Source organism: Pezoporus occidentalis, unplaced genomic scaffold (genome assembly GCF_034315485.1).
Source record: "Pezoporus occidentalis ecotype Australia unplaced genomic scaffold, CSIRO_AGI_Poc_V1 ctg50, whole genome shotgun sequence".
NCBI classification, from domain to species: domain Eukaryota; kingdom Metazoa; phylum Chordata; class Aves; order Psittaciformes; family Psittacidae; genus Pezoporus; species Pezoporus occidentalis.
The window spans coordinates 20,214-305,285 of NW_026915836.1; the positions used below are offsets into that span (position 1 = coordinate 20,214).

Sequence of the window (285,072 nt, forward strand, 5' to 3'; positions counted from 1 at the left end):
TACAAGACTTATCTATGTGAGAGAGGACCCAAAAAGGCTCTCTTTGTCAAGATGAGGGTAAGGTTCTGACTCAGTATTGTCAGAAACATATTCTACATAGTAGGAGAGCCAAAATTCTTACGTTCTAGATGCAGGTTTGATAACCACTCTGAAATCAAGGAAGTGGCATTTTCTGGATTAGCTTCCATGCTCTAGAGTAGATGTTTTGCAATATAATGTTCATACTTAAAAACAAATGATGTTATCATTTTAATAAGATGATCGGAAACGTAAAACTTATTTTCCTGCATTAAAGTCAGTTATGGACAGCAAAAAGCACACAACCTGCACAACTTCAGCCATCTAGAGCTGACAAGAGTCCATATTACAGGGGCAAGTATTTCATGGTGTTTTGACTTCATTTTACTTCTGTAGTGAGCCAGCTAACAGATGAACATTCCAAGGTGCAAATACCTGGTCTTGCAGTTTGCTTCAACAAGGCATTGTGTATCAGTTCCTTGAATTTTCTGAAAATATTTGCAAGACCCCACATTGGATTTATTACTGCTTGTGTGTAACTTCAATCAGTGACAGCAGCAAGGAGAAACGCCTCTCTTTTACTGTGACTGCACTTATATGCACAGTAGTTCTCTGTGTCTTTGCTGGAAGATTTACGGCTTCTCCCCTTGCATTCTAATTACAAAACAAAGTTGTATTTTGTTCTGTGTCCTACTTCTACTGGTGGTTTTGTTCCCTTAGTTAATGAACACAGGTTCTAGTCACTTCTACATACTTTACAGGTAAGAGCAGGCAAGAGAAAATCCTGTGTAGCACTATTCCTTCTTTCAGAATACTTTTTTCATGCCTCTTAGAGTATTGAGAGCTGCGTGACTGCAGAGCATTTTTATTGTCTAAGGCTAGAGAAAAGTCAATCCACAAAACAAACTGAAACACTCGTTTAGTGAACAGGCTTTGCTCTCCCTCTTGCGGTCTGAGCACGCCATTCATGCAGCCTTCGCTTTTCCTGAGATCGCTGCACCCTGTAGTCACTCTCCGCACTCTGGGGAGTATCTAGAGGGAATGCCTTACTATGAAAGCAAACTATGTGGCCAAAGAGTTCATTAACACCAAGGCTAAATAATTTTGTATAATGATTGTTAGGAACCAAATGATGATTTCTATTATTTTGGCTAAATCTTTATTTTCCCCCCCCAGTTAATTTGTTTTTAATGTAGAACTTTCTGGACAGGAGGTATCAGATAGAGAACAGTTCACTTCTTGGTATACCAGCAATCATGTTCTGAACACATTTTTCAATGACGAGTGTTTAAAAAATACATGAGGCACTTAGGAAAGTACCAGCAAATGAAACACTGCCAGTTAAGCTGTTTGGATACTTTAAGGTCACTGCAAATGAGTTGAAAATGGGAGGCTGTACTGAATTGAATAGGAAAATACTGAAATTGTGTGTATAACCAGATGGGGAATATCTGAGCTATTACAGACCTTTTTTCTTCCCCAACAAAAAACTTGCACTTTCCCTGACTCACAGATGACTGTGAAAGAATAGTTTACACAAAACAAATCTGCACCACTACATTAGAAATAAACTCCGGGAGAACGGCAGTGAGGTTTGTTTATGCATCAGAAGAATCTGTAAAACATTTTTGCCTAGAACATAATCTAAGCACAACAGAATCCCTAAATCTCAGCCCAAATCAAAGTGTGTATGAGGAAGACCCCTATACATGCCAGACAAGGCTTTTTCCAATTACTTTTTAATACTTCAGACAGCATTTTATAGGAGACTGCGATGGTTGATTACCTGAAATGTACTCGCAGCAGTTTCAGCCAGAGGGGATGAATAGCATGCATCAATGTGACCCATCCGCAACTGCACCTGCCGCTAATGCATCCCATCTAGTACTGAAGTTTGTGGTTACCTATGGGACACAGCAGCTCTGCAAGCCCCATTCATCCCATCATACTCCCACCATCACCCCGGTGCCTGCTCAGCTCCAACCCTCCCGTTTATACTTGACAAATGACCTTTCACACAAGGTGAAACTCAAAATGCAGCAAGCCCTGATGCTGGGTCTGACAAACTTCAGAACCAGCAGATGCGGCTTTCCTCACCTAGTCTCCCCCTCAGGAATTCACAAAATATCAGAGGAACAGGTACAGTATTAAGATACTGGGATGGGTAAGGGGAACAGTCAGGCCATCCTCTGGGACGCGGGCAGCAGAGGGAGGCCAAGGTCGGTTCGGGTCCGGTGCCTTGCAGCCCCCACTGGGACCTCTCCGCGGGGACTGCTGCCTGTGTCCCGCCATTCATCCCGGCCGGGGCCAGGCCATGCGGCGGTGCGGTGCAGGAGGGGGGGTCCAGCGCCTCCAGCCAGCCGCTACGATACCCTCCGGCAGGCGCTCCCCGGGGCAGCCCGTCGGGGCGAGAGCACGCGGCTGAGCCGGCGACCCGCAACCAGAGGCCACCCGCGGAAGAAGCGGCGGGACAGAGGCCACAGAGCCCGTCCCGCATCCAGGACAGGCTCCTCCAAGTCCCCCCGAAGCCGAGCTGCGTCCCCCACTCCCCGCCGGCTCCCGCCGCCACTGCCGAGCCACGCAGGCCCCGCCCGGGCGCCCCGCCGGGGGCGGCCCCGCGATGCTCAGTGGCCGTGGCGGCCGTCGCTCAGGCGGCCGCGCCGCTCGCCGCAGGGATGGTGGGGCGGGCGCCGAGGGGCGCGGGCAGCCGGGGCAGCGCAGTGCCCACGGTGCGGACGGGACCCAGCGCGGCGAGCAACGCCCGGCCAGGTTTGACCTCCCTTTCCTTGCCCCCTTCTTTCCCTCGGCGGGCGGGCGACAGCGCCCGGGCCGGCCTCCGGCTCTTCCCCGGCGGGGCAGCCGTGGGCTGTGGCTCCCCGGTGGCGGGGCGCTGCGGGACGGGACGGCACGGCACGGCCGGCGCGGTGTGCCCGGGTGGCTCCGTCGGGTGGAGGGTGGCGTTGTGTTAGGTCACGGCCGTGTCGTTGGCTGAAGTCCCACGGCAGGAAACTGACGAGCTTGAGGTCGCTTGAGGGCCCTTAAGGTCCAGGCTCCCCCTGTCCGGTTGGCAGTGCCATTGACATATCACTGCGTTCCCCCCGAAAAAGAGAGAGAACACCTCTTCCAAACAAACATGAAGAATTAGGGTATTTTCTTACATATCTACACCATCAGCTTTCAGAATTTCACATAAAAATTAAACATTCATACGTAGTGTGATGTCACACTGCAACCTTTTCATTGCTGTTACTGGGAAAAGGACATAAAGTGATCCTATGTGCTTTAATGATGGTTGCATCTCGCAGTCGACAGTGCTGTGCCGATGAGCCATCGGTTGTGCCACTCCTCTGGAAAGAGCAGCAGGGGCTCAGTGGGGAGCTGGGAGGGGGCAGTCCAGCCCTTGGAAAAAGGAGGGCTTTCGACGGTGTATGCCTGGTGCCAGAGTCAGGGAGCCCTGGCTGACATCTGGCTTCACAGGTTCAACCTCATCAATACCTAGGAAGCAGCAGAGAAACCCTTCATAGATCAATTTTTGAAGGCAGTTTTAAATAGCTTAGGCTCAAGTTTCTCTGAGCACAGGATTATGAAAAAATGAGTCAAGTGGAAAATAAAGTTACCAGTGTTTTGATGTAAGGGCCCTGGGCAGCACCAAACCCAAGAATGACTTCCTTGATTCCTAAACAGGTCCACTTTGTGTCTCATCATTTCCCTTCTCAAGTCCAACCTTTAGGGCTCCAAAATACTTGCAAGTGCTGACTTTGGGTGAAAAGAGTAGAAGAAAGGAGCCTGAAATTTGAGAGGTACAGTCTAAAACCATTTGGGCTGGTGAACATTTTAGTCTGGTTTAGGGAGCCCATCATGAACCACACAAACCCACTCCTACGGAAATGGACTCGAGCTTTCTCCAGCAGAGAAAGGACATACAGAATATATGGACAGAATATGAAGTGTTTAGTTAAGCACAGCATTTTGTTAAAAGCAGAGGGAAATACTGACAGGGTGATAAGGAACATGGAAACTTTTTAACGTGCTTCAAAAAGTTAGAATATTGTTCCCTCCTTCCCCCTAAAATGTATTTTGATAATTTCCAAGCAGACAGCAAAGAAAAGGAAATTATATCAATCCCTTTGGGGAGAATGTGACATTCTGACTTCTTGAAGCCTATGAAGAGGTTTCTAAACTTAAAAAATGAAAAAGACAAATTTAATCTTTCCAGACTTGTCAAACTTGTCTCAATTAATTTTTGATGGCATAATTAGAACTTCCCGCTTTAATGTGTGCTTTTTCAGTTTACTTCTCAAACGCTTTAATTTTGAAAGGCTTGGGGAGAGTGGAGGGCTTTGCGCTGGGAACTGAAGCAGGAAGAAGGGGCGGCCTCTGTGTAGGTTGGTGTGCTGATTCAGAGTACTCTATTAAGCCAAGAGAGATGAACTCATTTTTTTCCTCCCTTGGGGAATCGAACAAGGAACAGGAAGTCATTGATTCAAAGTAAGATCATTCATTCCACAATTGTAAACAGTGTATTATGTGCCTGTAAATATTTCCAGAACCCACTGGCTTGTTGGAAAATATGAAGTGAATTATTATAATCTCTAACAAACAACCCACAATAAAAAGAGTTATTTTCAAACTTTTTATCTGAAATGTTTATACAGTGGACTATTAATTAGCTTGGACATTGAGAAACTACTTGGCTGGACGCATTGTTCACTGCCAGAAATCCATCTACTCAAATGTTGTGTCTGTTGAAAGACAAACATTTTTAACCCCACCCTGTAATATTGCACCCTACCAAAAAACAAAAATCCTTTCACTGCTTCATCCGTTTGTGTTTTCACTACCACAAACACTGAAATATCCTACTGTTAACCAAATGCCGTCCAAGTTCATCTCTGCTGTACATACATGTAATCAGTCAAAAAGGAAAACCATCAAAAATGCTAACTAGGCAGTCTATAGGAACTTTGCCATTCCTCTTGTCTTAGGAGAGCAGAATCTAGGCTATGTGTCCAAATCAGTCTGCAGCTGAAACTTCTGCTTCCTCTGTAAACGAGGAGAAGCTGCTGCTGTGAAGTGCCACCTTCCCCCCTTGAGCGTGGGGACTGTGCAAGGAGGGCAGAGTGAGGGCTAGGGATAGGACACTGGTGAGCACTGTGCTTCCCTGGCAATCCAAGGAGTCTTGTGCCAAGCTTAAAAGAAGGGAGGGGGGAATGGAAAAGACACCAGACACTTGGAGAGATTGCAGTTGAAATGCATCTGTGCTTAAAGTTTAGAATTCGGGTGTTGCTGGATGGGCTTTGGAAACTATTTTAATAATGTGCTTAAATCCCAGTGATTCCATGGGGATTCCTGAGTGAGGGATTCCTGAATAGGGATAGTTATAACCTCAGGCTTAACAGCTTGAATCGTAGCCTGCGAGACCAAGAGGGAGTCAAGGATAGAGTGGTCACCTTCAGACAAGTGATTGTGGTGAAAAGATGACAAACCTTAGTCATGTGTTCTTTCCTCATTTTCCTTCTAGCTTTAAGATACAGAATGAAAAAGACAAGGAAACTAGGTTAGGTGAAAGGAAGGAAAGTTTTTGAGACACAGTTTTTCACCAGTTTAGTGATGATGAATTTGAGACTAATCTGAGACATGGAAAATTTAGAAGAGAACTAGAAAATATTAATTTGCCACAGAAAAGCAAAGAACTTTTGGCATCCTACTTATGACTTTGGTCTGTCTTGCTATGCTTTGCTTTTCCCTTTATTCTTACGGGTGTCAGGAACCATGGAAAAGCTACATCTATAGGTCCTTTGCCTGCAGCTGAGATGTTCCCCTCCTTGGGGAAGGAGGGGAATTGGGGCCATCTCCTTCAACACTGGGAGGAAGGGGAGTGCTTGAATCCAGGCTACTGAAGAACTGGAGTAGTCATGGAGATGGGGCTCTCAAAGATGGTGTTTATTAATCTGTGCTGTCTGTGTCAGGACTTGCAGCATAGAGCTCTATTTTGTGCATGACTTTCCTGTGCCAGCCTCTTTCATCCCATTGAAATGGGGGCTACTTGACTTCCCTTGTCAGCGTCTCACTGTTTACGACATAGGTGACAAACATGCAGCATAACCTTATGACTGGTAATTTTGTTTGTTATGATGTTCAGCTGCCTTCTACTGAATGGTGTTTTTATGTCTGTCTGTTATTTTGGAGATAAATTGAATGCTTAGGGGGTATTCAAGTTTTATTTTCAAAGACAAACCTAAGTATTTAGAGCCCAGCAAAGGCCAAGGCCTTTGCTCGCAAGGGAATGCCTTGGACTGAATGGTTACATTCAGCCATCTGCTTACTCTTTATTAAGCTGTCTACAAATACTTGGAATACAACAGAGCCCAGTCCTTCTGCTTACACACAGATGATTTTCTTGGCTTCTCAGACTCAAACCATGATGAGCCGGCTCTCATCCTGAATAATTTTTCCAGCAGCGCTTGTCCAAAAGGACACCAAGATTAATTTCCAGAAGGCATAAGCAGTTGAATGTAGATAAAAGCAGATTTGAACCTGAAACATGCATGAACAATGTTGTCCTGAGGTCTGCAACAGCTAATGCCAAGGGACTGTTTTTTCATGTGGGGGATCCATTAGGAACTATTTGCTTACCTGCCTTTACATTTGGAACCAACCCCCACCTTGTGACTATTAAGTATATAACATTTTAAAGGCAACTAGATTAAACATAAGGATTTTAAAACACTTTTTAAAGAGTCCTCTGCCAAACAGTAAACTTGGATAAAAACAAATGTGCTGCTAACTCACAGGTAGTTACCACCTATATAAGGCATTTTCTTAGCAAAATCTCCATTCTCTACAAGCTTCTTTATCCTAAGAAAGGATGTATACAGTAACTGAAGAGTAGAATGCATAATGTGTCTCTGCTTATCAAGGAAGACATACTGCAGCCCCAGAATAATTGAAGAAATTAGATTATGGTAAACCTAGGTGTTATAAACAGAGATTTCATAAATCTCCCACTTATGATAAGGGCCTTTGTAAAGTAATGTACTTTTTACTAAGCTTTATGAAGCTGCATATGTACAAAATTTGGGGGCATTCTTCACATTTACATAAAATGACTTTGGATGTATATTAAAAAAAAAGTCAGACATTAAATACAGACTTAATTTGACATGGGGATTTTTTCCCTTTCTTTTTCCAGCATAAATATGGCTGAACTTTCAGAGCCAGAAGGTACTGTAAACTGGAAAGAAAGATGTTTAACTCTGGAGTCACAGTTAATGAAATTTCGTCTCCAGGCAAGCAAGATCAGAGAATTGTTAGCAGAAAAGGTATGTCTCGTGGTATGAATTTCAGTGCTGTATAAATGATTTCATTTGATGGTGGAGGCTGATCACATGCCATGGTTTGAGATTACAAGTACAGGGATTTTTTCGGGAAAGGAAAAAAAAAAGGCATTTTTAACCCGAATATATGGAAAACAGGTATGTTTTAATGCTGTGGAAGATTTTCACACATTAGATGTGCCAGCAAGAAATGTTCATTTTCAAGTAAGAACACACTGGCAGCTCTCCTGCAGAGAAAAATATGTATCCATTAATCACTTTTACAAGACTGAAGATAATATTTAACACATTTTCCTAAGAACTGATTTAAGACACAGAAAGCATTGGGGAGAAAATCCAAAAGCATTATTTTCCCCAGTATTCCTTATGGAATCATATAATTTACCAGATTTGCTTTTCCTATTAGAAGACATCTCCAACTATGGCTCCTTGTCTGAGTCTGGGCACCCAGAAAGTTCAAAATATATATAGTTTAATTCAAAAAATATTGTTTAAATATATACTTTATTTTGTAATAGAGAAACATTTCACTTGGCATGTTCAAATATATGTATCCCAATAATCAACTGTAATTGAGCCCATATTTGAATATTTGAATTATAAAACCCCCACCATTGTATTTACCTGGTAACATTTTGACAGAATAAGGCAATTAAAAGAGTACAAGGGACAAAACATTTTAGATAATCATTGGAACTATGTCATCATTAATACTCCAATAAATTTTAGTTAAATAGTAATTTTGTGAAAATTACTCTGTTTTTCCTAGAGTTACATTTTCCATCCATTGCTCCCCTCCAACAGAAAAATAAACATCAGATCATTTAATAGTATGTTAGAGTGATGATACTTTTACACATTTATGTTAATACTTGTCTTTTGTGAATTTATTCATTCTCCTTTGAAGCCATAAATACATTTAGCATCCACATTTAGCACCTTCTGAAGCATTCCCATTTTAATATGTTTTGCTGGGGACAAGAACTAAATAGTATTAAAGCACAAAAAAACTTGCTCTTTTGTATTTATGAAGAACAGTGGATGATGTACAGAGTTATGTGGTCTGGTCCTTTCCTAATAATGCCTAACATTTTTTCTTTAACAGCTAAATTAACATTGAGTACATTTTCATTGATGTATCTATCTTAATTTCTGGATCTTACTTTAGCTTTCTATGTTACGTGTCACTTGTTGTTTTACTGATATTGTCACTAAGTCTTGTAAGGACCTTCTTGTAAATCTTTCTTGTCAGAAAGCTTCTATTATCCTGAATAACAAAATACCTTCAAAAAGCTTTGTTGCTTTACTACCCAGTGCCCATTACCAAATGTCTGCATTGAACAGCATGTACCCTGAACAAATGCCTGCAGATTTCCACTGATAGCTGCCAGTCACTGTGTGAAATAATCAATAACCTACTATTTTTATTGAGCCTTTTTTTTTTTAATTCATGGAGTGACATGACATTCCTTTTTACTCTATGGCTGTTTGTTACCTTTAAACATTTTCCAAAATCCAAATAATTACATAAACTAGATCCCCACGATCTGCAGCCTTTGTGACTCCCTCGAAGAACGTCGATGGCTTTGTGAGCCAACACTCCCCTTTATACGGGCCACTTTGACTTTTCCCTTATCATGCTTATCCACATGCCCCCTCATTGGGTTCTTACAGTTTCCATTAAGTTGCTTACTATAGACATCAGACTTACAGATCAAAAGTTGGTGCAACTGTATCATCCAGCTGTTAGGACATCAGTGTAAAATCATTGTTTAATAATACTGAATTCCACTGGAATTATATTTTTATAGTTAGTACTCCAAATAATTCTGCTTTGGCATGACAAAATACTGCTGTTAGAAAGCAGTATACTTGACAGCTCTTAATTGTTTACCCAGTCCTGCAGTTCTTCTGTATGGCAAACCCTCATTGACTGGGCATTGCAGAATATTGTGTTTTGAAAGAATAACCGGTTGTACAAACGTCATCTTTTGAAATTTAATTTAAAAATAAAACTACTTGTGTCCTTCAGTTAGCAAGACCCACAGCTGAATTAATAAATCATTATCATCAGTCTTGAAGGAGAATATCCATCAGAGAGTACAATAATGTCTGCTGAAACAGTCAGCAATTTATTGGATGCTTATGCAGCCACAGAACCATAGGTTAGGGTTGGAAGGAACCTTAAAGTTCATCAGCCTCCCAACAGGGCTTTCGGGATGTCATAGATCTCTCCTGTTTCTTCACCCCAGTTGGATGGAAGTCAGGTGGCTAAAGAGTGGACATGACTTTTTTAGGGACTTTCCAGCAGCCATAGCTACCATATTTTATGCAGCTGCTGCTGATTACAGTGTTGGCAACCAAAAAGTTAAGATTCATGAACAGAGCTTCATAAAACTGAGTTTAAAAAAAAAAAAATAAAAAGCTTGAATGCTTTCTATTTAACATTTCACGTTATTCCTTTACAATTTGCATATACAGGCTCCTAACTGCTAGAAATAGCCTCTTAAATTAATAGGAAAGTATGCATAATCATATAATTTCAGAAGTTGGCATTTAAAAAACAAAACAGAATAAGAGAGATAAAATCACAAATCTTCAGCACTGTGCCGGAAACAAAGCATTCAAACCAAAATTATTTATTCTCTCTCATGTGTGAGAAACATGACTCCAAAACAGATTAAAAAATCTGGAGAACTTGTCATGTTACTGCCCCTTGTTTTAATTTGTCTTCACTTTCTCAAAATCTGAAGAAAAGTGAAGAGCTTACAGGAGATGGAAATGTGAGAGCGATTTTCAGCTGAAGGCCATGGGTCCAACAAGTATTCAGTTGGGATAATTCAGTACATTACTCTGCATAGCAGAGCATTAGCAGCCTTTGTGAAAAATGATCCTTCTCTCTTTGCCATTTTGACTTATCATAATGACTCACATTAAAATGAAATTTCCATTCATAAACCAAATTCAGTTGGGACATGCATCAGAGGCTGGTCAGAGCTCAACAAAATCATAGAATCATAGAATAATGAGGGTTGGAAAGGACCTTAAGATCATCTAGTTCCAACCCCTCTGCCATGGGCAGGGACACCTTACGCTAAATCGTATCACTCAAGGCCTCGTCCAACCTGGTCTTGAACACCGCCAGGGATGGAGTATTCACAACCTCCCTGGGCAACCCATTCCAGTGCCTCACCAGCCTAACAGGAAAGAATGTCCTCCTTATATCCAATCTAAACTTCCTCTGTTTAAGTTTGAACCCGTTACCCCTTGTCCTATCACTACAGTCTCTAATGAAGAGTCTCTCCCCAGCATCCCTATAGGCCCCCTTCAGATACTGGAAGGCTTCTATGAGGTCTCCACACAGCCTTCTCTTCTCCAGGCTGAACAGCCCCAACTTCCTCAGCCTGTCTTCATACGGGAGGTGCTCCAGTCCCCTGATCATCCTCGGACCATATTCATCTGAAAATTTATCAGTCTTGCACAATTCAAAACCACCAATTTTCAAAATGAGCACTAAAATCTTATTTATTTGTATGTTGGTTTCATTTGTAACAATCCCATGGTTATTTTTTACGTATTTTTATTTTTGAAATTATACAGTACTCATAAAAGGAAAGATACAGTAGTTTGAAATTAAACTGCATGGAACTCGATGTTACTCAAAAATATCTTTGGGAAATAGCAAAGTGAATTATGAAGATCTGACTGGCCAGTACTTAATGGGCATCCTGCTACTAATGATGAGATGAGAATACAGGTGATGTCAGCCTTTGTAGATTTGTTCCTGCTTATATATTTGTTCCTTTCTGGGTTTGTTACTGCTTATAGAATGAAACAAATTTGCAAAGCGCACAAATAATTCTCACTCCTTCTTTGATGAGTACAGGTCTTTATTTGTGGTTTTGTTTACAATCATCTCTATGCTATGAAATGTGTACTAAAACACTGAACAATAGTAGACAGTGTTCTACTTCAAAACTGCAACACAAATCAGTACTGTGGCATGACAGATGGAAAACCCTCATGGGTATTAAACTATGTAGTTGTTGTAGAAAACAGGATGATAGTGATACTGTGATAAAACAGGGGGTCTCTACAGGAAGGTAAGAGAAATGAAGTGGTGGTAATTCTCCAGCCTTCCTCTGTGTCTATTTGAGAGGTATCTCTTCAAGCCAGTGAATCAGGAAAAGGAGTTTACATCCTATTATTAGGATCCTATTATATCCATACATTACCTGTATGACTTCTCAGAAACTTACTGGGTTTTCCCCCTTATATGTGTTCTATAATTTAGTCTAAAACCAGATTTTAATACGGGTTTGCTTGAACCCATCCTTTTTCAATACTTCTGACTGTGACCTCTGTGCTTCTGTAAATATATTCAGGCCAGGGATTCATTGAAATACTTTTCTTACATACTAGAAATCATACTAGAAACCTTTGCAAAGTTATTTAATAGTGCCCCTGCAAATAAATGAACAATCAACATAGGAAGTCTTCAGTATATTTTTCTAATAGGTGTGTTCTAATTTAGAAAAACAAACTATTTACTGGGTTTTGTAAGTCTAGCAAGTACTCATCCTTGAACCTCAGTGAGCGAGGAGTTAGAGAAACTTGCATTGCAAGTGCCTTCCAGAACTTAAATTTTTTAGTGAATTTTTTTAGTGAACCTGGAGAGAAGAGAGAGGAGCAAAGGAATATACAATGTTTCCAGAAAACTAATCCATTCACTGTTGTTTATTTGTTTGGGTTTTCTATTCGTGTTCATTTTGCCAAGTAAAAGGTCTATATTTTTAAATGTAACATGCAAAGAAAGAGACCTTGTTAGAGTTTTAAGCAGAAGCTGCTGCTGTAAGTGGGAGAGGTCTTTACAGGAATTTAAGGAATGATGTAGAAAGTATCCCTAGTACGCCAATTTTAGGATGGCTGTGGAACTGAGTTTTAAGTAGGAGTCTTTATTTTAATGCATCTTGAGTCTTATGTATATAAAGGATTTACTAAAAAAAAAACCTTAGCTGAATAAAAGTTTACAGTATTGTAAATTTAGCTCCTAGCTAGCATTTCATGTCAAAGTGCTCGTTGATGACCCTCATTCTTTTCAGAGAAGAGTATGTGTGCAACATCAGGTATAAAGCTAATGTTTTTCCTACCACTAAAAGATCATTTTTGTAGAAGAACTACATAGCTGTGTTAAATTTCCACTTGGGCAGTCTCCACTGCATTTCTTCTTCATCAGACCCTGGAAGGATTGAACATGGCACTATCCCAAATGTTGCATTTTGGGCTGTTCAGTAATACTCAGCAATCACATGAATGTCCCCGAGTTTGTTTCCTGCAGTGCTGAGGGTCATTTTATGCTTTGAGTGATTTTCAACAAATAAAAATGATTGAGAGGATTATTCTCATGTGTGTGTTCATTTGTTTGCTTATAACCTTCCATTTGGATATTCTCTGTATACACGCTCAGCTGGCAACCGAGAGTGTACATGACATGCAATTTCTGTACAGATTACAGAAATTGAATGATAGCTGATTTTTAAGACCAAATACTATTTCCAGTATATTCCAAAGCATAACACATTCCTTGTAAGACAAAGTCTTACAAACCAACAGCTCAGTTCATGTCTTGCTGTATTTTTATTCATTTTGAAGTCATATTTAAGGTGTGTTATTTGACATTTCAAAATGAAGCAGATACAGTGTTTTGTTATCTGTGGCATAACAATTTTGAGATTAATATTTTTGGAGAAGTCCATAATGCATCTGACTTGTGCGGGGATTGCCAATATGAAAATTATAAAAAAGCACAATGAATATTTCCATTTGCATTTAAAGGGCTGTGAAGGGTAAAGTAAAAGGGAGCAATGTACCATAGTACCAAAATCAGTCAAATGAAGGTTATTTTTCAGTATTTCAGTTGCTCTTAAAAAACTTACTGTCATGAAAAATGTCAGATGCAATTAGGAGGATACAAACAGGAGAAAGCAATGAGAGTTAAAAGAGAATAAAAGTTTATATGGTTAGAATCTTAGGTTTGTTTATGCCTTTTTAATACCTATGCCTTTTTTTTTCTTACAACTTCATTTTTATTGTTTATTATTAAGTTTACACCATCCCTTTTATAACAGTGTGGGGGAAGGGCATTAGTTGTTTTTGTACATCGTAAACCTACATTCTTTCTAAGGAGGCTGAAGATGGAAAAAAAAAAGAAGAAAATAGAGAACTCAGGAAGCAATAAATTAGCTGTGCTTGTAGAGGCCAGGCTGGGTAATGGCATGAAGAGCACAGCCCTTGCTGTGAGGTCAGAGGATGAATACTTTCCCTCTGGTGGTACAGAGACCAGGGCATCAGTTCTATTCCAGGTCACCTGGGATGGGGAGGCTGACGGAAGTTGTGGAAGCTGTGACAGTGGGCAGCCACCTGTGCAGATGCTTGGCCAATATAATATTTGTTTAGCCTTTCACTTGGAGGTGCTACAAGATGCTTTTTCTCCATTTTTATGGAGGACCTGGTTTTGCTCTTTGAAATTACGCATTTAATTTTCATTCCCTCAGGGAGTATTTTCAGGCTTTAAATATCTGTTGTCATGTCTTCAAACTGCATTATGCTGCCTTACATATATTTCTGGAATCTCTTGCTCCTTTACCATCTATGTTTCCTAGGTGTTCTATACACTTTAATGAATAAATTTAGTTTCAGTCAAGTTTTCAATTTTTTAATCTCTGGCAGTAAGTGGTACATTTGATTCTTAAGCCATCACCTCTCAGGCAGTGGTAGAGAAAAAAGGCCTTCTATTTCAGCTGTTCCTCTTGTGGCTGTATCAGAACTTGCAATTCAGTGAGACAGAAGCAGCAGAATTTCCACAATTGCAGTACAATGATCAAAACAAAACAAAGCAGGCAACTGCTGTTTAATAGAGATGAACAGCCAGTTGTTGATACATTTCTCTTTTAATTTTAAGCGCTATGTGAGGCTTTGGCCTTGTCTACCAGAGTGCTTTGGTACATTCTTTCTAAACAGTATCTTCACTTCTTTCAGGTTCTGAATGTTATGATAATACCTGTTTGTGCTAAAGTGGCGGTCTACATAATTTGTATTTGATTGTGTCTCTGCAGTTTAACTGTCAAGACAAGATCTGAGTTGGAAAAGACGACAGCCAGAAAGAGTGAACATTCCTAGTATTTAACCAGGCTTAGGAAAGTCCTATGACTGACACTGGGAAAAGCATAATTATTCAGCCAACATTACATGTTGCTCACTTGCCCTTTACGACACTGCCTCCCCAAATCCCACTGCTGAATTTAACTATTTTAAGTCTGTGTATTTACTGGCACTTAGACTACTAATTCTGGAAGAGTTCCTTCCCTGGGCTTTTCTGTGCTGTATTTTTAATTTATATAGTTTCCAGAAGAAATCATTAATTTTACTACAGTGACCTCAGCTGGAATGTGAAAGGTGGTTTTTTCATGTACTTTTCACTCATTCAACGAGCACTAGGAAAACCTTTTGAGCTAAATAATTATTCTTAAAATTATGGTTAAATATTGAAAAGAACTCGAACGAAGTAAAATACAACACTGGCCTCATGTCATGGAGACTGATAAAACTTCTGAGCCTGATCATTTTGGAAACTGAGCAAATGGAACTGAAAAGTTTTGTGAGTTTCATTTTGTTCCAAGGAAAGGCTTTTGTGCTAAACATAGTTCACGCAAATGAGCTGAAGCACTAAAAAGGAGAGTCAAGAGAGACTTGCAATTAAGCAGTGCCTTTTGCTTAACTAGGAGAGTGGTGCCAAAAGCTGTTGTAGTTAAAAGTGGACAGGATTGTGATTCTGCGTATCAAGACTGTAGAACTACAAGCCATCTTCAGAAGAAGCTGGAGGAATATATGTATGTGTATGTATGTTGGTATTGAAGACCCAGATTGCTTTTACACTGTATTTCTGAACACAAGGTAAAGAGATAATCCCTGTGGTGAATAGTATGAACAGAGAGAGAGAGAAAAAAAAGGGGAATTGGGTTAGATGGCAAATTTTCAGAACAGTTGGCACTGCTTTGTTCATTAGAAGAATTGTAGCCTTTTACCTTCTATTTGATATTAAAAATGGAGAAGACAGGGGAATGAAAAAATGGGAAAGCACTGAAAAGTAGGAGCTTGAGAGCTGCCTGCTTGTGAGCACCGAGTTCTGCAGTAGTCATAACCTAGGTGGGCATTCAGGTGGCATCTGAAGGGAAAATAAGGCTGTAGCTTTTGGGATTTAAGCAAGGTAGCTGTTTTTCTCATCTAAGGGGCTGGTTTTTTGGAGGGGTTGGTTTTTGTATGTGGGTGTGTTTGGTTTGGTTTAGTTTCTTTTCATGCAGGAAATAAAACAGTAAAATTCCCTATACTGGGAACCAGTAAAACTTAAAAAAAATCACCACGCATGGTCTGTAAGTAGCCTAAGAAACATTTGAGCTCAGTTAAGATTCAGCCTTTAGCATTAGCCATTTTGGGGAGATCCATGACAAAAAGAAGATAGTATTCAGAAGGCAGCTCTTCATTTTGATGACTAAATCCACATTGCCAAGAAATATTTTTATAGGTTTCATCTTGTTCTAGGGAAAAGCTTCTGTGCCAAAATATTAAATTTCATTTTTTACTGAAGGCATAGTTCATTTTATAAATATGGGTGGGGCTTAGGTGTCACTTTCTAGAGTTATAAGACAAGATGGATGTTTATTAATTAGTTAAAATGAAAAGCTGTTCTATAAGTCTAATTATTATGCTGCCTTTGGGATAAAAAAAATCATCCAGTAAAGAACAAAGGATATCTTTCCCAACGCTTGTGCTAATTCCTTCTTTACAAATTATCATCATCTTTATTTTTCCTGTGAAATATTAATACTTTGATTTTACATCTCTGTTCTTTATGTGTTTGGTCTAGATGGCTTAACTGGTCAGGTCATATTTTAATGTTTTTTGTACTTTATAAAGATTTAGCACTGGCCTTAGAATATACATAACACATTGAAGAGAAATCAGTGTCACGACAGGAGAAATAATGTTTGAAAATATGGACAGAACATACCCAGTCAGCTTTTTAATAAATGAGTTACAAAAGTAGGAGGAATATTACTGTGTTTTCCTATGCTAAACCACCAGAAGAGAGACCTTTTTGTAAAAAGACTAAAAGTCATGCTTCTAAAACAGTTTTACCATTGCTTTTAACTAACAAACATATGCAAGGCTTTATACATGTATAGACTTAGAATAATATATTTTAAAACATGAAAACAGGTGGTTGTCAAAGCCACTGACAAACAGATGACCTGCTTTTAAGTGGTACTGGCTCTTTTCTTCTGGAAATGCAGACGTTTGTTGAAATATTTAGGTTCAAACAGGAATATAGAACTGAAAGGGGAAATACTTGTCACATCCAGTGCTCTGGAATAGCTGGCAGTCATATTCTTCAAACCATTTATAAACTTATCAAGCGCCACATGAAAAGTCAGATCTTTTGTCTTTATAGCTTCCATTAGAAGGCAGTTCCAAAATCTATTTTAGTCAATGTAGAAAATGAGGGTCTTCAAATTTCCAGCCTATGTTTATTCATCACCTGTTTATATTTGCTTGTATCTTTGAAAAACAGTTGTAGGTGTGCTTATCCCTCACTTGCTTCTCCTATTTATTTATTTATAGAAGCAACCATATACCCTTGTTTCTTTGGTTTTGTTAAGTCCTATGTGCTGTGAGGGCTGATGGTTCACTAAATCTGAAAATAGACACATTAACTGCTTTTTATGTGGAGCATTATTTTTTAAGCATAGATGGTTTGGGCCTTTTTTTCAGATGAGGAAGAATTGAAAAACTGAAATACAAGGGAAAAAGAGGCTCTAAACGTGCCATGCTCAAGTCACTGGAAGTTCTGTATTCAGTCAGTAGACGGACACTATTTCTGCTTCAGAAACATTAGGTTTTAACATGTTTTCTGGTTTGGAAAACTCTGACCTTGTATCAGCACACTTTGAAAGGCTTACAGAGAAGTGCTTTTCGTTCATGGAAGGTCGTGTTTTTTCATGTATTTAGTTCAAAAAGATTTTTAAAAGTCTCTTATACAGCAGTGTTTTTTATACTATTAAAAATGAGGAGACTGTATTATGCACTGATTATAGTGCAAATTGTAAATGTGAATGAGACGATATTCTATTGAAAATTGACTTGGATATAAAGTTAATTTTTTGTTCATAAAATTTTTGAGATCTCTAAAGGGAAAGAATTCCAACAACTTTTTTTTTTTTAAATAAAGTATTTCCGTAAGAATTACTAAATACCTATTTCAAATACAAAGAAAAATATTAATTTCTGTAATTTCTTGCTAATGCACATTACAGAAACAATGATCAATGTATATAGGTATATAAATGCAAGTATGTATATACATAAATGCATACAAAAGGAATATTTTGGAAATTTCTGAGTGATGACTTTTGAGTTTATACTCTTTGGTGACTTTGTGCAATACCTGTTTTAATAAAATGAAAATTTCTTTACTTGCACAAGAAAATATATGTTGAACATTTCTGAATAAAGCCAAGAAACTTCCAGGTGACCTTTGAAAAAGAATTGCTATAGGATGTGCTTTTGTATTATAAAGAACTCCCAGCCTCCCCAGGCATGTGTGTTGTGCTTCAGTGCCCAGACCTCCAAGGCAGAACACCTCTTGGTTTTTATTGCTGCCATGTTTCTTCAAAGCATTCAGAATTTATTCACATGTGGCATTTCTCTGTTCATTGTTAGAACAAAAATAGCTCAGTTTGATGAGTGTCAGATGTAGAGTGGTCATTTCCTTACTAAGTTTTAAAACAAGCCAGCTTCTAACAATAGATACTGTTTTCCATAATTGACATAATTGATGCAGCATGCACTAACACGTTTTCTGACAATTGTAGGAGAATTTTTCACTTAAAAAGAGGAGAAGGTGCAGCTTAAAGCAGCAGTCTGTTCTTCTGTACCTGTGCTGATACTGTTCTTTAGTCAGTACGCGTGTGGTTTTTGTTCATTTGTTTGCCCAAAACATGTATTCTGTATATTTAAGACCATAAAACCAAACCCAGTAGAGATTATGACAGGACACTTCTGATTCCTTAATGAGTTTTGGAAAGAGCCAGAACCAATCAGATAAGTGTGACAGTATTCCTTACAAGAGGTTTGCTGAACTGAGGCATTATTTCAAGTTATGTCATTCAGGACATGATAGAAAATGAAGCTTAAATATACTTCATGTGCCAAATGTTATCAGTGACATGCTGGCCCTCCCTTTTTCTCCTTGGAAGCCAACTTTATGTCTGTTAATAATTTACAGACTAGTTCATTCAAGAAAACGTCTAGCCTAATAGCTGATATACACTATTTAATTCCAGTGATACTGGTGATATGCATAGATGAATATAGAAAGAAGCTAATGGGACAGAAGTCTGATTCAGCAAACTTTTCTGTTTTTCAAATCCCCTTCTGTATAAAGTCAATATTGAGATACTGAATATTGATGAGTTGCTCATCAATAGTCAAACTTCAGCCATAGTAAGAATTCTTTCTCCTGTGTCTGTAAAGCATACTGACATATGCCTCCAAATGTGGATATGGCTACAGTTACCGGCCACTTCCATCATGACGTTAAGCAGGTCAAGTTTAGGTAGTATTTACTTTTTTTTGTTTTTTTAATTTTGTTTGATGTTCTTAAGGTGTCTGTCCATGGCCTGAAGTGCTCATAGTCACTGGGAAAGAGAATTCACCGGTGTATTTTATTCTTGGGAGTTTCAAAGCATGACTTTTGATTTAAACAATTAGCTATTAGTCCACATATTTTCATCTTTTCTCTCCTTTCTCTTTCCCTCTCAGTAATGCTGTGATCATTGTTACAAAACTTCTTACTTAAGAAGAAGGTTTAAGGTTAGGTTTTCCTTGTGAGGAGAAATCCTTCCCCTGGAACTAGTTCCAGTCTTTTGCACAGCAGGTTTAATGACCTTCAGAGTATCCTAAAGCAGTCATATTTTCTCTTTCTTTTTTTCAGGCCTATGGAGTAGCAAAGCAGGCAGAGTATAGATGTAAATCTTACTTGTCAGACAAAACCATTTTGTGGATTGGTTAGAGATTATTTATGGAAATGGGGAAAAAAAAATATTTTGAAAGTTTCATTATTATTACAACAGGCACTGCAAAAGAAACCTACCTAAACTCTAAATAAGGGTAGAGTCAGGACTGACTCAGTAATTGTTACGTAGCATCAAATTATTGAAATGCTGGCCAATTTAACTGCAGTAGAAGTGCTCATGTTTGGTAACTATGGTATCCCACTCTTGCTGAATGACACAGATCCCTTTTTTTTTTTTTTAACAGAAGCCTCCTAAAATAAACTGAAAACCCTTTAGAAATCTGCTGAATAAAATCTCACATTTAGTTGTTGGCAGGAAGCTGACTGATGTATCTATGTTGTGAGATCATGCAAAGCTTCTTAGAGTACCTGCTTGAAAGAGTTAACAAAGAAGCAAAAGTGAACCTTGTTCTTCCATTTTTGATCTCTGAATGCTATTTTTATTGGTAATTATTCTCTCAGCTCCTTTGGCTCCTGGCTTTACATTTGTCTTGGCAACAGTTCTATTTAAACCATATTCTTTGTCCCAGTAGTCTACATGAATGTATTACTATGTTCTGGTCCTGTGTGTGCAGCAGTACATATTCCTAGCAAGAAGAGCCTTGGGCAGTTTCAGTGCAGAAACATGCAAGGAACATGGGGCTTTGGTCCTACACAACTCAAAACCGTTGTGTAGGAGAGCAGCACTACTGCTTACTGTGTGTACAGTGGTTCATTGATGGTTAGATGCTGCTAGATGGACTAGTTGTTTCAAGTTTAAGCTGAGTCAGACCTAGCTGTGCTGCAGCTGGGTACACCTGGCAAGCAACATTTTCAGGTTTTATTTCCATTTATTAAATCTGCCATGTTTCTGATACAACCTTACAGCTGAAATGGATTTTACTTACGGGACATAAAGAAATTGCCAGTTAACTGCAATGGCAATCATGCATATACAGATTGTTTGACTGTGGAAACGGATGAACAGCTTGCTACTTGTCAACAGCAAATTTCACATTACAGATCTCTGAAGGAGTTTTCTCCCATAATATTAGAGTATTAACAATGTTCATTAATGATATAATAGCTGCACTTCTACTTGGTTTAGTGCAGTGTTTTTACTACATTGGATCACATTAGCTGATCACATATTCAGAAATACCCTCGATTTCTGAATCCTCAACTCACTAAAAAAGGAGTGTCTTAAAATCATATTAAAGTGAGTCTTGTAAACCAAAGTACTGTTTGAATGTAAAACCAGACAGATGAAAAGTAACCTGAGGATTCAAAATTCTAAAAATTAAACTCAAAATCTCAACGTGAATTCATATGAATATGAAATGAAATACATGTGACCAGAGAGAAACAAAGAAGGCTCAGCTCCCTGTCCGTCTCTCCAGAGTGTTAGTACATGAATGACTGGGACGATCATATCCTTGAAGTGTTCTTGCAAAACCACTCATTGAGGAACTGACCACGTGCACTGTGAAATGTTTGCTGCTCGTGTACCAGTGGTGTGTTGTGATATTATGATGCGGGTTTGGGCTTCTTGTATAATATGAGGAAGTACTAGAAGGTCAGTCACAGCTTTTTTTTTTAATGTTAGTAATTTTCTCCATTTTCAGTTTTTTGATTGATAGAAAATGATCACTGTGTCCTTGTCTGGACAAGGTGCTAAAAGTACAAAAATCTGCTTCATGTGATTGACAACATAATTAGGAAGAGAGAAAAGGAGACAGAGAGTGAAAAAACAAACTGAAAGATGCCAGAAATCAAGTACAAACAGGACAGAATGAAACTAATTATTTTAAAACCAAGCAATAAACTGGACAAGGAATAAATGGTTTTCATTTGTATCATGTGCTTTTCTGTGAATAATTTTGAAGCTGAATATTGAGTATCCCAATGTTAATTGTTTGATATTTCATCCTCTTCAGATGAATTGAGATGTTAGCTAGGTATTTCCTGAGAAGCAGTAAGTCCTTAAATCATGGAATACCTTATGTACTTTCTAGTGTTATTTCAAACCACAGTTTACTTTTTAAGAGGACAGAATTGTATTGTTCACCAAAATAAGACTAGAGAGCTCCTAAAAAAATCTAAACAAAGTATTTCTTTCTGGCCTCTTCTGTTCCATATTGTTGGCAAAGCCTTCAAAATAAATCATTTAAAATGCAGGGAGTTTCCAAGGCCCAGGGCAAAGGTTGAGCCTGTGATTCATTAGGCATTGTTATAAAGTATCGGATCAGGTCTGTCATTGCTCGAAAGTGATTGCGCTCCTCAATGTTGTGCTAGTCTCTGACTTCATTTCTACTGGTTTTTTACATTTGTCTCCATGGAGCACCTGAGTCCATCATGCCTCTTCTGCCACGTATCTCCTTCTTCCACTCAGAGATGGAGGGGTCTGGCACAGGCCTCATAGCACAATTCCTCCCAAAAGCTATATTTGTCAGCTTAAGAAGAATTAGGAGCCAAATTTTATCATGTGCCAGCACCCTTCACTCTTGCCACTTTCGGAAGGAGGTGGAGGACCTCAGCACTTTCTAAGACTGTGAGCCTGCGTGAGGAAAGTTTCAGGGCTATTGTCAAAGGAATTTCTACTCTTGGTAGCAGGAAAAAAAAAGCAGTATGCCATGTAGCACCCACAAAATTATACTGTGAAGAAAAGTTGGTGTGGTGTTTTTTCTATAGGAGAATCTTACCAATGTTTTAGTACAGTCATAATGATGAACTATCTTCCCCATCTGACACACTGTTTATCCTGTATTTTATGCTCCTGCCCATAACCTCTCTTTTCCTTCTTCAAAACAGACCATGAAAATGTTTCACTGTGGTGTTTGTGGTGCTGAGCAGAAGGCATTACCATTTTACTGTATATTTTTATGTACCTGCAGATGCAGCAGCTTGAGAAACAAGTTCTAGATGCTGATCGTCAAGCAGAGAGAGCTTTTCAGCAGGTATATATATAAAAATTGGAAAATATCCCCATTAGCTATGTGCATGGTACTGTAATGAAGGGAAATTTAGAACATTGCTGTTTTTCTTGAGTATTGCTCAGAAGCAAGATGACAGTTTTCTTTTACATGTATTGATTTGTCCTACCAGAGATGTTCTCACATCTTTCTCTGTTCACTATCCAGTTCAGTCTAATAAAGTCAAAGCTAACAGCACAAATCAAAAATAGATACATGTAATGAGCTTCTTTGTTGATGCATCAGGAGTCTTTGATGTGCATGGAAACAAAAGAGATGAAACAGTGACCTATTTTACAAATCCGTAAGAAAATAAAACGAGACTATCCAATACAGTCTCTAAATAGGATTATTCTATGTTTGTTCTTCTTGTAGAAGTTACATCATCTAAAGAATGAAATTGTGGTTAACTATTTAACCAAAGTTACTTTTTGATACCAAATGGCAGATACAGCTACTGCAGGTATTTTATGAACATACCTTTGGTATTCCCTAAAAATCCTTCATATGTTACTGTGAGACAGATAGAAACTGAAATTGTAAAAAAAAAAGTTCAGGTACTAATTTGGAGTTAGAAAACATTTCTGACTACAAGCCCAGTACTTCTTAGCCGCTTTTTAGAGTGCTTCTGTTAATTTGTAGGGTTTTTTTACACTGTGCAATTGTTTATTTATTAAAACATTGTTTATTAAGCCTGTTTTTCTGTATGTATTCTTCCTATATGGGTGTTTCTGACAGTTTATGTGTTACAAGCCTAGAAGCCTCTCACAGGCACTGACAAAATCTGTGTAAGGTCTGTCAGTGTTTAGCCAGTCCTATTGGTACTAAATGTATAGGGAGACATAACGAACTGTGGATTTTTTACTCAAATAGGCTTCCCAACTTTGTAGGGTTATCTTGAATCTGAAGTGTAGGGGCAATTTTAACAGTTCATCTTGTGATTAAATTACTACCTTTAACTTGGAGTACTATGTTTCTTAAAGTCTTGTGTTTGACCTTCTACATAGGTACAAGTCATGGAAGAAAAATTAAAAGCAGCCAATGTTCAAACAAGTGAATCAGAAACCAGGTTGTACAAGAGATGTCAAGATCTGGAGATCCTGATACAAGATAAAAATGACATAATACAAAAGTTGGAGCAACAACTTGAAGAACAGGTTAACAATAATGGTGTTAGAAAAGATGAGCATCAGTTCCATTCCGAATTATACGAAAAGGACAGAAAAGTTTAGCATTATTTCTGTTTGCTTAAAAAGGTTCCCATTAGAAGTACTGCATTAGAATAAGGTTTTTTTCACTTGCAAATTATGTTCTGGCTTCCTTTGAAAGAACATCTAACTTTTAAGAGGAGAAAGATGTTCTTCCTCTTCACTGTTTCCTCTGAAGAGCTTCAGTTTTTCCTAAGGAAAGGAGGAACAGCAGCCCCTGTGAATGGCCTATTCATTTACTTTTTTTCTTAAAACATCATGTATTGCCCAGGAGACTGAATTACTTCAAGCAATTTTAGGATTTGTGTCTGAAGAGACTACTCAGGCAGACTGTAATACTCAGTGAAAAACATTCTTATGTCAATTTTTTTCCAGAAGCAAATAAGACTGCAAGAAGCAAAAATCATAGAAGAAAAAGCAGCTAAAATAAAAGAATGGGTGACAGTCAAGCTCCATGAGGTATAACTCTTGCTACAGTACTTGTACAGAAAATACAATGGTGTGACTGGATATCCCCTAGGCTATTTGGCTGTTAAAGGGCTTTTTGCCACAGTAAAAACAAAAAAAAACCACCAAACCAAAACCCTAAACAAAAATCCCCACCAAACTTCCCTGTTTCATTGCTCTATATAGATATTTGCTTGAAAGACTAAAATGAACAGCATAGAGGGCAGAGTATCCATCTCACTTAAATTCTGATGTCTTATTTGGTCAGCTAGTATAGCTACATCTTCTTTATGGAGAAAGGGCCCAGAACTGCTCTCTGGAAGGTCTACTCATCTCCACCAAGGGAGTGAGATTAGCTGGCAAACTGAGCTTGCTCAGTCAGATGCCTGAAGTATTAACAATCCCCAGAAAGCTGACCAAGTCTGGCAGAAAAAAGGACTTGATATTTTTTTTGTTTTCCAAAGCCCACAGTACTCTTAGTCATGAACAGTTTCAGGGACATAATGACTGTTCTCAGAAGAGACCAGTTGTCTTCGTTGTTTCTCTGCTGTAGTGAGATAGCCATGTCTTTGCCCTGCCTACGGCTACTAGTTTTTGTGTGCTTTCTCCTCCTTGTTTGTATAGAATTTAAAGTTGCCTGTAAAAGTCAAAATCCTACTCTGTTGTGGTTAATTGGAAATTATGCTCGCTCCAGTTGAAAAACAATTAAATTACTATATTTGAAATAGGAAACTAGAAGTAACATTTACTATTAGTCTGCAAAGGGAGTTTTTGAAACCATGTAATAAAAAGACAAGTAAGTTTAGCTAAAATTATCTTGAAAAAGTTCGGACAAAATCAGATATGACTCAAATTATTTACTTAGTTTGAAAGGTGGAGAATCTCGAGCTATCTGCATAGGGGTGGGCACATGTCACCCAGTGGAACTGGAATTGCTGGCTCCCCTCTTTGTGGTATGGAATACTGAGATTCAAATCTTCTCTTTGTCTAATTTGGAGCAGCAGTTTGAACCAGCATCTTTTATCCCCTGGTAGTGGGTTACAGCAATAGGTTGTTGGGGTTTTTCTTTTTGTAGAAGGTTGTCTTGTTTATATAAAGTTTTTTAGTACCTATATTTTAAATCTTTGCTGTGGGATGGTAGGAGGCATTAGCACCATCATTCCCTCTAATTCGTCTGCTTGCTTTTGGTTTTCCAAGTGGCACAGAAATTAGTAATTCAATCCCTATTCAATTATTAAAAAAACTGATGAAGATTTCTTTTTCCTTAATTATTGAGGCTTTTTAAAGCAGTCTTGGGTTTGCTTGTTTGGAGGAACGATTTTAACAGAAGTTAAGCAAGTAATCATTGCAGGGAATTTAATTGTTCAGGATAAACAAATGCTTAGACTGGCATTAAGAGAAGCAGCAGAGAGGAGGTTGCCCTTTGAATTAGCTTTCCTTGGATAGGCAGAAATTCAGAGAAAATCTAAATGATGTAATGACTTTAAAAATTGTTTCACCCATGGATGAGATCACATGTGTATGCTTTTAGTTAGAGGTGGAAAATCAGAACCTTCGCTTGATCAACCAAAAGCAAACCAAAGAGATGAAAACAGTACAATCTAAACTGCAAGGTAAATATACAATTTTTCTAAAAAAATCTCTATTTAAACTATATAAATTTTCTATTCCCTATTAATTTGTGCAGCCACATAATTGAAATACTCTGTGAAATCACAAAGATGTCAGTATGAAGTGATGTACATGAATTATGAACTGACTGTACATGAAGGTGCTAGGCAAGCAATAATTTAATTTTCATTAAAAAGACATGCAGACAAACCAAAACTGGTTTTTGATGTGTGAACAGGTACTTTGTTACTTAAGAGGTTATGCAAGTACTAAGATCTCACTGGATTTATGGCAGATCTTTGCTTTCACTTCATAGTATTGGTGGTCCTGGCACTGTTAAGGAACAGGTGAATGTCAGTCTGCCTCTGCTGTTTCTAACAAATGGTGAGCTGGGACTCAGAATTATGATCAGATTTGTTTAATTACTACATATGACTTAATTCAGCCACATATCACCAGGCTCCTCTCCAAGTGGATATGATTGATTTAAAAATCATGGACTATAAACATGGGAAAGAGGACTATCCCTTCCAAAGAGCATTATTTCACCTTAATCACAGTTGAATTTTATTTGCTATTGTGTTGCCTGTTCACCAGCTTGCTTAAGTCTCTCTGAAGGTTCCCCCAGTTCCCTCCATGCCAGGTTGACTTGACAACTTACCATCACCTGAAAATCTTACTAGTTTGCTACTTAGTCCTCATTTCTTGATAGTGTATCTCATGTATGTATGCATACTCCCAGACAATGTAGAAATTTGTGTATATATGTGTGTGTACACTCATTAATATGCATAATACATGAAAATCTAAATATGTACAAAATACATACATACACAATATGAAGTTTTTAAACCAAGAAGCAACTCTCTGTTAATGAAGAAACTGGGTTGCTTTGTTTCTTTGCTATTTTTTGATCAGTAACAGTTCTGTTTATTTCAGCACTTAACAGCTTTAGTCATCCTCTTTGGGGAGATCTATTCAAAGGCTTTTTGAGACACTAAGAATTCGTCAACTGGTTTTGAACACACATTTACTGATATGCTAAAAAATATCAAAAAATTTATTACCATTTGCAGTGTCCATGCTGGTAGCAGGCTATAAATTAGGATCATGTGTTACTGTTTTAAACAGTTTACAGGTATGGATAAGGGCCTTCCTGGATCTGCCACAGAACTTTTCATAAACATAGACAGGCAGCATTGTTTTATATCAGTTTCTGGCAGAATAGCTGTGCCTAAGGACAGATTTCATGTTCTCAAGGCAGCTAATCATTTTATTCATTCACCTTCTCTTGAGTCCTCCATGTATACCTTTTAAGCCTGGTAACTTGCCGCTTTACATTTGCTGTAGCACCTATTACAGATTCTCTTAATATTTTTATCTGAAGGGAAGGCCACCACATGTTTTAATACTATTGTTCTACAGTCTTTCTCATATTATCTATTTTACACCAATCCATAGGTTTAATATCAGTCACAACAGAATAAAATCAGGTATTTCCACCGGTTTTCATTCTGTATTTAGTGCATGGTTTATGTTTTACTGCTGTGAAATTGTTAAAATTTTTTTTTCCTTTTATGCTAAAAAGTCAATCTTTAAGATCTAGAAATGTAGCTCTGCGTTTCTTTTGGTATGGGGAGGTATCTTCAAAAAACCTAACCAACTTTACACTGCAGAGTAAAGAGACCAGCAGCATAGTTTGCTGTATCCCGTTAACGCAGGATTTTTGAATTTCTGTTCTTCAGAAGCTACGAGCAAGAAATCTGTTACTTCAACACAAAAACCTGGAGAGTGTCAGCGACTAAGCAGTTTGACTTTTGGATGCTTTTCAAATAGAGCAAGAAGTCCTCAGCCATCTTCTAAGTTTGAAGAAATAGGCAAGTCTTCATCTAAAGAGTCAGACTACGCTGAAGGCAAAAACATGCTAGGTAGTCACCAATATTGCCATTTTATTCTGACATGGGTGGAAATCTAAAATTGACAACTGTCAGTGTATCCAAACCAGCTGTTTTTGAAGTACATAATAGTACTGTTTCCCTCTTCAATGCTAGTCTCTAATACTAGGAAGAAATCCTGCTGAGCACTAGAATCTCCATAATACCGCTAATGCATTGTTTGTCAGCGTGCAGTGTCTGTCTGATAGGGTGCATTGGTTGCAAAGGAAAGGATTTCTTGGGGCTCAGGTTTGCTCCACAGTAGTGTAAGGAGTTTAAAGCTGCTTGTCCCCCAGGGAGGGCTGTTACATCTTTATGCCAGTGTAGAGTCTCACCTAGGTCCAGTTTCTGTATATTTTATCTCTGGTATCACTGGTGTTCTAGTGTTAGTTTCATGCCCTAACTCAACAAGATCAGCTCAGTAATCTTTCATTAGAATGATGAAGGTCATCAAAAAACAGAAGGGAGTCTCGGGCATCTTTTCATACCACTGTTTCCCATCTGAAGAAAGAGAAAGCTCTGATATCCGTTCATATAGTTTCCTCAACAAGTCCTGAAGTCTGGTAGTGCCAGCAAATTGTCATGCTGTTATGCTGTTACAAGCATACACAGTCTATTGCAGTTTGCTACTTCCCTTTAGCAATAAAAAGCTCAGGAAGGAGGCTCTGGTCCTTCATTTGAGTTCCACAGTGCTATTTATGAGCTCAGCATTTTCTCCACAGTTAATCATGGTACCTAAAATTGCAAGTTGAGCTCTGAAGATAATCAGAAACTGAAATAGATCCTATTAAAATTTTGTGTATTTGTATTACACCAAGTTCGTTACAAAGGTGGGTATGTATTATTTCCATTTTTAGAGATGAGGGAATTGAAGAAAGAATCTTCTTTTCAAGGGAAGGGATAAGAAATAAAACCTTATGCTTACTGGATGGAAACAGATCAACTTTTGTGACTTCATTATTTTAATGTGGACTAAATTAAAATCTTTAGCTTGTCCAATCCACATCAACTATCCCAAGTGTCTATGTAGAAAAGCCCTAGTTCTCACATCTGTTTTAACTCAGGAGTAGCACGTGGGCCTCACTGACATGCTGCAAGCTATAGCTCTCTCTTGCAAAACCAGGTAAAAGTGAAATGCAGAAACAAAGCTATTTTTAATACTGTGTCTTTCCTAAACATTTTTCATGAGCCTTTCTTGTATATCTCGAGCATTTACCATTGGGAAGACAATAATAGCTTGCAGAAGACATTTCTGTGTATAAACACTATAGAAGTGGTCAGAATACTTAATTTGCTAATGTAAATTTTTTCTGAGAAGCTTTCATTAAACTTTAATTTTCCTTAGATTGAAAATAAAGTAGCTAAGTCTTTAAGGGGTTGGGGGGGGGGGGGGTATGTTTGTTTGTTTTCAACAAACTTTATGGCTCCAGTCTGCTTATCTTTACGTTTACTGCTATTTTTAGTTTGACTAAAACTTTGAGTAACGTTTGTTACAGTTTTTTGGCAAACATCATTGCAACTTTAGTTGCATTCAAAAACTTAAAATATTTTCTTAAGGTTTGTTATTTATACTATTATGAAACTTAAATGTGCATATTTATTCTATTATGAAACTGAAATGTGCACTTGGAATTATTACCTACTTAATATTTGCAGACATGATGATAAAATCCTTGAGCAGTCAAGTTTGCTAAAGTAATTTTCTCATATTCATTATATTTCTCCTCTAGAAAAGGATATCCTGGAAACTACCTTTGTTGGTCCTGCACACGAAACAAATAAAGGTCAGAAGTCATTGCAACAAAGTTCCTCTGGATCAGAACAGAACAAAAATGTGAGAACGAGCTGTTCATCCAAGGATCTAGACAGTGACATGTCAAAGAACTCCTGTACTACTGGGAGTGACTGGAGCTCAGACGAGGATGGAGGGGACAAAGGACTGAAATCCAGGTGTGCATCGACTCTTTCGAGCCACACGTCTGAAGAGAATGCAAGGTATGGTAGAGTGGGAAGTGAGATGTATATGACAGCATCTGATGACAGTAGTTCTCTATTTGAAGAAGAGAGTTTTGGTGTTCAGAAGACTCAGCACAAGAAGCTATACTCCTGGCAGCAAGGGTCCCAAAGAAAAGGCCAGAACAATCCAGGTGGAAAGTGCAACTCTGACTTCACAAGTAAAAAGAAAGACCAAGATAGTTCTTCAGATGAGCTGAATAAGAAATTTCAGTCTCAGAGGCTAGATTATTCATCCTCATCCAGTGAGGCAAATACCCCAAGTCCAATTTTAACCCCTGCTCTGACACCCAAACACCCAATTCTGGCAACTTCTGCAGGTTCTCAATGCACAACACAGTCAGATTCTCCCTCAAATTTGCCACCTCCAATGTTACGGACTCCAACTATGTTCAGTATAAATTCAGCATTAGCAAAGAAACATCTTAGCCAGCCCCAGCTGAGTTCTGACAGAATGTTCGGTAGAAATAGAAATGCCATAAGTTTGATACGTCCATGGAGACCTCAGGAAACAGACATTGATCTGGTGGATGGAGAAGATAGTGATATTTTAGAGAAAATGGAGATTGGCTGTGATGAAGGAGTGTTTACCTATGACTGCAGTGAAGCACAAAATGCTGACACACAGGAACCTTGTGATACAACAAAAAAGGGTGCTGGCAACAAACCTCCAACCCCTCCATTGCATCGATTTCCTTCCTGGGTAAGTGTAATTACAGATATTTTTACTACTGGTAAAACTAACTCATTTTTGTGCTTCTTCTATGATTTTTCTTGCCTCTAGCTGCCTCATTTTCTGTTTGATGACAAGACAGGGTCATCAAACACATGAAGAGTTACTTTGATTGGATCTAAGACAACAAACTGAGAAGCAAGTTTGAACTGAAGCACAGTGTTTCTGCTGTTGAAAACATTTTTCTAGATAAATCACTATTTTTCTAGATAAGACCAATTATTTTCATGCCACATCTAAGTTACTTACGTCTTCTTGAGTGTATCAAAGGAGGTAATACTTGTGACTGCATTCATTTATTTATCTTAACACCAAGGGAGCCTAAGAGTGCTGGTGTCAGTGCCTTTGCTGTAACTATTGTACCACTCACAATCCAATTAAGTTGGATAAAAGTTACAGAAGTTATTGATCACATTTACAAGTAAAATTTTAAAGCCATCTTTTGGGGAATTAAAATAGATATTGATGTTTTACACAAAATCCAAAAATTAACTATGTCAAGACTCACCAATTCTGCAGTTTCACAGTCAGAGGTTTATTAATGATTCAGAGATGAATAATGCATTACTGTAATGCCTTCTTTATGTATATATTTTCATGCATATTTTTTCATTATAGATTTTTTTTATTTTGGCCTTTTAACACAAAAAAGTTGAAGAGTTGCCTCATGATGGCATTTATATGTTCTTAACATACAATCTTCCATTAAAAATTAAAAAAGTAATTCTTTCTATAGCTTCTTTGGCCCCTCAAATGGTATTTCTAAAAAGAAGTTACCTACAGGCTAATCATTGAGTGAAGAAAGTTTGAAACATACTATGGATGTGATGGGTATAGCATACAATGCATTTTTTCAGCTGCTGTTGATGATGCCATTTTATCAAGCATTTTATCCCATTGTTGCACTAACACAAAGACTAAGAGGCTATGGGGAGGATAAACAGAAGAAAAGTAATTGTTGTGTTTTAATTATCTACCATCAAATCCATTCTGCTTGTATAGGAAAGCAGAATTTATGCTGTAGCCAAATCTGGTTTAAGGATGTCTGAAGCTTTCACCATGGAATCTGTTAACAAAAGTAAGTAGTTTGGTTGTTCATTGTCTCATCAACAAAAATTCTTCACTTACTGTGATTTGTAAGCAAGGACCAAATGTTTCATGTTCCTCCAAGATAACTTCAATGAAGTTTCAGTTATCTGCCATTTAAAACCTAGAAAATAACTGGCTATCTTTCCACTGCCTTCTTTTCCTTGCTTCTGAACTTTGTGGTGAATTTTTCACTCCAGTTTTCTTTGCAATTCATTTTGAAGATTCTATACCAGGTAACAAGGCAAGAGATTATACTTCCAATTTTAAAAGGGCTAGTGGTCATGACTACAATTTATTTATACTGCTTAAAACCACTGTAAATTTCAAAAAGCTACAAATCTCACATCTGAAACAGTTCAGGAATTATTTTACTTTTAAAGCAGTTATACAATGCAAAAATAATGACATTTGAATTTCGTTAATTGAGGGGTGAATTATGAAGGTATTTAATAAAATACGTTGCTTTTTTAGGTGCTGTTTCACTAACTTCATACTCCGTATCTGGATTATATACATCTCTGATATATAAGAACATGACAACTCCTGTCTACACCACTTTGAAAGGGGTAACTATTACTGTTTAAAGGAAATTTTAAAATACCATTAGGCTTCACATCTAGGAACTTGCTGTTTCACATTTGGTGCTTCCATGCCAAATACATCATAAGATGATGTTTAGAGATCACAGAACCCCAGAAGTAATGGAAATGTCAAATAGCTGGGGAAAAAAATTACTGCTGCTTATAAAATGTTACTATCCCAGGTCAGTTCTTCTTGTGTTCTTTGCTGATTTTTTCCAAAGGCCTGTTGATTATTAAACAGAACCACATGGTGCTCAATACCATAACTGAAAGTGTGTGTATGTGTAGAAATGTCTTTGTGTCGATGCCAAAACTGTTTATAGTCAGATAGCCAGCAGTAACTAATCACAGCATTGTTTGTTTTCTGGCAGCCTTTTATGATTTGGAAAGGCCCATGCCTTCAGCTACCCCAGGTTTCTGTTTTTAAAGTGTGGGTGTAGCTGAGTATGCAGAGGGCAGAGTGAATTCAGTTTTATGTTAATACTTGTATGCCAAAACTCACAACTCAAGTAAGAACAGCTTTGAATGTTATGAAGCCAGCAGAGTTCTGCCACAGAATGAAGGAAATGACTGATACCCTTTGTGCAGGGTATCAAAGACTGTTGTGTTAATTTCTACAGAAAGCAACTCAGATAAGCAATAGCCCATTTATAGATGAGTCGTCAGGATCTGAGGAAGAAGACAGCTCTCGGTCCAGCTCAAGGACTTCTGAGTCTGATTCTCGAAGCAGAAGTGGTCCGGGTAGTCCTCGGGCTATGAAACGAGGTAGGCAAAAACCATAAGAACAAGTAATTTCTGGGAAGTTTGGAAAACTAGGCAGTTTATATGATATTCTTAGAAGTTGATTTCTTCATTAAACAGCATGGACATCTTAAATTTAGGCTTTTATCCCAACTATCAAAGCCTAGATCTTTTATTCAAGCAGGAGGACTGTTATACATGGCTTTCTTTTTAACGATATTATTAAAGATGTCTTTTTAAGACATTAATCTAGTAGCTGGCTGTCGTTATGAGGGAAGAGTGACTTGTACATTTAAAGTGAGAAGCTCCGTTCTATCTATACTCTGTCACTCTAAAGACTTCCTATGACCTTTAACTGTAGGTGTGTAAAAATGATGTAGAAAAAAGTATTTGCCATCAGAAAAAAAACCCACATATATTCAAGTTTATGAAACAAAGTAATAGTTTCATGTGATCAGAAACCAGGTGGAAAAGCTCCTTCAACAGAGTATTTGGTTCTGTCATCTCATGCAATGAAGGGCTTATTTCGTTTTTACAGTGATTGTCTCAAAGTCCTGTGCAAAGAATTAGTTGAAACACTTGAATCCAGTAATGTTCTGTCTTTTGTGGAAGGCAAATCTCTCATCTCTCAGTAACTGTGTGTTTTCCATCTGCAGATTAAAATAATATGCTTCATATCATTGAAAGTTACAATGCTGCTTCAATGGGGTGATAGTATCAGTGTTAAATCCCTGTGAGTATTTTTTCATTGGGTAAACCAAGGAAGACTAAAATCTAAGATCCAAGTGAGGCTGTGCGTTAAGATGCTTCATTATACATTGCTTTAGAAATGCAAAATAACATTATTCAGTAATCTCTGTTAGACATGTTAAAATCCCAGTGAGAAGGCGCTCTGCTCTGTCACACTGGAGCAGGTGGATAGAGCCACTGGTCCACCGGGAGTTTTCCAGTGCCAGCCACATGTGGTTGAGTCTTTTACAAGTGATGTAGTTGTAATTTTGATATATTAGTGTGAAAAGGACCCGCGGTTCCTGCTTCCCAGCAGCTCCATCTTGCTAAGCAAAAACCAGTGCTGTGGCTGCAGACGCATCTCATGTTACATGCTTGAGCAACAGGAAGGGTAAATTAGTGAATTTAACAGCTGGTTTCGCCTACAGTTTATATTCGTGTCTCTGAAATGGAACCATTCCTTTTGCTTGTGTTTCCTTCCCATAAAAGAGTCCTTGTATGGAAACCTTTCTTAACCGCAAAACACATACGTACGTATCTTTGTTGAGGTCGGGTTGTTGAGATCAAAAATCGAGGCAGTCACAAGTTTCTCTAGGCACATAATTAAAACTTGCTGCATTTTTGCTATTGAAGATCCAGCATGAGAAGAACCCACCCTGACAGCTCAGGTGGCTTACCGAAGCAATAAATGAGAAATACCTTTTTCTTAAATAAAATTGGCAGATGAGTTTGGAAATTAATGAAACAAAGGAAACAAGCATCTTCATTTCAATCTTGGAGAGTAACCTTTTGGAGTAGAACACTAGTCCTTACAAAAGGACATGTTCACATGTTTGAAAATAATTATTGCTGTGATGAATAAGTGTGGGGTCTGGAATTTTAGCACTGATTCTCTGGAATTGAAAACAGGGGGCATTTTAATTTTTTTTTAGCATACCTTCTTAGTACATAAGTATTAGAAGTCCAGATACTAGACCAAAGGCAGAAAGGGTAAGGGGAGTGTTGCTTCATTTAATTAAAGATCCTGTCTACAGAATGAGTGTGATGCATGGCACTGACTTCTTCCTTCAGAAAGCTTTTGTAATTTAACAGAAAGTGATAATACATAGAAGACATTTAGTTGTTGTTTCATTCACAAGTGACTTTAACTCTGTTTAATTATGAAGAAATGGGGATTCAAGTATTAGCACCGTGCAAAGCGTTTGATATGCTGATATTTAAAACAATTGTGCTTTAATCAGGCTTGGTTCCTGATGGACTTATGCTGATAGTTGTTTTTGCCTGCAGATCCTACTCAGATATTCTTTCTGTATGGATATTCTAATCTCATTTGTTTCTAATTAATAAATGCAAAGAAACATCGTTCTTCTTTTAACACAGGTGTGTCTCTGTCTTCTGTGACCTCAGAAAGTGACTATGCTATTCCTCCAGATGCATATTCAGTAGATACAGACTATTCAGAGCCAGAACAGAAACTTCCTAAGACTTCTTCCTCATCTAGTGATAATGGCAAAAATGTAAGTACTGAAGTTCTGTGAAGAGGTGTACCTATGGTGTGTGTGTACATTTATGTTCAAAAACTGCTACCAAATCTCTGTATTAGCTTTTCTGACTCACAGACTGCCTTATGAGTACAAATTGCAAAATAAACCAACAATAAGTTAGCCACATAAGGCTCTAATGATTGAAGCAAAACAGAGGATAATTCTGAGCTTTCTGTATAATGAATGGAAATAGGTAGGTAACTCCAGAAGACAATTCAAAGCACTTAAGGTTTTCATTTTTTGGAACCAGATATGGTATCAGATTGCGTATGTAATACTATAATCAAAATTATTATCTGAATATTCAGGGAAGTAGAAGGGCATTCCAGTGAAGAAGTTGAAGGCATCAGTAGAAATCTGTGTGCAGTAATACATTTCTACAGTTTCCTCATACAGAGAAAACTTTATGCTCCAGAGAAATCCTAAGTAGAGCAACACACAAGGACAAAACATTGTGGGGTATTGGTCTCTGTAGTAGCTAGTGTCTTAACATAGAATCATAGAATAGTTAGGGTTAGAAAGGACCTTAAGATCATCTAGTTCCAACCTCCCTGCTACAGGCAGGGATGCCTCACCCTAGACCATGTCGCTCACGGCTCTGTCCAGCCTGGCCTTGAACACTGCCAGGGATGGAGCACTTACCACTTCCTTGGGCAGCCTGTTCCAGTAAGCTCACAGTAAAGAATTTCTTCCTTATATCTAACCTGAACTTCCCCTGTTTAAGTTTAAACCCATTCTGTCTTGTCCTATCGCTACAATCCCTGATGAAGAGTACCTCTCCTGCATCCTTGTAGGCCCCCTTCAGATACTGGAAGGCTGCTATGAGGTCTCCATGCAGCCTTCTCTTCTCCAGGTTGAACAGCTCCAATTTTCTCAGCCTGTCTTCATACAGGAGGTGCTCCAGCCCCCTGATCATCCTCGTCGCCCTACTCTGGGCTTATTCCAACAGCTGCATGTCGTCCTTACGTTGAGGACACCACAACTGCACACAATACTCCAAGTGGGATTTCATGAGGGCAGAGTAGAGGGGCAGGATCACCTCCTTCGACCTGCTGGCCATGCTGCTTTTGATGCAGCCCAGGGTGTGGTTGGCTTTCTGGCCTGTGAGCGCACACTGAAGCTGCCTCATGTTCTCATCAACCAACACTCCCAAGTCCTTCTCCACAGGGCTGCTCTGAGTACCTGTGGATTAACAGCCTGGGGATGAAGGCAATTTATGCTTTCTTCACAGAGCAGAACTGTGAACTCTTGTGTTCTACAGGTGTACATACTAAAAGTATGTCTGTGCAGAGCTCTGAATTACAGTGCTCTATACCTGGTCTGTAGCTTAGGCCCTGAAGTTGGGGAAAATACATATTTACATTGTATTAATTTTGTCCCTTGTTTAATACAAATAAATAGTAAAATCAGAAATCATCCTATTCTTCATTCTTTTGTATAGTTCTGGGCAAATCACTTTCCTTCTTGTACTATAACTGTAAGTAGGGATATTAGTTTTCCCACATGCATGACATTTGTCTTAATTGATGCTTGTAAAAACCTTGTCATTAGACTGAAGGTCTCATCAAATACTGTAATTATTACTTAGCATGCTTTTAAGCCATTAAAATATCTGTGTGTGTGTATGTATACATATCTCTGATGGGTATAGGTATGTATCTGTACCTAACTGCTTTTTATCTCTTCAATAATCAGGAACCTTTGGAAAAATCTGGGTATCTGTTAAAAATGGGTGGTAAAGTAAAGACCTGGAAACGACGGTGGTTTGTGCTTAAAGGAGGCGAATTACTATACTACAAATCTCCAGTGAGTACATGTAACTTACCTGCTATTTAATATGAGATTGCTCTTACTGAGAATCTAGGACTGCTAGAAGGAAAAGAAATGCATTCCTGGTGTCTGAGCTTTTAGAGGGCGATTCAGGACTCAGTTCCTCAAGAGGTGTACAAGGGTACTCAATGTTTAACTAGGAAGTATTTGTCAGGATTAATGTTTAAATGAGTTCTATAATTATTTATTGTTCTCTGTTGGTAGATTTAAAATATCTTCTTTCTGTTCTTTCCATACAGAGTGATGTAATTCGAAAACCTCAAGGTCAAATTGAGCTAAATGCATGTAGCCAGATTGAAAGGGGTGATGGAAAACAAACAATTCAGGTGCCTGCTTTTCTCATCTGTGTTTCAGCAAGTATTTATTCCCTTCATCCCCCAAAACAACACCTTGTTCCAGTCCGTGTTGCACTGGATGTCCAAGTGTGGACTTGGAATTAACCAATGCCATTTGTTTGAAACCAAAGAATCATTTCAGTTACAGAAACTATAAAAAAAGGCCTACACATAGCCTTGCTTGTATGCTACAAAGGTCAGATCTTCATATATGAGGTACAAATAGTAGTCTCGCAGCCAGCCATTGTGGTTGAGAGAAGTTGCTTATCTGGAAGGAGATGAATTTCAAGGCCAGGTTGGACAGAGCCTTGGGTGACATGGTTCAGTGTGAGGTGTTCCTGCCCATGGCAGGGGGGTTGAAACTGGATGATCTTGAGGTCCTTTCCAACCCTAACTATTCTATGATGCTGTGAATTGAGTTTCCTCAGCTCTGCTGTCCTGGAACTTTTCACATGAAGGTCTCTCTGCTCTGCCTAGCCACAGAAAGTTTCATTAATGAAAAGTACTTTAGGGCAAATAGACCCCACAGAGTTGTGAATCTGTGGTGGTAGTATATGTTACAACCTCCACACTGTGGGGTCAGATTATAATGTTCTTAAAGCTGAAGAGACTCTCCTGTTCTTACACAGCTGACCACAGAAAAACGAACATACTACCTGACTGCAGATTCTCCCAACATCTTAGAAGAATGGATCAAAGTACTACAGAATGTACTTAAAATACAGGCTGCCAGCCCACTTTTCATACAGTCTGAAGTCAAGCCAACCATGAAAGGATTACTGACAAAGGTAGGAACACTTTTCTTATCCCAGTCTGCTTTATTCCGTATTTCTTAGCAATAATATCTAGATGAAAATGCCCCTACAGTAAAGTAAATACTAACAAAACAGGTGTGTATGTGCTTTCACAGTACTTCACAATGTGAAGAAGCTCACCTACTGATGTTTGCTTGATTTATTTTCTCTTTCTGTCTTTTTAATTTATTAGTTCCTGTGCTGAGTTCTCCATTTGTACTTCTGTGGTATCCTAGTTCAGCATATGTTTCAGTAGCTAATTGACCTAACTTAACTTCAGTGGAGTGCTCTCTTTTTCTGTATTACTTACTGGGACAAATTATTTCAAGATAATAAGAATACAAAGGATTTTTTCTCTTTTAATTCTTCCATTTCCTCAGCTTTCACTGATTTAGGCCTGATCCAAAGCCAAATGAAAAACTCACACTGGTCTGACTAGGCTTTAGATAAGCATCTGATGCTTTCAGTCTTGTGCCCTTAATAGAGTTATACAGTTTTAATCATTTTTCTAGTAATGTGGAAAAGAATTTGAACCAAGGCATTTATTCCCAGCATCATCAAAGTTCAGAGGTGGTGCAGTGTAGTCTGTGTTTCTCTGCTGTGCTTGTTCCTAATCTTCTGTAATTTCAGGTGAAACATGGATATTCCAAAAGAGTTTGGTGTACTCTAGTTGGAAAAATTCTGTATTATTTCCGTAATCAAGAAGACAAGGTAAGTCCTGTACTTGTTTCCTCAGTGAATGGGAGGTAACATACTGAAGTAGACTTTAAACAGTAATTTACAGCTTTATTAGGGTACAACTGGCTTGGGTAGTATATGCCTATTTTATCTTGATTACTAAATATCTAGACTTCACAGATTGTCAGCTTGAGAAGTTTCCATCTAATAGACAGTACTCCAGGGCACACCCATTGGTCTTCTTCTTCTACAGGACATGATATTCATCATCTTCTTATCCCTACCTGAAGGGAGACACTGATTTGCTGACAGTTCAGGTGTCCCCTTCTGAACAGGTGTGAGACTCATCAGAAAAGACCTGGCTGTCATTTACATCTGAAAGCTGACCCTTTCTAATGTATGTTTGCAGTGGGCAGTGACTGCAGGTTTCAAGGAATTAAATGTTTTTATCCCTCAACTGACTTCCAAATCCTGTTCTTCAGTATATCACTTCATAGTGCTGCAAGAAAGGCAAGGGCAAAAAAAATAAAGCCTAGCAGGATGCAGTTTGCTGCTTTGCAAATGTGCGTCTGGAGGAGGGGATCTTTTCTCATTCCCCATAAGGATTACCGAAAAGGAGCTCACTGTCTACAGCTAATGAAGTAAACAGCAATGGAGGTGGAGGATGCTAAGGAAAGGGACAAGAAAATTATTTCTAAAACCTAGAGAAAATACTGTTTGAGGAAGAAAAGGAAGAAATGGGATCCAGTTAGTTTTAAGCTAACCTCCCAGCATTCCATATCCTGTAGGACACAAGGAGCTTAAGGAAGAGCAAAACCTGACACTTCCACATTGGGCCTGGCCTTTAGTTCTGTACCCACCCTCTTGAATATTGTTGGTTCTTATATTTTTCAGCCATGTTTACCTACCAAAACAGGACAAAGGACACTTCCTAGTCAGACTTTTCACCTGCCCTATTGCTCCCAAGACGTTGTATACTGTCATCAAGAAACATCTTTTTAATGGAGACAGGTCAGGAACAAGATTTTGGAAACACGAATTCTTGTTAATACCACTGAGGTTATGAATATTTGATTCATACCCTTATTACCTATACCAAAAAGACTGATGAAACTTGACCAGATGATAACAGTACCCTGAGCCACTATAACCAACAGTTCAAAAAAAATGCAGAAAATCTCATTTGTTACTTCTAATGTAACCAAATGATCACACTGAACCCACAAATTCATGGTCTTTGTATAAAGCTAGCTATGTCCTCTGTTATACTTCCCTTTCATAGCCATTTTTAAACATTCAACTAAAACTTATTTCTAGAACTGTATGAATAAGATAGCAGTAACCATCCATCAAAACATTTTATTTAAATTACACACAAGGCTGTGGCATCAAATTACTACAGCATTAATCTCTAGCTCATTTTACAGAGACCTTAAATTAACTTGCATTTTCTCCTGTGAAGAAATCTCTGTTTAAAGTATCTGAATTTACACATTTTTACAATTGAAGATTTTGGTGTTTTAGCATGCCCTTTAGAAGCATCCTAAGGATTTTGCTGGATTCTTGTAAACATTTCCCTCACATTTGGAACAACTTTTACTGCCCTTTTAAAGCAAAACTGAAACTAATTTGCTAGCTTGTAATAGAATAAGAATTCAGCTTTTGTAAGCAGAATATGTATGAAGTTTTCCAAAGCTAGTTCATTTCTGATGTTCAACTATTTGCTAGTTAAAACCATGTTTGCTGTAGCTGACTGTATCTGTGCAGAAACAAAATACACAATTTGCAGCACTGGATTCCATAAAAGTGGCCTCTTTCCAAAACAGAATGCAGATTTCAAGAGTTGACTGTTTTAGTTAAACTTAGTAAGTAAATAAGTCTTGACTATTTGTATGTGAAACAGCATCTCTTGATTTGCAAAATCTCATTTTGTTCAAAAAGTTGAATGCTTCAGGAGCACCACAGAAAATACAAAACGCTGCATGCATTTTTAATCCTTATTAGGATCCCCACTATTCCAGTGAGAGCACTGTAGTAAAGAGCCACAACTATGTGATGTTTTCTTCACAGTTACTGTATTTGCAGCTCACTTCATCAAATCGCTATTCAAGAAGTCCACCCTAGATTAAGTCAAATTTACCAGCTACTCTCCAATAGGGTATTTTAAAATTTTAAACAGTGTTACTGAGAGGCCTCATCTACTTTTTCTTTGGTTGATATTTCAAGGTAACTTACTTCAGGCTTACACTTGAACGTGGCACAAATAAGATGCTAGTTACTGTAGTGTGTAACATCTACATGGATGAGCAATGCCAGACATCACAAACAACACAGAAACAGCAGCCAAGGCTTCTTCAGTGCGCCACTGAATAACACTTTTTTGAACTTCCTCATGTCTGACCAGGTAGAGAAAGAGCAGTGGTGCTGTGGGAAAGGAGGGAGCTTTGTACAAAATCACTAGTAACTACTGTCATCCTCTGCCAGTCCTATCACTCAGCTGTGAAGACTGTGTGCTGTATTTGTGTTCATCGTGGGTTCCTGTTGCTAATGGTTATGAAAAAAATATTTCTGTGAAAATTTCCTCTTGAATGGCTTTTCATGTAAAATATTTCCTGATAAATGATCATAACTGCATATACAAATTCAGACTCAGGTACTCTGATGTATCAGACTGCACAATTAAACCAACTGAGAAGATCTGCCACGCAAAAAAATTACCTTTTAAATTTATAGCATGATCAAAATAAATACATGAACAATACACTGCTGTCCTCTGAAATAATAAGATTATAATTAAAGTTCTAGGCTGACACAGGGGATTTTTGCTTGGAACCAGGTCTGGAAACTCTGAAGAATTACTTCTGTCACCCTAACAGACATCTATTGCAGTAACTAGATAGAGAAGCAGACATGGAAAAGAATTTTGAAAGTCTCCCTTTCAGACTTTGGCATATATCATTCTCCTTCTGCTGTCTGCAACAGCAGGCTTATCTGGCATTCCTTGGCAGGACTGAAAATTCATAAATACAAATGGGCATTGATGGTAGTTCATGTTTTTCTTTCTATTTGTAGAATAAGAAATATAAAACCTCTCTGCACTGAAGTAAATATTTGTTCTCTCACCAATTCTGCTATCTACTTTTAGTTTCCTCTTGGTCAAATCAAGCTTTTTGAGGCAAAGGTTGAAGAAGTTGATAGATCCTGCGATTCTGATGAAGATTATGAGACTAGTGGTCGCAGTTTATTATCTACACATTACACCGTTGTTATCCACCCCAAAGATCAAGGACCCACTTATCTTCTTATAGGATCCAAACATGAGAAGGTAATAAAAGGACTTTTTAATTGAGTTTCAGTAACACGTCTACGAGTATGGTGCTGTGATATGAATATTTCTTAAAGAGGAGGAAGAGGGGGACCTACAAGTCATCTGGTTCATAGTTTGATACAATAAGCAAGGAGACGGCCCTGGTTCATTAACATCAAACAGAGTTTGTCTGTGAACCAATGCCATTATAGGTTATCCTTTTTAAAACAGATGAAAATAAGCTGGTTTGGCTACAGTATCTCAAATATACTGCAACTGGAGAATTTTCTTCACATTACATTAACTTGCAGACAGACCTATAGTAGACCTTCCTGATTGGTTCTGAGATGCTGGCATCTATTTTCACTGATACGGCTAACAGTAGGGAAGATTTTCCTACTGAAGTGAAGGAGTAATAAGAAGTATGGTTAAAACAATTTTTATTATTATTGTTTCATTGTTCTCAATCTTGTAGACTCAATTTTGCCTTCTGGCCTTATCCCCAGGTTAGCAGGATCTGCCAGTGGTAAAAAAGGCACTTATGTTAGCTTTTTAAAGAGGAAAGGAAGAATTCCCTGATATTAGCCATGACTGCTGAGGATAAGAGCACTGTCCAACCTTCCTTGCTTAATATTTGTAACATAGAGACATGCATACAGGTGTATTCAGAGGCAAACTCCTTTGGGGTTCAACAGGAGCACATGGTAGTGTTTCAAGTTGAGAGCAAAGTCCCAGTGAAGCAGTTCCTTCCAACACGGAATGATTGAGCTGTTGTGTTTTTCTCCTCTAGGACATGTGGCTTTATCATCTGACAGTTGCAGCTGGAAGTACCAGTGTAAATGTTGGATCTGAGTTTGAGCAACTTATTTGCAAATTACTAAATATGGAAGGTGATATCAGTAAGTTTGTTTTTGTTTCAACATACTAATCTTCTAATACTTATTTACTAAATATACTTATGTCCTGAATTAATTGCAAAACCGATATATTTTACTCATTTAGCTTCTCAGATTTGGAGACACCCTACCCTTTGCCACAGCAAAGAAGGAATTGCTTCCCCTCTTACAACACTGCCATCAGAAGCCTTGCAAACTGAAGCAATTAAATTATTTAAGGTAAAACCATAGCAAATGCCTTTTTCATTAACCAACTTACTATTTTAACTCTCTGCTAAAGTATAAGTATTAGTTGGCTTACTAGAGATATTCTATAGATAAGAAAAAAGAAAAGAGACATTTACTCTTCAGTGGAGGTAACTAATGGACAGTAGCAGAATGTCCCCATATGACCTCTCCAAATGCAATCACTTCCAATGCAGAGATCACTTTTAGGTGTGAGGGAGCAGTTTAGGCCTCAACTTTTGGCCTTTCTACTGAGGTTATTGAAAGTTAGTAGAAAAATCCACAGCCATCATGAATGATAATTTTACCATGAAGTTCATAAGCCCCAGAGAACCTAACAGCATGGATGGATCTCTGTATTCAGAGAATTGTACCTCAAATACTAATTTTTCAGTTAGGTTTCAGGAAGAGCAAATGGTAAGTGAAAATTTTCTTGTAGATATATTTAAATCTGCTAGAAGAAATTTTAAAAATCTGATGAAAAACAAAGCACAGTTTCAGTTTAAGCAGATCATGGATTATTTCAAATTGAGATAGAAGGCAAGAGATTCTACTGCTCTTTTTAATGAAAAAAAATCTTTTCTTCATATGAAGTAGCTATAGTGATAGAGAAAATACTAGAGAGCAAAATTAATGACAGTATTTCACAATAGTTTATTTAATTAACTTCTAAAGATTTTCATACACCTGTAAAAATACACGTGTAAATCTCCCAGTAGTAGTGAAATGGATTTGTGATTAAGAGACATGCAATGGTTCATAACTGCTGTGCCACAGCTGGCTTCTTGAGAATTTCTGTATCCCAGTAAGACCTCGTATCTTTCCCAGTTAAAGGCCAGATAGGTGATTGATATCTATGGGAGGGAGTATGCTGTGGTGCCATTAACCTTCTTTCTCCTCTCTCCTACCCTCACCCAGCTAAAACTACTGAATGTTAACTAATAGCCAGGCTACAAAGTCTGTTTCAGAGACAAAGTAAATTCTTGCTCTGCCTTTTTCTGTACATTGTGAAATAAATTACAAGTTGGAAGGCATGCACCTTGGATAAATGAACTTATTCCACAGAATTTATACAAGTCTAAAGACCAAACTCCCTGAAGCATCAACTATCTGGAGAATTTTGATGTAATGATTTGGATCTAGAAAGGAATTCAAGACAAGCACCATTATGTTCAGTCACAGCCACTTGTAGATAAACTTCCCAGCTTGTTTCCCTGAAATGTTAGGAACACTTTAAAAAAGTACATCTATCTTATTTTCTGCAATCCCGCAGCATGAAAAATTAAAAGAGAATGTAATTCCTCGATACAAATAAATTTGTATCTATTTGGAAATCACTTTCTGAAACGCATTTCAGACTAATTCAAATCACAGACACTTGCCTGAAATAAATAAGAGATTACTTGTATGATCTTTACTGAAACTTTGTATAAATCAGTTTAAAAGTCAGGTAAGGAACTGATTTAGAAATGTTTTTCAGTCACGTTTCAGTTATTCTATTGCTGATAAAAATTACTGCTGTGCATCCACATATTTTCAGATAGACTAGAAATAGATTGGACTTCCATCCATTTCTTTAATTTTGCTTATATACCTTGACAATTCAACAACTATTGTGTAGAATAAATGCAATGTGTGACATGTAAGCTTTGTTCTAATAGAGCAAAATAAATGCTTAATACCTGTCTTTCCTAAGGCAGTACTGTGCATAAGAAAGGCTGTACACAGTAAAAATACCAATGAAAGCCAAAATGTAATACAAATGGCTGAGTTACAGTTTTCTTATCTGTGCATATTCTGCTATGTTGCACTTACTGCTTGCCCAAGCATTTTACACTGGCTGTAGATAGTTGTACGGTTAGTGTTTTAAAGGCCTGGGGAGAGGTAAACTGTGTTTAGCATGTCTTTAAACTTGCCTACTACCACAGCTGTTGCAACTCCTGCTGGAGCTCATGTCATGAGATACAGAGTGAAAAGGTTTTTAAGAGGTGTTATGTCTCTCTGTATAGCTTTTCACTATTCTGGCCTCTTGTCACCCCTTTTTTTGCAGGGCCAGGAGGGTTCCTTTAGTCTACTAATTGTGACTTCAATTATAGCACACTTTTATTATACAGAACGTCTAAAAGATTTATTGGACCGTTTTGCATGTAAACTCACTTGCTTATTATTTTATATCTAGACCTGCCAGTTGTTTATAAATGCTGCAGTTGACTCTCCTGCCATTGATTACCATGTATCTTTGGCCCAAAGTGCTTTGCAGATATGTCTTACACATCCTGAACTTCAAAATGAGATCTGTTGTCAGCTTATTAAACAGACCAGACGTCGACATCCACAAAACCAAGCAGGACCAATACAGGTAACCCAACATGCATTTTAACGGTGTCTATTTCAGCAGCAGAGAAGGAACTGAAAAGACTGTTCAGAATGGCAAAGAGGCTCCGCTCTTTTGTAGTATCTGCTTAATTAAAATCATAAAAACCTGAACTAACATCTTATTACTGCTGTGTCTTCCTGAAACAAAGCTGATGCTATCCTCCATCAAAGTGATACAGTATACCTATGCTGATTTTAAAGGCTGGACATACAATAGACTATCTTCAAGTTATGTGTTGAGTAAGACATCATGTATGGAACCTAATCCTCTTTCACTGCATCCTTCCTAGGAGAGGTGCTGCATCAGGTAGTTTGGTGGGCTAAACCACATGGCAAATGTCTCTATAGGATGAGCATGAAGAAAAGCTGTATTGCCATGTTTTGGAATCTCAGATATGCTCAGGGTTTCTGATTGATGTCACCTCTTCTATGTCATGCTGCTCTGCATGCACTGTGCATGTTAGATTGTAAATGCATATTCTTATGTGTGGACTGGTGGGGAATGTGAAGCTGGAGGACAGCGTGGGCTGCAGTGACCATGAGATGGTGGAGTTCAAGATCCTTAGGGTAGCGAGAAGGGCGTGCAGCAAGCTCACTGCCCTGAACTTCAGGAGAGCAGACTTTGGCCTCTTGAGGGATCTGCTTGGTAGAGTACCATGGGATAAAGTTCTGGAGGGAAGAAGCGTGGCCCGAGAAATCTGGTTAATATTCAAGGATCACCTCCAAGCTCAAGAGTGACACATCCCAACAAAGAGGAAATCAAGCAAAAACACCAGGAGACCTGGATGGATGAACAAGGAGCTGCTGGGCAAATTCAGATACAAAAAGGAAGCCTACAGAGGGTGGAAGCAAGGACCAGGTAGTCTGGGAGGAATACAGAAAAATTATATCAGCGGCCAGGGATCAGGTTAGAAAAGCTGAAGCCCTGTTAGAATTAAATTTGGCCAGGGATGACAAGGGCGACAAGAAAACCTTCTGTAAGTATGTCAGTGATAAAAGGAAGACAAGTTAAAATGTGGGCCCTCTCCACAAGGAAATGGGAGACCTGATTACCAGCAACATGCAGAAGACTCAACAGCCTTTTTGCCCTGGTCTTCACCAGCGAGTGCTCCAGCCACACTGCCCAAGTCACAGAAGGCAAAAGCAGGGACTGGGAGAATGAAGAACTGCCTGCTGTAGAAGATCAGCTTCTCCTCATTTCTTACTGCTTAGCTTTGCAGCCTTAATATTTTTTTGTTTTCTGTATATTAACTGCTTTTTATACAAACTGATCTGCTTCCCATTTCCAGCCCCAAAAGAAACTTGCTGTACACAGGTAAATAGAAAGAGAGCATTTGGGCCTTCCAATGAGGTGATATGCTTATTTTTTCAGCTTTTTCTCTTATGTTTTGTGGTTTTATTCATATTTACCTCTGTCTGTTACTCAGCTTGGCACAGTAAGCCGCACTGCTGGCCAGCAGCCACAGTGGGAAGTTTTACTTTGTATGATGTTTAAAACAGTGAATGTCTTCCTTTTGTCCAGGGATTGCAGCTCTTGGCTCTCTGCGTTGGACTTTTTCTGCCCCAGCACCCATTCCTGTGGCTTCTTAAACTTCATTTAAAGAAGAATGCAGATTCCAGGTGTGCCTAAATATTGTTACCCAGCTAGTCAACTAGTTTTTCTTAAGTATCTTATTTTCCAGCTTTCATTTAATATTTCAGATCTTTTGACATATATTTTAGTATAAATTTGAGTAGAATTGTGCTCCAGTGCTACTAAGATGTAGTACGTTACACTTTTATGCACCACTTGGGAAAGTTAACTTGTTTTGAAAAACACTCTGACTGAATGTTGCAAAACTATAAAAACCAAAATATGGCAGTTACACCAAACACTCTGAGCCATGTTTGTCTTTGGCACAGTTTTGTTCACCTCTGTAGACTAATTCTCTTTACAATTACACATGACAAAATGAGTTGGAAATCACAGTGTGAAATCTGAGTACTCCTCCCCATCTGGCATCCCCAGAGAGATTTACTCACAGTTTACTACCCTTTCAATCAGTCTCCAAGAACTGTTTTATTTCTCTCTTTGTCACAGGACTGAATTTGGGAAATACGCAATATATTGTCAGCGATGTGTAGAGCGTACCCAGCAGAATGGAGACCGAGAAGCCAGACCTTCCAGAATGGAAATCCTTTCCACTCTCCTAAGAAATCCTTACCACCATTCACTGCCCTTCAGTATTCCAGTTCATTTCATGAATGGCATATATCAGGTAATGTCGGTAGACCATGAAATCTTCGCTCTCCCAACCCCTTGCTATTAGCACATACATGAAGTAGTATATTAGAAACAGAATTGTAAGTATTAAGGTAAAAATGGTTAAAGCTTCATCCTGTGCCAATGCTAGCAATGGCAGGCACAAGGTACTTGTCATCTGATTTGATCAACAAACAGTAAAGGTTTGGGGGAAAATCTTTCAAAGAAAGAAAGAAAAAATAAAACCTCCCGAGAGTGAGAAATCCTGAAGTTCTGTTTCTTATTTAACCTGACCACCAGATGAATGAATTAGACTGAAGAAAAGGGAAAGGTATTAAATTCCACTTCCTTTCATCAGACATCTTGAATGTTAAGTATCTCAGTGAAGTCCTGGAAGCACAGCTGTAATTCCCATTATCAGTCGTGACGGATAGCCGTATCTGTTACAGAACAAACACAGCTTCATTCTTAACTCTTGGGACTCCATCGCTCAAAGCCTGTAGGAAACTTCCTATGTGCTCTCATGCATACTGCCTCACATCCTGGTTTGTGTTTCTACCTGTGAGAGCTGGCTAAAAAAGAGGTTTTTAACGATTCACAGTATTCCTAGACAGAAATCAAGCTTTTATATGAAATTAAAGCTACATCAAATAAACTTTTAATTTCAAGTCACAGAATAACTTTCCTTTTTCTCCCCTCTAAATTTCTTAACTGCTTTACAGCTTGCCCAGTAAACCCAGAAAAAATAACATGTATTTAAATCATCCTAAAAGGTTTCACAATTGAAGTTTTAAGAAGGAATAACGGCTCATTTGTTAGTTATTGCTCAAAAATGTATAATTTCCAAGGGCTATGAAAATTTTAATTAAATACATAAATTACTTCAGTGGGATCAGCAAATAAGCTTCATCTCTGAAGCTACATTCAGCAGATTATGGTTTTTTATGCCAACCACTGAGAAGCCTGAAACGCAAGTCCAAGTTCCATTTTTAAGGCATTTCTTTGCCAAAAGAATAAAACATCTTCAACATATCAAATGCAGGAAAACACCCTCAAAACAGATTTAAGTGAGCGTCAGCAACTAGTATCTCTATAAAAGCCATTTGCCATCCCTTGATAAAGTGCTTTAATACTAGTAAAAACAGTCAGAAATTCAGATTTGGGAAAATAAAATGTAGGAGGCTCTATATATTACTGACCTATGGTAGTACTGACAGAGCAACATTTGTGAAATAGTCTGGATTTGCTAATGTAGATCTGCCATCCAGTATCCCCTCTGAAGTTGCACATGGTCTGATTTATTTCACTACCATATTGAAAAGTGTAGGAAATCAGAGTTTTCTTCATTTTTCAGAGAGTATTTATCACAAAAAGCTCAGATACTAGATTGCTTTGTTATAGAAATTCTGTAGCAGAAATTCAAGTGTAGCAAGTGCAAAGAAACCGGTATAAACAAAGGCAATAAAACAAAAATGCTACCTTTAGAAGCATTTTGATAGTGACTTCGATTTCATAAACAAAATGCAAGAAGGTACAATCAGCTGGGAATTTAATCATTTTTTGGAGGGAGAAAAACTCCACTAAATTGACTTCCCATATGGAAATCTTGAATCTTTTCCAGACCATTTATGGAAATTTTCAGTTTCCAATGACAGTAAGTTGTTCATAAAGGATGGACTGGGTCTTATAGTCCCACCCTTATTCTAGAGGTATTATCTTTCAAAATCTTAGATTTAAGGAGGGGTTTTAATAACTTTGATAGTAAAACACTTTTTTGGCTGCTTTTTCAGGTTGTTGGGTTTGATGCCTCTACAACAGTGGAGGAATTTCTGAACACCTTGAACCAGGACACAGGGATGAGGAAACCAGCTCAGTCAGGATTTGCACTGTTTTCTGATGATCCATCTGGCAAAGACATAGAGCACTGTCTTCAAGGAAACATCAAGGTAAACAAAAGCCTTTTAATAAGCTTTGCATATAAAACAACAAAATATCTGAATTTTACAGAGCCCTCTTCAGACAATGTAAAGGAAAACATTTTTCAGGCTGAAAACTGTCTAGGTTTTTTTTTTCTTCATAACATAAAAGTAAAGGTTTAAAAAGTCGCTTTCAATTGTTGAAATTAATTCAGTGAACTATATTTAAAAGCCTTGTCTAGGGGACTGATACTATTCAGAGAAGTAACAGCTGGGTTGAAGAGGCAAAAGTAAGATTTTCCTAATCACAGTGCTTCAAAACTAAAAAGCAGTTGGAGTCCAACATGTGTTTACAGATTTCAAGAAACATTTCTGGTATGGCTCCAAAAGATGACCATTTGAGGTCCGAAAAGTAATTGATGCTGGGGTGGAGATCCTGGGGATGAACAAAGGAGGAGGATCCTTAGCTAAATATGGAATAATTAGGGTTCAGTTCAAGAGATTTCCAATGTTTGGCTTATCATTGTTCTGAACTTTTGTTCCCTCTATTCCTAGAATTAAATTTTTTTGTAGTAGAGAGTGGCAAAATGCAATATAATTTGTGTTTTAGTAAACTATTAGACATTTTCCAAGCCTTTTAGCAACTAACAAATAATGAAATTTTTGTGCTTCTACCAAGTTGTCTTTTGCACCCTTTCACCAATGTTCACAGCTGCGTTTTGAGTTACAAGGTATGGTACAACTAGGCCTTAGTGAAAAACAAGCAGAGTCATATCAATCAGCTTTCTGCTCCTACTGGAATAATTACTATATGGAAAGCAAACTGTATAAAAAATGTACTTATTTTCTTGATAAATGTAAATTCACAATCTGTTCACTTCCTTCACATGCTGCTTCCAGGGTTTTTTTTCTGAAGGAACAGTGACATGAAGCCCTACAGGGGTCTCAGGACCTCTGTTCCTCCTTCTGCCTGTTTGCCTGGCTACACTACTTCTGAACCACTTTTGCTGCACTTTGCAACAAACTTCATCTAAACTTTATAGCAGCTACTAAAAAGCACCTGAAAAACTCCAGCATGCAACAGAAAGAGAAGGCAAAGATCAAAGGCATTTGCTTAATTATGCAGCAACTCATTTTGTATAATTACACATTCGGTAGCTGCTGCTAAATCAAGTACCTGGCCTTTCCACAGAAGCATGTTATGGCTCGTTTCCAAAGGTGGTGTGTGTTGCGGGATAAACAAGCAATAAAAAATGTCCAATTTGCACATGCTCTAATTAAGAAATACAAGTAGTTCTCTTCCAGTAAGTTTAGAAATTTAAGCTATGTATGTTTCCGATCTATAATAGGTAAAAAATACTAAAATAAGTTGCCAATTTCTGTGAAAAGTGTTTTCAAAATGCAGTACGTGACAAAGTCAGTTTTGTATGGATTTCCTTCTAGATCTGTGACATCATTTCAAAATGGGAGCAAGCCTCCAAAGAGCAACACCCTGGGAAATGTGAAGGCACAAGGACTGTCCGCCTTACTTACAAAAACAGGTTTGTCCCAAGATGTATTTTTAATTTCTGCATAGTTTCTTTGTCTGAAAAATACTGCCTAACTCAAAGCTTGCAAATTGGTGTAACCGGAGATTTATTTTTTTAATACAGTTAATTTTTTTAGTTCTTGGGAGGTGAGCAGGGCTGCCAAAAAAAACCCACCAAAACACTGAACTCAGGAGACTGAAGTTAAACATTTGCCCGTGGGTTCAAGTACAAGTGCTGCTCTGCTTATGTGTTTGGATGCTGATATACACGTCACATTCAGAGCACATACCGCTAATCCTCAGGGCTAAATGCATTTCCCTGTCTTCTTTATTTAATAACTTTCTGTCTTTTCTGTAGGCTTTATTTTTCAGTTCAAGTCCATGGGGAGACGGAGAGAGAGAAGCTGCTTCTGGTATATCAGACAAATGATCAGATAGTCAATGGACTTTTCCCTGTAAACAAAGAACTAGCGATGGAACTGACAGCTCTTTTAGCTCAGGTAATCCTTGTGCATTAATGAGTCACATGACAGTTTTGCAGATGAAAAACCTGAATAAAGAAACTGGTCTAGAATTGCTTGACAGTCAAGTGACCTCCACCTTTTACACATGATAGTACAAGAAATAGCCTGGGCTGGCATATTTGCTCTAACTGTACTTCAGTGGGAATGCGTTACAGAGTGTGCCGCTGTTGGCACCAGTATGGATAAAACGCGCTTTACCTCCTACACAGTCATGCCCCCTTTGATCAAACATCATGTAATCATGTTCCATTTCTTCATTCGCTATTCCTTACATGATTCCTGCAAGCTAATACACCAGAGTAACAGCTGTTTAATGAAAGCCTAAGACTCCTTTACTAGCCATGGTCTTGATAAGATCTGTTTTATTTTTAAAAAATGAATGGCTCAAGGGAAGGTTATTGAGAAAGTTATTTGATGGTGTTACTTGATAAATCTAAACTGGTTTGTGTCAGCCGGAGATCTGGCAACCTCAGAACAGAGCTAGTGTTGTATTTGACCAGTTTATATTTGATATTAATCTTTCTTCCATGGTAAATATAAAATAAGAAAAATAAAATTATGTGCGTGACTTTTACATCAGTGAAAATAGTGGAGAAGCTGTTTTTCATTTTATATTTGGTAAGACAGAGGAAAAAATAGCTTATAATGCCCAGCTAGAGAATTACTCTGAAGTAACAAAAAATTTTCTTCTTCATGGTCCCCCCCTTAGGTAGAGATTGGAGACTTTGAACGGCCTTTCTCAACTCCAGCAGGGCAAGTCACTTCCCAGTCCAAGTCCAATCAAACATTAAAACAGGTTTTGGAGAGATTCTACCCTAAGAGATACAGGCATGGTTGTTCAGAGGAACAGTTAAGGTGAGATGTATTTTGCAATTCATATTCTCCCAAAATCTAGGAGTGAAATGAAGAAGTTCTAAATTTTCATTAGCTACAAATTACTGTTATGCGATATTTGCCTAACCCTGTGCTTGAAACTAATTTTCTTACTTAATTGAGGAAGCCATTTCCTCTGAATATTTCTAATCTAAACAGAAGACCATCATTGAGCACACACACGCATTCCATCAAACGCTGTACAAGCTACTACACAGTGTTACAAAACCCAGCGATTTTGAAATTCATATTTTTCTTACTCAGCAAATCTAAATTAAGTCTGTGCACAGACTAAAGAACTACTGAAAGTACTGGACATGAGGATCTCATCTGAATGTTTGCTATTCTAATGTTCAATCTCTGGCAGCCAGTCAAATTGGCAATATGTTAACTCAGTGGATTTGCTAGGAAGGTGTCCCTTAATTTAAAATTAATAACCTGCAGCTCATTTCAGTCAACACCTACTAACATGAAGAAGAGCAGAACAGTGCAATAATTGTCTGAAGTCAATGATACAACTTTGAAGTCCAGTAAACATCAAAGAAATGTTTTCCTCACTACAGAGCTAAGAAAGTTTAAAGCTATTATTGTATGCACAAAGTAAAACGTTATTACATACTCAGATGTTAATAGGGCTATTCAAAAGTATATGCACAAGAGATTCAATTGATTTCAAAGAACAAAGGGTAAGAGATGCTAGATTAGAATAACACATGGAGGATATTTAACTAACAGTTCAAATATCTGTTGAACTGTTCAGGTAGTCCCTAAACTTACCAACTCCCAGAGCTGGAAGTCTGTGGCAGGAAAAGAATCATTCTGTACCTCCCCTGTTGCTTGTATTCTTTTGCTAAGGGTGCACTTTAACTTCATAAACTTCTAGTAAGAGTAAGCTGCAAGTGACAGATACCCCTTTTACTACACATTCCCCCTTCCTTTTATTGGGCTGCATCTAATAGTCTGGTGGCTGCTGGGTGAGTCATTCCTGCAGGTCAGTGGGCTTAAAAGGTATTCTGGGGTGAAGTTTTTTTGAGGATTAGATTTCCAAGGGGTCATTCATTGAACCAATTCACCATGGGGCCATGAAAGAAAGTAGCCAATGCAGATGCATCATGCATCAGAAGCATCCTTTTCTGTAGCAGTGCCAAGACACACTGAAAAAGGGTAGTCTTAAGCCATGTCTGCCACATCTGCTGCTAGCCACAGGTAAAGATATGCGCTAAACTGGATGGATTTTTGGAATGACAACTGGCATAACTGTTGAGTACTGATAAAGGTAGATTGATTATCTGTACAGACATATTAAAAGCTGTCCTAGATTTTTTTCCCTTTTTGCTGCAACTGCTACATCAATATTTAACCATAATGTTGCAGAAATTAGAAGATACTTAGTAATTTTCATGTGCATAAAAATATTAAATGATGTTTTGGATTTATTTAATACTGTGTAAGTGATAGTTGTTGTATTAACTTAAATTATCATTTTAACAAATGGATTTTTTTTTGCTCATTAAGCTCACTATGGATAAGCATTTAAATTCCTTTCAATAACTAAATTACATATTTCATTTCAACAGACAGCTTTGTCAGCGATTGTCTACAAGATGGATGGCTCTCCGGGGGCACAGTGCTGCAGACTGCATACGCATTTATCTCACTGTAGCCAGAAAATGGTCCTTCTTTGGTGCTAAATTGTTTGCAGCAAAGGTAAGAAACTTTACAGAGTTTGAGTGGCTGTGGGGTTTTTTAATATACATATAATCTGCAAATAGTAATACCTTTTTATTATAAACGAGTGTGTTGTGCATGTGCTGATTGAGTATCTTGTCAATGACTAACTTGTTTAAGCCATATACTAGGCTGAGAAAGTTGGGGCTGTTCAGCCTGGAGAAGAGAAGGCTGCGTGGAGACCTCATAGCAGCCTTCCAGTATCTGAAGGGCGCCTATAGGGATGCTGGGGAGGGACTCTTCATTAGGGACTGTAGTGACAGGATAAGGGTTAAAACTTAAACAGGGGAAGTTTAGACTGGATATAAGGAAGAAATTCTTTCCTGTTAGGGTGGTGAGGCACTGGAATGGGTTGCCCAGGGAGGTTGTGAATGCTCCATCCCTGGCAGTGTTCAAGGCCAGGTTGGATGAAGCCTTGGGTGAGATGGTTTAGTGTGAGGTGTCCCTGCCCATGGCAGGGGGGTTGGAACTTGATGATCTTAAGGTCCTTTCCAACCCTAACGATTCTATGATTCTATGATTCTATGAAATGTAATTGCCATAGGACCACACATACCATAACAGTAATTTTCCAATACATTTATTGCTTGTTTTACATTATTAATCTAGGTGGTATCTTTTCATTTGCTTGTATCTTAGTTAGTGATAGGCTTTTTATTCCAGACTTTTTTTTTACCTGATAACTAGTAGAATATTGAAAAGGCATCATTAACTGGCTATGGAAGCTGCACCTTGTAGAATCACTACATGTTGTTAAGGGTATTTAGAGCACTCCCGTCTGTGCTGGCCTCAGAACTGTGCAACTGAGAGTTGCTCTTAAGTCTCTTAATTCTCAGTTCACATAACAGCTATGTTAAACAGAACTGTCACGTGACTCCTTATATTTAATTAGGAGATCCCCATTATCTCTATAAAAGATGTATCAGCACTCTGTTCTTTGCATATGTAGACATATGTGCTAGTAAACAAACTTTTAAACACCTAACTTTTTTTTTTTAATCTTATTTTATGAGACTATACACTTTATTGGACTAAGCACCAGGGTAGGCTTCAAGGGTATTAGGTTGAGTTCATAGTCCTGCCACTAGCTGCCTACATGGCTTTGGGCAGCTACTTCAATTCCTTTGCATCAGTTCCCTCCAAGTGTAAATCTCAGTAAGATCTGTGGATGGAGAGAGCTGTGTAATAGCAGAGAGTTAATAATTACTTACATATTGCCTTATTTTGAAGTAGTAATTAAAGAACATTTCTCTGTAGCCTCTAGCAACATCCTCAGTTGACAAGTCCTTCATATGGTTTGCTGTACACGAAGATGGCATAAGCATCCTAGATTACAGCTCAATGGTAAGTGAAATTTCTTTTCTAATTTGGGTCAAAATAGATTTTAATACTGAGTAAGTATATGGAGAGATTCACCACCATCCTACATAAAAGATGGCATTAGTCTTCCACACAAAGTTATCTAATCTTTCTTTTAAAGCAAAAATTCAGTCCTTTCAAAGTGCTTTAATGTTATCGTCATTACAGTAGCACTAATAATAGAAATAAGTGATGAATTCTTTGCACAGAATTTATTTTTGTTTATCAGATGCAGTTTTTGTATCTTTTAATGAAATATTAATGTTTTAATCATTCAGATGTCAGGAGATCAGTAGTTACAGTTCTTATAACAACATTAATTTTCTTTTCCTGAAGACTTCATTTTCCATTATTATTCATAATACATACACTCTGCAAAGAGCAGTTACTTTAAAAGATTGTTATTTTCATTGTATTATTTTTGTTTAATAGTAGGTAATATAACCCAGTGTTATTTAATTATGTCATTTTAGGCTCTGATTTTTCTTTGATTTGCAATAAAAGTTTTCACAGAAAACGACTCATGGTAATCAGTGTGAAAAAGCAGTGCCTGAGCAGATCCCTGCTTTAAATTGTATCTTGCAGAAAAACAGAATGGCGGGGTGCTATTAGCAAGTGCTAATACTGAATATCAGAAAATTAAAATCTCAACTTTATAATTGTACTGATACAGTCTTTTCATTATGTCTTTGCAGTTAAAGAAATAATAAAACAAAGAACATTAGGAGAGCAAACAGCAGCTCTGTTTAGAGAACAAGCAAAATGAGCTTGCATCAGACTGCAGAAAGCTCTATAAACATGATCTACTATGGCATTTCTGCAAAGCACTTGCCAGACAGAGCACAGTACCAGCAGGCCTTACTTGCCATTCAAGAAGTGCTGTTTCCAGGAAGTACTCTGATTTTATGTAAGAAGAATCGGGGGTATGAGAAACGATATTGCAAGGGGCAGAATAAGCACTATTTCAAACTCAGGGCAAAAAGAGGTTTAGTAACTGAACGACATGAAGTCAGTTATTGTACAAATATTGCCTTACAATGCATTTAAATGTGAACATCTGCAGCAAATTAATATGAGTCATAATGATAAATTAAATGCTAATCATAAACTTAAAGGCCACTAGTGTAATGTTGAACATTAAACAGTAGGAGCTGAGGCACGGAAAGCAGAGGAGCATTAAAGAGCAATTATGTTCCACCAGATATATGGAAAAAAAAAGAGAACAGGATTTAATTTCATTTGTGTGTATGCAAACTATATCACTGCACATAAAGAGTTAAATTCTGTTAGATGTCTCATACTCTGTCATTTAATTTATTTAGACACTGCTTCGATTTCAAATGGAATTCCTAAGATTAACTTCTCTCAGTCAGTCAAGACTTGTGTAAATTGAATTACACACTTGAGTTGAAACCTGCTTATAGTATCTTTGATCTAATTAATCTGCAATAGAAACAGAGGTCAAACACAAGCACTCTCATCTGCAATGGAAATTCCTCATAGTGAAGGTCTGAATGAAGCGATTCCAAAACCCGCAAGAGGCTAGCAACAAAAAATTGTATTGAAAATACAAATATTGAAAAATACATGTGTAATTGTATTTTTAAAAGGGTTTGGCATACCCTGGTTTTCCTGCGTTGTCCCGCTTACAGCTTTACATCTTGTTTTCTGTTTTTTTTCTTTTTTAAGCGTTTAACAGTTACATATACATATAAGAGTCTGATGACTTTTGGAGGGTATCAAGATGATTTTATGTTGGTTGTTAACAATGCTCAGGCAAAGGACAAATCAACTGAAAAACACCTTTTTGCCATGACAAAACCAAAGGTCAGTATATTACCTGAAACAATTTTCCACCATCTGCTACTTTTCTACTTTTTCTAATGGGTAATCCTTAACAGATGTGAAAGATGAAACACCTTCTTTATTCCTTGCATTCCCAGATTACTGAATTTTGCCAGATGTGAAATAATTAGTAATGTAAGAGCTAACAGTGGCAATACTGATGTGTTCCTTTGCTTTTGATATCCCTGTGTATTACATTCCAGATTTTTCATAGAAGGACAAACAAGGCTACTTAGGACAGGAATTATATGTAGTACTTAAAAACTAGTCTGTCTGCTTGACCAGCACCAGTGGCAGCTTTTAATAAGGTACATTCGTGTTCTACAGTGGAATTATAGAATACAAGATTTGAAAGATCAGTCACTTCTTAAAAATCCTAGGATATTTTTACTTTTGGTAAAGTAACTGTTCATGCTTTTTAAATTTAGATTCTCTCCTTCACTGGTAAGTCTGACTATATTTAAAAAAAAAAAAAAATCAAGATTCCACAGCCTTTTGCTGTTAGAACAATTAATGAAACAGAATAGAAAATTCCACACATAAATTTGGGTCAAAACACAACTCTTCATACAAATAAGCATAGTAGAATGCATCTGTTCAAGTTTCCCTCAGACTGTGCTCTTATAGGCAAGGCTGTGTGGGTTGCAAAGTAAAAACACCGTAAGAATCTCCCAGAAGTCTTTATTCCTTTTATTTGCCCTGTGTCTTTAGTTCTCCGATCACTGGGTATTTTCTAGCAAAACTGAGGGAAAACATCATGAAAGCTTTCTCTAGGAGGGTCATCCTTCAGACCTCAAAGTCTCTCTCAAAGTGAAAGAAGCCAAGAAAGAAGGCAAAGTTTTAGCATATTGATGGGAATAACATTACATTATTTGCTGCAAGCAATAGAAGCAAGCTCTATTAGGCATCTCCTCTCTCCTCATCATTAATTTGTTTGATAAAGTACTTTTCCAGTTGATGGTGATTGTCACTTGCTAAAAAGTTAGCTGTTTTTTCAGCAGTCAAAACACATCACTGTATTTTTCAAAGAGTTTTGCATGTTCCTGTTACAGATTCTTGAGATCACTCTATTGATTGCCAGCTACATTAACAACTTTCATCAGCTGAAAGGAGCTGCTCATCACCTCTCTGCCCCAGCATTACTGACACCTCAAAGTGGACAGAAACTCAAGGAAATGGGGAGTCAGCCACTTGTTGCAAACAGCAGGCCAACAAAATGTCCCACTTTGTTATGACCAGATTATGTATCATGATAATTTATCTTTGTTATGGGGTTTCGACTCTGATTGAGAACTTCTTGATGTACAAGACAGAGCATAAGAAGGTCCATAAAGAAAATCAAAGTGGACAGGTTTGTAATCATTTCAGTAGTATGTTACAGGAGGAGCCCTTTAATTAAAGGCCTGGCCTGAACTGGAATGATGATGAACCATCTTAAAGATTAAGCTTTACTTGTGGTGGCTTGTGTCTACAGACCAGAAATAAATGTGTCTGTTGATCGTGATGGGGAAAGGTGACCTTGGGAGCAATTGTATAGATTTTAGTAGTTTTCTAGATATTTACTCAGGGACCAAACTGTCTTCAACTCTTCATCTCTATTTTTCCTAAATTGCACAAGTTGTATAACACTCACTTTGCAAAGGAAGTTTTGTTCAAAAAAAAAACCCAGTCAAATGCAAAATATTTTCCATTTCTAGCACCATCCTTATCTGCAATACAAGCACCATGGGACTAAAAAGAACAAATTGTTTGATTTTTATAGATGTTTCTCCTTTATAAAAAAAAGGCAAATCATGCAACTATTATAAATTTAAAGAGTATTCTTGTGATGCACTCTAGCCTTTGTTATACAGCTATTTTACTTGGGCAAATCTTTAGCCTTGGTCTGGTAAATTTCTAAATAATTTATCTCTGCCCCAGCCTTTTGGAAAAATCTAAACTGAACAAGCAGTGTACTTAGTATAGTTCTGCTAAACACAATCCTGTACCTAATTTATTCTTTAATCCATAAGAATAATACAGATGCAAGAATGATTCACAATTCAAAACCAAGAACGACATAGAAAGTTATTGCTTGAACTGTTGTGAGTAAACTTGGAGACATATGCAACATATAAAATCCATGTATAATGTGTATAATGTATATACGTTGGTTCAGAATAATATTTTGTAAAAGTTGTACTTCCTCTTTTTCATTTGTATCTATAAATTTTATATTATAATATTAATATAATGTTCTTTCACACTGAAAACATAATGCTGCATCTGCACTACCGGACCTCGGAAAACCTTCAGTTGCTTTTTACAGCTGCAAGCCTCAATGCTATGTAGGGCCAAATATATAGAAATTACCCCTGTTTTTTCTTCCAATCATCTTATTTTCATTTCCATGCAAATAAACCCCTTATGCAGGCTCTGAAATGGATCAGCAGCATAATCTAATAGATGATTTAGGTCCAACCATACAGAAGGTAGTCAAATACAAATCACCAATTTACGTACATTTCACAACTTCCACTTCTGCTCATGGTAGTGATCATGGATCATTAACTCCTTGCTGCTGCCCTAAGCACTTTGGGGTTTTTTTGTTGTTGGGTTTGGGGGAGGATTTTTTGTTAATTTTTCTTTTTAATTCATTACTTTAAACTGTAGTAGTTTCACAGTTATGAGTTTTAATATTTGAAGATTGCAAATCTCCTTTATGACATTTAAGCATTTCACATATATACATACTCATACTGAAATAAAAGGGATTTTCAGGTGTTTGCCCTATGTGAAAGGTAGGGAGTATCCTCCTGAAGAATTGAAATAGATTGGAATAATACACAAGTTGTGAAGAGAATATGCTCTTCAAAAGTGGAAGGACAAACTAGCAAGCTGATCTGATAAATACATCTCTTCTAAAAGCTCTCAGAGTCCTGGCACAACTACTTAAGTCTGTGGGATCCTAGCACCAGTTTATGAATGGTACTATGGGCCACTGCTTTGCCTTGAAAATGACAAGCAAATAACAAACATAGTATATACAGATGCTTTCACATTTGCAATGTAGAAAGAGCTTCCTTGTAGCTTTCACTGTTTGGTGTGGGATTGTGGCACCACATCCTTATCTTTCAAGGAGGCAGGGCCTCCTTGGAAAGCAGGAGGAGGTTTACCTCTCAGTGGGTGGCCAATCCCCTGCCACCATTAAGAAAAGCATATTGGAAGCTGCAAGAGACCCTGCCACTGGCTGCAGCATCCTTCTGTGCAGCACCCTATGTGAAGTGATGCAGATACACAGTAAAATTGAGTCAGGGATTAACATCCCTTTACAATCAGCAGAAAAGTTGACTTTCAGAGATTCGGGGGAGGCAAGGTCTTCGCAAATTGAAACACACTACTACGTCAGTTATACTGAGGTTGTCGTCTGAAGCTTCTCATATAAGATTAGAAACTTCAGTTTACAAATACAAAAATCTTCATGTCATCATGAAATTACAACTGTCAATCTAGAATACTCCAACTAGTAATTCTTTAATAATTGTCCAGTTTCAAATGAGTGTGGCAGATCACGTTCTATTAGAAGGCAAAACCAGTGTTCTGCTAGTAAACTTGTTCATGTAGTTTTAAAAATCTTTGTTGAATTTAGAGACAATGTGATACACAATACAAACAGCTGATGTGCAGATTTTAAGGTTTTTTACAGTTTTCATTAACACAGCTTTACAAACTGCTGTTTTATAAAGCAATAGACAATTTTTTGAGTATGACCTTCCTGCCTGCCTTCTGGTAGATAATTCTAGATATTGCTTTGCTTTCCAGTGTTGAGTTCTTGCTGTTGCAGTGCATCCCTACACCATAGTACCAGAAGCAATCCATGCATTAGCTTCTCTTTTTTTAGCAGCACCTTCCTGACTTAGTGCCACTAACTGCTCATTACAGGTCACCATTATTCCCAGGCAGTCACATTACCAGAAATGCTGTGTTAATTTTTATGAAAGCAATGCACTCACAATCACAGTTACCATGACAACACTACATTAAACAATGAAGTTTCTAACAGGATTTTCATTAGCAGGAGCAACGTTTCCGTTGTAACCTCCTCAAGACACTTTCTTCAAGTTAACAGAGTCAGCAGGTAAAGTCTCCTACACAAACACTTCCAAACACATCTACTTAAGTCTCAAGGGGACTTGCTCCATGTTATAATCTAGCTCCAGAACTACTTAGGGGATACCACACAAGACAGCAAAGCTGATAATCTGTGCTGCTTTCCTCACTTGGCCCAAGAGCCTCATGAGTGATCCACATTTCAGCCTTAACCTTGAGTCATGTACCGAAACAATTCATACCCTGCTACATAATCCACGACTAAAGCCCAGGTACAAATTAGACCTTTCTCACCTTCAAATCTTCAGCAGCAATGATATGATGGGAGCTGTCAGACAAGCAGTGACCTCTGGGGCTGATGCAGAACTTCCCATACTCAAGGCTTGCAGAACCTAGACTGTAAAAGTATTCTCAGGGTGAGATGAATGTGTTAGCACATGCAAGGATACCTCACCTCCCATCATGAACTTCAGAACATCTTTTGTGCTTGGTTTGAGCTAGTGGTCAGTATCAGCAATCAGTACAAATGGTCAATGAATCTGAGCTTGACAATTACTGAAAGATCACTGGTAACTCTCTGTATAAGCAATTACACTGATTTAAAAATAATATTTGGAATTCAGTGTAAATTAATATAGTCACTGAAATTCACTCTGTCTTGTCAGTTTTTGTGCAGCAGTATTAGTAAGCAAACTGTGATTTCTGAAACAAGCAACACCTGTTTACTCCAGTAATACAGCTGGCAAATGACAAAGCTTTGTGTTTTTAAAACAATTCACAGAATTAGTGTTTTCTGTTATTTTAGATTTAAATCAAATTTGGGTTCTATTTAAATTTAAAATAGAAGCACATATTTGCCTATAAAAGAAGGCAGCTGTTGGAGTTCCCCGGCAGACTAACACAGTTTTTATAGGTTTTATTTTTTTAGGTTTTCCTGAAGGAAAAAAATTATCCATGTGTAAAGGAATGCACCAATTAAAGCTTTAGGTAGAGCTTTAATAGTCCATACAGCTTAGTGTAAACCATTAGTATGAGTTAATTTTAACTAAGGTGATTAGTAACTCAGTAATAATGAATTAGGAAGAAATCTTCCTTTTTTTTCCAGGTTTCTTAGGGCAAAGGAAATGAAATCAGGTAAGGGGAAACTTAAAATACTTAGAACTCTAACTTCATTTCAAAATCGGATTTCACTAGAACTTACTAATTGTATACCCTTACACTGTGCTTCCTAGCTCAGATTTAAACTGCAGTATCTTCCAGATTTGTCACCTCTCTGCCAGTGAGTAAAACACTGTAAAAAGACTTTGCTTTTTAGTCTCACACTCTTGGCTGTTGAAGCAATATATGCCTAGATCATAGTGCCAGGAGCAATTCCTACCTTTGGCAGAGGAAGAGCAGCTTTGTCCAGGATTTTTACAGCCTCTGATTATAGATCAGCACCGTCTTCATATACCAAGATGTAAGAAATAGTCTGTTGAAATGAAATAATGCACTTAGAAAGGCATCAGCATGACCTGCCACAGTACAACACCAAACAATGAAGTTTCTTTCTGAATTTTAATTAGCAAGACCATAGTTTCCATAGCGGGTTAGCAAGTTGTTTAGATAAAAACCTGTGAAAATCACCATAGGCTTCTGGGACTGAAACTGATTATGGAAGTCAAACTTAGAAAAAGGTTTTCTTTAAAGAACAAGTATTACTTAGGGACTGTAGAAGGCTTGGGGAAGGAAGAAGGAACAGTTAATTCTGAGTTAATCATTATGAATGAGGCCACTTTCCTTGTTTTGATCAAACAGATAAAAAGACTTGGGTTTTTCTCCCTCTCTAGTCTCAGACAATGCAAAGCAGCTACTCAGATACAGAAGGTCAGCTGTAATTGCTGTCCTAAGTTTTAGGTCAGTTCTGACTTGTTGGGTTCATCTACAATCCTACATCCCTTTTGTATGCTGGGCCATCCCGCTGTTGTACTGTGCCCTGTAAATCCTACTTTCTAATCCAACCCTTTTTGGATCCGATCTCTGACCAACAGATTTTATTAGAAATAATCTAGCCCATATCCTGTTTGTTATAGCATCGTATTTGTATTTGCAACAGTTGATTTGTATGTCTCAGTAACTACAAAATAATTGCACTTATTTTTTTATAGAGAAGTTAACTTATCAGGGCACGGGAACTATGTCAGGTCTTGTCTCACTCCCTCCACTGCTAACAAAGCCATCTTGGGGACCGTTATCAGAAGCCAATGTTTAAGGCTGAGGTAAAATAAAGGACACCCTCCAGTTATGACATAGTTATTAACCCCTGGCCTTCTCCACAGCTGAAGTACTTTACATCTTCAGTACAAGCTCTATAGTCGAGGTCCCCCAAGGACTCGCACCGCCAGCTCCGCTCACTCTGGTACCAAGCCGGGGCTGCGGGTCCCATGGTTCTGCACTCACCTCAGGGGCGCGGCGGCCACGGCCCCCGAGGCGGCTGAACCCGCTGCAAGCGCCGACAGCCCTCAGAGAAGCTCCCGGCCGCCGCACTACTCTCGGTTAAGCCGAGAACGCCCCATCCACCGCCGCCTCCACCGCCACCGCCTGGGCAGCCGCCGCCAGCGCCGGGCATAAAGCGGGAGGGGAGGCGGAGCGAGGCCGCGGCCCGGCCCCGCTGGGAAGCCGCCTCCGTCCCCCGGTCCGCGGAACTACACCTCCCAGCGTGCCCTGCACGGTTCCTATGGCAACGGGGAGCCAGGCCCGGGCCTCGAGGAGCGATGGCCAAGGCTAGGTAACGGGGAGCCCTGTCCGGGGTCGGTGAGGGGGTTCGCCCTTGCTGCCAGGTGGGGAAGTAGCCGGCGGCGAGGAGGACAGCCTGTAGGAGAGAGGGAGGCAGGCAGGCGGGTACGAATGCGGCAGGCTGACACGGGGCCGTTTCGGCCTCTGCCCCCGAAAGCCAGCGGGGCGGGGGATGGGACGGGCGCACGCCTGCCCCTTGGTGCGCGGAGCCGGTGGCTCCTGTCGGGGACCCCATAGAAAAGGGGTTCCCTACCGTAGAAATCCAGCTTCACCGCCCCGCACGTGGCCTTAGGGGAACCTGAGAAGGAGCAGCGCTCGCTGCCCTGAGCAGTAGCTTCCCTGGGAAACCGAGGGCACCTGAGCTCCTCCCGTTGCCAGCAGCCGGGAACCCCCGGCTGCAGAGACCTCCAGCCTGGCCCGCAGGGCGCTGTGAAAAGCCTTCGTCGTCAGAAAACCTGTTAAAGGTACCTTGAACTCGCTCAAAACGAAGACTCCTGCCACACAACTGGTACTCACTCAGCGTGTGCCGCAAGTGGCTGCTGGGGTAACCTGAGGACTTGTGCTTAACTTGGTTTTGTTATAAAAAGTACCTCGACAGGCAGAGGGCATGTGATGTGAAATAATAAATAACAGGAATAATAAACCGCAATACCCTTCATTCATAGGTATTTTCTGGAATTATGGTCTAGGGTATGCTGTTTTTCTTGGATGACACTCGTTTTGTTTTTTCCGCTAGTGATACTTTGTGGGATCTTGCTATAGCTGAAGTGGAGAAGAGAGAAAAGGCTGACAGCGATGGCAAGCATGCAGAAGTCTGGGAAAGATCAGTATTATTTATGGGAAACAAAAATGGGGTAATGCTAAATACTGTGCAGTTCTGTGCTTTCTGGACATTGTGTTAGGGAATATATTTGGTATTTTCAGATACTAAGGTTCACTTAATTCTTCTAAAGACAAAATACATCATGTTCTCATTCTGCAGAGAGTGGTCATTCCACAAAGCGTGGACCAATTAGATATTATTACAATCCAGAAATTCAAGTTCATGGTTTGAAAGGTCAAAACTTCAACCATTGGTATCAATAATATGCTTATTCTTTGAGCTTTGGCTTCATTAATTTTGTTTAAAAAGTAACTGCTGGAAATACTGCTACTCTCTTTACTTGTTTGACATGTCATATTTTCCATTGTAGAGGTTTCACTGGTAACAATCCAATATAAGTGCATTGTTACCAGTTTTGTTGTAGAGGCCTTGAAATCCAGCTATGAATTGTGCTTGTATTATGTCAGACCTAGCTGAACATGCCTTATCAGTGATTGCAAACTCATGATTCCACATGCCTAAGGCTGTTTTAACTCATTGTCCCATTAATGTTTGATCATTAATAATTTCTTATTTTATTTTGTTAGCATTTATTTGTAAAGTAAATAAGGAAATATTTGCCTTTTTGACCAAGTGAGTCATATTTTTAAGAAAACAATTTTTATTTTAGAAGGTTTTGTGTATGTGCAACCTCCTTATCAGCAATTTTTAAAATACCTTTTTCAGTGAAAATACAAGGACTTTTCAGATTTACCTGAAATTCACTGATTTTTGACATAGGAAAGGACACATAAGTTAACCATAGAAGTGCTAGCCCCTTTAGTGTAGGATGGTACTCAATGTCTGAATTTCAACAGTGTAAAACACATTTTTCTGTATGTATATTTGTATTTTAAACATTCTTTTTATTTCCATCTCATTGGTAATAATTAATTCCAGTGGAAACCACACATTACATAAATGTATTATTAAAATTAAAAACTATTAAGCAATTTAAGAGAGTTGGCCAGGTTAATCACTAATGTCTAATTTTAAGCACACTCTTCCTATTACTGTGTTTGTCATCTCTATTAGTTTATAATTGCAATAATGGTAGTGTACCTTGATTCTGACAGAAGGCTGGCAGTTCAGTTTCCACTTTAGGGCTACAAACAATTACAGGAGTTTACACTTTTCCAGTACTTTATTATTGGAACATTAAATGAGTGAGTTTCATTTAGCAATACAACTTTTATGCTTTAATGAGAGTACAATAGGGGTCTTCTTTGTTTTTAATTTCCAGGGAAAGACTACTATTATACTGAGGTGCCTCAAGAGGTATGTGTTAAATTTTTAAAAGTCGTTCTAAAAGTAATTTTAGAAGTAGTTACTACCTGTCATCTGGGCCCTTCAGTCCTCCTCTTCCAGTATTTGGCCATCTATTCAGGTTGGGACTGCTACTCCTCCTGTCGTCACCAAATGAGACCTGTTGTCTTAAAGTGTCCTCTCTGTACTGCTGTTTGTAAGCCAAATTCTGAACTGACTGATAAATATAATTTAGTAACTGCAGAATTAACTGTCTTTATTTAGAAGATCTTGACAAAATGAACTTATTTTTCCTTACATAGGGAGGAGATTCCAAAGCCGACTTTAGCCTTGGAATATACTTTTGGAAGAAGGGCAAGGAGACCCGATACAGTGAGTATCTAGAAATTACAGTTTACCATATCTTTGTATATATTTACACACACATAGAAATCATATATATGTTTTGGTTTTATGTATAAGAATTTTAGCTTAATGTTTGTGAAACATTTATCTAAATTAGCTAGCTTAATTTTCTGTTTCAATCTGTAATATGTTTATCCCTCTCACTAAAATACTGTAGATCAGAGACAAAAGTATAGACCAAAACAATCAGATTAGTCTATAAATGCTACCTTGTTTGTTGTGTTTGAATGCTTTTATTTTCCCATTGTAACATAGTATGCACACTTTTGTCTTTGAAATGCAAGCAGTATAAACCAATAAATATATCTTACAACTAGTTTTGTGAGAAGAGCAGCTATCTTAGAGGATGTAAAATCATAATGAAATTGTGGGGCTATGTGTCTGTATCACTAATTTTTGTACTGCAGATTATATTAATAGAAATATTGAACCCATTTCCATCACAGCACAACACTGTCCAGCAGCAATAACTATTGTTGCAAGTTAATTGTTGTTTCTGTTACTGAAGTAGGGAGTGGAAAATCTGACTCTGAAAGATAAAAATCATGTAAAACTTTTCCTAGAAACTAAATGCTACAGTAGAGGTTCATTACTTTTCCAGTTGCAAGCCTCTCAAAAAGCATTGGTCTCGAGCTGCAATAAACAAAAAAAAGGGAAGAGAACATAATTTTTTCTATGTTTATTATTAATCATGTTGCTTCTTGACTTTTTTACTTTACCACAGACATTTATCAAGACAGTCATAAGCATACCAGGAGTCTTTCATAAGTGTTGCATGGGATTTCTTTAACATGGGGAGTTTTCTATTTGGTTTTGGTTTTCAGAAAATACTAGTGAAATAATATATGTTCTTGTTCTGAGCCACTTGCATGAAAAGCCTGTTTATCAGGTGACGATCTTCTCTTGATGTTGCATGGAAGCACACATTTCTAACATAAAGAAACTCTTTTACAGCCTAAAGATGTAGCTCATTTTTGGGAGCTAGGTGGTGGAACCTCGTTAATGGAACTCATTCGAATACCAATCACTAGTAACAGCATAAGGTAAGTGATTGCTATTAGCATTCCAAAGTTAATTCCAGCTTTCCTTCAAACTTAAGTAAATCTCTAGACCTTTTATTGTGAAAAACTCTTTCAAAATGTAGGATAGAACATCTATATTTTTTTCTAAAAAACATTGTAATAACCACCAGTACTTTGCTGACCTTCCTGTTCATAGTTCTCTCCTAATAAGGCAAGTTCTTCAGAATCTCCACCTAGAGGAAGCGATAACATGAACGAAATAGGTTGGCCTTAAGTAGCTAGAACAAGAAAAACACACAAAGAGAAGACATTGTATCTTTATGCTCAGTGAAGAGCAGAAAAAGCAATTTTTTGTATGCCTGGGGCATAAAATCTTGCTTCCTACTTCTCTATGTAAATGTAGATGGTACATCTGTGAAGAGCAGTATTTTAAAGTGAAAAATAAGGCAAGAAATTGTGACCAAACCAATGTGTTTTCTTGGAAGTGATGTGACCATCTGATGAGAAGATGAGTGAGCTTTAACTTTTATGAAAAAAAAAAAAGAGGATACAATTATTATCGTGTACATTTCCTACTGTTTTGGCTATTGAGATAATGCCATTATTTAGTGAGAGAGTAAGAAGGAATAAAAAAAACTTCTGGGATGTGAAGCTTTTTGTTTCTAGAAGAGTTTGGGGATAAAAATCAACTATAATTTTTCAGTTATTGTCTAAATGAACTTAACAGGGCTTCACCTCCATCAGTCTTTTCTTCCCTTTTTATTGATAAGGAATCTGCTCATGTGGATGATGTTAAGATTCTTTGATGGGGTAGCAACATTGTTCTGTAAGACCACTTCCGTTCATAAGGCAATATTTTAATATGCATAAATTCTACCATTTCAACTGAATGTAAGTGCTTTTCACTGGTTTTCCCATCTGTCTGTAGTCAAGCAAGTTCAGTGACTATATCTGGTTTCACCAGGAGACTGTTCACTGGATTTGTTTCCTCACAGCATTTTATAGTGAAAGTGGACATTCACTTTGCTCTGTAGTCTTTCTAATACCACTCTGGTCTGGAATCCCCCTTTTCAGATCAAGATGGAATGTGAAAGAAAGATTGCATATATTCGAATGGTTGCTTTTGCAATCTTCTTCTTTACAGTTGCACTTTAATGCAGTTTTGGGAGGCAGGGGTTTGGAAGGAAAGGAATTTATATGTAAAACAGTTGTCACCATAAATGATGAAACATAAAATGTCACCATAAAACAAATGTCACCATAAAAGCCTCGTAATCACTAAGTACATCTTGAGTACTCTGAATTCTTCCGTTTATCTTTCAGAAGACTTTCTCATACACCCATTTGATGTTCCAGCTAATTGGCATGGTCCATGGAACAGAATACTGCCCTTAACCAGATTTTCCATTTCATATTACAAATGAATAATGAAAGTATTGAACTTCCTAATACATTAATGGTTGGGAAAGATCCTAACCATTTGCTAACATTGCTTCATCTGGGATTGCAGAGTTATGAGATGACAGGGACATGTGATACTAGCAGGTCCCAGTCATACAGGAAGAAGGAGCTCAGGATATTTGCATATTTTTACTGCTTTGAAACACCGTCTCCAGGCAGAAAGTTTGATGTATACAGTCCCCCCAAAACTCTGATGGAAAGTTGCCAAAGTAACAGCTCTAAACAAGAGACAAGGGAAAGGTTTCTTCAGAACTCAGAATATCCTTAAAAGCTACTTTACTATGCCATCACATTTAATTCTATCTTAGCATCTATATTTTCACATTTGTTGCTTTCAGCATTTGTTCTACAGGTGTGATTGTATATGAAAATGTTGACTCTCTCCTCTCATGCGCTAAAGATTTGACCAAATCATGCTTTTTCATTAGGACATTTGGTGTAGTTCTTGTATTGGATCTGTCCAAACCTAATGAACTCTGGACTACTATGGAGAAACTTCTGCAGGTCACCAGGAACCACGTGAACAAAATTTTAGCCAAACTAGAAAAGACAAATCCTGAAGCAGCTACTGAAATTAAACAGAGGATGCGGAACAATCTGCAGAGGGATCATCCAGTAAGTTGCTTCTAATATTTTCTCCAGATGTCACAGGCCTTTATACAGTTAAAGATAACGCTTTTGAAAATCATAAACAACTCTTTTAGATTTTTATGCATGACTGAAAATCCATTTGATGTAGATGAACCTGTTCACAGGAAAATTATAGCAATTTAATAAAAATTCAATAAGAGCAGAAACAAGGAAAGAAGGTTTCTTATATCTTTTTGTTAGATATCTAATGTGATTGTTATGGCATGTTACACCAATCAAAAGAAATAGTTTTAGAGTAGCAGTTTGCTTCTCCCCCCCCTCATCTTTTTAAAATGAAGATGAAAACTAGAATGTACAAAAGTCATCTAGCAAGAGACTAGCTGAAGGTACAAATTTAAGCAAAGAATATAGTTATAACAGCCATCAACATGACTATATACTTTGCATTTATTTAAATGTCTATCACAAACTCAATGCCTTTTGATAATCTGACAACTAATTAAATTATAAAGTTTCAGAAATGTTAACATCAGTCCTTTAAACATAATTGCTAACTAAATCTCTGGAAAAGCTAAACTAGATTATGCGCAATAAAAATGAAAAGTCATTGTGCATTAAACCTCTGCAAATGTTGTGTGTGTATAATCCATAAATAAGTATTCGACAATTCAAAGACTTGGCACATAAATCTAGTTACTGTAACTTCTATAAAATGCTGCAATACAGCAAATGCATATATAGCTAAAAAATTTAAAGCTTAGACTTTATGAGAAAGCAACGTATGCAACACTCAGTAGATTTAGAATATAGGGTTTGAGATCTCCTGGATTATTATTTTATTTTTTACTTTTAGAGGAGGTAATTCAAAAAAAGAAAATACCTGCGAGCACACTTGGCAATAAATCATGACCACGGTGTTAAGTTTACATGTAGGGGCTTACATATCAGAAAACTGCAAGCTTTTTTCAGTGAGTAAAAATGAATAAGGCCATTAATTGTCAAGAAGAGAAGACTTACTATACTTGCCCTGTAGGGAATACAAATTATACCTTCTTAATTAAAATTGCTATTCAGCCTTCATTATCAAAACCAGAAGGAATGCAAACAAATGTTATGTTACTCCTTGGTTGTCTATTTACATCATCGTTGTTCAAGAAAAAAAATTATGTCTATTTTATGGGAGAAAACACCATCTTTTTATTGTCAAAGTCAGTTTATTTGCCTTTTAGTAGCTAAATATATTTTTATGATAAACAGGAATTGATGAGGTTCTTACAGGGTTTTTTTAAAGATATATTCCATTGCCCTGGATAAAGAATTATTAACTATGATGATAAAGGATATCAGATGCAGACCTTGTTTATAATGGCTGAATGTACCTGAAATAGTCTATAGCCAAAATTAATTCCATAGTCAAAAGATGAATAGGGTCTGGTAGGCCAGTTTTAATGTTTCTGATGTTATCCAGAATTAATTTTTTCTTAGTTAAGAAACTATTTTTTTTTCAGGTCTCTATTCCTTATAACTAGTTCTAAGTTATGACAATCTTGCTCAAAGCTTTTGCCTCGATATTGTACGAGTGAAGCCATTATTCTTCCTCTCAAAGCAGAGGACTTTCAGTATGTGCAGCTTCTTGCTAATACTCTGACTGTCATTTAACCTGTATGTGAAATACCTGGTTTTACAAGGGAACAGTTAGGTCAACCTCTGCTACAACACATCTCTTTGCTTCTCTGCTGCAACCAAACCAGTTTGACTAAATAATTGCATGAACACATGAGGGGATTGTCTCATTTCATATGGGCTACAGGAAAACCTTCCAGATAACTTGAGAATTATTGTAATCTACTTATTAAAACTTTTATCAGAAGTTAGCTGTTTAACAATTAATGTTTTCATCCATTGGCATTTTCATTGGTTGTTAAGTGACATTTCCTTTTTTCTGCTTGATATCAAACATTTGAAAATCACATTAAATATTTTTTAAGCATTTGGAAAATGTGATGTGGGGAGGACAAATGTGTGACACAAGCAAACCATTCAGCTTAATTTTCTTGAGCCTTTGTCTCTGTTACCTTGCCTATGATGCAAGGAGGGGGAATATGTAAAAAAGCTGGTTCTACTAATCCAGTGTGGCACCTGCTCTGAAAATATATGAGTTTTTTTATCTCTCTTCCCATCTCATCTTGGAGCTGGAATGTATAGTGTAAGAGCCCTTTCATGCCGGTAAGTGTTCTGACTGCTCAGAGGGAACATTTCCTGACCATTTACAAAGAAAATGAGAATCTTGTAGAATATGGTATGGATATTGCATTAAAGGTGCTTCATCTAACTTAAGGTTTTGAAAAAAATAAAGCTTGTGTTCTGTGGATTAATTTTAGTCCCTTTCAGTTGTTTTAACAGTTGCAATCTTCTACAGTTTGTTTACACTGTTGAACTGTTGCATATTTGTTTAATAGGATTATGAGTTAGTTGACCCTTTTCCAATACCTTTGGTGATAATTGGAAGCAAATATGATATTTTTCATGTAAGTAATACTTAATTTTATTTTATTTTTATAATAATGAAAAGATTCCTAGTAAAGATTCTCTATAATAAAATTTTTATAATAGTAATTATTTGAACAAAAGTATGGCCAAGTCAGCCTTCTTCCACCAAAAAATCTTTCCATCCAGCAGCATTAAGGAAGACCTACTGTCATTCCTTTACAAAACATTCCCACTCTGATGATTTTTGAGACGTACTTGGAAAATGTTGAGATATAAGTTGGTGCAGGCTGAAGAGGGAAGCAAGAAAACAACATGTTGGTGACTTTCTTTTATAATGAGATAAGTCCAGCTCCATGTGTCCCTTCTGACAGCAGCTTTAAGTTTATGTCAATAGAAGAGAGGCGTCTCCTGCCAGCTAGTCAGACTTTTTGGTAGTTGTGTCAGAACAAGCAGTAAACTATCATTTCCGTCTTGAGCTTTAAGTACTTCTAAGTTTCTAGAGACAGTTTTAAAGCAGCACTTGATCGTGAGAAACTAGAACAGTATGTTTGATTTTTAGCTGCCGTGCTGGCAGCCTGAGCTTCTCTGGATGACTATATACTGCATTGGTACTTGGCTGAGTTACCTAATTCTTTATTAATAAGACACGTCTTTCATACTGAGTGTTTATGCTGAGCCATGACCTCTTTAAAAATCAATGACTCTAAGGTAACCACCATGGAGTAACAGCACTGTTCTTCTGGAGTCTATGGACAGACTCCTGCAGGCTTCACTGGGACCAGAGTTTTGCCCACTTTATCCAGGGAAGGCTATGTACATGATCTGATATTAAAGAAACAGTGATGAAAAGGTATTTTTATTTACCTTTCAAATCTTGCAGGTACTGGAACTTAGAGAACATTTAGCCAAAGGTTGACTGAAAGTTAAATATTTTCACAAAAACAGAACTTACAGGCAGTATTTCTACTTCTAAAAATTTAAAACAAAATTAAACAAGTTAATTGAAAATTCAGTACACATTCCGCAATTAAGAAACTTTTCTGGACTAACATGTTGCCTGAATTAGGCTCCCTCTGAAAAAAGAAACAAAGAGAAATTGTGACATTTCCTTTCAGAGTAGGCTGTTACCGATTCTGTCTTAAGATATAATTATGCTGACAGCTGAAAGCCTCATATATTGTAGCCTAAGTGCATTGCAGTTTATATAAAAAAAAAAAGTTAAAAGTTCTAACTGTAATATTTTGGGGTTTGTTTCTTTCACGTGTGTTCCAATATCAACTTTTTCAGGAGTTCGATTCTGAAGTGAGGAAAGTAATAAGCAAGACACTTCGATTTGTTTCACATTACTATGGAGCATCATTAGTGGTGTGTATGTTGACTTTCTAACTATGGATAGAGAAGTTAAGCAGTATTTGTGTTACAAAACAATGGTTTAAAAAAATAGATATGTAAAATTCCTGGAGGAAATGGATTTGTCTTACAGTACCTTTATTCACGAGCGAATCTGCCGGAATGGGTTACAGGTATTGGCAGGGGATGGATGGACGGATATAACTTGTGAACAAACAAACCAGATAATTATCAGTGTCAGCAAAAGCTAAACACAAATAGTAATCTGTTAGCCAGCTCAGTTCCTCTATCAGTTTACTGTATGTCTGGAATTTTATTTTTTTAATATAAGAAAGGAGGACAGGCAAAAGTGATCGCCCTCGATGGAATTGGAGAACTGGCCTTTTTGGTAAAAGCATGAATTTATGTCTCATGACCTGGCTTTAGTAGAGTTAAGAACTTTCATCCAAGGGCTCATTTTCACAGCAGTTTGAGTAGATTATCACGCTCACAGTGTTGAAGAATAAAGGCAGGGATTTTTTTACATTAATAAGTAGGATCTGCCAACCATGAAGACAATGAAGCATTTATGTGGGTATATAAATTGATTTCAAGTTTAGCAGATCATCTTCTGAGTAAGAGCAGAAACATGCATGCTGAGATTAATGCAAAAAAGCTGCCTCTTGGGCTCTTTTTACAACAGAAAATGGTTCTAATTGTATCAACCATCATTTATGTAATAAATAATATTTAATTGTGGCTTATTTTGATTAGCGATAGCTTACATTGGTTTTAAATTCTTATGATCACAGCATGTCCTTTAAAAACAACTGATTGATGATTTATTTTTTAAAAAAGTATTTAAGCATTACTGTAGTTAAAAATAAAAGAACAGGAGCCTGAAACTGGCTGCTAAATCCTGATTCCCATTGAAATGAGTGGGAAAAACTTAATTTCCCCCAGTAGGGATCTGACTTCTTTCTCAAAGACATGAATCTGTTAGGATACAAAAGCCCTTGGACATGAGTAAGCATGATGTTTGAGAAGATATTCTGGGAGCTGCTTTCAGATAAATCTGTGCCAGTTCTGCCACTATCAAGTTGCTTTTATGTTGTGTGAACAATTTTATAGTTATTCATAATATTTGTATTTATGGTATTCTGGATAATTTTTTATGTCATTTAAATCTTAATAACTGATTCATCTTGGGTAAAAGTTTTGTCTCTTAATGTATATGTTTCAAAAGTTTTGAATATTTTAAAATTTGTTCTTTAATCTTTATTTATATTATTTTTCATTTAAGCTTTCTTGATCTATATATCCAGTGACAAATACATTCATGTTTTGGGAAGGGAAGATGAGATATTTATTCTAGTAAATTCACTGAACGTATACCAAATTTATTGATGTCAGGATTTAGCCAGGCTCTATCTGAAATCCTCTACGTAGATGACATAATGTAATATTTCTGTGATGGAAGATCATAATATATGTTTTGTTTTCTGATTCATTTAGTTTACCAGTAAATCTGAGGCTCTCCTGCTGAAAGCCCATGCTCTTATTAATCACTTGGCATTTGGCTATGATAAAAGGTAACATAACTATTGTCCAACTGTTGAATGTCTTGCCCAGAGTCTAAAAGTACTTAATAAAAATGTTTTAATCACCAGACCTTTTTTTTTTTCTTAAATATGATCTCTCTCCTTATTCATGGAGTTTGACTCCTGGCTCAATTGCCTGTCTCTGCATAGGACAGTGATAACTCCTTGGTTTTGATCCCAAAACATGGATTAGAAACATGGTCACCACTAGAATTGAGTAGATTTTTATTTACATTTATTTGTATTAAAAGCCCAGTAAGAATCTGGTCTTGGCTAGGATAATGTAATTTTTTAGTTGAATGCTAAATGCTCACTTACTACATTTTCTTTTTTCTGTTTAGCAAATCTGTATCAGTGGATCACAGCAAACCTCTGTTTATACCAGCAGGCATGGATTCGCTGAGCCATATAGGTTAGGACATCTGTTCATTGTATTTGTTGCTTAATTGTTTTTTAAAACAAGAAAAAAGTTAAGAAAATAAAAACTAAAGTTAAATTCAGTTCAGCATCAGTTGTAACAGGTTATTGAGGGGAAATTGCTTAGAAAGTTTGAAATTATCATTCAATATGTATAGTACAGGGAATTACTTTGTTAGGTAGTTAAATAAACTATTGGGACTACTTCAAATAGTAAAGCACCAACAAGCTTAGATCTGAAAGAAAATATAATATACAGTACCACTCTGCCCTTTTCATGGTAGGAGATCAATGTTTTTTCAAACTTGTTGGAGCTTGTCACTGTAGAATATAAAACATCGTTAGACAGGTCATTATCCAAAATTGTTTGACAATTTCTGTTGTTATGACAACATACTTACATCACTTTGTGCTCTGTCGTAATCCTTAGGACCACCACCTGCCTCTGACAGTGATATTGCAAAGCTGTGTGCAAACACACCTTTGGAACTGTGGAAAAAAGTTTTTGAGAAAACATTTCCTCCCAAGGTAGGTACTTATATGTCTGCAGCACAGCCTCCTTCCTCATATAACAGTAGTAATACCAGCTACTGATTTTTGTCTTTCAAGTCCAGTGACTGGCATTTCAGTCTCACTTAGCAGTTCTGTTCCTTCCAACCTTTTTAATTCATACATTTTTAAAGGCCCACATTTGTATGTAGTGGTCATTCGATTATTATCTTCTATATCTTCAGTCACCTTCCTACATTTAGTAATAGTGAAAGTACTGAAGTAATCTGTTTCCTTCCAGAGTTATAGCATGACCTTTCATTATATCGAGAGACAAGCTGTACTGTGGTTTTGGAATTTGATAAGGTGACATATCCCCTAATAACCAACCCAAATGACAGTGATGTTCCAAGGGAAGACCTCTTCCTGGCTGCAGCAAGCTGCTCATCCTTGTTCTTCTAGGGCATGAGGCTTTGAATGTGTTAAAGTTCTTTGCCAAATCATGTCATTTTGCTGTGGGAAGTGGTTGGATCTGCAAGGAAATCTGAGTCCCTTGGCACCTGTGTAGTGCTAAATCTTGTACATATTTCAGAAGGTGTTTTTGTCCCAAGAGGCAACCTCCCAAATACTTCTCCTTGCTTACTCAACTGTATCACAGATATTTAGCCCTGACCATTTCCTGCTCTACGTCATATCTGGGCAGGCAAAGAAGTCAGGGCTTCAAAATTGTGCCTCAAATTACGGTGTGCAAACAGGACTTTTTCTAGTTTTCAGTGTATGGATCTCCATTCTTGGTAAGAAGGAATCTGAATTCACCCTTTCCACTCACTTGGCTGCTACACAGCAAAGCCTACAAATTATTTCAGGTGGTTTGTGAGCAGAACAAATTATCACTACGATGCTGTTCTCAGTACAGTATGGCTCAACATGATAGAAACTAAACTTTACTTTTCAGAAACTATGCAGAACTATTATTCTTCATGTTGATATCCTCATAGTGTTAAAAACCACAATAAACAGACACACGTCTCCCAGTAACTCCTGAACTCCTTCTGAAACAGCTGGAGAAATGAATAGATTTCTCATCTTGGAAGCTCCATTAGTGTTCTAAAGTAACAGTCTAATTAAAGATGATTTAAAAATGTGCCAAGTAGATTCCCAGATTTCTGGTTTGGTTCCAAAATATGCTTTAAACTCTAAAGCTGTTTTTTTATGCATTATACATTTCTTTTTCCATTGACTCATCTAATAAAAAGTATAATTGTGTCATTCATATGATTGCCTTCTTGCTACTTTCCATTTGGTATAAGTAAGGAGAAATGTGCAGGACAACATTTAAAAAACCCAAACAACTCCTCATTTGATAGTGTTTCTTTCTATTCATGTACTTGCTTCTTTGGAATTAAAGTTATAGTTCCCTCAGGGTTAGTAAATGAAAATTCAGGTATTTGGGAAACAAATAGTAATCAATTTCTCAGCTATTGGAGTAATGCTTCTGGTAACTGGAACTGAATTCTACTCCTGAGTAGTAAATGCTCTAGCATGAGCAACCTTAACTACGCCCAAATGTCAAGGGCCAGAAAAGATATTTTCATTCTGAGGAGAAGAGCTACCAAATAAGAATATTTTCTTTCCTTTCAGATCTAGCTGCACTATTACTTTCTCATCATTTTATCAATCTAAGATTATTTGTTTTAACCTAATCTGTGTCCTATAGCACAAAATTTTTCCATATATGCAAGATTTTAATACATTTGTATTAAAAGCAAATAATTCCATTAGATCTACAGCATGGCATTTTCTTGTTAGAAGAACAGAAGATAGATTTTATCATTTGGGGTTTTGTAATTTCTCCTTTTAGAGTTCCAGTGATTTACAAGATACAAGGGACCCTGCACAGGATTTACAATATGCCGAGCATGAAGTTGATGTTATGAGAGCTCAGAAAAAACAGGTGTGTGGCTGTTCTCCAGTTGCTGTTCAGAGTCAAGTATTCCAGAACCACCAGCATTGCTGAATTAGCTTATGTAGAATATGGTCAAAGTCCCATTTTTGCCTTTAAATAACTTCAACTTTAGTTTACAGCTTAGTAGTTGGTTGGCCTTTTTTCCATTGGTAGACATTAAGCTGGTAGAAAATTGTTAGATCTCAAAATTTTGGCTCTGTAGTTTCTCTAGAAATTAATAATCCAAATTTTCTCTTTAACTCTTCCAGGATTGTTTCACTAAAATAATACTGAAGCAAAGCTATGAAGCTTTCTTAGCAGTAATTTCTTAATTTCTGCACCCTGTACTCTTATTTGAGGTGGAGTAGCAGAAAGTCTAGGAAGTGGTGTCAAGGTTTGGGGTGGGGGGCTATTTACCTTTTTTATTTTTGTCTTTCTCCTTCAAAACCCTTTATTTAAACTGGTACTGAGATGATTTAAAAGGTACTGAGATGATCACATTTCTGACTCGGGTTTGCAGGCTATGTATGTTTTACCTTAAATAGAGGGAACAAAATTACTCGACACAGTGGTACTTGGCTTATCCCCTGAATTCTGGGAAAGACCTTTAGTAGGGAAAGGGTCTTTTTTTTTTCCTCTCATTAATTTTGAAGGTTTTCGGCATTTCCTTATATTTGTGATGAATTGATTTTAGAGAAAAATTCTGTGGCAAACTAGAGGAAGGTTAGAATATTGCCTTACAGTTATCAGTGTGTAACATCACATGAGTAGAAATGTATATAGTTTTCATTGATATCACAGGTATGGGTCTGTTAAAATCAGTCCAAGATGTGTGTGTTTTTCTTTGTTTGGAACAAACGAAATGTTGAACCTGGAATGAATGCTGAACCTGGAAACTCTCTATTTCATATAGATTCAGTTGTTTCACACACAGAAAATTTTTTGCTAGAATGACTGAGAAGCATTCCACTCTCTTCTCACAGCTTACAGATGGGCTATTTGTGCACCATTTAAATTCTTCATGGACCAAGTTGCTGCAGTTAAAGGAGGCTTTCCAAACAGTGCTTTAAGAGGATGGATTGCACCAGCCTATATCTTTTACAGACCCCCACCCTTCAGATGAAAGGCAGTTCTATTGAATTGCACTGGAGTTAATCTCACATAACCCCGAAATACACAGCAAACTTCATCTGTTTGCATGCTTGTAAAAGAAAGCTAAAGGATTAGGTTATAATTGCTGTCATGTCTTTGTAAAGTTTTGTTAGACTGTAGGCAGTAAACACATAGGTACCTGATCCAAAGAAATATGTTAATAATATAAGTAATGAAGCAATTTCAAGAGTCCCCTGCAGTCTTTCAATTCACACACTACCTGTAACGTCCTGTTAATGTAGGTATCAGTTCTGAAGTTTTTTCACATCAAGAGCAGTCTTAGAAATCCTAGACATTTGTAAAGCACATTGCATTTGGAATTCATAATGTAATCGCTTACTCAGTATATCTCTATATCTCAAAATAACTATATGGTGTAATACGTTTGTTATTTTAAGATAATGCTTATGTCTTGCAAAAGAACACACTGATTTGCATTGGTGAAATCATACAGGAAATTATCAATTTTCCATTTTTAAATAAAAAAGGCTTTTAGAATCTTAATCTGTTCAAGGGCATTGCAAACCAGTGTAGCTTCTTTTAGTTGGACTACTAAAAGCAACTTGAGCATTAAAGAGAAAATTACTTTTGTTATCTAAAGCTGTATCCTAAACTTCTCTATTATAAAGTTCAATTTTACATGATTATTTGCTGTTATTGAAATGTTTTATACTCCAAGAATTTTATTCAATTTGAAATGCACCAAGATAGCAATAAACATCTAAAAGAACTCTGTAGTTGCAGTGATTCTTGAAGTGTCTATGAAAAGTGGCAATACAAAAATCCAATTTTTAAAGCAACATTTTAATTGCATCCCAAGTCAGATATTCTTTATAGAGTCTCATGATATCTATTGTGTAGGAGGAACGGTATATCAAGATGTTTAATATGCAACATGTTGCTAATGAAATCATGGGACATAATACAAAATGATGACTGTATATTTCAAAGTCATTTAAGTGCATGTTATCATTTTTCTCAGTTACTTCTGGTTAGTCAGTATGCCACTTTGGACTCTAGGTGATCACCAGTTTGCTTGTTTATCTCAAAGATAAGCTTTAAAGGAAGAGTAACCACAAAAATATGGCAACAGAAATAGGATATAGCCCTGTCAGTGAGTCCGATAGAAGAACTAGCATGCCTGACTGACTCAGTCCTGATCAGGGCTGTTCAATAATGCTGTAACAGATTTATAGATAACTGTGCCAGTTATCTATATAAAGCTTAATGAAATCAATTCCAAGTGTGTAACCTTGGTTGAAGTTTTTTTTGTTCTGCCTAGCAGACTAAAAGGTTAAATTCTTGAGTATAAGATTAAAAAACAGTTTAGACAGAAGAAAGTGCAGAAACAAGAAAATACCTGGCTCACTCCCATGTCCTAGCTGTCAGCTGGTATTTATCTGAGATGCTTTTTGGTTGTACAAGTTGAGAGTCTAGCTCATCAGCATTCTGCCACAGAAGTATTTTCTTTTAGGCCAGATTATTTTGCCTCCTTAATTAGAATTAACTATAAGATGTGCCCCTCTAGTTCTAGGCGTTTTTGCTCTGGGAAGCTACCTGAGGCTGTCCTTCTTTCAGTGTGCCTTTGTTCAAGGCATAGAACGTCTCACTACATCTTTTCAGAATTCTTTTCCTAGTTTTTGTCCCACAGACACACAACATGCAGGTTTATATCAGATAGTGCTGTTGCGATTGCTCACTGCTTTTTTGGTCTCTGAAGAATCCAGCACCAGGGATGGTCTTGGAGTTTACGTTTTTAATGTATTTTTTAACTAGCGGGTTCTGTGCAGGAATTACTGGAATTTTCAGCTCTTTTACAGGGCTTTCAAGATTAAAGAAAAACATTCATTGTGCATGTTCATTGGGCCTTATACGTGTACCTTGCTCTTAAGCAACATGGTGAACTTGTCAGCGGTTGCTCTCCTTTCTCTGCTAGCTTTTTGGCTTATGATGCTTTAAGGTCACCTTAATTTAGCTACACACATAACTTGAATAAGAGTGGGATTAGAGCTGTACATAACACCACCTGCATCTGTGAGAACCTATGAGGGCATAAAGTCTTGTTCCTTAGTTCCTTCTAAATGTTTGTGGCAGAGATTGGCACATGAGGGCGCTTGCTCTGTTTCCTTCCTCTCTTCCACAGAAGCAAGTGCTCTAAATCGTCTTTTCGAAGGTGTATTTTTTTGTCCCAGGTCTTAGCTATCCTGTTACGCCTTGTACTGCTAATGCTCAGAATAGGTGTTTGGACCTTTTTCACCTGGCCATTTGACTGCAGCTTCATTTGTTGAAGCAAATGATAAAGTTGACCTTGAGCTCCAAGAACTGTATAGCTCCCAGTCAAGTACTTAAGAAATCAGTGTTGTGCAATGCTGGAATTCACCTTGGCTGGTCCTTGTTACACAAAGGTATTACATTAAGGATTTGTGCCATTTTTAGCTGAAGCCTAATGCCATAAAACATACCAAGGAAAAAGAAAATTAAGCGCCTGGTGGTGTTTGACGTCAGTTGCAAGAAGTAATGAAAGCACATCTCAACAAAGAGGGCTGTAACTGTTAAGACTTTAACAAGTCATAAACAGAAGGAGAGGTTCTGTAACATCTTACGAGGAAGTATAGTCATATTTCCCCTAAAATAGAAGTGACCTAATTAAACTTGTCATTCACCACTAGAAGTCATCTTGGTGTCAGATCTACAGCTGTCTTTTTGACATGGGGACTGTGCTGGCCAGCAGAATAAGAGCCATATTTTTTGAGCATACTTTGCTGACATGATCATACTTGGGAGACAGTTTCAGCCTCATTCAACAGAAGACTGCATATTGCATCGTGAACCTCCTTAGTCAGACCAGTGTTACTGGGCAGAGAAGTCTGACAGGCACTCTAAAATGGATAACAGAGCAGTAGCCTCTTCCATTTTCTCCAGCGGAGAAGTGTTAGCCTTCATATTGAGGAGGAAAAGTTACTTAGGAGGTTTACTCAGCTGCCAAGAAGAGGCTTTCTTGTTCACATGAAAGCATGTCCAAATGGCTACAAAAGATAGTTCGGGGTTTTTTTTTAAGCCAACTTAAACAGCATTATTACTGAAAAAAAAAAGAGCAGTTACTAGATTTCCTACTGAAGCTTAGGTGCTTAAGATTTTTAATCTTTGGTTCAGTACTTGGCTATTTTTACCACGTTTCAAATTGAGGGCACTTTCAAGTGAGAAACTGCATGAAAGTCAAAATCCTATCATCAGTCCCTCAAAACAGAGGAAATGCAACAATTAAGGCTTTTCCTACAATCTTAATTTTTCCTCCTTGTTTGTAGACATTAATAGTATTGTCTTTAATTACATGATCATATACTATTTTGCTGATGTCTCAATTCAATTGTTCAGTATTTCTTTTCATCATTCTTATTCTTTGTGTACCTTATTTCTCAACCTGCCATTCAGACACTTCAATGAACACAAAAGTATTAATTTTTTTTTTCTCTGAGAATGCGTGGTAATGTTATCTTATCCGAGTGCCTCACAAACATCAGTTAAGTCTTTCTTCCCAATCCCTTTATGAGATTAAGTGTGATCTTCCCTATTTGACAGATGAAGAATTTATAGAAACACAGAAGTACAGAAGCATTAAGGTTAAAAAAATCATTTCAAAATCCACTTTATGCCGGAATTGAGACATGTAGGACAAGTTTCTAGCACTAATGATGTTTAAAGCACTGAGAGCACAGTGAAAGTATGTTTCAATTGCAGTTATTCATTCCTTGTAAATCTGACCTGTGCCCCCTACACTTGTTACCCAAACCCCAACATTTTGGCATACTTTGAGATATATTTTTTGGTGAATCTTCTTTCGCTTTGGAAAGAGGATCTCTTAGTCTCTGTATCTGACTATACTGACTGTATAGTCGCAGTATATTCTATGTATGCTGCTTATGTTTGTAGTAGAGGACTCTGAGCAGGAAGGTACTCTTTTTTCAGAAGGGTGTTGGGGGTGTGTGTGATCTTTAAGCTGGACTTGAAAGATTTTTCCATTACATTTCTGACTTAGAAAGTAAAATACATCCCTGTATTTTACATGAAAACTAAGGAAGAGCACTTTTCTTAATCACTGAATTTCTTAAAGATTATTATTTTTTTTTGTAAATATTCCTCCATTTAATCACATTTTTCTTTCATTTCTCATTCTTTAAATGTTAGTCTTACCTAGGTATGCCTCCAAAATAAATATTTATAATTTTGTTCTGTACTTCTGTATGTAGTAGAATAGCTATACAGTTTTAAGATATGCTCTGGTTTTGATACTTTGCATTTCTGTGTTATTTTGAATTGCCTTTATACTGAACTGCCTTTCACCTAGCTAAAAGCATGGCAAAATAAATTCTGCTAAATTATTTGCCTGTTTCTTGAAACTGTTTAGTAAGAAGATAAATCTGCAAGGCTAATTATTTAGGCAACACCTGTGGATATGACCCCCAGACGGCATTGTTGTTATATGCAGAATTTCATTGTCTAATTTTACTTCTTCCATTAGCCTTTGAGAAAGGGGTTAGAACTCGAATTATTTATTCAGCACAAATCAGGTAACATGTGCTCCTTAAAATATCACTGCTTTCTTTCTATTCCTAACTGTTGGCAAGTTTCCAACTGTTCAGTATGTTCTGAGATCATAATTACATTATAATAATAATCAGGGAGTGAAAATACTGAGTAAAGACTGGCTTAGAGATGGAAAAGTTCAGAAGTACTAGAGTTGTATTTAATAATGCAACTTAAGAGATTTAGCCTTCTTATACTTAAATGAACAAAAAGCAATTGTAGCACTAAGTTAATTTTTGCTGAAAAATATCTTCAGAAATAATTCCAGCATGCACCATTACATAAAATTCAGAAGATGAAACTGTTGTTTGGCAATGTTGCTAGAACCTTTTATTATAGGCTTCAAAATTCCCAGTAACACTTTTGACTGCAATGAGGTAATTTTTCTACCTTTCTAGTACCTGGCTGATGTCAAGTATAGCATAATGTAGACTGCCTCACCTTACATACCTAATTAACTTCATTTATACCTCCACAATTTGCGCCTCTGCTTGCTTTTACTAATCTATTTTCTATCTAGAAAATGTGTGATTTTAATTACCACATTGGGTTGGCATTTATTTTTACACACAGATGCTAACTGTTCAATCTACTGAACAGTAGCACCGGAAAGAATATTTTAGTTAATGATTGAAAAATAGAACAGAAGTAAAAGCATGGCATGATTTTCTGTCGTGAGTAATACACTTCCTGAAAAACCTCAAGCAATGACGAATATTTGCACAATATCCAGCAGCTGAGGTTGAATAGATATAATAGATATGGTATGCTGATTTCATAAACACCCATTGCATTCCTTCAAAATATATTTCTGCTTACTGCTTTCTGGCCAAGCCTGTGTTCTAAAGGCTGGCTTTCTAAGGTCCACTGGTAGCTCTCTTAAGTTATCACTACTGTTGACATGTAAGCTTAGGGAAGTTCATCTCTGTCCTGTGTTTAAAAAAAACAACAAAATAGGCTTTATTCTTCTAGTTTATTTTCTGTAATCTTTAGCAATTACTAATCCATTTTGCTTCTTTAAAGACCGTGACTTCATGTGTGTGCAACAGTAGTTTCTGTTGGGTAATTCTGGCTTCTGTTTTTAAAACATGGGTAGTGTTCCATTTCTGTGTGTTCATGGGGAGCCTGGTTTCTCCAAATGAATGTCAAGAAAATAATTTCTTCTTTCCTAGAAAGTCTCTAGGTTGAAATAAATAAGATCTAGCTCCCCATATGACAGCAAATGTAGCAGAATTTATAGCACTTTTAGTATGATTTTGTTAAAGATAAAAATATGTATAGTACTTTCTTTCTACAGTGATATTTGTACATGCTTTAAATGTTCAAATGGCAAATGTATGTATCTTACAGCTTTTAGAAATGAAATTAGATTAATATGTATGTGTTTCTGTTTTAGGAACTTGAACAATACAAAAGAAATGCCTCTAAATCCTGGAAAGAAATGGATTTTGACTCTGATTGATGAACTGCTATAGGTGTCTTCAGTTTAACATTTACTTTAATAATTTTAACACTACACTAGCAAATTCACCTGATGCAGTTGAGAATATACAATATCAAAAATGCAAAAAGAGTATTTATTAAGCATTCCTGTTACTATTTTCAATAAAAAGATGTATATTCACTCAGTCCAAATTTAAGTGTGTCTTCCTACTAACACAGAGTTCTACAAAGTGGGGAGAAAGGAATTCTAGATTGCTCAGAGGTGGGTTTGAATATGAAGACTGGCATTAGTCAGTTTTACCTATTTTTTTAAGTTCTAACATGTTATATGGTATATTGTTGAATGCTTCTGCCCTCAATGTATTTAAATACAAACAAATTTTTACACCCAAAATAGGTTTCCCTTTGCAAATGCAAAGCTTAAGAATATATTTGCATCATTATTTGATGCATTTCAATAGGATAGGTCCATGAACACTGGCAGAATAAAGTGGAATTAAAAACATGTTTAACCTGAATTCAAGAGTTTGCTTTATCTTTTTCATTATCATTAAGTTTGATTATTTCTTACAGTGTATAATGTTGCAATAACTTTGCACAAAAAGGCCAGGAAGTCAATCTAATCAAGTATAATTGATTCACTATCAGCCTAAGCTGGTGAAATGCTAGCCTCAACTGGAAATGGTTTTTTGTCCATGGGCACTCGCACTAATACGAGGTGGGCTGAATGTCTTGACAATATGCAAGTCAAGGTCTGGATTAAAGGCAGAGGTGTCTTTTACAAGCTAAGACTTGTCAGGCTAAATGTCTGAACAATCACTTGGCAGACCAGATTGTAAGAATATTCCCTAATGAACAACCCTACACATGCAGGAAAACGGGAAAGAAACTAAGGTGGTGTCTTTTCAGCTTTTTAAAGTTTGGCTTTTTTTTTAACATACTTGTTCACCAGATGTTTTTCTGATAACATTTGCATCTCAGAATATGATACATAAAGACATTAGAAAAAAATCTTGACTTCAGGTGGAGAAATTGTGTTAACTCGAGGATTTAAAATTCTTACAAAGTGCAAAGTGCATAATCTCAAAAATATCAAATTAGACTAAGTATATTATTATGGAATTTCAAGATAAAAATACACTTACCTCCCCAAAGAAATCTGTAGCTGTGCCTCTGTAATAATTTCTTCACCGAACATGAAAAGTCATTACAAAATTTAGGAATTCTGTCTGTTAGGCTTTCAATTTTGAGAGGTACTTAGATTTATTAAATGGATAAATTATGCTCCTTGGAATGTTAGTGATCCCATGAGAAGAATTTCCAATGATGCAAACTACATCACTTCCAAGAACCATAGTTAAATTGACATTTTATTAACAAATATTTTTTTGCTTTAGCAATTCACAAAGTGCTTCCAGAACAAGATTAGGAACTTGGTAATGAAAAGAAGGAACAGATATAAATAACTGTCTTCTCTTGATTTGCCATCATTTACAAGACAAAAACATGTTGGGTAAATTCTATATTGCTTAAAGGTCCTGTACTCGTTGATTGTACAGTATGCATAAGATTAAAGTGGAGTGATTTCTTGATTCTGTCTTTGTACATATTTTGTTTGTGCCCTTTCTACAAATCTAGCAGACGGTATCAAAAGAAAGCATAAGACTTATGATACAATTCTAGAAACAAGATGTAGTAGCAGTTGTACCCCTCTGCTTATTGGTGAAGGTTAAAAACCACTATTAGTGGGGAAGAAATTAGAGCACCATTGATAGATTATTAAAAACTGACAGCAACAGCTGACTAAATTAAATTCAAAATGTCCTTTAAAATGGGTAATAATGTTGATTATGGCAGGTTTGGGAGTGGGGTGGGAATACCAATAGCAGGAAGACAATCATATTCTTAAGAGAATATTGTTTTTCAAGATGGAAACCATCCAGTTAGAAACAAGCATGAGAAGATATGTTTCTATATGTATAATCACTTAAAATCTATCTAAAATCTAACAATTTATGCCTTCAACCATAATCAAGTTGAAAGTGTTGCATTAGACACTGTTAGAAGTACTTTTTTATTGCCTGGCTATAATTCTGTCTCTTATTTTGAAGCTCAGAAGTGCTACAATGGCAAATCCTGGTATAAAAGCATAGAGTATTAGGAAATCAAGTGTGAACTGGGACAGTGCACCAGGAAAGTTTTTTTCAATGAACTGAGTGCCATGGGAGAAGACGCACACAGGATTAAGTGTAGTGGAACTGTTGGCTCCACCTGTTAAAAGAACAAAGTAATATCTTTAGCAGGCAAATCAGTAAAATTAAAACTCGACTTCAGTATCTAGCTCATACATTTAACATACCTATCCCTAATGCTATTTTAACAATGAACTCTACCCACAGCAGTATTTCTCATCATTTTGGAATAAGAACAGGCAAGCCACATGTTTCTGCAGGTTATCTATGCTATATTTTTTTGAAGGGAAAAATAAAGGGTCATTAGGAGCCTTCTGGTTTGTTCGTAACCAAAGATCTATGGTTTTTCAGACGTGTTATCTGGAGAGACCTCAAGAAGTGAATTGCCCAATGGGATAGACTTACAGTGCTCTTGTAATAAAAAGGGATGGGATGGATTAATGGAGAATATAGCCTTGGAGAGGAGCACAGACACCTGGCTGCGAAGCCCAAAATAGCTTGGGTAGGTCCAAAGCTGTAAGGTTGAACCTTATTGATGGATGTTAGCTACTGATCCTGCCAACCTGATTGATTCTCTCATTTTGCCAGTCGTCTTGCTCACAAGCAGAAAAGTATAGCCTCACAGATCTAAGCTTAATATGTGTAGTGGTAACATTGGAACCAAAGCATCACTAGTATTAAGAGAAAACATCCGGTCAGGTGTTACCTGTAAGTGCTCCCTGCAATGATGTTTGATCTTATATTGTGCAATTCTGTTGACCTTCTATTTGTCTAACACTACTCTGATAAGCTCCTAACAGACTGCAAAGTTCACCCTCCAAAACGCCCCTAAAGCCAGGGTAAAAGAACCGAGATGAGAAAAATGAAGAACTGAATGAGAAATGGTTGGGAAAAAAGAATCAAGCTTTTGTCTTGCTTGCTGATATGACATTATCATCTTTACTAATTAATAAGCTTTTTTTAACACCTCAGAAGTTATCTTTATTTTATCAAGATACTTGTATGTAGAAGGAAAATAAGCATCAACATCTCATTAAATAATTTACAATGGAATAAAAGGCTATTTTTTTTTTCCATGAACACTTACCACAAGTGAAGTTTAAGCCATAAAATTCATTGACTATGAGAATTTCACTGCTGTATTTTTGAAAGGTAAGATAACTGAGTATCTTAAAAATTCTTGGCATATCTTCAACGGTCCTTGAAGAAACAGAGAATTTAAACTGTCTTTTGCTATATTCCAAGAGCCAATTCTACCCCAAATTAAAACAAACTAACTCTCATCTTTTTTTTGTAGCTTGTTACAGACACAGTTCTTGGCTGTACCTGGGGGGGTTTAAAACAAGTCCATTTTAGTACTAAAGGAGGGGACAGCCATGAAGGCTGTCTCTGACTGTGGTACAGTGTCATAATGTTCAGCCATAATGTTATGGACAGTCACAAATAATCCTGTGAAGTATTTTGCTATTCACATTGCAGTGATAAAACTGTAAAAATAACAGGACGCAATATAAACCTTAGTTGCAAAAGTGTTGCTTCCAAAGTAAAAAAACCACCTCCCCAACTCCATCTTCAAAAGCTACAGAAGACTGAATATCAATTCATGGGAATAATAACAAAAGATCAAAAATGAAGCAAAAATAATTAAAAACAGTATGGAAATTTTGAAATAACATTATTCAACAAGACTGGGCAATTTCTGCACCTAAAATAGAATCATCACAGACTGGCTGGGGTTGGAAGGGACCTTAAAGCTCATTCAGTTCCAAACCCCTGCCATAGGCAGGGACACCTGCTAGACCAGGTTGCTTCCAAGCCCTGCCCACCCTGGCCTTGAACACTGCCAGGGATGGGGCAGCTACAGCTTCTCTGGGCACCCTGTGCCAGAGCCTCACCACCCTCAAACGCTGCAAGGCATAATTTAACAGATGAACAGAAAAACCCAGCAACCCAAATCTCAATGCTATTTTTAACATCCTTCATTGCCTATGAAGATTAATCAAAGAGATTCATATTATAATATTAATTAGCAATGTCTCTACTGCAAAATAAGTTTAGAAACCACTCTAATACTTTTAGAAAGTTATCATTTAGGGCATTAGACTATGGTAGCGGGAGTAACTTGTCACTTGTCATAATAACTTGTCACTGTAAACGTGCATCTTCCTGAAATTAGGTAGAGACCAATTAATTAGCTATTAACCTAGTTTTATCTCTTAGGCAAGTATTAGACGAGATCTGCTTTGAAGAGGCAAAGCAGCATCAACTTTGAGAAGACTCATACACGTTTTCTGAGGACAACTCAACGGCATCAATTGTTAGGTTTACTTACTTTTCATTGGAAAGATCACAAGTGAGCAATTTTCAATTCATAATGTCAGCATAAGTGGAAAAGAAAACATCATCTGAGCCAATAGGTACTAATACCTCAGTTTTAGCTTCAATTGATTTGCAAAAAGTGAAAAAACACTTTTATTTATAATGTTATATATTTATATATGTTTATATAATATATATGTTATATACATATATATACATATATATGTTATATAAACATATATGTATCTATAACATATATAGACATATGTTGTAATGAAAAATATTAACAATTTATTAATATTTAAAGTTATTAAGTGTCTAGTTTGTGTGTGTAGTACAAAGTCTGAGGTGATTAAGTAGTTCTGCCCCTGAAGGATAACAGCTGCTCTGTCTTTCCATTGCTACTTGTGCGTTATTGTGCTTCTGCAACATAGCCTGTTCACGAGACTCTTCTGCAGGTAGATTATTTTAACATTTACCATAATGAAATAAAACTTTTTCCTACCTTAGTAGTCCTGCTCCCACTGTCACACCGGCTGAATTAAGTAGCACCACTCCACTTTGGACTATGTTTGGGTTTTGAACCACACCAAGCACAGCAAGTGTTAGTAGTTCACCAATTATATGACATGCTAAGACAACAGCAAAGAAAATTCCAAATCTGGCAGCGTCAGGATGCATCCCAACAATCCTGTACAAAAACGAGCAAATGAACATTTAAAAGCAGTGTTTGGGTACTAGACTTGGAAAGTAGCTTTTATTTCTGTTTGTATGTATTTTTTTAATTTTTTTTTTTTTTTTGCAATTACAGCTCATTAAGTTAACAGTTTATGCCTTAACCCTTAGTATGTTGTTTGGAGCCTTAACATAAAGGACATCCTCTTAATACTGTGACAGATATATTAGGTTTCCTCCATCTAGATTAAAGAGAGCTACATAAATACGTACTTTGAAGCAGAAATCCATGTAGTTTCAGGATAACTACCATGACTTATACAATCCCTTAAACTAACATCCTCCTCCTTCTAAAGTCTACACAGTTATTTATGTAAGTCACATATTTAAAGAACGTCTTTAGGCAGATAATTAACAGATGGAATTTTGCTCTTCTGATACTGTGCCTACAAATGTAAAACCAGATATACTCAATCAAATGCAAGGCTAATTGAACTCACCACCCATGTAATTCACCCAAATGCAATTTCCTCCGTACTCCTACGTTTCTTAATACAACATGCTGTACCGAGCTTTTCCTTAGCTAATTGAAGAAAAAAAGTCCCCCAATCTGTACTAAAGATTAAAAAGTTAAGAAAGGCCAACAGTTGATTGGCAAAGTTAATTCAGCCTTATCATGCATATTACAGATGACAAAACCTTTTATTACATGGCGACATGTTACTCTTTTTCAAAATACCTCACCCCAAAATTGCCTCACACTGGGTACAGACTGCTTTGCTTAACTAACAAGCAGCCATTTAACATTTTATTTTCTTTCTCCTTGCCCAGTGCAAGGTCCTGTACTTTTATTTTTTATCTACCATATTTGAGCATAATAGAAGTATTAATTTTCTCACAGGCTTTCCTGTAGCATTTTTTGTAACACCAGAATAACCTCTCTTATAAGCAGGTGGCTGAGCACTGACTCTTCAAGTATTGAACATTGAACAAACTAAGAGGTATTTAACAAACAACCTTTAATCACAGATCAGTGCAGAAGAAACAACTTTGCAAAGTCCTGGCATAAAAGTATCACCTCCTCTGAAGTGCTCTAATACTTTCACAGCTACGTAAATACAAACTAGTAAATCTGGAGTAGGAATAAAAAGAGAAGAAAGCCTAAAACTCAGAGAGAATATAACAGCAATAGAACAGTAGGATGATGAAACTGTTAGAACATTTCCCAGAGGAATATTCAGCTAGGAAAATCTGCCAAAGAGTACATTTACTTGAATGCAAAACTGGCTGTATTTGTTCTTGGCCAGATCTGCCTTGTGCTTGATCAGGTAAGAGTTGGAGTCTGTCTGACCCTAGCTGTCTAACCCTACAAATACGAACGCTGAGAGAGCAGCTTGTAAGAACACATAGGAGTCTCCATCCAGGAAAGTGTAGTCCTGCACAGATACAATCTTCAAAATTTCATATAGAAACTTTACACACTGTCAAGTCTATGGGCACTATGAAATCACTCTGACACATCACTGATGGCTTCCACAACCACAAGGTAGCAAAGATATGCAGAGGCTAAGATAGAATGGTTTGTGTTGGAAGCGAACTTAAAGATCATATAGTTCTAACCCTCCTGCCATGGTTGAGGACACCTTCCACTAGAGCAGGTTGCTCCAAGCTGTGTCCAGCCTGGCCTTGAATGCAGAGAGGGATGGGGCAGCCACAGCTTCTCTGGGCAACCTGTGCTAGTGCCTCACCGCCTACACAGTGAAGAAATATCTGTAAATATTATTCATTAACCAGAACCACACTCTTTATTGTTGATTGTGTTTGAAGCTACCAGAGCACAAGGGCAAAGTCTCTACCCTCACACATTTCCTGTTTAAGGAGTGAGTGTGACAAGCAGTGGCTTGTGATCTTTAGGAGCTCCACAGATCTTACACTTTGAACCTGAAAAGATGCTTTCCAAATGGCTGCCTTCTCAGCAAACAGCTCTCTAGTGGGCAGACAGAAGGGCTCTGGTGAGCGGAGGGCATCCCCTCTATGCACTTACTGGGAGGAGGACTAGCTTTTTGCTTGTCTGTGAAAAAGGACTTCTCAGGGAGCATTGCCTGAAGCAGGCAGTACTAACTGCTCTCAGGAATAAAATCCCAGGTAACTAAGGGGACAAAGAGAAAGATGGACTTACTTGAACAAAGCTGCTACTTTTAAAATCAGCACCAAACTACAAAAAAAAACAACCCATGCACAGAAGTCCTCATGTGTGGAGGAGCAGAAATCGCCCTCTCAGAGTTTTTGCCATCTAGGAGCTGACAGTTACTGAGATCCCTAATGGAAAGAATTAGGCAAATGCTGAGCACTTCACCACTTTACCTGCTACAGGCCTAGAGGAAGAAGAAAAAGGTTACCTTTTTTCCTGAGTTTTTCTAGATGAGAAAAGAGCTATTGCGAGATTCCCACTGCAGACTAACTCCCTATGCAGAAGTTCTGACTCTAGTCCAAGCTATTTGGCGCAGTTTTACTTCATCCATTTTCAAACTGCCCAAGTGCATTTTACCGAAGAGTAAGAGCACTAACAGGCACAGCTACAGCAGAATAGCTCCTGCACTTCATCGTTTTTACAGGGGTCTACCCACTTATAATTTATCAAAGCTAACTGGAGAACATGCATCCAACAAACCAAGCCTGCTGTTCCTTTGTACACATTTTGCTATAGACTGCCACCTGATTGCAACTTTACTGCCAACTGTCACATGAAAACAAACATTAACTTTAGTGCACTGCACTCCTTTCATAATTGGGAAAAACAAACAAACAAAAGAAAACAGAAAAAAGATTGAAAGACAGAAATTCCTTAGTACTTTTCTATTAGCTGATATATGCAGCGATAGAGTCTATTAAGTTTGGCTTAAGGAAGTAGAAGGCAAGAAATCAATGGGACATAATGAAGAAGAGCAGACATGTACGACGGACAAGGCAATGATCAGATGAAATACTTCATGACCCCATTCAGAAGTACTACTTCACAACGATGCAAGCAAATGAATATACTGGGGTGCGGAGGAAATCAAGTTTTACAATCAAACCCTTTCTCTCACTGTCAGAAATCTACTTCAGTGCCTCTCTCTGGAGAGTGGAAGGGAAGGGTCTAGATATCATCTCCATATGCTATGGCTAAACCCCAAAACTCTCAGGAAATATACAGCTTTGTTACTTCCCCCCCCCCTTATTTCCTACTTTTCAAAAATGTAATGTAAAATGACACTTTCTGCTTTTGATATGACACAAGAATGATAAATGTCCCAGCCCCATTAAAACCTCCCAAGTTACCTAGAGAACTAGTAACTTACTCAGAAAGTGTTTTAACACTGCCTGAAACTGTGTCATCTTTCCTTAAGCTTGCTCTGTAATCATTCTAAGAGACAAGAGTAGGAAGCCATGCCAGGAGGCCTGTTGCTGACATAGGAATTTAAACTGGTAACAAAAAGAAAATAACAAGCCAGTGGATGGCCCAAGTGCTTACCAGTAAATAAAGATGCAGAAAATCGCCACGCTGATGACACTGAAGGGTAAGAAATGTACTATATAAGCTAAAAGCATTTGCCACTTCTTGTACAAGCCATCTTTACTTTCCTGGTCACTGATAGCACGTAAAGGTGGGACTGCAATAAATATAGAAGAAACAAATTAAATCACCATTGAATAAAGAGATCAAGACTTGTTGCTATCAAAAAAGACCTGGAGCAAAGAGACAACTTTAAGAATCTATCAGAAACATTCAGTCTAAACCAGTCTGATGTTTCCCCCCACTATAAATGCAACAAATGCTCCCCACAGATTGCAAAAGTTGGTAAGTTTAATGAAAGAGTCCTATCTAGGCAGCATGCAGGAGAGGCTTCTCTTTTTGCAGATATAACTTAAAGGCCTGAAAAAACTGCCATCACAGGATCATTTCTTGAGGTGTTCTGATCTGCAGGTGATGACAGGGGTACATGTTACCTACATGAGCGTAACAGTGTTTAGGACTGTAAATAGAAGATACTGTTGGTCTTAGTATGGCAGAGAAAAGAGCTGTAAGAGAAACACATTCTAAGACAAATTTAATCATTACATAATACTGTTAAATCTAATTATGTTTACTGCTGTCAAAGCAGGTTTATAATTTTATCTTTTCCACGTCTTTTGATTTGCTCTCATTCAAGATGTTAACCCCAGACTTAGACTTTGTCCTGCCTTTATCACACTACACGCAGGCAAATTAAGGGCTCTTGCACAGTTCAGCATAAAGCCTCCACACACAGGGCAGCTGTAAAAAGGAGATGCAGAAATTGAGGTGCATTCCATCATTAAGTGCAGTAAACCTGGAGCCCCCCTGATTGCTTGTCTTATCTTTTTCTGTGGTGTGACGCTTCCTGCTGCTTTGCCTTCAAATTTCATGCCTCTGTATCAGCTCTGACATTACCCAAGACTGTTAAGATCCTTTAAATGATTATCTTCAAAAAATACTTTCTCCTCTTCATAAGGTAGTGGCAGTAATACTTGCTGCTGCACATAATACAGAAGCAAAACTCACAAAGGACAGCACCGTTGAGCATCCCTGTGTAGGGGGGAGCACTCACGCACTGGTAGACCAGCCCCACACGATCCTGCACAGCTCCTTTTTCCAGATCATTCCTTAGTCTAAGAAGGAAAAATGCTACAAACAAGCCAAATAGCAGATTCTGGAGGAGACGCATGATGATGCCCATCTTATCTCTGGAGAAGTTTCTTGTTATCCTCCTGATAATGAAACGAAACAATAACAACACCAAAAGATTGGTGAGAAAGAAAAAAAAGATTTTTCTTTTTTAAAAAAGAAGGGAAAAATAAAAGATTCTTACCGTACAAGAATCCACAATTGGCAAAAGGCATTGGGGGAGTCTTTGTTTTTGAATGGAATTGGTGTCAGCTCTTTCATACTCTTTGCTCTTTCAATGGTTGCCAGTACTTTGCTAAAGATCTCCGAGTTTTTGTAGGCTGATACGATTACCTGAACCCTGCTGTAGGTTTCAAGTTCACGTTCCTTGCTTCGGGTGTCCACAGATGTCAGATCCACTGTAAATTTGTGAAGTGTTTAGAATCAAGGTTGGAAAAGACCTTTAAGATCATCCAGTCCAACTGTCACCCTAGGACCACCAAGTCCACCACTAAACCATGTCACTGTGGGCCTCATCTACATGGGTGATCCCACCATGTCCCTGGGCACCCTTTTCCAATGGCTGACCACCCTTTCAGTGAAAAAAAAATTCCTAATATCCAATCTAAACTTCCCCTGGCACAGCTTGAGGCTATCACTTCTTGTCCTATCACTTGTTACTTGGGAGGAGAGACCAGCTGCCTCCTGGCTCCATTCTCCTTTCAGGTAGTTGTTGCATTTGCATACACATCACTTTCCATTCATATCTCTTTCCTCAACTTGCAGCTAACTTTTCCTTGTCTCTTTCCTCAAATCTGCAAAGAAGGAAAGGTCCATGGAAGTATTCAAGGTTTCTTTTATTCCTCCTTTCCACTGGAAGCAACATATATGAGTAACTGTGCAGCGACTGTGCAAATACTCAGACATGGGTCCCTGATTCCCCCTTGTCTTCTACTTACTCCTCCATAACCCCATAACAATGGAGCTTTATTTTTCAGTCAGAGATCATGCTGCACAGAGATTGCTCTTTTCTACTTGAGCTGTTACTGCATTGTTGCACTTGGGTTTCATCCACCTCCTTCTCAGACATACTTTTGTTTTAATGTGAAGTTAAAGGGTGTTCAGCAGGCCAAATTCGTCTAGCAGGCTCAGCCCAAGCTGAAGAAAGTATTACTTGCTTCCATGGAACTTATGAAAAGGTAAATACTTCACATAGTTAATGTTCCTTTCTAATAAATCCACCTATACCTATTCCTGACACCAGCAATTCTTTTACTAGCAGATGGTAACCTTGTGTGGGCTATTTGTACAAGTCACACAGATTCAGCTATAGTGCTGAAATGCACTAGAAATTTCCCTTTTCCCTAACAGCAATGAATTATATAGGGCTTCAAAAACTAGACTGTGGTTCTCAGGAATTTATTTAATTCTTGCAGATTTTTACATTACTCTTCTACGTTTGATAAGGCATCTTTGACAGTTACTTATTCCTCAGTTTTACAGTGTTATGCTCAACTTCAAGATATGTCTTGAACAAGAGAAAAGGAGGCCATGCCCAAGATTCTTAATCTTAAGATCCTCAAAATCTGACTTAGACTTATGAATACTTCCCTGTTGTTCTGAAAGCTGGAATTCAGCATAACTGTCTTTAATGATAAAAATTATGTCTTCTCTTTTGTAAATATGAACATCTGAAATGCAGACACTTTTTAAAACCTGGCCAGTGTGACTCGCTGAAAGTCATGCAGGAAATAAATGGCAACCATGTCTGTTTTAATAAAATGATAACACCAAATAGTCACTAGACCAAATAGCTAACGCCTACATGCAGTTGTACTCTTTTAATAAACACATGTAACTTTTCAATAACATAAGCTTCACTCAATATGTAGGCTCTGTTTTCCTCTGCTGCTGGTGCAAAATGGTATCAGGATCCGTCCCTTCATTCACATCATTAAATCACATAAAAAATATAAACTACCAATTTTCCAAAGACTAAATATTCTGATGATTCTTTGCTCTAAACTGTATTTTTTCCTTTTCTTGTCACAGTCAAAGGTTGACACTTAAAGAATGCAGTACTCTCTTTACCAAGCCTTTTTAAAAGTGGGTCTAAATCTCAACTCATCTATGCTTTTCAAGCCTATTCAAATTCATGAAAGCAAAATTATCCTCACTGTCACACTAGTATTTTCAGCTTCATCCCGTTCCAGCTTCATGTCAACAACCATCCTCTCTTCCCTCTGAATTTTGGATGCCATCTAGACAATAGGAAAACACTGCCTCCTCTGAATACAGCTTTTTGGATTGGTCAGATTCCTTAGTTAATGCCTAGCTAGTATCCTGAAAAATCAGCTTACGTACTAGATTCAAAAAGAAAGATATATATATATGTATGTATGTATGCACACATATATGTACATACACATTCTCTTCAAACATATATTTGCAGGGATTGGTCATCTCATATTTATTCTACATCCTTTCCTCCAGGAAACAACTGTTTCCAGCTGCTTGGCATCTCTGAGTATGTAAGAGCATAGGACTTTCCACATTTTGGATCAATTTTATTTTCCAACATCCAGTGGACAGCCACAAGGAATCTGCAGGTTACATGAAGCTGAGATTCCTTTTTTATTAGTAGCTTATTCCTTTCTGCTGTGTTTCAGACCTACTGCAAACTTGCGCTGGTTTATGGAGTCAGTGGAAGTTACATGGGCCCAATCCCCTCTCTGAGCTGAAAATAATTACAGAGTTGGAGACGAATTCAAATTCAACACATTTCTATCTATATAAATATAATTTAATATGGCGAAGAAACAACTTGTTTGTTTAAAGGGAACCTTTTTTTACCAAAACAACTTAGGCAAACTTACCATAGAAGTCAAAAGGATTTGATTGCTCAGGACAAGAATAGCCACAGTCACTAAAAAAAGTGATCATTTCCATAGGGTTCCCACAGAAAACCATTTCTCCAAAGCTCATGATGGCTATTTTGTCAAATAACTGCAGGAGGGCATATGAATATATTAGCAATACGTATTGAGGAGAAGTGCATTAATTGTGAAGTACAGCTACTGTCTTGGTAATAAAAATGCTTTGACAGGAAAAATAATTTTGACACATTCAAACCTCCTTACTATATTTCTCTCAAAGGAAGTTTACCCTTCTGTTCACTCCTCTTGGTGGTTATGCAAGATGACACATCTTAAAGCTCTTTAAACTAGTAGCTCTCAAAACTGTCAGGGACGGCAACATACAGAGGTAATCCACAAATGGAAGTGGGAACTGTGGCCTTCTGGCTTCACTTCTAATGCACCTTCACTTATTGACTGACCTCTTTCAGTGCTTAATAGCCCCAGACTGTGAAATCCCCAAATTGTTGGAAGATTATCCTTAAGTGCTTATGGACTTTAACAGCACTGCTCTCCAGGTGAGTATTTGCCAGGGCAGAGTTCCCAACAGCTATAGTCAATCCATATTCCCAAGGCACCAGGACTGCTTTCAGTCCAGAAAAGCACTCTCACTCCCCTCTGGCTTCTTGACCACTTATGCTCAATTCAGTCACAGGGAAGAGCTGCCTTGCATTCAACGTGGTGGGTCTTGGATGTGTCAGAAGAGCAAAGTGCAAAACAGTAATGGGAAGGGAGAGGTGCTATCCTTATCACAAGCCCTGAAAGGCAGACCTGCCCCATCATGCGACCAAGGTATACCCACATCACCTGACACAAAGAGGAAAAAATAATTATTTTTCCCCAAGTCATGGCTTCATCTGTCTCAAGTTGCAATTGTTACTGAAATGTGGATATGTAAAGATAAATAAAGTTCTAGTTTTTAGAGTGCGCCCCCAACTGGAGGATTTGCATGGCTTCTCCCAGTTTTTTGGGCAGCTGTATAACACAAAGCTGAGGCAGTCAGTGTGCATACTATTTTCACAGGGCAATATGTTACCCAAAGTGCCCTGTGATGGGCAGAAGGGCAGAGCTATAAAGTTCAAGACAAGTCTGTGTTTATATGGGGGAAAGGAGGAGAGACTTTGAAGGCAACTATACTGCATATTGTACTTTTATCCTGAAAAGAACCTAGGTACTAAAAAGCTTGGTAAAAAAATATAAAAAGGCAAATAGTAAATAGATATCATTTACGCTGAAGAGTTCCGAGCGAGGCTGGTGAATTGTAATAATCACTATCCTGCCCCTATGTGCAAGTTCCGAGAGAAGGGAGACAATCTGCTTTGCAGTTAGGCAGTCCAGCCCTGTTGTTGGTTCATCAAGCAGCATGACCTCTGTGAAACGAGAAGGAAACTCAGGTAAATGGGGAGCAAACGTTATAGCTTCTGCCTTTGGAGCTAATTTGGCAAATAATATAGAAATTACTTTACATGTGAAGTTCCACATGTAAAGCAGAGTATGTATAGATATTGCCATGATGTGATCTCCAGGTTTTAGTTAGCTTCAGTGGTTCAGGTTCAATGACGAGTAATAAGGACATAAAGAAACTACTGCAGGATCAGAGCATAATGATTTTTTTTCTAAGTTCAGGTGAAATCTGAAGATTACCAAACTAGGTTTGATGTATACATCTGCTTCCAAGAACAATAACAACAAATTTCAGCATGTATACAAATGTAAATATAACTGATATAACTGCCCAGAATCTATAATCTGAATTAAATCTTGATATACACACAGAATTCGTTATGAACAAAGATTTGTTAAAATACAGCATATATAATTCCATAGATGGGGGGGTAGTACTGCATTTTCTTTGTGCTTTTATTGCACATGGAAAGGGAAAAGTTACACTCAAATCCATTATTTTTACATAGATGAGACATGACACAGAAGAAGACAGTTCAACCTTGATCAGGATAAGGAGGGAGAAGCGCTTTCTCTCTAAGTTTATTTACAGAGAGTTACTGTAGTGTTTACGATAGGGTTTAGTGAGCTTCCTGAGCAATAACTAGTCCCAGTGAACTCTCTAAGAGTTTCCAGTAGCAGTAATAAACCTCACTTTGCTGCTTAAATGCTCCTTCCTGCCTGGTATGCCGTCCTAGCACACCTACAGCAATATGAGGACTCCAGAACCCAATAAATGCATGCTATACATTCACTCCATAAGATTTTGTCACACTTAAGAAACCATTTCAAAACTCAGAAAATTTACTGTCCTGTTTCCCATGGCTAATTCTTCTACTTACTTTGATTTTCATTCATCATATTTTTTTTTTGATCTGGCACTCAAACATGCATGGTTTAATGACAGCTACTCCACTAAAAGGCTCAGTGCTTGCTTATTTATAGCTCTAATGAACTCAAAACCTAGAAAATAATGAGCCACAACCAACATTTCATACCTGGGAAGTGTGAGCCCAGAAAGACTTGAAATGGATATATGCAAATCTAAATCTATGTTTAGTCCCTAAGATTTTGAGATTGTCTACTTTTCAAGATCAACTAGTAGATTAATGGCAAACTTCAGTTCCTGCTCATCCTTTTCTGTCACTACTAGACTAGCTTTTGCTGAATTACAGAATATAAATGCCTTTATATGTTAAAGTGGTTTATGGAGACCCATGGTAAGAGCACAAGGTGACACTGCTTTGTTTTACTTTGAAAACCTATGCATGGTACTTACTGGGATCTTGTAATAGCTGGGCTCCAATTGAAACAAGACGCCTCTCACCCCCCGAAATTCCTACAAAATTACGGCTTCCAATTATTTTGTCAGCAATGTGGCTGAGACTCACCTCAGCCATAACTGCATCTACCTGAAAAATAATTACAATTTAGAAAGGCTAAACACAGTCCAGCTCAGATACCTGTGTGCAAAATGAAGAAATGAAAGAAAAAAACATAATTTTAAGCTATGGCTTTCTCAATATGCTATTTGCATCCACTCTATTTGGAAGATATCTGGCTTCATTATTTTTAATATGTTATTTCAATTTCTTTTTATTTTATTTTCATGTATACTGAAATAAGTACAGTTTTAGCTTCAGTTGACATTAAGAGATTAAAAGGTGGGACTAGAAGTTAAGGTATGAAGAATAATGTGCTGGTCTGGCTTCAAAAATAAGGGAGCAGAAAGCACATCAGTTCTGGGGAAGTACAAAATACTGGGTGGAAGATAAGTGAAAAGAGAAGACAGAAAGCAATAGCCTTTGGTCAGGAATATCGAATCTTTATTCTCAACAGAGGCCAAAAAGAGTCCTCTAATAGATCTGGAACACACCTATTTTATCAGGAAAGTAGCGTGTATGTGGCTTATTAGACCAGCTTTTTGGAGCTGTTCTGGTTAGTGGAAGAGAGCCTACAAAAGCCAGAATAGTGTCAAAGTCACCTCTGCTGCCCATGAAACTTGCCAACACACATAGCCCTAAACACCCCAGAGAACCACGTTTCTCAGCTGGGGAAGGGGAACAGACCTCGATGCCAACAGCAGCATCTGTAACAGTAACTGCCTCAGCTCTGGGGAAAATAGTTTTGTCCCAACACAATGGTGATTCCCCAGGGCATCAGCACAAGCCCCTTGCAGAGCAGGGAGCACCAGAGAGTTTGCGCCCTACTCCTCAGCAAAAGGATTTCTCCTCATCTGCAGAAGGATTACAAAACCTTGTAAACGTAAAACACAGCCATGGATGGAAAGTGCTGCTGGTGAAAGCATTACATGACATCATGTCTGCCTTTCTGGTGGAAGATGATAAAATACAGACCTTCTTTCTGATTAAGTCGTCGGAGCATTTCTGAAGAGTTAGTAAAGCAGTGTAGGTTAGAGTCTCTTGTATGGTGAGGAAGCTTAACAAAGTGTCATTCTGAAAAAAAAGGGGTGAAGAGGAAGAAGCAATTAATCCTGTAGTAATGAAGATCTTGCCCCTACTTGCACAGCCTTCATTCATTCATACATTTTGTTAACTGCGTTGTAAATTGACTGGTAAAATCAGTCAGATTACATTACTCCATTGCATTAGCAACTTTACTTTTTTAAAATTAAAGGAAGCACAGCACACAAATAAAATACAGAAATCAACCTGTGGCACATAAGACAAGCAATCTTTAAACTGTTCCTTCTTCAGCTGACACCCATTCAAGTACACATCACCAAATAAGTTGTCTTTATGTCCCAGTCTTCCCGATATCGCATCCAGAAGTGTTGTTTTTCCAGATCCTTTAAAAGAAAAGGAATTAATCATGTTGTGAAATGAATTACATGATTTCAAGAGCAGTAGCCTCAATTGGATGGAGAAGAGAAGTACTTTTTTTTTCTCAATAACATTAAAATAAGTCCTGAGAATGCAGCTAGTTAAAAGGAATTAAATGGGAAACACAGAAAGTGTGTAAATTGGCATTTAATTCATACAAATTCACACTTCTTAGTTAAACATTTGGATTTAGAAGTAACATTATCTCTTAATGAAGTTATAATTGTTAGTTCGATGACAGAAGATTAAACTCTGAAAACCAAGCACTACAGAGATTAAAACCAGCTGCAACATCATTATTTAAAATGCAGACCTCAGTCACACTCATACCACTGTGGAAGCCACCAGTGTTAGTTTCGATCTTATTTCTTTTAAAGTACTGGAAAAACTTACCTGAATTTCCTAAAATCCCCATAATCTGGCCACTCTCTACGTGAAATGAAACATCCTTAAGTATTTGCCGGGTCCATTTTTTACGACATAAAGAAACTTTCCACCATGGGCCAATGTGTTCTCTTGGAAGACAAACATATAAAAAAATTAAATAGAGGAAATTTAATAAAATTTGCATACAGTAAGCGAATGCCTTATAGCTACTTGCATGTGGGATGGGAGCCTGAAGGTGTTTTAAAATATTGGAGCCTCACTCCCCTAGGCTTTAACATTTTAACTCCAGCATTATCTGGAAGCTAAAAAGAAGTCTGAGCAGATTTTTCGAGCTGACAGCTGTGATGCTTTCAGACTACAACAAAAGGGGAAACTTTAACTGAGGCTTTACTTGTTGACGATGCTTGCCAGCTATTAATCCACCTGCTTTCTTATGGCCTCACATTATCCGTCTTGCAACCGTAAGAAAGGCAGTGGGAAGGGGCACAACCTTTGGAAATCTCTAAAGCATCACCTTCAGAGACATGTGAAGAAGAACTGGTGAACCCTCTGGAGAACAGACTAGCTCTGCTTCCCTCAGTCCAGGCACTCAAACCCTGTGGTGGGCAGCCCAGCAGCATGAGGAGGGCAGCCTGGCAGTGTCCCTCCTTTACTGGGCTGAAGCTAAACCCACGGCCCACCAGTCCCAGCCCCTCTCCCCTCAGTCCCTGTGGTCAGAGCAGCACCTGGCAGGCAGGGGCTCACCATGCAGCCCTCCCCAGCCTTACCTGACGGTGTAGGAGATGCCCTGCACACTGATGCTGTTGGAGGGCTGCACCACGGCCTTGGCCCTGCCTGTCTTCCCATCGCTGTCGCTCCCCTCCAGGGTGGGAGACATTCTGCCTGACATCGACATCTTCCAGTGCTGGGGCCCCTTAGACTCCCTTCTTCATGCTGCTGGCCAGGTGCCTGACACTGCCACCACCATGCCTCCCGCAGAATCAGGCAGGGGCAGCTCACTGCTGGCCCCAGGTCAGAGCAGGTCGCTGGCCCCGGTGCTTGCCACCTGGGAAAGTGCCTAAAAGAAAATAAACGGGCTTTAAGTTCTTCCTTTTTCCTGAAAACAACTGATAGGCGGTTAGCAGAGGCCGCTATCTGATGTACCTTTAGCCTGGGCTGTTACTGCCCCAGAGGAGGGGAATACTTCTCTGTCTGCAGGGCCATGCCAGCTGCAGAGACACAGCGTGCCAGGAGAAATGGGGCTTGGAAAGCACTGAGCTCAAAACCAAGAGGAGAAGGATTTCTACAGCTTTTGAAGAGCCAGTAGTCAAACGACCACAGGGAGCAAGACCTTCCGCCACCAACATGAAGGAAGACATTGAAACTATCTCTCTGGATAGTGCCAGCTGGAGCCAGGTGGCACGCAAGGAGGTGACGGTGAGTGAGACCTGCAAGGAGGGACCCAATGGGCTTAGCTGTTCTGCAGCTACAGTGCTGGCTTGGGAGCTGGGACAGGCAGCAAGACCTTACCTCCCTGCTCCAGCTCTGAAATGGCGGGCAGAAAACATCCTCACTCCCCACAAGAGCACATTGGAGATGTGGCTAGTGCCATGCAAGCTGTGCTCAGGTGCCATGGTGGTGAGGCTGAGGGATGGGATCTTCAAATAGGTGGATGGATTAGAAACTCCCGGAGTATGAGCTGGACTGGCGTTCACACGATGTGCCTTTGGACTGTAAACCAGCTCCACACGTTTGCTGGGAAGCACCTGTTTCTTAAAAAATTAAATTTAACATAAGTAAGAGTGTGAAGTGCTTTTGCAGTGGGAGGAGCTTGGAGGGCTTTAACATGGCTTTTCAGGCTCCTTGTTTTTACATTGCTGACTGCTGTGTATCTAGACTGAAAGGATTCATCAGCCTTGTTTGCTGTGAGAAAAAGAGGTGTGATCACCATTTGCAAAGACACCTAAGGCATGACAGGGTCTCCTACGCAGTGAACAGGTACATTTGCCTTGGCTAGGGTATGAGTGTGACTTGTAGGAAAAGCACAAGTTTATAGGAGAGATATGGCTAGTTGGAATGAAAACTATAGGCATTTAAACCCAAAGCCTGAAAGCTGCCTCAGCAAAGGCTTCTTGATTGCAACTATATGCAAAAGGTTAACCAAGGCAAGGAAAGACTGTTATTTTAACTGATATCTCAGAACCCTAAGTTCCAGTTGACAAACCATGAATTTAAAAAAATCAAAAGAGGAGAAAAAGAGACTGTACTTGTGGTTGCACACCTACTTGTTCATAAAGCCTCCAAGCTAATGAATCCCTGTCAATGATGAACTTACTTCAGTAAGCCTTAATTTTCAGCTGTCATAACTTATGAATTTCAACATGCACCATTTTGATCCACTAGACTAACATCGCTGAAGCAGTATATTTTTTCCTCAAAGAAATAGCGTCCAATCTCTTCATAGTGGTGTAATATTTATCTCCGTTTTGAAACTGATCTCATTTAAACTGAAAGTAAATGGAAGAGCATAGCACAGCATGTTTGGCCCTCATACATGCTGCTAGAACAAAGTACTTTTCCTGCTGATTAAAAGATAACTCATTTCAACCCTTCAGACTTCTGCACTACTGTAACTCACCAACAATACTGTTATATCCCATAAAATGTAATTCCCTTTGTGTTTCACCTTTTCTGAACTCAAGTTTTCACAGCACTTTAGGTATTATCATTAACTGTTGTAATTAACCTAATAACTTTTCCAGACCAAAGCCCAGAATGCCGAGGATGCCCAGGATACTATTTTTTGCTCTGAAGACGACAACAGTCTGTATTTCACATATAGCGGAAAATCAAACATCCTTGAAGTCAAAGAACTCAACTATCAGGTAAAAGTTGTAATTCATATACTCCCTTCAGCAGCGAACATACCCGGTAATGACTGTTTCTAAATGCAAGCCATTTTTAAATCCAAACAAACTTGAAGTTCACAACACAAAGTTCACACAACTGTTGTGCAATCAAATACACGTGTCTTTTTAAGCACAGTCATGCTCTTTGCTGCAATATGGACAGCAGGTTAAACCCTCCATTGTAAATATATCTAGTAAAGCTAGGGGATAAGAGAGGAAAAGAGATCTGTTTCTAGGCTCTGTTTTTTCTCAATCTTGAACCAAATTACTGCTCTGAAGGCTGGAGCAGAGGGCCCTTGGCAAGAATGAGTATGCAGAAGGAGACAAAGAGAGGGTGACTTACAAGGAGGATTTCAGAAAAACAGTGACATTTTTCATCTCCCTTTTTTGCCTCCATGGCATCTGAAATAGATTTCACAATTTTCAATTTTGCATAATTTCAAATTATATTAGAAATCTGAAGCATTTAAAATTTACAGTAATGATAAATTATCAAAGTAACAGAGGACAGAAATAGCTTTAGTAATTAACAGAATAAGAAGCAAGGCAGGAAAGCATACTTGGCTGTAAAAGAACTTTCTTCCATATATTTCTGAAGATTAACAACATTATTTTAATATAATCTCTGCTTGCAATATAACTTTGGAGATATTTATTGCTAAGTAGGTTATTGCTTATACTGAAGGGACTTGTTTCTTTCTTTGTTAGGTTAACATGGCATCCCAGATTCCCTGGTATGAAAGCCTTGCTCAGATGAAGATGCCCTGGGCCTGGAAATCAGACCCCCGTTCTCATGTGCCAATAATCCAGAATCTTAATTTAAAAGTTCAAAGTGGTCAGATGCTAGCTATTATCGGAAGCACTGGTAAGAGCAAAGAAATTTCATGATTTTACCAACTCTCAGTTAAAACATACACTGCCAAGAGCAATACTCCGCAGTCTTGAATTACAAAATCTACTTGAGAAACTGTTGGGAATGTGTCACTTAAATATATTCTTTAAAACATATGAGGGAACAAAGTATGAGTAAACACAGAATGATATGGGGCGGGGCATTAGAATTTATTTCCAAATCCAACTTTTTTATGGCTTTTACACATTTGCTATTTTTTCTTGAGGTGTAGCAGGGTTTGTTGTAAGCGTGACCTGCAGTCCTGACTCTGCTGGACATGAACAGCTTCATGGCTCAGATTCAAAACAAGCCAATTGCAGACTTTACCAGTAACATAGCAGACAAATGAGGACAGACCCTATAAGAAGTATCAGTGATAACTTGCATAGCCATAACCAGAAATTCCCTTCAGACTGAAACAATTCTAACAGGATAAAATATCACCTTTGGATCAGTTAAGAGAAATATAGGGAGAAGAAAAGACAGTTCCTCTTCTGCTTGGCTTTAAATTGGGTCTTTGACTTACATTTTTTAGTGTGACTGGTTTAATCTTCTCGAGGTGAGGGTGACTAATAGAGAGATGGCCTTTACCCAATGTGGTTAGTTGAATCTGAGCTTACCTGGAGGGATAAATAGTAGAGCTATTAAACTGAAGTAAAAAGTATCCATGCTTTGGAAGCAAAAAACCCCATGCTGTGTCTCCACTAGACTCTGACATCAGGTTAGCTCAGTGATTCAGTAAAGATGCTCTCTCTCAAAGGCAAAGTATATTTGCCAAAGAAATTACAACTTTATTTCTACAAAATAGGTTTTTCTTCCCCATTGCCATGGGATTTTTTTCTTAGCAGATATCCTCAATGTATTTGAAGTTGTACCTTAGATATTGTCCTGATAATAAAAGGAAAAGCTTCTGATGAAATAACATATTGACTTATAGCACCCTTGTAAAGTAATATACACTGAGCACAAGCCCCTTTTAGCGAACCAGTCGAACTATTTTTAAAAGCTGTTTATCATCTCTTTCATCAAATGGCTTAGTAAAATGGATGAAACTGCTGATGGGTTTCACATTGTCAATGGCAATCAATATGTCACTCTTAAATAGAGCAATATGTGGTTTACAGATGGATGGGTTTCTTTTTTAAAATGTATATATTAACAAAAAAGTACAGAGTTAATCTTTCAACAGGGAGACTAGAAATAAATGACATCTAATCATAATAAGACAGCTTTGTGTGTTTACATACAGTATCATGCAGCAAAAAGGAAAAAATCATTTGCTATTGAATTCCAAATCAGGTGTTGTTTTCATTGTTTTACTTCTCTTAGATCTCAGTATGAGCCAGCTATTCTTAATTATTTAAATGACTTTTTGTCTTATTTAAGTCTCAATAATTTTTATTTCAATCATGATTAAGATTCCTATTGTCTGTATAATCATTCAGTGCCTTAATCACACAGCTGTTCCAGCAGCCGTTTCTGAATTCACAATTCTCTCCACTAAGCAAGCTCTCGCCAAGCATTTAGGTGCCAGCCCTGCACCCAGCATGGGACACCACCTTTCACCTGTGTTTCAAAAGTGAAAGAAAGGTTACAGGAAGGCAAAGACCTTATTATCTTTCTCCTTGAAGTCATGGAACTATCCTCAATGCCCAACTAAACAGTTCTGCTGGGAAATAAGAGAGTTTAAAGTCATGTACTCCGTTCCAGAGGAGAGAGATTTCCTAAACATGAGCTTATAGTCAGTATTTTCTTTCAAGATCATTCTGTCTCTGTGCCTTTGGAAAAGCTTCAGGAAGGGCTGAGGAAAAGACATTAAGGAATGAAAACTTCTATCCACTGTCTGAGACTAAATCACTTTTCAAATTTATCACTTGGAAAATAACATAATTTTCAATATCCATTCTTCTAGCTGGTGGAAAGACATCCTTGCTTGATGTGATAACCTGCCGGGATCATGGAGGCAAAGTCACGACGGGTCAAATCATGATCAATAATAAACCCTGCACACCCCAGCTTGTTAAGAAATGCATAGCGCACGTGCGTCAGGATGACCGACTGCTCCCTCACCTGACTGTCAGAGAAACACTATTGTTCGTTGCCAAACTGCGCCTTCCAAAGTTTTTTTCAGACTCACAAAGGAAAAAAAGGGTAATTAAGCTGTTGGAAGAAAATAAATTTGTCAAAAATGTGTCTGACAGGAATTATCCAAGAGATCCTGTGTGTTTGGAGTCAGAACAGCTAATCTGGCATTTTTTGATGTAGATTATGAATTATAAACCTTTCTCTTCTTTCAAGATAGAAACCAGCAATTGTTCCAAAGCTCATAAAAATTGACAATCTAGAGAAAGCATTAGAGAGGCTGAAAGAAGAACTAAATTGCTGATCGCTGAGTCTTCTTTAATGTTATCTCTAAAAATCAAGATTTGTTTTCAAGTGTCTCTTAATCAGATAGCACCGAAATATCCAGCTGAATTTTAACCACATTAATCATATTTTCAGCTTTATCTATGCACGAGTGTGCAAATAAACTCTTGCTTTATCTCCGTTACCCTTCGGTTCCCCTCAGGTAGAAGATGTTATAGCAGAACTGCGGTTGCGTCAGTGTGCAAACACCAGGGTAGGGAACGAGTATCTTCGTGGAGTTTCGGGAGGCGAGAGGCGGAGAGTGAGCATTGCTGTGCAGCTGCTCTGGAACCCAGGTGAGCAAAACCCTGTCACCTTCCTGTGGCCACCACAGACCACTGGGGGAAATGGGACAGTAAATGGAGACAGGTTTTTTCAGGGAGGAGTCATATGCACAGTTGCCCCTGGGGTAGCTTGAGGAGCTTAGGATACTTTAATAGGTCTTGTACCATCCTCTGCCAGAGGTTCCCTCTCCATAGCGAAGTTAGACACAGCGACTGAGCGCTGGTCCATTTGCTTAAATTGAAATCACTGCTGATCACAGATAATGCTGTAATTATTACATATAACATTTCTGTAAACTGAGTGTTTCAGCAGCTAGCCCACTTTTGCTTCTGCCACCTGTGCCAGTGGAAAAGCAGTGACAAACCTAGGCAGAGCCCCCATGCTCTCTAAAACCAGCATCACACAGGCTACTGGAAGTGGCCTGAAGTAACCCTCACAGCAGTGCTCTGGTTTGTAAATACCAATGTGAGGTTTGTTTTTTGTCTGACCACATGCCGTAAGTTACTTAGGCTGGTGGCCTATTATAACATTGTTTTCCTGTTCTCCAACCCAGCCTCCATTTCCATGTGCAATGTTAACAGGGAAGGTAATTTTTTAACTGTATCCTCAGTCACTGTGGTATTGTGCAACTCAGTGAGGGGGCTGGCTTATGCCACAGGACTAGAAACTTCCATTGCCTTCAGTAACAGCAAAACTTGATGCTAAATCCACGGTTCATTTTGCAGGACTAAATCCCCTATCTGCTCTGCTATATATCAAAGCACTACTAATCTTGGCTTCAGCCTTTTGTTGAGCAAGATTTCCTATCAGCTCACCCACTGGGAAATAGATCTGAGAAATTTTTGCTTGTATAAAAGTTATATTTTTGTAGTTATGGGGAAAGCAAAAGTCTTTTTTCTTTTTTTTTTTTTTTATTGTAAGAAACAATGGTCAGGAATAGATGTGCTGGTACAGAAGTAAAAGAAAATAATCAGTTGTAGGAAAAGTAAGTAAAGAATTCTTTACACTTAAAACGTGTTACGCCCCTCAGCAGAGAAACCATGTTTGTGTATAGCCATTGCCTTGTGCTCTTTGAAGCCCTTAAGCTCCATAGCACCACAAACACTACAAATTAATAAAACACTTCAAAGTTTGTAGCAATAAATTGCAAAACAAACAAGTAATTCCAAACACATGCGTATCTCTTCACATATATGTATATATACATATGTATACAGACTGCAAGTTGGGGGAGGAGGAGCTAAGTTAATACTGTATTAGTACTTACACATGAGTAATGCAGGAGGTTTTAATATCGAGCATTTAGGTTAAAATAATTCAGTAGGCAGGATACAAAACTAGTACTATTGTTTTAATTAATATTAATGACCTGATTAGTACAGGCAGTGTAAAACTGCAGAGAAGAATGTAAACTTAAGAAGGAACTGAAGTCTGCACCTCAATGAAAGATAAAGAAAACTCTGGTTTCCAGTGGAAGCAAGAGAAGATTTAAAATAATTACTCTTGGCCATCATGTTCAGTAAGATAGTGAAAGGAATTTCCACTGTTGAATATTCTGTGATGCTGGTATGAAATATACTTTGGATTTAAAAAAAAAAATTAAATATAGAATATATCCATGAGATTTCCTGCACTAGCACCATTTCACTTAGAACATATTTTCTAAATCAGACATGCTGCTTTCCTCAGCTAAACTTATTGTCTTTGGCAGGAATACTCATACTTGATGAACCCACATCTGGACTGGACAGTTTTACTGCACATAACCTTGTGATAACATTATCCAGACTGGCCAGAGGAAACAGATTAGTCCTTCTTTCACTTCATCAGCCCCGGTCAGATATCTTCCAACTGTTTGATTTAGTTCTTCTGATGACTTCTGGACTCACTGTTTATTGTGGAACAGCTAGAGACATGGTCCAGTATTTCACAGAACTAGGCTATCCCTGCCCAAGGTACAGCAATCCTGCGGATTTCTATGGTTAGTATCAAACACTGCCATAAAAATAGGTTACTGGAGATCATGTGCTTTCATAAGTGTATCGGCTAACACTGATCTTTATTGACCATAACTGTCTTAGAAATGCTTTATAACTGACGCAAATCAATACTGTAGGAAATTCAGTTTTTAAGAAGATCCTTATTTGTCAGCACATGAAATGTAACAAAAGAAGTATGGACAAAATCAGTTTTAAATAATCATCCTTCTAACCCATGCCAGGTGTAGCAGCCCTTCCACATGTTTAGCACACTTATTCGCATGTTCTAATTGGTTCAAACTTTAAAATCTTCCCTGGGAAAGACATGGATGAACTGATCAACTGCTTTCTGTAGCCAGTTCTGAATCCAGAAATGTAGGAAGCTATTTTCCCAGCGTGAGGAATAATACAGCTGGAACAGTAAATGGGAAATAGGAGTGCTGCCCAATAGAGCATGTCGGAAGGGAGAAAAACCAAACCCAGAGAGCAGCAACCCTTTTATTCCTCTTCTTGAAGAACATTAACTACATGGTTCCAAATCCATTTTTCTTCTGGATTTTGCAACATGCAAAGGGAATCTGGCCCTGTTAATCTAATGGCAGTAGTCTCTTACCACAGAGGTTGGTTCAGTTCCAGCCTCGAGGTCAGTTGGCTCAGAAACCTTATACAAACATCAACCTCAGTGCTCTGGAGTAAACTCTTCAGCTGTGCCTATGTGGCAGGCAGTGTCTGCTCATATCAGCTGCGCAGAGATAAACAGAAGTAACCTCACTGTCAAGCCCTGCAAGAGGACCTTTGTCATCACCATAGGTCAAAGCAGTCTCCACTTGATGAAGGCTTGTAGCACCCTGTATGTGAATGGAGACTGAGGCACTCATGGGGAGCCTTGTAGCTGCAAGCCCATTTACTGGTATGCAGAGTCAGCACCCATAGAGAGACAAGAGAAATACGGGCAGCAGGAAGGCAGAAATAGGACAGAATGGTAGAGGATGCCACAGCAAAAAGGAACACCTGACACAAGCGCACACATTCTGGCTGTGTGTCTGATGGAGAAACAGGACACCATGGCAGAAGGGAAGAGGTAAGGCAGACTGCAACTCATTTTTGACGGACTCCTGCTGAGGAGTAGCTGCACAGAGATGATTAGCCCAGTGTAAGGACTTACAAAATGTGCAGATATAGTTCTCTCAGAAAGCAGGTATGTCAGGTATTGTCACTCTACACTGAAGGACAGCACTGGAAAATACTATTAAGATTTAAAAGACTACTAGATTAAAAAAGATCATTGTTCAGTAAGTAATTCTGAGTCATTTATTTTTGCTTCTACTATGTTGTCCTTAGATAACATTCTTGGGCTTTCTCAGTATCAAGTAAAGTTTATGGCACCTCTGCAAGATAGAAAAAGGATGATAACTATCATATTGCAGGTGGAAAAATACCACGTGATTTAAGTTAGTAACATAACAGATTGTGAATGCCTGCATGCCAAGAAGGAAATTCAAACTGTTTAATCCCAGCAGCCCTCTCAGGCCACTATTAAAATTTCAAAAAGTGTGAAATAGTAGTCTCCAATATTATAATAAACAATTAGGAAATCTCAGTGATTCATTGTATGACTAGGGACATTTCCCAAGACAAAATACACATTAACAATCTGTTCTTTCCTAATTACCTAAAGTAACTGATAAAGTTTTAACCATTGTAGCCTAATGCATGCACACAGGTTGTACTGCCTGCTCGTGATAACATTTCTGAATCTTAACACAACATGAAGTTACTACATCTGTAGCATATGGATACATGTCAAATGTCTTGCAGTTGATTTGACCAGTATTGATAAACAGACTGCAGAAAAGGAGATGGAAAGCCGAAAAAGAGCAAATACTCTTGCCAACTTGTTCCTAGAAAATGTCAAAGATTTTGATGATTTCTTATGGAAAACTACTGAAGGAGACAATGTTGCAAAAACACTCAGCAAGCAAAGGTAAAGAGAAGAACATCATACAACAGAACTGGAATTAACAGCCACAGCCTGTGCTAATTTCCTTTTTTTTTTCTTTTCTTTTTTATTTTGGGCAGGTCCCATGTGAATTCAGAAGAGGCTATCGACATGCCTCACCATTCATGTGATCAGTTACCAGGAGCCTTAAAACAGTTCACTATATTATTAAGGTAACCTATCTCCAGCATAAACAGTTGTAAGTCATGCCTGTTTGCATTTCAAACCGTAAGAAAGCAGCACAAAATAAGAACTGAGTGCATGCTGAAAATGCAGAGCTAGCTCTACGCCTGAGAATGCCTAGAGCAGAGGTGCGCCTGTACCAGCTCACCCCAGCTGTCTGCACAGGACAGCAGCCAGATGTAGCACCCCACCTTTCAGCCCCAGGGCTCCTCCCAGTCAGCTCCAGGTCATATCGTTGGGAGGCTGCAGCTTCAAGGAGCAGCAAGAGCCTCCAGGCTTAGCATTTGGGTGCTGCCTTCCTGATACCAGGGCCAAAGTGTGGTGACTCAACCCTCAGCAAGCCCAGGCTCAGGCATTGCCATCCTCACACCTCTGCCTCAGATTTGAAGCCAGAAGGCTTTACTGATGATATCCAGCATAGATGATAGGTACTGCAGTTGGGTTTCATACTTGCGTACTCAAAAGAAACATGATCAACAGGGTTAGAACCTGTAAAACATCACTGCCAGTATCATCTGTTGTTAGCATATGGTACAGATCCCTAACAGAGAGACTTCTGTGACTAAAGCAATTTCTTCTGTCTCTCTGAAATCAGACCGTCCCACCTTCATTGCCTTCCTTCAAGCTTTCAGAATTTTGGACCTGAAAGAGTGGGCAGCTACAGACACTCAATAGCTTTGATTAAGTCAAGTCCTTTATGGAAAGAGACAGCCTGACTTCTATCCTATTTGAAGTCAGGAAATCTCATGAACTGATTTTAAGAGAGTATTCAGACAGCATATCTGAATTAAAGTGGCATTAGTAAGTACTATACCTTATGGTCATGTTATTGTTTTCCTAGTCGTCAGGTCTCCAATGACTTCAGAGATCTTCCAACGCTATTAATCCATGGAATTGAGGCCCTTCTCATGTCATTATTAATTGGATTTTTGTACTATGGCCACGAGAAAAACAGACTTTCTATTCGTGACACAACAGCACTGTTGTACACGATAGGTGCATTAATCCCATTCATAGTGATTTTGGATGTTATTGCCAAATGTAAGTGCCAGTTTTCTCGTGAAATTCATAAGCAATCAAAATCAGAAAATTCTTAAATTGATAAAAAAATTATACTTTTTAATGCAGCCCTAAGATGAAACCAACCTGTTTTTTCCTGCCCTGCAGGTCATTCGGAAAGAGCTATGCTTTATCATGACTTGGAAGGTGGAATGTACTCTGTTAGCCCATACTTCTTTGCTAAGGTAATTGGATTCATTGCCAGAAAATACAAACTGCTAGCTTTAACATTAAAAAACACAAACAAGTCAAAGCCTCTTGTATAAATGATCACATTCTTATTTAACTTTGTTCTTTTGTGTCTGCCAGCTAAGGCTATTGTTCTTGCTTCCTTGGCATTAATGGATGAAACCTCACACTACTTTAGACCTGTTGTCATAAGTCATGGCCGAGATCCCATCCCAGAAAAGCCAAAGAAGAATCTTTCACTGGGTTTTAGCTGGAAGCTGAGAAATCTCAAACTCAAATGTGAAGGATTAGACCATTTTACATACCTGGATGTTTCATTCACGGAAACATTTTTGAAAGTTTGATTACATGCCTTGATCTGCAAAACAAAATATTAATACTAAATGCTAAAGCAAAGGTAAAATGGAAATGACAAAATGCTAACTGTGACATTTCCTTCCAATAGTTGTTTGGGCCTGTACTGGTCAGAGACAGACTTAAGTGCATAAAAAGCCAGAGTTTCTGAAAAAACAAAACCAAAACCCCAGAACTTTTTTTAAAAGTACATTCTTTTTTTTTCACAGGGGTTTAGAATAATCCCTTCTTTGTGATGTTGCCACTGTTAGATGAGTTCTGCCTGCCATGGCATCTGTAATTTAGGTTTCCATTTCTACACAAGACTTTAAATGCTTATTAATGGTTGCCAGAGAAAAATATTCTTTGCATTGTGTCACAAAGATTGCACATTATTCATAGAGAAATCGATGTAATTTATTACAACCTTAGTATTAGAAGATAGTTACAGCCCTCTTTGGAAGAAATAAGCATAATGCTCTCTCTATATATCTTTAGATATTTGAGAAAATCCTGTGCTTTTTTGTTTTACACTGAGTTTAGTAGCTGCTAAGTGGACTGCCTTTGGGACAAAGCAGGGAAGTGACCAACAGCCAAATTTGTCTCCAGTTTGATCTCACACCAGAGTCAACCAAATTTAGACAAAACATATGGTTTCCATGAGTCAGTAACAGTATTACTATCAAGCACACCAGTTCTCAGGGAAAGTGTCTTAAATTCTTAGTAGCTGCCAAAACAAGACATCTAATCTGTAACGAGAATCCTCTCAATTTAACAATTAGTTATAGGAATTGTCACAACTGGAGAAAGAATTAGTGAGGATTTCAGTTTCTGGTTTTGCATGTCACTGACAACACCTAACAGGGAGATGGCTGCATTCTACAGTTTTTTTTCCTGTAGTTTTTAGAAACAGTCCATAAGTACATTAAGGTACATCTCAGGTGGTTTTGTAAATATTATTCAACTTATTCTCTAATTTTTTCTTCCTGAGCAGATTTTGGGGGAGCTCCCAGAACACTGTGGCTTTGTTATCATTTCTGCAGTTCCCATCTACTGGCTGTCAAACCTTGCTCCTGAAGTAGAACATTTCCTGCTGTACTTCCTCTTGGTATGGCTGGCTGTGTACAGTGCCCGTGCAATGGCACTTTGGATGGCAGCACTGCTGCCGACATTACAGCTCGCAGCCTTCTTTGGCAACGTCATTTTCACAGCATGCTACCTGAGTGGTGGTTTTGTGATAAGCCTGAAAAACCTCTGGACAGGTAGGACAAAGCTCCCAACATGCCTCCAAACTGAAACACTGATGGTTTCCATCAGCAACTGGTTGTTGTGAGGCTGAGTGTGTCCAGGACAGGCAAACTGAGCTTTATTTCTACCTTTGCAATTGTCATCTTGGGTGGTGACATCTTGGAGTCAGATTGTTCATTTTACATCATTTTCTCCAAGAATGAGGTAATGAGAAGTTTGGTCAAGAAACCCACTAGTTTTTATATTGTTGCTAATTTTTTTCAGTGAAAGGAATTATATTCAGTAGATAAAGTCTAAGCTCCAGTTTTTACCTGTTGACTCTGTTGACAGTGGGAGTTTGAAAGACATGGGTATTAGTGTTCTCCTGATTGTCCATCTCCATGTGACAATATAAAGTATCTCTGCCATTTTGTCCAGTAATGAAATGGTATATATTTACAGCCTGTGGTTATCAAGAAATTAGATAAACCTGCTGTATCTGGCAGCCACACAGCAGTTTTTGAAGTCTCAAGTTGTGTGTATGTGTATCAATTTCTTTCTGCCTCTTTTTTTTCCTTCCAGTTCCATACTGGTTTTCTAGAATCTCTTTCCTCAGATGGAATTTTCAAGGAATGATGCAAATTCAGTTCACTGACACCACATATGAAATGCCTTTCGGAAATTTTAGTTTTCAAATACCGGGGAAACTTGTAAGTCGCTAATAAAGATCTTTACAAACATTTGATAACCAAGCAGAACGCTATTTGTGTGCCTGTCGTATTTAACTAGATGCTGCAGGACCCAAATTTGGCAAGCACTATATTAATATGTGAAGTCATGTTACACTTTGTATGTTTCAAATTTGGGCCGACAGCACTCACTTCTTTTGTGCCTTTCTTCATAGTGGAAGAGAAAAAAGGGAAAAAAATAAAATAAAGGGCAACTATTATCTACACAAGGCCCAATTACTGCTTGCTGAAATTGTACAGAAGCGGAGCTCTGTTCCTCAGGAATACTGCAGCCACTAGACATAGCGTATGTGTAACCAGCTATCAATCCTCTCCAGGAGTTATAGCCTGCTGGAGACCAAGGGGAAGGGCGGCAGGGACCAGACATACACCAAAATTGCGTGTCTGCTCCTAGTTTTGTGTTTTCCATGGTTACAGGTGATACAGTCTATGGACCTGGACTCCCACCCTCTCTACATGAGCTACCTCGTCCTCACTGGCACCATCGGCACTTTCCTGTTTTCCTACTACCTGTGTCTGAGATTCATCAAGCAGAAATCAACCCAAGACTGGTAACAGCAAACCACGCAGAGGAGGCAAGGACCCAGGGCAAGCCCACACGCTGATTTCCGGCGCAAAGAAAGCGGAGCCGCGGGGCCGGCTCGCCGCAGGATGGCAGCAGCACACCGGGAGCCGGGAGCCACCGGCTTCACTTCGGGATTGCAGCCCGGAATTGGGGCTTGGGAGAGGCTTGGGGGGAGGGTGGTTTTGTTTGACATACCGGTTTTATAGGTGACAAGACGCTTATGATTTCTCCACACCTTGAAATATTCTGAGCTATGGGCCAGCGATTTAAAAAGGACCCATCTTGCTTAGTAATAACTGATGTTTTAGTCCATCATGTTTGAATATAGAGTGATCACAGACTTAATTCTGAGCGAACAGCATCAGCACATGCAAAACACTGCTTTCTGTAGCCTGTATAACACTCAGCACTCAGAAGAACAGCCTAGAGGAAAGCAACACAGAAGATTTCACTGGTGCTTCAGGAGAACACGAAGTGTGGAAAACACAGCTGTTAACTGTGCGGGTTCTAATCTCTGATGTGTTTTAAGGCTTTGCCTCTGTGTACCAGTTCAATGCTGTTGATGCCCCAAAATGGGTATTTACTAACTGTACAGTTGATTTCTAGTAACAGAGCAAATTATCTCACCTTCTTGGGTTTATTTTTACAGTATAAATACATTCCAAGTGATTGTTATCAAGCCCATCTTTCTCCGTGGCAATAAAATCATAGCAATTTGCCAAGTTTGGTTCCTAAGATTTTTCAGGTAGAAAATACCTATCTGCCCCTCCAGTAATTAAAAATGTAATGATGCCATCTGTGAAATGCTTGTAATGGTGCACCTAGTTATGCTCCGACATAGGACACAAATGCTCACAAAACGACTAAGAGTAAATAAATGGCTATAATTCACCTGCAGTCACAGTAAGTGCTTGTGCAAACTATGTATACAGTTGTTGTGAGGATTTTATAACATTAACGTGGTTTTTCATTTGGATGCATATCTCTGCGCTTATACACAGAGACACAGAGCATGTTGTCTGCTCTACTTTGATTTACATGTTGCACACAGGGCGAAATTCCTAGTGTAATCAGCTATAACACCCTGAATACTGTTACGCAAATCTCTCCCCCCTCTTTCTTTTTTTTTAAGAAATAAGATGAAAGAGCATCAATATTTTATTATTCTATTTGGCCATTAGGACTGCCACATTACTTTACACAGGTTCCACGTGGTAATAAATTCCCAGGCACACTCTAGTCTAAAGGTGTTAAGCAGGTCTGATTAAATAACAGTTTCAGCCCCAGGCAGCAACAGGAATCCAAATCCATTCCAAGGTTCTTCTAAGGTGAATTTTACCATTTCTTCCCGGTTCTGCTGCATTTGATTTTGGAAAAAAAAGGACCCCAACAAACCCCACTTGATCTGATCCTAGTGCCATTTTGAAATTATCAGATTTTCATTGCCTGTTAATGGCAAAGCCAATTCTTTCAGTCCAATTCAGCATCATTAAATTGTCAGACTAGCAGCTTCCTGTTTGATTCTTAATTATTCCTTTTTATTATATTTAAGACACTTAATTTTTTTAAAGTGGTTTACTCTTCTTTGTAATGATCTGTTGTGATTAGAATCTCTTTTCTATTACACTGAAGTTTTAAGGGTATATATTGGTACTTCTAGTCTAAACCTCTATTTTCAAGGTATTTAGAGGATTAAATTCTAGGCTGACTCTCTGTTGTGAATTCACTTTGATGTTTAATAAAAAAAAAAAGGAGCGACACAATGGGAGAAATTAAAGACATAAGGGACAGCTCTGAATTTTAGGGGCATATTGTCATGCACAGAAATCTTCAGGCATCTAGATAAGAATATACCATAGCCTTAACTTTGAATTTCTTTCCTTTTGTGAAATTAGTCAGGCTGCTGACATTACTTAAACAGCCTTTTTCAATTTAAAATTCCACCCTCTTTAACATTATGCAGCAGGACCAAGCGGTGTGAGTGTTTCCGAGGTGGTGTTATGACAAGGGTGGATATATACATAATGGGAACTTGAGTGGTGAGCCTCGGAACAGCCATCGTATGGGGTGTAGGAAGAGCTATCATAGGATGCGGCCAGGCCTGTGTTTACACAGAAAAAGCTCATATTCTATATACTACAATTACATTAACACGCTGCCTATGATCATATCTTGTTTCCTTGATGCCTAGAGATGGGGAATATAGGCTGTGATTATTGTTACAGGCTTTAGCAATAAGAAGATGGGAGCCTTGAAATACCAGCAATTAGCGTTGGTGCCTAACAATAGCATGCCGTGGGGCTGTGTACCGGGAAGAGCACAGGGAAGAGCGGGTGGATGACACACCACCTGCCCCACTCGCTCTGCCAGGAGCTGAAAATAGTACAAGTTTAGGGGGAATTACCCACCTCCCAGCCAATGAAGGTCACGCTGTACACCATGGCCTCTGCCTTCGTGTCCTGCTTCACGTTAGTTTTGTGTGGTAAAAGTTTCACACTTCCACAGCGGAGCTGCTGCTGCTGCAAAAACAAGTGGACAGTGAGGGAACAGAAGTCTTCCTGAGAGTTCTAACCAAGGCTAAATGTCTTCATTTAACGTCAGCGCAGCTCTGCTTTCCAGGTCTCAAAGTAGGCGCCCTGTTTCCTCAGGACTCCCCTGTGTCAGCAGCAGCTCGGAGCGCCCTCCTGCCTACATCGGGATAACCAGCTGCAGCAGTCTGCCACCATCTCGACACAGAGACTAAAGATCACAAGCTCACTGTGCAGAACTCACCATCCTGTCCGTCCCGCACACGACAGAGCTCCGTTTGTTACGGAGGTTAAGCGCTGCAGTGAGGCAGATCTGCCATCCAAGGGGAGGACTGCCTGCGGAACAAGGTTGCAGGCCTGAGGATTCACCCACTCCCGCCTTTGCTCTCCTGTATCCTCCTCGGCCCTAAGTCACGGTCCCTGCTGGGGCAGGCAATCAGGACAGCGCAGGATGGGTTTTGGAACGGCATCATGCTTAGTTGGTTATGGAGTCTCCAAGTTGTTTTGCCCAGACGCCGTTTGGGCTGCCCAGTGCAGGACATGAACTGCACCGGGCTATGGGGTTTCAGCCTGCATACACAGCAAATTTGGGAACGGGAACATCAAATACAAGAGACAACAATATTTGTGAGGAAAATCCACCAAATTCAGAAGTAAAAAAATCTGTGTGGGTTAAACGGATACTATAAAGTACTGTGTGGACAACAGAACTGCATGGTGTCACACCACCCCTACGTACTAAAGATGGCGTCTTATCCGTAAAGACACAGGTAAGAAAGATATGTCTTTATTACTGGAAGTATTTAACACAGGGAGAGGTGGGAAAGTTCTTCCCCAACCTCCACTCCAAGTTTATGCAGCCTCTCCACTTGGCAAAAGGGACAAACTTCTTTAGCACTGGAAAATGGATTATAGAAACACTGCTTTGCATATTGGCTCGTGGGTAGTGGCAGTCCTCCAAAATACTTTTAACTCGTCGTTTGGAAAGGACTAGCTTTCACTATGGCTAAGCTAAATTAATAAGTAGCTGCTGAAAGTTTCATCCCGTATTTGTTCGTCGCTAAATGCATTCAGAAATGCTAAATAAGTAACAAGTATCAATAGCCACCCCTTTTAATTAAAAAAGACACCCGTGGAATTCCTTTAAAAACAGGTAAATCACAGCCAACATGCTAAGCAGGGAGGTGAGAAACTGCAGGTGTTGGTATGTCCACTAGTACCAGAAAAAACAAACCTGTCACGTTTTAGCCACAGTGATTAATTTTACTGGCAGTAGACAAGAGAGAAGGTACATGGAGCTCTGTGACATGCTGCTTTTTTTCCTGTTACACTCTGAGAGCCAAGACAAGCCCTTCACATGTTAGCAGCTATTAATTAAGGCAACAATGTTTAAGCAGTGGGTTGAGGTAATTTTAAAACCACTTAACCCTTTTAAGAACCGATGAGCTTTAAAAAGCATATACATGTGCGCGAGTTCATATTAGCGTGCGTATGCAGAGGTATCTGCATGAAGAGATTACATATATAGGTATATACACACACAACCATAATGCCTATGATAGCTCCTTTTTTTTTTTCTTTCAAGGAATAAGGAAAAATCAATTCAGATCCATGATTTACAGAAGTGCTGCTGCACTTACAGAAGTGATGTGATTAATTATAAAACTGTTTGTGGATGTTTACTCACTGAATCAAACTTATGGTTATTCTGAATTGCAAATTTTGTTGGCATTATTTTGCTTTTGTGGTTACAATTAGGTACTTTCATGCTTAGATAAATAATTTTGTGGTTATAATTAGGTACTTAATGCTTCCAGTACTAAGAAACTGCAGCTTAATAGACCCCTCAACCTTCACATCACAGCTCCAGAACCAGCATCTCCCATCAATGACACATTGTGGGTCTTTTGCTCATTTTAAGGATCTAATCAGACTTTGCCTAGATTACTGGCATGCTTACTGAGATCAGTACTGTTTCTGCCTCACCTTAATTCTTCACGTTGAACAATTGGGTTTAGAGGCACAAATGTTAAAGGACCGGCACATGCAAGATCCGATGCCAAGAAGAGTGCCCTGAAAGAACCGAGTATTACCTTAAGGATTACTTTTCAACAAACACCAGATCTTCTACTACTCTTACATGAAAACAGCTGATCACCTCATGGCCATGCTTCAACTCACTGTAGAAAGGTGCAAAGCCAAAATAAAAGGGACTTCCAAACCAGGCAACAGCAAAATATGCTGCTCCAACTGAAAACTTTGAGAAACAGGGCACATGCTGCCCTTAATTCACTGCTGCCAAGTGCAGGATGTTACATTACACAAGGCAGTCACTGGATTTCCAAGTAAGCCAGAGGCCAAACTTGTGGTAGCCATCGCCCCAAGAGACTTTGATCTCTGCTGAGAAAGGCAAAGCACCAATAATATTTTGCTCTTTCAGCCTTCCTTTAATACAACTAGTATTAGGAAAAACTCTTCCCTGTGAGGGTGGTGAGGTGCCCAGAGAGGCTGTGGCTGCCCCATCCCTGGCAGTGTTCAAGGCCAGGTTGGAAGAGACTTGGAGCAAGCTGTGCTAGTGGAAGGTGTCCCTGCCTGCGGCAGGGGCTGGAACTGGATGAGCTTTAAAGGTCCCTTCCAACCCAAAACAATCCACAATTCTGTGATGATTTTATGATTTAATTAACTGGCTTGTAATTCCTAGCAACATGGTCACAGGTTGCCACCCCTCACAGAGCTGAAGGGGCATTTCAGGCCAGCATTTCAGGAACAGTCAAAAAGCCAGAACCATCCCACCAGCTCCACAGTAATTCTGTACATAGAATTCCTGCCTTCCCCAAATCCTACAAGTAATCATGTAAAAAGCATTTTGGCTAAGTATTATTATTACCTAAGTGCACTATCTAATGACAGCAGAGCTCAGCACCCCAAACACTTTAGACACGCTTGCTTCAGGTCTATCCTTTCTAAAAGCACGACAAAAGAAAGGTGAAGTAATATTTTTAGCTTTATATACTCCATAGGGAATTTCTCAATGCTTCTGTATTGGAAAAACGCCGTTCAGCTTTGTAGTATGTTCAGTGACAGGCGCATGATAAATTTCCACTGGAAAAAACTCTCGAACATGACTGACAATAGTAAAGCCACAAATGACCGTAATTTTATGCCCCCCTGCAGCTAGTGGTATAAAACATAGTTTTCAACCTTGTTTTTCCTTGCTGAATTTAGACAAATTTATAATGTTATTGATGACAGCGAGAAAGACGCTCAAATGCAGAAATTGCATTCCTGGGCATAAACCAATTGGAGCTCTATATTTTATATGTATACTATAGATGATGAAAGATTTGGCTGTCATTAAAACTATAAAAAGATGGAAAACTAAAGGGGTTTTATTTTGAATTAATTTCATATTATATACACTATTATTTATTTTCAGCTATTGCACTCGATTGGGTTTTTTTCCTCCTCCCTGGCATGCTCAACAATTAACCAGTGCAACATGTGGTATAACTGCCTATTTGCTTCCTCACTCTGAGCACTAATGTTTGACATACAGGCTGAGTCAACAAAATCCTGAAGGAAAGCAAGAACCTCGTTTAAGCAAAGTCTATACATCTATGGCTCCTAACAGGTTTTCCAACACTCTATCATATGCCCGGTTTCTAGAGCGTAATTTTATTTACAAAGAGTTATGAGGGCCCTAAGACTGGACAATTGCTAGAGATGATCAAGGTTTACAGTCGACCTAGCCTCTATTAGCTGAGCTGTTCAAGCCATGAGCTAAACTGAGCAGAGGGAAATCCCAGGGACCACTTCAAATAACAAGGACAGTTGCTAGATTTATTTTTGGTTGAGGCAGGAAGGTTTTCTGAGTACGGCTGGGCAGCGGGCTCAGCACCCTGGTGCTGTTGCTTCAGTTACAGCCTCATGTCAGGCTGCAAATTCAGTGTCAGAACATACAAAGAAATTGTACCAGCCCCAATGCCAAATGCTGTCCCACGTTCAGACTCATCTTTAGAACCACCCAAAATTACACTAATAACACACTCCTACAGCTGTTTTTGAATTTGAGAAGTGCAGTTTAAGAGGCTGCTGCTGAAACAAACTTCCTTTGGGATTTTTGGCACATGATGATTATGCTCCTGTTTGAGTTACCCAGATGTACTCACAGGACTAGCACCAGCATGACTCGCCACGGTGGAAAGGCAGGAGAGAACCAGACAGCTCTGATCAATCCTTCACTGCCTCTTCCTTGAGCTGGGTTTAGCAGTCATCTTATCCTTCACAACTCTTGCTGCTACTGCTTTCTTCCCCAGTGAACCTCCAGAAGTGAGTGGTGGAGGAGGAGACAGTGGGAGCCATGAGAAAGGCAAAGATGCACAGTGGTGTGTCGTCGACCCTGGCTGCCAGTGAGCTGAGGGCTGCTCTTTCCACTCATGGCCATTTACTCACAATCCAACCAGCCCAAGGCATCACACTGAAGCTGCTAGCTTTTTCTTATTACCTCTCATCCTTCCCACCTAGGCATCTTCCCAGACCTTCCCATCCCTCCAGAGCTCCTCTGTGGCAATCTTGTATTTTGACTACTGTTCTTCAGACCCTCTTTTCCTATAAATAAAAATCCAGCACCCAGCAAAACAGCCTTTCAACAGCCTTGAGGGAATTTAGCCAGGCCAGCCTCATTCTGTCAACACCCCTCTGCTTTCCTTCCTGCTGAAAAAGTTCTCCATCTTAAAATCCACCCTCCTCTCCTCTCCTGAAGATTCATCTCCGTGATTCATCTGATTCATCTACAGCTCTTCCCATTACTCCACTTTCAGAGCTGCCCTGGTCTCACAGACTACGCAAAGAGCTGCAGATGCAAAATATTTGCAAACCCCAAAACTAAATTTACTGCTGTTTTTCAAGACTCATTGCTTTCACTACAAGACACTGATGCTTGATGTGTTCTGAACCTTAAGTTCAGTGGCACTTAGAGCTGAGTGAAATAACTATGAGAAACAGAACTAGGAGGAGGTGTGGAGCTACTGCTGCAGACAATAGCAATTCTATAGCTACCACTGCTTTATCACGGTGTTGTAAGGGTTATCACATGAGAAACTGTGAAGCATTAGCCAGCTGTAATATAGAGGTTTAGGAGCACCAGAGAGAAACCTTGCATTAATAGTTTTATCTAAAAGTAGATCAATGGGGAATCCCCGTCTATAGCAGGCACTGCATAAGACAGTCTCTATTATCTCATTTTTCTTAATTACAGGAAACAGCAGAGAAAACTCTAACCTCAAACTTCCGTGTCTGCTTATTTCCATACCTAATGGGAATTTCAGAACTTCGCTCCTATAACTGAAGCTATGCACACTTGTACCCAGGAAGATGCCCTGGGACTAAATGAGAGTGTCAGTGGGAGCCACTGACTTCAAAGGCCTTCCTCCGACTATTGAGTGACAGAAGTACTGGCAAACCACCAGGGACTGCAGCCATTCTACAAAGGAAACCTCTTTTTGCAGTTGACTTCGCACAGAAATTACGAGAATAATTTTAAGAAATGCAGAGAAATCTTTGCTAAAAAAGGCTAAATTCAGTGCCCGTCTCAGCTTTTTCTTACATGCTTGGTTTTATCACCTTTACAGCATTTCCTTCCAGATGCTGACAGATTTCTCGTGCTGAACATCCATCACTTCTGTCACTTCCTCCTCTGCTGTGTTCCTGGAGTCTGGAAGCACCACACGTTCGAGAAAACCATTAAGTACGGTGGCACTCTGGTGAACATGCTGCCAGTTTATTTCTCTGTCACTACGTGCACTCGTAATGCACTACCTTGGCTGTTACGATCCTCCCTCGTTACTGTAAACTGCAGCTGGAATCCTGCTGACTCAGGCATTCCATCTGTAAAACCCTTCCGAGCTGTCACTGCCAAAGACACCATCCATTCAGCCATTCATTCCAGTGTCAAAAGTGAGTACATATTAAGAAAGTCTGGATGGCTACTAACCCACCAAGCTACATTTCTTTTTCCAGAAAAGGGTCTCAGGAGACAAGCTGAACAAGCTGCTTTAGTAGATCAGAACTACAGCGTGTAATTATCATGCTGCAAAATGACTATATTGGTGGTTAACAAGGGAACTTTTCTCATGTGGAGCTCAGAAAGTGCCCTCCTCCTGCCCTACCTCCAGGGCAGTGGGGTAGGGGGAAAGAGGCGAGCCCGTGATGTGGCACAGGGTACGTATATAGGTGAGATTAAGTCATCTCAATTCACGCTGATCCAAGCGACAAGCTTTTCCCAGTCCTCTCAACCCCAATCAAGACACGCTCTTTATGCAAACACACACACGTTCCCCCAGTTTGCTTTCTACAGTAACATGTCAGGTCATTTCATATCAGCACACTCTCACCTTCCCATAATGGCATCTGGAAACACGTGCTCCAATCTTACAGGCACCACACCTGGTCTGGATCCTGCCCAATCCCAGTTATCCACTAGCTGGTGGCAAACAATACTTTCCTGCTTTAAAGGAGTGTGTGCTGTGTCAGAATGACAGGATGCATTTGGTTTCTGGACTGCAAACCATCACTAGTTCTCCAGGCTGCTGCTCTGCGTTTTGCCATCTTACAGCCTTCTTTCTTTGAATATGAGGAAATAAACAACGGAGCTACCTATTTATTTGGCGAAGAAACACCAACTTTTTAAACTGCATTTTTCTCCATGCTTGAAATGGCTGAGTCTCAGCACACCAATGCATGAGAAATATCATTTCAAGCCTATTCTAGAGGAGTCAGCACAAATGCCTAGTCTGCAAAACCTCCCCGGTGTAACCCAGTTTCAGACTGAGATGACAGTGTCCTGGAGTGGCACAAATCCCTCACTGTCCCACATTATTAAGACAGGAGAGACTGCGCTCCTCCGTGTAATCATTCCTTAATTGCATACGAAACATTCACTGGAACAGAAAAACAAAAGTACTGCCGCATACTGGCAGCTTTTGCCTCTCTTTTGCATGATCTCTGCATCTCTGCCTTCCCATCTCTGCCACAGGGGCATCCATGGGCCTGGGCTACTGCAGCGTGATCCCAAATGATCAGCGTGCACCTCCTCCCGTTACTCCGCTATTGTTGCTACAATACCAGTACAATACTGGTGCTGTTTGGTCTCCTGCTCCTGCAGTGCCTCACGGATGTTTAATCGGCTCAGCAGCTGGCTCACTCAGCCCAGAAGTTTCCATAAGGTTACTCAAAATGCAATTTCATAGCTGAAAACAATTTAACTTACATTCTTCAGTTACAGGCTATCAAATTCATTTTCCATTGCCACAGCTGCAATGATTAAATTATATCGCATTATTCTGTTTGGTTCAAGTCAAACCAGATAGAAAAACATAGAGATGCTAGCTAACTAGCACTAATCCTGCATGGTCAGACTTATGCACAGGGACCAGCAACATGCAGCCACGGGTTTGGCTGCGGCTTGGTGCGCTTCTCATCTGCGCCAGCAGGCAAACAGGACCTGTCAGCATCACAGAACAGATTCAGGCAGGGTTCAGCACTGAACAGTCAGTTACACCTGGTCCACAACCATGAGATACCACCTCCTTGTCACAAAGGTAGTTAAAGGTCTATAGACCCGCTGTCAATTTTCTCTGGTTCTCTGGCCCGGCGTTTGCTTCAAGCAATGCTCCCTTCCTCACCCTACATGCCAGCTTAGCTCAAGCAGCACACAGGCCCAATGCCTCGTTACACTCTGATGTGATTCCTCTTACTGGAGCACAGCTACCATGTGAACCTGAGAGATTCCTGAGATGACCTCTAACAAAAAGAGCTGTGGCACTAGAGAAAGTGTGGCCAACTGGTTGACACAGTCTTCAATTATGCTGCTATTACACTAAAACACATGCAACACAGCTGTAGCTTTAGAAAAAAGCCCTAAAACATCTCCATTTGTGAAACGAAATAAACCGAGTACTGCTGAGGCTTGCTTTTAGCTAGGGCACACAACCATTAAGGCTATGAATGAAATCTCAAATGTTAATACCTCATCTTGACAACCCAGGAACAAAGGGTGCTGAGTGGTCAGGGCCATGTAGGTGCAGGATGTTGGCGAGTCTCTCCTTGTGAAGTAACGAAGGTCATTGTAAAGCCATGGCACCAATGGGGCAGACACAGCAAGGACTCATCTGGTTTGTTTGGAAACCAAAATTTCTGACTCTTCTCAGCTCCTGATTTTCTGCCTCTTTTTTTTAAGTACAGCAAGAATTTTCTGTGTATTTGCAAATATATTATGTAAGGAACTGGAAATTTTACTTAAAAAAAATTAGGTCCTAATTGCTTTCTAACTTTCAGATTGCTGTCCAAGTCTTCCAATCTTTTGCCAAAACCTTGTGTGCACACTTGAATTTTTAACAACCAGTGCTGTCTATGTGGAACAGCTTAGCAAAAATGAGGTTAACTAACAAAAAATGTAAAGATAAAGTTATTACATGCACAGAAACAAGCTTTCATTTCATTAAATCCTGTCTGACATACTGCATAGGCGCTATATTACAGCGGTTAGATCAATGTGCACATTTGTAAGTTTCCAATGTTATTTACAGAGATAATGGGTGTATTTTCTATGCATTCTTTTATTTTTGTCATTTGTGAGTCTCTATTTTCATGATCCCACAGCTCTGGACTGTAAAATGTCACACCAGGTAGGCGTGACAGTAAGTTTACTCTTACACTTATACCAATCAAGCGTGCCCACCAGTCTCCGAGTAGGTAAACTCTACTATCTTCACAAGTAACAGGCACTTCTTTGTTTGAAAAGTGTATTTTCATGGATATGCAGTTCTTGTATCCATAAAATTAACTGGACTAATAGTTAGGAGAATGAATTAAAGATGCTATAGAACTACAACACACAAGCTAGTGTAAAAGGTGGAAATATTTTGTCTTCACCTGTAATATCGAAAGCCCTAATGAGATACTCAACACAAGAGAAGCACATTTAGGAGAATTCTAAAAAAAGATGTGTTTATTTTCCTTGTAGATACAGATGAACCCTGAAGATTATGTTCTTTACTCTTCTACTATCACCCCCAAGTACACTGACCAGGCAAAGAACAACAGAAGATAAGACAGATTGCTTAAGTTACAGTTACATACCCCTCTGGCAACTTTCTTGATAAACATGTATTTGGTGAACCAGTGGAAGCCAAAATACAGTTCAGGTTACAGCAGATCATACATGAAGACAGAAAGAGCCAAGAAAGCCGCATCTTGACACTTCATTAGCAATTTTAAAAGCATTTCTATTCATGAACGTTTCTATCAATTACAGCTATGGAAAGTGATGTTTAAATACAGATTTATGTTAAAAATTACACAGAACAACATGCTTTTTACATTTTTTTATTGAATGTAATATTTAACCAATTTCATAAACAACTAAAGCAGAAAAGACTGTCTGCTCATAATGCTTCCAATTTTCTTTTCTTCCATTTTTCCACATAGACCTTGAATGTCTCCTAGAAAGAGTGGAATAAACAAGTTCAACACTGTTCCAACTGAAAAGTTACTAATTCTGAACAAAGTGTTATGTCCTGACAAGAGCAAAATCTATTATTCTCTGTCATGCAAAACTAGATCTGTATTGAAGTCTGTATAATTAAGAGAAATACCAGAGAGAGAGAATAAAAGGAAAAGGAAAACCTTGCCAAAAATGCATAATGAAGCTTCTATTACAAAATGCAATAATATAATCAATTTCATTTTAAAAATGAAAATACTTTTTAACTGCAATCTGCAATTGTGTCAAAAAAATTATGAGATGCTTTTAAACACCAAGCTGCATTAGAGAAAAAGTGAAATCGGGGAAATCAGAAAATGAATTATTTCAGTGACTTTGAAAAAACACTCTTGTCTTCACTAGCTACATGTAAGAAACAGACATTCTAGGATGTAAATTTGCACAGTCCAAATAAAAATTCTGATTATAAGTTATGTCAAGATTGCAGGAAAAACTCCACAGCTGTTAAAAGGCAAAACCAAGTATTTTATGCCAAGAGTTTCTCCAATTCTTCAGGTGAGCAATGAAAAAAAATCACATTTATGATGTAGCAATATGGAGAAACAGCATACAATCAGGCGTTTACAGAACTACAGAAAAAACCTTTTAGAGTATAAAAAAGCAGCCAGAAAATGGCAATTAAAAGTTTGCTTAGAGAGAGACAAAATACATTAAGTCTTTAAAGTCTGCTTTGCTAAAATGGTTCTAGTAGACTGCTGGTGAAAAGAATGATGTGAAAGAAGTATTTACAGTCTTGACAGATTTAGTGTCATGCCATTTGTCATCCTCAAATAAGGCATATTTGCAGGGTTGCATACATCTGTTGGTAAGGCAGCTAGAAGCAAAGCTGCAACAGAAAAATAATTCCTACAGTTCTAAAATGCCATCCTACCAAAGCAGCAACTTGTACTAGATAGAAACCAGGTAATTAATGAAAACTAAGCCCCATTAATTGTTAAGGAAATACATTCTAGAAGCCTTTTAAAGTTCAATTGCTTAGATAAATGCCCCGAGGACATTTGATAAAGGTACACCTGTAGATGAGTGCCTGGTAAGGATCAGGTAGTTTAAATATTGTAAGCCCAAGGGGTTTTATTTCCTCAAGTCAAATCCGATGCAAGATTACTGTAGCTCCTATACCACTCGGTACTTCACACGTTACCTCCTTTGAGGAGGCTCTGCAGAGATCTAATCCCCATGTAATCATTCATGCAATTTGTTTTATTAACACTGAACATACACAATTCTGTAGACCTATTTCTTAATTAGACAATACTCACAGGGGGCTCAGTGAAAGGGACAGGCTCTCCTGCTTTCTTCAGAAAAGCTGCCACAGATTTCAGAGATAGCTCGTGCAGCTTTATATTCTTCTCTTTTGTTTTCTCATACAGAGCTTTCACAGAAGCAACATCCCCATCCATTTCTGAGGAAAAAATCCCAAAACAAACCCCAGTGATTAAATGCTCCTCTTTTCACCTGTTTCCATGATGTCATGCACTCCTACTACTTGCCAAAACATACTATACATATTTTAATATACAGTATTCCAACTATTCCGGATACTCTTCATATCCTACTGACAATTCACATAAAAGAACAGAACACAGCCATTCTAGCTTTCCTTTTTATTGGAGGCTGGATGATCAATTCCTTCGAGCATGTGCTCGAGTAGGACCTGTATGGTAAAAACCCACCACTCTAGGATGCGAGACACAGAGCCACATGTGTCTTTCTGAAGCAAATGATAAAAAATAAAAACAGAAGCTAAACCAAAAGCCACCCAAATTCAGAATGTGAAAAATCTAGGACACAATTTAATTCCCTGAAGTAAGGGCAGAATACTGTTAGTTACAAGTGCTGGTGACATCAAAGGTATAACCTAGAGGAACACAGAAAGCAAAGGTCAGATGCTCATGTTAGAACACAAAACTCATTTCATCTTACAGAGTAGGAGAAAATTTTTTGCTGACCCACTAACACTATTTAAAACTGTAGCTGCTCACGTAACCGGTCACATTCTTCTGGATATTCCATGGAAGGCACTGTGCCCTGCAACAGGTTCTAGCTAATCCATTCTTCATTTATTTAAAGCACTATTTACACTTCTAGCTGTAAAAGACTGGGGTGTATGTTTCTCCTTCCCCTAAACTGGGAGAGGGGATGAACTCCTCCCTTTACTTTGAGTCCTTCTTAGCCATAGACTTTTCTACTGCTCAGACATCTGCTTCAGAAGCATTAGGATGACACTAAAGTGACCCCTTACAGTTTCACTGCTGTCCTCAGGATCCTAGAAGCAGTACAACAGTTCCCATCTGGCACCTTGTGAACCAAAAGCAAGCCATGACGTTCAGTTAAATTCATTTTGCTGCTTGGGAAAATGCAAACATCTCCAGCACGGGAGCTGTCTCAGGTCTTACTTGTTCACATTTGGAAATGCCATATGCGTGACCAGAGGGGCTACAAAAACAATGGTTATTAAAGGAAAAAAAAACACCCCCCACAAGCTTTAATTATGCAGAAATGGACAGCTTGTGTCCCATTCTCATGAGAAAACGCTTTCCAGTCATACCTGGCAAGTGGCTGAGCAACTTCACGAATGTGGGAGGTTACTGCAGAAAACTGCATGAAGTGATAGTTTAATGAAATTGAGAATAGAAAATTAATAGAAATTGTTAATTTTCTATTTCTTTAAAATAGATACATTCATTGTATGGAAGACAAAAAAAAAAAAAGACCTAATACTTAGGTAGCATTTAATGGACCACCCAAATGTGATTTTACACATTTCCCTTTTCTAGAAGGTATCAGTAAGAGATCATGCACCTCACCAGATGGAGGAAGTCTAGTCCTGGCAGTCCTGAATCCTATCTCAGGATAGGGAGAGGAGTCATGTCCTCTTATTTGTTCAGTTGTGGATGTCTGATACATGATCAGACTTTTCAGCTGTGGCCTACATTCCATTGTATCTTTGCTAAACATGTAATTATTTTTTGTCCATTTATTTTCATAACTAGCAACAGTAACCAAGTGTGGTAGTAGCACTCTGTTATCTTTCATTCCCCTTTCTAAATAATTACAAGTAACAACGGACCTGACAAGAAAACTATTTGTTCTCTAGAAAATGATAATACTGCAAGTTTGGACTTGGCCCAAAATGAGAAATCATGTTTTAAAGCATACTAACTGTAAAATGGTAAAACAAAATCTTTCAAACAGAAGAACCTTATTTCTAGCCCTCTTGGCTAGAACACAACCAGGCAAAGCCTTCTAAATTTCAGCTGTGCTAAATATTTTGCTGATGATCATTTTAACAGCCAAATGAAATTAACCTACTCACCACTTCAGAAAGTATCGAAAATGGAAAGGAAGGGATGATGGAAAGAGGTACCCAAATTGTTGTTCGTGTGTACAGGTCTGACTATATTCTGTCGCCACATAGTACACATGGTAATAATGTCCCTGAACATCCTAAGAGTAGGACACAACCTGACTTCCTTAGAACAGAAATATGCAATAGAAAGTGCGAAGATGCCCTAGTATGACTCAACCAGACCAGCCCTGGTGAAGTGAATCAAGACGTGCACTCCTCTACTCAATACTGGAGTGGAAATCCCCATCTCCTACAGGCCAGATGCTTGCAGAGAATAACCTGGGAACAGCTTTTAAAACCGTTCATGCTGGTACTGAATATCTCCTCTAGAACTTGCCACAAGCCAGATATCTCTGCCTAAGAAACTACAGCAACCATCTGTTCATCACATAACAGTGTGGCTTTGCATGTTGAATACACCCTCACCATTGTTTTACATATCATAGAGCAAGTGATCGATTCTCTGCAATCTCTTTATGAAATTGTTGTACTATGATGCAGTTGGCAAGGGTACTGAAAAAATTACTTAAATCACTTATGGAGTTTCTACTGGGGTAAAAAAGGAGTAAAGAGCTAATGATAACTATAAAGCAGCAAGTACATGCTGGTGATAAAAGGGCAGGGTTTTTTTGTTTTATAAAAACATGCTAGGACACTTACCCTGCTGTGAATGAAACCATGGGGCTAAACCATTATGGTAGTGATTGCTGTTTTGAACATTACTAAGCAAGTGAAACTTGTAAGCTAGCTACTACATCATGAGAACTTCTACAACTTCATTCAAATACAGCACTTGTATTTCTTTAACAGCGTAACTTGGATTTGAAGTATTCTACTTAAGTTATTCCTACTTTATTACCTCTGTGATAGAATGGAGCACAAGGGCTTCTGTCATGTATTACAAGCAGAAAGATGTAACACGTTAAGAGTATTTACACCTATAATAAAACTGGAGGACCATATCAGAGCACACAAGGCAAATAACACTACAGCACAGAGCCATAAGCTTCCAACTGAGTGTTGCCACAGGGGCTATGTGCTGGATTTTCATGGGTGAAAGTTGCAGATAAACATACTTAAATAAGCAACTTGATTTTTTAAGAGCTATTCCTCTCCAACTATAATGAGAACTGATTAGCACCTCAAACCAGCTACTTGGGATGGCATCTGGAATATTAATTTTGGCTAAATTAAACCAGGTATAAAAAACCTACACTAATAACAATAAGGTCCTTCAACATTACTGATACTAGTTCTAATGGTTTTCATGACTTTGCTGAATGTCTCGAGAGCTCTTACTAAAATCTATTCCGGACAATACATTACCGTAACATTTCATGAGGTAACAGTATGCAATTTCTTGATCTAGATGCTGAGGAATCAGTTCCAGAAGTGTCTCGATCGTCTTTGCCTACAAAATTTAATACACAAACAAAAAGAGCATTAACTTCAAATCCTAAAGAACAAAATAAAATTGCCAAAGTTCGAATAATTGTTTCAGATCTTTTAAGTGAAACGAACTGCACTGATAACAAAGGAATGGCCTGTACAACGAAAGCAGACATAACTTCCTTCCCAAAATTTCATATGCAGATAGGAAATAGTCAAAGAAACCAGGCACAAAAATAAATCAAACAAAATATGGGACTAGCCTCCCTACTCAATGTCTTAACGTCAGTTTCTCACTGTTTTTTTAAAGGAAGCAATTCATATATTAATGAGCATATGTCAGAATCTCAATCAATTAAAAAAAAATCATGCAAACCACTCAGCAGCCTTCACAGACCTAGAGGTCAATAGTAGCCATGATCAGTGCTTAAAAGAATTCAGATCACTGATGTGCTTAAATTTGGAACCTCCCTCCCTCAACCTCCAATTCCAGTTTCAAAAACTCTCAGGTCCTGAATTTAAAAAAGTTTCTAGAAATTAATAGCACCTTTATCACATGCTATTCACTTCCACAAGTTAGTAAAATTTCAGCTTGAAAAGCCAGAAGATGCCAAGTTTTTCTGATTTCTTCTACAGACACCAAAAGATGGGTGTTTATCATCATCATATTTATCCCCACTTCAAGCGAAGTTTTAATCTGGGAGTATTTAATGGCAATTTCTACACAACATAAATGTGCAGTTTCCCTCATTTGTATCTATTCCAGTTTGTGCCTTAACTGTCTCCTGATGCTGTTCCCCAGTGAAAGAGAAATCAATGTGGTTTTGTGGTTTACAGAGAATGAGCAAAGCGCTAGGAATCTAAACAGATACTCAAAACTAGAAACATACCCAAACCACCTAACCCCATTAGTTGCTGGCTGGGGTTAAACCATGACACAAGTAATATGAAATGTGCCTTTTAATGTAAACACAGAGGCATTTTATCGTTAGATAGAGGCTGAGGTTTTAACTTGCATTTGTATTCACGCAATGTAGCCAACAAAAGAAGTACTTTCAGGTTGCGAGACTGAACTGGAGAGTGCAGTAAAACATTTAAAGCACAATGTTTGTGGGGTATAAAGTAAAACATCAGAAATGCAGGAAATTACTGAAACAGTAGAAAAATATTAACTACATCCTCCTTTTCATCATGTTCCATAAAGTAAATTGTTCCTTTAAATGTAACCAGCTCTGATTATTAACCTTCTCCCTCCCCAAGAAATCTGATAAAGCTGTCAACCGTGAAGTTCAAGGTCTAAAACTTCAAAGGTTGATGAAATAGTATTCTGCTTCATAGACAATGAAATACATGAAAAAATACCATACCTGTCCAGGCTTAGATGCCAACCTAGCCATAAAATTCATAAAAGCTCTCTTCTCCTCAACTAATGCACCGCACCTCTAAAGAAAAAGGAACAGTTTATGTAGCAGTCACGAGTATGTCAGTGATAAACAAAATTACTAATCACAGATGTTTAAAATAATATACTAACATACGACCTATTTACAAGGTAATAACAGAACATTAGGTTGAAAAAAAAACAAACCAACCCAACAACCCCAAAACCACCAGAAAATTACCACTGAACACAGGGAACAAGTTTGTTTCAGGCACCGTTTTGATAAACACTGTTTTAAAAAGGAAGGTATAAAGTTTGTTTAAAACAATAGGGGAAAGAATTGAACTAATACTTCAACATACCACAAAAATGGTTTTAGGACTGCAAAAGAATGAAAAAGAGAAACACTATTCCTCTCCAATTATACTGCCAAGCATTCACAAGTGAGCTAGGGATCATAAGGTTAATTATACATTTAATAAGGTGTCAGGGAGATAACTGCTCGTTTCTTTATAAAAATTAAAATGTACAAAGCAAGTTCTCTTTAAAGTATAATTACCTACACTTATGCATACAAAGGACTGATTTCAATCTCTCTATTTTATAAAAGGCTTTCACTGCAATAGACAGTGTTTGAGAGAGAGAGAAGTTGAACTTGGAAAAGTTTGAGACAGACCAGATAAAAATCAAAAATCCATCTTACATTAGAAAAAAGGGCAAAATAAAATCTGCAAGACAATATTGCAGTGTATTTTCTTCAAAGGCATCAGTCTCAAGATTCTTACAATGCACAGTGCTTTTTACCAGCTGCAAGACACTTTCAGTACCAAAATGCACAAGAAGAAGAGAATACTGCTCATGTAAAAACGCGCATACCATCAATTTACTACATTCAATTAGTGATTCAGACTTCAGCAAACAAGAAATTATGTAACACAGTCTGACAAGCTCTTTAAGGTCCAAGTGGAAAGGTTTGAAGCCTCATTCCATCAGGCAAACAGACAAAAATATACCTGCAGTGTTCTGACAAAAAAAATGCTTTTTGGAGAAATATTCATGGGAGAAACTTGTGACATGGATTCTAGCCATTCTCATCTACTGTCAGTAGGTGCTGTGAGAGGAAAAAGACAGCCTAGTTGGAGAAATGCTCTCCACAGCCCCCTTTCAAGCTGAAACACCAAACCACTTCTGACTTTGTCAGTAAAAGCATCTGCACTCCAGACAGTAAAAAAAGACACTGCTGCTGTCTCTTGAACTGTTACATAGCCTCTTAAATGCATTTTGGAAAGCAAAGATTCTCCACGTGTATACTAGTATGTCATATTATTGCAAGCAAAATCATTCATTTAGATTGTGAATTACTTTTCAAGAAAATAACAAATGGACAATGATTATTCCTATCTTCTAGTTGCCTATTAGCAGAACACTTGAACCACAGTAGCTGTCAAGAATGCTTAGCACAACTGAAAAATGTTTCCTGCACCATATAAAACCAAAATTCTCTCATACACACAGAAGTTTCAACTCCTGCTTGTTTGTGGATGTCCACTTAACATGAAATACTTAAAAGTTTCCCCTCAGATACAGTGTACAAATGTTATCTCGAGTATGTCACAGAGCCACAGATTTAATTCCAGCAGTTGTATGGTGCGTAATAAGTTTTAGGAATATATGAATGGAAATTATTCCATGTTTTGAAAAATATTAAGAATTTACAGATTTCACTTAAAAATGCAACTCCCCCCTTTCTTCACAGCAGCAAGAAATTGTAACCGATTTGCATTCACTCATTCGATTTCATTCATTTCATCAAAGAGCAATCAAAATTGAGGAAGAGTAAAAAATAACTTGAGATCATTCTTTTTTATTTTTATGTGTCATGCTATATAGCAAGAGGGTTTTATATAAAAACTGTAGTTGCCTTTTAAACCAATACTCAGATGAGCAGTTAGGCAAAGCAATAAACAAAGTAATAGTCCAGAGCAGGGAATATACAAATAAGACACCTCACACTGTAGCACAAGTAACTGAACACATTTGTTGGTGTGCAAAAAATGGCCTTAGCTGGATGGATGAAGCAGAGCTTTTTCTTTAGCAGCTTAAAATACTTAGGAAGTGGTAAACGTGTAGTATGCACTATGAGGATATGGTAAAAGGCCTCGAATACAGAACAGTTCTCAGACTTGGTGGACTGCTGGACTGCCACCTGCTGGGATGAGCCTCCCTGATGGACCCTGTTTGTGCACGCTCCCATCATCCCACCTCTGGCTTGGCTTTGTCCTTAGCTCTGTAAAAATGGCATGAATGCAGCTGTCTCATCCCTTGAGGATGGCGAACTCAGCTGAGACTGTGGCCCAGAGAGCAGCATTTGTCTTTTAATGCATCTGTGACACTCAAGTGAATAGAAAGCAAAATCAGCCCTTAAACCCCAAACACAGCATATACAGTGTTATAGCAACCAAGTGAAATAAAGTCCATGAAAAGCAGACATTGCCTTCTTCTGGTTTGCAAACTACAGCTCTAAGTTATCATGTTTACAGCACTTAAGAATTTATGTGAGAAGTCGCAAGGAAATGGTTTGCAAGCATTTTGCAAGAAGCAGCAGCTTGTAAACAGCAAACATATAAAAGAGTATTTGCTTTGGATGGAATTTCAAGCAGTATACAACTCTCACCCCCTTCAGGTTGTTAGAAGACAAAATACCTTCTGACTCCGGCACCCACTACTAGTGTTAGTACCACAGCACTGGCCGGTGGTTTGAAATAGCCTAAACCGTGCTACTGCTACGCACACTAATTCAAAAGCATACTAGTACTAACCTATGCTATACAACACCTCTTCTTGACAATTTCTCAGCTAACCTTTGACGAGCTCTAAGCATTTCTGTACCTCTCTTATTATGTCATTACCTGTACCAGCGATCTGGCATCTTCCACTCTGTTTGCACTGACATATTGAAGGAAAAGATCTGTGACAGGTCTGTAAATTCCATGCTGACTGGCCAGTCGTTCTGCCATCACACCAACTGCAAAATGATGGGTATATAAGGAAAAAAAAATTGATTGAAAAGACACTTTTGTAAACTTCACAGGCATGATTTATGCTGACTGAGCAGGTTTTACATGTAATAGCTCTTTCGGAACACCTCTGTCTAGTCAGACTATTTACATATCATTGCAATTAACTTACATTTTTCCAAAGCTGGTTCTAGTCCTTCCTCAGACACCCTTCTTAACAAATAGGAAATACTTTGGACAGCTTGATCAGGATTCTGTGCACCAGAGATAAGCAGAGGCTCAAGGTATTCCACGGCAGCATCAAGGCCATTCCTAAGAAAAGAGATTGAACTGGTTTAGTTTCTGAAATCAAGATTTCTAAAAGTCAAGAAACAATTATATTAAATTCTTTGTTTTCTACATTAAGGTTATATTTCCCAGAATGGGTGAGTACCTGTCACTCAGGTATTGTCAAAGTGAAACCATTTGTGACTGAATGAATAAATTAACCCATAAATAATTTTTTTTGACCTTTAACTTGCACAAAGCCTAAGCAATTTTGACACAATTTTGCCTCAGTAAGAAAGAAAAGTTCTGTTATCTGTTTTAGGAAAATGTGTTCTGCTGATCTAGAAAGCAAAATCAGAACATTAACAGAAAGTATCTGAATAATTAATGCACGCAACTAAATTTTTTTAATGCTATTCAATTAATTATTTACCCAATTTTTCCCCTGCCTGCCTTTTTAGATGCAAAAGGCAACACTAAATGTCATTTGCAAGATATTTAAGCATGTATAAAGTGAGTATTATTATGCTGCTGCTAAGCCTTTTCATAGGTTCAGGCTAGTTGCGGTATGGGAAAAGCAAAGTTGATGCTGTTTAAATAACCTGCACCTGCATGTAGCTGTTTCTTCATTGATTCTTGCCACCAATCTACATCTTAAGAACACAGCATGATTTTGCAATGCTTTTATGACATGGAAATACAGGAAAACATGCAGCTTATGAGACAAATCCTGAAGTATCTCTCCTATTTGGAGTGTTGAATTGAGGTAAAAGTCGATGCACTAGAACTGTCTACCAAGGACCACTCAGACCTAAGTATTTACAGGATCAGGTCTTTATAGACAGATTGTTATTCAGTAGCTGAAAACAGACTGAGCTCACTACTGGAACAGGCCTGCACAGCTCTCCTTCAAGTCTTCTTGCTGTTCTGGTCTGCATGCCTCAGGCAGTCGGGTGTTTGTTACATACTACACAGTTCTACAGCTTTCCTGCAGAGTTAGACACAGGAGCTCTACCTCATGAAACTGGTTTGAAATAAACCAGAGTATGTAGGTTTCTTGGAAGACTGGTTCCTGCAAAGCATATTTGAGAAGTTCATAGTGTGTCCCGTCTCCCAGAAGTGCTTTCCCCATGCGGTTTTATACAAAGGATAAACTAGCACAGTACCAATGTATCAACTAAAGCAGAAACGCTAGCCAGAAGACGATACTGTATTAAACAGTTGAACCAAAGGATGCTCAAAGTGTGGGATTATCATGATTGAAACGATGACCTAAAACAGCATAGCAGCCAATTTTTTTTTTATAACTAGAAAAAAAAGGACTCCACAGATAAATGTCTGACTTTCACATTCAGAAAGAATAATATTTTGTCATTTCAACGACTGGAACAGGTAGCAGATTTCTGTAGGTGTAGTATATTAGAACAAAGGTACCAAAGCTAAATTAGACCATTGTAGAAGACCATATGCCCTCCCAAATGCTTCATAGCTATCCCTGTATTTCATTAAGTCATTTTCAACCTCAAATGTGTTTGGGAAACGATACCAGAACAGAACTGCACAGTACACTGCTCAACTTGACCAGAATTTTAACAACTAGGACACTGTGATAATGAAATGGATAATGAAAGTGATTTCCCACCGCTCTGCATAAAAGAATTACATGTACTAGTCCTAGAAATACTTACTTTTTAGTATGAGCCAATGCAATAGCATTAGCCATTAGTGAGGCAGGTATACCAATTGCTTTTGCGCTGTGTTCCAGCATGTCTTTAAGTGCTTGCAGGTTCTTTAGATCTCCTTTATCTGCCAGAGGCTGAATGAGAGCTATAACTGCTGATCTACTAGGCAAGGAGCCGCTGTCAAGTACTCCTTTTAAAACGGCCATGGCATCTAACGATGGTAAAGAAACAAGGGAAAAGGAAATCAGATTTTAGTTCAGAATGCAACCATGCTGCTGGTATCATTAACCCTACCCTTTTAAAAACATTTACAGAAAATAATTCTCTTGCTGAACTTAAGCCCCAAAACTGCTATAGTGAATAACAACTTGAATACATACACACACTAACAGAAACTTTCAGCAGTACTACAGCATTTTAACCTGAATTATTTCATCAATAAAATTAAGATACTTCTTAAATTTAATTTAGTACCCAGCTCAAGGAAAGCATCTGTGTCATAAATGTCCTCCCTTATGACCATAAAGTCATGGCCTTTTCAGCTTGTTTTTTTCTCCAAACTATAACCAATTTTCTTTAAAAAACCCCAGACGTTGCCTGCATAAGAACAGTGTTAAAATGTAACTTATTACTGAAATTGCAAAAGTCTGGTCCGCAGATTTGTCTTTTTAAGTGTGCACCAAAACGTTGTTTACCAACATTTAGTTTTTAAATAAAAGCACTGGACAATTTCTATAGAAGAACAAAAACAAACTTGAAATTGGACAGTTCCCTCAAAGCCTCCTACAATTGTAGCAATTACCTATGTTAAAAACATACAAAATCTCTTGTCCATCTGCCACAAATTTCCCAAACCCACCGCGGTTGAAGTCACCCTCATTGCTCTACCCAGAATTCTTGTCAATTTACGTTATCCATGAGCAAACATCCACAGAAAGACATGCCCCTCTGGTAAAAATCTTTCACTCCTTACCAACATAGGCAGGATTAGTCACAGATAATAATTATAATACCAAGGGATAACACTTATAACATACACCCACTTGAACTCCACAGCATTAACATTCCAATATGCAGGTACTGCAGAAATAAAGTATTACCTTCTACATGAGAGGAAGAAAAAACATCCTGTATGCCTAACCTCACTGCACAGCACATTTTCTTTCTGCTCCCCTCCCTCTTCCCCCCCCTTTCTTTTTAGGGAAAGAAAAGGAGCAACCCATCAGGGACAAGATTCCCAAAATTGAAAAAGCAAACTTAAAACACATGCTGAAATTCAAATGCTCTCCTATGGTGCACGCTGTAAGTCCAAGCTCTCTTTTGCATGGAGCGTGCCAGCCTTCTCAAGAACACACACAGAGGAAAACCTGGAAGTTGCATTTGTGCAGCACTACTGCAAGAAATTCTGTACTAGGAGTATACTGGATAATTCTGCTGCTATCTTTTTATTTTCCCTTACACAAAAGCATCCATTACTCCTGAGTTCTTAATTTAACCCCTTGATTTCTTAGTACTTAAAAGCAGGTAACTATGTGCTTGTGAAAACCGACCGTTTATCTTTTAAAAGGCTTTCCTATAAACTCTGCCAATTCCCCACCATGAAACTTGAGTTCTGACTCTTCAAGTAACCTGGGTTTTAACCAAGCTCTTCTTGTTTGGAGATATTACAGCTCTTACAAGTATACTCTGGGACCTACATTACACAGCGAAGAATGACGGTGAATGTAATGAGGAAGTGATAACGCCAGCAAGTTTTACACAAGCAAAAGCCATCACAGGATGCAGGTCAAATGTAGTTAGCTAACAATAGATTACAAAAAGACAGTACCCAAAGTTTTTCTGGGTAATCAGAAAATGACTAGTCTGGGTGAAATATTTCATAGCTTGCATTTTCAAGGCTTCTGTTATAAAAAGAAAAGCAGTATCTTTCAAATTAAAACAGAAACAAGGATCAAGTTGGACCGTTCAATTAAATTACCAAAGTAAAGCTTGTTCAATGCAAAAGGTAAAGGAAAATACAGCTTTGCAAAGCAATGGAATTCCAAAGACTTCTTGAGACACTTCGTATTGTGCAAAAAGAAACATTTCTAGGGTACTGCAAGGGAGAGGGTTTTTGTGGCAGGGAATTTAGTATGCTAGCTAAAAAGTAATCATATAGTTAGCACAGGAGACTAGTGTAATAGAGAAACATCAGTGATGTTCTGAAGAAGGGGAGGTTTTTCTTCAGTGTAATATTTAAGGGAGAGCTAGCAAAAATTCACTGCATACTGGACACGAAAAAGCAGATTTGTTAGAGTAAAATCAAACCGGGAAAGTCAGCTGAAGGCTTTGAAAGCTGTAAAAACTTAAGACCTGCCAAGAGCAAGAGAAGCAATTGCATTGACCACGTATATTTCAGTTGGTAACTCCTGGCAATGACGTCAGACTGGAGACTGAAGGGGAAAGGGACTGAAAAGAAGACAAGTTTATCAGCTACAGGAAGGAGTACACATGAGAAGATGCATCTCAATGCTCATCTTAAAGTATATTAATGGACCTGATATTACACAGGTATGGGCTACTACAGCTATACATAATGGAGATGAATAAAATTAACTGATGGCAGTATCCAAACTGTATTTTCTGGTACTAAAGTAAAATCCAATCCAGTGTAATACACTTTCTTTGTACATTTGTATGTTGCCAGTACGTTTAAAGGTACTGGCAGAAATACGCATCAACACTGTATGCATGCACAGGGATAAAAGACACAGCACTGCACGTAAAACTACCTGCCTGCAGGGTTCCCTTCTCTCACCAGAGTTCTACTGCACAACTGAACAAGTAAAATTCAACACCGTGGAGCTGAACTCCTCCCTGCAAAACAACCAATGCCGAGAACTAAAACAACACAACTGTAAACTTTACCCACCATCTTGCTGGGTACCCTTATGTACTCTTCAGCCACCCTTTCCTTTTGGATCATCACTTTTAGGTTAAAAAGAAAAACCAACTGAATATTTTGTTACTGTTGGTATTGAGAACTATTAAAAAGTATTTGATTAAGTTTTTAAATCAATATTATAATCATTTAGTGCACAATCATGCACATTTAACAGTCAATTTAACTCATCTGGTATCTCACACAACCAACACAATATGCAAGAAACAACTGCTGGGAATTGTTTCAGATGCTCTAAAGTATGTTAATTTCCAAAGCAAAATGACTTGTGCTGTGAATTTTAACGCACTTGAAAGCCTGTACTTTCTCTCGTTCTGGAGCACAAATTTTGCATGTCTGAAGAGCTGTGATTCATCTTAAGAAAACCCATCTTGTGTTAAATGGAATGGAAACTGGACTAAGTGGTCAAATGACAAGTACATTCATATTCAAGCTGTATTATAAATGCATGTACAGTAATTTACGTCTCTCAGCTACCACAAAAGGCTCTTGATAAGCAGGTAATTTGCTAAATGGACTCCTTTATCCAAGTATTCGAAGGGCGTTACAAGAAAAATCTGCAGAGGCATTAATGTGACGTAAAGGTCAAGCATTGTGACATACCTTTCAAATAATCCCGCCTAACTTGCGATATGATGAGGAGGCTGCTGGCAGCACTGTTCAGTGTGAAGCCCTTGATGTGGGTCTCAGCACTAAAAGAAGCAGACATTTAGAAAGGAATTACTGACATGCTTCTGATACGATAATAAATGGTTGAGCACCAAGGTGAAATTATAAAAACTACTGTTCGTATGTTAAAAATATTGCTGCAAAATATCGACCTGGAGACAGCTTTTGTGTTATCCTGTCAATGGTTATAGAAGGATAATTTTTTTTTGCATTCTGACAGATGACAAAGTTGGAAGTGAGCAACAAAAGAAACAAAGTACAAGATTTTTTTTAAACAATCGGTTCAGATTCTTGAATGCTGACATATTAGATGACTAAAATAACTGCATGCCCTGCATTGTTCTGTTGTATCCTAAGCTGGATACTTTTTCTTCTTTTTTCAATAGTCACCATAATTATAAAATATAAAACTATTCTTTCAGCAATAAAAATGAAACATTTATTTTCAGCACTGTATATTTTAAACATAAACTAAAGCATATTATGAACTAACACCGTATCATTTGGTTGATTAATTTTCAAATTTCTGTCATCTAGATGTATACAGGTTTTAAAGTGAACATACTACATTTGCTGCCTTAGCCATGTTAAAATTGTATTTCACTTATCAATTCTTCGTCTCCTGTAATACAAAACTTCACAGATCTATAGCACAGAGAATCGTTACTTTAATAACACCGCTAGAGCTTTTCTAACACACTGAAAATTAGTCAAGAGAGGCTAACCAGCAATCATATTGATCCTATACTACAGAATGGTCCCGTTCCCAAATGACAGAGAGCCACATTTTTAATATATAAGGATAAGTTTACAAAGGTTCATTTCTAGATTACAAAATCTCTACACAGAAAAGGGGGGCATTGCCATTTACCATATCAGCAATCAAGATAAACCTCACTGATCATCTTGTGGCAAACAACTGAGCAGCCTACCTACTTGAACTCAAGAGGCTGAGCGGATTGGGAGGTAAGCAGGGTCATTGCTAAATTATTCTCCTCAATCCCAAGAAAATCCTTCACAGTGCACACAATATGACTATCCTCTCAGTCACTTTCAGCCTCCCAGGCTCAGAAATGCAGTCACTGGACTCTGGGATTTTCTTACTCTCCCAACCAATCCTCTTAATCCCTGCCTAAGCACCCACTGCTCAGTTCCACATTTTTTTCCCTTTGTCCCATCTGTCAAAGCCCCTAAGTCAACAATTCATGCATGAGACTGTAAATTACATATAACAAAGGATTTACTTTCTCCAATCTTCCAATCTTTAGTGTGATTAAATAGATGTTAGCTACTATTACAGAACTAATCCATCATTCCAATACTCCTAAATTTCTATTTAAAACTTCTTGGACTAAACGCAGTAAATATTCCTATACACAGCGCTAGAATGTGAAAACAACTAGACCTGGGTTGACCAACATATTAGTAACCTCCTGGGTTGTTTGGTTTGGGGTTTTTTATTCAAATGCAGAGCAGGAGTGCAATTTCCTTCTGCTGCATCACTTCCGCATGGAAGTTGCTCAGTTCTGTTATGAGGAGGGAAGTTCCAAAATTATCTGACCTTTTCAAATAAAAACCCCACTTATTTTGTTGCCTATGCCACTGCTTAGAGTAAGGCACTCAAAATCTTATTTAAATTTCAAATTTGGCTTCAAGCAGAGAAAAAAAGAAAAAGATGCTAGCTTATAGAAACCAAGGCAGCTTTCTTGTATTTTATGAAAACATTAGAAGTTGCACAAGTTTCAGGCCACTGCACACATTTAGGCTTTGTAGGAGTAATCTCTTTGTAATACAAGGCTGGAAAAATTGTCAAGCATGCAGAAATGTGTGCAAACCACACAGATTTGCTATTCCTCACCCATGGGCACTCACACAATCAACTTTGTCTATTTCAGTGAATAATTTAAAACTTACAGACTTTTGAAAATGTTTAATGTAAGCATCATTTTGTTACTAGAAAAAAAGATAGCGAGATAAACGCCATGAACACTGCCAATATGAAGCGTTTTCTGTCTTGCGGCAAGTGAGCTGTTACGAGTTTCTTACAATGTCATTATCTGGCATTTCTGTGCTACAAGATGGAGTATGAGAGTTCTGAAAGGCACAGGGGTTATGATGGTTGGCTTTGAAGAACCTCTTACCAAGTCCTATTCTCTTTTTTATTATAAAACTCAAGGTTTAGAGGTGTGTCCTTTGAAACACATCTCCAGCTTCATTAGTCTTTACAGTTTTTTTGTTCTTTTTTTTTACCCCTGCATTTTGAATTTACATACTAAAACACTTACCTGGAGTGGGAATTCAGAATCATTAAAATACTAGGAACAAGCCACTACCTTTTTTCTGCTCTTCCAATCTGCCAGTTACTGCTGAGAACATGCGATACTTTGTGCATCTTTCTTACAACTGCGTTTGAGCAAGGAAGCAGTCAATGCAGTAGCATGTTTTAAACTTCTCCCCTGAAGAATCCTTCAATACATTGCGATACATTCACATTTTGTGTAAATGTACCTAATTTTTATCAACACTCTTCTGTACTCCTAAAAACAGCTTCTTTCCATTTTCTATTTATACAGACTTATCAGTTACTTCCATTTCAGGGAGCGTAATGTGACAAACTGTCTTAGCTTCTCGTTGATATAAGCCATATATCCATCAAGCAGAAACATTCCTTACCATGAAGCCCAGCCACTGAGACCTCTTTGAGAAAACGTTATTTGTTCTTCTGAATGCAGATGTCAAATACTTTTTCAATGAAAGACATTTCTTTGGTCTAAACACTTTTAAAGAAACTATGAAAATAATAAACATCGTCTTACACTTTACTGTTCCCAGACATCAAAGATTAAGTTGACTCTAAAAATTACTATACTTTTATAGTGCTTTATGCATCATGGAAGTTACCTACAGGCACTTTCAAATTCAGTGTATCCAGTCAGAGAACACACTTGATGACAACCACTGTTCATGTTTTAGTTGTAGAAACCCAAAGACTTAAATTACTTAAATTTTTGTTTTTTTCTTGTCTTTATATTGATAAGTAGTAACACTTTTACTTTGAAGCCTATAATCTGACCAGAACACACGCTACTGGCAATAATTAGAACAAGTGGTGTTCCATGCAACTCACTAAAGGTTAATTCGATTCTGTTGATTCTAATAATGGATGTCAGCAGGTTGGGTTTATTTCAGAAGTGTTAAGACCTGGATCTAAGGTTTATGGTCATCTCCTAGCCACTGGCATTACAGTCAGATGTACCACTTTGCATCTGGCAGGCAGCCAGCTGCCAGGGAGTGTGGGTAGGGTAGGACAGCAGAGGGATGGAGATGGAGGCGAAGGCTCACGGGCACTTAAGTAAAGGAATGTTGTCTGTTTGGATATTGCTCGAAAGAGGAAAAGGCAGACTGCCAGGAGGGTGGATTTTCAGTTCTGATGCCAAGTACATTTGTTGATACTGTTGGCTGAAATGAGTTATTAGCAATACACACTGTCACACTAGTACCTTTCTAATACACAGAATACCTCTCTATGAAACACTGACATATTTCTTACCATAGCTCCTAATTATCAGTCATGACCTATTGAAAGTCAAGGACTTACCTTTAAATGATCCAGAAATTATTTTAACACGTGCCTCACCCAACTGAATTACTGGGGGACCCAACAACAAATAACCCAAACACAGAAAAGCCTTACATTCGTTTCACTTTGATGGCTTCTTGAAGATAATCCTGTGCTAACAATGCTTTTATAAGGGTTAAGTAAGAATGATGATGAAGCTCATCCTTCCCGTGCATTTTCAAGAAAATAATGTAGGCCTCTAGAAAGGAAAAAAAACGCCAAAATTAAATGTCTCATTGCAATGATGTCGATCACAGACAGAAATCACCTGTTCATCGAAAAGGTCCATCTTAAATCTGTTTATCATCTCCTTACATCTTAGAGCCCAAAGCTATTTGTCACAGCTTGCTCAAAACTGCTTACATACAACAATGCACACATATCTCCACGAAGTTTGCTACTGCTCTTTTTCTATATGTGTCTGCTGCTGAAATACCAACACAGCTGTTTAGAAGGGGAAGGCTCAGGATTTTTAAAGCAACACCTAATTCTGGGGTATACAGTTACAGTGTCTGGTGCATGATCATAACAGCATTTAACAAATAATATAGGAGGTGATTCCAATATGGGGAGATCAAATTATTTGGCTACGACAAGATTTATACAAAACATACAATTTACAAATATACAGATATTTAACAAGTAAACTACGCTGCATTTGTTTGACTGATTAACAGTTTTATTTCATGCATTCACAATAACTGTCAGTGTATGAAAAGATGTTACCAAAAGGGGGGAAAAAAAAAAATGATAAGCACACTTTTCAGTCATTTATTTTTCTGAAACGAGATTATGTGGCTACAGACACGCAGCTAGAACTGCCATCCAGGCTGTAACGTATGCTAGAAAGCTGTGTTAAAACCACAAATGATCTTTTATACCTAACATGCGTTTGCACGTTTCATTTAAGGGAACTTAACAAATAACCCCTTTGCTAATGCAAACCATAGCCACAATAACCCTTAAAACTTTACAGAAATACCTGTACAATAACAGTGCGAGGCATTTTAGTTTTTTTATACTTCAGAAGTAAAGATGAAGACATCTCATTTGAATCCTACTGTCACAAAAAGAGTCATACTAATAGCATTTACTACAGTGTGCTGGGGAGTTTTGAGCTGGCATTCCCCAAATCAAAACTGCTGGTGTTCCCTTTGGTTTGAATGTTAAAATCCTTCGACCAAAGAGTATAGAATCATAGAATGGTTTGGGTTGGAAGGGATCTTAAAGATCATCTGTGCAATTTGCAGCCTGGTTGAAGTATACCTACATGAGTCTTGAACTAAGACACATGCCTGATCAGATATTATCAGCTTAAAGCTTCTTCAAATGGCATCTAAAATTGTTAAAGTATATTAGCATTCAAAAGAGAAAGTTCTTGGTTTCAAAATCATACTGTGTGTTAGCAGCTATTTCAAGTACAAAGACTTGTTAGAAAAGTGACAACTTGCCAAGAAAGTCTCAGTTCTCAAGACAGTCAAATTTGTTTCAGCAATTGCAATTGTTTGGGATATGTGTAACATGATCCCCCCGAGTCAAGTTCTCACACTGAGGAATCATGATAAAAATGAAAATATGACTTAGCATAAATCAAGCACTTCAGGGAACAGCTTTTCAAAACACCTCCATGTCAGAACTCATAAATTTGTGAAATTAGTTACATAACCAGATTAATATTTTTCCTATCAAAAAGCTGATGCTGATAAAAAGTTATATTCTGCCTTATTACATTCACATCAAAATTACACTGTACTATTATAATATAAAAGCAACAACTTAGTGTTTATGCTGTTGGTTTTTTTTCCAAGGGAATTGTTTCCCAACATTTATCTTTTCTTCCCGCTAATTCCCGGTAGCTCTAGACCACCTCCTCTCAAATACTGCATCTTTAAGTAAAAGAATATGCAGGAATAATTAACTGATAGCTTCAGTATCAAATGTTATCATTGACAGTTAGCAGTTACATTTCACAGTTTGGTTTTAGTCTCCCTGCAAGGTCCAAGCCCTATTTAGTTTCCTCCTCCTCTCTACTTGATCATTTATGATATCAAAGGCACAGGACACTTTCCTAGGAATAATGTTTACTGTGAGGGTGGTGAGGCACTGGAATGGGTTGCCCAGGGAGGTTGTGAATGCTCCATCCCTGGCGGTGTTCAAGGCCAGGTTGGACAGAGCCTTGGGTGACATGGTTTAGTGTGAGGTGTCCCTGCCCATGGCAGGGGGGTTGGAACTTGATGACCTTAAGGTCCTTTCCAACCCTAACTATTCTATGATTCTATGCACTCCACTAATTTTGAAATGTTTCCAGTGAAAATATTTCTGTGCTTCTCATTTTCTTTTGAGTCCCAAAATTTACCAGCATGAAGGAAATTCTTGGAAACATTTTGTCTGCCCTAATACAAGATTCTTAAATTCATATACATAACATGAGATCGCACACCCTATATACAGAATATCCAGACTTCAGACCTCTGATCAGTGGTCATGCAACTGAATAACTCTATAGAGTCATTTCACTAACAGAAGTGGGTGAATAGCTGACAGGTTCTTATTTTAAAAACTCATGAGTTTAAAAATCAGCATGTCCAACCTGTAAAATACCCTGATAACAGGGAAGAAAAAAACTTGGTATCTTGTATTTATAAATCTTTCTCATTCAGCAAAATTGATCTTTTAAACCTACTTAATTCTATTTCTTATCTGCTTCCAAGTGAGATACCTCTTTGTCATAGCATAGGTGAAGAAATAAGGATTTCCAGAACATTCAAATACTCTGCATCTTGGCAAATGTTAGGAATGGACTAATTTCCACCCCACTTTGAGAGGTCCAGTAATCTAGTTCTGACTCTGTGACCCTGCTTTGGGATGAGATGAATAGGAATGGATTTCCAATGATTTAAACACAGACTAAGCTAAAGGAACTGTAACAAAATACACTCCTCCTTTCTATATGCAAAGGCAAACACCCATGTATAAGTTAATTCCATTTTTCTAGGAGGCAGGGAAGTTTGCATAGAAAAGCTGTTAATTTTTCATAGCAGAATTGATATGATCTCTCAAGAAGGCCATTTTATTTGTGAGGTGGTACCCACAAGCACAGGGGTTTGAAACTGCAAGCTGTGGGTCACATTTTGATCTTTTTTTTAATAGCCTTTATTTCTTTGGGGAACGCACAACAGGAGGAAAAGTTTGCAAATCCTACAGATAAATATGGACAACTTTAATCTTGGTTATAAAGAAGCTAAAGACGCTATGCACCACATTGAATCCTCCCTTCAAACAGAAATAAACAGCCTTGCAACATCGGCGGATAGAAAACAGACTAACAGATAAAAGCCAGCCAGGAGGAGAGCAATGGTTATCTCTGTAACATAGTCCCATCTCATTTAATCTTGTCTATTTAATTGCTTTGTCAAGTCTATACTTCAATAAGGTACCTGATGTACACTTGGGAACCATATCTGATCTCAGTGAGACTTCAACAGCAGGGGCAAATACAAGATCTCTGAACAACTTCTTTTAATAGGTAAGTGCCTCTCATAAACATGTCCCAGCTACAGCTATTTCACTTGGTATCAGTTTTTCATCTCACTACACTTCTCATGTCTCACACCATAAAACTTTTGACCAAAAAGCTACATTTTCTGGGAACCATAGAAAAGTACATAAATTTAGTTTCTGCTGTTTAATGTTGAAACCCTAGAACACGGTGTTAACCCAACAGTATAAAGTGAACTACAGACCAGCAGTACTTTGGTAATTTGAAAACTGGCAACTTCTCTATACACTGGCTTTCAAACGAGCATTTAGAAGTCAGCATTTTTAAATTTAAAATTTTAATTTTAAATTTACCTTTTGCATTGTTTTTCCTGCAAAGCATCCTTATTTTTCTTTCTTCTTCACCAGAAACAGTTGAACTATCGGCATCTTCATGTCCAACCTTTAAAACAAACTCATTTAAATTACTGTAACGCTGTATGTTAACACTTTTCAATGGAGAGAAGTATATTAAAAAGTGTTGTTAGCTAAGAAAGTTAAATGCCAGTTACCTTAGGTACCTCAAATGGAACAACCTGACCATTTTTTTCAAGTATTTGAGCCAGTAAGGTTAGCGTTTTCGCACGAGGAACAAGATTTTCTTCTTGAATTTTTGTCCAAACAGCCTCAGCCTTTCTCCAGTCATTGTTGTTATCTGAAAACAGATTCAAATCTTCAGTCAAAAGCACATTTAGAGTTTCAAAAAAGGTTATCTTTGGGAAAGAATTCATCAATTAATCATATACCTCTGCTTTTTAAGATCACCAACCCAAGAAGTTCTGAACTACTTTTAAAACACAGAGGATGCTAAAAGATGCAAACAACAAAAGGATTGTAGGGATTTTCACATTAATGAGAAATCGGCTCACAAACACTGCAGAAGCGCACCTCCTGGCTCATCAGTTCTAGTATTCTTCATTGCTCATTATAAAAACAACTAGGAAAATTTCTAAGTTATTACAAAACATTAACCCTCTAAGGTACCATTTTCTCAGTTCTATTCTGAAATTCTTCAAATTAAATCCTCTGGTTATGCAGCTACTGAAATAAAGCGTCTACACCCCAGAAGTTTAGGCCTTCAGGCTCTCATTTTGCTAAAAGGAAAAACCCTGAAAACCAAACAAAACCGACTGTATCTGAAGACTGCAAAAGGTTAAGTTTTCTGAAAGAGAAAAAATAATTGCTGCCAAATTCACAGAATAATTTAACTGTTTTCAACAAGAACAGCAATTTAGACATGCATCACTGTACCTAACTCCAATAAATAGAAAGCTGGACTTCTTGACTGAAACAAGTTAACTGCTGCTTAACTACATACATTGGGTGCTTTCTTGTGTCTCCTATCATAAGTCACCAGAACAGCATTGGCTTCTGACTGTAGATCCTATTCACAGCTACCTAAACCCAACATCTGCTAACTGTGATTTGTCCATTCCATATTTTAATTCAGAATCCCAGAAACGAAGAGAAACAAAGCAAGAAGGCAGAGCCAGAAGGTGGATGGTGTAATGAATTGTTTGCTCCGCAGTATCTCAGCCTAAACCAGCAGCTCCTCAGGTACTCTTCCAACTGTTCATCCAGGGAACTTCAGCTTTTCAGTAGCTCAGGCTCCACTGCACTAAGTCAAAACACAAGGAAAAGCTGGAGCAGCAAGCTTGGAAGCAGCATGACACACTTGAACGTTGTTCTCTGGAACTGTTATACAGGTGGAGTTTCAAAGCAGCACGTGTGGCTTTGCAAACAATATTGCCATGCAATACTGAAACATTACAGTGCAATGTTCTCTTCTTCCCAAGGCACAGCATGGGTTTAAATAAACACAGGGATATGTAATTGGGCTGGTTTGAGATCCATGCCCGCTTGCAACAAAGTTCTGGCATTGCTTCAGCTTTTTGGAAGTGGCAGCAAACTTGGTGACTAAGTAAAATAAAACGATTGGTTTTAAGGACTAAATACTGCAGTTAACATTTTAATTATGTCAGATTATTATGGCAGTTAGAAGAGTAGGACAGAGAATTTCTTCACACTTTTTCATGTGCCTGTGCCCCTGAGGCCTCATGAGGCCACATCTAGAGGACTGAGTCCAGTTCTGGGCCCCACAACTATAGAAGACATGCTAGAACTGGGGCGAATTTAGCCATCAGGACAGACATGGGGCTGGAGCAGATGAGGAACAAGAGGAGGTCAAAGAAGATGAGTTTTTCGGCAGCCTGGAGAAAAGCAGGCTAACAGGGCAGACTTTTTGCTGTCTTTAGTTACCTGGAAGTTACAGAGAAGAGCAAGTCAGTCTCTCCTTGGAAGCACACAGCAAAGTATAAAAGGTGATGGTTAAAAGTTGCAGCAACAGAGTGTCTGAGGATGATCAAACCCTGGAACGGGTTGCCCAGGGAGGCTGTTTGATTTCCAACTTTGGAGGCACTCAAAGCTTTACTAGACAAGGACATGATGTGATCTAACTGAAGTTCGGGGAAAGGGCTAGGCTTACAACTCCTGAGGTTCTTGCCAGCATAAATTCTGTGATTCCAAACAACCAAATGCATTGTTTTCTACATTTTTGATCACAGCTTGGACAAGATGGTATTGTTTTTAATATGCCTAAAATACATATGAAGTTATGGCTACTTTCCACTGCGCTTGTGCACGGAGCAGCTTCAATAGATAGTCAATAATGGTCGAAAACAGGAATGTGCATGGGTTTTGTGTTTTATGGTGACAGTAACCCACAAATGTTTTCCACTTCTTTGAACAGATGGAATTGGTTTTGTCTTTTGAAAGATGACTGAAGATTTTGCATGACAGAAGTTCATAAACTATATCTTCTTAGATTCTCTTCCTAGCAGGCACACTGTCAGACTTAGTCACTGCCAGAGGTGAACACGATGAGTAGGGAAATAGGAAGGCTCCCTCCCTGTTGAGCCAACATTGCTTTTCAGGCCTACCTGATTTTTGATGGTGAACCAGTATGCGCAAAGCTATAGCTGGATTTTGAAGCTAAGGCTGTTCAGGAAATGGAAAGTAACAAAGTTCTCAAGAGGTCTCTTGTCATTTGTTTTGTGGAAGTACTCATCCCTTCTGCTTAGGGGAAGTGGAATGGGGAAGAAGCCTCTTTTATTACCATATGAAAACACTGCTAGCTCTAGCCAACCAAAAATACACACGGGGAACAGCCCAAAATTACTTCAAGCTCAAGAGCAAGTATTGGCCATACTAAATATATCAAATTGCTGTAATGGCTCATTAATACCTACACACACATATATTTTCAAGACTCCAAAATAACTGAAGCTTACAGATTTTTTTAGTTTTGGTTGACAGCATAACAAACCCAGCACAGAATGAAAAATACATAAAAAGAGGAAACTAAAACCACTACAAATCTACCCTACATTAAGTCTCTAGCATAGAAATAACCTTCCAATTTTAAAAACTGTCATGTTTCTATGAATGAAGCAAAAGTTAAATTGTAGTTGGTGAAGAACTGGTAGATTAAAAAACCAACATTTAAAAATGCAGCTTTCCAAACCAGATCAAAATACAGAAGACTCCGGGTCTTTATCAGTTATGAAGATGTAACAAATATGCAGTGTTACGTCTTTAAACATAGGAAAACCATAACAGAGTAAACTTTCAAATTAGGACACAAGGCAATAGAATGGATTGGAAGACTTGGACTATGTAAGTTCTAGGTAAGTGTCAAAAATCCCCTATACTCCCTCCCTCACAACATGCCTCAGAGATGGTATCCAGGCTAATTGCATATCAGGATAAAACTCTCCAATTCAGGGTTATTTCCTATCTCCAAGCACAAACCAAAACAGATCACAAGCTCACTTACCACAAAGTTGAAGCAAGGAGCAGTACATCTCATTTCTATCACATTCAAACAGATTCTGAGTTAATTCTACTAACTGTTCCAGTGCCTCCATCTTTAAAAAGAGAGAAGAACATAGTTACATCTCAGCCAAACTATTTTTCCATGTACGTGCCCTTACATGCTGTGTGCATTCAGCTAAAACAATATTTCTGTTTAAGTATACACCAGCATTTACACAGAGCATTAAGTTCACCTCATCAGCCTGTCACACGTCCTTTCACAAACATAAAAATCAAGCAGTGAAATACTTCCAAACAATTTTTCTTGGACTCTAATGACAGTTACATAGAAGACATCATACAAGCCACGTACCTGATTATTTGATATACACTTCTTTACAAACCACTGCAACCTTCCAGAGTGGGCTCTCAAGCCAGGAGTCTGTAAAATATTTCCAAAAGAAGAAACACATTACTTCACATAGAACGTTCTAAGAAAAAGAAAAGTGAATAAAACTTCATAGTTTTGGGGTTGTTTTGTTGGGTTTTCCTTTTTGAAAGCTGAATGAGACTACAAGCTCACAATTAAGTTAGGCTACATTTATAAGAGACATACAAATTGCAGTCAGTTTACTGAAGACATTTTCCTTTATTGTTGAACACTACCAAGGGAGCTGATTTAAAATACACTTTAGATGAGCTGAAATGTTAAATAACTTCTACCACCACAGTAATATTATTCCTATTACCCACAGTAATCTTTTGTATTACTTGTGGCAGAGAATTACACAAATACTTCTAAACTGTCTCTTCCCAATGAAATGTTTGTATTCAACACCACTGCAATGTCTTAACAACTAGAAAACCATGCCTTTCAGCCACATCATCACCAGCTGGTACCCCTTCTCTGCTAACATTAGCCGTTTTCTTACAACTAGTAACACCTAGTACCAATTGTGCTTTTAGATACTGACTTCTCTTGCTACTGCTCATTAAGAAAAGCAAGGATTTATAGAGCAGTAACTGTTACAACTGCAATGTGCTGCCATGCAGGTGCCAGGTATGCTACTGTAAGGCAATTCTTATCCCATGCAAAAAAAAAAGCCAGAGCAAAGGCTTACTAAAGTTTTGTACACAGTCAATGTACAAAATACGTCCTAGCTCTTTCTGTTACTAATTTTCTCAGGTTTGATGAGCCTTTGCTTGCTCATTCATTCCTCTCATTTTGAGCAGACTACAGCTACAGAATACAATCTCAAAAAGGCTTCAGTCATTGGAAGCTCCTCCTGGTACAGACTACCACATTGTGCCACCTCAGTACCACCGACCATAATTAAAATATTAGTTCCTCCACTTAAATAAATTCTTAAACACAGGAAAATTCACAGGCCTTAAAGAAACACATTACAGACATGCCAGCACTTATGTCCAGCATATCTAAACGTATGATACAAAGAAACGGTCTGCAAAGCATCCATCATTTTCACCTCTTAACCCTCCCTCTCACAAAGTACTTAGGTTTAATTTATACTCTCTTGTTTTAGCACAAGGATCATTTATGTAGAGTATTCTGCTTTCATTTCAGGTGTCCAGATTCATATTAATACAGCTCAAAGTGATTCCAAGGGAATGCCTGTTCATCCCGACAGAGAAACGTGTGTTTTGACTCATGAAGGCTTTTAGCTGTTAATATTTTAAGAAATCTCTACTGTTTAAACATGAAATGTAACTTCCAAAACTTGAACTCCACTTAGCATAAAAGAGGCAGCTCGAACAAGAAGTTGTGAGAAATACTGAGTCTCAGTTCCAAAACAGTGGAAACAATTACCATTGACAAAGTCAAGTTACCTTCTGTCTTTTTAACACAGATAATTTCCTTTTCCCATATTCCTAAGTGCAAAATTATTACCATTACATCTTTCTGAAATAATTCAGGATATACCAGAAACCACCATGCAAAACTTCAGTCAAAACCATTACAATCTGCTAAGTAGACAGGAAACAGTGTTCTGCAGAGTAAATATTAGGCCATATAATCCTACAAGTCATCCAAGCCATTTTATTCAATCATTGTAAGGTTTTCAAAGAAATAGGACATTAACCCCACGGTTTTTCAAGATGGGGCATCTTCTCTGTGTATTTAACTGCACTATAAAAACAGTCTCGGACCAAGAGGTTAGAGAAAAATAGTGGCTTTCTCAGCATTCAAAAGTGGTAGATATAAACAGTTTTGCTTCCCAGGTACTTGCTTTTTTCCCATTTTTTCCCCCCACATTTATGATTACAGATACTGTTCAGTGCTTCTTTAAGCGCTACTAAGCAGTTTCACATAAAATATGCTGAAAACTAAGTCAAGAATTAACATCTTATACAACAGGCTCTTGAAAATGAAAAAGAAAATAGTATGCTGCCTGCATCTGTAGCTAATCCTCTTTAGGACATGGTAAAATTCAAATGCTGAATTCACTTACAACTTCCAATATCATTGCTGATCCGAATGCCAATGAACTCAAAGCTACAAACTTTTTATAGTAAATCCTTTCCTGTTCAGAAATGATTGATGTGGCTGTCACTACAAGGACAGCTGAGTTATACAACAGATATCCTTGTGTTTCATTTTGAAATTGAGAAGTGTTTTCACATACTGCAGGTCTCAATCATCAAAAGAACATCTAGGTCAGATTAACTAAATCTCCAGGGCTTGCCTGATAGTCCATATTTGTAGCTTATCCCTTACCATCTTAGGGCATTTTAAACATTGCATTTAGCAGGGAGCAGACTTTCTACAATGCAGCAGACTAAAATACAGAATAAAAGAAAAATGCAAGTTATAAAAAAATTAAGTAAAAATCTGTTACTTTCATTACTTGTCCAAATCCCCTTTTGCAATATTGCTCTTGCTTGTTTCAATGGAGGGAAAAAAATTATATAAACCCCTATTATTCTTAGTGGGTTTGGGTTGGGTTTTCTTTTAGGCTATTCACTCCTTCAAAGAATCAAACAACTACTTAGAGTCTCAAGCAATTTATACATTATATAAACCAAACATGGAGGTTTTCTAGCTTTTACATTCTCTTGGAGGGCAACACAGTTGGGCTATACCAAACCAGCGGTTCATACAGCTTCTTCATTGTCTCCCTAACAGTGCCTACAGGAGAACATAGAATGACTGAAAACGCAGCAATACTTCCCCTTTAGTGCCCCTTCACTGTCCAACTAGAGGGTCAGGGCGCCACACTGTTCATAGAAAGTGATTTCTCTCCTGTGAACTTTTCTGGTTGCCCCTGGAATCCCGTTAAGATTTACCATTCCTAAGACCCTTTGGCAAAAGGCTGCATCAACTACCTTATGCAGAAAACAACCACTACCACTTTTTGTTTGTTTTCAGCCTAGCCACTACTAGTTTCTACTTGTACCAGAAGGCAATGCACGATTGATTTTTCTTTATCCTTTCTATTTCATACTGATTTCCTGAGTGGTATAATTCCCTGTGGTATATAGTAATTCCCTATTTCACTGTTTCTTTTCCAGAATACACAGAACTCACCTACTTGGCTATATCTCCTATAGAAACCATCCCACACTTTTGATCACGTTTGTCACTACCTTCCTGAGGCTCAGCTTATGACCCTACAGTAGCTTCCTGAGTCAATACTTTCACACACAGAAATGAAAACTAACCAGAAGGGGCAAAAACATGCTGCATCTTCAGAACAACTCTTGCCAAGCAGTACTCAAAAACTGCATGAATGCAACAATCCCAACATACTGAATACATCTGGTTTGTTTGCCTCCTTCCTAGAACCAGTCACTTCAGAGAGGTGACTTCTGTACTAACATTTTTATTTGAGCTAATTTCTACCTATTACAGCTGAAAGAAAACAGATTGCTTGGGAAAACAGTGACCTATCAGGGAAGAATCTATTTGATGTTTTCCCAGATTTTTAGATAATTATGGAACTATTCAAGTTCGGGTTAGTGTTCTGTAACTGTTAAGCTAACAGAGCAACACTATTTTTTTACTTGTAAAAAAAGCTTTACAGAAGCCATATGGAAAACATTTATTTCTCTCTACTTGCCTAAAGCAACCTTTTTCTCTTTAAACAGAAAACTTGCAGAGAAAACCCACAAAACCCAACAGAGCAGAAACCCTGTGGTATTGTTAAAAAAGAGGACTTTCAGAAAACTAAAGAGTTTCCAGTACACCCCCCTTTTGCTATAGCTGGCTTACGATGCATGATTATTTAAAAGCCAGCAGAAGTAGCTGGCTTTTCATTTGGCATGTACATAACATGAGATGGGTGACTTTTGTTTTAACCTCCCAAAACTGCACTTCGACAAACTACTACCGTGCACTGCTTGGATATCCTGGACAGCTAATTCTAGCCTTTCACAGTGAAACTTCACTGCAAACAACACACTAATTCTAACCAGTCAAGTTTAACTCTGGCCTCCTTAAGTGTTTTATGTCTTCTTCTAAATCCTTACATTTTCTTCCTGAAGTGCACTCTTTATTTAGGGAAATAATTCCACTTAGAATCACCAATCCAAACACGTTCAAAATAAAAAGTTCAATTTTATAAACACCATCCATGCTGCACTGTCTGACAGTATTTTTTTGGATGGGTAGAACCATTCATTCCTCTCTCTGCAGCTGAAAAAGCCAGTAATAATAAGAGACAGCTAATGCTGCCGAAGGAAGAAGAATGTTTCATGATGAGTTACATCAACAGCCATAACAGACTTATGTTACCAGTACCAGAACCAGTTACTGAGATTTAGATGCCAAAGCAATGTCTTGCAAGAAAATGCGTTACTTCTGCAAACAGACAGCCTTGAACAGACAGCTATAAGAACTGATGTATGTCATTTCTAACAGCGCACTCTAACATAAGCATCAGAGAAAACAGAACATTTGATGGGAAGTTCTTAATTTAAAGACAGACCTTTCCCTGATTCCACAAAAACGTCTATGAAATTCTCACAAATTCTATGCAGCTTCAGTGAAGCCTGGGATATTTCTGCCTGGCAGATTACTTGAAGAAAGTTTTATACAGAATAAATGCTGTATGCTATGCTTTAATTTTCCTCTATGTTAAAACTCTTGGCAAAAGTCCTCACTTTTACTAAACAGCAGGTGTACTACCTCATCAAAAATGAGAACAAAATACATAGATATAAAGTTTCTGCACCTTCTGTAGTCATCTAAGTATAGTTGATAGATGAGATGGTTAAAATTACCTTACATTTGTTATACTTCTACCTCTTATTAAATACTCCACCTTCAAATGGCAACATATTAATTTCACAAAAAAATCAAATACTAAAACATATACTTAAACATTTTTGAAATAATCTTACATTTGTTTTGCTATATATGAAACAAATACACCATTTTGCTCTATTTCTTCCACTGTCATCTTCGTAGCATAATGTAAGTGAAGCATCACAGTGGGATATATAGAAAACACAGAAGGACCACTTTGATTACTGGCTCTGAATGTACCAACTTTTACGCAATACTCCAGAAGTGTAAAAAATGCAGCTTTAAAGACTAAGTGACCTAAAATTAACCTGTGCATCAAAAAGCCTATTTTCTGGTGCAATCATAACATCTGTCTGAGCAACCTCGTCTGCTGGAAGGTGTCCCTGCCCATGGCGGGGGAGTTGGAACTAGCTGGTCTTTAAGGTCCCTTCCAACGCAAATGGTTCTATGACTCTTTCCTGCTCAGCTTTTAAAAGTCATTGTACTACTAGGATGACACTAGAGTTACAGCAGTACACGGCTGAGAGGCAAGGTTTTTCCTACAAGTCCATTTTCTGCCTTGGAAACAGTCTAGCTCTTGGGAATTTAAAAAATTGTTTCTTTGGTGATGGCATGGAAAGAAATTCCCATTCTTTAACTTTTGCCTTTCTAAACAGAAGAAACAAAACCCTGCAAACTGCTCATAACCAAGATGGGATTTCTCTAAAAGAGTAATTGCTATTGTTATTTGTAATCTATTTTGCTCAGAAATAAAAGCAACTAAACACCCTCCAAACTCCTGATTTCCTTAATGAGAAGCTCATCTGAAACCTCCAGGCACTTGCACAACGTTTTAGGCAAGTGATAAATGAAAACTTGAATACAGTAAGATCTGTATCTTCAATATGACTCCTTTTCATGTTTGATAAGAAGGGCAAGTGCTCTTATGCAGCAGCACCAGAGTTCTGAAGATTAGTTGCTCCACTGCAAATAATGCCTTCAAAACCTACTCAATTATAGCATATTTGGTATTTTATTTGCACTACCAGATATTCCACGAAAGACAAAAGGACACACATCTACATACTTATCCTCTAACTCTCCTGTTGGGAGCAATTACAATTCAAACCCATGCTCTCCTTTCTACCTATCCTACAATCACCCAAGGTAGCAACTAGCCTACTTGTAACTAGGTTAATTTTTACATAGAAAGAAGCTGCAGTTCATAATAAGAAAATAAGAGAGGCTGCAGCCTCCACTGGGAGAGTTTTTACTGTTGGTCTGTTGTTTGCCTTCTTTTTTTCTTAAGCATGTGTTTGCCTCAAAGCTTCTAACAGTTACATAATTCACTGAATTTACCAACACAATGAGTGTCTCTTTAGTAAATACCTGTGATTTTATTTATTTCACTTGAAACAGGTACATATGCTGCTTTATGTTAGCAGACATGGAGAAAAATATAAGGCAACTTAAGTTATTTTCCAAAAATACCTACATAAAAATAGGAAAAAGCTTTACAACTTTAGCATTACTCATGACAACTGAGACTGGTGTATGTTTAAACGCTATTGGAATATTCTACATTTACCAGTAAGATTTCCAAGGTATATAATGCAGTGAAGTACTATGATTTAAAAAAAAAAATAAAAATCATGAGACAATAAGAAAACTTCACAACAATAAATATGTCGGAAGAAAAAAAGTGACAAAAATATGCAAAACCCTGCTCAAAACAAAATCCTCAAGGATGTTCTAAATTCAAAGCAGCAAAAATTTTCTCTTTGTATTGTGATGTGGTTTTATGTTGTGCAATGAATGAAGAAAGTATGATAAAACTTGGTAGCATCTCCCCTCTAACACAAAGTCCCTGGAGCTAAGAAAGGATGCACAGTTCTTGCCATGACCCCACATTCCAAACATTACCCTCTCTCTTTCTGGAAGGAATTTGTTTAGTAGTCATCTCCTTTACTGAATTTACTTATTTGAAACATATTCCTTTGATTTCTTTTAAGAAAGCAGTACTTAAGAACTTCTAAATAACATGCACTGAAGTAGTAAGCATCCTTTTTTTAATTAACCCACACGCACATCTACATAGCCATGAACACAAAATCCAACTTCACTAATAGCTGTACCAGAGTCAAGTTTCATAAGGAGAAGTAGTAATGCTTTTATTAAGACTAACAGGACCCAATAGTAAGAAAAAGAAAATTAAAGACTTTTCTTGTAGTAACAGGGCTTGCGTGCCTGAAAGCTCTTCAGCCTTTCCCCTCCCTCAGTCGTATACAGATACTGTCATAAAAGCTACTACACCCCCTACAAACTACTCCCCTCAATCTCAGACCACTGTTACCTAATGCAATTTGCATTCAACACTCACAGATATTTAAATTTAGTTCCAATCATCTCAACCCTTTCCTCAACAGGACCAAAAATAAGTCTTTCTAGGTAAATTCAGACACCAGATATACCCGCCATGAAATTACACCTAAACCCTCCACAAACTAAATCCTGCTGTCACACATCAAGAAAGCGTCTTCTCCCCCTAGTTTATCTCCAGCATAAAATCAGGAAGACTCAATTTTATGATGCAGATTCTTAAAAAAAAAAAAGCAATCTGGAAGAAAGAAGATTGTAATCTCTCAATAGCAAACAGAAATATCCTCATTGTTTTTAATGGTAGATTATATCCAGTGGCAACTGGTATCTTGAGGTCTGCTGACAGTGGATGTCACAATTCTTTGCTTAAATCTATTTACCTCCTGAATTAACTTGACGTCTGTTGATAGATATATTCCTGTACAGTAAACTCACCCAAAACAGTTCTTCTGTCAAGTCTTGAATTTCAGCAGCAAATACCTTTTGTTGCATTTATTCACATCGGAACACATTTCATTAAAATACTTCAAAGCCATCTGTCCGTTATTTCTTAACATAAATGTCTTGAGATATGGTATGATATTTAACTATTATATATAAATGACACATTTGCTATAAGAGCAAAAAGGAGCAGAAAGAGAAGAAAGTATCACACTTAAAACCCTGTTAAAACAATTCTTAAGCCATGCATTATGCAGTGCCATTTTGCCAAGGGAGGTTCCTCTAGTAGTAGCAAGCTTGTACAGGCTGATCTTCTACCAAAAAAATCTGCTATTCAGTTCTTTCCCTATATCCCTATATCCATCTTTCCCTATATCTCAAATACAGAAATCCTCCCTTAGCCTTCATTTCTAGTAAAACTACAGAGTAAGACCAAGAGCTTTACTCCTTCATTGAAGAAACAATTTTAATAGCTAATGTGATTGGATCTAGAAAGATTTCAAGAACTGTCAAACAAAAGACAGCTGAACATTTCTACCAGCTCCCAGTTCCTACCACAGGAGCCCATATGCTCCCAACTAAAAATGCCAGTGACCTTATGCCATTTTTTAAAGTGGTGCTTGTTTTTAATCAATTTTATCAGTGCAGAAATGGATCTGAGACCAGTTTAAAACCTTGCATACTTTAGCCACACGTGTACAGTATTCACTTCTACCACGAAAACATGGTTTAGGCTTTTGTGAAGCAGATTTACAGAAGGGCTTGCTTGAAACTCTGCTGCAGGACTACACAGTACTTAATCATAAGTCTTGTAACTCTAAAAGAGCGAGCCAAGCGTGGACAGGGACTTAATTATACACAGATTAAGAGAGTATTTTCATAATTGCATTCAGCATGAATAATAAATGAAAATAGGGCGAGTCTCAAAATACTCAACCGTCACGCAGGTGAAACAGCTACAAGTAGGAGATCTCAGTGCAAAATGGAGAGATCACCAAATAATTAAAACTGGGCCAAAATAACAGACAACTATATTCTAACTGCTTTAGGCAGTGAAATCTTTAAACCTCCATGCATCATGCAAAGAGAAGAAAAGAGTTAACAGGTAAAGGGAGAAGTACATTCCTCAAAGGTGGTGTAACATTCCAAGGAAAAGTGAGCTAGTATGTGACCTTAAGGTAAGGAGCAAGGAGAGAGGTGTGCCAACTTGGTTTTGACATGATCACCTTTGAAGGACTCAAGACAAAAGCTAACTTATCAGCTGATGTGCAAGTAAGAACTGAAGAATAAATCATGCTTTGATGTACTACAGCACCCAGTGATAGAACATGTTCCCAGGGGAAAACAAAAGAGCATCTACCAACACATCCACCCACCAGCATAACTTAATGGGCTCAGGAATCTCCAGGTACAGCTAGAATAAAATAGACTTTACAGAGCAGCCAAGGGTACCTCATTTGGAAGCACTGTCTTTGAGACAGGCTTTCTTCAGCAGCTAACTGCCACAGAACAAGTAAGAACAGACTTTCAAAAGCTGAAGAAGGCAGTCAAGCAGCACTGTAAAAACCATTACCTTACCCATCACTCTGTGAAGCCTTACAGCCTAGAGTTCCATTTCCTGCCTCCCAACAGCCTTCTCAATCACAGCTTCTCTTCCACTTAGCGTCGCTTCAATAGACTTATACCATCAAACTTAGCACACTATTCAGCTTACTTGTTCTAGTATTGGTCAGGTGCATTCTTTGCTTCATCTCCTTTCTATTCATCTTTCGTCATCTTTTATACTATTATTCTCTACTTAGTCTTGATGTCCTTCCAACAAGCAGATGAGCTCCAGAGCTTTCAGCTTTCTATGACACTATGCCGTATATATATTCTTGCCCTGCACACCTATGACTTGTTAATGTGCATACACAAATGTGACCTAATTTTTATAATCTCACTCAAATCTTACCCTTCTCATTTCCCACTATTGCAAATCAATTGTACTTTACCAAAGGCTGAGATACAAGAGTTATCTTCTTATTCCTGGGTACTCTTGAGTTTCAAGTTTTTCAAAGCAGAGGTTGTCACAATGTTTCATACAAGCATCTAGTGTACTTCTGATTCTTAAAAAATAGCAAGTTCAAGCAGAGGCAGTGCTCTCCCAATGAGTAAAACCCCATTTAAATGACTGTATCCTCTGTGGTCTTCATTTCAGTAGCTCCTATGGGAATTTTTCTTTCCAGCTTCATTATTACCCTTTTAGATACTCTTAACTCTGTAGATACTTTGAAAATAAAATGATATCACTAAAATCAACGGACCACCGTATTCAGTAATATATGATAGAAGTACGTGCTGAAAGGTAATCTATGCCTAACATGCGACATTATCTAGAAAGAGAAAGCAGTACCAACTGATCCCTTTCACTGAATATTATTTCACAAGAAAGGAAAATGGAATAACAATCTGAGACGACCAACAGCAGAAGTAATTAAGCTGCAAAAACCAGTGGACTAAAGAAGAGGATACACATAAAGCTTGCAGTCCATCTTCCACATTATGCCGATTAAGGCTTTAACTTCCCAACACGCAGAAAAGTAAACAGTAACTTGTTACTGGTTTAAACCAATAAAAGCTATTTTCCCATTCAGCAAAATACCAATTTTAAGATTCCCCCAACCTCTGGAAAAAAAGTATTTGAAAATACTTAATGTAAATGCATACTTAAAATATAACACAACATACAGTAATTGATTTTGTGCTGGTAAAATACATACATGCTATTCCTACCTAAATCCCTATAGTCCTAAAAATTCCAGAATTTAAAACCTTTTTTTCTCAACAGCATATAAAAAACTAATTCATACTTAATGGAATTTTGTTAAGAGCAAGAAAACCTACCACAAATTGCATAAAAAGCAATGAAAACTTCAATTTAGTCTGCAGGTATCAGGTGCTCAGATTTACACTTAAGTGTCTGTTTGCGATTAGAAATAATTTATGATTAATCACCAGATACTGAGTATTTGCAGAGATAATGTGGCCCCTCCAAAGAAAATGAGGAAAGTTTCAAAGCCCAAACAATTCAATTAATTGCTTACTGTCCTACTTAACTGTTGAACTGTCACCACCAATTTTGAGACATTAAATGCCAGTATGAAAGAAACAGCCGCTATATCACAACACGTACCAGTTTTACTCGCTTGATTTTACTTCCAAATATCAGATTTCATCCTTTTACCTCCTATATGCTTTAGTAATTATAAAACAAATTCAATTCCTCAGTGTCATCCTCTGTCAGATACTATTTCTATTCTTCTGTATTATAAGACTTCAAGCTCGAAAAAAACTTCAGGCAAAAACGTCAATGCTTTAACATTGTGCTTAGCAGTTTCCACACACCCCTAACAGGACAGTATTGGTCTACTGCAGACAAACAAGCAGATACTCAGCTAAGATTTTTTAAAAGCAAGAATTCTATTAGATAATTCAATTAGGGATAACTGGTATTTCAAATATTCTAGGGGGAATTGGGAAAAAAGCATACTTTGTCTTAGGGGAAAAAAAACCCTCCAAATTAGGTTAGTGTATGTATACATATATGTATATGACAAAACCAACGAGGATAAAAGTATTACTTTTTCTGCAAGATGTCTCTTTCCACACATTAACCAGAAAACTTATGCAGCATTTTGAAAACGTACAACTGTGTTAAGAAGAAAAATAATCACAATCTGGGCAGACTCTGCAGCTGCCCCTTTGACTTATCAATTTCAGTAAGCACAATTTCAATCAAGTCTAGATAAAATATACTAATCCTAAATAGACCAAGTTTGTCACCTACCACTTCCTATAAGCTGCTTACTATCCTGAAAAGAGAGAGAGAGAAGAAATGCTAAATTAAATGCCAAACAGTAGCAGACAGCGCTTGTTTGGCTGATTAACTTGTAGACAAGCATTACAAATAAATCTGAGCATGGTCTGCAGCAAATTAAATTCCAGTGCTTTTAAGAACAAAGAATTCCTTCGGAAAGAGGATTAGCAACTTTACACCCAGGAATGCCAGTTTAATTTAATTGTTCCACAATCCGATATTTAATATGCAAATATCATTTTGATAAATAACAGCAATTTTGAAAAAGTGAGGAAACAATTTCAATATACAACAAGACTCATTCTCTTCTGAACTGTGATTATGCAACATAAAGCTGGTTGAAGGCTTTTTTAATTACTGGGATTGAATTCTATTAACATGAATCAGAACAAGTCTAATTAAAGGTTAAAAACTTTAAATATTTCTAATTAAGAGCCTAAATAGCTCCACTATTAGAGTACTACATTTAAAATCCCACCTCAATAACCTTCCTGGCCTCTTTGTATTTTCCTGTTTGTAAGAAGGCGAAGAAGAGATCATAAAGAGCCATCATGTCACCGTATTCTCTGCTTATAAAATCTGAAACTGAAGAGAGAATAGAACTGATGAGTTTACTAAAAAACACTGAAGCATTTTAATACATACATCAGATTTCGTTAATATTAGTGTTTTCCAGGCACCTCAAACCTCCAAGAATAAGCCATAGGGAGATAAATTTTGAAACATATGGAATTATTGCAACATATTGCACAATTTGTTGCAGCTTTGCAAATGAATGTTTATTTTCAAAGTATTTTGAACTGCATTCAATAAAATAGACTCTATATTGGAATTCTCTCTCTACTTGTAGAGAGTGGGGATATAGGATTTCTTAACTGCATAACTATTTGAAAATTGCATTGTTTTACTATTGTTACTACCGAGTTGTTTCTTCATAGTTATATACATAGCTAGAACAAGTATTAGCACTCATCTTGGAAAGTTCGATGCTGTATTATCCGAACATTCTAGTTCTCTGCATTTAAAATTAATATCAAGTTTCAATCTGAAGAATGTAGGCATCAGGTGCTTTAATGTTACACATATAAACACCCACCATTCTTTTTTCTTTCAGCTGAAAGAAAGGATCTACAAACCCTGGAACAAAGAGCCTCCAGAATACACCCTATATAATTAGGCAGCATTTGACTACATGCAACTAACCCTTTTGCAGAAGATCAGCATCTCCTTTTTCTATGAGTCTACAGTAGATGTTATGAAGCTGAAGAACTTTACCATACTTCTTATAACAGTTGATTAAAGCTTCCAGAGCCGCAGGCATGTCATCCCTTGGGGAATGAAATAAAACAAGAGTAAAAACAATCAAACATCACAAGCAGGAGCAGTCCATGCTGAACCCATTTCATCCTTGAAAATTCCAAGGAAAACTCATTCTGCAGTCTATAATCTAAGAGCGCATTTCCCCACCAATATGCTACAGTTATTTATTAATTAAAGGTTGAAGGTTCCCTACAAACAAATACCAGGTATGCCTGACAAACACAGTCATGAAAACAAGCTACAGATTTATGCTTAAACTTCTTGGCTTAAACTTTCAATTGCATCACCACTATTCACTGCAAAGTAAACAAAGGTGTGAATGTTGTTCATCATCAGATGCACTTCTGAAGTAAAATTTAAGTTCTGCTATGTATTATTGTGACAAAACCCCAATTCTATGGAAATCTCAGTTTGTATTTAAGAGTTCTATTTTTTTTTTGTTAATAAGTAATATTGTGCATATTATATTACTTCCAAATGTCTGTTTAGATGTTTTTAATTTTTAAGAGCTCTAAAATTTCTCCAGATTCTAAGATTTTTTTATTTCAGTACATATCTCCAGATTCAAGCAAGATAACCACAGCTCTCTTCAGATTCCTTTGCATTTGCTTTACACCTTAACGGACTAGCTGTAAATAATCTGTTGATTTCCATTTCATCACAATTGAGAGGCTAGCATTCTTCCATTCTGCATAAAGTTATGACTCCAACGTGTACTGGATTTTTGGCCATGTATTTTTTACAAATAATTCAACAATATATTAAGGTACCAAAACATATTTTATGCTGGCCTATGTCACATAGAGCCACAGCACTATCATATATCCACAGTACCAGTAAAATAGTGTGCAAGATGCTGACTTCCTTAAATGCGCTTATTCAGGAGCCTTTGAGCACCTAAGTACCAGTAAGAAGCACGGTATTTCCATTTTTGTTTTGTCAGTCCTTTGCTTAATTTTTAACCCACCTATAAACACCTTCAGAAGTATCTACAGTTCAAATGCAAACCTGCAAAGCCATAAAAACAATCAGATCTGGAACTTAAAATAACAACAAATACAAATCAACTTTTTCTACTGTGCAACTAACAGAACTAAATCATCTGCTTCAGACCCTTTTATAAAGGAATGCAACTATAGCTAAAAAGCAAAAAAACAGAAAAAAAACAAAACCCCCCAAAGCAACCAAAAATCCAACGCAAAACCAATAGAAGACACCCACTGGAACACTGATAAAACAGTATCTGAAGTTATTCTTTGAAGGGAAAGGTTTGAACTGAAATTGAAACGAAGCAAAATGACATGCATGAAATGCAGTGAGCAGCCAAAGAGTCCACAACAATGTATGTTAGGTTTTAAAATGCTTGTCAAATAAAAGCTGTTGGAAGTAGGCAAGGAGGGAAATAAAGAATTTTTAAAAAGAATAATAAACCCACTTAGCAGCAACAGCTGAAGGCCATAATAAAACTGACTTGAAATAATGATTTTGCATTCCTGAGGCAACTTCTTATTGATCAACTGAACCTCAACAAATTAAGATACTACTGCTAAAACAAGCCAAATTCAGATGTCCTCCCACTGCATTTCTTATGCAGCACAAACTTTGCTTTTTTCAAAGAATGAAATGTCCAGATCACAAAATACTACAATCTTCATTTAGGCTAATATGTTAAAAAAAAAACCCTAAACCACAGAAGAATTGATTTTGTTCAGTAATACTGGCATTCTAAAAACGAAGCTCAGATGACGGATTTCTACCTTATACCCCTTACCGAGCCCTGTTTACAGTGCATCTTCTGGCACCCCATGGAGTCATTTGAATTTTTGTCATTTGGGGTGAAGACTAAATTACAGGTTAATTTCAAAACTGCAAGTAGATGTTGCAGGCTAGATTACTGTCATAAAAGAGAAATACTATGGTAGTTACCATAGACAGATATAAAGCTTTATATAATCAGTATTTTTCTCCTGCTTTAGATGCAAGTTCAGTTAACATCTAAAAAAAAAACAACCCACAAACCCAACCCAGTTTTACAGAAAACTACTCAATTTCTAAGGAGGCACAACAACATTTATACGTTCAAATGAAAGTTTTCAGTGACAAATCGAGCTTTTCAGATTGATCCTCAAACAGCCATAGTATTGTCTCGGCTGTATTCCTAAAGGATTAAAGTGACTGTTTTTAGGTCAAAAGCTATCAATGAATGAATGAATAATCGGAATGCCATTCAAACAGGAACATTAACAGTTTTCTAGCCTCTAAATGTAGACTTCTGAAGGCATTAATAGTGTATATTCAGAGAAAAATGTCAGCAGAGAACTGAGATAAAAATGGAAATACCGATACTTATTGCTCAAAGGTGGCTGAGTAAATCAGCGTTTAAGGAGGTCAGTATCTTACACACTAGTTTACTAGACATTTGTTTTGAATCTATTGAAATCTGATGTATTTGTTCAGCTGCGTTCAAGCAACCAATGAGTCATTCGCCGTTTACTAGAGAACAAGGTTTATAAAACTGATAAATGACAAAACTGGCAATAACCAACTATAAAACAATGAAACAACAATACAAGTTCAGCCTCTACAAAAAAATTATTCATACTACCACTGCAAAGAAAAAAACCATCAAGCTTATGCTTGTACTGCGGTTAATATTATTTATTCAACAATTCACAGTATTTCTTAATTGTCACAAGCTGCAGTGAATTCCAAGTACTGGCAACTACTTCTGTAAGCAGTTTTTACAATCCTGTTGGCGAATGAAAAGGAAAATCAGGAACTTACCGTGGGCCTCAAATTTTGAGTGTGGGTAACATGTTAATGACTTTGTTATAACTAATTAAAAAAACCAAACCTAACCAAAACCTGCACAAAAAAAAAGACTTTTCACATTTTAAGAAAATGTATTTAGACTCGAGGACTTTAAGCTAACTAACAGCCATGCACACGATTTAGCAGTCTTTCTGTAAGAACTTGTGCACAGTGAAAACCTTTTCATCTTCCCAAAGGATACTGACTATAGCACTAAAATGAAAGCCTGGTCCAAAATGACTAAGACAAAAAGGAAATAAAGCCCTTATACTCATGTTGGCAACATCCGATTTCCAGTGTCATTCTGGACAAAATAGCATTTAAAATGTGAACACAGATGATCCATGCTTCATTTTGAGTTGGCCAGATTTAAGTTACTCACAAATACTATCTGTCCAGGGCTAATACTTAAAGATTAGGTGTATTTTTCTCTCTCACTGAAACTTGTTATTTTAAAAAGAAGCTATACTATTATTTTTGAATGACAGAAGGAGCCTTAGTCATCACTGCATTATGCTCGGTCCTCATGTAATCCCAGAAGAGTCCTGCTTTGGTGTTATTTCTCAATTACATTGTGCTAGGGTGAAGATCATGCAAGTTTGTGGGTTCGTTTGGTTTCTCTTTAGGATGCCTATGATGTCCAAGATACTACAGGGCACAGTTTTCAAAGCTATCTGCATGGGCACTTTTACTCACACAAAGCTGTTTCAAGAGACAAAATTACTCAGATGCCGGAACATTTGCAGAACACACTCTGCGGCAGGACTGGCTATAACATGCATGGATATAACATCCCCCTTCAATTTCAACAAGCCACTCCCATCTTGCTTCAAGAATGCAGCACTAAATCTAACCCTTTTACTTGTAATAAACAACTTTCCCAACTGGAGAGTCCGCCTGATAAAAATAAGACTCCAAATATTGATTTTAATTGGAATGAAGTGCTGCAACATTATGCATAAAGCTTTAGTGAAGTGGCAATTTACCTAAGGGGTTTACTGATTGAAAAGCTCTCAAACCTGAAATCACTAGAGAGGTGGAAAAGAAAAAAATAAGGACTCTGGGGGTTGGAGGGTAGACTAGTAAAACAAATCCCTCTCTACAAATCTGAAGCAGATGTTAGTGTGGAGGGAAGTCAATTCAGCAAGGTACAATCAGCTTTACAAAAATTATTCTGTTAAAAGAGAACGGGCTCTTGAAAGAGCTAAATGTTTTTCTGTTCATTTGCTATACTAAGGAATCTTCAAGGAGACTGGTGTTGCAATTACAACTAATCCTCCCCAAAAAATTAACTGTGTTGAAGGCTTTGTAATTTCCCTAGGTACAATTTAGCTGTCACTTACTTTAAAATTTACTCAAACATGCGTTCCGAACAGCACTAACTTCACATGTCAAGTGCTTTCCAGCCAATTGAGTCTAAACTGGAAGTCGGTGTTAAACAACTGAATGATTAGACAAGATAGCTCATTTCCCTGCTCTTTTGTTCAGAATAAAATGCCACATTTACATTATCAGACTCAACAGGATTTTCTGACAGAGGGAGAAAAAACCCTAGTGAACACTGTCCGTACCAAGCACATGAAGCCTGTCATTTACCAATCATCCTTCAAAAAGCAATAGCCATGAATGTAACTTAATTACGACCCAATGATCCTTGACGAAAAATCATCTTATCACTGTCCTGTCCCCATAGGGCAAATGAGACACTTTTGTCCTTTGGCACTGATGATGCCAAATTCCTAATTGCAATAATGGAGGAAGAGAGGCAAACATCCCTAATTTCACTGCAACACGTAAAGAGTTTTAATACAAATATCTGAAATAAAGCCACTAAAAATTAGGAAAAAAACTTCTTCCCACTAGAGATCCCCCCCTCTCCCCATTATTGCCTAATTTTAAAAGATGCTTATTTTAAAAAGTAAATTCAAAAGTCAATTAACTTGTATGTGCTACAGAATCATCTCAAACAAAATTATAGGTGAATTTAACCCTGTGAAAACAACAGGAGAAAAACTATCAAGGCACTACACTCAGGATGTATCGTATCTAGTACATGAGAAGCTAAATGAGTTTCTATCAGATTAATCACAAACCAGCACACAGTGTCACACATTGTCCAGCACACTGGACAATGCTGTATTAAAATCCACTGAGCATTTTTTTTAAGAGACACAACCGAGCTATAGCTTTTTGATCATTTAATACACAGCTATTAACTGCTTGCATTCACTGACTTTAAAACTACAAAATATTTTATACTTACAGTTTGTAACACTGTTTTTACAGTTTACCTGCAAATTTTCTTTCCTTTGCTTAAGAGCACTCATGAAATAGGGAACTGGTAAATTTCAAACTTGAAAATGTTTTGGTTTGTTCCTTTTCTCTGAGATGGTATTATTTAAGGAGAGAAGAAGCAAACTTCTGTTCATGAACATACAGGAACCATATCAAGTTTTTAAGACACATATTCCTATTTTGCGTTGTATGAAAGTTGACTTGTGTTGGCTTTCTTGAAGAAAGCAAAAAAAAGAAATCATCAGTATCTACTGTATTCATTATTTTATCATCCTGTGATACCAAAGTATCATATAGCACAGGAGCAGCTTAGCTTCACAAAGCTCTTCAGTTTTGTAAACTGGCTCATGTTTTCCTGTGACAGTGGGTACAGAAGGCAAAAGCCAAAACTACCATCATCAGAACTGTAAGAATTTTGATGTGGTGCAGGTAACACAACTGTTTCCAATTATTAGCAGCTGGAAGACCCAGCTCAAAACTAAGCCATGTTTTAAGAAAAAGTACAAGCTTTTCACATCGTTGCAGATTTTAGAAACTAAGATTTTTGTCGCACTGCCCAAGGCAGGTCGATCACCCTGAATGACAGAGCAAGATGCCACACCTGGACTGTCTCAATTTTTAATGCGACTTCACCACCTTGAGAAACTGTTCAAAGTCATAAATAAATATCATGCAATTAAAGGCAGGGGGTGCCTCCCCTTAAATTCACTTAGGGTAAAAAGCCCCAAGGTAGTATGAGTTCTTTCTCTACTTACTTCAGTTAAATACTTCTCAAAACATTAAAGGCAAAATGCCCATTCTACTAGGATATTAGATTTTTTTGGCTTTTGGCAAGTTACACTGTTCATCATAAACATTTTTTTTGTTTCCCATGCTCTGCTGCCAATTGTCACTTTTAATAAGCAATAGGACTCAACAAGAATTTCAGAGTATCCAGTACTCAATACAGAAAAAAAGGGGTAGATAAAACCATTTTACACCTACAGTTGCTGAAATCCTCAAAAGCAAATCACAGATTCTTTTCCAAGCAATTAAAAAGCCTGAAATAAACTAAGAACACAAAACACCAGCATAACCACTGCTGTGGAACATTAAAAAGTATCCTGGGTCTAATTTGAGAGGCATGCTGATGACCTGCAGCTAAATGACAGCATTTCACTATGACACTTGAGCTCTACGATGGCAAATAGTAAGCACTGCTTCTGAAAGAAATGACTAACACTTATTTCAATCACTCCTAACTTTCAAAAACTCTTAGCATCTCCAAGACACACACACATACACACAAAACCAAAGTCAAACCTAGTTATTCCTCCCAAGCAAATTATGTGGAAAAAGCTTCCCCCTTCTGTTCTAACACTGGAGAGGAAGCAAGTCTCTCTACCAATAAGATTCCCCCCCAAAAAACATAGGAAATGATCTTACTTTGTATTATATTTATATATATGAAATATAGTAAGCTAAACAGCTGAGTACCAATGACTTGTAGCCCATACAATTACACAGTATGGAGTTATTTTTTCCTTTAAAAATCCAGTCTCATAAAAAGTTCCTAAATCCTTAAAAAAAACAAAAAAAAAAACAACAAAAACCCAACAAGAAAACAAACCAAAACCTAAGAAAAAATCCTTAAAAGTTTTACCAAACGTTTATAATCCAAAAGGCTGTGGAATCACACTAAAATAAGACTCTTTACTGTCCCTCTACATCCACATATGATCACTTATTTATTTACATTATACACTACTTCTCAAGTGAAAAGAACCCAAGTAGCACGATGTACAACTTGCATGTCAACATGCATAAAGCAATTATGTAAAATGCAGCTGCTCTCACTGCACACTGCAAAGCATATCAGACATTTTTCCGACACATTAGTTACATATGATTGCAGTTAAATTACTTTCATAAACATCTGCCTTGTCTTGTGATGCAACCAAGGCAATGTCATTGACTGAAGAGATATACACTGCGTTCTTAATGGCTGACCACTACACTAAAATACTATTTTAGAAAAGAATGTACACGCATCACGTTACATTTTTTGACAAGAATTTTGAATAAAGAAATTATCCAGACCCTGCATACTCAAAATACTCACAAGAACTCAAAAACTCTACATGTTAACAGAAACGTGTAGAAATAGGCATCTTTGAGGTTAAGCTACATAATACTATAAAAAAAATTCATTTATTTCATAGGCATTATATTTAAGCCAGGAACATCTCCTATGTGAACTGAACTACAAGAAACTGATCAATCACTCTAGCTGCAAGAGATTAAAATCCAGCAACTGCATAAATAACATAAGAAAAGAAAAACAGAAGGATTGTGCATATGGTAAAGGAAGTGAAAAGGGACTCTTGGCTCAGTTTTAGTAAGAAATTGTTATGTACTTCATACGTACATTCATTCAAATAGCTTACACCTCATAATGAAAATTTACGCAAAGGAACATGACACATGGAATTACTTCCTGACAGAATGAATGTATAAACTTCCTTCTCGCTATTAAAAGGTATGAAAAGTACATACGGAAAAGAAAAAAACCCAAAACCAAATACAACAGTACTCTCTCCGAATTTTAAATTCAGTAGCATGGCAGTAACATCAAATTATTTGAGTCATGTGAATTAAAAATATTTCAGTGTTCGACAACTGCCCTTCAACTCACCTGAGATGTACTGGAGGGCACAGCAAAATAATGTTGTTTTGATGGGAAAACGCATGCCACTTAGCCACAAGAGCTGAGGCTACACCTATCATGCTCTGAACAGCTACCTTGTCAGACAGACTTTAGAACCAACTATTATAAGAATAATCCAATATATAGCCACTTCATTTCTGATGTGTACATAAAATACAGCTGCTGCTCCCAGAGCCATGATGCGATGTATAACTGATGAAAATACTTATCTAAAACATATGCATTTGTTACTCTTCCTAAATCACTTCAGTACCTTATGTGCATGCATGTGATTTCATTTTTACGTGCAGAAGCACTTTCAAACATGTATGTGCAGCTGTGCATAGCACACACAGGTCATATAACACAAATACATAACTTGTTTCATCTGAAGCCCAACCATAGCTTACTTTTCAAGGTGAACTGTAATCAGAGGGGAATGAAGGGCAGCAGTCTCTGCCAGCCCCAGGTTCACAATGGTCTCATGTAATCGATTCACTGTTTCAACTTCACCTCGCAAGGCAGCGGCATTAAGGATGCGGAAAAAAGATGCAACTGCTCTGTCTGAGATAGGAACATCCTTCTCTTTCATCTCCGTTAGAATGTTAATAGCATCTACAATGAAACAACACAAAAGACCCTTAGGTAATTTCATGTAGGGAAAACAAACTGCTATTAAAACAGCATTTCAAACCCAGCAGGAATGCAAATTCTGGCGTATAATGCCGATTTCAAGTTAATTACTACTTGCATTTCTAAACGAGACTACAATTATAAATCCACAATAGCATGGTTTTATCATTTTGCTGCAACTTTGACTACAAATTATAGATAGGAACTGTGTGCCCACTCTGCACCACGTAACCCTGTACAGTCTGCCCTATAGCTGCAAGATTCTACTAAATGGATGCTTTTATCGTTCGATGCTAACATCTGCTAAATCACTCCATTGTTTCTTCAGCAGATGGCTTGTCACGAGGCCAGATAATAAAGATATGTTTACACTGTATATACAGCCAGACTAATGGTCTGATACCGATAGGGCCTGTTTGCTGTGTCGATACTAATTAGCCAAGGAGAGCCAATGAAAGCTTTCTAACAGACTGCATGTTAAAACATTAGGTTCATTACGCTTCATTAGTAAGGCAGAAATAAACATTTTGGTATATGGAATAAGTGCATTTTTATAATGTTCTTAATTATTGCACAGAGGGAATGTTTTGACCACTTTACATTTGGCTACATTTATGAACTGTTTTATTTTCTGAGGACATTTATGCTCTTGTAAGCAAGCTAATCTTTTCAAGCTGCTTTAATGTAGAGGTGGTCACAATCTGATTTATTATGATTTTGTTTATTATTTTCTCACAGTAAGCTTAGTAAGAGGCCAAGACAAATTCCAAAGAAAGATCTTACAAGGAAAAAAAAAAAGAAAAGGCATTTGCTTTTTAATGTTATTGTTTAGGGTTTTTATATAAAAATACAACCTTTTGTGTCTAGGCTTGGACCACGCTTTTATGGTGTTAAGACTTCTACAAAATCATAGAACTCAATGTTCAGAATCACCTTTTAAAATAGATGACAGCCTACAGTTCTTCTAAAGATCAACCAAATCATGTAAATTACAGAATTATATTAGACTAAATTACAGAAATTAAAGAGCTAACAGCTTAATGCAAACACCTAGAAATACAAAATAGGCAGTTTGCAGAACACTCATTAAAAGCCAAGATTTCCAGGCAGTTTGACAGTTCTGACGCTAAATTCAGTAACAAACACATAAAAGAATACTAACAGAAAAATATATACCTTATAAAAAGTTAAATGATTTTTTGCAGTACTTGGCTCTTATGAGAAGGTTATGTTTATAGGTTTTATGTTCAGCCTTCAGACCTTCTTAAGCAAAAACAAAGCCATTAGTCTAGGCACATACGCAATTTGTGCCATAAGTCATGATCTTCAAACTCAATCCAAACAGCAATGCTAATAAAAACTAGCTGCAGAAATGCAAAAAGCACTGAGCTGTGCAAATGTAAATGACAAGCTTGCCAATCCATTAAAACTAATGGCCTGCACTGTCCAAGCATCTCTGGTTGAATTCACATGCAAATTTGTATGCAAAATGTTCAAGCACTTTTCAGGACATGATATACCATTAATATCAACTCACATTTTTATTCTTCAGGCAAGATACCTTTATTATATAGCAGAAACACACAATAAAAGCAAATGGATTACCTTCTACTCTACCATGCTTTCCTAAGACTTCTACCAGCGCTATGTACTTTTGAGTGTCGAGAGCAACAGGTGAATTCTTAGGGAAGCTAGAAATTAAGACATTAAGAATTGTATTAACAGAAGTTCACATTTCATGGATTCAGCTTAAAGATTTATTTTCAAAACAACAGCACTGAGAGCTAAAATTTACAGAAGTGTTAAGGGGAAAATCTGATAAGACTTTAAAAGATGCACCATTAGGACATTATTTAAAAATACTATCCACACACCTTTCCACCCCAAAACCCGACAGCTGTATTTTAAAAAAACAAATGGTTTAATTATTTGGTAGCTATTGCATGAAACAGGGTATCTCCTAGAAGCCTAGGAAGAAAACTCAGTCCACATGGCTCAGGCAGGACCCCATTCTTTGGTGTGAAGAGGCTATTTACCTACAGTAACAAGTTAAAAGCTACTACTTTGAAGTTTCTGCTATGTGCTTGCTTTCTTTTTTCTGGAAGTTTTCAAATTCATTCCTTCACTGTTGTTTCTCTTTGTAACAAGTCAAAGAGTCACTTCTTAGCAATATTATGCTACATGCGAGACAGATCAATGAAAACACCCTACTGCAGTGAAGCTCCACTAGAAGACTCAATTTTACTTCATGCGCACCCACTATGGGGCTGTGCCAGAGCAGTAGGACAGTCAAAACTAATACACTACCATTATTTGCAGAGGGGCAAATCTCTTGATATTCATAGCAGAATCATTTCACATAATTTCAAAGACTAACAAGGTTTAATGAGCACCTGATTGCTGACCTAGTGTAAACCCAGAGCAAATATTTCGTGAGTGAATACAAGAGAGAGAAAAGTAACACAAAACTTGTTCTATATCCACTGCAGCATCAGACTGGAAGGAGGCTTTTAAGGGAAAAAAGGAAAGGAGCAAATAGAAATATGATCTGCAAGAATTTGCTCCGGGATAATGCACACACATAGCATGTTTTAGCTGGGAGCTAATTTTTATGGCCAAGATACAAAGCTCTGAAGATGAAAAATTTTACGTAGAATCTTTGTTGACAGTTTTAAAATAATGTCACTCAAACACTGTTAATCTAAAGGCAATATAGGTGCAGTGTATTTTAAACACATTCTAGGTGCTTTCTAGGACACAACGCAGGTACCTTTCCCCCCTAAATTCAGCCAAGCTTCAATATAGGCACGAGGTACATTTAAATTAAACCAAACCAGACCCTACATAGCAATTTGCCTTAAAAAAAGAATAAAATAATAATTACTGACCCTACAAAGTAGCTGTTTCTGATGTTCAATTATACAAAGCAAATTTTTTGTTTCAAAAAACCACACCCATGACTCTTTTAAATGCACATACATTGGTGGGGAGAGCTAATTAAAAATGGACGAGGGGGTTAATACTCAACCTACTTAATTCAACAAGGTCTGTGTATCAGCATAAATCTCTGTGACATGTTTCAGTGCCGGTGTACTTACACTTTTTCTTTCAGGTTCATTGCCTCTTCTACATTATCATGTCGACAGCACAAATTTATTAAGGCTGCATAGCCACCGACAACCATGTCCGGTTCGTATTTGGCTTTCACTTCAAGGGCTTTTTGCATATTCTAAAAAAGGAACAAAGCAAAGATGTGAACTAGAGGAAAAGTCAGTATGACATTATGATTCTTCTATGTTCAGTGTGCAGTTACGTGGCCGCTTTAGTGCTTTTAGTAGCACAAGATCACATTTGAGAACACACTGCTTTAACAAATAAGAAATTCTAAGAGCGAAAGTTATTTTGCAGAAATTAATATTTTTCTAAAATACCTTTTAGATTCTTTTGATAGATTTCTAAATAAATTTTCTTGCTTTGTATTTCTAGCATGTTTTAATCTAAGACTTTTTTTTTTTAAATCCAGACAGACACCATAAAATGACTGACCCAGATTTTAAACCAGTTCTTATTTATTTGCAATTCATAACAACTTTCACCTGGCACATTGCCAAACAGATAACAAAACTACTTTCTAAAGAGTAAGAAACTACTTAATGATCCCATAGGAAGCTTATTTTTTTCCTGCTTTCCTATTCATACATTTCGCCACTCCGAACTTGCAATGGGTGTTTGCTTCTAGTCTTATTTCACAAGCAAAATTGTAGAGACAGATAGTTGAGAATCACTCTTTCTAAATTGTATACTTAGGAACACAGAATATTGTGCTATCATCTGCACGACTGTTACTGTTCCTATATATACAGCTTTATAGGCAGGATCATACTGAACGAGAAACTGAATAAAAGTGTGGTGATACCCCACAAATTACAGACACACACTAAATGAATGTAAACTACAGCTGGACGCCTGCCGAATGAAGGCAAGAGACCCTTTATCTCAGAAGAGCTTTCCTCCTGCAGGAAAATGGAATTTCAATCCCTGCATTAACAACCTAGTAATATTTGAATTGCAAATGACTAGTGCATGTATCAGTTGCTTGACAATCTAGATATAAGAGACCGGAGCCATGGCTTGAAAGGACATTTGGCATGTATGATAAACCTATCACAGCTGTTACTATCATTCACTTTGCAGATTATTGTAAACAAACTTCAGCAACCCCAAAACATGCCATTCAAGGTGTTGCTGAAATTAGTTAACCTTTTGATTTAATTGCTTTTTGCACTTATGTTTGATTTATAAGCATCAAACCATGAAACCTGAAGCACTGCACTTGTCTTTGCTTAACTATGTCTTTCCATAATACAGTCATTTATGTCCCTTTAAAAATATAGCTATGTGTTTCCAATTATCTCTGCATTGCTTAAGATACCTCTTCTTCACAAAGAGCATGTATGAGTTGTTTCAAGACATCTGTAATAGGCTGGTTTTCAGCTTTCTGCTTTTCTAGTTTCTTCTCCAAAGCAGACACGTCAGGTTTAGCACTCTAAATGGAAGTAACAGAAAGAATGTCAATTGCAAAAACACCATTCCCTGAACAACTTGTCGGATCACTTTAATAAAAGACAGACAAAATAATCCTCTTCTTTCATACTCTTAAGAAATTTTTTAATCATTTAAGGTGCTTTTATCTGTTTAAATAGCACATACTAATTGAAGATTTGACTCAGAATGCAGTAAAAAAAAACCTGAAGTAGCATATCTACAAAGGTCAACATTACTATTTCTCTTGTACTCGGTTCTTTGTGTTCAGGGAAGCAGGGAATAGAAGCCTGTTTCTTTTTCCATCTCCACTCTGCTCAGATCAGAGATGTAAAGGCTTGACACTCCACCATTAGAAGCAGTATGGATTTATATGGTTCCTGCCACTCAACTGGATCACTGTAATTTACAAGCATGAATTAAGCCTCACACCACCACTGTTAACTAACTAGAACTTTCAAAAAGATATATACTAGACAGGGAAACTGAGGCATGAATCCTCAGCCAACTCCAAGGTCAAGTATCAGGCCTATATGAAAATCTGGATAGCCTCTACTCCTACTCTGGAAAGTAACCTCTGAACTTCAAATGGTAGATTTAAATAACACTAATATACTTCCATGATCTGAAAGCTAGTGATTACACTTCATCTAAAAACCCATATCCAAACATTGTTATTACAGGAAGAACAAGCACGGCTATCTGTGAATTTACGTACTTCTGGAATGTTGTCTGTAGACAGGATTTTTTTATGAGTCAGTAATCTTGCATCCTAAAACATAGCAAGACAAAGATATCACAAATTTCCCCTAAAAAAAGTTCAATCCTTACGCATATTATGCTAAAAATGTTAAAGTTAATTATATAATTGCAATGTAAAAAAGAAAAAAAGCTGTATTCTACAGCATTAATACACTGACTTGAAAAAGCACTTATTAAATGTATCCTTTTCACATACGAAATGAAAACAGCTTCTACAGTGAAAAATCTTGGAAAGGTTAAAAGCCTTACACATACTCACTGCATAACAATATTTATTTTGCAAAGGAGAATACAGTTACAGAGTACAGTTTTTTTAGCTTCAAAATAATTGCTATAGAGCCACAGACCTTAATTAATTCAGGAACTTGAGAGGAGTCCAGCAGTCTGCAAATGCCGCTGTAGTAGGTTGTAGGGATAACTATATTCTGTACCAAGAGGTGGGGAAAAAATTATATGAGTTTTGAAACACAACCAAAGTGAAATTTGTCTAACAGAAATTATCTCAGACGTAATTCAAGTCTCCAGCTCTTGCATGTCATTGAGAAGTGGTCTGGTTGTACTTAAAAGCAGCAATTTCAAATCTAATAGATACATGTCAGGCAGGACAGGCATTATGTAGCAAAAAATGAAATGGTACCATCTTCTTCAGCTGATGGAAGTATTGTCTCAAACGCTCCTCCTTGGCCTGTACCTCTGAGTCACTCATGCTGTCAATCAAGTGATAAAGAAAATAGCCAACAGCTTCTGTGGAAAAAAACAAGAGAAAGCATTCCACTAAAATTACTGAGACTGTCATGTTATCAAGATTAATTTATAAGAAATCATTTTGGTGTGAGATGTCACCCTGATGAGAGGCTCTGGAATGGCAACAATGATCACTGAGGCATAGAGATTATGTGGTTTGGGAGCACATATCTAACTGGTGAGTGAAAGGAATATTAATTATTTTCAGACCTAGTGACAGCTTTTCAGTACAGAATCTTACTTCAATCTATTTTTTCCACTACTGTGTGACAGAAGTGGTACTGCCCAAGGCCTTCCCCCCCTTTCCTGCCCGCTACCCCAAATAGTTGCCACAAATATTTTGTCATTGCTCAAAAGAAGGAACAGTTTTCTAATGCTTTGCATATTTATTCTGTACATTTTATGCATGATATTCCATTACTAAACCACACTAAGTATAGTAATATTAATATAAGAACATAAAAAAATGTTTTAAACATTAGGTCAGCTAATACTGAAGAAGCTGCCTATTAGCCAATGAAAATCAAGATTAACAGATTTTAGCAATAGTGCTAAGTTTATTATCTATGATAAGTGTAAAAATACATGGGGTCTTGTTGCCAAGAATAGGAACAGCATCAATTATTGTCTCCTCAAAGGTTAGCTTTCACCAAATGCCCTTGCCCCTCTGGCCTTGACAAGAGGGACACACACCCCCCCCCCCCCTTTAAAAAAAAAACAGATTATATAAAATGATATACTTATTTCAAACTAGAAGATTTGGGATGTTAAGTACTATTTCCTTTCATGAAATCAGACGAGCTGCTAAAGGGGAAACTAAGTTGAAAGACTGCCACCTTTTCCCTTTTTTTTTTTCCTAAGTATATAAGCACTGATCCTGTGTCCATTCTAAATCTCTTTTGGTCCATAAATTTAGAAAAATAAATCACTATCCGCAAGATTTGCCTCTAAAAAAAGATCTTATGGATCTCACAAAATATGCTCTGATTATTCGAATCAGGATTTTACCCAACATGTTTTCAAATTTCACTTTCAAAAAGAAGCAATCAGTGTTTACTGTTGTAATCCCTCAAACCCATCATTACACAGAAGAACGGATTTGTGGATAAGTTACAATCACAGAAATTGAAACTCTACCAGTTGGTCCTGCTGCAGGCATCAGGCAATAACGTTCATCCTTGTACAACACTTCTGTTATCTGGTAAGACAGAATAATCGTACATTGCAGCCAAAAGAAGCAAGCAAGGACAAATAGTATCTGAAATTGAATTCTCAAAATAATAAAGCATTTCTCTGTTAAAGTATTATTCTTTACCACATCATAGTAATTCCCTAAGAAATACAAAAGGGTTTTTTGTAAATAATAGGTTTTTCTTGAGAAAATATTGCAAGCAAAATGCTTTCTGAGGTATGGCAGCAAGACAGACACTCTAGTATTCTGTTTCTGTATTGTTCTATAGAAAGTTAGCTACTGTAAAACATTGCTTAAAGCAAGTAGTATAAACAGTGTCACCCCCGGAGATGCTACAATTATTTCCCAATTTATTGAAAGGCTGAAATTGGTCCATAAAGCTTTCTTTTTCTTTTTTTTTTTTAATTTATTTTGAATGAACCAAATACATAAAGAAAATAGAGGAACACCATTTATCATGCTCTGCTACATTTAACTAGTACAGCTATTGTAAATAAGTGCAATTTTGGCCGACAAAATATGCATCCATAAAATTAATTGGACTAAATTTAGCCCACATTCCATCAGTCATACAAACTGAAGGACCACATACATTTTACTTTATCAGAAGAGAAGCATTTATCCCAAAGCCCCCACATCTTATGTACAAATACTTTAACCTAAACTACAGCACTTCAAAAAGCTGTCTGACTATTCTTAAGGAAATTACATCATCTCTAGATAAAATCAGAGATTTTAAGTATTTAAAGAATATTGCTGTCAAAGTGCTGCGTTTCAAGCAATGATAATTATTAATGAAAATGGATAAAGCCAGAAAATATCAAATGTGCAATGGAATACTGTGACTTCTATATCTATATCACTTCTCATTCTACCAACACCAACGACACTGTGCAGAGTTAAACTACAGTTTTCTTCTGCTCTTTTGCCCTATGACAATAAAATCAAAGAAAGTCATGTGAACAGTTCTCCTTCTGAATCAAATCTCAGAAAATGCCAAAAAGGATGGGTAACAGAGAACAATCCATGTAAATGGGTGATATTATCTCTAAAGCTAAGTACCTACTTCTTTCCCGAGTTAGCATTTCTCATTTTAGAATGTCAATACATATATTTACTCATAAATGTAGTGAAGATAACAAAATGTTCTTCCACTTTGGAGAACAGCAGAAGAAACTCTAGATACAACTTCTTGTGCAGACAAGCACTCCTTCAGTCCTCTGACTGTCCTTAGAAATTAATTTTGTAATAGGAGTGATAAGAAATGCCTTTTTCCTCTCTCCCCACCTTCCCTTTGCACCTTTTAAATGCAAAAGACAGATGCAGCGGACAAAACCATCCTCTCACCGTAATCTTCATGCAACACAAAAAAGTAGGAAATGACAAAAAAAAACCATCATCTCACAAGCTGTACCCAATTTAAACGAATCATTAACCAGTGACTTTCCCCAACTACAAATTTTATTTCATTCCAAGATTTCTTCGCAAAATTTAAAAACCATACTGCAAGTCATGTACTAGTTTATTAGACAGCAGGTACAGAATCAAAGAAAAAAAAGAAGACAAAAGGCATAGTGAAACCCTTCCCAAAATTCTGTAATCACATCTCAGGCCATATCTGTCAACATCTCTGTTCTAGTGCTCATCAAAATTTACTGACCAAGTTATATGACAGTGTCTTTCTAATGGAGCCCATATCAGAGAGGGCAAAAGAACAGTTGTTTCCCCTTGAATTCACCAGGTAATTCTTTTTACCTGGCTTTGCATTCAGTGTTTTAAGTTATATATCAAAAGCTTTAGAATTGTAGTTATGCTTTATTATTTTATTAGTTCTACTGTGGGGATAGGAAAAAAGTTTAGGGAAGACACAGAAGGAAATGAAGCAGCCAGACTGCACAACCATGTCAGACTTTGTTCCAGAATCTACAACTACGTAGTACCTTCAGTGATGACAACACTGATCTAGAAACTCAAGTAGCATAAATTACACTACATGGTAACACCGTATTTGATGTTTTATAATTACACTTAGCTGTCCAATTTGAAAACTCCTTTTCATACAGTTGTACAATCTACCATTGACAAAAGTCTTGCTCACATTGATCAGGCCCACAGTTATGGGGCTCAGAATTCAGATTTACAGAAATGCATCATAAAAATGCAACGTCTAAAGAACTAGATTTTATTTAAAGCATTACCATCTCCACTTACCTTGCTCCAGAGCTGTACATCATCTGAGCTGAAGAGGGCAGCAAAGGATAACAAATTAAAAGCAATAAAATGATTTTTACTCTTGTATCTCTTTTTTTAAAGGTAACTTACACTGAGAATCTTTAATAAGGCATTGTAATTAGAACTATGATAAATTAACGAATTATATCAATAAAAATAGTCATTGCCACATATTGCTTAAACCAACTTTGCACAGAATAAACATACTACTTTTTACTATACTACAGTCACAGTTTCTGCTAAATAATTTAAAATAATGCAGCAATCCAAACAGCTAAGACTACAATAAATATATTTTAGTTTCATCTTTAGTCCAATCTTTTAACATATCCTAATTGTACTTTCTTATTTTATACTTCATTCTATTTAGCATATCAAGATAAGCTTTGCTCAAACAAGTCACACTTTACATAGCACTTGATAGGTCATATTTGCTAGGGCAAAAATCTAAGACTCCTCAACATTAAATTTTTGGTACAGACAAGTTAGTACAGACAGCTATAAATACATTTATATCACGCAAAGAAAAGTAATCAAATCTCTTAAGGTATGTTTATTATAGTGAGATAAATAAATAATGTTTTAAAAAACAGAAAACAAAACACAGAAGAACTCAAATTTCTCCCCTCATAGAACAGGACAGAATTTGAAGGCGAGCACTTCTCTGACTGTCATCAGGTTACAACCAAAGATCAAACGTTAACCAGTTCACTGAAGTATAAACCCAATGTGTTAGAGTGTTAACCAGTTCACTGAAGTACAAAAACCTTGACGAATTCCTATAATTTGAAGGACAAACAGCTTCTGGCTAGAAGCTGTAACTTTTCAAAAACTATAAAGCAGCATTAACCTAGACAAGGCTAAAAGATCAAACCCATACAACCTTATTTTATCTTCCTCTAATTCTCATTTGGGCAAAATAAGATGTCAGTCTGAACAGCTGCATAGAAACTTGACAGCATTCAGAGAAGTTTAGGATTTTATTTAGGAGGTTTAAGCCTGTGAAACATTAATTCTTTCTGTGCAACTGCCACTTGTATTTGAAAATGAGTCACATGCAGGTCCACACAGGGCAGTGGGGGGAAATATGCTATCTATGAGGTTAGTTAAGCTTTCATAGGTGAACTCACTCCACTACTGACAGCATGACAATGAACTGCAGATATCAAATGCATCAATTTCCTAAAGTACTCGACTCTGAAATAGTAATGGTACATCAGGCAGACAGAATGGGAATACTTCGAAGCAGTTACTAGAGAAGAGCAGCTTCTTAAGAAATCCATAAACTAGTCTGCCACAGACACTGTTCCTGCATCCCTGGTGTCCATACCCTGTACTTTTGTATGTCAGTCCTAAACTCCACTCATTTGAACATTCAAGACCTGCATTTAGTCATAAAATTTTCCTTCAGTCTTTACAAAAGGCATACATATTTTTTTTCTTCTATCCTATCATATCCTCAAGCTTCGTTTTCAGGCTGGTCTAGCCACTACGTTTAAAATAGAAAAGGAAACACTGAATTGGCACGCTTTCAGAAACAATGTAAGGGTGAAACCTGGGCACAGCCAACCTCGTACATCGCTTCTGAAGCCAAGTAGAAATGAAGGCAAAAGAGAGATTAACGTTAAAGGAAAAATAAATTAAAAAGCAAGTAAACAAACCAAAACACCAAACTAAAAAAAAAACAAACACCACAAAAAAAAACACAACACACCAAAACACACACAAAAACTCAACCAAAAAACCCAACCCAAAACCAGAAAACCCACCAAGAAAACCCCAACCTGAATTTTCCTCAGAATTCCAAGCTTTTTGCCCAAATGTCCAATAACTATTGAAATCACACCACTAGTAACTGTTCTACCACTCACAAGAGTGATTGTTTCACTTGAAGAGAACACGATTCTTCAGCAGGTAGTTTTCACAATACAAGTTGATGACAATTTAAAAACACTTCAAATCGCATCCTTACCACCTGCACCCCAGTGGCAGGGGTATTTCGTGATAGCATTGGTTATGTGCAGCAACCATTGGCATGGCTTCCTTCCCACCGCAAGTTCTACTTCTACTGAATATTCATCTGTACTTGTAAAGAAAATGTGTTCCAAAAATCTGTTCATTAATACATTGGAAATGGACAATTCTGGGGCTAATTACTGAAATGAAGAACTCTGTTGGATCTAAAACATTATTTTTTTATCTCTTGGACGTCAAGGCCCGTTACGGCTTAGTTAGCAGACTCAGTTTAGAACTGGTTTCCTTTTTTTCATCCTCTTCTCATAGTAGAGCAGGATCAGCTAGACATAACTTACAATATACTAGGAAATCATTTTGCTCATATTCACCTGGTATGCTTTATTAATCTCCAACTTAAACATAGCTATATCTCATAGCCATTACAGAACTTTAGGAGATGACTTAGTGAACAAAACCAGCCTTCAGGCTCTGGTCCTGAGTGATATTAAGTGAGCTTTCTAGTACCCAGCAGCGCAGGTGCACTGCAAAAAAACCCTCATTCACAGTTCTAAATGTTTACCAGAGGCAAAGAGTGAATGATAGAAATGCTCACTAATCCACATACACCGGCAGGGCTCTCTTAAACTTACGCAAGCTAGCAAGGAACTCTCCTTGCAAAACAGGACCATATGGCTGTGAATATAAAGTCATGACAATTGTAGCACAATAGTTGGCATTCAGTGTGAGTGTTCAGGAGTCATATTAACCCAGAGGGCACAGAAAGCTATCAGATGTAGAATATGCCTGGCTCTGACTGGTATTTCATCACCATTAAGAACCCATTTGCTTTAATGGTTACTTGTGATAATCTTTAGGGAAATCTTACATTAGCATAGCAGTTTATAAACAAAAATAGTGAATAAAAATAACCCCCCAGATGTTTACTACCCTGAGAAGTTTATATACTGTCAAATACCACAGAACAAACAAGAACAGTCAAGTTCTTTTTAATCTAGTGTATAAGTAATACTTCAAAGGTATGCTCATATATAGCAAAGGCAAGGAAACCAGGGAGAGCAGAGAGGAACAAAGACATCCCTCAGATCTGCTACACCTGGAACCATACTTTTCCAAGTTCAGACATGGACCGTGGGGAAGACTGCACAGACTTGCGTTCAACAAGGCAAAAAAAGACAAGGAACTCTGCTACAGGAAAATTGAGCCATTATATAGCAACCTTACCTTCTAAAACCCAAACTGAGGCTGTTCCTCATCTGACGAATATCAATACGAGGCGTGCTTGCTGAAGTCACTGTAAATGAAAGAAATGTTTCTAAGTAGTCATTGTACAAAAACAGTTAATTCCTGGAGTGCCACAACTGAGTAGGTCATGTAAATAGGGTATCCTCAGGAGAACTATGTTGTTAGTTCAGAGGAAATGCTGGGTAAACATTTGTAAGCCAAAATTTCAAACACCAGGGGATTTGAAACTGTCCTGGCTTTATCAGCTCTAAAACTGCTCCATTTCAAAAAGAATCAAATATTCTAAACGCGAAATTTTCCCCTTTTTATTGCCTTCAATGCCAATAGTTAATACATTAGTCTTTTATACAAGTTAGTAACTGGAGTAAGCATCTTACCTGTAAAAAGAGTGTAAGGCTGAAGAAAGTATTATGCTCCACAAAGAAAACAACCCCCAAACAATCCTAACCAAAACGCTAAGGAAACTGTAATATTACTTAAAAGTAGATGGCCCCGAGAGGTCATTTACAGTTATGCCCTATGTCCTCATCCTTATATCATTGCTTGGCTAAATAGTCCAAAATGGTCTACCTTCTTCCTCTAGAATTGCTGTCTCTCATTTCAGCACCATACTCCAGCAAGGAAAGAAAATACAGTAGTAGATGCATGTAAGTCCTGTATGAAGTTATTATCGTCTGACTTTACTACCATGATAGATTCAACCTGAATGCTCTGGGCCCTTTCATCAAGGGCAGCAGTATGGTATATGATAGGAAAGAACTGAAATAAAAGCACCAGCTATACAGGAACACGGGAAATAAAAGGCAGGACCAAGATGCTAAAACCACTCCTTAAACCAACTCCAGGCATTTAGAAAATTCAAAGTTTTAAACGCTGGAATGTTTATTTTAATTTGAAAATCTCGGGTAAAGTTGGTTTCAAGAAACTCTCAATACAAACCTTTCCTCAGTGGTATATTAAACTTTTTGCTCATAAAAAGATGAGCAGAAAAGCATCTTAGTATGCTCAGCTGCTGCTGACAATTGGCAACCTGGTTTCCTTAGCAACAAACAAGTCTGAGAAAATCAAGGGGCTGACAATGAAGTGGAATGGAACGGTGTGATAAAGGGAAAAAGCAGCTCTCATGTATGCCGCCTTATGCGGCCAGATTCCTCAACTGATGCTTCGTAGTTTTCATCTTGTCAGTTGCAGAAATCTATACATTATAAGGCATGAGAAGCTGAATCAATACACGTAGATAGCAACCAGCATTAATAACCAACCTTCGCCTCCCCTGGCTACACTGATGAGACAATCTTCAACTATTTTCCATACTGCATCTATTTTTCCCCTCTTTGTAATACTGCAAAAGGAGCCAAGTCAATAAAAAAAAAAGAAAAAAAAAAGGAAAAAAAAAGAAAAAAAAAGGAAAAATCAGCTGTTTAATATCTGTGCCTTATCATTACTCAGGTGCTAATTAGATTTACTAGCATTCATTTCAGCTTGGTAAACTATTTACAGGAGTAGCTTCCTTTAAAGCTCAAGTTCAAAAGAAATCTTGTGTGTCTCCATGAATTATTAACCCTAGCCTTTGTAAATAGAAATACCACTACAAGATTCAAACTCAACACACAAGACAACAGCTAAATAGTACACTATGCGAGACTAATTTCATGACAGTAACACAGAATTCAGCCTACATGTGCCTGGTATCACACTTTTGATATCATATACATCTACCATATACCAGACACACACAGATTTGCGCTTTATAACATGTTAAAACTTGACTATTTCAGTTAAGCAAAATGAGTGTGAAGGGGGGCATTTACTTTCTCATGGAGGGGAAGAAACAGCAACAAAAATACAAAACCAAATTACTCCCCCCAAAAAACTATTTCACCTTCCCGAAGAAATTTCGTTGCTGTAAACCCGACACCCTATCAAAAAAAACCTTCAAATTTGTTTAAGGTGTTCATTTTTCATTATTTTCTTTTTTTTTTTTTTGTCATAAGAACAAACAAAATGATGGCACAAGGTAAGGTTCACTAACTGATAAATCTCCAATACAGAAATTAAATCACTAATAACCACTCAATTTTCCCATTTTCAACACAACGGTTTCCCAGGGTCATGCTGTATAGACTACACATTCCTGTACTTGTTAAATAAAACAATTAATGACAATTGCAATGAAAGACTGGTTAAGCTCTTCCCTGAGCCTCGGACACATAAAACTGTTAGAAAAAAAGACCCTTTTGTATTATATTTAGTCCAAATTTAGGTATTTTATTACTGTCTCAGTATACTAGGCAAATAAAAACAGAGCTTTTTTAATGTTTAAAAGAAACATACATTCCTACTTAATCAAGCAAATTATCCCATCCTAATGGCATGTGTTAACATTTGGAAGCACTGAGCATCAGAATCAACTTCATCACCTAATTAACCCATCAAACTTATACACGTACTTCCAGGGCCCACAGAGTGTCCTCAGGTTAACTCAATGTCGATCAGTTCTTTAAAGCTGGTTCTTTCATTAATAATTCTGTAGTACCTCAGAGCCATATTGTTAGACCACCATCCTGCTATACCTGGCACTGCAAACAAAACCCATTCCAACAACTTCACAGTCAGTCTGCAAGGCAAATTGTTTCCTTAACCCCTCTAAGTACAAAAGGATCGTAACTGCAACACAATCACAGCAAAGCTGTGATTTGTAACTATCACGTATACAAATCTTATGGCCAGGCTCAATATTGAAAAATAATTTAACCATGATATGTTGTCCAGAACTGGTAGTTTCAGTCTGACGTCTCATCACAGAGGACCTCACATAAAAGCTGTGCTCAAGTTTCCCACGTATCTTTACACCTCATCTTAATACATGTAAATCTCCTAGGCTACAACCAATCAATGCTACCAAGTACGTAGTAACAAGCAACATTAAAAATACTTACACAGAGAAAGAACATTGTTCAGTCTTCCATTTACTGCTTCGTATCTTATTTCTGCTACAGAGAGCCCATGACTTTCAAATAGGCAGCCATTTTTCTAGAGATAAAGCAATCAATCACTGTAGGCACAGGGAAGACTTCCTGATACTTTGTATTTTTAAATGCTTGCCAAGGGCATTGGCATGTCTGTATTAATAGTCACTGAGAACACAGAAGCTGCTCCACAGAAATCTACATGGCGAGCCAGGTAAGTTGCTACTGATCAAAAATTATGCAGATTTTGTATTGAAATCAATTGCAAGAGATAAAATTACAAAAAAATATAAAATAAAACAAACAAAACCACCAGCAACATCTGTAACACTTTTAACTCTCAGTAAAAGGACATAATTAATTTATTTAGCTTTCCACCTGAGGAAACAGAAAGCTAGTAAGTCTTGAGCTAAGTATTTCAGTTATCTCTGAAAAGAAAGGAACGCAGCAGAAGACAAGGCAAACAAACCATCAGTGCAAGAACTGTTCCAAAAGTAATCAAAACTAATATCTAAAGATATCCTGAACAGGTGTCATTTCAAGACCAGGTTCATGTTTAAGGCATTACTGAGGTTTAAAGCCTTCACAGAGAACACAGAAAACCAAGCCATACAATAGCCGTTTTTATGAATCCTCAATGTAAACTCACCTTCAGCTGGGCACGGGCTGTTTCACTATCAGCAAAACTTTTAAAAACATAGTCTGTGTATGTGTCTGCATCAAGTTCCACCCCCAGGTCGTGCATCACTTTGAGGACCTCAAAGATACCTATAACAAAGCAAAATTAGTAAGGCTAAGCATTTCAGACGAATGAAAGACTTCTCTCCTTGATTTCCCTCCTTGACATTGCCACGCAACATCCTGCAGTCTTATTTTTGGTCTTAATAAAGTTCTTAATTGTGAATCTTGCACCAGATTTACTGACCTTCCTGTTCTGTGCTGTATTAAAACCACGAAACTCTTGGTTAACATACAAACTTATTTTTTAACACAGTGAATGTATGACAGTTACTCTTGGTCACGTTTGCAAAACAACTTTTAGAGTAATATATCAAAATATCCATATTATTGTGCATAAAAAAACCATGTAAAATTTGGTGTAAAGTACATAATCAAATTCCAGATATAAATGCATTCTTCAGTACATTCTTCACTTTGTTCCCAGTATCCAACCCTGTTTACCAAGGCAAGCTTTTAAGGTTTGTCTCTGTATTTGCTTAAAACAAGTAACATGGTTGTGAGCAAACAGGTTGATTATTCTATTAATACAACAGCTTCGAAATGGAAATTCAGTTTCCCAAGACACCAATGAAACTACATTTTAACTTTTATAGGGTTCAGATCAATTCACACAACTACACCATATATTACTCCAGCAGATATGCATTTGAAAACAACACATACCAAATCTTAATAGATTAGCAATTATAGTGTAGAGTTTTAGAGTATGCTTTTTAATCGCTCACACTCTTCTATCTGCAGAAACTTCTTACAGTAGCCCTAGCTAGTAAACTCTGAACCCCTGTCAAAACCAATACAGGTATTACCATTTTTTTGCTGGTCTAAAAATGATTTGTCAGTAGCTGCAGGACACCAGTACCAACCAGCATATGTTTTTTTCAACTTGCATTTCATACTTATTACTTTAAAAATGTCCAAAGTCCCAGTCTTTGCCCTGGAGTGCCACCTATGGAAAAGTGACACTTCCATGAATATTTTATGCAGTGCACTATGGTGCAAATAATCAAATGTGAATTCCCTTTGAGCACTTGAAAATACATGCAGGCAAGTCATACTAGATTAAAGTCGCATCATCTGTTCGAGTTTGCCTTAAACAAAACTGATTTTGGACCAGAATCTGCAAAAATATGAATAAAGAATTAATTACAGTAAGTCTTCCTTGATATACCTTTCAAATTTTGACAGCTAGTTTCTATTTCATGTTTTCAACTTTCCAGAAAATACATCAAGTCCTCTTTTGTTGAAGCATTTTAAAAAATAACTGTGTCTGTATCACAGGAAAGTTGTCTGAAAACCAGCAACTAGGTACCACAGTGAACAAGGTGTGGTAGACTGAAGATTTACGTTCAAATTTGTATCTAGGAGAAAGTAGAAAACAGGCTTGTTAAGCATCCCCCTTCCCTCACACCCATTGGGCTCAAATGCCTGTTAGGGCACAGCTTCTGAGCAGGAAAGGGCATGTAGTAACACCTACACAACAGTGAGAGATGCAGAGTAAGGAGGAACACCAGTAACAATACTGCACATAGCCAAATAACTGCAAACTTAAAAAAAAAACATTGCACACATTTCTTCATTTCTAAGATCTACAACCTGGGGGGGAATTGAAGATTAATGAAAATCAACACTGAATCCTACAGTTTTGCATGTATTTGCTACCTCTCCGAGAGCAGAACTACTTTATTATCACATATTCCACAACACAAAGCAATGAAACATTCCCACTTCAATCAAAATACTATATAATTGTGAAATACATGCATGAAATAAGATTTGAACATCCTGTGTGTGGACTCCTCATACTGGAAAATACACCAACCTCTTCTCTCTCCCCATATCAAAGAACAGACTAAATAACGAGTATCACAAAGTACAGTGATACTCATCTAGAATGCTGCTGTCCAAAACTTTGAGAACACACCCCCAATACATGTATATTTACTTAGAAATATTACACATGTACTACTGTACTGATATATTATAGAATCATAGAACCATAGAATAGTTAGGGTTGGAAAGGACCTTAAGATCATCTAGTTCCGGCCCCCCTGCCATGGGCAGGGACACCTCACGCTAAATCATATCATGACCAGAAAACATACACAAAAATAGAAAGTAAAAAAGGATGAAATAATGACTTTATTTATTTTCACCCTGATCACACCCCAACTGATTGCCTTGCTACCCCATTTTAGAGACCACTGATCCAGAAGACTGGGTATGATGAAACCCATAGTAAAGTCTTCTGGGCATCTCCCTGCTTGAACAAGAAGGGGTTTTTGAGATCTTGGGCTGAGATATGTACAGACTGCAGGAGCTGAGTGCCTAAAAATCAAATAACTGAGTGGGAAGAGGGAACAAAAGAAAGAAATAGGGTACAAAACACAGCCCAACTACTGTTCTCCTTTTTGTCAATACTAGAAACAGCATGCAAACATCCCAACAGAACAGATTCCAGCCTTGGTTCAGTACATCCAAGAACAAATACAGAAGAGATTAATTACAAGATGTTCATAACATCTGTGGTAGAGCAGAGCAACTTCCTGCTTTTCAAGAAGTGAAAAGTGCCACTTGTATTTTAGGCCACTTTTAATTTCCTAGGTTTCTCTCACAGTTAAGTTGTGCTTCTTCCTAAAGCAGTGCCATCAGAACAGAGGGGATATCAGACACACTTACATACAGTTATACATGTGCAAGGGCAGTAAAACCGGGCTTTAAGCAGCTTCCTAAGGAAACAAAAAATTAAAACTCCAGTTTGAAAATTGAGGTTGCATTCAGTAAAACAACGTAATTTAACATATTGTTGCTGTGCTCCTAATTTCAGATGCACGCATGAAGTTGCGCACCAGAAAAGTCTGTCTACAAATATTTCAAGCAGTTACATTGTGAATTCACCACCCTTATTCCCCTCTGGACTCAGACTCTTATTTCTAATATATTCCAAAGTAAAAATTGAATTACCATTCAATAACCATGCTTTATGCATATAACAACATTTTAGTAGAAACTAAAAGGGAAATACACAACTGACTTTTAAGAACTGTCTTTACAAATAACATTATTATACAAAGATGAAGGGAAGCTACTGAATTTTGAGTAATGAAGTGCAAGTCAAAGATTTGTGCTTATTTATACCAGGCTCTTCTGGTTTCGGTGTATAATCTGATACAAGATTAATCTCAGTGCCAATAACAGTTTCAGCTCCACCACATACTGATCTTTCAAAACCTGCAAACACTTTCCATTCCTAAAAGCCTAACAGGTTTCACTTATGTATGGAAATAATTACTTATCACCTTATATAAAAATACACAGAAAAGCAAGAATGCCCCTCTAAAATTATAAGCCTGCATAAAATGATTGAAAAAGAGCTGTTTGCTGTTTCACAGTGGTTACGTTCTCTACGGCGAATTTAAAAACAGCTGTGCTTAGTTTCATTCCTCTTAGCCATCACCTCATTGCTACTTTTCTTTCAAGCTCAATTCCATAACACAGAAGAGTTAGGGAATTTCCTTTGATATCTGGTGTCAGCTTTTGTTATAATAAGCATCAGATAAATATATAATTGAACACTGCTGCTAGTTACATAATTGTTTGGGTCACATTATATGCACAGGCATTTGTACCCTGCAGTTTTAGAAGGTTCGGCTTATATTGTGCATTCCTTAATGATTATTTAGTCCACTGACTACATCCCACCAGATTTTTAGTAGTTTTTTCCTCAAAGTTCTTGTCCATTTTCTGCCTTGCTGACAGTGAGATGCGAAATTACCAATATTAGGCTGGGAATTACTACTTTGTAGAGAAAGGAATTATTACCTCATCTCTGGCATGGGATGTGATGCACTATCTATAGTTTTGTGTATCTATATAGTTTTTTGTTCAGATAGCTCTACTATTTTTTTCTGCTACAAAGCACTGTTCTGTTCATTTACTACCTGCCGTCACCTTTCCATTCTCACTGCAGCACTATTCTTTTCTCTACTTTTACGAAACAGTTTCAGGGTAGGTGCTTTTTTCCCCCTTATTTACTTTCCTTCAAACGTATTGGTTGTATTTTCAGATAGCAGGTCTCATGTATTCATTTTTTGTTACTATACTTTAAAAAATGAATGTGAGCTTACACATGGAAAAGAACAACTTGCTTCACTGCACCAATAATAATTCCACTGATTCCTCACCGCAAAAGAAATTGCATAGATATCTTTGTATTTTAACAATTGCAAAATCACCGACTTCTGTAGGAATGCACACAGTAGTAACATTCCCATTTCACAATTCAAACTCTGAGACTAAGTATCAGGTCACAAGAATGTGTTTGCAAATCCACAGCATTATCATCCAGACATACAGAAGTTTATGTATCCAATGCCTTTGCACATACAAAAAGAAAGGCTCTCTAGAAAATGGCAAAGCCAGAATTGAGGGTTTCTCCATCATTTTCGTCTCGATTTGCTTACATGACTTCCAACAGGAACTACTAGGCAAAGCATAGTCAGTTTCTACAGGCAACCTCTGACCTTGGCAGAGATCTCAAAAGATGTGAAAACTTAAGTTTCTCTAGATGGTCAGATACTGCTTCAGTTCTGGGAGCCAAGTCTAAACCTAAAAATACTTCCGACTTTCCTTGTTGCTGTGTTAGTGAAGTAAAATCTTCCATGGAGTAACAGAAAATGTGTTTTATCAGTAGGGAAGTATGAGACTGATTTCAATTTACTTATTTTTGGCGAAGTTGGACTTCAAGTCAGTCACAAAGGACAAAACTAAAACAATGTCACTTGATGCTGACTAGAACAGAACTTTCAAGCATTTGATTCTCTTCAAGAACAGAACTTTAAAGCATTTGAAAATCTGGGAGAAGACAAACTTGAGACGTAGTCTAGCAGGAACAGAGCCTAAGGAGTTAATAAAAACTGAATACTGTTTTCATAAAGGCTTTTTGAAAAAGACTTGAGACATTTTTATAGCCAGAAACAATTAGGGAATACTTGTTTCAGCATTTCTTCCAAACTGGAATGTGACTGTATATTTAAGATAAAATTGCGATATGAAGAGTCTGCTAAAAGCACTTTTTTTTTTGTTTGTGCATTTTGTTTGTCACCCAGTGTCACACTAACAACTCTGCATCTCATTCTAAAGCACATTATACTGTGAGATAAGATGAAAAAGACAGTTTTTTGTTTCCCCAAGGGGGAAGTACTTCTGTTAAAAGCATCTTTTTACAATACCATTCTTTCTGAATTACCAATAACGCAAACCAAAGAATTAGATACTGTACTCTAAAATTTAATATTTGTTCAATTCTTATTCATATCCCGTAGGCATCCCCATGTGTAACAGGGGAAAGTATGTTAAATGCTTAAACCTACTTAAGAACCCCAAAGATTGAGCATTTTTGTCCTTCAATCAGTATGCTGTCAGGTCAGGTTCATACATTCAGCAATGTAAGTTCTCCTGCAGTTTTTATGATCATAATGAAACTCACGTTTGCCTTATTAGGTCAAAAATAAGAAGCTGGCTTGAATAAAGGTTTCGGTTTGCAGTCCACAAGAGCTATTATACCATTACCTTACTTTTAAATTCTTCTCTCAGATTTCAGCTGCTCCAAGAGTAAGCTTCATAAAAGGCAACGAGCAGCAAGAAGGCAGCGGAAGGCAGACAGAATGTGAAGAGTTAAAACTCTGTCACATACTTCTATGCAAAAGTAGACTTTAAATTTGTAGATCTGTATGTGACACGATTAAGAAGGAAAAATTGTTTGCAACAAAGTAAGACGTGCAGCAAGGTCTTCGTTTACTTTCAAGAGTCTGCTGAATCTCAAAGCAATGTTTTAGTAAAGATTTGTGCACCAGATTTGCAGTAAAGATAGAGGAGCACTTATCAGATAACTAACCTTTAAGATTGTTCTCTTTCTGGAACCTAACCAGCAGCGGCCAGGAATAGTGAGGTCTGAGTGGCAGGCCTTCCTTTTTCATCGTCTTCATCAAGTCAATGGCTAAGGCTGAAAACATTCACAAGATAATTAAACAGTGACCAAGTACTTTAAATCAGCAGAAGTAAAAATTAAATGAGCAGAATACCTGCTTTGTTGGCCTCCAAAGCGCAACGCAAAACAAATGGCAGTGGTGCCGAGTGCATTTTTGCTTCTTGTAACTCCTTACAAAACTGCTTCAGCTTGTTCATTGGCTGCAAATAATTTAAAGTAATTATTAATTTTTCAATTTCTCAAATTATTAAGAATGTCAGATTCTTCTAATGTTTCGGAAGCAGATATTACATATGCCAAATACAATTCCTGTGTGAATTTCTATTTATTATACAAATTAATATGAAATACTAAAATCCTTTTTTATTCTTTAAGAACTGTACCAAAAAACTCTACCATTTTCCATTTTCACAGTTGCATAATACACTGTTATTAGCCTATGAGGGAAAAAATACTACTATTCTGCATACCATATCTCTGTTTACACAATGCTGCAAGAAGAAGCTACCCTGGTCCACATTATCACGTGAGAAACTGGTAAAAGACTTCAAAATATGGAAACTTATATCTTCGAAGCCGTGAGTTATCAGAGTCAAACACAGGTTCATTGCATCTAGCAATTGAAAAACAGAAAGAACAAAATTAAGTGCATGTAACTATTTTCATACTAAATCACTAAAATTAGTGAAAGCTAGTAAAAGTTTTACAAGTTTCATTAGAATACCTTAAAATATTGAACCAATTTGAGACTACCCTTTCCAGATTTACATTTATCAAAGAAATTCACTTTTCCCATTAGAAGACTACGCCAATTTTTACAGAAGCATCACAACTGCAGCATGACAGAAGGATACTAAATAACAGAAGGATACACATTTGCAGACATGTCAAAAAAGAAAAAACTGATGAAATATAATTAACAGCTATCAATCAGATTACGCATAGTGGGATCCAAAAGTGACTTTAACTGTGGATAAAGAATACTATATTCTCAGTGTTTAGTCACAAAGAGCAGTCACAACAGAAATTACAACAGTGCTTGAGGAAAGGACTCCACACTTAATTGCTTTCCTATAAAATCTTAATGAATTTTATAAGGTTAAAAAATTGATTAATTTTTGTATTTAAGCAATTAAGACTGGTTTATATGAAAATTTTATACACTGTGATTTAAAGTGTACTAATGGCAAAAGTATTATTTTCCCTAAGTATTTAAGAGGAAAGTACAAAATTACCTGTTTTCGGTAACATTAGTTATTGTTGGGGTAAAGAAAGGAAAATGCTTTCCCTCTCCACCCAGACTAGTAATCACTGTTGTAGCAACTAAGAACATACCTGGAATTAACTCCTTCTCAAATCTTATGCGTTCCTTAATATCTTCAATGTACTGAGGATACCCAGCCTTGGCAAGGCTAAAAATCACCTGCATCAAAACCCTGTCCATAAGGTACCCTTCAGTCTTCTCAATCTGTTCTAGAGTCTGTAAACCAGAATAAATTTAACATTAATAAACTCCAAAGTGACCCAATTCAGGATACATTTAAAAAAAAAAAATAAATAAAATCACAAAAAGCTGTGTTTTTTTTCCTTCTTTTAAAACCATGGGGTTAGATACATGGAATACCATAGGGAGAATACACAACATCTATAGAGAGGGTCTCAAAAACACCTTTAGACTGTAAAAAACAAACAGGTAAAAGGGAGATATACCAGTTTCTCCCTAATATCTAATAATACATATTAAAGCACCAGATGACTTTCATTGAGATGATTCATTGTGAGATGACTTTCAAAAAGAAATTACATTGAAAAGGGGAGAATGATTAATCAATCTTTTGTTAATGTCTGGAAAGAGGATGGTTGATGAAGATATAATCTGTAAGTCACAGAACAGTGTGATGTTTTCCACATCCTCTTTCTTGATTTGGTCCACTCCTCCTGATACTACTTATTAAACTGAAACCAGTTTTCTTTTTGCATTCCTTTCCAAATAGTTCTTTGATTTAAAAAAATGTAGAAGAGAGAACCAGAAAAAAAAACATGTACACAAAGGGCTGTAAGGCAGCATTATCTTATCCGTACTTCATCAATACCTCAGTTATTGGTATGAACGCTCAATAAATCAGTATTAGTGGAAAGATTCAGTGGCTTCAATGGGAGCAGGATAATCAAGGTGTACTTTTTATTTATTTTCATAAATAAATACATATCTCTCACATGCATTATTTGGCTCTTTTCAAAAAAAGACTGAATTATTAAACCACTCACTGACAAATCTATCTTCTCAGAGTAAAAGACAACTATAGAAAGAAACTTATTTTTCACAAACTATGAGACTGCTGGCAGTTTTCCAGCTATTCAGATAACCAAAAAAGTTTAATTGCTGCAGACTAGGAAGAAACAAGTTATAAAATTCAGTATTATTCCTCCTGCATGGATAGAAAGCATTCCAAAGTTAAACTGAACAAGAGATCAATCAAGTTTATTATTTAAAATCAAACTTAAAATACCTTTTTCATGCTATCAGCATCACCCTTTTCAGCATACACATTCAGCAGTGATAAATAGGTGTCTGGACCTGGTTCCACACCAGCCATCCTCATCACTGAAAGGATATTTTCTGCACTCTTAATATCTCTAAAAGAATTCACAAGAAAGACCCTCAGTAGATTTAATTATAATAATGTTTATTGTGACTTCCACAATTACTTATTAATTAGAATTGGAAACAGCAACAAGCTTAGAGAAACTTACTTTAACTGAGTGAATCCTGAAAGGTGAAAATGCAAATCTTTTAATTACTGTATTACTTAAAATACTCTTTCAACTTTACAGTTGAAAAAGTTCCAAACTAAGCAGAGCAAATTTATTTTTCAAACAGTACAAAAGTACAGTAATTAATCTTGAAATGCAAGATTTTCAGACAAGAAATATCTACTTCCTTTGTTGAATAGCCTAGTTTTGCTTCAAAATTGAAAAGACAGTCTTCTACATATTATTCTTCAAAACCATCACACTATTCTGTGGCACGTATTTTTTTCTGTACCATATCACTTTATATTGTAGTAAAAATAAAACAAAAGAAAAAGGTATTAAACATTACCCTGATCTTGCATGACCTTTCACAAGGCTACTGAATACTGCCTCAGTGATTGGAAGATCTTTGTTCTTCATAAATCCAAGAATCCGACTGCAAAATACAAGACAATGAATGATTAGATTTTTTTTCCCTTTGAAAAGGTAAACTAGTGAGATACTGCTGCTCTGCTGGACAAGTACTGCATGACCAAACGAAATGAAATCGTGATGTCACTGAGCAATTACATCTGGGGACACTGCATAACAGGCTCATGATTTGGTCACCCTCATTTTTTCAGATGAATTGTATTTGTCACTTTGAAATACACAGACACAAGTGTGGGGCTGGTTTTTGTTTGGTTTCGGGGTTTTTTTTTAGATTTTATCTTCCTTTTACTTAATTCTTATGCCCAGCATTCCCACTGTTGCAGTGTAAACTTCCCAAGATTAAAATGTTAGACAGGAAGCCCTGCGTAATAACAAACACAACAACCAGAATTACTGCTATTTGCTCCTTAGCCCACTTTGTTGTCAAATGCCTTTCCCAATAGCCACTTTCTTACTTAGGCAGTAAGCCTTCATAACCTTAGGCTTTTTCACGCTGGCTCTAGAAATGACAAAGCAAGTTATTTTCTGAGCAACCTGAATACGACTTGATTTGATCACACTGGTCTATCACTTATTCTTATTTTGCTTGCGCAGATTCCTGCTGTCTCCAAGAAGCTGCTCTTCAGTACTTGGTTAAAACATACTTAAACCCCCTCTTTGCTTTGCTCAATGTATAAGAATTACACTGAAACAAGTGTTAACATTAACAGTAGGGAATACAAGATACAGATTTTGTGAAAATCCCTTTAAACATAAACACAAAAGAATACCTTGCTCCTTCAATGTCACCCTCATTGCAATAAGCAGCAATCAACCTTTGGTATGTAACCTACAGAAAACAGAAAGGGCAAGTTAATGATTTCTATCCAATAAATGGATACTACTATTAAGAATGAAGGTGTCATAAAGGGGTACTTACTCGATTGGGCTGCACATTGGCTCCCTCCATTCTGGCCAAGAATTCAGTTGGAGAAAATTTGTGCTCATTCTGAAGGTAGACTTTAAGCAAAGCATTATAATGGCTTGCATCATACACAGCACCTAAGGAAATATTTCAACCACAGTCAGTGAATGCAGATTCTCTAAATTCAACATTATTTTATAGCTTTCTCAGGTATTTAATTTCGTATCAACTTTATTCTGTACGATCTTTATGTACAATGAGACTGCTTCCTTTTATCCACCTTTAAAATACCAGGCATCTATTTAACAGCACACACGCTTATAAAGGCTGAAACATAAGAGCACAGTAACGTGAATGCTTGTGTGCATGTTATTTCAGTCTCTGCAGCTGTATTTATTATACAGATTCACTAACACTGCTATCAAGAAGCAGTTCACCTACTCATCATCTATACATAAATAATTAAAGTATCATCTGATAAACTAGCTGGTAGCACTAGGTGTATTCAGCCCACCAGATAACAAGGTAACAGCTGACATCGAGAAAAGTAAAACGCATTCTTACAATAATAAAAGTAAAGCAAAAGTCCATTTTAAGCACCTTACAAGAAAGAAAAATCTTCAGATTTATTATTAACACCCCTAGATGTCAGTATAACTCCCAGAATAGGAAATAGGTCTCTCACCTGAATATTAAAACCTAGTGATTATTCGGTAATGTGTATTTGCTGTTATAACCTAACATTTAAACATTATTAAAACACATTCAGACTTCTGTTACAAAGAAAGTAACTGAAGCTCACAGCTGTTCTTGGAAGAGGGACTAACAAAACCAACCTACCCAGCTCTTTCATCTTGTCCCATATCACATGGGCTAGTTCTGTTCTTTCAGGTGACAATAACTCTGGTAAAAGAGCACCACAACTTCTCAACAAAAGCAAGGCCTGGTTACTCCCTGGACTCCCTGCAAGTGGAACACAATGACAAATGTCTTTATAAATAATTATGCATTTAATATTAGAAAATAAGATTCTAATTTGACCCACTGAAATATGTAAGCATTTTGTATAGAATACCATCTTCTCCACAATTGAAGATTTTACAAATCAGGATACCCAAATGATTAAACAATGATGATGCTATTATGCACTATCATGAAAAAGAGTCACAATAAAACATACCATTTAGTACAATAATGATCTCTGCTTAGCAGAAATTTTAAAAGATGTAACACAAAATACTAAACTTGGGTGATCTGGTATTTTACTTTCCCAATCGAAGTCCTGTAGATCATTTTATCCTAACAGGGACATAACTTTCTGATCAATTTCTAACATCACAGAATAATTCTTACCACTTCCATACTATCACAAAACTGGTATTCAGAGACATTCCACATTGAAATTTGTATTTCCACTTCTCCTCATGCCCAATATGAGACAGTCCACACCTAGAGAACAGTGAAGGAACCTGCAGGAATATTTATCATCTCCGACTTCTGCACTACCACCAGAATATTGAAAAAGTAACTATAAATTCATCTGCCTTTCTTGGACTTCACTACTACTCCTGAGGCAAAGTAAGGCAGAGCTGCCACATGTATCACAGATTACACAGCAATCTGGAGACAAATTTTTTTTCAATCTCATCTTCATAAGCAAACCCAACCATTTCAAATAAAATTGAGTTTCCTTAGAAAGCAGCATAGTGTTAAAGAGGGGAGAAGGGGACAAAAAATATTGCCTGTTTGTTTCCTATCAAAGAGAAAGTTACATTGCAAAAGTAATTTCATTTAACAAGAAGCAAGACAAATGTTTGCATCAACATAAATGACAAAAAAAATGTGTAAGGTTTTCTATCTCAGAGATGTACAGGGAGACTTGAAATACAAAGACTGCCAATAAATATTACTTGAAGTCAAGAGCATCATTCACGTTTTATAAGTTACTTCTAAATCATCATGCCAACACTCCAAAGCTCTGTACAGCTCAGCACAGAGGCAGAAGCTGCTGCCAGTAGAGGTATCTCCAGCTGCTGCTGATTGCTGTACGTGTAATTTTTAATTACAGAGAGCTGTAGAAACAGCTATAAAATAACAGCAAAATAAAATAAAAACCCATCAACACCAGAAAGCTATACACCATCTAGAATTAGATCTTCAGGTACCAAAAAGGACCAGCAAATCTAAGATACCACATAACTATTGTAAACTACATGCAAGAGCACAATCTACAGCAGAAAGGTTGTTGATATTGTGTAAACTCATGCAGGAAGAAACACAAACAGTAGTGGGGAAAAAAATAAGCAATAATGAGGAAAGCAAACAAGTAATTTAAAACACTGAGAGAGGGCAGGTTCAAATTGCAAGAGGGGATTTGAACTTCCCACGACATAATGGGGTAGTGAGAGAAATCACAGTTTATGGCATAGTTTAAGACTATGACATTTTTAAGACTTAACTTTTTAATCCCTGCATACGATTGGTTCATGCAACAAAAACACCTACACATCTCCAGTTTCACACCACCAGTGTTATGCTAGTGACAGAGTACTGTGAAAGGCAGAAGAAACAGGAAAAGGTTTGGCAGTATGACTATGGAAAGATGCACGACTACACATACAGGAAGCACCTTTGGGCATTTTTTGTGTTGCAATTAGAAATGGAAAAACAATACAAAGGCAGGCAAGTCTTTTTAAGAAATCAAGAGTTACTAACCTCCCACACTTCCGCTAGGTTAGTTTTCAACATTATTAATAACAAAGGACTGCATTTCTCATCTGGAAATATGCAATTTATTCTTATGGCATCCTAGTTAGATCTCTTGTGAAGTTCTACACTTTTAACTATACTTACACAACCAGAGGAAACCACTGCAAGTAGTTACTCTTTTCTTAATGCGCATTCCTAAAACCTGTGCAACTAACCAAAGATCATGAAGAACTGTGATTTGCAAATAAGCTTAGGGACGCAAAATTCTTGCCAATCCACACCCACAAATTATAAACTTATACCCAAAAAAGACAAAGCTGTCAGAATCAGGAAGAATACCCCAAGTGAAAACACTAGAAAGTTCAAAAGAAAGACAGCATGAAGCGAAGACAGCTTTTAAATAGTAAACCACAAGACTTAAAAGCACAATCCCAGCTATATAAGGCATTAGCAGTCCAGAGCAAAGTTTAAAATTAATACAAAACAATACATGCTATCACTAATAAATATTAGCAGTAGTACTTAGTATATTTAGCAAATATCTCCACTGACCAATCTTAACTGGTACCAAACCTTACCAATTGTGGTACCTGGCTCTCAAAATATTGATGCAGTCTAGCTATCTTTAGCCAAAAAAGTACTGAATCTGTCAGAATTAACAATGCCTCAGCTGCTTATTTTTGGTTTACTTAAAAAATAAAACTTTCTTGTCCTGAGTATCACAGCTACCTGGGAATGGGGAAACTTGGGGATCACCTCGACATTTCCCTGTTACAGTGCCGGTTTAACACAAATAACCTCTTAAGGATAGCATGGTTTATTACAGGTGTTTAAAAAAATATACTGTGTAAAAGGGAATGCCCAAAACAGTTATATGAGGAAAGCATAACATTACCAGATTAAAAATCTACAATAAGCAAGGCAGTACAATCAGACACCTTAAAAGTACGCTGAAGTTTTATAAGACTTAAAAAAATCACAGACAAAGCAAAAAGAAAAAGTAGTAAATGTGTGCATTCAAAGCAAAATAATCTCTAAGGCATTTTAAGTCTGTGCATCAACGTATGTAGGAGATTAAATAACACGTACAGACAAAATATAAATGAGAACTCCTTCAATTAATTTCCTTGGTTTGATGTACAGTTATATTGCTGCCTTAAACTTAGCTTTCCTTTGGTTTTAAATGGAAGCAACTTACCCGTTTTGCAGATTTCATCAAAGACTTTTAGTAGGAGACTTTTAGGGATGCGGCCAGTTTTTCTGACGGAGTTATCCAGTTTGTTGAATGCCCAGTCAAACTGCCACGTCCGCCGGGTTGGAACGTCTGAAACTGGTTCTTCTTTAACACTTCCCTCCTGCTGAGGTGCAACCGTGAGGAACCTTATTTGGTGCACAGTGTTTCTGCTTAAATAAAAACAAAAACAAAAAGAGTACGCTTCTGTGAGTCATTTTGCAACTACAGGCACATAATGTCAAACAGACAATGCACTTCTTGCTGATGAATAGTTCCTCAAAAACATTCCACATTGATATATATAAACAAATACAGGTGATTCATTTCAGTGTCTTTCTACTTAAAAATACATAGTCATCTGTATTTTCTCACAGTGACAGCTCTGAGATTTTCAGCTGGATTCACCTCAAGTTAAATGGTTCAAATGCCATTCCCACAAAAATAAACTTTTTTAACCACCAAGTGCTTTGAAGGCCGACTGTCCCATTACAGCTTCTCAAAAGATCTCAGATGCTTCTGAAAAATCACTCCAAGAACAGTCACAGACAACTCTTCCACAGCACAGCAAATCATACTTTTCGGTTAAAAAAGTCACTACAGAGCCCAGTGTTTTAGACAACAACAGCTTACAGAACAACAGGATCATTCCTCATTCGTCAGGATTTACATTAATGGGTGTGAAGCTGCCATACTGCAATGTAAACCAAACATCGACACTGGACTTCCCTAGGGTACTGCATCCAACTCAGGTCCTTACATAAGGAGGATATGGACCTGCTGGAGCCAGCCCAGGGGAGGCCACAAAGATGCTCTATGGGCTGGAGCAGCTCTGCTCTGCAGACAGGCTGAGGGACCTGGGCTTGTTCAGCCTGGAGAAGAGAAGGCTCCAGGGAGACCTTAGAGCAGCTTCCAGTGCCTAAAGGGGCTGACAAGAAATCTGGAGAGGGGCTTTTGACAAGGGCCTGTAGGGACAGGACAAGGGGGAATGGCTTTAACCTGACAGAGGGGAGATTGAGATGAGACATTAGGAAGAAATTCTTCCCTGTGAGGGTGCTGAGGCCCTGGCACAGGGTGCCCAGAGAAGGTGTGGCTGCCCCATCCCTGGCAGCATTCAAGGCCAGGTTGGACACAGGGGCTTGGAGCAACCTGGTCTAGTGGAAGGTGTCCCTGCAGATGGCAGGGGGTTGGAACCGGACAGGCTTAGAGGTCCCTTCCAACCCAAAACATTCCATGATAAGTATTTATCTTCTCAAAATAGTGTCTGTCAACAAGAAGCATAATGAAAAAGTGTTCTTATGTCTATCTAAACAATAAAAGCTTGCCCATTTTATTGTTTCCTTTAAAGAACAAGTTGATGTACATAAGAATAAAAAAATAGCATTTCTGCCACAGCAGAACTGTGAACAGCCTGTGCAGGTAAAATTATCATTACACACAAGCATTTTTGGAAGTCTCTTCTCAATTGTCCTTACAACTTCACAGAATAACTCTAGACCATGCTCCTCCAGAACGCTATACAAAGGAAGTTATACATGCTGGAGGCAAAAAGAAGATTCAGCAACTTCTGAAGCTGCCCTTCCTCATCAGCTAAATTCCTGGAAACTTTCTAGACTAGTGAAAAACCTCCCCAAACAACTAGCCGTTGTATTCCCTGCTGCTAGAAGTCTTATGCAGTAATGACTGCACATTTCGTTGAGACAGCAGCCTAAAAGCGAGGAGAGCTGGCATCCTCTACAAACCAATTCCCACCCTGGAGCTTTTTCACAGGTGTATCTGCTGGCTAGTTTCTCATCAAAAGATAGTGCTAGTTTAAGGCCTTAGGAGTGGAAGTCTAATAGAGGAGAAAAAGCTTTCTGGCAATTCACAGCTTCAGCAGCATTGGCAGCAATCTGCTAAATGACAGAAAAAACCATAAGGTGGGTGCGTATCATCATGGTGGGAAAATCAGACTGGTGGTTTACCATCTGGTTGCCTCTTGTGAGTAGGAAGTAGCCCAAACACCACTTGTTTCCTTGCGGTTTGAAAGAATGGTTTGATAACTGAGCAGTCCATCAGTTCTAGGAGCATAATTCTTTAAATAAAACCAGCCTGAATCAGAATCTGTTCCATAATAGGGCTGTGAGAACAGTTAAAACAGAAGATGTCTGATTTCTGAAGGCATTAAAAAATCCTTTAGTAATGACGACCGTCACTACCACTACCTTGAGAAAGGCACTACCTTTTTCAAGCAGGCAAATTTTACATTGGCCAATCCCAAGTTTCTTTCTGAAGAACTTTTCAGAGTCCAGCAAATAATCTGCATTTTATTTGACTAGGGAAAGGACGAGGAAGAAAGAACTGAGTAAGAAAAAAACCTGCCAAAAAAGGAGAGATCCCCTCAGTCTCATTGATACCTCCTCCTAGATGCAGGCTCTCAACCACTCCATTGCACTAGCCTCTATTTTATTCAGACCCCTCTTCTGAGCTATTTTAACTCACTAGCCTGGCACAATACCAATTCAGCCACTTTGGCAAAATCTAACAATTACCGTTCCATTAGACTGCAGTGGAAACAGCTCGTGATGTCCAAAAAACACCACAATGAACCAGAAAAATAAATGGAGTAGGAACAGGTGGCTAAAATCAGAGAAACCAGGAAGAAAACCAAGAAACTGAAACACCACTTTTAGTGATAAGCAGCTCAGCAGATTAATGCCATTAAACTATTTTGGTTATTAGTAATGTCATCTGTCACTAGAAGTATTTCCAAGGGTATCTTTTTCCCTGATTCTTTCTTTCCTTCCTTCCTTTTCCTCTTCTTCTACCTCATCCTATAACCAGACAGGGTACTTTCCCTAAAACAGAAATCATTAGGAAAAGTCAGCAGTACAAAGCAAAATGCTAAAGATTAAGTCCTCTTAGGTGTAACAACCAAACGAGATGTCTACAAATTCAACTCTTCAATAATACATAAAGGGTAATTCTCAACTGTGAGCAAGCCATTGTACAGCTCTAAGAATGAAACTACTGATTACAAGTTTATTTTTTCTTAAAGATACAGATAAAATGGTATCATCCACTCTTACACCATTATAAAAAGCTACTTTCAAGTTCTTCAGAGTACTTCACGTGAGGGTGGAAAAAATGCTTTGTAAGCCAGCAGCAACACAGGCCTTTGTAAAACAGACATCTAGACTTTCATTTCCATTAACAGGCAAAGCACAAGTGGACAAAATTCCTGTGCTCCAGATTAAGATCTGCTATTGTTTTATAGTATTTTGCAAGTTATTGAGTTACCTTGTGTCACATAGCACACTTTAACCATACACAATTTTGGTATCTATAATTCTTAAGTCCTGAACTAAAAAAGTCATCTTTGAAAGATTCTCCACATGTCAGAGTCAAAAACATCTTAAAGCACCTGCATAGCTCCATCAGACCCAGTATGAAGGTAAAAATAGCACGGGAATGCTCAACATACACTGGTTTATAGCATGAGAGGATTCTAAAATTTCATTTGTTACTAAACTCTCCCTGCTTAACATTTAGCAAGTTGCTATTTCTAACATCAGTTTAGTATATTATACCAATTGATAAGGTTACACACTGTAAAACATTATAATCTTACATGAACTGTTATTTTCATACACTAACTTAACCTTCTGAAAGATCAGCAGAACTGGGCATTCCTATTTACACACCTCCCAGATATTATCAAACATCATACTGGTGTTTCTCTTCATTTACACTGATTACAGACATACTAAGAAATGGCACCATGGGAGCCCGAGTGCCAGTTTTAGACAGGGAGAAAAAGTAAGCGAGTATAAAATAACTTGAGGAACTCCAACTGGCATCCACCTACACTGGCATTATCAATCTTGAGATACAGCATCTCTCTCTGAGATACAGCATCTCTCTCTGAGATACAGCATCTCTCTCTGAGATACAGCATCTCTCTCTGAGATACAGCATCTCTCTCTTGAGATACAGCATCTCTCTCTTGAGATACAGCATCTCTCTCTTGAGACATAACATCTTTGAGATATAACAATATCTTTGAGACATCTTTGAGGTATAACAAACTGAGCATCACTCGGGTGCATGTTATCACCTGTACATGTTCAGCACTTGAGTAGAATAACATTTTTATCACAATTAAAGGCACTGTGTAATAGCTGAGCCAATCCCATAGTAAGAACTTAAAAACAACTACGGCTTCAAAAGCGGTATGAAGTTGCAGGCATCTACTGTCTTGAATCTGGTTCTTAAAGCTACAGTCAACTAAGAACACAAAACTTATGAGAATATGGGGGGGGGGGGGGGGGAAGTAAAAATGCTGGGAGCTCACTATTCTAAAAAGACAAGAAAGACAACACCAAAAAAATGCAAACTTAATAAATTAAGGGACCTGGTGTGAGGTTTGATTTCAATCAATCAAGAGAAGGACAGAGGAATGCAACAGAAACTGAAAACTGATACTAATGGCACAGCCTCCCCATGAAAGCGAAGCAGCATGCAACAGGAATCTTAAACAACCTTGTGCAATTCTTCTTTCCATTTTTAGAAGCTGAGAAAGAACAGGCAATTAAGAGGAATTTAAAAAAAAAGGCTTTTCGATATAGGAAAGATTATTTTAGAAAATACATATACCTCCTAAAATAGAAAAAAAAAAGATCATATAGTGCTTAGCTTTCCAAAAATTAAAACTGCAACCATACTGTAAATTTTAACCATTTTACATGACTAAATGTGTAGCTGACAATAGGGAAGACTCAGCTAAGTACTTGCTAGAAATGATAAGATACGTTATATTTAAGACACACTAATGGATCTTACTCAATCTCCAGTCCTTTGGAATTACCTTTGAAAATTCATGAAAGCTTTGGGAAAAACAGAAGCATAATTAAAAAATAATTATGAACTGAAGTACAGGCTTTTGGCATCATGTTACCTGACAATCTCGGAATCAGAACAAGGAGATACGATGCACTTTTAGTTAGAAAAATAGGGGTTAAATAGTTGTTTTTAGTTTTTTTTAAACAGACAAAATATATATCAAGTTAAACTGTGCTGATCAGGATTTGTTGCAAAATTGGGAATGTATTTTGTTTGATTCTAAATTAAGCTATATCCTGACCCAAATGGGAAAAGACTGGTACAACCCATGAGCATTCAATGATTTCATTAATAATTTGGACAACAAAAGGGTTAATAAACTTATTACACCATAAAGGTGGCAAACTCTTAGAACAAGAGCCTCAGACTTCAGTGTTATCTTGATTACTTGATGTAATGGTCTGAAATGAACGAAAAGGAAATTCAGTACAGGCCAAAGTTGTATATTTTGGACAATGCAGAAATATAAGCTGGTATACAAGTGGACAGGCAACAAAGCAACCAAAGTAGTGCTGAAAATGAGCCACTGCTAAACATGAAGCATCACGCAGCAAGAAGGAAAACTTCCTTTCTTCAGCTCCTAACAGCAGCAACACAGATGAAATACACAGAGAATCAGTCTGCTTGTCATGATGCGTTTACTCATAAAAACCAAGTTTAAAAGACTCATCTATCCCATTCCACTTTCCAAGTAAAGAAGCAACTGCACCTAATCCATCAGGCATCACACTGGTAATATCAGCTGTTGTAATATTAATTGTAACAAAGTATTAGAACAGGATACCATGACAAACTTTTTTATTTAGAAGCTTATAAAGTAAGACCGGGGGGGGGGGGGATTTATCACGCATGATCTTGGTATTTCTCATCATGCCTTGGTGCTAGATGTTAAGATTATAGTCTTATGACATAGTCATGTTTCTCCAATTATTTTAATTAACTTTTTTTTTCCAGAATTAAATGCTATGCTACACAGTAAAATGGTTGATACTTCTCCCAGGGCTGCAACGAGGGCCAAGTATTTACTTTCACGTATTAAACGGCATTTTAAGATTTTCTCCACATGAAACACCATCTTTTGCATGCACGTGAAGGAAAACAACAGACTTCACATCTGTTTAAATCAATCTGATTCTTCCCCAACGTATTTCTCTTTACTATGCTTCAGAACTATGTTTCTTTGTCCCTACCCAGAGAAGCTCAAAAGGATATATTAAACCCTATGAAGTAATCTCTCTCCTACTCCCACAATCACAAAATTACAAGTAGCCTTCTGATAATGGAGCTTTTACATAACTGCACCTTTCCACCTTTCTCAGCTTTGTCTCTACAACTGTGAGGGTTAAAACTGTAGACCTTGGCAACACAGGAAAGGTTAACTAATTATACGTTTGTAATCCCACACACAACCACCCGCTATTTAGTGGTAAGTTCTCACCTCCAGTTTATCTTAGAACATTTGGAAAGTAGTGGAAGACAAACTCCTTAAAAAAAACTGACACAGGGATGAAGTGTGCATGGGGAAATTTATACCAAGTCAACCAGTACTTGTTTGAAGGGTTTGGTAAGAATCCCAGTGCCCTAATAAAGTACTTAAACGTTTCCCTTATTTCCAGAGCAGACTAAAGGCAGTGTCTTCAGTTTCCTAAAGGAACACATCTTACACACCAGTCTGAATAAAGTGTCCCATCTTCCCCAAAACTCAAGTAGATGGTTTCAGTGCTCTCCCAGGCAAAAAACTTGACTAATTCCAAACACTCAAAAAAGAGAATTACCAAGCCACTGTATGGATATTTGCCTCCCTTTATCACAGCCATAGTAAGGTAGCTGCTGTGCTTTTTCTAATGCAAGTACTGAATATTTTGTTCTTTCCAAACTAAATAAACAAAAGGTATGAAATAGTTCTCAAGCCATAAGCCATGATCATAGTAGAATAATGAAAAAATAGTTAAAATTACTGTACATAAAACCACTGAAGACTTACCATTAGCTAAATTTACTAATCTAAGACTAAATATACCATCTGAGATGACAGCCTGATTCATGTAACAGTATTTCCCCAGTCTTAGCTACAGTCACCCACAAAGAAGGCCACAGTGTTCAGGCCACTGTATCCTTGTTTCAGTGAGATACAGGAGGACTCTAAAAGAGGAAAAAAAAAAGTATGGCTTTTTTCCACATACACTGAAAAACCTCACGTTTCCGGGAGAGTACCTAAGAACTTCGCCCAAGTGATTTGCAACAAGCAAAGCAGAAAACGTTTGCTGGTGCTACTTCTTAGGAAGCCCATAGACATTTTGTATCCATCAGTAAAATACATACCACAACTGCAACAGCAGTGCAGGTTGTGAAACTTCACTACAACACAGCATTGATTCAGTATCATCAAAAGCAAGTTTACTGAATGCCTCCGCTTCATTCAAAGCCCACTTCTTGCATCATTTTGCTCATGTGACATAATTAAGCATCTAGCTCTATATTTTCACTATCATAGAATCATAGAATAGTTAGGGTTGGAAAGGACCTTAAGATCATCAAGTTCCAACCCCCCTGCCATGGGCAAGGACACCTCACACTAAACCATCTCACCCAAGGCCTCGTCTAACCTGGTCTTGAACACCACCAGGGATGGAGCATTCACAACCTCCCTGGGCAACCCATTCCAGTGCCTCACCACCCTAACAGGAAAGAATTTCCTCCTTATATCCAATCTAAACTTCCCCTGTTTAAGTTTCAACCCGTTACCCCTTGTCCTATCAAGGTCTCACAAGAGCAGAGTAAAGCAGCAGGATCACCTCCTTCGACCTGCTGGTCACGCTCCTCTTGATGTAGCCCAGGATACGGCTGGCGTTCAAGCGCACACTGCCTGCTCATGTTCATTTTCTCATCAACCAACACCCCCAAGCCCTTCTCCACAGGGCTGCTCTGAACCTCTTCTTTGCTCAACCTGTAGCTGTGCCTGGGATTGCTCCAACCCAGGTGAACAGCCAAAAGCAACTTGTTTGCAGCTAATTAAAAACAGACGAACCACATTAAATCATTAATAATTTGGGGGTTTAAGTTATGGTTTACCCAAAGATTCTTTCAAAGGGTATTCTTCCACCCATCCCATCAGTGTCTTTCAATCTTGTACACACACAATGTACCAAAAGGCAACAGTCTTTACAAGGACAACTTGAAAAGCTTTGTATCTAGTATCCTCTTGCCAACTTTATCAACAATCACACCTCTGAACAGTACACGGATCTTGCAGAAAGCAGGTTTCGCAACAGCACAATTTCAGTTTGGGGATAAGCTCTTAGCTCCACAATCCTGAAACCTGACATTTAAGCTTATATGTAGGAATCTTAGACCGAAGAAGTGACAGAAGGCTTGCAAGATTTTCCTCCTCAACTACACTTTCATGACCTATGTCTTTGGAGCATAATTGGTCTCCTCCTTTCTGAGGACAATAAGGTGTCAACTTCAGGACCCAGCACCTAAAAGCACAGCTCAGCAATAAAGCTGCATTCATCTAATATCACAGAGTTATTGAACAGGGTTCTCTCTTCTGCCAGAGGTCCCACGCATCTAGAGTTCATCAGATCCTTAAATGACACAATACACCTGTCCATCTGTCAAAAAATGTTTTCCTTGCAGTCTAGCAAATGAAATCAGCCCAGTGGCAGGTCCAAGGAGCACCCTGATTTAGAGCAGGACAAGTTGGCCAGCAACAGGGGGTAGTCAGCATGGGAAGAAAGGAGCCAGCACTATTCCTCCCAACACCAGCAGCAAGCTGTTAACATCAAACCATAACATAATCACCTAGTGTATGTAGAATAATAAAAAAATATTCTGATATTAATTCAAAATCTGCTATGAACACTTGTTGAGAGGCTTGTTACAGCATACTTGACAGTCAGCTACTAGCAGCAAACTTAAGTACCTTTTCCCTTAGTGAAGCTTCTGTGGACAAAGTTCCAGCAAATACTTTGTACCATATAAATCAACTAAAGCTTCCTGTTGCAGATCTGAAGTCTGTTGTATTGGTCTGTCATAGTTTATTTTGGTATAATTGCATGGCATGAGACTGATGACATGTATCTCAGCATATTTTGTACTTCATACTAGGGGTACTCAAGTGAAATTTGCCTTAGATCCGATTTGCTATGAGATGCTTCTCAACCATCCAATGCAATCAGATACCTACTATCCTAACCCATTTTCTTTGGATTAAATCTAGAATTTCAGATTAGTAATCAGAGCAGTACAATGCTTTGATAAAAATCTCTGCCTGAATGTGAATGGTTGCTGTTTCACATCTCTAAAGAAGTTAAAAGATTTGCAACTTTTCTGTAACCATTACTGTTACTAAACTGGCTTTATTACGTTCAGCGCTAAAGCAACTACACCAAGCACCCCTAAACATATAGTCGTTTACCCAGGTCTCTTGCAAAATGCTAGATTATTCCTTGTTATTTTCTCTTAAAACTGTGGGTGGGTTTCCCCACTATCCCAATCAGAACTCTAGCAATATTCCCTGGAACTTACTGCAGCGGACTGCACTTCATGCTCAAAATACCATCTCAAGACTTGAACTGTGAGTATACCAAGTCTACATGTCATCCGTATGTCATTCTAGCTCTTCGAAAGAGGTCCATTTCCATAAATTAAGGCTTAAGTAGAAAGAAACAATAATGAATAATTATTTAAAGTAAAAAAAAAGGAATTAGACTGTGCACTCATGTGTGCCATTTAAGTTCATAAATGTTACGCTTTGGTCCTAGAGCACCAGTTGTGCATGGGAATGCCTAAACACATACAGTAAAGTGACAGTAAGACAAAGATTTTTAATGAAAAATTCTCTTAGGAATGAAATTACTGGACAGAAAGAATGCACAAATTCAGGTATTCTACTCAGTCTTGCTTCAATGTAATTCACAGTTTAGAATGAAACCTAGAACCTATGAAATAAATACCACTGCTTTTTCTTGTGAGTGTGCTCTCTAACAAGAACCCTTCTCACACAGTTAACTAAATCTAGCCTGAGAACTAAAGCTTCCAGCATTATTACTAAACTATCCCACATTTGACCCCACTTAGCCTTGAAGATATAGAAGAGTATTACCTAGTGCAAGAGAAAAGTATATTTTAGAAGGAGGAACAAGTACCAAACCCCAGCTGTTATAACTAAATTATCACTGCATTTCCAGAAATGGAGTTCTAGACAAAAAGCACTACTAGCCCTCCAGCAAGTCCTATGTTAATTTCAGTATATATCACTTCTTGCAACAATCTAATCTCAGAAATTAAGCTTCCAGTCAAGGAAAACAAAACCCAGCTGAATTACCACAAAGTAAAGAAGTTTATTTATGATTTGCAGCTAACTAAACAGGTGATTCTGTTGCCAACCATACTGCAGACACCTTTCCAAGTTCCCTGGTCCTTCCTGCACAGGTCTACTCCATCCTTCACATCAACTTTAGCATTTAATCACCTGTTACACTTCAACCACTAGAACCAGCAGAAAACTGTATTAGCTTTTACCTGAGATTTTGGTCAGACTACTGAATAAAATCAACAGGTTTTGATAAGCACTAAAGCAAGTACAGGTAGCAACAGCTTCCTTATTTTCGTGGTGAGACTTCTCTCTCTGAGTTCTCTACTGCTGGTTGTTCCCATCCCTTCTCCTGAACTAGCTCTGGAACTCATCAAGTGCTGTGCTTGAATGTATTTCTCTCTCAAGAATGACAGAAAACTGTTCTGGTTTCCTACCAGGAATTAAGTTATGCCGACTTAAGAGGGGTCACCAGACCTGTAACAAGGCACAAGCAAGACAGGACAGAAGAACTGTCTCCCTTTGGTTGAACTAAGGTGCGTCAGCTCATAAAACTCAGTGTGTACACTTATTGCTTTTTTATTCTCAAACATTATGCAAAACTTTGTTTATAGCATCATGTGGACATTTAATGAGAGATTAATTCCAAGCTCAGTCACTAGCACTAATTAAAGCTACATGGTGATAGGTTTTTTTTTCACTGGATAATGCTGAAAAGTGTGCTCCCGTATTCAGCTAATGGGAACACCAGCTGCTATCTGAATAGTTTGTAAGGTGACACTTTTACACACCAGAAGCATTATATTCCCTTCCCAACCACCTGCACTGGAGCCTCACTAGGTTTTGCAAGCGCCAGCAAAATACAGCAAACTTTCATCTCCTTGGAAGAAACAGGTCTAAACTTCTGTTTAGCTACTCTTTTATATTTAGCAATTATTTATAATTAACTGTTTAACCTTATATAAATTTCCAGTTAACAGATGTAATTATAATCACTGCAAGTCACTTGACATAAGTGAAAGCATCTCAACCCATTCCCAGCTCCCTCTTTTACGGCTTTGAAACTGGACATGGTGGAAATTGAAAACCTAATCTAAGCAAGGCTCAGAAGTCATAAAACCTTTCTCTCATTCACAGGCAATCTGAGAACCTGCTGACAATGAAATAACCCCTAATGTTAAAAAAAGTTTGCACAAAGCTTCATGTAACTGTAATAGCATATTTGCTGCATGAAATACAAAAAATAGATACCAAACTCTTTGACACAGCTATCATCTGCTTCTTGGGACATGTAATTCAGGAAAAAATTACGGAAGCAATAAGCTTGCCTATCTAACAGAATGCTAACATCACCCCTGTGATTTAAAATCAAAGTGCTTTGCAAAACAGGCACTGAAATGTCGTACATTTCAGTGTGTCTGTACATTGTGCAAATGTGCTTTGTACATTTCAGTGTACAATTATGACACGTTTGCTTACGTACTCAGGGCTGAGCTTTTTGCATTTCTACACTCCATAGGTCATGCTTTGCCTAGAAAAAGTTGGACTGGATGGCCCCTGGGGTCCCTTCCAACCCGGTATTCAGTGACCCTGTGATCCAACAGGTATGCGACCACAACAAAAAGAATCCCAAAAGTGTACCTGTGGTGCACTGCGAATGGAGAGAAAGCTCAGACCTCCCAAAACTAACATTATAAACAAAGCGAACAAACAAACAAATAGAAGAAAGGACTGCGTCTTCAAACTGCCTGCCGGGCATCAACCACAGATTAGCGTGGTCAAAACGGCGACAGGAATGCACACAGGTGACCTTCCCACCCTAAGTGCATAATGAAAGAGACGGAACTACGGCAAAGGAATGAAGATACTCCTCCTGATAACGGCCCCAGCGGGGCCCGAGGGTCACTGTAAGCTGCCCGGATTCCAGCTCTACGGTTACCCCAGTCAACAACTACCCATCCCCGAGGGTCTCTGCCCCTCTGCGACCGCCCTCGCACCGCACGGCCGGTCCCTCGGCAGCAGCCTCCGCCGGAGCACAGTGCCCTTCGCTCTCACACAGGCCCAGCGAGGCTCCGCTGCGGAAGGCACGAGCCGGCCTCACCGACCCACCAGGGCTCCCGCGGCCTCTGACCCTGAGCTAACCCTGCCGCGCACACGTGGCCAGAGAACACCGCACCGGGCCGGGCCGGGCCGGGCCTCAACGCTCCCACCGGCAGGGCCAGGGTGGAAGAAGGAGAAGGTTTCCAAGTATGCACCACCCGCTGCAGGCGCGCACGGCGGCCTAGCCCGCAGCGCCCTTGGGCACGAGGGCCGCCGCCTCGACCGGCCCCACCGCCACCTCCGCAGCCCGCCGGCGGTGGCCGTGCAGCCCCGCGGCGCAGGGTCTCACCTGGCGGGAGCGGGCGGGCGGAGGAGGGGCAGGAGGCGCGGGCAGAGCGCCCGCAGGCGCCCGGCGGAGCTCAGCAGCGCAGCCATGACCGCCGGACGCGAAGGAACACGTGAGCGGGGCACCGCGCTACTCCGCACGCGCACTAGAGGGCAAAAGGGGGCGGGAGGCGCCGGCGCTCCGCCTCCGCCGGAATATGTGAGGGAAGGAACCATTTGCCTCAAAGGGGGGGTCCGCCTGTTCTGCTTTCAGAATGGGTCTGCTCAGGCATAGGCATAGTTCTTAGAGTCCACCCTGGGCCGCTGATGGGCCACTCCACACAAGGCTGGTGCTGTAGCCAACCGGTAGTCACTGTGGTGGGAGGCGGTATGGGTGGTTCCGCTCGCTGAAGGGGAAGAGCGGGAGCTCGGTGCGACTGGCGGCGGCGGAAGGGATCAGCGGGAAGCACCGCTTTTCCCAGCAGGCTCCTCGGGAGGCTTGGCACCCCTTCCAGCGCAATTCCGGCCGTCCTTGCCCGTGGAAGGCAGTCACTATTGCGGCCGCCGTTAGTGGCTGTTGGCCGCCGCTGTGGTATCCCGCTGCACCGCCCGCAGGGCCGGAGGCAGGACGGAGCTGCCGCTCGGTCTCTGCGGGTTGTTTTCGGGCACCGCTGGAAATGGCAGGTGTAAAAACCTAAGGCGTTCAGCGTGTCCGTAATCGGAAAACCTCCGCCAAAGATCGGGCGCTGGTTTGTAACTATCACCTCCACGTCCTCGTCCTAGGAGCGAGATGCGAGTGAGGGGCGGAGGAAGGAACACTTCAATGGGGAATCTGCCTGAGCGTGGCTATGTCTACTAAGATGGCACCTGCACCGGTGTTCCAATTTAGCTTGCAAGTTAAGCTGGTTCCTCTGACATAAAACATTACTTAGAGTTACTTACAAGTTACGTACGTTTTCATAAAGAAAAAAGGCTTCTTTTGGGCCATAAATTCAAGTAATTACTCCAGGGAGCAGTTTGATTTTTATCAAGTTGGCTACATTCAGCTGTTTCTGATTATGCTTTACTTGTCAAGACTTGCAGTCTCCATCAAGGTGTGAAGGCTCCAGTTCTTTAAAGTTACAGACACCCATTTTTTGTTTGTAAGCCCTGGATGTTCAACACTTCTCATTGTCAAGCCTTAAGGCAGGAGTTGCAGCCTTACAGTTACACCAAGACAGTATTTGTAATGTTACTGCTTACCACAGCCTCTGCTGCATCGCGGTGTTACAATATTTCATGAAATACGGAGTTCAGGCTTTGTGAGGAAGGCCAAGATGAAATTCATTAATCCAAGTACAACCTGGTAGCAGACATGCTAATGATGAGGCTAGCTTAGCTCTGTGTTTACCAAAATTGACGATGGAGTAGAGCCCTTGGGAGCTCACTGTAAGGACACAATACAAAAGTGCCTACAACGCTTACAGTAAGGACCAGAAGTGATAAATGACTGGAAGAGTAAGAGAAAATAATGAGATGATGTTGGTCAGTGTAATGAATAGTTGGTCCTTGTTGCTGAGACTTCATTGCTGTTGAATCAGTAAAGAGGAATGATGGCACAGATGCTGACCAGGAATTCCTCCAAAGGACAGAGAAAATGCAGAGGTGTTTGACAATCCAGCTGCTGGATAACAGGATCTGAAATGACAGGCTGCTTAGAGAGGAGCTGTCTCCGCTGCCGAGTAAGAGGTCATAGACATGATTCTGTGTTAGAGGTAAAGACAGCGATTTGCTTGATGTGGAAAGGGAAGGAGGTCCTGAGGAATTAATTCAAAATGTGACACAGCTGAAGCAGTAGGCTTTGGAAATCATATTTGCTGAAGTTCTCTGAATGGGTGAGAGGGTCTAGATCACATTTATCAAGATTTGAAAGAGAGAAAATTTTAGTAAATTGAGACATAATGTTTAAAGTCTAGGAGTGAGTTTTAGTTCTCTGGATGAAGAAGATGAGTTGTGCATTAGATATGTTATTCATGGCAAAAAGTAATGGGTGGTTGTATGCGTGAATCAAGAGAAAGCACTTTATGCTGGTGTCTCCAGTAGCAGTTGAGAAACAGGAGTTATTAGGTGAAGAGGAAGTGTTTTATTTTAGCCACAACAAGCTTGAGTCGTACATAAAATGTGAGTGAGGCATTGGGATTTCAGATGGGACAAAAAGGTTGGGATTGATCTGTAGGTCCTTAGCACAGTCACTATGCTATTGTAGAAAATACAAATCCAGAGGGAAAAGATACAGATCCAGGGATACAGAAAAGGCCAAAGGCACAAACATACCCAAAGAGGGGGATGAAGATGCTCATCCTAGTAGGATGATTGCAAAAGATACGCTAGAGAAAGGAAAGAGTCGTAGAAAGAAAAGCTGTGGTGAGCTGCATAAGGGACAACTGGAAAGTCAGATATGAGTGTGTGCAGGCTAAGAGAGATGGGAAGTAAAGACGTGTGGTAGACAAGGGGCTGGAAGAGGGAATCAGTGTAGGGAGCCTGGTTTGCTGGTCTTGCTACCAAAAGAAGGAATTAAGAGAAAGCCCCATACAATCAACAGAAAGCCTCTGCTGACTTTTTGGTTTGTCCTCTCTCTTAACAGACCACATCTTCCAAGACTTTTGGCCTGATTGCCTGGCATAGTTTTAGTAGTTAGCATCAGTCAGCTTGGCGCTGTTGCCAGTAGGCAGTTTGGCGATGGTCATGCTATGCTGGAGAGTGGGAGAATTTAAAAGGACAGACTCTGGTCAAACTCTTCCAAGTCAGCTTGAGCACCATAGAAAGGTTCTTAGAGTCCTGTTAGATTTCTGTATAAAGCATGCTCAGTTTTAATGTAATAATGTAAAACAATTCCTTTCCAATGGCCAATGGTGCCTTAATCCCTACAGAATGCTAAATTTATTCTATTGTATGTATCTGTTAATTAAAATGTTTCACTTAGAATCTCTGATGAGTTCTGTCAGAGCTGTATTGCACTGTAAAATAATTATTTCCACTGAAGGTGTAAAAGAATTCAGCTCCTCAGCTATGTTAGTTTTGCAAGGTTAGTAGAAATTTTAGTAAGTAGTAGAGCCTTTATTTTTGTAACCAAGTCAGCAGATCTTATCCTGGCTATCTATGGGGAGTAGATCTGATGAGTAAGAAGGTGCTTTTTTATAGTTACTTTTCATAGGATCACACTTTGAAAATGGTTGTGACATAACTGGGTCACATCTGAAATTTTTCTATAAGCTGCATAAAATAAGTTGAGGTAGCTGCTTTTGTCAGAAGGTATATTGTTAGAGCTGTGGTGAATCATATAGCAGAGAAATTTGCATATTGTACTATTACTGAAAACTGCAAGACAGTCTTAAATTTGTAACTTATTAATAGTCCTTCAATACCTTAAATCTGTTGCTTTTAAATAATAACAAATTAAGAATTAAGATACATATAATAAACATCACATACTGTGTTTTTTCTGTCATTGCCTTTGTTTTATGTGTTTAATTGTGGGCATGCTCTACTACAAAGAATATCATGTCCCAGGATTTGGCTGCAGTGTGTATTGGAGAGGATAAAATAGGCAGATAAGATTTAGGAATGGTAAAACTGTGTTTTGGCTGCCTGTATCTCCTGTATGTAATAAATCATTCTCAGGTTTTGATGCATGCTTCAACTTTTGGTTGAAACAAGAATGGAATGATTCAGAGGTCATGGAGATTGATTGCTAGCTCAGCTGGGAAATTCTAATGAAACATGATTCCTAAGCTTATACTTTAGATAAGAAATGGTATATTTTAGATAAGAATCCTTATGCCTTCTTATATCAGTGGGCACACTGGCTGAGTCTTTCTGCCAGATCTCCTCCTATCCCAACCAATGAAAAAGTTTCATAATTCTGGATATAACACAGATCAACTGAGAGCATCTGAAGTCTAGGCTTCTGCTTTAGTTCAAAGTATTTGAGGTTTTCTTACAAATGTTCTGACTTATCTTAATAGTTACTGAGTATTTTTTAGGAATGAGGCAGTTAGTATATGTGATCTAGAAGGGTTAATGCAAAGCCCGCTTAGAGTTTGTAAAACCTGATCCACTAGCATTAAAACAGATGTTAAATCCTTTGGTGTATGCATATGGTACCTCACACATGCCTGTCTCACTGGTATACATGCCAGGGACAGATACAGCATGTTACTGTATATTTGTATGGGTCTTTTATCTGGTTAACAATTTTATTTCATTCAACTATATGGGTGTCTAAAATGGTAGTTGGATTGTTACCTTTATGAACAGTAATCAAATTAGCTGTTACTGTGTTAAGAACTCACATTTTCTGTTTATTTCTCTTCTGTCTGAGTCAGTCCACCACAAACCTAACTGACCAAGGAGACAGAAATTCCCAGAGAGGTGTAAACCAGCATTTTGAAGGGCAGAGAGCAAGGATCTCTTAGAACAGATCAGTCACCGATGGAAAAAGTTTTTCATTTTCTTGGCAGCTGATCTGCTTTGGGAGATTTCCCTTCTCTTGCTCATTTTTCTGCATCCCTGATGGACATTTCTGCCCCACTGGTTAAGCCAGGTGCTAAATCCCATGTTGGTGTGGCTGGGCGTAGTATTTCCAGTTGTGAAGTCAGGGCAGAAACAATTTTTGCTTTACCTTGTCAGTCACGTAGAGAATTTGTGTTGTTTCCCTGGCTTTAATTTTCTGATAGCTTTTCCTCCTCAGTTCCAGAGCTGCTGAATTTAGAATAACCCTAATAGATACACTTAGAATAAGCAGGGTTCAGTGGTGGACATTCCCATGTTGCTTTAGGCCCCTGAATGGGTTTTAGGTATATTTTCATGTTGTGTCATGAAAAAAAAGAAAACAACTTTTTTTTTCTCAAGAAGTGCTCATTTATAGTAAATCATCTTTCTGGCTAGACCCGTGTGCACACGCAGCGACCTAGGGACTAAATGTCAGCTCAACTGAAATAAAGTTTTCAGTTAACGAAAGCCAAATCCAAGGGTGAAACGAACAGTTTGAATTCTCTTTGTGGTTTCTGAGTACTATGTATTTTCCTAACTACTACTCAAAGTAAATGTTTAGCATTAGATATTGCACTCTATCAAACAGATTTTTTCATGAACTTTAGATAGGATGACTGGAATGGGTATCATTTAACTGGAGACAGTAACCTGTTTCAGCAACATGGGTTATGTTGCTGATATTTTCCCATTGCTAGTGTGTGAAGCCTGGGAAGTTGAAGTATTTCCCATAGGGCAGGTACTGTCTGGATAAATCAAGATAAAATAGCAATCGAATATATTGAGCTATGCAAGGTGCAGCACAAGTGATTCCTGCAAAGGAAGAAAGAAAATCATTAACATTTTAAACATATCTCCTCTGAAAAAAAAAGACTTTTACTTTTCCCTAACTTGTCTAATAAATTACTTAAAATACATGAATTTAGCATAAGAGTATTTGTGTATTTCTGTAAACTAATGTTTTAATGGCCTTAATCAAAAACATGCAAAAGAGATGGTATTTTTGGCAGTGCAGACAGAAATACTTCAAACATGGATTCACTCTGCAAAATCCTCTGCTTATTATTGGCAAATTTATGTTCTGATGAAGCCATGAAATGCTTTTTGATTATTTCACTAAATCAGTGACTTGGACAAGAATTTTGTGCTCCATGAAGTGCGATTTAGTACACCCGATATTTGCCTTAAAATGCAGTTTAAAGAAGAGCTTTGTCCTCTTTTGTCTTGTTTCTTGGTTGTTGCTGTTCTTTGGAAAGTTCCAGTGGAAGTTGCTTATTTTCAGGGGGAAGAGCACGTTGTGTCTTTCACAGAATTTTTTCCTACATATTTGTAATATTTGAGCTGAATAAATGTTAGCAAAGTAAAAACCAAACTAGTTCTTAAATGGTATTCCTGGGTTTATAAAGTTGCAGGACAGACTGAGATTGAAGGATTCTTCCTTCTCGTCTGGTTTGTGCAAAGGAGCTTTCGGCTATGTCTGATCCCTAGAAAATTCCTCTTCTGTCCAAGAGACCAGATGTCTCTCCAACACACAAAGTGCTAATTTTGTGACCTGGGTAAAAATGGTGCTATGTTGCCTTGAATCGTGTCTGAGGGTTAGGCACTCTTGCCATCTTCAATTATGCAGAATTTCTCAGTGGCCCGATACCTGATGTAATGCCTTATTGTTATGCAGGTACTCTGCAGTCAACATCTGCAAAGAAGGAGGAAAGAAGAAAAAAGTATGTTTACAACTGTCTAATATTAGCAACATAACTGTCAGGTTTAAAATAGAGTTTTAAACACGTTAACTACCTGTACTTCAAAATGAAGACTGCTTTATCTAGTCAGAATGTTTCAGGTTGTCTGTACCACCTAAGCTAAAACTCTCATCTCGGAAACTATTCTCATTAAGCACAAAACTAGCATAAAGGGTTTTTTTCATTACATGAGAAGAGTTCTGTTTGTAAAAAGCCAGCTTCTCAGCACAAAAGGCAGAATTTTCTACAGTGCTGAAAATGTAGAAATACTTAATAATGTTATGGCTGTAATTTACAACAGACCTGGATGCATTCATATATATGAACACTAAAACATTTTCTGCCCTGCAGTGAAGTGGTTAAAAGGACTGCTTTTTAGCATTACATATTTTTATGTAAGTAGGTTGAAACAAGTCATCCCAAGAGGTCCTTAAGAAACACAGATAGTGATGTTGATTTTAAATGAAAATCTGAGACGTTCCAGAGAATCAGGAGAGTGTTCTGCTGCTGTTGTAAGTGATAAGACTGGTAGTTCAGGAAATGAAATACAAGACAACTACTGAGACACAGAGCCTCAAGAAAGTAACAGGTCAGCTGATAATGGGCTTCATTAGAGAATTAAATGCTGAGAATACAGTTAATGTTGACCAGCATGATTTCATAGAAATCAGGTCTTGTCAAATGAAATTGATATTGTTTTGAAGGACTACCAGGCTGGCTGATACAGGTGACATCTGTGTTGGCACACTTCTGTAAAGCATTTGACTTCCTGACACCAATTCAGAAATGCTTGCTCTTCAACAGCAGTAAATTCAGAATGGGTTAACTGGTAATACTCAAAATGTATTTGCTAGGAGTAGCTGGCAAAATAAATTGTAATTAGTGAGATTGTATAGAGATCATTCTCAGCTTACTACTTTAATTAAAACCTAAAGGAAGAGTCACTGTCTGAATCAGAAAAATCATGGAGCAGTAAATGATGGAGATGTTTCACTTACACAACATGATTTGGATCATGTCGTGAATGGACATGCATTTCACTCGTAACAGAGAGGTAGCAAAATGTTTATTGATATAAGCAGGCGATTTAACAAAATTTGATAGTAAATGTGACAGGACAATGCTATGCCATAATCGCCCCCCAATTCACTGTTTAAATCCTTCTTCCACCTGCTTCCTATTTAATGAACATTAGCATCCAGTTTTACTGTGTAGCCCCAAAAACTCTTGGAGGAAAGGAAAGGGTTGAATACTTTGAAGGATGGGGCATCCACAGCTTATCTGGGCATCCTGTTGCAGTGGCTCACAATGCACACGTTAAAGAACTTCTTCCTAAGTTCTAATCAAAATCTCTCTTCTGTCAATTTAAAGCCATTACCTCTTGTCCTTTCCTACATGCCCTTGTAAAAATGTCCCTCTCCAGCTTTCTTGGAAGTCCCCTTTTTATGCATTTCTGGAGATAAACTTGATATAATCTATCAGCATGCTTAAACTTTTATTGTGGCATAAGAATTCCTTGAACTATGTAAAGTTAAAACTGAGAGTGAAAACATGCTTCATATGGAATAAGGGGTACTTCACAAAGATTTAGTCAGAGATATATATGCTTTAAGTTTACATCCTGCATTCTACAAAAAAAGTTAAGTGTACGTGGCTCAAAATTGTGTTTCTGGTCCTTGCTGAACCTCAGTGCAAAAACTTCATCAGTAGCGTTTTAGGGTGTGCAAGGACTTAGATATTAGTTTCAAGGCCAGCTTGGACGGGGCTTTGAGCAACCTGGTCTAGCAGAAGGTGTCCCTGCCAGTAGCAGGGGTTGGAACTGGATGAGCTTAAAGGTCCCTTCCAACTCAAACTATTCTATCATGATTCTATGATCTTTTCACATTTTCACCTCTTTTATAATACTTTCTTGCTTGGCTCTGACAAAACATTCTTCTTTTCAGACTCATTCTAGTATGAGAATTACTTTAAAAGTCATCTGAAAATAAAAGAAAGCCCTTTTACTTTAGTTCTTTTGCTTTATCGTAACATTTATAAAAGGAGATGCTTTATGTAAATTTTGGAGGTAGTAGTAGGTCCCTAAGAAAACACTGTAACATTGGTCAGTAATTTTTGTCCTTGAGAAGAAGTTGTAATTTCAGTTAGCCAAGGTATAAGTTACTTTCTCAGATACTCAGGTTTAATGCAGTCTGTATAGCACACAAATCTACCCTGCTCAGTGTTTAGCCATCCGTTGAATCTGTGAAGACAAAAAGTATATGTGGCTCACACTTCTAATGTAAATAAATGAAACTCAGAGTTTTTTTCTTTCACATCTGAAAAAGCATCAAAAAGAAAGGAATAGACTATTTCCCTGGCCACTTATGGGCTTGGTTCATCATTAGAGTTATACTGAGGGTGAATTTGGACTCTGTATTTTTCCTATCCTGAACATACTTTCCCACTCAAACCAGTCTTCTTTTTACTTTTTATTCCAAGTATTTGGGTCTAAGCCTTTTCATAGCCTCCTCTTTATCATCAGTATCTGTTTTTCTTCTTTTACTGTTACCTTTCCATTTCTTTGCATAGACCTCTTTAAACATTTACAATTTCAGAAAGTTTCCGACCTGCCATTACTAGTAAGCCCTTAGAAGAATTCCTCATCTAGAAATGTCTAAGTGGGGCATCGTTACTTCATCAAAAGATTAGAATATTTTCCTGATGATGTGTCAATTTAAATTGTAAAGCTCTTGTAAAAATCCTTGTGTTTGGTGGTTGTTTCCTTAAATACATTTCAGTGAGAAAGACAAGGGTTGTGAGTGTCAGCAAGATAATGCCTTCAAACTGTTTAGGTTTGATTGCATTGCATTATACAATGCTTCATTACTAGTTTAACCTCTCAAAGGTTTTCAGCTGCTGTTTTATTTAGCTATACTGACTACACTGCCTACAGCAACTCCAGGCAATGATTCCCCCAGTGGCATGCATGAGCTGCCCTGCTCTACTGCAAAAATACATTATGGCTGAATTTGCCCTCAGAGTTTGGAAAGATCTAAAGTCTTTGGAGACTAAAAATGTGTTTTTTTCTTTGTTTTAGCTGGCAGTATGAGCCTCTGGCATTTTAAAGTGCAAGTCATTAGCATCCACAAGGGTGATGTTAATATGTCTGTGTTTCAATCTCAAGACATTTTCCAGTTGCTTCTGCCACAACAATCTCTGCCATCTCAGTGCTTTTTAAGCCCCTTGTGAATTCAAGTAAGCTTTGCAATGCCAGTAGGAATCACTGTAGACTTTGGCTGAAACCAGTTGCTACCTGATTCACTGTTTTTGCAGTAGTTGGCAGTGACGCTCAAAGTCATTCAGAGCTACTTGATGTGTGTGTGTGGGGGGAAACGAAGAGAGTGAGGATGTAACACATTGCATTAATGTGAAAACATTAAACCCAATCAGAAGAAAAGCTAGAGGGTTGTGAACAACCCTAATTTTGAAATTATTTGTTTTTTTTTTGTTGTTTTTTCTTTTTTTTTTTAAATTGAGGAGCTATGATTTATAGACTTATAAGAATACCCACTTGTACGTACAAAATCCCAGCAATGATAACGTGGCATCCAGAAATAAAAGCAAACTAAAGGATCAATTGAAGCAATTGAGAGCATAGCCCGGGGGACCAGATGACAGTCCTCATTGACAAGAAGGACAGAATCTGTCAACAAAGGTAATGCCTTGCAAGAAATGCAATAAGGCAACACAAAGACATCAAGGGCTGACCCTTTAACCCAGTGTGTAAGCACTGAGTGTGGATGTACAGTGTGTTTGGTCAATTGCTGCTTGCTTTCACTGGGAGGAATGTCAGAAATATTCCCCCTTCCCATTTAGACTGCTTTACTGTATTCCCCCAGTTCCCAGCTCAGACGTAATCCCAGCTCCCACAACTAAAAGGAATTTAATCAGAGGGATAGAGCAGAAGAAAAGAGGTCTGAATGTGGAGACAACCAAGCGAAGCTAAAAACATAAACATTTTGGCAAGCGTTGCTATTTTTGGGTATTTCAGTTGGTCTTAGAGAAAACTAAGTAGTATGATGCCAAGTCAATAGTGCCTGGGTTAGATGGCAAGGTTTTACAGCCATCACTGCCTGTCCCCACTGTGTAAATTTATAAAAGGACTGGGGACTAAGAAATATGGTTTCTCTCTTAGTTTCCTTCTGATTCATTATTGGTTTCCCTCTTGATGTCTTTAAATGAAGAACTGTGCAGGAGATTATTCTCTCTAGCTCCAAGCAGAGGGGTTCTCTCTGGCACGGGGTCCTGCCCACTCCTAAGGCCAACATCAGACATGGGTCTTTCAGAGTCATCTGCGCGCGTGTGCCCACATGCACGTCTGCCATCTTGTACCAGCCTGGTGATGGCTCAGTGCAACAGCTTGAAGAGAAGGGATAATCCTGGATCACATTATAATTACTATGACGAGCTGATTTGGAGCTTTATAGAACTGAAGATCTTGTTCATGAAGAGTCCCAGAAGGGTTGTGGTTTGGACAAAGGTGATCCAGATCTTTGGACCGGGAGGTAGTGAGATCACAGTGTATAGGTTACCAAAAAAATAAGTCCTGTTTACCCATTTATTTTCACGTAATTATTACATTTATCTAAAAATATAATAGAATCATAGAATAGTTAGGGTTGGAAAGGACCTTAAGATCATCTACTTCCAACCCCCCTGCCATGGGTAGGGACACCTCACCCTAGACCATGTCACCCAAGACTCGTGTTTCCAAACTCAGATTTCTTGGAAATAACACAAATCCTTATTTTGGTCTTGAGTAACACAGTTTTGTTTGGATCACTAACTTTTATTCATAATATTGGGAATGCATATATTCATTCTGGCCATTTCCTTTTGTTCACGTGTGTTATGCTATGAAGTAGCTCTGATCCAGGTGAGACCTTACCGAAATACATGCATTACTCTGAGTGTCAGTAATAGTTTATACTGTGTATTAGTCTGACCTGTTTACGCAGTGGCCTACAAGGAACTAAAAGCTTCAATACAAATTTCAGTTTTGATCAAACTTCAGGGCTAGTGCAAGTGCTTAAAAAAGCAGAACTCAGGTGCTGGCTAATTCACAGTACCCTAAATGTCTTGGGAAAACGGCAGCAGTAAATTTATAGTCATTGGAATGAAAATTCAGAGTTTTGTGACTGAAGTTACAAAGTGAATGGATGGCAGTGCTACACAGAGACTTGGTTTGGCTTCTAGTCACTTATTCCAGAGTTTATTTTGCCTCTTTGATTTGAACATGACTGGAATGAGCAAGTGGGAGTCTCCTCATGCTCCGAAAACGATGGTAAGATGCTTCTTTTAAAATGTGAATTTGACAGGGTTAACAGACAATTACCAGAAATAAAAACTGGTAGGCAGTGTCTTGTATTTCTCCTTGGCTGAAAATTGCACATCAAAAGTAAAGTACACTTAGAAAGCTTTGTGTATGTTTCACTGACAAGAGGAGGCAAGGATGACTGTGGGCCTGTGTGTAACTCTTCAGTATGATGTAGATGTTCAGTGCATCTAAATCTTAACATTCAGTGTATCTGATGTATTTTCAATTTAATTTATTATGGTTTATTTGCAAAGAACTCTGAGGCCATCATACTATTTTAATGATTAATGACCAAGTTTTCCTTATGTTGTTAAAAAAAATAGTATTCCATTTTATATAAATTCAGTACAAATTGTTTGAGAATAATTGCCTGAGAATAATCACTATTCCTTTTATATAAATTCAAGAGAAATTGTCTGAGAAAAATAGCTACAAGAGGTTCTGTTTTGCATATCTATCATTCTTCCAGTTGGATGCTCTAAAAGCATTCTACAAACAATAATAAATTTAGCTTTATAACACCCTGCTGGTGTGAATGAATATTATGAACATTTTTTAAAATAGGAAAACTGAGGCATAGAGATATTAAAGCAAAATGCCTCAAGGGTAGCCACTGGCATTACTTTGGAATGTTTCCATTTTCTTTCAGTGAAAGAAAATGACACTACATTATCAAACACTACATTCTCAAACTGGTGGAAGTGTGAGGAAAAAGTTTTATGATGCTGTCATCACTTCTGCACTGTTTTTCCTTGGAAGATGAGTGGTAGTCTATGGGGATGTTCAGGATCTCAAAGGAAAGCACTTCAGATTAGCTGGAAGGGGCTGTTGTGAACATCATCAGACATTTTGCATAATGTAGTGCATTAAATGTTATGACCCTTATAATTTGCAATAATGTGCGATTGTGTGTGCACATAACTTTTAGATTACTTTCTAAAGTAAATTATGTAAATTTTATGTTTTGATGATAAATCTATCCTAAATTTTCTAGATGTATGCTTAAAACTATTCTTAAATGGGCAGAAAGATATATTAAATTTTCAATATCCTTATACCTCCAACAGTGTATTACAAACAAAAAAGGTCTAGAAAAGTTCTGCCCATTGCTGCAAATGTTCAGTTTTGGTAGTGCAAGAGGAACCGTATTCTTTCATATGCAAAAGCCAAACTAGAGACATTGCATGAGGTATTAAAAGGTTTTTGCAGTCTTGATGAATAATAAGCAATAAGAACCACACACTAGACTCCATTATAATTGTAAGCTATAGGTGCATCCAAAGTTTGATCTTAACTCTCTTAACTCTGAGAAAGCTAATTGAAGCTGATGGATCAGCTTTACAATAATGTGAAGTTCTTTTGGCTTTAAACAGGGTCAGTACATTTATAACTCAATTATACTAGGAGTCTTGATTATTTGGCTTCTGCTTCAGCCAGCTGTGGAAGAAAGTCTTGATGGAGTTTACTGACAGTACTACAAAGCTGCTGCAATTGTTTGTACTGAAAGGTCTGAGAAGAGCTAGAGAAGGTGTAAGAATGAATATTAAAATTGGTCAGGGTTGAATACAGCCCTTAGTGAAAGTATCTGTGGTACAGTTACACATCAGCGTAAAATTTACACCTCATTTGTAAGAGGTACACTGGCTTATGTCCTTACTGTAGAAAACTTCATGTTTCCCATATATAGCATCCCTTAGTGTTTATAGACCTGCAGCTGTAGATTTCTCCCTGTGCTGCATGGGACATCCTCTTCTGCAGCAAAACAACAAAGGAAAATATAGTGTGTAAGTTGTTAATAAATTACTTTGATCCTGAGAAATTGTTCTTTACAAATATTGTGCTTCAGTTATGGTTATTTTATCATTAGTAATTAGTGTTGTTTCATGATTTATAATACCCTTTTTATTTCAGCTATTTAACAGTTTATTTCCGAGTAAGTTAAATAAATTAGTTGGCAGTAGAATGATCACACATCAAATTCCAAAATGGAACCCTAGGTAAGCCAGTTGCCATGTAGGTACTCCCAAATGTAGTTGCATTGGAAATCCTGACACTGAGGAACAGGGTAACTTACAGTTCATTCTGCAGCACTCCAGGGTACCTTGCTTCATATGTCTGTCAGAAAGCTCTACCTGGAACTGAGCATTTTACTTTTGGGCTGAGCATTAGCGCTGATGTGGTGTGTCTCAAAGAATGAACAGAATTAAGTAAATTAATTAAAATAGAAAGCAGAGCCCTGTGTACAATCAATTCTGATTTATTTGAATCTCATGTCTATCAGTGGTCTTACAAATAGCTCTGTATCAATTTAATTAGTTGTTCTGTCAGCTTTTTGGGGTCGGAAATCTTACTGACTTAAATATTAGGCCTCTGAGGACTATTACTTGTTTTTCAAGTGTTCACAGGAATGCTTGATAGAAGAGTGTTATTAGTTTTTGTAAAGACTATTTGAGTTCAATATTTATTCTTGAAGACTCAGCAATGGGAAGACTTTGAGTGCAATAAAAACTTGATAAATTTTAACATAAATGCTTTATTCTGAAAGTGATGATTTAAAGTTTTTATAGGGTAACTCCCTTCAAAAGATTAGCTGGGCTAATCTGGTCATGTTACCTGATGGAATCTCAAAAGTGCTGTGGAAACCAGACATTTTTGCACACTAAAGACGTAGAATTCTGAGATGTGAAGCTTGAATATGAGATTGTTGCAAAAGTTGTCGGTGTCACCTGCACTGGAAGTATGCTTGGATCTTTACTCTGTCCACCTTGCCAAACAAGGTGGCTGATGATCCCTCTTTCTGTTTTGTGTTTGGTTTTTTTTTTTCTTAGTGCCATTAATATCACTGGTTACAAAGTTCTGCAGGTACTGAATGCCTTTGAACATTCTCCCAGAGGTCCATTAATACAAGTTTTTAAGGTACTTACTTGTATAATACTTTGGGCTGAGGATAGTTCTCAGGTACTGGCCTGAATTGTACCTTTGAGCATACTACTGATAAAAATGGTGTTATAGAGCTCCATACGGCCCAAGGTAACGTAAGCAAAGGATCTCCACGGTCTTCACATCAAACACTACATATACCACATCACGTAACTCTTTTCCTGACCTTGTCGAGATTCATCGTGCTGGGGAGCAGCCCTTTTGCTTGTACCACTCAGATGAGAAGCTGCATTCCAGACTTGGAATGCCATGGGTGCTTCCTCCAGCAGCCCCGTGGCTCATGTACAGCCACTTGCCTGTTGCGGTGGTTAAATGGAAATCCTTTTCCTTCTGCACTTGATTGATATGTTTTTTAAAAGAAAATCATATTTGTAATCAGCCTCAACGGGTCATTCTCTTCATGTATTATCTCATCAGATAGCCTCCTCTAGCAGAACAGTTCCAGTCTGAGCTCCTTCCTGAACCAGGTGACTTGAAAACTTCATAGTAAAGTGTCACCTAAAGCTTCCAGGTAGGGTCTTACCACTTCCTCTGTGCAATGATATTAGTAGTTCTTCAACAGAAAAATCTCATCTGGTACCAGCTTGGCATCTTTTGTCTTTCTCACCCTGACAGCAGATTGTCATCTGCAACTCCTGTGATCACTCATTACAGCAGCGTCTTTCTCCTTATGTAGTTGATGGATTCCCAGCTTACAACAAAGATTTTGTTATTACTTTCCAAATGCACCATCTTGCATTTTGTGATATACCATTTCTTCACAGATTTATTATTCCAGTCATGAGGTCTTTCTCTGAGACATGTCGGCTCTCTTTGTACTGCTGTACCTTTAGCTGAGCACTGTCAAGCCATCTCATCAGCGCGCTGTCATTCCCCTGTTAAGGTCACAGACTTTTGACAAAGTTTTGTTTTAAGATTAACCGGGAAGGTACGGACTAATAACCCCTCTCCAACTTGAAATGCTTATTTTCAGTGTTGTTTGCTATTATATACTCTTCAAGCAGTTCCCTATGAACCATGTTTTCCTTTACTGATTTCATCTTCAATTTCTCAGATTTTTCACTGGAAAAGTGGTAGAGGTTTTCCTAATTTCTTACAATCAGAAACCATTATTTACTTGAAGAAAAAAATCAAGATTAGGCAAATATGAAAATTCTTTCTTTTTTCCCTGCCATATTCCCATTTATTGAGAAATTCCCATTCATTTCAAGTCTTTCTTGCTGATTTGCTGGAAGTTAGACCTTGCATGCTATCATATTATTTATGGCTGATTAACAGATTTTATCTCCTCAACTACAATTTTCTTCCTGACTTTAAAGACTGTTAGTCTTCATCCGCCATTTAGACAAGATATTCAAGGTCTTCAGTACTGGAAGTTTGAATTGAAGGACTTAAATAACCACTATATAATCCCAAAGTGAGAAATGAACAGCTGAACCATGGGTTTGCTTGCTAGCTTGCCTCAGCTGTCAACTGGAAATTTTTAGCTTAGGAAAAACAAAAGTTTAGCTGATAGTAACTAATACAAATTTTATATTATTGCATTTCCCTATTTTATACCTTTTATGTGAGTTCTAATGAAGGATTCACAAGGAAACCCAACTGGCAGTCACTTCACTATACGTTTTATCACATATCCCAATAGAGTGACATTTTTAGCATGCTTTTCCAAGTTGTTACATTAACAAATTTGCACTGATTTCTTTATCCTGTCATCTAAAGACCACCTTGTAGTAAGACAGTGAACTTTTACAGCATTCCATAGTTGATGCACTGTCTAATGTCACAAATGTCTGCTCAAATTACTTCACTAAGACTTGAGAAGAGTCTACATTGTGCCTTCCATTTGAGCTTGATTTGACAGAATCAGTCCCTGCACTAGCTCATGGCACTTATCAGTTAGTCAGCCTTCCTCAGGGAAGAGAATTTAGAGTGCACCATATTCAGTTTTCAGATCAAGCCCTGTCCCCTTAGGAAGCTATGTACTGCATTATTAAACAAGGTGCCATCAGCCATAGCACCATGCTTAAACATTCAGTCAAATAAAAGACGACATCATTATGTTAACTCTTTTTTCACCAGCCTCATTTATCTTTCAGTGGTCTGAAATAAATCGCTAAGATGAAGAAATTTTTGCTACATCTTTCTTTTAATTTCTCTTGAAAGTACATAAACATGGGCAGGAAAAGCTGTGTCCTGTTATAAAATAATCATTAAACTTCATGCTAGATGAGGCAGCTCTTTCAAATCTGAGTTTTTTAAGTTACTTGAGACCAATGTATTGTTTATTTTGTCAGGTTCTCGGATAGAGTGTATGTATGTAGTTCTCATATAAACTACTTATTTTGTATGTTCTCATATTGACTACTTACTTTGTATGTTCTGATTTAACTGTTACAGCTATGCACAACCAAATTCTGATGGTTGCTGTAACTTTAAACGTATCAAAGACAGAAAAGTTACTTCAAGCTGATATAGCTAAATGAGAGAAATTGGTCATAAATGTAAAAGCCCCTTTATAAAATATGTTACCTCTTATACCGTAAGTGCACTGTGCAATAAAGTATGACTAGACTCTGATCAAATTATGCACACAGCATCAAGAACCGTGGATCCTTCAAAAGATCCTTTCATGTCATTTCAATCAAACTGAAAATCACACAGAAGGGAGACGTGCTCCCTCTTGAAAGTGAGTAGATTCAGGATATATACATTAACATTTGCATTTTAAATCTCTTTGGATCTTCTCCTTGTATTCAAAGTGAGTTTTGTGCATCTTTATTTATCTTGTCAGACCAGAAATTTTCAAGATTCTCTGAGAAAAGGAAAGATATCCTTTTTAAAGCTTCATGTTGATATAAATATGAAAATGGATTAAACTCTGCTTCCAATTTTCAAACATATGTACTTCAATGAATATTAAATGGTAGACCCATATCATCATCATGACTTATTTACTTTGCAGAGTTTTTATCAAAAAAGGACTGGAGTTTGCTGTGGAGCGTGAAACTCCACTGTAATTGAGTTTAGAGTGGTAAAACCACTAAAGAGGCCATGGCCCCAGAGAGTTCCCTGAAACCCACCTGTCAGCTGGTGTTACATCACTGATCCAGCAAGCCGTGCCTTCCTCTTCCCGCTAAAGACTTCTGTGGCAAAAAAAAACAATAACCCAAGATGAAAAAACACCCAAATTTGCTGCTAGAAAAAAAACCCTCTGCAACAGCTGCACGGTGTCAGCAGAAATAATGATCTGAAACTCAGCCTCCAAGGGATGCTAGTCAGGGTCCTAATTCTGTAAGGTGTCATTTCTTTCATTGCGATGCCATTAAGCATGAAAGTAATGGAGAGGGCATGAAGTATTCTTTTGCCAAAGTATAACAAGAGAGAGAATGGGTACTTCAGGATATTGACAAGAAAAGGTGTCTTGTTTTGCTAGAAGGATCATCTTAAAGATCCGTGCATAAAAATGGCTATTTAATTCTCACTATTGTACCATCAAAATTGCACATTTTAACATGGTACCTTTTGAAAACGTATGTTCACATGAAAATTTAAATTGTAAGCAGGTTTAGTTCCATACTTCCTTTGGTTTAAAAGCAGGTTTTTGCAGGTGGATTGAATGACTCAGGAGACTGATCCTAGACTAGAATCATGGATGAAATCAGTCCTCAGCTCAAGTGTTCTGCTTGCAGAACTCCATTTACTTCGGTGAAATTACATCTGTGCAGGATCTGGTTATAAGCCGATTGTTGATATTTAGCAAATGGTTCACTGGCCTGTTTTCCGTCCAGCAGGCAGTTAGATCTGAAACACCTCCCTGCTGTAATTTAGGCACCTGCGCTATCCTTTTTAGCAGAGATGGGGAGGCAAACAACACAGGAAATAGCTTCTTTGTGAAACTCAGGGTGATTCCTGTACCAAAATGTCACTGCAAGCTGGCAGGGCCATGCGAGCCGCTTTCCCAAATGGTGCTTTTATTCTATTTTTGGCATGAAAGGAAGCTTTCGTCTTCAGACTGTCAAGCAAGTCCTTTCACAAAAGCGAACACCTAGCTTCAAAGACAGTTATATGCCTGAGGCTTATTTAAGAGCTTACCTCCACTGAAATCACTGCCATTCTGACGCTGGATCAAAGTCTATAAAAGAAAAGAGTCCAAATGTTTTCTCTTGAGAAGATGTAGCTGATCATATTGAGTTCCTTTTTCAAGAAAGGGAAAGAAGCTGCTCTGTGAGACTTGGATTTGTTTCAAAGATTGTGGCTGGCAGATGCATTGTTCTGAAAACTACTCCTGCCAGTTCTTTTTTATCTATTACACCTACATTAATATTCAGTGCAAATGAGTCCTCGATTTGGTCTTTGAATTACTACTGTGATCATCAGTGATGAAACTGAGAAAGGATATGATATTTCTCCTATTCTTTGCTGCACATCAAAGACTGAAATAGTGCTTCCTCAAGGAGATGTGCTGCGCTCAGAGTTGTCCTGCTGTAACACGCTTCAAGAATAGTTGCTGGGAGGAACATTACAAATTGTTGTGCATTGCCAACTTGACCTTGGCATGCAGGTTTACTACAAGTAGTAACTCCGAACTGGATCACTGCTGGGGAAGGGATACACAGAAACTTCCAACCTACTCAGAGTGATTTGGGCTTTCAGCCTATTCCTGAAGGAGCATAATGGTGTTGTTAATGTGAGTGCTCTCCTAGCTGCACAGAGGTATGTTTTCTTTAAATCATAGAATCATAGAATAGTTAGGGTTGGAAAGGACCTTAAGATCATCAAGTTCCAACCCCAAATCGGAGAACATCACTGCAAATGCAGTGTCTCCCAACATTTCCGCTTGCTTTCAGCCTCACGCTCAGAGCCCCGCGTGATTATTTACAAACATTGAACCAAAGGTAACACGTCTGATGTCCCTCACAGAAGAAATGTTCTAATTGTCCATCTTTTCAATATTCTATGTGATTTTACAACCACGGAAGCCCTTAGACACATGAAATTTAATGAACGTGTGCCTTGAGAAGAAACACGTATTTTGTCTTTGATTTGATCTTAATGTAAAGAAGCATACTTTATTCCTTCAAGGGATGCAGCTTAAACATTTAAAAATATCACTTTCTCTGTACTAGAAATAATTCTAATTATAGTATTGATATATCAAAATAAACTGTACTCCAATGCCTTGATATTTTATGTTTCTTGAGGGGCTAAAACTCATGCACATTGGTGAATCCTTTTAACTGTAGTACTGCAGTCTTGGACATGGTTTCATTTGTTCTTAAACCAGTTGAACTGTGGACTGCTGCTAAAAGGGGTGATTTTCTTTGGGTGATCAGGCTGCTGTTCCTGCTCTGGTATCAGCTGCAGGGCATAATTTTTGGTGGCTGTCTGATAGAAAACATTTTTTCTCCCCAGTTAATTTTCAGTTGGATCAGCTCATTGACCTGGCAAAATCTGATGCTGCAGGATCACTGGACCTGACGTGACAACCCCAACAGGTTGCCCAGAGAAGCTGTGGCTGCCCCATCCCTGGCAGCGTTCAAGGCCAAGTTGGACGGAGCTTGGAGCAACCTGGTCTAGTGGAAGGTGTCCCTGCCCGTGGCAGGGGGTTAGAACTGGATGAGCTTTAAGGTCCCTTCCAACCCAAATCAGTCTGGGATTCTATGACTGTGTGTAGAAGGTGGTGGGAACATGGCACCACAGGAGGGCATTATACGTGACTCCTTTTGGCAGCAGCCTAAGTTACATAGGATAAGATGCATCATGAAGCCACTTCGCAGTTAGTAACAGTGCTGTTTTATTACACTAAGCAAACAGGGGAAATGTGACTCAATATCCCTGAATTACCCCCCTTTTTCTCCCCTTACTCTGCCCACCAGTGTAGTGCCTTTACCTACATCAGCCTTAACTTTAGCAGTACATTAAGATGAGAGATGCTTAAAATAACTGTTTCCATATATTTTCACAGGTAGTCTTTTCTACATCTCTCTGACTGTGATACCTTCAACCCTGCTCACCCACAAGGTTTCCTGACATCTCTGTGTGAGAGGCCCAAAACGAAATAACTGAAGGAAAAATGACACCTTACCCCAAGGAATTTGCATTTTGATAGTTTGGGAATGCACCAAATCTCAGGTGTTCATACTTGTACTTACTGTGCCATGAGGGGTTCTAATGATTGTTTAGGAGAACTTCATGGTGGTAACGTATGTTGGAAGTTTATGCTTCTTAGTGATAACAGAGTATTTGTGCTAATGAGTGCCAGAATTAAACTGGTGCTGTGGGTTTGACTGTACCTGCCTGGCTGCTGCTATCACTGAATGGTAGTGAGTATGGCAGTAGCGAATATCAGAGTACTGAGTATCACAGTAGCTTTCAAGAACCAAAAGAAGAAAAAATGACAGCCTGCATGCCTTCAGCTTTCATGACCTGTTTTGCTACGGTATGAGGATGGTAACTGTTAATATTACACTCCTTAGAGGAGTTTCAGGAAAAGTGTGGTGTTACAATCTGTTGCACAGCAAGCTGGACTATCAGTTCCAGCAGTTTACTGAAATAGGTGATCATCGCAATGTCACTTATTCGAGGCATTTTATTGCAGTGTTGGGCAGCTCTGTTTCTGGTAAGACTCATTACTCACTATCAGATATTGATCGGCAACTTTCAAACAAAAGATGTTCACAAATTGTTCACACATACTGTCCAAACATCACGGGGTGAAAAATTCTTCTTATTATTGAGCCTTATATTCAATACCCAAGCGTGTTATCAGTAGCTGTCCAGTAAGTGATGAAGAACATACCATGAATATTGCAAAGATTGCAGGTAATTAATGCTTTCCCTTTGGCAAACAATATCCAACACTAGATGGCACGCTTGGCCTCAGGATCACAGCCACTTGTGCGTGTCCCTGAGTTGCGTTACCGCATAGCTTCAAAGTAAGAAAGGTAGGTAAAGTTGCAGAGCACAGCTGGCACTCCTAGTAGAGTAATTTTGAAACTTCTGTCCTGTGATCCTCCCCAGGCTGCTTCTTTCTGCACATTCTGAAACTTTTCAAAAATTCCCTTGATTTTTGAAAGAAAATAGCACCAAAATTGTAAAATGACAGGAGAAACAGGAGTGCAAATAGTACAGTACTAAAAATAGTAACATTTTTAAGCAAACAGTAATTCATCAAAAATACTTGAAAAGGGATGCAAAACTATTTTGAACAGACATTTTCCTCCTTCTCTATTGTATCTCCATCATGTGTTATACTGGTGGGTTAAAAATGGTTACATAAGCTGAAAATAAACTGCTTCATGTCAGTTTAATCCAGATCAGATTTTTACTTGATGAAAATTCTTGATTTGGTCGTTGAACCAAAAATCCACACTGGAACAGACCATCTTGTGTGCCATCACACAGCAAGTACAGGACAACCAGGTAATCAGGCCCAGTCAACACAGGTTTAGGAAAGGCAGATCTTGCTTCACTAACCTGATCTCCTTCTAGAACACGGTGGCCTGCTTAATGGACGACGGAAAGGCTGTGATGTCTAATAACAAATGGATTGATTTTAGTAGTTCAGCATCCTGATTTTTAGAAGCACTGAAATATCTCCCAGCGGGATAAAAAAATGCAGGAAAGGCAGCCCTGTCTAGCTGACACAAAGTCAGAAACCTAATAAAGGGAATGCAGCATTGGAAAGTACAAAAGTCAACATGTCAACATAAATCAACTTTGTCAGAATGAAACAGATGCGTCCATTTGTTGGTAGATCAGATTAACGTAAATCAAGGGAATAGAAAGGTTACACATTATAGGGATTTGTGACTGGTAAACTTTCATAGTGTGATCAGAGATAGTAATCATCTGGCAGTGGGAATAAAAAGTCAAAGTGTAGCTTAAACGCTGAATCAAAAATCAGTCCTGTTAATGTCTAACACACTGGGGTCAAAAATTCATAAGAGTCCAGCTGTGAAAATAAGATGGGAGCTGTATTAGTTTTCTCCATTCTGTATCTCACCTTTAAGTGTTGTCAGTAGATGAGAGTTTGTCCCTTGGGAATTGTTGTGGGGTAGTTTGGTCCATGTAAAGTGAAAATTTTGCATCACATACAGGATCTTGTGAAATTCTGTAAGGCATGAGGACTACATGCTGAGATTCATAATGGCGAGGAAGGAACAGTGGAAACAGTAATCTGCCACATGCCCTTATCTGAAAGTGGTTCTTGACAAAAGAAGGCAGCGTGTTTGCAGTCTGGAAGCTATCGGCATCTGTGACACATTTTAGCAGTCAGTGGTTATTAACGGATAAAAACTGGTGACTTTAGAGTGATACTGATACATAGAACTGTTTAGAATAAATATAAATCCCAGTGGACGTATTCTTTTCACGCCTTTCAGTACTATTTCTGTCCGTTCTTTCTACTGGGTCAAAAGTTTGATGTAAACAAGCACTAACCTCTCTACAAGGATTTATATACTGAGAAAACTTGAATTAAGAAAACAAATCACATGCAACTTCTTCAGGGCACATATTGCACAATGGCTATGCAAATATTTTACAAAGCTCAAAGATCCAAATTCAGACCTAAGTAAGAAGCTCTTTCCTCTGTATTTGGCTCCACTCTCTTGTTTTTAATTGCTGGTGCTTTCCAAAGAGTGAGGTGTTAATAAGCACACGAACACGTCATGTCTATCTATAAGGGATGTATTACATACTTGCAAACTACATTACACAGAATTGTTGATTTAAGGCATTCAAAGGATTTTCCAAGGTGCATTTGATTAGTCTATTTAGCCTCATCTTATTGATGGGGTGACATAAAAACCTGGGGGAGATGACGTCCCTGTGTAACTTCTTCCTGGTGGTGGTCTAAAAGCAATGACAGGAAGGTTGTGAGGATGTTGGCTGAGGCTGATGCGCCTAAGAGCATGGCCTATGAGACCATTTGTTTCCCCAATTCTATGACTACCTACCTGTGAGTGATTGGAGCTCTGGAACTTGGAAGTCACATTCTGAAACAACGATTTATCCAAGATAACAGTGATAGGCATGGCAAAGTCAAGATAAAAATTTCCAAGTATCCTAATTCTCAGTTTCCTGTTCTGGTTACAAGATCTTGTTCCCTCCTGCCTTATAGTTACAGTGAAAGCAACTTTTCAACAAGGAAAGTAAAGTTCTCATGCATCTATTTATTCTTTGAAAACAGAAACAGAGAATAATGTACAATAACTGGCATCAGCTCATGGTATCAGAAGCATAGCTTCTATTACTTTTACTTAGTTAAGTATATTTTACTGGATGACAATGGCAATGAAAGACAATGAGTTGCACAAAACCTGAAGGCAGATGATGTCACTTCATCCTTTCTTATCTTGTGGTGATTTTACTGACCATAGATTGTCAAGGGATGGTGCCCTAGCCGAATAAAACATGAATTTTGTTTAAAAGCTACTAATGGTAAAAAGATCTACAATTAAAGTAATAACTAAAGTAATTCACTTCCATTCAGAAGGTCTCAATTTAGTTTAACAATTACGTCTGTGGAAATTATTTTATTTGCCACATAAACCTAGCCAACTCAGAAATGAGACAGAAAGCTTTTAGCATTTCAGAGTAACAGAACACCAGTTAATGACACAAAATGAGAACCAAAATATGCTACTGTAATAAGAGTATGTATAGTAAATGTTGTGAAATGCCAATGTCCTGAGAGGGAGGCAGTTGCTGCTAGGCTAATTTAAAGGCAAACCTGATCCTGTGGCATTAGGAGTTGCAGTAGGCCTAGAGAAGAAGGAGAGATGATACTAGGTCAGAGCTAGGGTAAGTGAAAAATGAAGTATCCCACTGAAATAATAGTTGTTGTTTTAGACTTAGTGTACTCAAGCTGGGTTTCACGCCAGACATGAAGTCTGTCAACACTGAAATTGTCTTGAAATCTTTTATTGTGAGTTTATAACTTCATTCCCTGGCGCTGGTTCAGTACTGCTGGGTACTGACTGGGACTGAGAAATACAATATGGGTGGAAAAGTACTCCTTCCTGCAAACATTCAAGTTTTCTTGGAAGTTTCCCATCTGAATACTGACCTGGTATGACCCTATTTAGCTTGTGAAATCTGAGGAGATCAGAGCCTCAGGTTATGGCACTGAACTAAGAAAAGTGATAACAAAAAGAAAAATTAAATGATTGACAGGGCAGTGGGCTGAACACAATAAACCTATGGAGAACTATGTGTATGTATTCCACTCCTTAGTATCTTCTTTGTAGATAAGAAAAATAAGCCTTACCCTGGAGCCAAAGTAGTAATGGGATGAGGGCTGCCTGCCTCACTTGATGGCCATAAACAATAAGTATATTATACAAAGATGGATTACTGAAATGGAAAGTGGGTACTCATGAGATGCTACCTTAAGGCAGGACTGAAGCAGGAGCCATCCTGGACCCTTGTGCTGTCTGCAGTTATCTCGTTTTGGTGGTCGCATGTTTCTCAGTAAGCTGTGATACAACCCCGTAGTCCAACTTCAGTGCTTTTCACTGTCGGGTTCATTGAGGCTATAGAAGATTATTTTGCTTGGAGAAAAAAAAGAAAGATACGTGAACAAGTCACTGAAAGCATTTACAGATAAAAGAAGTAGTCAGCAGAAAGCTGTCTGAAGAGGTTTCTTTTGTAGTGCACCAACGGAAAGCAGCTACTTATGACAATAGGAGAAATGGCAATAGAAGAGTTACATAAGGAAGCTCAGGTTTCTTTATTTGCGTCCATGTTTTTCACTAATGTTGAAACTGTTGAGACACATGCTCTTATGGTTGTGATGTAATTAGATTGAACTCATTTAAGAGAGCTGTAATGATAGATTTTCCCTCTGCAATGAGTACTGGAAGTAACTTCAGAAACTAGGCCAGCTTCTGATGTTTCATTGTAGTGTGATAAATAGGAAGAAACTACTGAAATTCTTCCAGATCATTATCAAATACCTATAGGTGTTCAGTGCTCAGAGCCTCTCTTTTTCAGCCTTTCAGAAAACTAGCATGTTTTCTAAACATCTTTCATTTCTGTAGACTATTTTATATGCAAGCTGAAGGCTCATATAAATCCTCTCCTTGCTTGGAACAAGCTGGGACAGATCAGATGTCCTGAGGCTTTTTTCTCCAGTATTCCAGTTCAAGATAGAAATGCAAATAAATTGAATTAGGAATTGCACAAAAAGCCTCATTCTTATTTTAGAGATTCAGAGCTGGTGCGTGTTTCCTGGATGTGAACTAGAGACGGGAACTTTTCTGCTGAAATAACCAATGGAGAATTGGATACTGAGGGAACACAAAATTCCACAACAGGGAGGATACATAGTTATAAAATTATAAAAGAGTAAAAGTTGATGATTTAATGTGTTTCAGACTAGTTGTGGTGAGGATCAACGAGATCTTCTGGCCCTGTTAAACTGAATATAAAGGCCACAAATATTTGGCTTAGAATTTTTAGTGCAACCTGGAATATATGGATTTTCATCTTTACTAAAAAATCTGAATTGATTGTCTTCTCTGCTTTCAGAGGACATGAATTAATTTGGAAAGCAATCCATAATTTCCTGGTGACATTTCCAAGTACGGTTTTAGTTCCCTGTGAAGCATACTTGTGAGTGTTATTGTTTTACATTCTATCTAAAACTCAGGCCCAGTAAGATAGAAAATTCTTTCAGTGCTGTGATCTCAGTTGCAAAGTACCAGCTTCAGTCAAATTTGTAGGCATAGTTTTGCAAGTACTGAGAAGTCACTTGCTCCCTGAGAATAAAATCACTACAGCAGGAGCACCTAAAACCTGGAATACAAATCATTTCATAAAAGCAAAGTGGTCCAACCTCAAGTCTTTGTTACTAAATTCATGCATAAGCTTTTCAGGCATCTGAGGCTACTTCTTGGGAAAGATGATATTGGGCAAATCCATGATTAGAGCCTTTGTAATGTTAACCATCCCTACTGCGCTGGAATTGATTACACACATTTGGTGAAAGGCAATTTGAATGGTAAGTCACTTAGTCATAGTCTCGTTTTCACACACCATTCAGCTTCCTACTGTCCTTCTGCTCATTCTTTTCTCTTTTCTCGCAGCAGTATACACAGCATGTCCCCACCATTGTTCAGCACAGTTTAAGATGGCATTAAGATAGAATGATTGGTGTAAACATGCGGAAAAAGTTCCCAGTGAAATGTCCAGGCTTTTCCAATGCACACACAGCAACAGCTCCCTAACATCCCTGAAGAAAATGGGTGAATCAGCAGCTTTTCACTGAAGAGGTGAACTAATTGCTGCCAACAGTTTAAAGCCCCGTCCTACAAGTGGCCAGCATTATTGTTACCTTAGAACACATTTTTGCTGAGGCTTAAAATCCCCCATGTTTCTAATAGAATTGATGTTCGGCCATCTGAGCTACCTGACCCAGTTTAAAAAGTACCTGACGAAGTGCCAGTGTAGGTATAAAATACAAGGTGGTAGGAAGCAGCAAGACAGTGGGGAAGGCAGGACCATAGGAATATCATTTCAGAACACCTTGGGCTAATTAATATGACACTGTGCTCTCAGGCCAACATCTGTCCTTGGAGCTGAAAACCTCATTTCCACCTGCACTGTGGTCTTGGTAGGCACTTAGGTCTACTCATGCTCTTGCTGCAGCCAGCAATAGGATATCAGTTGAATTAAGGCAGTATTGTCCCAGCGTACGAGAGCAGAGGTATTATGAGAATCTCCAAAACACCTCAGAGAAGTGACATCTTCGGAAACTATCCCTGAAGGAGCTAAAAGTGCTGAGATCTCACAGGCTGCATGTCAGAGATCTATAGAGATGAGCTAAAGGGACCCTCTGGTTTGTTCTCTGGTACAACACAGGGCAGAATTTCTCCAGTTATCCTGGTTTTATTCCATATGTCAAATAGTCAACACACAAAATGAGAGGGAGACTTGTAAGTAATGTACTTCCTATGTGATGCCCAGCAAAGACCAGATTTCCACAGTAAGTGAGGCTCTATATCTGCTATCTTTAACAGGCATATTAAAAAAGGTCTGAATAGTCACTGTGCATCCAATGAGCCTACCTTTTAGAAATGCATTACAAGGCTTTAGAAAGGTTTAATACATCTGCTGTGTGGGCTGGAGGGTGCACATTACAATTTCTTCCCTGCCTCTGTGTCAGGCAGCATTCCCTAGCATTCCTTCTTTCCAGTAAATAAATCTGTGCATAAATAAGACACTAAAAATAATTTCTCTTTGATAAATATTTTAGTGAGTATTTCTGCATGCACAGGGCTCCCTTTGGTTCCCCTGAAGCCAGATCTGGCCCACATACAGTGAAAATGGGGCTGTCTGCTCAACATGCAAAACTCCTTATGTTCTAGCTAACAGTAAGCATCAAGTAAAAGGAAAAGGACTTTTTCTTCCTTTGTCTTCCAGCAATGTTAGTGTAGACAGCCACCAGCACATGATCATTTACATAAGGAGGGAGCTGCGGAGCTGCTGCCAACTGCCCATAGTGCCTGCCAAAAACAGATGTTAGATGTTACTGTTAGAATAACGTCGTCTTCAGCTTGACATGTGAGAGCTGCAATCTTTATTTAAAGGGAAGAGGAAGAAATATGGTTGAATTAGTGAAATGAAGCACACAACATACGGTCTGAAAATACTACAATGTAAAGGAAAGTGCTAGTTGTCCAGCTGCCTAAGGCTGCTGACCTCAGCTGGCTGGATTTGTCACAGTGAACTGCCCTGGTCTGTCCCATAGATGGATCTGGTGGCCTCATACGTCTGTTGCGTTTTCACCTTTTTACTCCTATGCTCTCACATCGATTTCTAAACAGCTTCCAAAAGGCAGAGAATAAATGTAAAGCTCTATACTGACCACGATGGTGCTAAATACAGCATTTTGGTCCCCAAAATCCACACGTTAAGTACCAGGCAGCCTATCACAAAAACTCTGATTTATGCTTGGGTTCTGCTCTACTTCTGCATGAATCTTGGGGGCTTTATAAAAACTCAGTTGAGATAAAGCTTTCGTATTTTATCTATGAGGTATTTTCTTCATATATATTGTGGGGAAAGGGGCAACCTGTCTGCAAAGGTGAGCGATATTATAATTTATTACTTTGTTTGCCTGTCTTCCTCTAAGCACAAAGGAACTAAACCTCTTGGTCTGTAGAGCTGAAACACTGACTTATACTGCAGTCAGCCTTATGTGATAGAATCATGGAACAGTTTGGGTTGGAAGGGACCTTCAAAGGTCATTTAGTCCAAACCCTTAGTTGGGGGCATTATGTAGTCAGCCCCTATCAAGTCTTGCATTAATGCTGTTTCAGTGGTGCCAGTAGAATCAATGAACCCTGGTTTTTGCATTTGTATGTTGAGTTTGAGCTTTCAGGTGGGCTCAACCATGTGTAACAAAGATTCGATGACTCTTCAGCTCTTCCTTTGGCAAATAGCCATGCTGTCCTTTCTTGTGAGAACCTCTGATGAACAGGATCTTATCCCTGTGACCTCTGTCTCTTGCCTAAATATTAGTGGAAGTGGTTGAAAAAGAGTAGTCAGAAATACAGATAGATGTGCAGGCACACATACCGCGTGATCTCACCAGCCTTGTTTCTTCAGAACTGACTAAAATGGGTTCATACCCTCACTTTTCATGTGCTGTGATTTCATTGCAGGTCCTGTAGTAAAACCAAGTTGCACCTACTAGTTGTCTCGCCCAGATGACAAGGAGATAAGGCAGAGTATCTCTTTGTCCTGCTGCAAGTGTAGCCTATACAGACTGCCTCACAGGGAAGGCACCTGCAAGATTTAGGACTTGAGTTTGAAGCTATTGTGTGGAAAAAGCAGCCATGTAATTGCACGGCTGCCTGCTGTATGAGGGTATGCAAAGTGCTGCCATCTGCTTCCAAAGACAGATGGGACATGAAAGTATGTGAGTGCTTTGTGTCCTCTCTACCATCTTTTTCTTCTCCTTGGCTGGGAAAGGAGGTCGTCAGGGTGTTCTGTGGGTATTAGACTCCAGTGGGCAGGTTTGGAGGTGATGAACTCTGTGGCCAGAGGATGGCTGGCAGGAGGAGATCCCTTGTCCCCTTCTCATCACACTCACCATGTCTGTGGCAAACTCTGGTGCTACTCTGCTCCTGCAGTGTGCTCTTTTAATGGCTTGACATGGCATTTTGGGTGTGTTTTGTTATGGCTTTGGTGAACCAAGTCAGCTCAGTGAAGAGTCAGATGCATACCAGAGCTTCCTCCAGAGAAGTGGAAGAAGAATGGGGGTGGCACATTTTGGTAGCACAGGTGTTTAGGGTTGGCTCTGCCATCTTGCCTAAAAACACCAACAGACCGTGTTGAGATGTTATCACTGCAAGAGGATTACGCAGACATTACACTTTGTGATATGGTTTCCCAACTGCAATAATCTTGGCTTTTGGTCATTCTGGTTCTTTAATCTTTTTTAATCCCTTTCCAGTTTCACATTACAGGCTGTTTCTCCAGCCATTTCCAAAGGGACTGGGACAGGATACAACAGGGAAACGTGTGTTGATGCAGCTCTGCAACACCACACTGATGTGGAGCTTTAGCTGCGTGCAAAATATACCGTGTTTGTCAGGTTTTTCGCATCCTCCTATCCAAAGTATTTACATGAAATACCAGTCACCCTGTGGAATTATATGAGAATTAATTATCTGTGGAGAATGATTTGGCCCTATTAATTATGGGTCTCACATAAGAAAAAGAATAGGCCTAATGTGTCATATGATTCTTTTTAGCCAGTGAACTAGGAACTCATCGGCATCAAATATCAATAATGGTTTTGTTGAATACAGATTGATGACCTCTGACAGAAATTATAGGAGGAACTTGTATCATTTTGGCTTATTATAGCCTACTAAGACCTTAGTCAAGATCGGGGTCTTATTTTCTTTGGCTGTCATGCAAGGGGTTAAAGCTGATATTTATCAGATTATTGTTTGCAACCAGTCATGAATGAATAAGGCTTTAATGTATGTAGAGTCAGAAATAACTGATGTTAAAATGCAATCGCAAATCAAATACATTATTTCATGGAGACAGTTAAAACATTATGTCTAATTAAGTCTTCATTTAAACACGTGTGTAATTTTGTTGCTCAGAATTATGCACAGCCTTGTAGTTTGTTCCCTGCAGTGAATCATGGTGCCTGTTTCTATCTTGCCATTTGGTAAAGGAAATCTTGACTTTTGTATTTTGCAGATACAGTCAGATATAAACAAGGTCCTAAGAAGTTTTCTGAGTTATTCAAAATGCACCCATTTCACCGAGAAAAATAGAGTGCTTATCATATTGTACTGCTAAAACATGCTTTAAGTATTTTCTTGCCCTTGTGCTTTTTCTCTGTCTTCTCACGTTGTTCAGCAACTTTCCTGAATGGCTGCAAAGCACAGCACTGCACAGCAAATTTGCTGGAATAGGATCCTTTCTAGGAGAAATAGGTTCTGGGGTGCAAGGGAAAGTCGCACTTAAATACCAACAAAATAGATACCACCACACATATATGAATCTCTGTTGTATCATAAATATGTGAATAAGATTAAAAGACATCCTGTTTTCTTTTTTTCTTTTGGGGGAAAAGTAAGTCCTGGAAGTTAAAGTAGAAACTGAAATAAGGTTTGGATTATTATTTTTTTAATGTTTTGCAAATTATGAGTAGGATCTAGCCTTTATCTTCCTGTGTTGCTAGAAGAGTTTTAGGAGGTTGGTTGAAATAACCCTGAAGACACCTCATGGTATCTAGATGTTGTAGAACTGCACATACGCTGAATGCACAATATAAGAACATGGTGTCAACAACAAGAGATAATCCAACCACAGCGGGACTGTTTGACATAAAGGATGATCTAGCAAGAGGATAAGCTGGTCTGTAGCTCCTGTTTGGGAAAAAAGGGAAAAAGCAGTGTGTGTACTTGCCACTTGAACAGCGTATGTCCTCTGCCATCTTGCCCGCATTAGGGCCTTAGTGTTTGCTGCACAGTTGAGTCTAAAAGTTATCTGTGTCAGATTGAGGAGAGATGATGTGAAGAGGTCTCATAAGTTTCACAGGAATTCTGTAGAAGGCGAGTGCAAACCATCCATTCCATAGGGCAAATCCATCAAGAAATGGTTTTCCTAATTTAACACGCTACTGCAGAATTGTTTTCTTGAGAATAAAAGCGGCGCAGGGTTAATTTTTGTTCAGCTATTATACTGATGCAGTAACGCACCTGCTGCTGCCTGAAACAGCTAACCTGTGACAGAATTTGCTTTTGGGAAATAGTGCTCTGGTAGGAGCAATCAACATTGTAAAGCAGGTGATTCTCAGTTTTCGGGCAGTGATGTTGGAACGTCACTGGTCAGGGAAACACACTGGCACAATCATCCTTCGCCCAATGCCTTTGAGGGTGGACATTTAAAATTAAAAATAAATAAAAAAAAAATAAATAAAAATAAATATTTAAAATTAAAAGTAAATGGCAAGAGAAGCATCAAGAGAACTCCCTACAAGCAGGACTTTGTGTTTTATACTTGAGGAAAATCATTTCACCTACAACTTAGCTGGGGAGGTTAAGAACTGCAGTTAAATGAAACTGCCAAATTGCAACCAGTTCTTTGGAAATAGAAAAGAAAGAAAATTCAAAGGAAACTCAGATGATACAAATACTTCTTTGATATCAATTTTGTAGCAGTCTATTCGGATAGCATATAATGGGAAATGCAGTGAGGGATGCCCATAAGGACACTTAACTGAAGAAAAGCTCCTTCTTTGTTCTGTGTATTTTTCTTTAAAGTATTTCTATTGCATTTAGTTGCATTTAGTGTCATCTCCACAGCCCAAGCTCTGGGTTTTTTTGTTGTTGTTTTCTTTTCTTTTGTACTTTCCATGGAAAAGGATAAATTGAAAATGTAAATTTTCACACATTTTCAAGACACAAGCCGTTTCTGAATGCAGATTGGGGTCATTCCTCACCATTTATTCAGATGCAGACACATCGACATGTGCAAAACCACAAAAAGGAAAAGGAAAACAACAAGCTGGAAAACGACAAACAAGAATAGTTTTTGAGAGGTTTTACTGCAAGTATTTTCCACAGCTCTGCTGGAGATGAGTGGCCCCTGATCTGTGATACTTCCTTAGTGACCAAGATCTAGCATCAGGCTTTGGCAGGATCTGGGCTGTACAACTGGACCTGATTAAGAAGAGAGCAAGTTAAGAAAAGAATTAGAATAAATACATGCAGCTACTGTTCCCACCTGGATTTTAGCTTTGCTCATACAGGAAAAAGAAGACAAGTATTGACAACAGGAGGGGTAATTTATTCATTAATGGCAAATCACTGCCTCTGTTTCCAGAGGTAAACAAGATCCTTACCCCTGTGGGCACAGAAGGACAGAAGGCCAACTCCGCTCTACACTGCACCTCCTCTAGACAGCCTTTTGTGAATGGGCTGGGTACGTAAGGAGGGATAGAAATCCTGCTGTAATCCATGCATGTGTTTCCCAAATGTACATAATAAACCATATTAATTTACCATATCCTTTTAATCAACAAATTTTCTTCTTCCAAGCGATGGGCCGGCAGTCCAGTACAACACAACAGATCTTCTGAACAGTATTTTCAGTCTTCTGAAAGACAAAGGTAGGCTACAAACAAGTGCATAAAGGCAGAGACTTCCCATGTATTGCCTTCTTCCACAAGTGTGTCTGGATAGGGAGGCAAGAAACAAGTACAGACATACAAAACCTTCGCATAGATTTCCTCCTTTCATGTGTGTGGAGAGGTTATATGCACTTAAACCTTCCCAGAGCAGGATTATAGTACAGAAAGAATTATAGTGAGGACCATGTGAAAGAGCAACACTGCATCATAACTTTGGTGATTGTTGATCAGCATGCTGTATTGATGGAAAAGGGTTTGATGGAAGTATTTTTTAGTTCCACTGAAGAAACAAGTAAAGCATTATCTCAATACTAGCAAAAATGTTATTACCTTTCTAGGTTATAAGGACTTGAAACATTTATGTTGTATCATATAGGATGCTGGGGAGGGACTCTTCATTAGGGACTGTAGTGATGGGACAAGCGGTAATGGCTTCAAACTTAAACAGGGAAAGATTAGATTGGATATAAGGAGGAAGTTCTTTACTGTAAGGGTGGTGAGGCACTGGAATGGGTTGCCCAAGGAAGTTGTGAATGCTCCATCCCTGGTGGTGTTCAAGGCCAGGTTGGACAGAGCCTTGGGTGACATGATTTAGTGTTAGGGTCCCTGGCCATGGCAGGGGGGTTGGAACTGGATGATCTTAAGATCTGTTCCAACCCTAACTATTCTATGATTCTGTGATATATACTGTCATCACATACCAAAGACTTAGAAACACAGTCTTAGATGTTTTTTCAGTCACAGTCCTTCCATCTTTCCTGACAGTTTCCTGAGGAAGAAATAAAACTAAATTTATTAATTTCAAAAAATATGAAAATGTCTCTCAATGAAAAATTTATCTACTTCTAATAAACACTACCATTTTTATTTCTTTCATTTAAATTTCAGTTTCATACTGGTTTGAAAATTTAACTTCAAACACTACATTGTTTAGCAATAAGGTAAAAAAGACAAATTAGAATGCAGGCCTTTGCCTTCATAAACTGCTGTAGTTCAGAGGCTACCAAAGATATTTCATTCCTGAGACTCTGACTCTGGGCGAAGAGCCAAAAGATTGTAAGTCAGGAGGAAAAGCAAAAACTAGAAGGCATGTACTGATACCCTGGGCACAGGCAATATACAGTTCCCATTTAATCAGAAATATACATTTTCTGCATATCTTTTAAGCAAATTACACCTCAAAAGGATACATGAAAAAGTCTTGTTCTTCAGCACTTTTTTAGGTATTGATTCAAGGAGACTTACGAATAGCTGTTTTCTAGGTCTTTGTTATTTTTTTCAGCTGCTTAACCATTTACTTAACATGAGAACATGGGTAAAACATTGCATACAGTATCTACTACTCTGTCAGCTTTGAAGAGTGACAAGGTACCAAAAAGTCACAGCAAGGTGTCTTATCCCTACAGTACGAAGGCATTTACCTTGCCACAACTTTTATTCTTTACTCAGAACCATTCTTGTGAAATGAGAATCACACAAGTTTATCAATCAGGATCTCAGCCTGCAATTACTCTGAGGCCATCTGTACTTGCATTCAAGGGGGTGTTCACTTCCCTCTTTAATTTTTCCTTTAAAAAGAAAGGTGTCTCCTTCCCTTCTCCCTTCCTGCTTCTTCCAAAGTCCGTCTTAGAACTTGTCGGAGCTTCCTAAAGGCACAAAATATCCTCAGTCCTGCTAAACTCGGCAATAAATGAATGTGTTTGGATCTTGTGAAGAGGTGACTTGAATTTGTGTGTTTAGTTCCACCTGCAGAGCCCAGAGGATTTGTGTGTGGCTGTAAGATCACACACGCGTGCATTCGTGCGAGGGTGATGTTGATATTTCCAGAAGCATGGAAGTTCACAGCAGTCTGTCCTTTCATAGATAATCAATAAATCATATGTCAGCGCTGGTGATTGTGCATGTCAAGTACCAAGTCATCAACTTCTAAGCTATTAAAGATGGCACACTATTTTTGTGGTGGTTTAAGGGACCGTAAATCTCACAGAAAGAAGGAAACGGAGTGGGGTGGGGAAGAAACTCCGTATATGAACAATCACTTACTACCATTGCTGGCTCTGGTCTGGAAACACAGATACAGTTTATAGATGTGGAGAGAGTCCTCCCCAGCAACTAACTAACTAACTAACTAACTAACTAACTAACTAACTAACTAATCTTCATGATCTCCAAACTGCCCTACTTGTCACCAGCTGACAGAGCTGAAAAATGAAAACCACTGCTGACATTTACTAATCTTACTCTACCAGATGGTGCGTGGCACTTCCAGACCAATGTGATGGGAAAGATAGGAATGGATGGAAAACAAAGCAGATTGGGATTGTAAGCATCCTCTTTTATAATTCTGACCATTTGCCACTTCATAAATGAATCAATCTGATTGCCGGTGTATGGTTATAATTCTGCTGACAATCAGGCTGGCATAAATGTTCTGCATCCCAGATGAAAAAAACAAGATTATCCAATATAAACGGAATTCTGTGTGACCCTGGCATCAGCTCTTTACCTCCACTGGCTCCCTTCTGATGTAAAGGTATTTATGGTCTAAATTAGTGTTAATCTTTTGCAAGGCTTAATTCGTATTCCTAAGTGATAAACAGCTAAAAGTGCAAAACGTTACAATTCTATTTCCCAGACTATAATTTTCTGCAGCAATAGAAATGCATTAGTGCTGGCTTTGACTTCTCTTCTGCTAATAAGGGCATGTTTTAATGCATTTCTGAGTCTACTGTACCTCGTTCTTCTGGAGTAGTTCATTGACGTATTTCCAACTATTAAAACAGGCAAATGCTGATGAGCTGAAATCTGGAACTGTACATCACATGAAGGCGCTTCCCTCAAGATGGCACTACTGAACTGTTTCACATACTTCTGAGCCCTTATGTAATCTTGTTTATACAGCATCGGGGTCATTTTAAAGCTAAGATCATACAATACTAATTTGGCCAATGATTTTCGTTTTTTGGCAAAATGCCTTCTTTACGCCTAGGCACCAGTATTTAAAGGCAGTGTTTTTGTGCAGGCCCTGACAATAATCTTGTAGTCAGGGAATAACTGGTAAAAAAAAGCCAGGATTAGACTTTTGGATTTGTCTTAGAAAGCCACGAACCCTTCTGAGATCTGCTAAAAGTATTTGCGTACTTCACATTTACAGCCCTCTTTTCCTGTTGGCTGAGACTCTGGATCTTTGCCTTAACATGTGAGCTGAAAAGGATGACACAAAGTAAGGGGGAGAATGAGAAGATTTTTTTCCTCAGAATCTGTGAATAGAGGAAGCCCCTGCACACAGCTATCTCTGCTCTTAAGCAGGAAAACTCTTGCCTTTCCACCATCCTACTAGAGCCTCCTGAAACACCGTGTAGAAATCAGCAGTCATGCAGCATCGAGTTGAAAGGTCTGGAGGGATGTCAGTACTTCTTGTCTCATCTCAAGCTTTGCAAGAAATACACCCCAAACTTTCCCTATGCTGTCCTGACCTTTGCATATGCACACAGCCTTCCAGACTGGGAGCTTCGTTGCAAAGGAAATCTGGACTATCATCAGCAGAGGCAGTACTTAGAAAACAAATGCCTTTTTTCGTGTTTCCTTTTTTGACTTCCCGCAGTTGCCCTCAAAATGCTGCTCTCTGGGAGGACAGCTCTCTTGATAGTGTTGTAAAGAGGTATTTTTCTGTAAAGAATTCAGTAGAGAATTTCTACACAGTTTGGGATAAGACATCAAGGAAAACCTTGCTGATCTGTATCAATGAACTGTAGGAAGAAACTGAGAATGTTAATGAACTGTAGGAAGAAACTGGTGTAATATCATTTGCATTGGCTATCACCTTAGAAATCACTGGAAAGAATCTGGTTATACTTCATTTAAGTGTTGTAGGAGATTAAACTATCCTAATCCCAGGACAAAAGAACCTTTTTATGCTATGCTGAAACTGTGCTATGTCTTGAGTAATTGATTCATCATAGCAAAGCCTCCTCTCTGTACCTATGAATAACATGAAACGACCTGAACACAGAACTAGGGAAAAGTTTTTATACAGTGAAAGATGGGTAGCATCACTAGCAGACTTTGTTCAAAATCTAACATTTTGTGAATTTTACCTGTATCCCGCATGGTTTAAGGGTATTTAAAATAGTGTAATTCTGTGTGTGTGTGCTTCAGAAAGCTGATTATTCTTTTTTTCTTTCTTTCAAAGCTGTAGCAATCTGCAAGAAATGGATAGACTGTGTGAGACCTCCCTGTTATGTGGCACTGACAGAGCTCAGTCTATGCTTAGCACGAAACTCATTCCATCCATATGACACTTGTGGGATCAGGCCCTGTGGGACCAAAGGCTGGTCTGCTTTTTTCTTGCAGCTCTGTCAGTTGATTTGATAAGGTACCATCGCCTCTCCCTCAAAAATGTTGCCTTCCCACAGCTGCAACTACAAAGATCTCAAATGACAATGAAAGGAGCTTCACAAGTCTATGTGATCTTGCAACAAGAGATGGCTGAAGCTGTTCACTGCAGGTGAACAGGGGCCAGTTTTGGCTGGCATACCGTGGGCTGAAATGGCTGACTTAAATAAAGGCTCCTTAGACAACCCTGGATGTATTTGCAAAGGGTGTCATGCTGAAAAATGATAATTTAGGACAAGCTCTGCCAGAGCAGTTGAAGGAGGTAATACGAAAAACAATGATAACAGAGGAAATACATGGTGAGGGACTGCTACCCAGGATGCTGGCGGGTTAAGTGCTGTACTCCCTGAGAATTGCTGATTATTATTTCAAATCCCCAAATAAATATTTTGGGTTTGTCGCTGCACATAATAAAAAGTTGTATTTTCAGAATCTGATCAAGTATTTGTGAACAAGTGGGTATTATCCATTGTATGTTCAACAGAAGGGTTGGACGACAGGGGGAGAAGTACATGTCGATCTGCATTTGCTTTATAACAGCAGCCCAGGCTCTAGTCACAATGTTAAAAATACATATTGTAATTCCTAGGGTATTTTGGGGTAAAGGAATTTACCTGAAGAAATCTTTTGTCTTCTTCCTTGTCTGGAAAAATTCAGTATTTCTGAATTTCTTACTCTGATTAAAAGGTCTAGCTGAAGTCACTGAGAGCTTGTAGTTTATTCAACAGCACCAGCTGATCACTCCTGAACTCTTGGAAGCTGCTGCGGTGGCAAAACCAAAGCAAAGTAAAATCATGGTGTCTTGCTACTTCCTGAATGCAATGAGCAGGCTTAAAATAGACCCTGTTGCTTACTGGTCCCTAACCCCAAAAGCACATATGCATGTGCAGGACTTCACAACCATGGACCTTCTGTTGGTTTTGTAAGACAACTTTGTGGAAAAGTTGTCAGAATTAAGACCCTACATCTAGTCTGGATGAGCTGCAGGACCTACTTTGCTGATTAGCTACTCCATGCTAGAATTATTATTGATTGCTTATATTACTGGTGTGCTCACAATGTCCTAAAGTGCTGGCTTTGAAGGCATGACCCCTCCTACGAAGTGTACTGGTCTGAAAAGATGTCAAACAAGGGATGAAGGCACATGACGCATGAAAGTAAAGCTAGACACATTTCCAGTCTTCCAATACCTGCTGTTTCCTTTGTTCTGGCAAACTAGGGAAACTATTGCAGAACATTTCTGACTGTATGAATGAATGACAATTTCAGCATATGCAAGAAAAGACTCAGAACCTCAGCTAAAAAATTACTTTCTGAAAGCATCATAACTATCTTAGAAAGAACAATAACATTTTCACTCCCACTGATCTATACCTGTTATACTTGTCTCCTTTTTTGTCAGGGTTTCTACCCTTTCTCTTCCCACTTCTTAGAATTCATTGCATTACATGATTAGTAGCTTACTGAATGGTTCCTCTACTATCCATGTACTTGCTAAGTTCTATCTAAAATTATTCCCAGATTTAAGGACAACAAGAAGTAGAAAAGCAGAGAAAAAAAGGCTAAGTAAATGTTTCCATCTCAGCCAACTCAGGCCCGTGAGTACAAGTCTCTAAAAATGACCCACTCTTAATACATTGAACAGTTCCTTTTGCTTAGAATATAATAGATGCCAATGAAAGGTTCAAGAAAGTGAACTTCTACTTGCTAAATCTATCATATCCGTGCATGTATAAAAAGCCTCTGCTCCTGTACTCTGCAGCAGTGCAACGTGAACTAATGTGGTAGGAATTTCCAGTGAATGAATGGCCTTAGAAGAATGGATGTGGGCAATTAATAGATGTATGATATGTCAGTTTGATTCTGATGAGAAAGCAATATTCACATGTCCAAGCAGAAGTAAGAAAGGAACCTCTAAGCTAGGCTTTCACGGAGAAGCTGCTACACTGCTAGATGGAATCTAATCAATGCAAGCCTGCTTACAGGAAGGTTGGCATCAAAACACAACAGCTGAAGTGTAGCAGATGGCTAGATCTGAAGGAGATGTAAACAGAGGCTGAATAACTAAGCATTGCATTCTGCAGATGTCAAAGTTTCCAGGCTGTAAAAAGTTTAGTCTAAGAGTTCTCTTGAAAGCTCTTTTTGGTTTTGGTTACCTAAGCCCCAAACTCTACCCACACTCTCCATGTGATACCTTAAAGGCATTTGAATTGCGTGGTTTCCCAGCATGTGGTTGATGAGGAGTTGTCCCTGAAAGGCCCTAAACCACACAGGATTATCATCTCCCTGCTCCTTGTACATGCTGCCTGCGTGTTACATAGAGTTCATTCTCAGCAGCAAGGAGATAGTGTAAAGGTGAGGAGAACACTGACTTTGACATGGTTAAAGGACAGAGAAGCACAAAGATGGAGTGGTTCATTTTAATTTCCTGCAGATCAGGCAAGTAACAGAACTCTCTTAATACCCTCCTCCTTCCTCGCACATTCCCAGCTTGTTTAAAGGGCCTGTGTATGAGGAAGGAGGCCTATACCTAGAGAATGGCAGAAAACCAGAAAGCAAGGCTGTGTGCAGGAGTCAGTTGTCCACAAGGCAAATAGATTTCTGTGTAGTCCTCCAAAGAAATAATAAACAGACTTGAAAGCCCTTTGAGTCAACCCTGATCTGTTCCATGCATTCTCTGCTGCCTCCTTCTTTTGTCATCTTCTCCTACTTGTGACTTGCACTTCTTTTCATATCACACCCCTACTTAGAACAGGCCACTACTTTGCAGATTATAAGTACCATTCATCTCTTGCAATCTTCCCTTACAACAATCTACCATTGAGAAATAAAATGGTGAGATCTCTTCACCAACAATAACTGGCCTGTGCATCACTTTCTGCAAGCGAGATAGGGGGTTGTTCATTCTCAATGTGCTCTGTACAGGGTGTGCATACTTGATGCTGTACACACAGTGATATCTGACAAAGCTGGATAATTCAGACTGTTAGGGCAGATGTTTTGACCAGGCTTTAAGGAAAGGACAGCAAATGGCTGTGCAGAGGGAAATAACAGTTCATACATTGAGCCACTACCTGGAAACTGATACTAAAAAAGATCTACAGGGAGAACATCACTTCCCAGCTTATGAGTAGTGAAGAATGACTGTGAGAAAATTAAATTTAGAAGATTATTTTATTCCCTTGCTCTCATCTTTACTTAATTGCGATTCTTCTGGATGGGAGGTATAACGTAAAGGATTTTTTACCTCATTTCTCCTTTGCTTTGCAGGAATTCCAGTTTTATGCCCTCTTAACTTTGTGCTGCTGCCAGCGATGCAGCTCAATTAGCCTAATATGCCTGTCTCCAATCATCAGTAATGCCATGCTATGCCTTCTGGTGCTGACGTTGAGAAGTCATCAAACAACACTCTACAGTTGTCTCTCCAGTTCCTGCTCAGCAGGAATCCTTCTCACCTATGGAGCAAGGGGTTTTAGGTCTTCTGGGGGTTGAACTAGATGAAGTTTGAAGGTCCCTTCCAATCCAAACCGTTCTATGGTTCTATGATGCCTTTGGAACATTTGCACCTCCCCATGGTATAAACATGAAGTGTATTGAAGTTACAACTGGATACCCCCTGAAGTTGGCCAAGTAAAAGACAATTTTAGTAGTGACTCCAGCTAGTAGAGATGATCTCAAGCCATGCTGTATAAGGCTATTTACGGTACCAAAAGAGGTAGGTACAAAATTGACCATGCTTCAGCTAGCATTCAGCTTGCAGGATTAATTAGAGTGATTTGTTTTGCTTTGGCAAGTAAAGCTTTAGGTAATCAAATTCAATCTGAGACAGGATGTCATGGTAGAAAGTAACCATGAATGACACTGGCCGGTTTGAAGATTTTTCTGGTAAAATAACTATTAAAGCTGACAATTCAGGTCTGGCATGTGGAAAACACTATATTGTAGTCTGGGCCACAGATCACATGGGGAATGAAAGTCTTCATCCCAGAAAGTGTAATTGTATAGTGTATGCATACGCTGTGGGTTCATGTCAACTATGCTTTTAAACTCAGATGCAGATGTAAACATTGCCAGTTGTAAAGGTCTTTCCTCCAGCTGTCTAAGTGTTTTTAAATGCTAAAGGTGATCAGAAGTGAAATTCAGACCCAAATTGAAACACTTTTCGCTTTTAATGTGTTTCAGTAAAATGTGAGTGTTCAAAATGAGGCCCAAGGTCACATTCATCTCTAGAGAAATACTCTACCTTCTCTTCTTGAAAAGAGGAAGATTAATGAATTGTATAATTGAAGAATTAATAGAGTTAAGCAGAGAAAGACAATGACTGTGATTGATTTTGAAGTTCTGGCAGTTTTCAAAGCTTCTGGTCACCGACAAACCCCAGTATTTTATCCTGAGTAATCCATTTCACATCTCTTTCCCCAAACATACCACATCACTACTGAGAGTTTCACTCTCACCCAGAAAGCCCAGGCACTACACTGATGGACAGCAGCAGATTTCCTGGGCATCTCTGAAGCTAGTTTTGTCCTTTTGTACTCACTAATTCCTTGCTTCTCTAACTACGCCATGCACACCTTTCATTGCAAGCTTTGTGTGGCTTCTGGCTATGAATGAACACATCAGGCTTTGGGTGCAAATTCCGCTTTTCTCAACTCCAAGGCACTCACTGAGGGGTGCTGCTGTATGGACTGCTGCATGCGCTCAGCTGAGGCCTGACGCAGGAGGGATGCAGTGCATGAACACTGCCATTGTGAACTCTGGTTTTGTAGCAGTGTGCTTACGTAGACATGTGCCAAAATTCCTCTTTCTTCTGCTGCTTTGGGGTGAGTTCTGCACCCGCCTATTGCTCATGCTATGGTTTTCCTTAGGGAGGGCAGCATTTCAGACAGTGCTTCCTATAGATATATATTTATGTATTATATATATTTGTACATACACATCTGTATGTATATATATAAATATATGTTGCAGCTTGTTCAGATTCTTTTGGGATAAATGGAGCTAACATACTGTTTCCTAAGCTTCAAATGTGGCTATTTGCCATATGCAAGGGAAATGTTATGACTTTGTTTAATAAAACAAAGAGGAATTTCCAAGCTGGTCCAAAAAAATCTAGGACCTGACCCTGGCCAGTGTCAGATGCTTCAGAGAAAAATGTAAGGGATGCCACAGTGCATATTTCTTGCATAAACTCATTAATTATACAGAATAAACCAAACGTACTCGCCACAGTTAGTGAGTGCATATTAGCCATGCACTGTAAGAACACAAACCATGATTTGAGTCAGCTGTTAGCACCCTGAGTGAGGTATGGAGTTTAAGGAGGTCAGCACAGTCTCCAGCTCAGTCCAAACTTTCTCCTTCTCACACAGATGTATAATTTGTCTTGTCTATAGTAAGTCTTGGTACAGCAGCAGGGACTGCACATCCTTGTCACTAATTAAACCGTGGCGTGTTTGTCTCTGCGTGGTCATGGTGTAGCTAGCCATTTACACCTGAAGAGTTCATACATAGAATCATCAATCTCTTTCTGCTGGTTGCTGACCCAGTTCTCTGTGGTGTTTCTCAAACATTCCAGTTGCAGGCTTCGCTTTCAGTTTCTGGAACTCTGCAGCAGGGAAGTCTCTGTAAACTGACAACAAGATACTGATATATAGGGGTGTAATGAACTGCAAAACATCCTTGAGCTTATGCTCTGCTGGACAGCTTCGTTTCAATATTCTTTAAAGAAAAAGTGATGGTACAGGGCTTAGCTGAGAAAATAGGGTGCCTTTCCCAAAGGCTTAGAAATGCCCTGAAGTCGTGTCATTTCCCCAGCAGTTTATGTGAGTCTCTGGGACTTCCCCTGAGCTTACAGTTTCATACAGCAAGGGGGTTGTGCAGACCAAGCTTCAGTCTCTGACTGCTCATCAGGGCAGTGATACCACCAAAAGTGAATTGGAGCATTTCCACCACTCATAATGGCTAACTTGCTTGATTTTACACTGCCCACGGTTGCGGTTTGTCGTAACACAACCATACCATCAGTGACTCAGAAAGGCAGCTCAAAGACCAAATGTGGGGTCAGTCAAAGTGAGTGCTGAGGTGTGACTGCAAACCTGCTTAGCTGGACTCTTCCCCTTCCCACACCTCCCGCACCTTCAGGGCAGGATGAATAGAGGGGAGATAGCTCGGATGGGTCCCTTTGATTTCCCTTAGCTCTGAAGTCACTCTCCTGATGAGGAGCTCCAGGCATGTGCAACAATACTGCCACATCCGCTGTGGTTTGGGTTGTGTGATGCTGAACTGTGCAGTTGTCACCATGCTTCTCCCCGGGGCTGCCAGAGGAGAAACCAAACCAGCTGCTCTGCACCTCGGCACTCGGACATCCACGCTGCTGAGCGCTGGCTATGGGAGGAGAGCACCTCTCAGCTATCTAGAATTAGTAACTATGAATCATCATAATAACTTATTTGTACTGCAGAAACTGAAAAAAGCCAAATTAATAGCGTGTGTCTGATTTAAGGAACAAAACCCCACAAAACCTGAAAAGCATCTTTGTGAGGTCTATTTAAATGTTTGGAGGCGATTCTGAGGCAAGCATCTAAATTTAGTCAAGTGATTCAGGAGATACATTAGCCTACATGATACCAGCACTAACTTCTCTGGCTGACAGCCAAAGCTTCAGGGCCAGATTGTGAGCTGGTAGGAGGAACACTCACTTGTCTTAAGGAAAGCAGTGCTAGTTGCTTTTATTCTTTTACATATATATTATATGATTAAAATATGTGGAGAAAGAACGTGGGATATAACTAATAGCAAATACTCTTAATTTCTGACTCACTGACATCCAGGTATTTTAAATGCACTGGTGCATTCAGTTACAGACTTCATGTAAGGCAAGTAGGATGCTTGTAGAAATAAGTATTCTATAGCACAGCAAACTTAAGAGACTTGCCCAGTATTTCTGAATGAGTGAATACATGTACTTTGAAACAGTGGATGAATATCCAAGAACTGAAGTTCCTTAGAAGTTAAGTTCAAGATGTCTCCAGAAATGTTTAGTCAATGGCAGAAACTTCCTAAGTGACAACTCGTTTATGCCTTCCTTCTGACCTATTCTTCCTCCTTATAAATGAGTATCTTGCGTGGAGCTGTGGGCTACTGAAATAGCTCCTTCTGATGAACAAAACACTCATGAAATTTGCAAGGGTTTTTGGAATCTTCCCCCATTCACCTCAGCTGTAGTCAGAGTTTGCAGCCCCTCTGTGACACTGGAAGTCCCAGCTCAAATGGAACTAATCTTGAATCAACGAATCCTTTCAAAAGCAGGAAGAAAAGGTTTTGCTTATCACAACGCTGGTCTTTTTGGTGAGGTGCATCAGGACTATCAGTGTTGAGAAACTGCTGCATCAGTCCTACATCTAGTGCTTGTGTAAATGGTGATGCTGGGAAGACCCGGGCATATGGCTGGCTCCAAGGCTCTGAAGTGACCTAAGTGCAGAGCGGGCTTCATGGCAGGCCACTGTGGCCACTGTTACATCAACCCAGTTATCTGTGAGACCATCCATTAGCATTTCTAATTCCAGGACACTTTATCCAGACCCTAGGTACCTTACCCTATTACACTATTAATTTCTGTCCCAGCTTTGGACACTTTCACATAGCGGAGACTACGCTGTTTTGTAATTGCTTTATTAAAAGTGCAGATGAAAATCAGCTAGAGCTGCACCACTGGCAGCAAATGAATTTCACTTAGAAGCTATTACAGTTAGCAACCCCAAATTATCCTCATCCCAGCTGGAGTGGTGCCTCAGTCAGCAATTCACCTTTTAAAACGTTCTTTGTGTGAATAAGTCAGAGGAAAAAAAAAAGAAGCTAATTGGCCTTTGTTATAATTTTCATTGGTGCATTTCCAGTGGATCTTTTTTGCTTAACATTACGACAGAGTAACTCAGAAGCTCTGTGTGAACCAAAGTAACCACTTGGATTGATATTGCTGCCATGGAAAACGGAGGTAAACCCTCGGGGTGGAGATTCAGCTTTTGGCTCATACAGAGTCTTGTACAACCGATGAGACAAGATGGTATCTTTCCTAAATTTTGGCAAGGTTTCAACTTGGACTAGGGCAGCCGTGGCCACATCTTCGGTGTTGCATTCTGGATGCCTTAGTCCGCAAGAGCACTGGTGAGTGCTGTGAGACACCCCAGCCAGTCCAGAAACACCTCATATGCCTCACGCTGCCAGGGCTACCTATTCTTGCCATTCTCCATGCACAGGTGAGTTATCCAGGGGCTGCACTCTCCCTGTTCTGAACTGGACATGGAGGCTCTTTGTGTAGGGAAGGCCATTTGGGTCTAAGGAAGATAAGAAGTGCTGTCACAGCCACCAATAGTGCAGAAGGCAGCTCCATTCCTTACCCTACCACATGGGTATGGTGAGGTGTAGATCTCAGTACCATGTGGTGCTACCTGCAGAAATGCAGAGGGGCTTCAATTTCCAGTGAGTGCTCAGGATGCTCAGCACTTCAGGAGCTGTTAGAACCTTAAGATTCAGTCACTAATACAGGGCATGCTCTTTTTTTGCTTGCAGAGGTGAGAACAATTTAAAGAGCAGGAAGTGTAAGAGGGAGAGGTTGAGATTCAGGGACCCCCACAACCTGCTGGAAGCCATGCTCTAGCAACATCAGACTGAATGGCTTCAGAGGTGCTTGGAGCTTGCAGGGTCTGTGTCACACTGAGATGGTGAAACATCACATCACCTTTTTTATTACTTGCATGACTTCAGTGGCAAAACATCTCATTCACAGAACGGGACAATTGTAAATGGAACAAAAGGGGGGCCAAAAGGCCCAGTAGCTTGCATTTAACTGAGAAGCCAACTAATAAGTCTGCTTTCTCTGGAAGGAACCATGTATTCCTGGCAAGTCCCTCCACACTCGGTGTGAAGCAAGCCACCAGCAGCAGTGGTAGGAGAGGGGCTTCCAATATGAGCTGTCCAAGAAAACTCACCCTTCAGGGAGATGTAACGCATGAGACTCTGAACAAATATAGTCAGAGTTTGGGAGCAGATCTTCACTTTCCTGGAATGTGGTCATTTCAGTACCATGTTATTCCTTTGTTAAATGTGTCGCCTTCTGTTCAGTTGTTCCTTATGTTTCTCAGTTCAGATCAATTCTTACAATGAGATTACTGATGGCAAGATGATGGCATTATGTGACCCATGGCTACTCATTTCCATATCTAATTATTCGGGTTGCAACTAAATAAATAGGCTCTCTTTCTGCAGAATCTTATCATATATATTTCACAACAATCAGCATGAATGGCCCGCGTGATCTTTGAAGCCTTTTGAGCTACAACAGTTAAGATATACCAGCTCCTGCCATGCCAGAGAGCCATGTAGTGAACATCTAATTTATCTGCTTTTGACTCTAATTTATCTGCTTTTGACTCTAATTTATCTGCTTTTGACTCTTCAGCCCAATTGTGTGTTTACAGTTTTGAGAGGAGACACTCCTTAGAACAATCTCAAGTCATCCTTGTAACATCCTAGCACCCCATTTTAACCCCTCCACCACCGTACTCCTATGTTTTCCCGTTATCACTTAGCTTAATGTGGCATTTTAAAACCACAGTTTACTTATATACCAGTACACTCTTGTAAAATATTACTTTGCAAAATGCCAGAGCCACATGGTTGGCAAGAACCTGAAACTCAGATGCTTATTTAGGTACTTATTCAAGTATTGGCATTTGTCTTAATATACAAAGTTTTTGGTGCCCTGACAGCAATTCTTCTGTCCATATAATGAATCCAAAGGGCAGAAAGAGCAGTCCTGACCTTATTCTTATTAAAGTCCTGTTTTAAAGGTATTATCTGTATTTTTCTGTCACCTGTGATAGGATTGCATGTTACCCTGTCTAAATATTGATATTAGGAGGAGAGAGCAGGAGATGCTGAGTACTTTCAGTTCCTTTTCATCCTTTCACCTATCCCAGAAGTACTCTGACTCTGGGGAAGAAGGAGCAGATGTCTGCCTTCTGTAGCACTTCTGGATGGCTGCTTTACTCCAAGCTGCAGAATAACAGGTCAGGTAGACAATGTAAGGATGTTTTGCACTGCAGAGAGTATAACTTGCAAGTATTGGAACTCCTCCCTTTATGCAAAGATGGGCAGGAACCAAAATTGTAAGAGCAACAGGGTTTCACCCCAGTTTCATTAGCATGCACCTCTTCTGGCTCCACAAGATTCCATTCTCCTGAATGGTGTTTACTATCACTTGAAAGAGGTTACTGATGGAACCAGCTTCATCTCTTGAAAAACCCAGTGTGTTTGGGGCTTTTTTCAGAATCACTGGGAAAATTACCAGTGGCACAAGATTTTAGGGAATTCCCATTTTTCTTACAACAGAGTGAGGACCCATCAGTGAGTCCCGTTCTCCTAAGTCAGGATCATTCCTTAAGCACAGGAAGGCTTTGACCACTAACAACTACTGCTAATACTTCCCAAAGTGTCCAGTTAGGGACAGGGTCTCACTGTTCTTCCTGTGTTGACTCATGGAGAAAGACAGACACCCATAGAAAATACATCAGTCCTTAGGGGGACAGGCTTAGTCTGTCACTCATGACTAACCCTATGCAGACATAAGGGTTAATTCTTATCCTTCTGATTGACTCAACCACTTGCCTACAGCCAGGTGAGATGAATGCAGACCTAAGACATTATTCAGTTACGAAACACACAAACTCAGCCCGGATCTCAGACTCAAGATCTTTCCAACCCTTGTCCTGGCAAAGGCAGGACAAATGGTTCTTCAGCTGTGCCCGTAAATGGGTGGTTTCAGTCCTTGGTGAGACCAGTGTAAATCCACTGATTCTACTGGCCAAATGATGCTGCAGGATCATAACCGTGTATGTGTATGCATATATTGGTTATATACAGTATAAGCAATAGAAACATAACAGTAATCCTCCTGGTGATACATGAGACAAAGGAGAACCCAATTCATTTGTCTTCTACTTGTGGCAGTTGCAGAGGTGTGTAGGAGTAGCGAGCGGTTACTGTAATACTGAAATGAAGTGTCTGTGATACACAAGACACAAAGGAACACATCTGTCCCCCAAAACAGCAGTAGTATTACACAGTAAGTTTTACAACAGAGTTGCCCTTTGTTAGTCCAGTGGGAAATGATTCTTTCAGTACACTTCCACTCATCTTTCTGAGCCCAGCTGAGTTGGATTGTACTTGCCGTTATAGCAGAGAAGATGCATACAATTAAGTTATGGGGAATGAAAACAAGATTTGTTTTGTTTCCTTCTGATGTGCTAGTATTTATATGAAAGGCTTCCAGTTCAGTGCTCAGTGTATTTCCACAATCTTCACATCTGTATTTGAAAGAGTAACTGGAATGATGACATCCCGTTGTACCCAAAATAGACTGGACTACCGAGGGGAGATGTCATGAAATGACATTTAGTAAAAACTGCTCACTCTTCCACAGCCCTGTTCCCTGCCGTGTCCTTCATGCCAGTTATTGATCACATCTTCACTCGATGCAAAAAGCCTCTCTTTGAGCCCATGCTTTAAATGTAATCATAAAGTAGGTCATTGATTAACTGGGAGTATGACAGACAGCTCCTCCAGTCAGGTCCTGTCATACTGTAAATCTTGAGGGATGCAAGCAGGCGATGAATCAGTAATGGGAAAAGAAATAAACCCACAGGTTTAGTGTTTCGGGAGGACTTCTCTCAGCAGCACAGTTAGCAGCGTTACCCTCAGCTAGTTGATGGCTATGCAAATTTACAAGAGAACCTTTTGGATTTCCAAAAAAAGAAAGAGAAGAAACAAACGTGTAAGATGAAATCCGCTTACCCGACTGCAGCACACAGGGAACTTTTTACTTTGCAGGCAACTAACTTACATGGGCTACTCCTACTCATTGTTCTCTACATTTAGATACAACATACATAATTAAGCGCTGTATAATTAAGCAGTTTTACATGCATTGGTTTCCACTGCACTGTCTTCTGGCAGGACTTCCTTAAGAGCCCTTATCCCAGGTCCGCTCCACGGCTGCCCACTCCAGCCTGGCCTCCAAGCAAAGCGTCTGTCAGCAGGAGAATGTGTGCATCGCTTGCTCTGGGGAAGCCTCCGGGTGGCTCAGCTCCAGCCACACTGTGCAGGACAGTCCTGCAAGCAGTTCTGCCACCCTACGCACCTCGTTGTCCCAATCTACACATTGCCCACAGGCAGCACAAACATCTTCTTACTGTTTTCCTGTGCCCTCGCACTTTCCAAGCGAAAACTGCTGCACGCACAAGCCTTTCATTAGCTGTGTTGCACCATTAATAACATCTAAGGAAGGCTGGTGCTTTTACCACAGAGCAATTCCCTGTCAGCATCTCACTGGGAAAAGAACAGAGAGGTGGCTTTGAGCCAAAGTTAGCCTTATCCCGACCATGCTGAGTAGCCACTATTCCCTCTTCCCCTGCCCTCGCTGGGTTTTATTTTTGCTCCAAAATGGCTCACCATGTGCCATGGCCAGCATTGCTAGATGTCAACTCTGCACATCAGTCAGTTCAGAGAGCAGGACAATGTTGGCTCAGCACTATGCCGTGTGACACCCAGCAGCTTTTACACGCTCGTGTGTTTGATGCGATTTTGCCTAAGCATGTAAAATGCTGCCTCCTCACTGCCTCCCACTTTCCCAGCCAGTGTAAGCTAGCTCAGCCACGGGCATCATTTTGTTTCAGACACTATCACAGCCCGCAGTCAGTCTACATAAACATATCAGTGTGCATAGAAGAGAAAATGAAGCAACTGGCATTTATTTACCTATTCTTGACTTACAGCTATACTCTATGGACCTTATCTTCACCCGAGCATCTCTAGCCTTTCTGTCTCGTGTCCATGTCTCTGGTGCCCTGGCAACTCCAGTCCTACACTCTCTCTGCCTGTAGCTAAAGTAACCTGAGCCAAGCAGTGGCTACTTTCATAGGTTTAAGGGAGAAAATTATGCAAGTGAATTAACTCAGGTAGCATCAACTAGTTTTAAGTCAAACCTACGATGTTTATTTTTAGCAGAATCACACAAATATATATATATATGCATACAGCTGACAAATATTCAGAGACCTGCAAAATACTGTCAGAGTGCCCTGCATTTTGTACAGTCGTCATGTTTGTGCAAAAAAGAATTGAAGTGCTATTGAATATTGCCAGAGTATAAGGGTCAGGTCACTGCCAGCAGGCTTAGTTTGATTCTGTCATGTCTCATTTTTACTTTTAGATATTTGATTTGACTTTTTAATCAAACAAGTAGGAAAATCAAAGGACGCTGAAAAATAATTTAACATATTTATGTTTGTTGAAAGTAATTTTACATTAAAAAATAATTAATGAAAACTTCAGCCCATTTTTTTCCCCCGAGCTTGCTTCTTTCATTTGTTCTTTTCTTTCTTCCATTCATGATCATTCTCTTACTTTTTATTTGAAATATCAGCACTTGTACCTGATCTTGACATCCAATTTATCAAAGGTGGAAAATGCAGCAGTAGGTCTGCATGGCAGAGCTGAATGTTTGATACCATCAGCAACTCTTAGCTAACAATTACCTAAATGCTACAGGTGTGAAAATGATCTAAATTACATTAAATGAAGCAGAATACTGGAAAATGACCAAGATTACTCAGCAGTTTCAGCTCAGGAAATCCACTCATTGCTAGAATTGAAAAAGCCTTTACTAGTCCCTTTCCAGCAAGAACACTGAATACAAGGGTTCAGAATGGCTGTGTATTTCCTCCGCTGAATTCATCCACTGCCTATTCAGACAAAGAATGACTTCATAATCACATTCAGGAATTACATAAATCAGGAAAACACTACAGGGGCTATACAGAGTTTTAGGAATAACCATCCCGAATCCTTGGGGTATGTGCTCCTGAAGACCTGCCACGCCATTACCCAGTCACAGGGACTGGAATTTCCTCTTTCAGAGTCCTCTGTGAGGTTTCAAGGGAATTGAGGTACCTAAATGCTTTTTCAGATACCCATTCAGTGGTTATGTAGCTGAAGGGAGGAATAGCCTTAAAGCCTAGGATATCACGAAGAGCTAAACATGAACACATCCCACCCTTCCAGGCAACCTGGAATGGGATTGAGCAGAGACTGTCAGAGCACTGGGGAGCTTCCATCACCCGGACAGGTGAGATGCTGAGTAGGGACAGTGGCTTTTTCATGTGGCTCAGGGATTGGTTCTTAAATGCACCTGAAAGCATTTAAGGTTGGAAAAGCAGTAAATACACCTGTGGTTTTCTCTCTTGTAGGCTTACTCAATTGATTACTCACAGGGTCTCCATTTCTGTAGGCATGACTGGATGTTTTTAGGCTTGAGTCTGTGAGCTTCAGTTTTGAGGTTTCTCCTGGGAAAAGTTGTGGTGAAAGAGAAGGAAATTCCATGCATCTTCTCCAGGCTCTGATGGCCTCTGGTGGAACAGAGATCCTCCCGCAAAGGTAACTCAAGAACTATTGTTTATGTCATTTGCTGCAGCCAAGTATTAAATCACCTTTGCCATATCCTTTGTTCTGAGCCTGCTCTATGGTTACCAGAGTGGATTTCCCCTACTCATAGCACACTTGGAAAGAAACTCCCCCAAAGTGGCGGAAAATGTTAATTTCAGAAGCTGATGGAAAGCACAAGGGAATTTTGCCTCGTTTTTGATAATTTAAACTAGTGTTCATCAACCCACTTTAATCGTTAGGGAACGCTGAAGAAAGAGCAATGTATCAGAAGACGAAGTGTTGCTTCCAGCAACATTTGATAATGAGTTTACTAAAATAGACACTACTGTACATTTTTGTATAAAATGCAGCTTAAAATATACAAAGCATATTGAATATTGACTCTCTAGGGAAAGACTACGTGCTGAGAATACGTTCTAAGCAGATAAGTGTGTGTATGTACTTAAGTATTGCATATATATAGGGAGAGAATGATGAGTTTTTATGCAGAACAGGTTTTCCATTCTCCACTGTTTAGTCAAAAAGAAGCAATATCCTAGAAGATTTAACTCTAAGTAAAACACTGGAAGTAAAATTGTTACTGAGTAGTATTATTGAGTGAACCTGACCAAAGAAAAGTATTTCTGATATTCTTTACATGCATTTTTTGCAACATGCTAGCTATTTTTAACAGTTATTTTGCTAACAAATCTTATTTACAGCTTGGTTCAAGCACTGAAATATTTGGGCTATGTGTTGCAAGTTGGCAACCCTGATTGCCCAGTGAGTAAACAGCATGCTGAACATGGCTTTGAGTTTGTCCTTGTGGTTGTACTTAAAGACTAGAAGCCCAAATCCAGCATTTAGGTGCCTCTGACACTCACAAAGCATTTTGCCCTCAGAGCTTCTTGCAAAACCTTCAAGGGGCTTATGCTCTTCTGCAAGGTGTGCCTAAGGTTACCCATCCTAATGACCCTAGTTCCCTCCTCAGTTCACCACAATTCACCAAACTGATGTTTATTCATCTAGCCAAAGGGCCCAATCCAGTAGACAAGTTCCAACTATGGTTAATGCCTTACAAAAATAGGCAGAGGCAGCAGCACTGGCAAGTGACCCTCCCCTCCTCAGTGTACAGGAGTTAGTATATGATTCACAGGATTTAAAAATAAACAAGTTTTTACTAATACTACTAGCACTAACTGCCTGACATACTAAGTAGATGATACACAGACAACTTATCTGGAATGGAATTAGTTAGCAAACTAAAACGTAATAGGAGTAAATCCAGGAAACATCCTCCCCTTGAGAAAAATGAGAGAACAAATTCAGAATGCATTTGCCATGCTATGGGGAGAATGGGAAACACGAGTCTGCAGCCTAAAATAAGAGGTTAAGGCTCTTCTATTTACACAGATTTTTACATATCTGATAGAACCAGGGCCTCTGTTTTGTAATGAGATTAGCTGATGTGAACCTGACTGCATCTGTGCGGCATCACCATAACAAGTGGATGACTAATGGTGGCAGTGGATTTGGTTTCCAGACTGGGCTGTAAGATGGTCAGTCGACCAAATAGCTGTGCACATACATGCCCATGAGCAATGCTAGTTCATTCAGTGCAGTGTATGCACAGATATATTACTTGTGAAATTTCCCTGATCTTTAGCAGAACTAAAGAAAAAGTAAATATTAGAGCTCCCCAAATAGATACGAGATGGAGTGAAAGATGCTTTTCCTATGTAGCTGTACAAACTGGGGTATGCTGGGTAAATATATATTGTATATGGAATAGCAGGAAGAATATGGAAGAAATTAAATCTGTTTCAGAATAAAAAGAAATACAGGGTAAATTTTTTTTCCATGGAAACTAAGAAAAGTGGAAGAGGAGAAAGCAGGAATAGTTTCAGCCTTCCAAATGCTCATTTACTTTGCATTCAGAGCCTTTCAGTGACATGCCACAATCAAAACTCCTTCAAAACAGAACTGACACTATTTTGCTTATTACACAGTTGGTGAGGTCAGCTAAATAACTTCATTTTTCATAGCCTCCTATTCCCCACTTGATATTCTGAGCGATGGAAACAATTAAAATTGGAAGAAAGAACAAGAAACTCCATGTTTCAATCAAGTAATCCGAAATCCACCTGAAGAGTAGATGTTGCGCAGTTGTTTGTCAGTGTAATGGAGCTGTGTAAATGATTTTATTTACAGCCTCAGGCTTTCCTAACAGCTTTGCATATTTGTGTTATCTTTGCTTAATGAAAATACTGAAATAGAGGGATTTTACTTCTGTTTTATTAACTTCACATGTTGAGCTGAGAACACCTACAGTATCTCAGGCAAGTTGGGGCTGTCATTAACGTCATGTAGACAAAAAGCAGGAGGATGGCATTATTCTGTTACTCTGAAATGTTTCTAAATGTACCTTGCGGATTGCTATAACCGTAGGATGGTTATGTCTGCTGGTGACTCATGCTGACTCACCCACCGAGCCAGAATTTACTGAGCCTTCTTCTATGCCCACACACAGTGATATGATTTCCAGTCTGAGTGAATTCTTTAAAATTTAATTTAGTAGGCTTTAACTGTAGAGACAGATACACTTCTTCAGTGGTTGCCTTAATTTCTATTTATGCCTTATTAAATGTGTGTTCGGATTATGTTTTCCAGAATCCCTTGAAATCCATTTTTAAAATAACGTGGATAAGTGCAACTGTACTTTCCAAATATGAAGGTCTGTCTGAAAACACTGCCAGTATACAGAAGCAGTGAAAATTTACAGATGCTACAGACCTAAAGGCCTAATACATAATCACTTCAGCAGCAGTGCATGTGAGCCTCGACCATGATAAGTCCCTCGGCTTAGGCAATGAATAATTAATAAAAAGACAAATTGACCTTATTCCTTTTTTTATTTTTGAGATTGGAAATCATATATTACCCCACTGAAGTAAAGAGAATTAAATGGTATAAAATGAGGTGTGAAAGCAATTCTTGAAATGTTACTACAAATATCTTCAGACTGATTTCGGGTTTTTCTGAAGTAAATGGCAATTGTATGGCAGGCTTTAACAGCAACATGATCAGTCCAATTATTTGCGTCTCTTGAGGTCTGGTCAAAATCTGATGTGACGTAGCAGCCTGAAAAGTAATTCTTGTTGTTAGAGTACAAGCTGCAGTGACCGAAGAGATGAATGCCAGTGAGATTCTCTCTCAGAAACAAAGAAATGGCTTCCCTTCCATCTCACATTCTTTGATACAGATTCATACATTTGTTAAATCAGGATTTATGATAATCTCATCCTCCCTCCAGGATTCTTTGCCCGCCACACAAAGACTAAGGGAGAGAAAAAAATAGTTTGCTTGGACTACTCCTGCATGCTTTGCTTTTTAAACTCTTCTGACAAATGACTAATGAACGTTCAAGCAACAGAAAATGAGATACATGTTTCCAAAGGAACACAGTCAAATGCTTCAGTAAACTCACCGAGACTTTCGTTCACCTTGCTAATATGCTGAAGGAACAGTTGATGCCCCCAAGCCATGTATCCTTCCCTCTTTCTGCAGGAATTTACGTCATTTCTCAAAAGTGTGTCAGCTTTGACAGTGTTTTAGGGCTGTGTGGTTTTCTTCTCTTGCTCCTGCAGTCAGTCAGGCATGATTCCTGAGCTGCAAGTTTGTCTATGATTCTGTCTTCTCATCTCTAGGATTCACTAAATTGCCCTGTCCTCTAAACCTGAAAGTGCTGGATGAGTGGATACTTCATCCCCTGTGGTTTCTGCTTCACTGACTTCCTCGTACTTTGGGTATGCAGTCCTTTGTTTTGCTTCTGGAAAACAAAAATCCCAGACTTAAGTCTTTAGTCACACCTTCCTGCCCACATCATTGTTCACACAGGGCTTTCTTGTAGTTCTGTCACCAGAATTCAGAAGTTGTTGGTTTTGTGGTTTGAGTTAAATGTGCTTGAAAATAGAGTACAACTTCTCCTTATTGTTACTTCAGCCTTCAGTGGCCATTAAGATTCTGTATGTAATGGGGCATGATACAAGGAGAACCACACAGCTGTATGACAAGGTTTGAATAGAAGTTGAAATGTGTGTTTCTATCTCAGTCCCTGTAAGTTCTGCCTATTAATGTTCCTTCTCTTCCTACTGCACTGCCAGTCACAGTCTGCACTTTATCTGAGACCATCCACGCTTTCTGTCAACCTGGTATGTACAAAGGACTCTGCTCTGCTGAACTCCTGCCAGGTGCTCTGTACTAGAGATGCCCACCTTTAGTGACAGGAGGGGCCCAAATACTGCAGTCCATCCTCTGCTGCAGGACACAGCATTTCCTGAAAGTGCCATAATTACTGAATCTATACAACAGGTTCCTTGCAGCAGGTTTCCCACGCTGAAGAGATGAATGCCCAGGAAATAGAGCAGTTAAGAGTAGACTGGTATCGCCAAGTAATTCAGATGTTGCATTGTTGGTCTCCTTTCCAAGCAGCGCCACAGACCTGTGAGGCGAAAAGACTGATTACTGGATTAATTGTCCTGACAGTAGCTCATCTCTAAAAGCACTTTTTCTCAAGGGGCTCTGGTCCTTCCTGTGTTCTATTTCTGGGCAAGAACAAGGCCTCTGGAATGAATGGTGGTAAGAAGTAGGCTACTGCCACTACCGAAGCAAGTCATCTTGCCTACAGCCTATTCCAGAGGGCCACAGATGGAATCCACAAACCCAGAAGTCATAGCCACTGGAGACTGAATACCTCTGCTCTTTTCCATGTCTCTGCAAATACTGCATCTTCCTTTCTTTTACTCCTGATTTACAAAGCATATAATGAAAATGTTATAGCAACGTGCTAGTAACAGAAAAAAGTAACATTCTTTTATCAAGGAGTGAAAACTCCCAAGCCCCATTGAGCAGTGCAAATAAGCGGTTTATGGTGTTTCAGCTAACACTGGCCTATCTCGGATAAACATCGCATGATTGCAAAGCTTGTATCCAAAGGTCCCTCTCTAGCTGAATAAACGGGCACTGAGGTTTTCTGTATCTCTATAGCTTGTACACTGCTGGCATCCAGTTCTAAGCATCCTCCTGTGATATGACGGTGCCAGCAGTGTGTTTGGCAGTGTCCACTATGTACTTACCTATGCACTTAGGACACGTCAGCTGTGGACTCTCTCTTACTATTTTTCTTCAAACCCTTTCTGGAAAAGCTGAGCTTGTTACCATTGAACAGCTTTGCCCAGTAGGACTCTCCAGTGTCGTCATTTTTTCTTTCCAGCTTTCAGGATTGTGCTGTTCTTACACCCTTTCGCAATGGAATCCAGTATTTATATTTCTTGAATCTTTTTCTAGAGGCAAGATACTCACTTGGCTTATCCTGGTAGTTGTATGCTCTGCAGTTCCTAGGGCACTCTCGCTTGACTGCCTTTGAGTTCCACCTATTCTTCTGCCTTGCCTCTCCTTACCTGTGATACGTTACATCCTCAGTAGTGTTAGAGCACTGAGTAACCTCCAAGAGATCTCAGTTGGGCACCTGCAATTGTTCAATTGTATATGTTTAATTAATGCCCCATTGGAAAGACTTCTCCCCATAGTGTAACACTGACTCTTGCTAAAAAAAGCCCTGGTTTCTCCAATTTTCCCCAGGCTGTGGGTATCCTAAAGGTATGTGTGCATTTGGACTTGATGCTTCTTCAGAAATAACGTGCCTTATGTTTGCTACAGTTACTTGAAATCACTGTCACTACCAGGCAAGGTTAAATAAGGAAAAAAAGATTAAACTAGCAAAGCAGGGGTTAAGTTTCTGATTACAAAATGGAAACAGACTTAAAGACACAAACAAAAAGCATAGGAACAAGAAAATGTAATTTCAATGTGTACTGTGTTCTGGCAGTCACCCACAGCCTGCCTCCGGGAGCCAAGGAGCCAGTACAACTGTACTTCAGGCTGTACTTCTCAGTTGGGTTTTTGCCTGCCTCCACCTAAAGTATGAGGGACTTCCCACTGTAAAGGGAGGGTAAACCTCAGTGCATTTCTTTGGCCCATCTCCCATCCTTTGCTTCCTTCAATTTAGAGAAAATTTACCTTCCTGTTTAGGAACTCAGTTGAATTATAATTTGATTTGGGTCTCCATTTCCCAGACAGCATTACTTCTATTATGAACTTTTTTTTTTCTTCCCATGGCTTTTTAAGGTCTTATAAATTACAGATAATAAAACTGTCAGTTGTACACCAGACCCTAACCTCACAGCTTGTGGAAAAATTGATTTCACACATGAGATGTCACTAAAAATGATGATAAGTTTAGGGTTTGGAGCATTTCCTCAAATAATTTTCATTCCTCCTCCGCACTTTGTCATAGCAGAGGCTTTACAACTATCCTAGGAACTTCCAACTCTGATTTCCTTAGCCACAGTTAATTATAGATATCCCAGCAGTTTCTCGGAGTTATTTATTCCAGAGTTTCTTGACAGTGAGCAGGCTAATGGGAGGTCTTCTGGGGGCCCTTTCACTTTCAGAAATGCTGCTTTTAAAATGTCAAGTCCTGTCACCAAGACATAGTTGGTTTTGTTTCATTTTTGTGCTGCAGAGTGTAAAATTCATGAAACTGCTCATTCCTCCAAAGCTGAACACTCGCATTTAAAATCCGATATCCTCTTGTCACCAGCTTTAGATTATCTTCAAAATCAGACAATCGTTTCTCATCATTCAACATTAGAAAATCTTTTCTAATCATCTGAAATACACTTACTCAGTTGGGTAACAGGTAGCCTGTTAAGAAGGTGTGCTTTACACATTTCACTGACTTAGGAGCTCTTGCGTTGGCAGAAAGCCCCTTTGTAACGTGCATGTTTTAAGCGGCAGTCCTTTGGGGGCGTGTGGGAACAGAGTTCATAACGTTCACTGTGCAGAGACAATATGCTTGTTCTTATATTTCTCTTTGTCAACTGCAACTACGCATTTGTATTTTTGTTTGTTTGTTTCAAAAACACCACTAAACTTCTTTTTAAGGGGGATCAATCTTCTACTTCTTACCTGGCTTGTATTCCTATCGAGACCAGTGGCGCTCCAGCTTGAGCAGAGCTGAACCCCAAGGCTGTGATCATGATGCTGGCTTCCCTTTGCTGAAACAGGAGGGAGTTAGGCTGCTCAGTATCTCGAAGGAAATACACAGCATACTTAATGTTGACACTACTATTATGGTTGGCATATTTTGATCATCTCATTTCCTCTTTGATCCTGATGTACAGTAAAGTGTGAACATTATCTTTAAGCTGCAATCTGATCTTACTGAGCTTTTAAGTGCAGTGAAGGGCAGTGGATTTTCTCTTCAGCGGCAACATGAACAGCAGGAGCTCTGGAAATTGTAGTGGCAACAGCAGCTTCTGTTGTGACAGTTCTCTTGTAGGTCACCATGGTGAGACTGTATCTGAGTGGTGGGGTTTTTTCCTGTCCAGACACTAACATAATTTCTAGGAGCCAAAAGAAAAGCTTATATAAATTAATACCCTTGTTATGAATAATCTCCATGTGGATATGCTTGTAAGAAATATACACTTTATTTTTTTTTTAAGGAATGATTTTAATAACTAGAAAAAGAAGGATTCAACCATACTTCCAAAACTAAATACAACATATTTACCTTAAAATGGTTGATCTCTCTGTTAGTATGGGAAAAAAAACACTGTTGATTGAAATAAAGCCCATAATAACAACACAGAACGTGGTCAGATTCATTACACCGTTATCTGTTTTAACATTTAAAATGTTATTTTTTGAACTGCAAGAGAATGCAGGGGATGAGCCTGGATTTAGCATCCAGAAGGCTAAGCTTTTTGGAGGTCCAAATGGAAATGACTGCAATGTGACACAGTGTCTGACGTGCCACTTTGATGGGAATAGCATCTATCAAACCACCCTACAGAAATACAGAAAAGGAAGAATTAACTTCTGGTTTTGGTGTAAGGGGCTCCCTTGGGGGTCAGTGTTCTCCCTCCTGCCAATCACGCTGATCAGCTCTACCTCCTAGCAAGCCCGTGTACTTGCTTACCAGATGGGTTTGCTGTTGGTGAATCTCTTTAACTGAGTCACCACCAAGTGTTTCCATTAGTAAGTTCACAACCACTCACGTGTGCAGCTGTGGCCTGCCAGGCCAGGGTTGTGGGATGGATACCAGAGAGCACTGCTTAGTTACAAGATCTTAGGGAAACAGAGGCGCTTCACTTGATGTGTGCTTACTTTTCTTGGGTTGTTTGATTTCATGCCGCTTTTCCGTTCTACTTAAACTGGTATTCATCAGTTGCGTGCATCTATAAATTACTTGGCAGCCCCTGCTGCAGTTCTCTTCTATAGGAAAAGGTTCAGTGACCCACTGGGCATGCATGAAGTTCCTGCCTGAAGACAACATTTTTCCCCCTCAGTCTTTAACAGAAAAAATACTAAAAAAAAGTCATTTCATGACTGGCTTTGCTCATTGTTAACGTTTGAGGTGTGCGTTAGGGCAACCCTTCCCACTGTGCATACTCTGGTTGCTGGTGTTTTTCCCCTCGGTAGGATGATGAGTCACATCCATTCTAGTTTAACAGCTCAGCTGATCTTAGCAGAATGCTCTCACCAGAAACAGCCTCAAATAATACAAACCACTCGCATAGATCAGAATGCTTCTGGCTGATGTGCTGTCCCTTTCTAGGCAGCTTCCCTCACCCATAAGAACAGCAAGTGCCGCAAAGCCACTTCTCTCATGGGGGCCCTCAAGCTGTTGTTCTCCCTCAACAGTGGGGAGAAAAAGAGGTGACAGGGAATGGAAATGTGGGAAAGTAGTTTTTAAATGGCACTGATTTTAGGAAGCACCCTTTGCCACTCTCCTAGGCAATTACTTCTCACAGGTACAGTAAGGAAGGGTAAAACAGCGAATTAACAGTAATGTGGATTAGGAAAAGATCACAAAGGTTAAGTAGGAAGCTGTTAACTCGGTGTCATTAGATTACTATTAGACACATGCTTAGGACAAGTATAAATGGGCAGGAAAAGAGCAATGGAATTGCACTGACAGTAATATATCTCACTTAATAGCTGCATGTTGCAATGATAATCTCTTCAGATTTTTTTTCTTCGTGAAACTCAGGTCTGTTTTTGAATTTTCATAAGAGTGCTCTGTACTGTATCACATTGGATCTATACAGCATTTGAAAGATGTTTGAAAATTGAGAGGATATTATTATTCGAAGTCATCTATTTTATAGAGCCTAAAAGCAAGATTGCCAGTTAAACGTGACTGTCTTCTCTAATAATATAAGCTTAAAAGATGATAAGAATGTAAGTACTGTACACTTGATTATGCTTAAGCTTTTGAACTCTCTTAAAGCATTTTAAGCAATCTTATAACATTTTAAGCTCTCTTAAACTACTTCAGCCAAAGGGTAGGAAAGGTAATCTAAAGTCCAGGTAGTCAGTGACTAACAAACCAGGACAGTAGTAATGATGAAGACAGGTGAGAGTACTTGAAGCAAAAGCTGGTATTCTAACATCAAAGTAAAACGTTTAGGGAGATTTTAGACTGCCAAAGGAGACATCTCAGCCAGAAGTTAACAAAACTAACACTTCTTCAGTCTCTCTCCCATGCCACCTCCAATACTGCATTGAGTTCTGGGCTTCCCAGTAGCAGGAGGAAAAGTGTGAACATATGCTCACAAGCGATTGGGTTACTAAGGCAAATTATTGCTTATCTGCTAGGATGCTATAGCAGTGTATAGTAGCTTAAACTAACACATTTTACTTCAGCAGCTGGAGGAGCTGAGAGCATGCACACAAGCAGTTATTACAGCTTGTCTGTGGAGTAGTAACTTATTAAGCCGTGCTAAGTCATGGCTTAATTACAAACTGGCTTGACAGCTTGTGGCTGGCTGTCCCTACCCAGTTTAACAACATGAACAAAGCTCAAATGAAGACAACAGGAATAATCATGGCACATCAACCCTTTCAGTTTGTTACATCTCAAAGCCAGCTCATGGCTGCCTGTGTGGAGCTCCAAATAAGCCCTTCCACACTGCCAATTAAGGGCCTGTGTGAAGGCACTTAACCTGTTGCCCAGCCATGCTTAACACTGCATTTGTCATTCTAATGCTGAAACTGAATGGCATTTCATATCATGCTGTGACAAACTAGAATATTCTGTCCTTCTTTGTCATCTTTTTGAAGGGATGAGCTCCCAGCTGCTAGAGGAAATTTCTGATATTAATCCCCAGATGTCTTGCTTTTATACTCTTGAAGTTAACTATGTTCCTATTTCTCCATCAGTTTGATTGTGTATGGTTTCCTAGCTCTCCTTACCGCTAGTACCTCTGAGCACTGGGTCATTTACAAATTTACTTCCCATGATCTTCTTGTGTCAGCATCATTAAGGAAAATATCTAAAAAATACCTAACAGGTTTATGGCCAAAACTGATGGGGGAGGACAGGAAGAAAAGAGAACAACCTTTACTCAGATACTTCACCTCTGATCTGCTTTCTCCCCTATGGATAGTCAGTTACCTTCATTAGTCTCTGGTACTGCTCTTCTAATTACTATCACAGACTGGTTTGCATTAGAAAGTACCTTAAAGCTCATCCAGTTCCAACCCCTGCCATGGGCAGGGACACCTTCTGCTGGACCAGGTTGCTCCAAGCCCCTGTGTCCATCCTGGCCTTGAATGCTGCCAGGGATGGGGCAGCCACAGCTTCTCTGGACACCCTGTGCCAGGGTCTCAGCACCCTCACAGGGAAGAATTTCTCCCTAATGTCTCATCTCAATCTCCCCTCTGTCAGGTTAAAGCCATTCCCCCTTGTCCTGGCTCTGCAGGCCCTTGTCAAAAGCCCCTCTCCAGAATTCTTGTCACCCCTTTAGGCACTGGGGGCTGCTCTAAGGTCTCCCTGGAGCCTTCTCTTCTCCAGGCTGCACAAGCCCAGCTCCCTCAGCCTGTCTCTGTAAGAGAGGTGCTCCAGTCCTCTGATCATCTCCTCCTCTATCTGGAACTTCAATGATATTATCAGAGAAAGATGCTAGGTTAAGCTGGTAAGGTCCACCTTTTGTAAACATTACTTTTTCTCATTTCCTGCTATACTTACTTTAAAAAGCTTACTGTGAGACAACTGATTTCATTTGACACTCTTTTCTGACTTCTGGAATGGGCATTATCTGTTCTCTCTGCCCAGAGGCTGCAGACTGTGTTTTATTTTCATCATATATGTGATACCAGCAATTTCCTTTCCCTCCCAGCAATCCTGCCCTCTAACCCTGTGTTTTACATCACCATCTTTACCGAAAATTGAGACAAAATATGCATTTGATTTTAGAATCAGATGTAGACTATATCTAAACCCCACTTCTTCCTCACTGGAAAGAGACATCACTTCTCTCTTACAGTATGATTTCACAGCTGGATAACACCTTGCTGGTTTTCCAGCTATTGTATGCAAGGTCTCAATTAATCTGATTTTCCAGATAAATTCTCCTTTAATTCTCACATTTATTGATATTTGAGATCTTTCCTAAACCATAGCTTTTTATTATTATTATTATTTTGCTTTGTTATATGCTCTCTGCTTATAATTCTTACCTCTGTCTTTATGCCACTTCTCTTCCACTTATGCCTTGAAACCTGTAAAACCTTTTGCCTTGGGTAAGATACAAAATCTCAATGGAATTTGCAATTTTGGTTTTAATATACCAAAGCCTTCTTCCACATTCATTCAATATTCATTATGCAAGCTGATTTTACTGTCAGGTCCCTTCTTTTATCACAGTCTGCCTTTTTGAAATTGAGAATGCTCTACTTTCTGTCACCCCTACCTTCTGTCACACAACTTGTGATCACCTATTCCAGGGTTATTATCTACAGTCAGGCCATCGAGGGCAGATTCTGCAATCATCCAAAAGCTTTACTTTTTACAGGCTCAGTGACAGTTTGGTGGAGGAATTCATTGGCTACCACAGTAGCATGTATTCCCCAAACTACAAATGGGGAATTTGAAATCTCACTGATTGGTTCTTTGTATCCAAACAGTACCAGTTCTTTAATAATATGGAGTTTTCTAGCTACCTCCAGGGGTCTGTAATGGTCTCACAACCCTCTCCTCTGAACATGCTCTGCATTTACCATCTTTTCCAAAAAGAAAAAAAAAGGAACTAAATTTTGAGCTGTTTTATTCCCTGTTATGTTTTATTTGCAGAACATTGCTTCCTTAACATGGAATGTCACTACCCATCTTTATTTCCACTTCCTTGTTTTCTCAACTGCAAATCCCCTCCAATCCACATGTTCTAGTTAGGCACGCCATGAGTTTTCTTTACTCACAAGGAGGGGGGTCTTGAACTGTTTCGTGAAATTCCTTCATTTTTCCCCAAATGCTGGAAATAGTACATCCACTTTTTAGTTACTTTATTTGACATAGTAACATTACTTGGGTTTTGCCTTTGTGTGTGTTTTTCTTTGTTACCCATCCCACATTCTTCCTATTTCAGATTGCTTTCTTCCTCTTGTTGAGCAAAGCCAAGGCAAAATATTACATGAATCTTTCCAAATTTTCTCTACTCATTTCTTAATATGAAGATGACTTTATTGTCTCTGGTGATTTCCTTCCTTTCTTCACAGATGATGTAACCTTGAAGGGGAACACAGGAAAGTGGTGAAGAACTTAACTGCTGTTCTTTAGTGAATTAATTTCCATGGGAAGTTACTCAGCTGCAAATGAGTTTGTTTGCTTTGCACATAAAAAATACTCATGAATATTCTCAGTGTCTGAGAATGCTTTCTTGTGAAACTAGAGCAGTTGCCACTTGTGGCCAAACCAGCATGAAGGCAAGTTAAAACACTAGATGGGTACAGACTTTAGATGAAAACCAGAGTTTCAGTTTTGAAAACTAGAGGTATATTTGAGATAATGATG

At 38.4% G+C, this 285,072-nt stretch overlaps 5 protein-coding genes and 2 long non-coding RNA genes across 18 annotated transcripts; 3 read left to right on the top strand and 4 right to left on the bottom strand.

Moving 5' to 3' along the window:
* The first annotated feature begins 2,636 nt into the window (after window positions 1-2,636).
* On the top strand, window positions 2,637-59,879 carry PLEKHH2 (pleckstrin homology, MyTH4 and FERM domain containing H2). 6 transcript variants are annotated; one of them, XM_062636971.1, is made up of 31 exons: window positions 2,655-2,787; window positions 3,703-3,818; window positions 7,211-7,340; window positions 22,359-22,421; window positions 23,444-23,593; window positions 24,020-24,103; window positions 25,623-25,704; window positions 27,448-27,630; window positions 29,367-30,352; window positions 31,385-31,460; window positions 31,943-32,037; window positions 32,673-32,817; window positions 34,903-35,039; window positions 36,762-36,872; window positions 37,136-37,222; window positions 37,861-38,019; window positions 38,656-38,736; window positions 41,849-42,028; window positions 42,801-42,909; window positions 43,013-43,125; window positions 45,311-45,490; window positions 47,030-47,127; window positions 47,588-47,765; window positions 49,540-49,695; window positions 51,109-51,206; window positions 51,552-51,693; window positions 52,427-52,572; window positions 54,168-54,297; window positions 55,576-55,662; window positions 57,367-57,504; window positions 58,575-59,879. In XM_062636971.1, the coding sequence occupies exons 3-31, from the start codon at window positions 7,218-7,220 to the stop codon at window positions 58,755-58,757; spliced, it is 4,500 nt and encodes a 1,499-aa protein (XP_062492955.1). In that variant the 5' UTR covers window positions 2,655-2,787; window positions 3,703-3,818; window positions 7,211-7,217; the 3' UTR covers window positions 58,758-59,879. The 6 variants fall into 6 exon arrangements, with proteins under 6 accessions (XP_062492951.1, XP_062492952.1, XP_062492955.1 ...); XM_062636969.1 differs by having other exon boundaries at window positions 3,737-3,818; XM_062636967.1 differs by lacking the exon at window positions 3,703-3,818 and having other exon boundaries at window positions 2,637-2,787.
* Window positions 43,847-64,189, bottom strand: LOC134173210 (uncharacterized). 2 transcript variants are annotated; one of them, XR_009968171.1, is made up of 4 exons: window positions 64,051-64,189; window positions 62,990-63,082; window positions 61,906-62,008; window positions 43,847-43,985 (listed from the first exon to the last, which is right to left on the bottom strand). It is a non-coding gene; the product is annotated as an uncharacterized LOC134173210 (long non-coding RNA). The 2 variants fall into 2 exon arrangements; XR_009968170.1 differs by lacking the exon at window positions 43,847-43,985 and having other exon boundaries at window positions 61,808-62,008.
* A 35-nt stretch (window positions 64,190-64,224) lies between these two features.
* DYNC2LI1 (dynein cytoplasmic 2 light intermediate chain 1) lies at window positions 64,225-85,628 on the top strand. 3 transcript variants are annotated; one of them, XM_062636990.1, is made up of 13 exons: window positions 64,226-64,378; window positions 65,123-65,240; window positions 66,492-66,526; window positions 66,817-66,886; window positions 67,874-67,962; window positions 69,831-70,017; window positions 72,453-72,521; window positions 73,771-73,848; window positions 75,328-75,404; window positions 75,755-75,825; window positions 76,261-76,358; window positions 78,181-78,273; window positions 85,397-85,628. In XM_062636990.1, exons 1-13 carry the CDS (start codon window positions 64,365-64,367, stop codon window positions 85,460-85,462), a joined length of 1,065 nt encoding a protein of 354 aa, XP_062492974.1. In that variant the 5' UTR covers window positions 64,226-64,364; the 3' UTR covers window positions 85,463-85,628. The 3 variants fall into 3 exon arrangements, with proteins under 3 accessions (XP_062492975.1, XP_062492974.1, XP_062492976.1); XM_062636991.1 differs by lacking the exon at window positions 73,771-73,848 and having other exon boundaries at window positions 64,225-64,378; XM_062636992.1 differs by lacking the exon at window positions 66,492-66,526.
* Window positions 85,629-86,797: 1,169 nt separating this feature from the next.
* On the bottom strand, window positions 86,798-104,637 carry ABCG5 (ATP binding cassette subfamily G member 5). Of its 2 annotated transcripts, XM_062636983.1 has the most exons (14): window positions 104,393-104,637; window positions 103,651-103,940; window positions 102,890-103,011; window positions 102,326-102,462; window positions 102,011-102,109; window positions 100,933-101,065; window positions 99,441-99,580; window positions 98,172-98,301; window positions 95,501-95,714; window positions 95,194-95,399; window positions 94,144-94,282; window positions 90,460-90,645; window positions 88,723-88,835; window positions 86,798-87,714 (listed from the first exon to the last, which is right to left on the bottom strand). In XM_062636983.1, exons 2-14 carry the CDS (start codon window positions 103,776-103,778, stop codon window positions 87,518-87,520), a joined length of 1,944 nt encoding a protein of 647 aa, XP_062492967.1. In that variant the 5' UTR covers window positions 103,779-103,940; window positions 104,393-104,637; the 3' UTR covers window positions 86,798-87,517. The 2 variants fall into 2 exon arrangements, with proteins under 2 accessions (XP_062492967.1, XP_062492968.1); XM_062636984.1 differs by lacking the exons at window positions 102,011-102,109; window positions 104,393-104,637 and having other exon boundaries at window positions 103,651-103,984.
* On the top strand, window positions 104,028-120,157 carry ABCG8 (ATP binding cassette subfamily G member 8). Its single transcript, XM_062636981.1, has 13 exons — window positions 104,028-104,299; window positions 105,625-105,747; window positions 106,480-106,636; window positions 108,576-108,814; window positions 109,233-109,365; window positions 111,066-111,335; window positions 113,152-113,317; window positions 113,413-113,505; window positions 114,357-114,556; window positions 114,683-114,759; window positions 116,091-116,358; window positions 116,906-117,033; window positions 117,490-120,157. The coding sequence occupies exons 1-13, from the start codon at window positions 104,228-104,230 to the stop codon at window positions 117,625-117,627; spliced, it is 2,064 nt and encodes a 687-aa protein (XP_062492965.1). The 5' UTR covers window positions 104,028-104,227; the 3' UTR covers window positions 117,628-120,157.
* Window positions 118,783-120,564, bottom strand: LOC134173209 (uncharacterized). 2 transcript variants are annotated; one of them, XR_009968169.1, is made up of 2 exons: window positions 120,046-120,564; window positions 118,783-118,991 (listed from the first exon to the last, which is right to left on the bottom strand). It is a non-coding gene; the product is annotated as an uncharacterized LOC134173209 (long non-coding RNA). The 2 variants fall into 2 exon arrangements; XR_009968168.1 differs by having other exon boundaries at window positions 118,783-118,994.
* Window positions 120,565-129,533: 8,969 nt separating this feature from the next.
* On the bottom strand, window positions 129,534-220,211 carry LRPPRC (leucine rich pentatricopeptide repeat containing). Of its 2 annotated transcripts, none has more exons than XM_062636963.1 (38): window positions 220,065-220,211; window positions 207,445-207,647; window positions 204,378-204,500; window positions 203,553-203,674; window positions 203,404-203,462; window positions 202,551-202,637; window positions 201,958-202,084; window positions 200,783-200,927; window positions 199,918-200,060; window positions 199,542-199,647; window positions 199,355-199,462; window positions 193,370-193,488; window positions 192,691-192,784; window positions 189,731-189,800; window positions 186,512-186,539; window positions 184,246-184,306; window positions 183,002-183,108; window positions 182,712-182,789; window positions 182,321-182,374; window positions 181,493-181,606; window positions 180,159-180,289; window positions 178,666-178,751; window positions 176,838-177,042; window positions 168,519-168,643; window positions 167,794-167,900; window positions 155,765-155,833; window positions 155,414-155,504; window positions 152,091-152,233; window positions 151,894-151,981; window positions 148,117-148,240; window positions 144,357-144,445; window positions 140,819-141,023; window positions 139,036-139,175; window positions 138,756-138,871; window positions 135,833-135,907; window positions 134,403-134,487; window positions 130,987-131,129; window positions 129,534-129,665 (listed from the first exon to the last, which is right to left on the bottom strand). In XM_062636963.1, the coding sequence occupies exons 1-38, from the start codon at window positions 220,148-220,150 to the stop codon at window positions 129,609-129,611; spliced, it is 4,113 nt and encodes a 1,370-aa protein (XP_062492947.1). In that variant the 5' UTR covers window positions 220,151-220,211; the 3' UTR covers window positions 129,534-129,608. The 2 variants fall into 2 exon arrangements, with proteins under 2 accessions (XP_062492947.1, XP_062492946.1); XM_062636962.1 differs by having other exon boundaries at window positions 207,445-207,650.
* Window positions 220,212-285,072: the final 64,861 nt, after the last annotated feature.

Excerpts from the sequence above, each read along its gene's own strand:
- DYNC2LI1 (XM_062636990.1), top strand. Across the intron at positions 66,887-67,873 it reads GGGCAAGGAGACCCGATACA|CCTAAAGATGTAGCTCATTT; the intron begins GTGAGTATCTAG and ends ACTCTTTTACAG. Across the intron at positions 75,405-75,754 it reads GCATTTGGCTATGATAAAAG|CAAATCTGTATCAGTGGATC; the intron begins GTAACATAACTA and ends TTTTCTGTTTAG.
- PLEKHH2 (XM_062636967.1), top strand. The coding sequence starts at position 2,639 with ATGCTCAGTGGCCGTGGCGGCCGTCGCTCAGGCGGCCGCGCCGCTCGC. Across the intron at positions 23,594-24,019 it reads AGCAACAACTTGAAGAACAG|AAGCAAATAAGACTGCAAGA; the intron begins GTTAACAATAAT and ends ATTTTTTTCCAG. Across the intron at positions 37,223-37,860 it reads ATGGAAAACAAACAATTCAG|CTGACCACAGAAAAACGAAC; the intron begins GTGCCTGCTTTT and ends GTTCTTACACAG.
- ABCG8 (XM_062636981.1), top strand. The coding sequence starts at position 104,228 with ATGAAGGAAGACATTGAAACTATCTCTCTGGATAGTGCCAGCTGGAGC. Across the intron at positions 108,815-109,232 it reads ACTCACAAAGGAAAAAAAGG|GTAGAAGATGTTATAGCAGA; the intron begins GTAATTAAGCTG and ends GGTTCCCCTCAG. Across the intron at positions 113,506-114,356 it reads CAGTTCACTATATTATTAAG|TCGTCAGGTCTCCAATGACT; the intron begins GTAACCTATCTC and ends TTGTTTTCCTAG.
- ABCG5 (XM_062636983.1), bottom strand. The coding sequence starts at position 103,778 with ATGTCGATGTCAGGCAGAATGTCTCCCACCCTGGAGGGGAGCGACAGC. Across the intron at positions 102,110-102,325 it reads GCTTGTCTTATGTGCCACAG|AATGACACTTTGTTAAGCTT; the intron begins GTTGATTTCTGT and ends CTTTTTTTTCAG. Across the intron at positions 88,836-90,459 it reads GTGGGAGCAGGACTACTAAG|GACCGTTGAAGATATGCCAA; the intron begins GTAGGAAAAAGT and ends TGTTTCTTCAAG.
- LRPPRC (XM_062636962.1), bottom strand. The coding sequence starts at position 220,150 with ATGGCTGCGCTGCTGAGCTCCGCCGGGCGCCTGCGGGCGCTCTGCCCG. Across the intron at positions 200,061-200,782 it reads TGAGAAGGAGTTAATTCCAG|ATGCAATGAACCTGTGTTTG; the intron begins GTATGTTCTTAG and ends TTCAATTGCTAG. Across the intron at positions 182,790-183,001 it reads TCCATCAGCTGAAGAAGATG|AATATAGTTATCCCTACAAC; the intron begins GTACCATTTCAT and ends CTCTTGGTACAG.